This window comes from Dama dama, chromosome 18 (assembly GCF_033118175.1).
Source record: "Dama dama isolate Ldn47 chromosome 18, ASM3311817v1, whole genome shotgun sequence".
Lineage (NCBI taxonomy): Eukaryota > Metazoa > Chordata > Mammalia > Artiodactyla > Cervidae > Dama > Dama dama.
The window spans coordinates 30,427,837-30,655,800 of NC_083698.1; the positions used below are offsets into that span (position 1 = coordinate 30,427,837).

A 227,964-nucleotide genomic window follows, 5' to 3' on the forward strand; every position below is an offset into this window, starting at 1 on the left:
TTCATTGTAACAACTTATCTGCAGATTCTTTTGGATTTGCCACATACATATCTATGAAAAATAACGATTTTGTTTCTTCCTATTCTTAGCCTAGTTCTTAGTCCCCTTACTCCATTGGCTAAGGACATTCAGGGGCAATAACGGACATTCTTGCCAGTAGTACACTTTTAATCACTAAGCCCTCTGCCTCAAGCCAACGGCGTGTAATTGTTGGTTCACAGCTGGAGGGTGTGAGTGAGACGCCCACGCTCTCCTTTCAGCGCTTGCAGCGAATTAAGCCAGAGAGTAAGCCTCCCTGAAGCTCGCCTTCCAATTCTCAGGAAGGAGCTGGCAGCCCCCTCCGGTTGCCACGCAACGGCGTCTCCTGACCCGGAGTAGGCGCGAGCCCGTTAGAAGCACGTGCCGCCTCTTCCGCATTCCTGGACTACATCCCCCACAATGCATTGCGCCGCCAGCCTCAGGTCTCCAAGCGGGGGAAGGGCAGGGCAAGGAGGCGGAGCGGAAGCAGAGTGTGAGGGACAAGAGGAGTAAAATCCCCACAAGCCGGGAATCAACCTTGTTGCTGATTCCCAGCTCAGGCCTTTCTTCATCCCGACCTGGAGGCTGTTTCGCAAGCGCGGGACGCAGCTGACGCCCGCTAATCGGCTTTCTTTGCGCCGCCCCAGCTCGGAAGCCAGTTGGCGTCGGCGACAGAGACGAGAAGCCCACAAGGCAAGGTAATGAGGAGGGGGCGAGAGGGAAGCCGCGGTTGGAGGCGTCTCTGTCCATCCGGCTCGCGTCTCTGCCGGAGCCCCTCGGGCCGGGGGCCGCCTCTCCTCCGCGGTGCCCCGTCCCCCGCCCCATCGGGGCCGCTGCCTCGGGGCGTCCGCAGAGACCCCGCTCCAGCGCTGACCCGCAGCTCCGGGCCACGGCCGAGGAGGGTCTTTGTCCCTACCGCTCCAGGTCTGACAACCGCGGCCCCTGGGCCCCGGGCAGAGAACCGAGCGTGTCTCGGGCTGCGTGATCCGAGTGGGGCGGGCTGGGTCCCGTGGCCGCTGGCGCGGGGGAGCGACGGACCTGAGCTGCGGGGTTGGAGCGCCCGCGCGGCAGCCGCACTCACTTCTTTTTCCGTTTCTGACAGCTCACTTCTGTTCTACTTTGAGAGAGAAAGTCAGATGCCCTTTTTCAATTCCCTCTCCAAAACTCAGCTGCTGGGTGACTGGTAAGGATGATTTTAAACGGCTATGTCGACTGTGGTTTATAATCTCGCAAGCCCTATTAAAACAGCCTGGCTTCCAGTCCCGATCGATTACTGCCTGGCTTTAGTGACCTTGGTTAATTAAGGCTCTAAGCCTGCATTTTCTCACCAATCAAATGGCCGTAACAGTACACATCTCTAAGTTGCTAGAATAAGAAATAATATGCTTACAACGCCACAAATTCTTCACTTGGAAAAATTCTTTGAGTGTGATACATTAGCTATACTGAAGTGGCTCCTAGATTGGTGAGTTTTGCGTTTTTCCTTGTTTAATCATTGGCACTCTGGGTTGTATATTCTTCACTTTATGTATCTTGTTCACCTTAAACGTAAGTAAAGGATTCTTTAAAATGTGCTGTGTTTTCAATTTCCGCCGTTTTAAGATGGCTGAGGACATTCTTGGAAAATTGATGACTCTGCTTTTTGTGGGTCGGCTTTAGATATGAGGACTTACTCACCCCACTCCCATCCCCAGCTGTATTCTGTAGGGGATTCTTGGAGGAGCTTAAGGGTTTTGGCAGAATAAGCATCTAGGTGTTCTGCAGTTCTTAACCTGGGGGTTCACCATCTTTACCTTATGCCAGCTTCCCACCCGCCCCCCTCGCCCTTTGTGCTTTGTACTGCTGCTGCTAAGTCACTTCAGTCGTGTCCGACACTGCGACCCCATAGACGGCAGCCCACCAGGCTCTGCTGTCCCTGGGATTCTCCAGGCAAGAACACTGGAGTGGGTTGCCATTTCCTTCTCCAGTGCATGAAAGTGAAAAGGGAAAGTGAAGTCGCTCAGGTCGTGTCCCACTCCTAGCGACCCCATGGACTGCAGCCCACCAGGCTCCTCCGTCCATGGGATTTTCCAGGCAAGATTACTGGAGTGGGTTTGCCATTGCCTTCTCCCTGTACTTTCCTACTGTTTAGTAATTTTCACTTTTGGGCTTTTTGTTTCCAAGTTGTAGTGTTTGTTCTCAGGATAAATCCAATGATGGCGATACATTTTATAAGAAATGACTTGAAGCATTTCACATTAGTCCTTCTTTAGTTATGATTGTTCTTGCACTATTTTCTCCTGAATTTTACTTACATAGGTGTTGAGTTTTTCCTCATGGAAATCTTTATGGTCCTTTGTTGAAATTGTTTTCATTTAAAATGTGTGTTCTGTACTACTTTTAGTTCAAATACTGTGAGGTCTGAAATAAGTTCTCTACATTAAGCTGTTTTTGAATGTATGATTATGGTGGGGGAAAGCCAGTGGAGCAAGGTGAACTTTGTGTAATGTCTTGAGTGACACATGCATGAAAAAAAATTACTTAAGAAAAAGAGTAGTCTACTGAATATATTTCATCAGGATATCAGAGAACCAGAGAGTAAATACATGAAAAACGTATTTAAACTGTGGGAGATGGCATAGTGCACATAAAGATTTCTGGTTCATTTAGAAATGTGTGACAGAAATACTCATTTTTAGGAGAAAATGTTTCTCTGTTGGTGATGACATTTAGTGCTGTGTAAAGGACAGAATAATGACTGTGGAAATAGGAGACCTTGATTCTTGTCCTGGGTCTGTCACACTGTATAACCTTAGTTTCCTTTGTGGTTCTCAACTTCCTCATCTTTCAAATAGAGAATTGGTCTGATTCCAGGGACTCTTCTAACTCAGACTTTTCAGTGATAAGTTCTTTTTTAATGTGAGAAAAAAATGATGTAAACCCTTTTAATAATTTATTTGTGTCTTAGGGTACTTTTTCCCCCACCTTGGGGAACGGGTACGTATGAAAGAATAGAAAGCTGCCATAAACAAGAATCTCTTTTCCTCCCTTTTTCAGGAGCTGCACATGTTTTCTCTGCATTTTTGACATGGTTAGTTTTCTTCCTCCGTACTCTGTACCTCTTTCCTTTAGTCGCAGTCTCTTTATCTGATATGCCTGCTTTTATATAACTTGGGATCCCATGGACAGAGTAGCCTGCAAGCTACAGTCCATGGAGGCACAGAAGAGTGGGGACAGGATTTAGCAACTAAATAACAGTATAACTTGGGTGTGTCAGTCCCCCTAATTCAACCTCGTTGTTTCTTTTTTGTGATATTTATTATTTATATTGTTTATTTATTTATTTATTATTTTTACTCCCAACAGTTTTTTTTTTTTTTAGGGGCCTTTTTGTGCGAAGTTTCAGGCAAAGGTGCCCAGTCCTGGTCTGGTCAGCTGTGGAAGGGGAGGTGGGGTCATGTGGCACAAACCATGATTGGCTGAGGCGGTGGGCAGGTCAGGCTTTATGCCTGAAATATCTAGTAGGGCGTGATGTATTTTGGATTACACTTTTACTGTGTGTAGTGCTTGAATAGTTTCCCCTTTGCTCTAACATTCTCCTCGCCACCCTCACTTATTTTACCCGTTGCCTTTTATCTGTCTTTGTCCTCTCCAGTGCTGTCGTCGTCATTTGCCTCTCCCCAATATGCCATCTAAAAATGATCTTAGATCTTGAGATGTGATATTTCTGTGTCTTAGCTGGAATTATAGTGTAGCTTCTCCCAAGGCAGTTCACATTTTAAATCTTAGATCAAATTAGTAGTGGGTGGCTGTGTCCTATGTTAAATTTTTTCCCTAGTTGTTAGCCTCAGGCAATATTATGTAGAGAAACTAGAAAATATTTTAGGAATGAGCCTCTCTTCTGAAATTACATTCAAAGGCAAGTCTGTGGCATACTTAATTCTTTTTTTGGAGAGAACTATCTGAACCTCTGAGCTCTAGTGAGAACATACTGTGTCTTTTTGTAAAAAGATCTGCTTTTCCAGCTGTAAATTCCGTAGGAGACCAACAGGCAGTGATTCTTGTAGCACCTTTGGCTGAATGAGAGCTTCTGTGCTTGCTAGTTGCTGCTGTTGCTGTCAATAGTTACTTCAGTTATATATTCATAACGGCACAAAAACAGAGCCCTGAATGAATGCAAAAATGGGACTTGAAGGAGAGATTTCCAAGGTAGGATTGGCCATCCATTGAAGTTTTTAGTCTTGCTATTGCAGTGTTTACATAAAAATACAAGGAAATATTTCAAGATCAGCAGTGTGAAATGCAGTGTTTTTAACATTTTGGACTGCAGCCCATAGAAAGGGACCTTTTAACCTACAGACTCCATGGATATATAACTCTGTGGGCGTGTGTATGAAAAATATATATAAGTGTATATAAAGCTGAAAAAAGTTTTACAACATAAAATCTATATACTGTACCGTCTACTCTGATAATTTCTATTTCATTTATATATTTTTGGCTATGTTAGATCTTGGTGGTTGTGTGCGGGCTTTCTCTAGTTGTGGGAGGGGCTACTCTCTAGCTGTGGTGTGCTGGCTTCTCTTGTAGAGCTCAGGCTGTAGGGGTCGCTGGGCTTCAGTAGTTGTGGCTCTTGGGCTCTAGAGCATGGACTCAGTAGTTGCGGTTGCTCCTTGTATTAGTTGCTCCTTGGCATGTGGGATCTTTCTGGGCTAGGGATCGAACTCATGTCCCCTGCATTGATTGGCAGATTCTTAGCCACTGGAGCACCAGGGAAGTGTTCTCTATTTCATCTTGTTTAAAAGGGCTAGTTGAAAAGTAGATTCTTGTTCCTTGCTTTTGAAAAAACTCTGGAGTCCTGGGCTGAGAGTTTAGATGCTTAATTTCCCCATTTGTTTGATATTGGGTAGTCATTAATCCTCCTGATGCTTCCCTTTCCTTATCTTTATTTATTAAAAGATATTTATTTCTTTATATGAGTGCACCGTCTCTTAGTTGTGGCACGTGGCCTCTTTAGTTGCAGCATGTAGTCTCTTAATTGCAGCTTGTGGGATCTAGTTCCCTGACCAGGGATCGAACCCAGGTTCCCTGCATTGGGAGCACAGAGTGTTAGCCACTGGACCACCAGGGAAGTCCCTCCTTGTCTTTAAAATGAGGATCTTCTAGCTTAAATATTCACTGATCCTCTATCTTTACTTTTCCCTAGTAATAATTTTGGAGTAATACATTCGTCTTTAGGTCTTTGGCTAGGGGGAAACCACTGAAAAATAGCTTAGATATGTAGTTACTTGCATGTTTGCTGTTTGGCAAGAACTTTGAAAAATCTTTGTTCATATGTAAATCTTGTGAATTGAAGTGAATCCATTAAGGTCTGTAATACAGTAAATATATAAATTAAGACAAAATTTCCCCATGTTCTTTGTTTTTCTACTTTTGTGTTTTGTAATGAGCAATATTTTGGAGTTTGAAAAGTTGTATTTAAAATGCTTGACAGCAGTTACAAATTAACATGTCATCACATTGCCAGATAGACTTTACTTCTCCTCCTCCTTACCACTGCCCTTTTCTAATGTTTTCCTGTGTACAGACCACCATGTCAGATCACGACTGCTCGTACGTTGCCCAGCAGCGGACCTGCCGTTCTCATGAGAAAAGGGAGTGCAGAGCTTTCTCTGCTTGTGGGTCTCCTTTTGTTCATTTTGGACAATTTCTCCAAACCAGGCCATTCTGTGTGGGGACTGGGATCCCTTTCATTCTCATATGTTTGTACTGAAGAGAACAGAAATAAGGAATTTACTGTCTCCTCCCAAGATTCTGGTTAGAATTCTCAAGGTTTTGGTTAGAAGGAAATTGGAGCCAGACTTCATACTTTCATTTCTTTCTCAGATCAGACCTCCTTAGAGGGCCTTCCTTGACCTCATGGCTCATTTGGCTCCTCCAGATTCTCATTTTTTCTCAATCTCTCTGATTATTTTATTTGTAGTAGTTTCTTGCAAGCTGAAATTAGCTTGTTTCTGTGTTTGCTTGTTACCATCTGACTTCTACTAAAGCGTAATCTTTAGAAGAGCAGGAATCCTGGCTTGTTTCCTTTCACATCTCCTGTTCCTGGCACATAGTAGGTGCTTTAATAAATATTGTGAATGAATAAGTGAGCAAATGAATGAATAAACCAAAGTCTTTCAGGCTTAAATGAAACTGTATGTAGTAAAGGTTGTGTTTGAATATGGTTCTTTCTGTGTCATCCCTACCCGCCCCCCCCCCATCATTTTTTCTGGGAATGGGTTCTTATCATTGTATTTGCTGATCATGGTGAAGATACCTACATCCAGAAGACCTTATATATTTTTTCTAGTTCTTTTGCTTATGTTAAAAAAATAAAGATCTGATTTCTTAAGTTCTTCCTATAGCAACTTTGTAATACTTTGATTTCTGTGAATCAACATATTTGAAACTTTAATATGCCAACCTGATAGTTTAAAGAATAGTCCAAACTATATATTTTCAGAATTTTTAGTATCATTGACCTAAACTGCCATTACTGTTTTCTTGTTACATTCCTTTAAAACAAAAAAGAACAAAGTTCACTTAATATTAAAGTTCATTCGGCACTTACAAACAGTCTTTTCTCCTGGAGGTAGGGAAGGTGGTGTGGTATAGAGAAAAACCTAAATAGTGAGTCAGGACCTGTGTTCAGGGCCAGAACAGTTTCTGCTACTAACTGATTGCCGAACTGATTTTAGGCAAGACACTTAACATCTCTGAGCTTTAGTTCCTACATCTGAAATGTGAGAAGATTAAATCAGATTTCTGCCCAGGTAATTGAAAATACAGTCGTCTCTCGGTATCTGCAGGGCATTGGTTCCAGGTCTACCTCTACCTTTACCGCCCTGTGACCATGGATGCCAAAATCTTTGGGATGCTTAAATCCCTTATATATTAATAAGATGGCATGTTATTTGCAAATAACCTACACACATTGTCCTGTATACTTTAAACCATCTCTCAATTGTTTGTAATACCTAATACAATGTAAATGCTGAGTAAATTGTTGCCAGTGTGTGGCAAATTCAAGTTTTGCTTTTTGGAATTTTCTGGAATATCTTTTCATTAAATATTTTCTTTTTTTTTTTCCTTTTCATTATATATTTTCTATCTGCAGTTGGTTGAATCTGTGGATGTGGAACTCAACTAACTAATTTTATCTTGAAATTCTCTTCTCCTCTGCACCTTTGCCCCTCAGAAATATTACAGGGAGGTCACTTTGGTGCTCAGGGGAGATGGTGGGGTTAGGCTCAGGGTGTGCTTAAAGTACATAGCATTTCTGCTGATTGTCTTTCAGGCTCTGTGGAAGTTATGGCTGCAGTGTAGGGCATGTTACTCTTGCTCTTAAGAGACGTGGGACTTAAAGAGACAAGCCTCAGTTGGTATAAAGTAATGTGCTGTGAGATGTGAGAGAAGGAGTTGAAAGTGGACTCGAGTAAGGTTATGAGGTTTTAAGACCCTTCTCATACAGGTAGCATTTAAACAGATACTCTAGTCTCATTTTAGGCCATAAAGGGGAACTGTTCTCATCAGTGACATGCTATTAAGTCATCTTAATCGTTGTTTGGTCGCTCAGTCGTGTCCGACTCTTTTGTGACCCCTTGGACTGTAGCCCGCCAGACTCCTCTGTTCATGGGATTTTCCAGGCAAGAACACTGGAGTGGGTTGCCATTTCCTCCTCTAGCGGATATCCTTGACCCAGAGATCGAACCTGCATCTCTTATGTGCCCTGCATTGGCAGGCAGTTTCTTTACCACTAGCGCCACCTGGGAAGTTGTCTAGTAAAACATCCCCTGTGTTAACAAGTTACTCAAATTGCTAACTGATATTGCTGCGTAAGTACCTGATACTACTAATAAATGTTAATATTTATTGACGTTAGTAGTATAAGGTGTCATTTATTCTCACCAGTGTTAGGTAGGTACTGTTGTCTCCATGATGTAAGTGAGACTTTAGGGTTTAGGAAGATAAAATAACTTGGTTAAGGTTTTAAAGATAGAATATAGGCAGCCCTTTGTATCTGTGGATTCTGCATCTGTGGCTTCAACTGTGGATTGAAAATACTGAAAAAAAATTCCAGAAAGTTCCAAAAAGTAAAACTTGAATTTGCTACTGTTTATATCACATTTACTTCCTGGTGGCTCAGACTGTAAAGAATCTGCCTGCAATGCAAGGGGCCCGGTTTTGATCCCTGGGTTGGGAAGATCCTCTGGAGGAGGGCATGGCAACTCATTCCAGTATTCTTGCCTGGAGAATTCCATGGACAGAGGAGCCTGGCAGGCTGCAGTCCATGGGGTCACAAAGAATCAGATGTGACTAACATATAGCATTTACATTTGTATTAGATATTATTAGTAATCTAGAAATTATTTAAAGTATACAGGAAGATGTGCATAGGTAATATGCAAATAATATACCACTTTATATGAAGGACTTGAGCATCTGTGGATTTTGGTATCCATTGAGGGCCCTGGAATCAACTCCTGCAGATACTGAGTGTGGATCATACTGTATGTAATTTCATATGGAGATTGATAGAGTACCTTGAGACTGGAGGTGGGGTAGAAGTGGGAGTGCTACTTTTTGAAGAGGTGACATTTGAGTAAAGGAGGAATACTAAAGGAGGAAAAGGAATAAGCCATGGGGAGAGCATTTCAAGCAAGGGAATAGCAGTTGTGTTGACCCTGAGTTCAGAAAGGATTTGGTGTGTTTTGCCTAGCTTGACTGTAGTACAGTGAGCAAGGGGAAAGTGGTGTGAGATTAGGACAGACAGAGATAATGGTGAAGTCAGATATGCAGAACCTTCTGGACTGTGGCCATGTTGCCAACCATAAGTTTGTGTGCCTCATGCACAGGGAGGCCAGAGAGGCCAGAATGGGAGTTTGGAGCAAGGAAAGGTTTATTGCAACAAGCATGAAAGGAGAATGGGCAGCTCCTGCTCAGAAACCCTGAACTCCAGGAATTGTGTGCTCATCACTGTTGTACCTTGACGGCTTCTCCTTTGTTTCTGCATTTTCTCCCTTCTGTGATTAGTATCTGTTTGAACCTGCTGAAGCCTTCTCTTTACAAACAAGAAACAGGGGGCACAGAAAGGCATTTGTACCTAGGAGGGCTCCACTGGGTCCTATTTGGTTTCAGTAAATAGTTTTAATTTTATTCCAAGTACAGTGGGAAACCATTGATGAGGTTTTTTTGGTAACTGTAAGTTTGTTTCCTACGTCTGTGACTCTTTCTTGTGTTGTAGATAAGTTCATTTGTACCATTTTTTAAGATTACACATATAAGTGATATCGCATGATATTTGTCTGTCTTTGTTTGACTTCACTCAGTATGACAATCTCTGGGTCCATCCATGTCTCTGCAAATGACATTATTTCATTCTTTTTTTGTGACTGAGTAATATTCCATTCTACGTATGTACCACGTCTTCTTTATCCATTCATCCATCAGTGGACATTTAGGTTGCTTCCATGTCCTGGCTGTTGTAAATACTGTGGCAGTGTACATTTGGGTGCATGTATCTTTTTGAATTGCGGTTTTCTCTGGATGTATGCCCCAGAGTGGGATTGTAGGATCATATGTTAGCTCTATGTTAGCCCAGGAGTTAATCTACCACCTTCCTTATCATCACTGCCTTACATTTCCAGAAGTTTTTCTTCATCCCAGAGTATTTCTAAAACTCTGTACTCTAAATCATAACTCTCCATTCTCTCCTTCCGCTAGCCTCTGGTAACTAGCATTCTACATTCTATCTCTGACTAACTCTTCTAGGTACCTATACAAGTGGCATCATATAGTATTTGTCTCTTTGTATTAGCTTCTTTAACTTAGCATAATGCCTTTAAGGTTCATCCATATTGTAGCATGTATCAGAATTTTATTCTCCTTTATCACTGAATATTTCATTGTATGAATATACCACATTAAACAAAGCGTTCACCTGTTGTTTCCACCTCACGGTGCTGCAGTGAACATGGCTATACAAGTTCCTCTCTGAGTCTCTGCTTTTGAAACCAAGCAGGACCCAGCAGGGACCACCTGGCACAGAAGCCCTTCCCAGCCCCCCATTTCTTTCTTGCAGGATGAAGTCTTCAGCCTCCTAGACCTCCCTGAATTTCAAAGGGCAGATGCAAATAGTTGCTAATCAGGCATGTAAGGGTATGCAGAAACAAAGGAGAAGCATCAAGAAACTATATTGCAGCAATTAAAGTAGTATTGTGGTTCCTCCTCAAGGAATATATATGTAATATCTTCAAGTTTTTCTGAAGGAACTAAGATTCCCACACAGGTAAGGATGGTTAACTTCAGCTGAGCACAAGATTCCTGGAATACCGCCCTGTTAACCTCATCACCAACCAATCAGAAGAGAGTCACATACCATACAGCCCTCATTCCAGATTTTGCCGATGAAAATTTATCCCTGAAAACCATCAAGGACTTCGAGGTTTTTGAGCATGAGCCACCTGTTCTCCTTGGTTGACCCTGTAATAAACCTTTCTCTGCTCCAAACTCCCACATTTTGGTTTGACCTTACTATGCATTGGTCTCATGTACTTGTGTTCCATAACACTTTCAGTTCTTTTGTAATTATACCCAGAAGTGAAATAGCTGGGTCAAATTGTTTAATTTTTTTTAGGAACTGCCAATACTGCTTTCCACAGCACCTGCACCATTTTGTATTGGGTTTCAATTTCTCTGCAACTGTACCAACAGTTTTGTTTTTGTTTTTTAATAATTTCTGTAGAAGAAAAAAACATTTTCATCTACCTTCTTAGGTTCATTGCTCAGGACTGTGCAAAATAAACTGACAAAAGATCAATTAACAGGAGAGAAAGGTTGTTTCATATACAAATGGTGCACATCACAGAAATGAACTTAAGAAATAAAAGAAGCAGTTACTGCTGAGAGCGTATATACCATTTAAACAAAAAGTCATAAAGTATGGAAGTGTGATAAGACAAAGGAAAAGGAGATTGAGCTTCTGGAGTCAGTAAATTGTGGGAAGGTAAATAAATGGGGGAAACTAATGAAAGATAAGATTTGTTTTAGTAAGGCGTGTTTGTACAGATTTGTCTCAGCATCAGTGCCCTGTCTCCTGTGATAGAGTGTTCTCTCTCACCTTTCTCATAAGTAATTCATGTTTTGCTTTCAGGTAGAAAGGGGGAGATCAGGGAGGTCTTACTGCATCTGCTGTTTCTCAGTTATCTTTGGCTCAAAATAATCCTTATACCAAAATGGATATTTGGGGGTGACATGTTCTGATGCCCTTCGTAGCCATCCTGATGGTGTCAAGTGGTATTTCATTGTGGTTCGAATTTGCTTTTCCCTAAAAATTAGTAATTTGAGTACCTTTTCATGTGCTTATTCACAATTTGCATATTTCCTTTGGAGGAAGAAATTAAAATTGTGACTATTCAGATCATGGCTTGTTTTGCTCTGAGGACAATGGCTTGAAATGGGGTTGGAGAGGAATCTAGGAAATCCCTTGAGAAGTAGCGGCAGTGATTTAGTTGGAGATGATGGTACTTGGAGCATACTCTGTTGCCCTTCTTCAGGTCTAGTACTTTACAGATACTTCATTTTAAGTGTGTCTCCTCTCCTTAATTTTTCTACTTTTGGGCCATATGGTGTGTAATTTCTTTTGTAATTTCTGCAGTTGGGTGAGAACTTTCCCCTGGGAATCCTAAAAATATTCAAAATCTGTCTCTCTTAGGGCAAAATAATGATTGATGAAGCTAATATGTTACTGAACCAAAACTTTGATTCACCCACATGCAGTAAAGCCAAGCTAATCTGCTGACACTGGGTTGCTGGGAAGGAAAGTACAGTGTTTATTGTGAGGTGCCATACGAGTTTTGATGCTGGTAGCTCAGCTTCTTTGTACACTGGTGCCAAATCAAACCTCAGAGACAGAGTTTTTGGTAAAGTAGAAAAGGATAGCTTTAGTGCTTTGTCAGGCAAAGGCGGGGAGACAGTGGGCTCCTGCCCTTGAAACAGTGTATCCTCACTTGGGGAAGATAATGTTTTATAGTAAATGTTTAAGGAGGGTATGGTCATTCTGTGGATATTCTTCTGAAGGGTTGGTGGTGAGGTAGGTAGGAGTCAGCATCATCAAACTTTAGGTCCAGCTGGTCTGGGGTCTGCTTGCTTGTGGGAAGCATACCACAGCTTAAAGACATTGTGTGTATCCTTAGATGGGGAAACAGGACCTTGCCCCAAAGCTGCTCTTGACTGTTTCTCCCTGGTCTCTCGTGCTCTCCCTTCCCTAATTAACATCTGCTTGTATCTGTCCCATTGGAACTCAGGGAAGGTCATGGAGGCTGAATGAAGGTTGTTTCTTATAATCGAAGAAATGGGGGACACAGAGGCCTGTGGGGCCCTGAATGGTATCAGTTCTTTGGGACAGATAATGCTCAAAAAGTCCATTTTCTGGAGGAAGCTTTTATAGACAAAATTTGGGGTGAGGGCTGTATGGTGTGTGACTTTCTTCTGACTGGTTGGTGGTGAGGTAACAGGGTCATCTTGTGCTCAGCCTGAAGTTACCATCTCCCACCTGTATGGGGATTTTTCCTGCAGAAGAACTCAGAGGTGTGTTATGTATATTCTTTGGGGAGGAACCAGGACCATGCCTCATCACTGTACTATTGTTTCTTTATTTTATTTTATTTTTTTGGCCTCACATGTGGCATGTGGGATCTTAGTTCCCCAACCAGGGATTGAACCCATGCCCCCTGCAGAAGTGAGGCATGTTAACCACTTGGACCACTGGGGAAGTGTCCCTATCACTGCACTGTTGTTTCTTGACTCTTTCTCTTTTGTTTCTGCATTCCCTTACTTTGCTGACTAGCAATTATTTGAACCTATCCTTTGGAACTCAGGAAAGGTCTAGGGGGCTGAATGAAGTTTGTTTCCCAAAAATAAAGACCGGGGGACACAGAAAGCACTTGTGTCCAGGAGGTCCCCACTGGGTCCTGCTTGGTTTCAATAATGATTTTATTTTTGCCTTTAAAAACTCTAGTTGTTTCTTGGGACATGTTTGACGTTTTACTTTTTAAAGTAATTAGTAGGAAATTAATATAGTGGGCCTAGAAGTTAAGACTTAAAAGTTTTTATATTTCAGACTGTTTTGGTGGAGGAAGAATACTACGCTGGATTGTAGCCATAAGTCCTCAGTGACAGTGTAGGCCTTTTAGGTTTCTAATTATTGTCTCTGTCCTGATCTAGGTGGCCTTTCAGGAGCTGAACCGGTACTTGAAGGACAAAGAAAAATTGAGGAGTTCAGTGTTCAAATTCTCTGCCATTTGCAACTTTGAACATTGCACAGAAATGGGTCAGGAGATAGAAGGGCTCCAGGTTAGACATTTACAACTGTCCTCCTGTTTGCATTTCATGGGGCACGAAAAAGTGGGTTTCAGGCATGATACTTAGAACTGCTAGCATTTCCTGAGACAAGAGTTAGATGGGCTGCAGTTGAGGAATTTACAGTCAGCTTCCTGTTTGCTCTCCAAAATGGAAGTAACAGCAGAAACAAGGTAAATAGCCAGTCTTTGTCTCTTGTAAACACCTTAAGGTAATAGTCATGGCAAGGACAAAGAGGGGCAAAACCCTATTTGAGTAAAGGATTAAGGAATCTCTACTCCCCCCTCTTTTGGGACAAGGGAGATGCTACACAGTCGCAGAAAGGCCGCTTGTGGGTGGGTCAAAAGTCAGGGGATAACTATGCCAGGCCATGAAGAGTATTGCTCCTCCTCAAAGCCTTCGCTTGGAGATGCATATTGGCTGGGGGGTGTGTGGGCACCAAGGGGAGGGTCCCAGGGTAGGTCAGGTGTGGAGAAAAAAAACCAAATTGACCTGAAGGAAGACAAAGATCAGGAAGAACTGAGGTATGTAAATGACTTAACCGCCTCCTTGTGGAGTGCTCCTCACTAGGGGGTGCTGTACCCTTCTCTCTGGGTGTACATCGCAGCCTTGCTTCTGCCTCAGCTGAACAAACTGCTGCCCCGTGTGCTCGCCCACGTGGTCTGCTGTGTCTCTAGTACCTGCACGTATAGTTTCTGCCTCTGTGATAAATGTATTTTTCACTGGGAGCAAAGTTCCAGGGAGAAATAGCTTCTGGCCTCTAGCCATAGCTGGTCTGGTGGCTAGGGTTCTGGTTTTCCTCCAGGCTCCCCAGCACTGGGATTAAAAAAAAAAAAGAAAAATTTCCAGGTGGTTTTTTTTTTTTTTTTTTTTAAATCTTTTTTTTTTTATTAGTTGGAGGCCAATCACTTCACAACATTTCAGTGGGTTTTGTCATACATTGATCCAGGTGGTTTTAACGTGAAGCATTCCCTCAGAAGAGACCAAAAGCAGTATCCTTTTTGGTATTTTAGTCACCTCTGCTGGGCTTGCTTGCAGTAGCTTGTGGAAATGAGCCCTTAGATAACAGTTTTTAGGTCTTCTTGGGTCACTGTGGAGAATCCTCACGGACTGTTGAGTTGTTCAGCTCTTTGTCAGGCAGAAGCTGGCTCTGGGCCGTCATTTCAGCTTAGAGAAGGCTCTAGGTGTCTTCCACACTCATTTATTCCTTGGTGTCCTTTTGTAGTTCTCTCATGTCTTGAGGGATTAATTGCTCCCAACTTCTGACCTCTATGCTATTCCCAGAGACAAACCCTTTTCATAGTAAAACTTCTTATCTCTGTAGAAAACCATGTAAGAAACACAAGCAAGTTACACAGTGTATAAATTTCGCACTGCTGAGTCGCTATGAAATTTCCCTGACTTCCTTCTGAGACGGTCTGCTTTAATTTTGCTGTAGGCAATGGTGAGTAGACACATTGCATGTAGAATCAAAGCTACGGAGACCTTTCATGAAAGCCCTCTTTTCTGAATTTGTGATACAGTCGGGTCATACACAGTATAGAGCCAAAAGGGGGGTTCTTTATTTAATGTTTGCAGCTCTTTGGGTCCCTCAAACTGAGAAACTCGGCTTCCTTGTTCCCTGGGGTTTATGACTCTGGGGACATACCCTCCTCGGCCGTGCTTCTGCCTCGTCTCCCAGGGTTTTCTCTCTGTCTGGTGTTGGTACTGCCTTTAAGCAGTGTTTGTGTTCATGATAGTCAGCAGTCTGTCATTCCTTTTTTTAAAAAAAATTATTTATTTATTTGGCTGCACTGCGCATCTTGTGGGATCTCAGTTCCCTGACTAGGGATTGAATCTGGGCCATGGCAATGAAAAACCAAGAATCCTAACCTCCACCAGGCCACCAGAGAACTCCCCAGCCTCTCATCCTTAAGCTTGTACCTCCTTGGAGGGATTTTACCTCTTATGGGTTAGGCCCCCTGTGTTTAACTATTCTCCTTCACTTGTCATTCTGGCTTCCTTACCCATGAACCTCCTGTTCTCTGCCTAATGCCATTTACAGTTTGGGGATTTGTCACTTTTGTGAAGTTTTGTCACTTTTGTGGAGTTTCATAAAACCTAGAAGTTCTAATACATCTGGGTTTAAGGACCCTTTTAAGGGAAAGAAGAGACCCTGAACGGAGATGTAGATTCTGAATTTGTGGACTTGGTGATCCTCGTCAAAGTTCAGGCTAGTGAAGTGAGTGGTCCTGGGTATTAAAAAATCTTGGCAGCCTAACCTCGTGAAGCCTTACTTTAGTCATCTTTGAAGTGGGAACAGCAACATTTTTTTTGAGGTTATGTAAATCTTAAATGAAGTAACCTTTGTGAAGTGTTTATTTCGGTCTGGACCAGTGATAAGGATTCAGTACTTGTTAACCACAGTGGTTGCTGCTGCTGCTCTTTTAATGCCATTGCTGTAAAAGAGGGCAGTGGTTAAGAGCCTGAGCTTTGAATCCTCTCTCTCCCACTATCTAGTTGTTTGATCTTGGGTAACTTTTTTTTTTAAATGTAGGATATATCTCTCTATAAAAAAATTATTTATTTTTAATTGAGGGATAATTGCTTTACAATGTTGTGTTGGTTTCTGCCATACATGAACATGAATTGGCCATAGGTATACATATGTCCTCACCCTCTTGAACTGGGCAACTTATTTAACGTTTGTTTGCTTCAGTTTTTTCATCTGTTTAAGTTAGAATATTATTAGTATGGGATATTGTGAAGATTAAATAAGCTAATTTATGTAAGGAGATTAGAGTAGAATATGGTTATGAAGTAAGTAAGTGTAGTAATGATTGTTGCTGTTATTTAACTGACGTATATATCCTCTTGCTTCTGGTTTTGAGTCTCTTCCTTTGTGGCCTTGGACAGGTATAGTAGCCTAGAGCTTTCTAGGCTGTCATTTTAACCTTCACCTGCCAAAATACCTTCAGGCCTGTGTTCTCAATTCTCTGGTAATGTCACTTTTCTGGCTTTGTGGGCATGCCACCTTTAGAACCCTGTTGTGACTGCTTCAGGACAGATTCCCAGTTGATTTTTCCACTGGGTACTGGGTTGGATAATCTAGCACTCAGGTCAAACTTGCAAAGACATAAGCACCTGTAAAGATGTATGAAGGAAGGTTTACACATATGAAAGAATGTTTTTAAATTTTGCTTGGGAACCCAGAATTTCTATTTTCTGAACTTAAATGTAAAAATCTTTGTAGAACAAAATATTAGGTGATGTTTACCTTACTTCATTAAACAAAATTTAGTAATCCACTATTGATATTAATGATATTGTTTCAGTGAACTCTGAAGGAGTTTGTTGTATGCACGGTAACTGAAGAAAAAAGCAGAAGAAAATTAGAAAATGAGTTAATTCTTTAATTTTTAATTGCTTTACATAGTAATTAACATACCTAGTTGGTGGTGTAGTCATGGTTGTAGTGAGGTTTGGAAAGATGAATATACTTCAGTAAGAGTAGATGGGTGTCCTTCAAACCTTGGAGCTCCAGAATTTACTGGACATGTGTCAGGGACTGGGTGGCAGGGTGGAGTAAAGTAAGAATGGGAATTTTCTGAACCGAAATTGGCAGGGCAATAGATCTCCCCCTTAAGCATACCTCAGCACACATGCATTTGCTAGAAAAACTTTGATTATATGTGTTTTGTATTTTGATATTTTGCATAAGATCATTGAGTAAATACTTTCTTAATTTATTTTCAAAAAGGTTTGAAAGCACATATGCTAGAAATCAAATTCCTAGGGCAAAATAGGATTTTCCTGCTGCTTAGCATATATGCTGGCTCATAAATATGTGTTGAGAGTGATTGAATGCTTTACTTTCATTGATACTATATTCACTTCTAGTCTTACTGTCCTCAAACTAGATTTTATTACTTCAGTTAAATAGGTTAGAATTAGTGTGTTTTATTTGCCCATACTACTTTAGAAAGTTAAAAAGTTCTTAGGGATTATTTTCATTAAGCTGTACAATGCATTTTTTGGACTCTAGGTATATTTCTCCCTGAAGAATTTTATCCCATTAGACATAATTGAAGAGTTTTCTTCACTGGACCCTTTGGGTACATTATTCGGGCACATTATTACTGTTAAGATGTTTATGATTCCTTGATTGTTATTACTTTGTCTCTTTTAAAAAACTGAAGTATAACTTTTCAGTTTTTCCTCAAATTATAAAAATACATACCTGTTTAGAATTGTAAATTTGGAAATGTGAAAAAAAGAGAGTTAGTGCTTGTCATGTCTGGCATAAACTTAAAAGTATAATCTTAGAAATTATGACTTATTTTTCATCTGAGGTTGGTTATTTTTTAAGATTATCCGTTGTCATTAGTGGTATTTTCTAGTGACATATTGGCATACTTATTGTGGGTTTTGTTTTGCTTTTCAGTCAGCCATTTTGATCTTCCAGTCTGTTTCACCTTTCCTATTTCTGACTTTCATTTTGGAATCAACTTTTTTTTTTTTTAAGGAGAAGGAGGAATAACTTTCACACATTTAGGTTGGTGACTTGTATTTGAAGAGGCTGATATCTCTATAAATCTTATATATTCATCATTTTAGTTACAGACGATGAGAAGTTATTCAAAGAGTTTCATGACCATCGTGGCGTTTCTTCCAGGTAGTTCTAATGAACTGACATTTATTTCTAGTTTAAATTTTTGAAGAGCTGTGTAAACAGAGCTGATAAAAGACCTGGAAGCTTATTTAGTGATAGAGAAAATTATAAAAAAGAAGACAATACAATTCCAAATGAAAGCTATTTGTAGAATCCCTTCTTTAATCTATCATTGTCTATTCTATTACTGATATAGTTAAGACTAATCGCCTTTTTTCTTCTCAATTTTACAGAGTTAATTGTGAGTTGGAGGCAACCTTGCTGAAGATGAAGAATATACATTAGAGGAGGAGTTTTTTTCTTTCACGTCTTGATTGCTTGGTGACTTGCCTCTAGGTACCATTTTTCAGTTGAGTCTGTTTGGTTCCTCAGAAATGGTTTTTACAATCTCAAGAAAATCTATGTCCCAGAAATTGAGTTTACTCTTGCTTGTATTTGGACTCCTTTGGGGATTGATGTTACTGCACTATATTTTTCAACGACCAAGACATCAAAGCAGTGTCAAGTTACGTGAGCAAATACTAGATTTAAGCAAAAAATATGTTAAAGCCCTAGCAGAGGAAAATAAGAACACAATGGATGTCGAGAATGGCGCTTCTATGGCAGGATATGGTAAGATAACCATAGAATATTCCCGGTTTTCTCCTCTTCATCCTGTCCCCATTTAATGATAATCATGGAGGTCCAACTCACTACTTCATGCATAGGTGTTCACAAAGTAATTTTGTCTTGACTTTTTATTATGAAAAGTTTCAAATGTACTGACAAATAGAAACCTGATAAATATCCAAATAATACATCACTTAGGTTTTAACAATTCTAACATCTTGCAGTATTTGCTTTGTCCAATTTTTGGAAAATATTTAAATTATAAAAATTGTGGCATTTTACTGCTAGATATTTCTCTGTGTATCCCTAATATAATGACTTTTTCCTGCATAATCAGGACTGTTGTCATCCCTAGTTCATATTTGCGTTTTTCCTGATTGCCACTTTACTGCTGCTGCTTTGTCCCTTCAGTTGTGTCCAACTCTGTGCAAACCACATGGACGGTAGCCCGCCAGGCTCCTCTGTCCATGTGATTCTTCAGGCAAGAGCATTGGAATGGGTTGCCGTTTCCTCCTCCAGGGGTCCCACATTCCTATAGCTCATCAATTGCACGACGTCCGTGAGTTCCTAAGAAGCAGCCTTTGCCAGCGTCTCCAGTGCTGCTTGTTGCCGTTCTCCTTTTCACATCCCGCTTGCCGCTGTGTTTTAAGTTCTTTGTGTGTCGTGTTCTCTCTTGCCTTTAAGACTTAAAGAGAAGAGCTAGATCACGGTGTGTGTATGTGAATGTGTGGACTATTTCAGTATTTTTTGAATTAAAATTATACATGTATGTATTTAAACAAGCAAACGTGTTATAATTGTGAAAGGGCAGTTTTTACCACCTCCAACAGCTCTCAAATTTCCCATTCCTTAGAGTCAGCCATTTAAAATTATTTAGTCTGGTGTATTTGGTGATTATATCCATGCCTCTAAACAGCATGTTCTATGAGCTACTTCTTGACTTTTTCACTTACAGGAATTATCTGTTTACTTCTCACTACAAGGTGAGAGTTCAGCTTTCTTTCTTCCTCCAAATTGCATCCCACCCACCCTAGGCTACTTTCACACACACACACTTGCTTCCTGGCCCATCATAATTTTGGTTGGAATAGTATTCAGTGTTTGTATTATTATGACTGTGTTGGTGGCATTTATTAATATTACTGAGCCATATAATACATTATGGTTACTTTTCCTTGTCTGTACAACTGTATTTTCCCCTGGAAATAAAGTTTATAAGGATCAATTCTTATTTCTTTGCCTAGTTTTCTATCCCCACGGCCATTTAAATCTCCTTCAGAATATTCAGACACATTAGGTATTTTACCACTTTTTTCTTGGGTAAACTCTTTCCTAGAGCCTTTGGATTTGCTCTGGCCTGGTCTGTTTCCTCTCTAGGCTTCAGTACTGAATTGTTCTAGGATCTCACTCCACCAGCATCCCGTGGGTACCCTTTCCCTCTGTTGTATTGGATCTCCTGTATCCTAGAATCCTGTGACTTCCCCTTTATTGGTTAAGCCCTCATTTTGGGGGAACAGACCCATTGGGAATTTTCTCAGAAAGGTAGAAAAGGAGGTCAAAGTCTTTGCATATCTGAAAAGTGTTTTTTTGTTGCTACCCTCTATCTTCATGCTTAACTGACAGTTTTGGTATTAGATTGGAAATAGTTTCCCTCTGATTTTAAAGGCTTTGTTCTTTTTTCTTCTTTCTTAGCTTCCATTGTCCTTTTGGGAATCTAATGCTGTTCTGGTTCTTCAATCTTTATATGTGACTTATTTTTGGGTGCTTATAAGATTTTTGTTGTTTTGAAATTTCTTTTAAAAAATTTATTGAAGTATAGTTGATTTACATCTTCTGTAAAGTGATTTTGTTTTTATATACACACACACACACACACACACACATGCATATTCTTTTTCATTTTTTTGCCATTACGATTTATCACAGGATGTTGAATGTAGTTCCCTGTGCTATGCAGTAGAACCTTGTTGTCTTGAGATTTCTTGATGATGTGCCTGGGTATGGATTCATGTGCTGGAACCTTGGTGGGCACTTTAAATCCCAAAACTTACATCCTGTATTCTGGAATATTTTTCCAAAATTTTTTATTTGATTTTTCCCTGCACATTGTTTTCATTCTTTCTTTTTGCAATTGTTATTCAGCATTTGGGCCCTCTGAATTGGTCCCCTAATTCCCCTTTATTTGCTTTCCTAGTTTCCACCTCTGTCTTTTTGCTTTATTTGTTGAAGTTTTTCCTCAGTATTTTCAGTTCTATATGGAATTTTTCATTTTGTCTCTCATTTTTAACTGCTAAGAGCTCCACTTTTGTTATTTCCCTAAGGTTAATTAGTGATAACTTTTCTGAAGTGTTCTTAAAGAGTGAGACACTAAAACCTTGATGGGAAATGCTGAGTTGCTGAGTGGTGTTCACTCAGATGATCTGACTGGGTCATTTGTTTGGGAGTATCCTTCATATTTACAATGACTTCTGATCACTACCTACTTGTAATTCGGCCAGATTTGACAGGTTAAGGGCATAATCCTTCACAATACTGCCCTTACTTCAGACACCAGCTGTAAGTTTGGGTGTCCCCAGGTCATCTCCACTTTTTTTTCCAGCTCTCTACAAGTTCCAGGGTTCCCACTATCCTCTTAGGCTTATAATGCATGAGATCAGCTCATGGAACTCACTGAAAGCAGTATACTTACTGTTACAGTTTTATTACAGCAGAATGAAAATCAGAATCGGCCAAAGGGAGAGACAAACAAGGCAGGTCTGTGAGGATTCCAGATGCGAACTTTCTGTTGTTTTCTCCCTATGAAATCAGAACACGTTGCCCTCCTGGCATGTCGGCGTGTGTCAGTATTAAGAGTATTGCCAGTGAGGTGAGCCCATTGAAACTTCGGGGTTCAGAGTTTTTACTGATGTTTCATTGTGGAGGTATGATTGATTGAGTCATTAGCCATGTGGTTGAGCTCAATTTCCCAGTCTCCCTCACCTCTCCCCTACTGGAAAGCCCTAACCCTCTCATCACAAGAGGGGTCTTTCTGAATGGCTTGCCCCCATTCTGAGTCACCTCTGTACACACTATCTAGGGGCGCACCAAGAGTCCCAGTTTAACACATTATTGACCCGGGTTGGTTTTTGCAGAAACTAATGCCTCTGGTGCTAATCTGTCTCTGCTCAATAATATGTTAATATCAAGTGCAATTCCTTGGGCCCACCATGAATAACAAAGACAATCAGCCAGGAACTTCCTGGCATTCAGAGTCTGCCTCCCAGGATCCTGGGACAGAGGCCAGCTAAATTTTTCTTTCCCTTTTAAGCAAATAATTAACGAACTGAATTTTGGCTGTGCTGGGTCTTTTGTTGCTGTGCTTGGGCTTCAGTAGTCGCGTCACGTGGGCTCAGCAGTTGTGGTGCTCAGGCTTAACTGCCTTGCTGCTGCATGTGGAATCCTCCCGGACCAGGAATAGAACCTGTATCCCCTGTGCTGAGAGGTGGGTTCCTAACTACGGGACCACCTGGGAAGTGCCCCAGTTTTTTTTTTTATTATAGTATCAGTGTCTGTTCATGGCAAATAGATGGGGAAACAATGGAAACAGTGAGAGACTTTATTTTGGGGGGCTCCAGAATCACCGCAGATGGTGACTGCAGCCATGAAATTAAAAGACGCTTGCTCCTTGAAAGAAAAGCTATGACCAACCTAGACAACATATTGAAAAGAGACATTACTTTGCCAACAAAGGTCCATCTAGTCAAAGCTATGGTTTTCCTTGGAGAAGGAAACGGCAACCCATTCCAGTACTCTTGCCTGGAAAATCCCATGGACAGAGGAGCCTAGTAGGCTACAGTCCATGGGGTCCCGAAGAGTTGGACACGACTGAGTGACTTGACTTTCACTTTTCACTTTCATGCATTGGAGAAGGAAATGGCAACCCATTCCAATATTCTTGCCGGGAGAATCCCTGGGACAGAGAAGCCTGGTGGGCTGCCGTCTATGGGGTTGCACAGAGTCGGACACGACTGAAGCGACTTAGCAGCAGCAGCAGCATGTTTTTCTAGTGGTCATGTATGGATGTGAGAGTTCGACTATAAAGAAAGCTGAGTGCCGAAGAATTGATGCTTTTGAACTGTGGTGTTGGAGAAGACTCTTGAGAGTCCTTTGGACAGCAAGGAGATCAAACTAGTCCATCCTAAAGGAAATCAGTCCTGAATATTCATTGGAAGGACTGATGCTGAAGCTGAAACTCCAGTACTTTGGCCACCTGATGCAAAGAGCTGACTCATTAGAAAAGACCCTGATGCTGGGAAAGATTGAAGGCAGAAGGAGAAGGGGATGACAGAGGATGAGATGGTTGGATGGTACCACCGACTCTACGGACATGAGTTTGAGTAAGCTTTAGGAGGTGGTGATGGACAGGAAAGCCTGGCGTGCTGCAGTCCATGGGGTTGCAAAGAGTTGGACACGACTGAGCGACTAAACTGAACTGAATATCAGTATGTTTAGGTCTTTTCTCTTGAGCTGGTCAGACTCCTTAGAGAAGGGCTTTTAGTCTCTTCCAACGCTTGCAGGCCATCTATGCCTCCAAGTGTTCTGGGAGCGGACACTTGTTCTCTGAGCCGGGGAGAAGGGTGTGGCGGGAGGAGTGGCCTCAGTACTCACTCTGTGAACTCGCACTTCCTCCTCCAGTTTTCAATGTGGTGCCCAGGTCTTCAGCTGTTTTACTGGCTTCCAAAAATACCTCTCAGATTTTCTGCAGTGGTGGAAGGGCCACTGCCCAGTTTGGTGTGGTAGAGAAAATTTAGCAATCAGATTTCTTTATAAATCAGTTTTTATCCAGTCCTTCGGTTTTTGGTTCCTTTTTTACTCCTATTTTCATTAGTACCTGATACAGCAGCTCCTGGGCCATTTGCACTGCATTTCTATGGAGAAAAATGAATTGCTCTTTGTTTTCTCTTATTTTTTTCAATTGTTTTTTGGTTTCTGTTTCAAGATCCAACTTTTTCAGGCATGCTAAGTCAGTTGTCCAGGACACAAAGTAGCCATTCCTCCCCATGGGTGCCTGCTCTGTTGTGTCCGACTTTTTGTGACTCCATGGACTGTAGCCCACCAGGCTCCTCTGTCCATGAAATTCTCCAGGCAAGAATACTGGAGTGGTTTGCCATGCCCTTCTCCAGGGGATCTTCGTGACCCAGGGATTGAACCTGCGTCTCTTGTGCCTCCTGCATTGGCAGGCAGATTCTTTACCACTGACGCCACCTGGGAAGCCCCAGGTCTCATCCATCTGCTTTCCAGCTTCTGGAATTTTGTTGCTATTGTCTCCTTTCTTGTTATCTTTGGCCTCATTCATGTATGCATAAAAAAAAGGAGAGTGAAAAAGAATCATCTTTACTGTTTTGATGGAGTATCTAGAGTCAGCAAAGGTTTAAGTGCCTTTATTGAGTTTAACCATTTTTATCTGGGAATGCCCTGGACACTGTTTTTTATTCTCCTCTTTATGATGATTTTTATGAAGTGATGAGGGTTAGTCTGCATTGGCTCTTGGGAATCAAATATGTTGACTAGAGATGGAGTTGGTATAAACTGAGATAGGGGTACTAGTGGCAGATGCAGATTAAATGTTACATTGTTTTGCATTCTGTTTAGTCCAAGGACGCTGATAGAAATGTGAAGAAGCAATTCTTTTGAAACAAGAGAAATACTTGAAAAAAAGTTTCTCTGCTTGAGCAGAATAACTGATATTTTTAAAGGTAGCTGTTCTGTGCTATGCTGCATAGCTGTGTATAACAATTCAGTTTTAAGAGCAAAATGAGATTCATATACACATGGTATCTTTTAAACTATATTTTAAAATATATGGTGGAGCTAGTACAATGTCAGTGAATATATACCTGCATCATTTAATGACCACATGGTATTTACCAGTGATCTGAAATTTTTTTTTTTTACTTATTGCTGGTTATAAAAAATAGAAGCATTCAAATATTACAGAAATATATACCATAGATAAGTAAAAGAACAGAGAGAGAGAATGTCAATTAATTTGGTATATATTGGGAGTAGCAGACTTTTTCTTACAGGGCTAAATTGTAAGTATCTTCAGCTTTGTGGGTCATTTGGTCTTCTTTTCAGTAAATGAGCACGACTATGTTCCAGTAAAACTTTTTTTACAAAGACAGATAACCAACCAGCTTTAGTTTGCAGACATATCATCCAGCACATTTTGAACAAAAATGGGATTGTATTATATATGCTAATTTGTAACTTTCTTGTTTTTACTTGATTATAGATACCTTTCCATGTTACTACAGATAGTCTGTTTCATCCTTTTTAGTACTTAATATTGTTTCGTTTTAAAAGGTTCCTTTTCCTCCTGCTTATTCTGTAGTAATGGATCATTTGTTGCTAACTTTGTATGTTGGATTTAGTGCTGTGATACGTGTGTGTATATGAAATATATGTGTGAATAATACATGTGTGGGTATTTTATGTTTGTGTGACTGTTTCAGCGGGATGGATTTCCTCAAAATGAAATTTTTTGGCTAAGGGTATGCATGTTAAATTTAACAGACACGTGTCAAGTTGCCCTCCAGGGTTGTGCTGCCAGTGTGCATTCCTATTTCCATTCTCCCACCACTGTCGAAGTGCCAGTTTCTCCACACTACACCAGTTCTGTTTACTTTTGAATGGCATCTAATTGTTTGCTTTTGCATTTCTTTGTTTACAGGAGAGGTTGAAAGATTTTCTAGTTTGTTGGCTGTTTGTATTCCTTATACATACAAGAGGGAATATTTTGTATCCTTTGTCGGTTTTTCTGCAGGGAAATTACTTGACTGATTTTTTAATAAAGACATTCACGCTGTCAGTATATGTAACATTTGGTTTTGCTCTGATTCATCAGTTGTCTAATAACTTGGTATATTGTTTTTAAAAATTTATATGGTAAAATATGTCTATCATCTTTTATAGCTTAGTTATATGCTTAAATTTTTTTTTCTAAAACTTACATTGTAATATACTGCAGTTTTTTGTTTTTTTTAACATTTTTGTCTGTAATATGGGCTTCCCAGGTTGTGCTAGTGGTAAAGAATCTGCTTGCCAGTGCAGGAGATGTAGGAGACTCAGGTTCAGTCCCTGGGTCAAGAAGATCCCCTTGAGGAGGAAATGGCAATGCATTCTAGTATTCTTGCCTGGAAAATTCATGGATAAAAGAGCCTGGCGGGCTACAGTCCACGAGGTTGCAAAGAGTCAGACAAAACCGAGCAACCAAGCTCACACACACGTCTGTAATACAGTTGGGATTTCTGGTGCAAACAATGAGAGATGCTGGTTGTCTTTTGCAGACTAGGTAGCCAGTTATTTCAGCTTCATTATTTGAATTCTGTCCTTGCCCCACTAATCTGGAATGGCAATATAAATTACAGTAAGATGAGAATTTCGTGAGTTCTGGTGAACTTGAACTTTCAGTCATTAATAGAAACCATTTAGCCTCTTGTTGCTGCCATATAAAAAGGCTAATCAGTCAAAATAATATTTATTGAATGATCTTCCCTTGAGCTATATAATGTGATTTTCCCAGTTGGCAAACAAAACACAAGCTAATATATTTTTTTAAATGTTGGTCTACAATGAATTGTTACTATTGCAAAAGCCATGGACAGATCAGTCCAGCTTTAAGATTACTGTCTGTAAATTTTGAGGAGTAACTTGTACTTTCTTTTTAAGATATCATCATTTCTTTGTAAGATGTCTTAAAAAGATATCTAAGAATATTGCTTAACATTCTCAGTTTTCTCTAAGGAAAAAAAGCTTATGTTTCTTCCCATGTAACATTTTTTGGATTCTGTGATTTGTGCAGAGCAGTGAATTTGGGGTTATTGTTCTGATGCCCAGTGACTGTTAGAGAACATTTGCAGCTGACCTGTGGTTTCCTACACCTGAATGTACAGCAACACATCTTTTATCACCTCAGGCTTTTCCACCCAAAGTCTGACCTTACTTTCTTTTAAGAGTTTTGGTTTTACCATCTGTTGTTGTTGCTAAAAAATGGACTCCACCAAATATTTTCAGAGAATTGGAGAACAGTTTAGTGGTAATATTTAAATGCTATTCTGAGAATTAAGAACTGTCAACCAGGCACAGACAAAGACAAAACAAACAAAACCCCAACAGAAGCCTGTACTCTGTAGCCAAAGAGGGGCAGCCTAGCAAGATAAAAACTTTTGGACAGTAAACCATTCTCCTCCAGCCAGATACCAGAGAAGAAAGTTACCACTATACCACCCTCGTATCAAAGGCCAAGTGAGGCGCACAGACTCCCACCCTTGTGAGGCTATAACAGAGCATCCAGACTCCTCCTAGACCACATGGGGAGCCAGAACTTCTACCCTTACACAGTAATGAGGTGCTCAGCTCCCTCCCTTGGGGGTGATGTCAGAGGAGTGGAGAGTGAGGACTTCCACCATTGCCCAGTGGTAAGGAGCAGTCATCACAATGTCAGTGAAGAGTATGTGGGGAGGGGGAGCCTGGAACTCCTGCCTCCATCCAGCAGTGACAAAGAGCTCACCACCTTCAGGTGGCAGTGGAGGTGAAGCGGGAACCTGGGCTTTTGCCTCCACCTGGCAGTAACCAAGTGACACCCCTCTGACCTGCCACAGTGGTATCAGAGAATACTACTTAACATAGGAGGTTTAAATAAGAACCAGACTTTCATCATAAAATATGTAAATGTACTGGTTACAAATAAAAATCAGTTGTCATACCAAGAACCAGGCAAATCTTAAACTGAATGAAGAAAGATAACCAATGACTGATGTTAGAATTACCTGAACAAGATTTTAAAGCAGTCAGGATTGAATGCTTTAGTGAGGAATTAATGAGAACAAAGAACAGAGTGAAAGAACAGAAAGGCTCAATAGGGAAACAGAAAGTCTTAGGAGGTCAATAGAGCATATAAAGAAAAACTAAATGGAAATTTTTGGACTGAAAAATACAATGACTGAAATGAAAGGTATGAGTTAGCAGATTGACTCAAAAGTAGAAAGGAGAGAACAGAGGATAGAATCAGTGAACTGAAATATAGAATGATGTAATTACCCAACCTGAACAAGAGAGAAAATAGACTTAAAAAAAAAAATTCCAGCACATTAGGGACCTGTAGGATTATAACAAAAGATGTAACTTTTGTGGAAGAAGAGAATGAGGGCAGAGCTGGAAAAGTAGTTCAAAAAAATTATGACCAAAAACTTTCCAAATTTTTCAAGAGACACAGACCTCAGATTCAAGAAGCTGAGTGAACCCCAAATATGATTAGTCAAAAAAGTCCATGCCAAGATACATTATAAGTAAGCTTCTGAAAACTTAAAAGAGCAACTTAGGAATAAAAACACTTGGACTTAACCTGGTGACCTTAGGATTCCGGGCTGCCACTGTGGTGGCCTAGCTTCAATTCCTGGTCAAGGACAATCCCACAAACTGTGTGATGTGGCAAAAAAAAAAAAAATCTTTTGACAAGCACCTAGAGAAAAACAACACTTAAAATGAGAAGACAATTCAAATGACAGTGGATTTCTCATCAGAAACCATCAAGACTAGAAATAAGTGGCATATATATGTATGTATATATTTAATTGGAGGATAATTGCTTTACAGTGTTGTGTTGGTTTTTGGCATATTTTGTTTTAAATGCTTAAAGAAAAGAACTCTTAATCCAGAATTCTGTACCCAGTAAAAATATCCTTTGGGAATTAAGGGAAATCAAAGGGGTTTCTTAGATGAAGGAAAAAGAGTGTCACCAGCAGACTTGAAAGTTCTAAGAAGTGGCTAAAGAAGTTCTTTCAATGGAAAAGAAAGGATAAAAATAGAGGAAACTTGGAACAATCAGGAAGGAAAGAAAGACACAGCACATAAAAATAAGGGTAGGTCACTAGGTTCTTTTTCTTCTTGATTTTTCTAAACTGAAGCAAAAATTGTTGAAGTTGAAGGAAAAATTATAACACTGCCTGATGTGATTCTAAATTTATGTGGAGGAAATATTTAAGGCAGTATCTTATAAATGAGCTAGTTGGTAAAAGGATGGCATATTCAGATTTTCAAATTCTGAATAAAACAAATCAAGGAGAGGGAGAGATAGACTTTAGGAAGTTCGCTGCTTATGCAGTTGTGGAGCCTGGAAAGTTCAAAATCTTCAGGGCAGGCTGAAAATTCTGGCAAGAACTGATGTTTAGGTCCTGAGTCTGAAGGCAGTCAGTCTGGGGACAAAATTCTTCCTGTTCCAGAAACCTTAGTCTTTTCTTAACGCCTTCAGCTTACTAGATGAAGTACACCCACATTATGGTGAGTAGTTACATTGCTGAAAGTCTACTGGTTTAAATGCTGTGCTAAGTTGTCTCAGTCGTGTCTGACTCTTTGCGACACTATGGACTGTAGCTTGCCAGGCTCCTTTGTCCATGGGATTCTCAAGAAAGAATACTAGAGTGGGTTGCCATGCCCTCCTCCAGGGGATCTTCCTGACCCAGGGATCAAACCTGAGTATCCTGTGGCTTCCGCATTGCAGGTGGATTCTTTACTGCTGAGCCTTGCTAATCCCATCTAAAAAATACTTTTGCAGCAATATCCAGGCTGGTAGATTTGTCTACCTACCATAGCCTAGCCAAATTGACACAAAATGAACCATCACAGATGATGGTTGTTGTTCAGTCGCTCAGTTATGTCCTATTCTCTGCAACCCCAGGGACTGCAGCACGCCAGGCTTCCCTGTTCTTCACCATCTCCTGGAGCTTGCTCAGACTCATGTCCATTGAGTTGGTGATGCCATCCAACTATCTCATCCTCTGTTGCTTCCTTCTCCTTCTGCCTTCAATCTTTCCCAGCATCAGGATCTTTTCCAATGAGTCAGCCCATCAGGTTGGCCAAATTATTGGAGTTCCAGCTTCAGCATCAGTCCTTCCAGTGAGTATTCAAGATTGATTTTCTTTAGGATTGACTGGTTTGATCTTCTTGCAGTCCAAAGAACTCTCAAGAGTCTTCTCCAACACCATAGTTTGAAAGCATCAATTCTTCAGCACTCAGCCTTCTTTGTGGTCCAACTCTCACATCCATACATGACTACTGGAAAAATGGTATCTTGAACTCTGTGGACCTTTGTTACCAAAGTAATGTGTCTGCTTTTTAATATGCTGTCTAAGTTTGTCATAGCTTTCCTTCCAAGGAACAAGCATCTTTTAATTTCATGGCTGCAGTCACCATCTGCAGTGATTTTGTAGCCCAAGAAAATAAAGTTTGTCACTGTTTCCATTGTTTCCCTATTTGCCATGAAGTGATGGGACCAGATGTCATGATCTTAATTTTCTGAATGTTGACTTCTAAGCCAACTTTTTCTCTCCTCTTTCACCTTAATCAAGAGGCTTTTTAGTTCCTCTTCACTTTCTGCTATAAAGGTGGTATTATCTACATATCTGAGGTTATTGATATTTCTCCCAGCAATCTTGATTCCAGCTTGTGCTTCATCCAGCCAGGCATTTGCATGATGTACTCTGCATATAAGTTATATAAGCAGGGTGACATTATACAGCCTTGATGTACTCCTTTCCCAATTTTGGATCAGTCTGTTGTTCTATGTCTGGTTCTAACTGTTGCTTCGTGACCTGCAGACAGGTTTTTTAGGAGGCAGGTAAGGTGGTTTGGTATTCCCATTTCTTGAAGAATTTTCCACAGTTTGTTGTGATCCATACAGTCAAAGGCTTTAGTGTAGTCAGTGAAGCAGAAGTAGATGTTTTTCTGGAATTCTCTTGCTTTTTCGATGATCCAACGAATGTTGGCAATTTGATCTCTGGTTCCTCTGCCTTTTCTGAATCCAGCTTGAACATCTGGAAGTTCTTGGTTCATGTACTGTTAAAGCCTCACTTGGAGAATTTTGAGCATTGCTTTGTTAGCATGTGAAATGAGTGCAATTGTATGGTAGTTTGAACATTCTTTGGCATTGCCTTTCTTTGGGATTGGAATGAAAACTGACCTTTTCCAGCCCTGTGGCCACTGCTGAGTTTTCCACATTTGGTGGCATATTGAGTGCAGCATTTTCACAGCATCATCTTTTAGGATTTGAAATAGCTCAACTGGAATTCCATCGTCTCCACTAACTTTTCATAGTGATGCTTCGTAAGGCCTGCTTAACTTCGCACTCCAAGATATCTGGTTCTAGGTGAGTGATCACACCATCATGGTTATCTGGGTCAAGATCTTTTTTGTATATTTATTCTGTGTATTCTTGCCACCTGTTTGTAATATTTTCTGCTTCTGTTAGGTCCCTGCTGTTTCTCTCCTTTGTTGTGCCCATCTTTTCATGGAATGCTTCCTTGGCATCACTGATTTTCTTGCAGAGATCTCTAGTCTTTTCTACTCTGTTCTTTTCCTCTATTTCTTTGCTTTGTTCATTTAGGACGGTTCTCTTATCTTTCCTTGCTATTCTTTGGAAATCTGCATTCAGATGCATATATCTTTCCTTTTCTCCTTTACCTTTTGCTTCTCTTCTTTTCTCAGCTATTTGTTAAGCCTCCTCAGACAACCATTTTGTCTTTTTGCATTTCTTTTTCTTGGGGATTTTTTTTTTTTTTTTAATCTTTTAAAAAGTCTTTATTGGTGTATAGTTGATTTATAATATTGTGTTTCAGGTGCATAGCAAAGTGAGTCAGTTATATCCACTCTATTTTAGATTCTTTTCTCATATAGGTCATTAGAGAGTACTGAATAGAGTTTCCTGTGCTATGCAATAGGTCATGATTATCAATTTTATATTCAGTAGTGTGTATATGTATATTGGGTTGTTGGAAAAGGCTGTTTGCTATGTCCAGTGGATTCTTTTGGCAAAACTCTGTTAGGCTTTGCTCTGCTTTATTTTGTACTCCAATGCCACACTTGCCTGTTACTCCAGGTATCTCTTGACTTCCTCCTTTTGCAATCCAGTCCCCTATAATGAAAAGGACATCTATTTTGGGTGTTAGTTCTAGAAGGTCTTGTAGTTCTGCATAGAACCATTCAACTTCAGCTTCTTTTGCATTAGTGGTTGGAGCATAGATTTGGATTACTGTGATACTGAATGGTTTGCCTTGGAAACTAACCGAGATCATTCTGTCATTTTTGGGATTGCACCCAGGTACTGCATTATGGACCCTTTTATTGACTGTGAGGACTTCTCCATCTTTCACTGCAAAGAATATAATAAGTCTGTTTTCAGTATTGACAATCTGGTGATGTCCATGTGTAGAGTCGTCTCTTGGGTTGTTAGAAGATGGTGTTTGTTATAACCAGTGTGTTCTCTTGGCTTAACTCTGTTAGCCTTTGCCCTGCTTCATTCTATACTCCAAGGCCAAATTTGCTTGTTACTCCAGGTATCTCATGACTTCCTACTTTTGCATTCCAGTCCCCTGTGATGAAAAGGACTTTTTTTGTGTGTGTTAGTTCTAGAACGTCTTGTAGGTCTTCATAGAACCATTCAACTTCAGCTTCTTTGACATTAGTGGTTGGAGCATGGACTTGGATTACTGTGATATTGAATGGTTTGCCTTGGAAACGAACAGAGATAATTCTGTCGTTTTTGAGATTGCACCCAAGTACTCCATTTTGGACGCTTGCTGATTATGGGGGCTACTCCATTTCTTCTAAGGGATTTTTGCCCACAGTAATAGATATAATGGTCATCTGAATTAAATTCACCCATTCCAGTCCATTTAGTTCACTGATTCCTAAAATGTCGATGTTCACTCTTGCCATCTCCTATTTGACTACTTTCAATTTAGCTTGATTCATGGACCTAACATTCCATGTTCCTATGTATTATTGTTCTTTATAGCATCAGACTTTACTTCCACCACCAGACATATCCACAGATGGGCATTCTATATGCTTTGGCTCTGCCTCTTCATTCCTTTTGGGCCTGTTTCTCTGCTCTTCTCCAGTAGCATTTTGAGCACCTACCAACCTGGGGAGTTCATCTTTCAGTGTTGTATCTTTTTGCATTTTTCATACTGTTCATGGGGTTCTCAAGGCAGGAATACTGAAGTGGTTTGTCATTCCCTTCTGGACCACGTTTTATCAGAACTCTCCACCATGACCCATCCATCTTGGGTGGCCCTACCCAGCATGGCTTATAGTATCATTGAGTTAGACAAGGCTGTGGTCCATGTGATAAGTTTGGTTAGTTTTCTGTGATTGTTGTTTTCATTCTGTCTTCCCTTTGATGGATGAGGATAAGAGGTTTGTGGAAGCTTCCTGATGGGAGGGACTGGCTGTGGGGAAACTGGGTCTTGTTCTGGTTGGGGAGGCCATGCTCAGTAAATCTTTAATCCAATTTTCTGCTGATGGGTGGGACTGTGTTCCCCCCCTGTACCTTGGCCTTAGGCCAAGCTATGTTAGGGGTAATGGCAGTGATGGTGACCTCTTTCAAAAGGACTTATGCCAAGATGCTGTGGCCCCCATGACTGTTGTAGTCAGTGCCCCTGACTCCACAGTAGGCCACTGTCAACCCACACCTCTGCCGGAGGCTCCAGGACACTCACAGGCAAGTCTGGCTCAGTCTCTTGTGGGGTCCCTGCTCCTTTCTCCTGCTTCCTGGTGCGCACAAGTTTTGTTGTGCCCTCCAAGAGTCTGTTTCCCCAGTCCTGTGGAAGTTCTCTACTCAGATCCCACTGACCTTCAAAGTCAGATTCCCTGGGGATTCTTAATCCCTTTGCTGGATCTGCTGGATCACAGATGGTTAAGAGAGGTAAAGCTTCTGTATATCACTGTGATTGGTAAAATGACTATTGTACATTATGTATATGATGTAATATCCAGAACAACTAAAGTTTGAAGAGAGATAAATTTAAAAGCCCTTCAGAAATATAAAAAAATTCTAAAAAATACTCAAGTAACCCATAGGAAAGCAGGAAATGGAAAACAGGGAAGTGAAAAAACAGAACAAACAAAAGATGAAATTTCAGACTTAGGTCCTAATATACCAGAATTGGATTAATTATTAGTGTTATAAATACACTAGTTTGAGGACATTGGCAGATCGGGTTATAAAACATGACAAAGTATGTGCTGTCTACAAGAAACTCACTTCAAACTTAATGATACTGGCTGGCTGTAAGTAGAAGGATTGGAAAAGATATTTCATGCAAATATTTGTCAAAGGAAAGCAGGAATATCTACATTAATAACAAATCAAGTAGACTCCAGAGGAAAGAAAACTACCAGTGTTAGAGAAAAGTGAAGTCGCTCAGTCGTGTCCGACTCTTTGCGACCCCGTGGACTGTAGCCCACTAGGCTCCTCCGTAGTGTTAGAGAAGGACGTAATATAATCATAGAAGGGTCAATCCACCCAGAAGGAATAACAGCCCTAAATGTATCTAGAAAAATGATACAGCTGAAAGTAAAAATGGATAAATCCACAATTATAGTTGAGGATTTAAACACTGATCTCTCAGAAACTGATAGAACTAGGCAGAAAGTCTACAAAGATATAGAAGACCTGAAGAACACAGTCTAAGCAGTGGACTCCTACGTATATGGAAGCTCCATCAATAACAGCAGGCTATACAATGTTTTTTTCAAATTCTCTAAGCATTTTATTTATCATTGAAGAAGAAACACAGGAGCAGGTTCTGTGTTGGATTCAATGAGACCAAATAGTTAATCTTTAACATAGCTACTACATTCTAAAATTGAAGTCAACACAGGGGATATACATGGGTTTTAACAGTCCATAGAACATTTACCAAAATAGTTATCCTAAGACATAAAACAAACCTCAACAAATTTACAAGAATTGAGATCGTAAAGTGTATTCTGTGACTGCAGTGAACTCAAATTAGAAATAAAAGAGTGGTAATAGGACAATCCCCAAATGAAAGTGCAACATAAAAAATTGTGGGACACAATTTTTTGTTTACTTTAGAAAGTTTACTTTAGAAAAGTACATACTCTAGAGAAGTTTACTTTAGAAAAGTACATACTTTAGAAAAGAGAAGTCTTAAGGTATAATCTGAGCCCCCACCTCAAGAACCTAGAAAAAGAAGAGCTAAAGAAACCCAGAGCAGAGCAGAAAGGAGGAAATGATTAAAATAAGAAGAGAAATAAATGAAATTGAAAGAAAATCAGTAGAGAAAATCAATGAAACAAAGAGCTTTTCCTTTGAAAGAGTGGGGAATAAACTGGCAAACTTCCAATAAGACTGACAGAAAAATTGCTGTGTCATTATAGACCCTGCAAACATCAAAAGCATAAGAAGAGACTTCTATGAACAGCTCTACACATAAACATAGTAACTTATATGAAAGGGGTTAGTATCTCTAAAACCGTGAACTAGTACAGTCATCCAGTATGGAATAAGTAATTTTTTGTTTTTTTTTGGAATAAGTAATTTAAATAGCTCTGTACAGGCATAGCTCAGAGATACTTGGTTCTAGACCACTGCAATAAAGCAAGTCACTCCAAGTTTTTGGTTTCACAGTGCATGTAAAAGTTACATTTACACTGTAGTTTATAAAGTGTACAATAGTAATAGCATTATCTAAGAAACCAAATGTATACACTGTAATTAAAGATACTTTATTGCTAAAAAATGCTAACCATTATCTGAGCCTTCAGCATGTCATAATTTTTTTTTTTTAACTGGTCTTGCCTTGATGTCAATGGCTGATGACTGGTCAGGGTGGTGTTGCTGAGGGTTGGCGGGCTGTGACAATTTCTTAACATAAAACAACAGTGAAGTTTGCTGCATCAGTGGACTGTTCACAAATGATTTCTCTATAGTACGCCATGCTGTTTCATAGTGTTTTACTCACAGTAGAACTTCTTTCAAAATTGAAATAAGTCCTCAAACTCTGCTGCTGCTTTGTCAACTAAGTTTATGTAATATTCTTTTTTTTTTTTATGTAATATTCTTAATGTTTTGTTTTTTTTCTGTCATTTCAAGTCTTCATAGCAACTTCACCAGGAGTCAATAAACCAATTACTTTACTCATTTCTTAAAGAAGCAACTCCTCATTTGTTAAAGGGTTTTTTTTTTTTGTTTGCTAATTTTTTTTTTCTGTCATGAGATTACATCAACTCAGTGACAATCATAAGGCTCATACCTCGAATTCTAGCCCCCATACTATTTTCACATGTCTGCACATCTGATCACAGATCATCATAACAAATACAATAATGAAAAAGTTTGAAATATTGTGACAGTTACCAAAATGTGACAGAGACATGAAGAGAGCAAGTGCTGTTGGAAAAATGGCAGCGATACACTTCCTTGGCACAGGTTGCCACACCCTGTGAATTTGTGTAAAAAGAGAATCATACAAAGTGAGGTAATGTTCGTAACCGTTAGGGAAATTGACTATAGTTTAAGAACTTCTAAAAGGAAATCTTCAGGCCCAGACGGTTGCACTGGAGAATTCTATCAGAAATTTTAATAGCAATTAGTATCAATCTTACACAGTCATTTCCAGAAAGTAGACGAGGAGAGAACACTTCCCAATTCAGTTATAAAGCTAGTATTAACTTTACACCAAAACCAAGGACCGTATTGGTAATAAAAACTAAAGACCAGTATCCCTCATGAGTATAGATGTGCAGGTCCTTAGGAAAAACTTAGCAAGTGGAATTCAACAACATATACAGAGAATTAATTACTGTTACCAAGTGGTATTTATCCCAGGGATGCAAGTCTGTTTTAATTTTCAAAAAGCAGTCAGCTTAATCCATCATACTAGAAGGTTAAGGAAAAGAAAGTGAGGGTTACTGTAAAAGAGCAACCCAGGAATCCTTGTGGTGAAGGAAATACTCTGCATCTTGACTGTACCAGTATCAGTACTCTAGTAGTGATTTTTATGTGATTTTGCAAGATGTCACTATCGGGGGTAAGGGTACTGAAGTCTTGTATTTGTTGCTTCTTGCACTTAGATCATTATGTAGCTTTTCTTTTCTCACTTAAAAACTAGGCTTTTTTTTAATGTACCTAGGCATTTAATTTGTATGTGAAGTTTGATGGGAACATCTCGATCTGCTCAGGAGATCTAAACAGTGTGCCTTGCACTCTTAAGTAGGGAAGTAATAAAATATTTGTTGAATGATATAATTTATTCAGCATTCAGTGGGAGAGGGTAGCTGTATTAAAAATGTAAAAGACTGAACAATTAATGTACACTTAATTACAGAGTTTATGAGGCTTTTGAAATGATTTTTACCTAGCTATTTGCTCTGATATTTTAATTAGCTTTTAGTTCTTAGGAAGCATTCTTGTTTTATTTCTGGCTTTATAATAAAATTTTACAGTGAGTAATTTGCTTTGATCAAGAAGTGACTTCTAACTTTTCTCCCTTGTACAATTAAGCAGATGTTAGTGGCAGTAAAAATATTCGTTTGAATATGAAAAATATTAATAAGGAAAAGTTTTTGACTTACATTTTAAACACTTAATGTGTTTTATTTTCATTAGTCATTTTTGCATTTTACTATAATTGTGTTTCTTTTTTGTGTACACATGGTTAGTTTTATTTGTATCTGCCTCTCTTCACATTTATACAAATAGTAAAACCTATTGAGATATAAATAAGAGCTAAATCAAGATAGAGACATACAGCTATGGAAGTTTATTTTACTTTGTGTAATATCTTTAAGGTTCGTCCATTTTGTATCATGTATTAGAGAACGTTGTTCCTTTTTATGGCTAAATAATATTCTCTTGTATGTGAATACCACATTTCCTTGATCTTTTCACCTACTGATGGACACTTAGGTTATTTCTACCTTTTGGCTATTGTAAATAATTCTGAAATAAACATTGGGGTACAGGTATCTCTTTGAGTCTATTCTTTCAATTTTTAAAGGCATATACCTAGGAGTGGAATTTCTGGGTCATGTGGTTCAATCCCCCTGGGTTGGGAAGATCGCCTGGAGAAGGGAAAGACTACCCACTCCAGTATTCTGGCCTAGAGAATTCCATGGACTATACAGTCGGAAAGAGTCAGACACGACTGAACAACTTTCACTTTCACTTTTTTCATGGTATGTTTAGCTTTTTAAGAAACTGCCTGGCTGTTTTTCATGATGGCTATGCCATTTTATAGTCCCACCAGCAGTGTATGAGGATTCTAACTTCCTCATGTTCCTGCTGGTGCTTATTATTTTCCCTTTCTTTGATTATAGCCATCCTAGCAGGTGTAAAGTGATGTATCATGTGATGTTTGGTATCGTTTCACATGCTTATTGATCAGTTGCATATCTTCTTTGGAGAAATGTTTTTTCAAGTCCTTTGCTGATTTTAAAAATTGAGTGGTTTATTTTTTGTTGTTGGGTTTAGGAGTTCTTTATATGCTCTTGATATTAAGCCCTTGTCAGATACATGATTTACAAATATTTTCTTCCATTTTATAGATTTTCATTTCCCTTTCTGGATAGTATCTTTTGATATCCAAAAGTTTTAAATTTTGATGAAGTCCAATTTACCTCCTTTATTTTCTTCTACCTATTTTTTTTTCTGATGATTTAGTAACAGAACCATTAGCAATTTTATTAGCTGTTGTTGAAATGATTTTTTTCTCTGATCCCAGATAGGGGTTGAGGTGCCATATTTGGTCCAGGATCATCAAAAAATGGCAATATTAGTTGTCACTGACTGAATACCTAATATGTGTTAGGTGCCATTGGGAATCCTGAGAAAAGAGACTCAAAATGAAGCAGAGGGTCATAATTTCATTCTTTTTTTTTTTCTTTTTATTTTAATTGAAGGCTATTTACTTTACAATATTGTGGTGGTTTTGCCATACATTCACATGAATCAGCCATGGATGTACATGTGTTCCTCATCCTGACCCTCCCTCCCACCTCCCTCCCCATCCCATCTCTCAGGGTCATCCCAGCGCATCAGACGTGAGCACCCTGTCTCATGCATCAAACCTGGACTGACGATCTATTTCACATATGTTAATATACACGTTTCAATGCTATTTTGTCAAATCATCCCACCCTCGCCTTCTCCCACAGAGTCCAACAGTCTGTTCTTTACATCTGTGTCTCTTTTGCTGTCTTGAATATAGGGTCATTGTTACCATCTTTCTTAATTCCATATATATGCGTTAATATACTGTATTGGTGTTTTTCTTTCTGACTGACTTCGCGTAATTTCATCCTTGCCAGGTAAATTCTGCTGACATCATTTAACCTCCCAGAGAGATTAGAGATAGTTTCCCCTGTCATCTGCTAGTCAAAACTACTATCTGTACAACACTAACCGGGTTCCTGGCTCTGCTCTGGTTCCTGGGCTCCCCCCACATTTCAGCCTGTGGAGGTTCTAGGTTTCTTTGTTTCTGCATTTCATTGAGTTTCTTACTTAGCTACCTTTTTACCTTACCTAGCCCACAGTCATCTTTACAGACTGCTTAAGAATCTCAAAGTAAGTGGGTTTCTTACAGAGGGACTAACATTTTAAACCAGCCCTTAAATCTGTTTTATTGCATTAGAAAAGTGAATTTCCCCACATTTATAACTGAAATTATTCCTATAAGAAGCTCTTTATGTGATACTATTGATTAAAATACTGAGGCTTTTCCTCTTTGTGGTTTGAGTGCTTTCTCTCTAGTATATTTCAGATGATTCAATAATTGTTCATGTTTCCTGTCAAACTATGAAAGCACAAATATTAAGTGCTCTATCACTGTTTATTATGATTTATTCTTGTTTTTTTCCCCCCTAGCGGATCTAAGAAGAACAATTGCTGTCCTTTTGGATGACATTTTACAACGTTTGGTAAAGCTGGAGAACAAAGTCGACTATATTGTTGTGAATGGCTCAGCAGCTAGCACTACCAGTGGTACTAGTGGGAATCCGGTGCCACTGACCACAAATAAAAGGATAAAAGCATCAGGCAGCATTAGATAGCAGTTGACGATCACCTTGTGCTGCTGCATTCACCATGGATTATATCCTATGGCAGAAAATCACTGGCTAGCATAGAGTAATACTTTACAATAAAAGCTCTACGCATTTTCAAGGAATATGCTGGATTCATGGAACTTTAATTCTGTATATAATTTAAAAAGCTATTAGTTTGCTTTCAGGCACATCTCTTCAATGCTGTACTATAGCCTTAAAGGGAACTTGGTAACAAGGTTGATGTAGTAAGCAGGTAGGTGATCTTTGTATAAATCTTTGTGTTTGAGACCAAGTTGAAACAAAAACACTGAAAGATTCATTTCTACAAAATATTTATTTAAATATATAACATATTTTTTAGACAAATGAGGAATATTGTTATTGAATCGTTTTGTCATTTGTTATGGATAGATGTGACTGTTGGACTAATACTATTAGAAAATGTGCTTACTTCCAGTACTTACTATATTTTGTTATTCAGATTATGAGCAGAGAGAAAAGAAGTATAATGTTGAAAATAGTGTTTTGAAATGATGACCCAAAGAATGTCTTCATTTGCACTATCCCTTCAGAATAACTGAAGGTTAATTATTGTATATTAAAAAAATTTACATTTTTAAGAGTATAATCTTGAAATGGGTAGTAGCCACTGTTCGTAAACTATTCTAAACATTGGGGCAGTTAAATAACATTAAAATAGTAATCTCCAATCTCATATGTAACATTTTCTTATATACTTATATTCTGAAGAGTAAAAGATATTTTTATGATGAGATTAAATATTAATTCATGATTTTTCATATAGATGAATGTTAATTTAAAAATATAACACTTTAAGTGATTATGCTGTCAAGAAAGCACATTATTTCCATATTTGGGTAATTTTTGCTTTTATTATATTGGCAAGGGAGGGGGAAACTGAGATATTTGTGAGACTGGACCTCTTAAGGACTTTAGCCAGATGTGTATAATAAAAGTATTTGTGTTGCATTAAATTGTTTGGAAAATGTTAGCGTTATAGTATATAGAATATATACTGCTTTATGAAATGTTGGATTTGTATGATATACAGTAGATATTCATTTTATATAGTGACCACTTAAAAATAATTAAGAGCATTTAAAATGTAATTTAAATTATGAAGATGGACTATCTTTTCAGAAAAACAGCTATTCTATATATAGCACAAGAGAGCTCAATCTTGGGTAATTCTAGCATAGAGCAAAGTACACCTTTATTTAAATTTTCCTTGTTGCAAATTTAATTACCATATGGTGCCCTTTGTTTCATAGTATTTATTCTCTAAGTGCAGCTAGCTTCTAGATTTAGACTGTATTGTATTTAGTTTTGGAAACTGTATTGTTCATTATTACAATGTGCTACCAGACGTCGTAGCAATAATTATAATGGTTTATTAAAGTAAGTATGAGAAAATACTTCTTGAAAGGTATCTTTCCAAACTCTTCCCTGTACCCTGCCTTTATGTGAAGAAATTATTTACATACCGTTTCCAGGTAAAGTCTCTCACTAGATGTGTAGATTTTTTGTTTTTGTTTTCAGGGATGAAATAAAATGTATTATTTGTACTTTAAAGTGTTATAAGTTTTCTTCTTTAATGATGATTGTTCTTTTAATAAATGGTAAGTGATTAAAAGGAATTTTAGATAATTTTGGGTTTTGTTCCATCAATTTCCAGTAGCTGTTTCAAAAGAGAAAAATGAAAGATTGCCTCGTTCAGATTAGAAGAGTCTGAACTTGGGGATTGATGGGAACGAATTCTGAGGTTTGTGATTGGAAGTGGTTCCTAGGTTTGTTCCCTCAAGTTGAAGTTTACTGTTGAGTCTTTTTTTTAATTTTAATTTTACATTGGAGCATAGTTGATTAACAGTGTTGTGTTAGTTTCAGGTATCCAGCAAAGGGATTCAGTTATACATGTGTCTCTTCTTTTTCAAATTCTTTCTTCATTAGTTTATTACAGAGTACCAAGCAGAGTTCCCTGTGTTGTACAGTAGGCCCTTGTTGATTATCTATTTTAAACATAGCAGTGTGTACATGTCAATCCCAAACTCCCAGTATACTCCTCCCCCCACCCCTCCCTCCTGTTAACCATAAGCTTGTGCTGTGAGTCTGTGAGTATGTTTCTGTTTTGTAAATAAGTTCATTTGTATCATTTTTTTAGATTCTGTATATAAGCAATATCATACAATATTTGTCTTTGTCTGACTTACTTCACTTTGTATGATAATCGTCAGGTCCATCCATGTTGCTGCAAATGGCATTATTTCTTTCTTTTTAATGGCTGAGTAATATTCCAGTGTGTGTGTGTGTGTGTGTGTGTGTGTGTGTGTGTGTGTGTGTGTGTGTACATATATATATATTTTTAAATTTTATTAGTGTCAGTCTCTTTCAGACATCTTTCCAGAATAAGTTTAGGGCTTCCAATGAGTCTTTATCAGGTCAGATGTTACTTCATGTTGCTGCTTTTTGAGTGTTGATTAGTATTATCATTCATTTAAATAAATCATTTTTCATTTAGCTTTCTCAGGTGTTTAATTCAGTCATCCACCCACTCTTTCTTTACTATCTCATATCAGTTAGACTTTAATAGTTAATACTGATTTTTTTTCAGACAAAGAGGTAAACTTTGGTTCTGAGTATTCTTTTCAAATGGGAAGGTGATGTGAGGTATAATAGCAAAGCTTGAGGAGAGGAAACATTTTGAACCACTGGTGTTTGGAAATTTACCCATAACAGATCATGTTCAATTTTGGATAAATGTACTTTTTGTTTGCTTCTTCATCTTCAAGAGTTTGAAAGGAAGAAAAAAAATTCCCTTTTGAGTCTTTTCTTGAGATTGGAATTGGGAGTTTCAGGCCAGGAGCCTTGAGTGGATAATTGAAGCAGGAGAGCCCAGAAAGGGGACCTCTGCCGGGTAAGAAGGGCCACTGGCCTCTGCTTCCTGAAAGAGGCTCCACACCTTGTGTATTAAAACTATTCAAAACCACAGTGTGTTCTGGGAGGAAGGAGTTAGAGCAGGAAGGATTTGGAGAATTTATTTTTAGTAATATCCCTCATGTGATGATATCATTATAGTAACACTTACTAAGGACTGTGCCCTGCACTGTGCCATCATGTACAGTGTCTTGTTTTAATCTTCAGAACAGCTTTGTGAGGTAAGTTCTGTTAATCCCCATTTGTAGATGAAGGACTAAGGTATGGAGAAGCTGGATATGAGGGCTCTGGTCACAGATCTCTTATGCTGTTCAGCAGAGATTCAGACCTAGAAGGGTTGGTTTATAGGGTCTGTGCTCTTGGTCACTGTGCCTTATCAGCTCTTCTGCGAGTCTTGGCTTAAGTAAGCTCAAACATTCTCCTTTCCTACCCCTATCTTGTCCCCTGGACCTACGGACTTTTCTGTTGTGATCCAGGAGAGATCTCCTCACTTTGTCCTCAAACGCCTGGGTCAGTCTGAAGAGGGATCACAGAGTAGGTGCTGGGCTCCCAGGCATTGGTGGTAGCCCCGACCCAGGCTGATGGCCCAGGATGGCTGGATTTGTGGATGATGGGAGATGAACATGCGCCATAGTATTTGGGAGCTTATGAACAAGCCTGTCACAATAGCGGCTGTTATATCACATCTTGGAATAAAGAGAAAGGGAGGAATCAACTTGGTGCATATTCTCTAGGGTGAATAGAATCTTCTCAGTCTTCCTATTAGGGCCATTTTTTGTGTGTCCAGCATGGAGTTTAGGGCAGTTCTCCATCAGTATCTAGTGTGTGTGTGCCTGCTCAGTCGTGTCCAACTCTGCGACTTCAAGGACTGTAGCCCACCAGGCTCCACACAAGAATTTGCCTGGATTTCCCAGGCAAGAATACTGGAGTGGGTTGCCGTTTCCTTCTCCAGGGGATCATCTTGACCCAGGGATTGAGCCTGCATCCTCCTGCATTGGCAGGCGGATTCTTTACCAATGAGCCATGTAGGAAGCTACTGAGAGTATTTTAAATTGCAAAAGCTCTGAGTCCACCTGTTTTCTGTCTCTGGATGATTTCTGCTCACTGTACATGGTCCTTGTACTGATTACCAGCCTGGAATAGATCTTTCCATGGAGAAGTGAGGAAAATTTTTCATAGAATTCCTCTTTTTAGCATTTTCATTAATATTCATCTTGTATAAATATAAGGGTTCTCTGGCCTTCCCCTGAACTCGATGTATTTAAAAGTAGAATGAATGTAAAGAATGCTTGTCGTGAACTGTAACAGTGCATTTTAGCGAAAAATGCCTTCTTTTAGCTTCCAGGCAAAGACAGAGTTGGAGAAGAAAGGTAGTCAGAAGTTGGGGGTTGGAGGATTGACATATTTATGTAGTTTATTCTCTCTTTACAGGCTGCTGCTTTTTCTGCCTTGGGAAATAACTGAATGGTGCTTAGAAATAAACTCTTCCAGGAAGGTGCTATGAATATTGATAGTTTCAAGTAAAAATCACTTTCTCTTTATGTGGATTAATTCTTATCTTTTCCCCTAACTACCATGTGCTAAAAACAATGTTAAGTTGAACTACAGTGCTAAATAACCATGGTTAAAGCAGAAGAAAGGTTGCTCTTTCTTTGATTAAAACAAGTGACTTTTGACACAGAGTCTCAGCTGAGGGGCCTGGAGACTGCAGAAGTGGCCACTCTGCCTTCTGTTTCTAGAAAGAAAGTTTTCCTGAGGCTAAAAAGGAAGCCAAGGCCACAGCTCTAAACTTAGGAGGAAGTTTTTCTTCCTGTCGATTAGGGCTCAGTTAACTTTATCAGGGAAATAATGAACTTGGGGAAGACATAAGCTCTACTTTTTACACCTTTCTCCAGGGAGTCTTCACTTCACATATACTGATGCCAAGGTGGAGAGAACTGATTTCTTTGCAACCCAGAAGGCCAGATGGAAAGTATTCTTTGCCTCTGCAAAACCAGGATAACTAGTATTTCTTGCTGATGATAAGGCGTGATGAGTGCTGGCTTCATGAAATAACGTCCCATGATAATAGCCACAGCTGGGACCCTTTGCTATCTTACAATGTCTCATTGGGATTCCAAGCAGATGAAGCCCAGCCCTAAAGTAGTCACAACTACGGAACAATTCTGCTGTCAGGCTTTGACTACCCTGTTTTATATCATGTAGTCCTGATTTGTTCTTTTCTATTTGCTTGCTTGGAAACCCTTCCCCTTACTCTCTCTGGTTTGAGTACAATTTTTTTTTCCAATGTCAGGTTTTACCTACTTAGTATTCCAGGCTTTCCATTCCCAGCCTCAAGAGATTGCCCCTTTCTTTGGAATCCTGTTACCACTTGTGGTCCCTGCTTCATGCATTTAGTCCTTCATTCACACTGTTCCCTCTGTCTGGATTCTCTTCTCCCAGCTCTCAGGAGTGGCTTCTCTTTCTTTAAGTCTTAACTGAAAGCCACTTCTCCAGAGAGACCTTCTCTTACTACCATTCTAAAGTAGGAGGCTTTTCTCTATATTCAGAGACCGTCAGGTTCCTAGCTCCCAGCACAGTAGCTGGTACATAGTAAATGTTTATTAAATGTGTTAACAAATGAATTTGTATGTTATTTTTAAAAATTTTATTGTTTTATTTTTGGCTGTGCAGGGTCTTAATTGCTGTTCAGGCTTTTCTGTAGTCGTGGTGAGCAGGGCTCCTCTTCATTGAAGTGCATGGGCTTCTCATTGTAGTGGCTTCTTTTGTGGAGCAGGGACTCGAGGGCACATAGACTTAAGTAGTTACGGCTCCTGGGCTCTAGAGCACAGGCCAATAGTTGTGGCCCATGGGTTTAGTTGCTCTATAACATATGAGATCTTCCCCTACCAAGGATCAAACTCATCGTCTCCTGCTTTGGCAGGCAAATTCTTTACCACTGAGCCACCAGGGAAGTCCTGTTATTGCAATTTAATGTGTAATGATTTGCAGCTTAAAAACAAAAGCTTTCGGAATAAGACCAAACTATAAATTGATTGGGAAGGAACTGAAATCTTTAAAATATTGAGTCTTTCTTTCCATGAATTTGGTAACTTAAAAATTTGTTAAGATTTTCTTTAATGTTTCTCAGTAAACTTTTATAAGTTCCCTTGCAGAGGTTTTGTATGTGTTTTGTTATATTTATTACTAAGTATAGTGTGTTTTATACTGTTATGAGTTGTATCTTTCCACATTTCATTTTTATTACTTATATATATAGAAAAATAAAAAGAACAAAAACTTTGCTGACTCCTAGAATTGAGACATATCTCAAAACAAGTGATGTGACCCATGTCTATTTGTGTAAGGAACTAAGAAATTTTCTGGAAAATAACTCATTGTAGTAGATGAAACCTGTGAGATGCCAGTGTATGTTTCAAGGATAGTAATACGAGTAAATAGGAATGATTCTTCATGTTTTCCTCATCCTCTATGGTCTTCTCTTAGTTGTTCTCTAGGGATTTGGAGACAAATGTTTTTATCTTTAAATGGTATTTAATGTACATATGAATACATTATGATAGATGGATATAACTTAAATAGGACATGATCACACTTTAAGTCCCAGTTAGAAGGCATTATGTATTTTAATATAAAAAATGCTGTTTTGAAGTGGATTTTTTAAAAATATTCTATTTTAAAAAAAATTTTAGATTTTTGAAGTTGAAAAATTGTGTTTCTTAACTTCTATACATTCATGGTATGATTTTTGGCAGAGCTGTTTTCATTTTTCTTTAAGTAGAAAAGTAACATACCGAATTCTAATAATTTGCTACTAGCAGCAAATGTGGTCCACTGGAGAAGGGAATGGCAAACCACTTCAGTGTTCTTGCCTTGAGAACCCCATGAACAGTATGAAAAGACAAAAAGAAGACACTGAAAGATGAACTCCCCAGGTCGGTAGGTGCCCAATATGCTACTGGAGATCAGTGGAGAAATAACTCCAGAAAGAATGAAGAGACAGAGCCAAAGCAAAAACAATACCCAGTTGTGGTGTGACTGATAGAAGCAAAGTCTGATGCTATAAAGAGCAATATTGCATAGGAACCTGGAATGTTAGGTCCATGAATCAAGGCAAATTGGAAGTGGTCAAACAGGAGATGGCAGGAGTGAACGTTGACATTTTAGGAATCAGCGACCTAAACTGGACTGGAATGGGTGAGTTTTAACTCAGATGTCTGTTATATCTACTACCGTGGGCAAGAATCCCTTAGAAGAAATGGAGTTGCCATCATAGTCAACAAAAGAGTCTGAAATGCTATACTTGGATGCATTCTCAAAAATGACAGAATGATCTCTGTTTCCAAGGCAAACCATTCAGTATCAGGATAATCCGAGTCTATGCCCTGACCAGTAATGCTGAAGAAGCTGAAGTTGAACGTTTCTATGAAGACCTACAAGATCTTCTAGAACTAACACCCAAAAAAGATATCCTTTTCATTATAGGGTACTGGAATGCAAAAGCAGGAAGTCAAGAAACTCCTGGAGTAACAGGCAAATTTGGCCTTGGAGTACAGAATGAAGCAGGGCAAAGGATAGTAGAGTTTTGCAAAGAGAATGCACTGGTCATAGCAAACACCCTCTTCCAACAACACAAGAGAACACTTTACATATGGACATCACCAGATAGTCAATACCGTAATCAGATCAATTATATTCTTTGCAGTGAAAGATGGAGAGGCTCTATACAGTCAGCAAAACAAGACCAGGAGCTGACTGTAGCTCAGATCATGATCTCCTTATTGCCAAATTCAGACTTCAATTGAAGAAAGTAGGGAAAACCACTAGACTATTTAGATATGACCTAAATCAAATCCTTTACAATTGCACAGTGGAAGTGAGAAATAGATTCAAGGGATTAGATCTGATAGAGTGCCTGATGAACTATGGATGGAGGTTCATGACATTGTACAGGAGACAGGGACCAAGACCATCCCCAAGCAAAAGAAATGCAAAAAAGCAAAATGGCTGTCTGAGGAGGCCTTACAAATAGCTATGAAGAGAAGAGAAGCGAAAAGCAAAGGAGAAAAGGAAAGATATACCCATTTGAATGCAGAGTTCCAAAGAATAGTGAGGATAGATAAGAAAGCCTTCCTAAGTGATCAGTGCAAAGAGATAGAGGAAAACAATTCAATGGGAAAGACTAGAGATCTCTTCAAGAAAACTCGAGATACCAAGGGAACATTTCATGCAAAGATGGGCTCAATAAAGGACAGAAATGGTATGGACCTAACAGAAGCAGAAGATATTAAGAAGAGCTGTCAAGAATATACAGAAGAACTATACAAAAAAGATCTTCATGGCCCAGAAAATCATGATTGTATGATCACTCACCTAGAGCCAGACATCCTGGAATGTGAAGTCAAGTGAGCCTTAGGAAGCATCACTACCAATAAAGCTAGTGGAGGTGATGGAATTCCAGTTGAGCTATTTCATATTCTAAAAGGGATGATGCTGTTAAAGTGCTGCAGTCAATATGCCAGCAAATGTGGTAAATTCAGCAGTGGCCACAGGACTGGAAAAGGTCAGTTTTTATTCCAATTCCCAAGAAAGGCAATGCCAAAGAATGCTCTAACTACTGCACAATTGCACTCGTCTCACACACTAGTAAAGCTCAAAATTCTCCAAGCCAGGTTTCCACAGTACGTGAACTGTGAAATTCCAGATGTTCATGCTGGTTTTAGAGAAGGCAGAGGAATCAGAGATCAAATTGCCATCATGCTTTGGATTATCAAAAAAGCAAGAGAGTTCCAGAAAAACATCTATTTCTGCTTTATTGACTATGCCAAAGCCTTTGACTGTGTAGATCACCACAAACTGTGGGAAATTCATAAAGACATGGGAATACCAGACCACATGACCTGCCTCTTGAGAAATCTGTATGCAGGTCAGGAAGCAACAGTTGAAACTGGACATTGAACAACAGACTGGTTCTAAATCGGGAAAGGAGTACGTCAAGGCTGTATATTGTCACCCTGCTTGTTTAGCTTATAAGCAGGTTACATCATGAGGAATGCTGAGCTGTATGAAGCATCAGCTGGCATCAAGATTGCCAGGAGAAATATTAATAGCCTCAGATATGCAGATGACACCACCCTTATGGCAGAAAGCAAAGAAGATCTAAAGAGCCTCTTGATGAAAGTGAAAGGAGAGTGAAAAAGTTGGCTTAAAACTCAGCATTCAGAAAACTAAGATCATGCCATCTGGTCCCATCACTTCATGGCAAATAGATGGGAAAACAGGAGAAACAGTGACAGACTTTATATTTTGGGCTCCAGAATCACTGCAGATGGTGACTGTAGCCATGGAATGAAAAGATGCATACTCCTTGGAAGAAAACTTACGAGCAGCCTAGGCAGCATATTAAAAAGCAGAGACATTACTTTGCCAACAAAGGTCCGTCTAGTCAAGGCTATGGTTTTTCCAGTAGTCGTGTATGGATGTGAGAGTTGGATTATAAAGAAAGCTTAGCACCAAAGAATTGATGCTTTTGAACTGTGGTGTTGGAGAAGACTCTTGAGAATCCCTTGGACAGCAAGGAGATCCATCCTGAATATTCATTGGAAGGACTGATGTTGAAGCTGAAACTCTAATACATTGACCATCTGATGTGAAGAATTGACTCATTTGAAAAGACCCTGATGCTGGGAAAGATTGAAGGCAGGAGGAGAAGGGGATGACAGAGGATGAGATGGTTGGATGGCATCACTGACTCAATGGACATGAGTTTGAGTAAACTCAGGGAGTTGGTGATGGACAGGGAGGCCTTGTATGCTGCAGTCCCTGGGGTCGCAAAGAGTCAAACATGACTGAGTGACTGAACTGAACTGAACCAAACCAGCAGCAAGGAGAGTAACAAAGTTCTATACCAGACAAGCCAGATAGGACTTTTATCCCCCTTCATATTGGTTGAAGAAACTAAAATACACCTACTTTACTAATAAATTCAAGTTCTGTTCTGGGAGCTCCTGGATTAAATTTTTCTTTATAGACTTAACCCTTACTGTGCAATTAATGATTTCTCATTTTTTATAGGAAACATGGCATTGTCAAAATATGACTATCAACTAATATTTTTAAGTCACACTAAGTACTGTGTGGTAGTTTGAACATTCTTTGACATTACCCTTCTTGGCTATATTTTGTTACTCTGCTTGTTTAACTTATATGGAAAGTACATCATGCGAAATGCCAGGCTGGATAATCACAAGCTGGAATCAAGATTGCCAAGAGAAATACAAGCAACCTCAGATATGCAGTTGATACCACTCTAATGGCACAAAATGAAGAGAAAGAGCTCTTGATGAAGGTGAAAGAGGAGAGTGAAAAAGCTTGCTTGAAACTCAGCTTTCAAAAAGTAAAGATAATGGCATCTGATCCCATCACTTCATGGCAAATAGAAGGGGGAAAAAGTGGAAGCAGTGACGGATTTTATTTTCTTCAGCTCCAAAATCATTGCAGGTGGTGACTGCAGCCATGAAATTAAAAGATGCTTGCTCCTTGGAAGAAAAGCTATGACAAACCAAGACAGTGTATTAAAAAACAGAGAAGTCACTTTACTGACAATGGCACGTATAGTCAAAGCTATGGTTTTTCCAGTATATATAGATGTGAGAGGTGGACCATAAGGAATGCTGAGCACCGAAGATTTTATGCTTTCAAATTGCAGTGCTGGAGAAGATTGAGAGTCCCCTGGACTGCAAGGAGATCCTAAAGGAAGTCAACCGTGAATATTCATTGGAAGGACTCATGCTGAAGCTCCATACTTGGGCCACCTGATGCGAAGAACTGACTCTAGAAAAGACCCTGATGCTGGGAAAAAGTGAGGGCAGGAGGCAAAGGGGGAAGTAGAGGATGAGATGGTTGGATGGCATCACTGACTCAGTGGACATGAATTAGAGCAAACTCAGGAAGATAGTGAAGGTCAGGGAAGACTGGCATGCTGTATTCCAGGAAGTCGCAAGGAGTCAGACACGACTTTGTGACCAAAAACAACAAAAATACTGTTCTTTCAAAAGTATTGTGAAGACAAATTATACATAGTGCTTAAAAGGAATGAAGATTTGTGTTTTTCAAAGTCCTGTAACAAGTTTCTCTGTCTTCAAATTATGCTTACTTGCTACTTACTGTGTCTACCTGAGGAAAGCCTTCTCACTGAACCTATTTCAGAGGAGGCAACAGAGCTTTAAATTTATTTTCAGTCTTTTGTTATAAAACTTTCAGACGTACAGAAAAGTTGAAAGAATATGTCCACCATCCAGATTCTACTGTTAGTTTTTTTTGTTATAGTCTGCCATATCCATCCATTAAGTCATTTTCTTTTTTTATGTTCTCTGAAGCAAATTACAGTTTTCACCCACATTTTGCTAAGTGCTTTAACATTCGTGTCATTAACTAGAGTTCAGTGTTTAAAATTTCTTCTCTGGATGTAAAATTTATATAAAGTAAAATGCACAACTTTTAACATACTTTAGCTGAGTTTTGACAAATGCATTAGCCTGTTAACTGTTAATATATGACACTCAAATCACACCTGAAAGACCCCTTATACTGTTCCTAGTTAAATCCCACCCCCTACCCCAATGCAGTTTTTTGCGCCATAGATTACTTTTGCCCATTCTAGAATTTCATATAAGTGGAACCAGTCTGGCTGCTTTCAGTCATCGTGAAGTGAAAAGTGTTTTTGATTTTCATTTATGTTGTTGCATGTGTCAGTAATTTGTTTAATGTAGAGTAGTATTTCATTGTATGAATATAGCACAGATTGCATTTTCTTCTTCTGTTGATAAACATTTGGGCTATTTCTAGTTTGGGACTATTATGATAAAACTGCTGTGAACATTCTTTTTTGTGAACATAAATTTTCATTTCTTTTGGATAAATACCTAGGAGTAACATTACTGGATCCTATAGCAAGTATATTAAGACATGCACTATTTTTTTGAAGTGCTTGTGCCTTTTTGCATTCTCACTGGTAGTGGTGTGATTGGATATCTCCACACTTCCCCATGCTCAGGGTAGGTAATAGAACAGTCATAATACTTCACTCCCGTGAGGACATTTACTCCACTGTGCCCAGAGAACTTAGTTGTAGATTAGGAGCAAACCGGTAAAATCATGTGAGTGGGGTTCCTGGACTGCTCATGCATACACCGGAAAAAAGTAAATTCTATCAGCAAAGGGATGATAAACCATTGTCTTGAAAACAGAGAATAAAGGGACCCTTTGACCTATCTTTGTCTGTTGATGTCCCGAAACTTATCTCATTGTTGCTTATAAACAGAATAAGGCCTAGCCAAGAGGAGAGAGTAACTCTTTGGCAGTATTCTAAACCAAGTTGCTACCTATTTCCCTGGGAAGAATTTTATATGTGTGTGTGTGTGTGTATATATATATATATACACACAACACTTGTTTTAGATTTACTGTACAGCTCGGGTACCAGTGTTTAATTTCTATTTTATATTCCTGCCAGTTTGCATGTTTTTCTTTATTCTTTTAATATGGTGAAATGCAGTGATTGATTTTCAAATATTAAGCCAACATTGCATTCAAGTTTGTAAGGTATTATATCTTTTATAAGTTATTGGATTCAGTTGCTACTATTTTAGGGATTTTTAAATCAATAGATTTATGAGATTTATGAAAAAATAAATCTGTAATTTTCTCTCCTTGTAAGTCCTTCAGTTTTGGTGTTGAGTTTATTCTGGTGTCATAAGACAAGTCGAAAAATATTCTCTGTGAGCATTATAAGATTGATGTTATTTTTTTGTTAATTTAGAAGTCACCAGTGAAGTGATATGGCTTGGAGATCTCTTTGGGGAAGGTCTTTAATTATGGGTTCATTTTCTTTAATAGGTATAGGGTTATTTAGATTTACTTTTTGTTTTTGTGTGAGTTTTAGTAAGTTGGCTTTTCTCTATTTTTTTTCTTGTCCATTTAAATTTTCAAGTTTATTGGTTTAAAGTTGTTGATAATAATAATATCTAGTGTGGTTTGTAATGTTGCTTTTCATTTAGTTTTTGCTTTGCTCTTCAATTATTTCTTAGATAAAAGGTAGCATTTTATACCCATTGCCTGTGACTTAGTTTATACATTTAAAAATATATTCTGGAGATCACTTCATGGTAGTATTCAAGAGGTCTTCCGTTTTTTTTTTTCAACATTGCACAGAACTTCATAGCGGCTATTCATGCCACCAGTCCTCTTTTAATAAATATTTGGTTTCCAGTTTTTATGCTGTAACAAATAGTGCTGAAGGAAATACCTTTGTATGTATGTTTTAAAACAAATTTGCTGGTTATGATCTCACTTATATGTGGAATCTAAAAGACAGAAACCAAGTTTGTAGATAGAACAGACTGTTGGTTTCTAGAGGCGGGGGTTAGAGGGTGGGCAAAATGGATAAAGGGAGTTAAAAGCTACAAATTTCCATTTATAAGATAGATAAATCGGTATGTAATGTATAGTATGGTAACTGTATTTATTAATACTGTATTGCATGTTTGAAAATTGCTGAGAGTAATGAAACATCAAAGCTCACATCAGAAGAAAAACATTCTATAACTCTGGTGATGCATGTTAACTATACTTATTGTGGTGATCATTTCACAGTGAACACAAATATCAAGTCATTATGTTGTATACCTAACATGTAATGCTGTATGTCAATTTACCTCAATAAAAAAATCAATTAAAAATTTTTTTGCTAGTATTATCTTTGGTATGTGTGCTCATAAAGCTGATAAGACAGAATGTGAACAATGGTTGAATCTTAGAATACCATTTCCTACTTTTGTATATGTTTTAAAATTTCATAATAAAAAGTTTAAAATTATATAATTATTTTATGTTTGTAGTGAATTATACTTTTATTTTTGTTATGACTTTATAATAAGGATTTTTCTAAAAAATATATTTTGTCTTATATAATTATCTCATATTCCTTATATACTATCTTAAAATATTAGTATGATTTCTTCTGGCTAATGTTTGTTTGGGAGTCGGTCTAGAGATAGCAGCTGCAGAGGAAGCATCCAAGGAGAGCTGCCCAGATGCTGTTTGTGCACACATCCTTGGGCTGTGTGGCTTGCACACCTTCCCTTGGCAGGCCAGGCTGATGTTCAAAATTTGAGATCATCCTTTATTGCTAAAAGGAACCTCCATGCCTCTAACACTTGTCTTCAGAAGACTGGCACTTCAGAGGTACTGGCTCCAAGATGACACTCTCCAAGAATGGAGGACACCTTGGCTCAGATGGTACAGAATCCGCCTGCTATGTGGGAGACCCAAGTTTGATCTGTGGGTTGGGAAGATCCCCTGGAGAAGGGAATGGCAACCCACCACAGTATTCTTGCCTGGTGACTTCCATGGACAGAGGAGCCTGTTGGGCCACAGTCCGTGGGGTCGTAAAGAGTCAGACTGAGCAACTTTCACTTTCTTCTGATGGAAAGAGGAAGCTGTACTATCATATATCCACACTGTTGTTGGTCAAAAGAGATCCATCGTTGCCCAGTTGATGAAAACACTTAACAGACTGGATGCCATGGAGAACATGAGTACACTAATGTGGTTTCAGCTTCTGCTTCTAACACAGCCCCACATCAGTACCTGATTGCTTATTCTTACCATCCTATGGGAGAGGAGTATTTTAGGGATAATGGCAAACATACTTTGATCGTGCATGAATGAATTATCTACAAACAGGCTATTGCTTTTTGTCAGGTGCCTCTCCTGATGTGCAGACCACTCTACTACTCTTGAGACCCAGCCTGGTGATGTGTTAGATCTATATTTCCACCTCCTGGAGAGAGCAAACATAACGAAGGATTCTTTTGTTGGTGGCTTCTTGACTTCTTTACCAGAAGCACAAGCTGTTGATGTGTCTGGTTACATTCCAATGAATGTTATTTCTGTCAATGATGGACAGATCTTCTTGGAAACAGAATTGTTCTACAAAGGTATCTGCCCTACCATTAACATAGATTTATATGTGTCCTATATCAGATCTGCCCACACCAGGTTTGTGAAGTAGGTGCAGGTACCCTGTAGAAATTGGCCCCTTATGTTGAGGTTGCTGCATTTGCCTAGTTCAGTTCTGACCTTTATGCTTCTACTCAGCAACTCTTGAGTTGTGGTATTTGAGTTGCTAAAGCAGGAACAGTATTCTATGGCTGTTGAAGAACTCAGGGCTCTTATGCTGGGGTAAGTGATTATCTTGATACCTGAAGCTTATTTTATTTATGTCTTGTATAAAGTGAGTCAGTAGTCCTGTTTGTTGTCTAGAAGTGAGATCTAAAGACTTGATTGTATTCTGTTTCAGATTTTTGCCTAGCCGTAAGTGATATTACAGACTTCATACTGTTTATCACCTGGAGAACCACATAGTGTCAGATCGTCTTGCTTTTTTAGTAATGCTTAATTCAGGTGGTGACAGCCTGATCCCTTCGTGTGAAGTTTCCCAGCAAACTTTTAACTAATGATTTTAATATCTATTGATGATCATTGTCTGACTCATTTTGAAATAGGGGTTATAAGATGGTGGTTTCTAGTTTGATCATTACTTCTACATTTATTAGCTAGAATTATTATGTATAGAGGAAATTTTACTATGTCCTTTAGAATTATTTGATTACCCTGGAATACTGTTCAAACCAGAAATACAGCAAAGATCTTCAGTTATTTCCTTAAAATTATCCAATTTTAGAGTAGTGTGTTGGTTACTTAGCAACCTCCATCATGTCCAAAAAAATCTCTCTCTTTTTGCTTTTTTGAGTATCACTATGAACTCGTGACTTTACGCATTCAATGTATTTTTGTCAATTGCAATTGTTTGATATTCACATTATTCTATTTTGGTCAAAGGGGGACATTTTGATGTTTTCTGTATTCACTTAATTTGTCAATATTAGCTTTTGATAGCTTCCTTCCTTTCTATCACAGTGTGATATCCCAAATGCAATTGGTACATTTCCTAGAACTGACTTTGTTAAAAAAAAAAAAAAACACCTGAGTTCTTTTGGTGTGGAATGTTATTTGGGGACCACAAAATGGCTTGTTGCTACTTGATTATCACCACTTTCAGTGGACAGAGCTAGAAAATATGTAACTTAAAAAAATAAAAAGGTTACAAGTTCCTACCAATATTTAGAACCACAATGTAAAATTATAAGATTTTTTTAACTGACCTTCTTATGTTGAACATTGGTCTTCAGCAGTTTTAACATAGTTTCTTAGTTCTATTATGTTAAAAATATATACAGGTTAATTTCAAAATAATAATATAGTTGTTACTATTAACAATAAAACTACAAATGACATTAGGTATTTTAAGATTTGTTTGCCATTTCAGTATTTTTGTCCTAAGAATATATTGTACTAAGGACTATATAGGCAAAATAGTAGGCTCTAATTGGAATAATTCTTTTTTCTGTGTTTGTTACCAGACTGATATACAATTAGTTTCATTTGTTTCAGATTGTTTTCAAATTCTAGGCATTGGTTTTTATTTTCTTCTTAAATTTAGTTTTGTGTTTTGCTATGCCAACAAAGGTTCAGTCAAGGCTATGGTTTCTCCAGTGGTCATGTGATGGATGTGAGAGTTGGACTGTGAAGAAAGCTGAGCACCGAAGAATTGATGCTTTTGAGCTGCGGTGTTGGAGAAGACTCTTGAGAGTCCCTTGGACTGCAAGGAGATCCAACCAGTCCATCCTAAAGGAGGTCAGTCCTGGGTGTTCATTGGAAGGACTGATGCTGAAGCTGAAACTCCAATACTTTGACCACCCGATGCAAAGAATTGACTCATTGGAAAAGACCCTGATGCTGGGGGGGTGGGGGTTGGAGGCAGGAGGAGAAGGGGACAACAGAGGATGAGATGGCTGGATGGCATTGCCAACTCGATGGACCTGAGTTTGAGTAAACCCCAGGAGTTGGTGGTGGACAGGGAGGCCTAGTGTGCTGAGATTCATGGGGTTGCAAAGAGTTGGACACGACTGAGCGACTGAACTGATACCACCTCCTTCTTGAAATACTTCTTTCTTTAAATATTTTTATTGAAATATAGTTGATTTACAATGTTTTATATATACAGCAAAGTAAGATTCAGTTATACATATGCATGTGTGCTCAATCGTGTCTGACTCATATGTACATATGTATTCTTTTTTAAATTCTTTTCCATTATAGGTTATTATAAGATATTGAGTATGGTTACTTGTGCTATATTGAATATTGCTCTGTGTGTGTGTGTGTGTGTGTGTAATATGTATTGCTATATTGAAATACTTTTTTACTAGTCTGGGACACTACTTTTTCTTGTGTTTATTTTTTTCTGTCTCTCTTGGGGCTTCTTTCTTAGATCCTCCTCTTCCTGCTCTCAACTTTAGAGTGTAGCAGGACCTCTCCTCCATTCATATTCATCTCCTAGAGCTTGCATCTTGTCCCATGGATTTAAATACGACCTATTTTCTAATCACTCTAAAATGTATATTTCTGCCTGGACTTCTTCCCTGAACTGCAGATCTTGATATACAACTTTTATTCACTATCACCACTTGGATGCCTAATAGGTTATCTAAACTTAACAAGTCCAAAGATGAACTCTCAGTCTCCATGCAGCTATTCCTCTGGCAGTCCCCCCTGTTTCAGTAAATGGCAACTCTATCAGGTGCTCAGGTCTAATACTGTGAAGTCATCTCTGATTGTTCTGTCTTACATTCCATAACCAATTCACCAATATATCTTGTCAGCTTCTACCTTTGATATATATTAAGAATCTAGTCAGTCCTCCATATCTTACCATTTCCACTGCCATCACTTCCAACTGAGCTGCTGTAAATGCACCTGGATTATTGTAACAGGCTCATAACAGACAAAGGGCTGTGTAGTCAAAGCTGTGGTTTTTCCAACAGTCATGTACAGATGTGAGAGTTGGACCATAAAGAAGGCTGAGCACCAAAGAATTGATGCTTTTGAACTGTGGTGTTGGAGAAGACTCTTGAGAGTCCCTTGGACAGGGAGGAGATCAAACAAGTCAATCTGAAAGGAAATCAACCCTGAATATTCATCAGAAGGACTGATGCTGAAACTGAAACTCCAATACTTTGGCCAACTGATGTGAAAAGCCAACTCATTGGAAAAGATCCTGATTCTGGGCAAGACTGAGGGCAGGAGGAGAAGGGGGAGACAAGGGATGAGATGGTGGGATGGCATCACTGACTCCACTGGCATGAGTTTGGGCAAACTCCAGGAGACAGTAAAGGACAGGGAAGCCTGGTGTGCTGCAGTTCATGGGTTCACAAAGTGTCCTCCGACACGACTGAGCGACTGAGCAACAACATAACAGGTCTTTCTGTTTCCATCTGTGCTTCTCCTTCACAAGATATTCTCCACTTGGCAGTCAGGTGAGCTGTTAAAAGTCGTTCCTTTGTGAAGAACTCTTCAGTATATTTCTTCAAAATAATCTAGGTTTGGGGAAGGTGCATGGAGAGAGAGATGGCTGTGTATTGCTGGTTGTTGATACTGGATGGTGGCAAATTTAAATTCATTATATTGTTCTTTTATATGTGTGTGTACATATATATATATATATATATATATATATAAATAACATGTAAATATTTTTTATCAGTTCAGTCACGTCCAGCTCCTTGTGACCCCATGGACTGCAGCACGCCAGGCCTCCCTGTCCATCACCAACTACCGGAGTTTACTCAAACTCATGTCCATTGATTCAGTGATGCCATCCAACCATCACATCCTCTGTCATCCCTCTCTTCCCACCTTCAATCTTTCCCAGAATCAGGGTCTTTTCAAATGACTCAGTTCTTCACATCAGGTTGCCAAAAGATTGGAGTTTCAGCTTCAACATCAATCCTTCCAATGAATATTCAGGACTGATTTCCTTTAGGATGGACTGGTTGGATCTCCTTGCTCTCCAAGGGACTCTCAAGAGTCTTCTCCAACACCACAGTTCAAAAGCATCAGTTCTTCGGCACTCAGCTTTCTTTATAGTCCAACTCTCACATCCATACATGACTACTGGAAAAACCATAGCTCTGACTAGATGGACGTTTGTCAGCAAAGTAATATCTCTGCTTTTTAATATGCTGTCTAGGTTGGTCATAGCTTTTATTCCAAGGAGCAAGAGTCTTTTCATTTCAGGGCTGCAGTCACCATCTGCAGTGATTTTGGAGCCCCATAAAATAAAGTCTGACACTGTTTCTATTGTTTCCCCATCTATTTGCCATGAAGTGATGGGACCAGATGCCATGATCTTAATTTTCTGAATGTTGAGTTTTAAGTCAACTTTTTCACTCTCCTCTTTCACTTCCATCTAGAGGCTCTTTAGTTCTTCTTCACTTTCTGCCATAAGTGTGTTGTCATCTGCACATCTGAAGTTATTGATACTTCCCCTGACAATCTTGATTCCAGCTTGTGCTTCATCCAGGCCAGCATTTCTCATGATGTACTCTGCATACAAGTTAAATGAGCAGGTGACAATACATAGCATGGATCTACTCCTTTTCCTATTCGGAACCAGTCTGTTGTTCCATGTCAGGTTCTACCTCTTGCTTCTTGACCTCCAGATTTCTCAGGAGCAGGTCAGGTGATCTGGTGTTCCCATCTCTTTAAGAATTTTCCACAGTTTTTTGTGATCCAGATGGTCAAAGTCTTTGGCATAGTCAATAAAGCAGAAATAGATGTTTTTCTGAAACTCTCTTGCATTTTCCGTGATCCGGCGGATGCTGGCAATTTGATCTCTGGTTCCTCTGCCTTTGCTAAATTCAGCTTGAACATCTGCAAGTTCATGGTTCACGTACTGTTGAAGCCTGGCTTGGAGAATTTTGAGCATTACTTTGCTAGCGTGTGAGATGCATGCAATTGTGTAGTAGTTTGAACATTTTTTGGCATTGCCTTTCTTTGGGATTGGAATGAAAACTGACCTTTTCCAGCCCTGTGGCCACTGCTGAGTTTTCCAAATTTACTGGCATATTGAATGTAGCAGTTTCACAGCATCATCTTTTAGGATATGAAATAGCTCAACTGGAATTCCATCCCCTCCACTAGCTTTGTTGGTAGTGATGCTTCCTAAGTCCTACTTGACTTTGCATTCCAGGATGTCTGGCCCTAGGTGAGTGATCACACCATCGTGATTATCTGGGTTGTGAGAATCTTTTTTGTATAGTTCTTCTGTGTATTCTTGCCACCTCTTCTTAATATCTTCTGCTTCTGTTAGGTCCATACCATTTCTGTCTTTAATTGTGCCCATCTTTGCTTGAAAAGTTCCCTTGGTATCTCTAATTTTCTTGAAGAGATCTCTAGTCTTTCCCATTCTATTGTTTTCCTCTATTTTTTTTTTGCATTGATCACTGAGGAAGGCTTTCTTATCTCTCCTTGCTATTCTTTGGAACTCTACATTCAAATGGGTATATCTTTCCTTTTTGCCTTTGCCTTTCGCTTCTCTTCTTTTATATACCTATATATATATATGCACGTAAAACAAATTTAAAAACACTTTCAAAGGCTTTATACTTGTCTCTAACAGCTTGGATGCAGTAGCCACTTGCCACATGTGCACTCGAACAATTGAGCACTTGAAATGTGCTAGTTTGAATGTAGATGTGCTACGCATATAAAATACCCATCAGTTTTCAAAGACTTAGTAGGAAAGATAAAATGTAAGAATGTTATTCATATTTTATTGTATATGTATATACATTATGTACATATGTATTGAATACATATATAATATATACATAATATATATATAATATACACATACATATAATATATACATAATATACATAGGTATTGAAATGATATTTTACATACGGTGGGTCAAATAAAATACATTATTAAAATTAATTTCATTTGTTTCTTTTTACTTTCTAAAATATGGTTGCTAGAAGATTCACGTATTTGTCTCATGTCGTCTTTCCATTGAATCCATAGGCCCCATGTGATCTGGGCCCTGCTTCCTCTCTGACCTCATCTCTTACTTGTTTTCCTCTCCCTTACTCACACTGCTGCAGTCACACTGGTCTCGTTGCCTGAACAAGCGGAATCTCCTCCCGCCTTGGGACAGCACGGTTTGTACTCACTAGTCTGCCTGCAGCGCTGCTTCTCGGTGTCCTGTGACAACTGCCTTGTTTCCTTCAGAGAGACTTACCTGATCTCTATAACACCTCTTCTCCTTCATTCTCTATTCCCCTTAACCTGCTTTCTTTTTCTTTGTGATATTTATCACTGCTGACTTGTTTTTGTTTTGTTCCATTTGTCTTCCTCTGTCCCAAGCACCTAGTGTAATGCTTATATAGTATAGACATTTGGTAACAGTTTGTAGCATGGATGTCTATAGACTGAAAATAATTATGTTAAGTTGAATCTCTGCAGTAAGGATCAGGTTTCCTAAATATATAAAGGGTAAAAATTATTAGAGTAAAATAAACTTTAATTATAATTGCATGAAATTCCCTGCATAAGGAAATAGATACGTTATTCAATGATATAAGGTGGCTCTTTTATTCCCTTCAAGGAATTAAGGTCAAATAACTTTATACTAATCAATTTTTGTATATTTGTATAATTAGTAAGGAGAGTTTAGAGATACTTAGGAAATGTTCAAGAAAGTAAACACACTACACAGACCAAGACTTACTTAAGGGTCAGGAATTTTTTTTGTCCAATAGATAAGATCAAGTTTCTCAAAGGAATTTTCCAAATTCTTTATTAGTCTGGCATTTTTATTTTATCCTTGTTAATACAGTAAAATGGGTTATGTCAAGGAGCTTAGAAATTTTTTTGAATACACTGAAATTTTTCTTGTGCTAGCAATTACAGCAAAACTTGATCTGTTTTAAATAAACTTTGAAGGCAACCATTGCTTTTATTTAAAGTTAAAACCATGAAACAGAAAAAGGAGCCAAAGAAAGGAAAAATGAGCAAGGTACGTGACAACTTGAATTGTGAAATTTCCACAAGCAAAGCTGACGAATCAGGGCTAGCAATGAAGACCTTTAACTAAGACGTTTGAAGTGTATCTTCAGTGAGTTTTTTGTTCTTGTGTTTGTTTGTTTCCTCAATGACTTTTGAATATCATTTTATACTTGTTTAGCATTACTGTGTATTTTATGTCAACACTATCAGCTACCCGAGGTTACAAAACTGTACTTTCATAGTGGCTATCCTTCACTTGAGTGCTAACTAAATGTCAAGAAAGTTTACAGAGATTATCTAGTTAATTCTCACAGGAGATGCAATTTTACTACTCTCAGTATTCAAATTAGGAAACAGAGGCGTTCCAAAGAGTTCTGTTTTCTAAGAGTTTACCATCTAGGGTGATGAGAATAATAGCAGATAGACTATAAGGTGCTAAATGCTTCAATAAGGAGTGCAGAAAAAGGGTTGCCTTTGGAGTTGGGAATGAGGAAGGCCTTCCAGGGAACAGGATGCTTGTTGTGGATTTGAAAGTTAAGGAGGAGTTTGCATGATGAAGAGTGGAGAATATTGCAGCATGTGCAAAGACATTGAAATCTGAAATGATATGTGCATTAGTGAGAACTTCTCTAGAAGCCTTTGATTTATTCATCATATACCACACTTTCTGTATTTCTGTATTTAAAGATCTGACTTGGGCAATGACATCATTTGATCGAGCTGTTATCAAGGTCTAGAGTGCTGTCAGGGCTTGTTTGGATTGGCATGTGGGGTTAGAACTTCATGCCCTAGACTTGGGTTTTAACCTCGCAGGTATCCTGGGGGCAGGTTCTACACTGAATAGCAGAGTGGCTAAGAAAACAAATTCTTTGCCAGACCGCCTGGGTTTAAATCTCAGCTCTGCCACTGGATATGTGTTACCAAACATTTTTATGCCCTAGTATCTTCATTTGGCAAATGAGAACAATAATGATAGAACCTCCTTCATCATAGAATTGTTAGAAGGATAAAAGAAGTTAATAGATACAAAGCTCTGAGAATAATGCCTGGTACATAGGAAGCTCTATACAAGTACTAAGTACTATTAATAGTGTTACTTGAGACTGGTATTTAAACAGAAATGCTGCTTTTGTTCATTTAGAATGAACTTTGTTCCTTTCTAATGATGCTGAGTCTTCCAGCTCCTTTTTTTTTTTGGTAGGTATTAAGATTCCTGAGATACTAACTTTTGAATCAGAAAGTTTTTGGCTGGGAATTGGTGTAGAATATTTATTCTAGGGACTGGTAGAGGCCGGTGAGATATCCCTACACCACAGCAAAAAAAAAAAAAAAAAAAAAAAAAATTCTCTGGATTACATGTCTCAGAATTATTATCTTAACTCCTGTGTTTCTGTCTGCCCAGCCAGATATAGCTAGTGGGTTCAGAGTCAGAAAGAGATAGAACTTGGAAGGAATCCCTGAAGTGCTAGTTGTTAAGCCCGGAACTTTTTTTTTTTTAAGCCCAGAACTTTTTAATAAGTCACCCAGGGTGACTTATTTGAGGCACTCCTGTCTGCTCTACAACTTCCCCTGGGTAAAATGTGGCTGGGGTTTCCCTAACTTGGAAGAATTTTGTAATGATCAAGGAACTACAGATATTGCTCATTGTCCTTGATAGATTGGAGAAAGGCAAGGCTTTATTACAGAACTCTTGAGCATTCTTTAGAACCCTCAGCTAAGTAGAAGTGGCTCAGGACTTCACTTGGAGCTCTTCAAAGACATGTTTCAGCTTAGCTGAATTTATCAGTTCTAATAGTTCTGGGGGTGAATTCTTAGGGTTTTCTCTCTATATAATATCATGTCACCTACAAATAGAGACAGTTTTACTTCTTCCTTTCTGATTTGGATGCCTTTTATGTCTTTTTGTTCACTAATTGCTCTGGCTAGAACTTCTAATACTATGTTTAATGAAAGTGTCATGAGTGGGCATCGTTGTTTTGTTCCTGATCTCAGAGGAAGAACTTTGTTTCTTACCATTGAGCATGATGCTAGCTGTGGGCTTGTCATATATGACCTTTCTTATATTGAGAAACATTCTCTCTGTGCCCAGTTTGTTGGCAGTTTTTGTTATGAATGGATTTTGAATTTTGTTCAGTGCTTTTCATGGATCTGTCGAGATGATCATACAGTTTTTAACTTTCATTTATGTGGTGTATCATATTAATTTTCTTTGACTATTGTTGAAGTGGTGTGCTTCTGGCCACATCTTGCCTGTTCTACATATCTAATTTTATATATTTGAATGAAACCTTTCACACATATGGATGCCAGGTGCACATAATTATTATAATACTTGGCAAGGTTAAAGAGGCAGCCAGAGAAGGCCTGATCCTCAGAAAGTTGTGGAGTTGGTTCGGAGAACACAGTTCCTTTAGGAGCAAAACAGATGGATGACAACAAAGAAATTTACTCAATATATATCATTAAAATAAATTCACCTTGGGAGGCTGAGAGTTGTTGATAGTCATGCTCTCATGTTCTGTTTCCAAACTTGAGTCAGTTTTTAAACGCAGAAACCACTGACTGAAGAAATGGACTGAGCAAGACACCAGTCCTGTCCCCAGAAGGACACGCAACACATGTTAAATACACGTGGTAATGATTCCCCTAGCCCTTCCCCAAAGGGACTTGCCTCGAGGTACTTGAGTAATTGCACTGGGGAGAAAGGTAAGAATACCCAAATATTTGTTGGACACAAGGTCTGAATTGACATTGATACCTGGGATCCAAAGTACCTTGTATAATGGGGGGGGGGGGGGGGTGTGTGTGTGCCAACCAGCTAATGAATGGAGTCCTGGCCAAGGTTTGGCTCGCAGGGGGTCAGCAATGTCATTTGTTTAGCCTCTGAATATTTTATTAGAGAATATTCAGTACTTCATAAAATCCCTCACATTTTGTCCCTGACCTATAGTATATAAGAATCATTATAATGGAGATGAGAAGAAAGTTAAAAGCCCAAGTAGGAATTTCCAAAACTGCCTCTATCACTCAGGCAAATAAATCAAAAACAGTATCTTACCATGTGGTAGTGGTGGAGGGGGTGGTGGTGATGGAGGAAATATTAAGTACCTAAAAGCTCATTGATTCCCATCATCTGGTTGAGAAAGACAACCGTTGGCTACAACTGCACTAAGTCACAGGCTCAGCTGCAGTTGAAGTGCCAAATGTGGTTCCTTTCCATTGCAAATGAACATAGTCTCAAGTCCATAGTAGGCAGACATTGGTTGGGTAGATGCATAATTTCCATCCCTGTTAGGAAAGTAAAAGATCAGAAACAGTGTGTATTCACAGGGAAAAGATTATAGTATACCTTTGTGATTTTACCTCACAGCTGTTTAAACTTTCTTGTCCTTTGTCATCCTATAATTTGAAGAGGATGCCACAGAGAATGTCACTTTAATACATTATATCAATGATAATGTTTTTATTAGACCCTATGAGCAAGAAGTTACTAGCACATTGGACACTTTGATGAGATACACATGCTCCCTAAAGAGTAGGAGAGATATCCTAGGAGAGATACCCTAAGATTAAGGGGCCTTCTCACATCAGTAACATTTTTAGAATTCCATTGGTCAGAGGGATTCCAGGATGTAGCTTCTGAAGTAAAGGACAAATGATTGCAGCCTGAGCTTCCCAAACATGAAGAAGGAAGCATAATGTCTAGGAGGCCTCTTCGGATCTTGGAGGCAGTATATTCCCCCTGGAATATATTTAGGTACTTCCACACAGTGGCATGAAAGGGTGCCAGCTGTGAGCAGAAAAGGGTTCTGCAGTCATATAGCCTGGGAGGTTCAAAGGTTCTGGAGACTTCAATTGAAGGAAAGCTGGAGTTTATGGCAAGCACCAATAGGAAATCACAACTGAGGCCTTGGGGGTTTTAGAGTAAGGCCATGCCATCTTCACTGGAGAATTACATATTGTATGAAAAGTGAAAATAGTTCATTTTATGAGATGATGTATGAGAGAGGAAGTACCTGACCATGGGGCAAAATCTTCATGTGGTTACAACTGGCAGTCTTGAGTTGGGATTCTTTCAGACCCATCAAGTCACAACTTAGAGCAGGTGTGCCGTAATCCGTGGCAAGATGGGACTGGTCCATCCAGGGTTGATTAAGAGCAGGACCTGAGGGCTCATGGGAATTGCATGAGCAGGCAGCATGGACCCCACGCCGTCCGTCACTGCTGTTCTCTCTCTCAGGTCACGCCTACAGGTGTATGGGCCATCCCTTACAGCCAGTTGTAAAAAGGAGGAAAAACCCAGACTTGGTCATAGACTAGCTGCTTCTGTGGGTGCAAGCTGAAAATAGATGGCATTTAAAGTCAAACACAGGGAAAATCTTTCCAATGGGCAGAGATTCAAGTGGTGACCTAGTCTACCCCTGTGTGTGGAAAGAGAAATGGCATGAATTTAGAATATATGTGGACTCTTGAGCAGTGAAAAATGACTTGACTGGCTGTTAAGGGGTTTGTGGAGACAAAGATTGGAAGATCAAGCGAAAGGGGTAGAGGCATGTGGCATATGGGAGTGGGCATGAAGTGTAGGCATCTTCATATCACATGTTAATATCACCCCAGTGCTGGCACAGTGGTTTTATGAGTAGAAGGTCTATGGGGGCAGGGATGAAAGCCATGACTGGGCTCAATAATATGGACTTCTATTCATTTAAGTTGTTCTAGTGTTTCTGCTTTTGCCTGAAGTTCAACTTGTCAGAAACAGACTAACAGTGAGCTCCTGCTACAGCACCTTGAAGAGAACAAGCTGGCACTTGATGACAACTTGATTACGCTTGACACAGTAGCAGATGTATTCCAGGTATGAGGTTGTCTTTCTTGCTCACACCATCGCAATGTGAGGATTTCATTTATTGGCATGGCATCTTATATACTTTCATGTTACAGTAGGGGACTGACTTTATAGCTGAGGTATGGTAGTGAGCCCATAGTCAGGTCGTCTGTGGTCTTAATTCATACCCAACCACCCAGAAGCTTCCTCAATGGTAAGAGTGTTGGAATGGTCTGTTAAAGACATATGCGCTCTTTCTTCAGTCGTGTCTAACTCTTGCGACCCTGTGGACTGTAGCCCATCAGGCTCCTCTGTCTGTGGGATTCTCCAGGCAAGGACATTGGAGTGGATTGCCATTTCTTCCTCCAAGTGATCTTCCCAACCCAGGGATTGAACCCACGACTCCTGCATTGGCAGGCATCTGCTCTTTACTGCTGAACCACCCAGGAAGCCTGTTAAAGGGACAGCTGTAGCATTAGCTTAGCAGTGTGGAGGTAGTATTTTTGAGGATGGGATATCATCCAGGATATAGTATATACTTTGAATTCAGATTTATATGGTGCTATGTTTCTGATAAAAGAATACATGGGTGTGGGAACCAATAGGCAGAAGCAGGAGTGGCCCTACTTACCAGTGTTCCTCTTGTGTCCCTCTTGGAATTTGTGCTCCCCATCTGAGTAATTCCTGTTGAATTATAAGCTGCAGTTATCACTTAGCCCCTCCCTTTGGGTTCGTTATATCAAGAGACCAGCAGACAAGGAGGCACCATCCCAGTAGGAGTAACTGACCCTGATGCCCCTTTAATAAAGAACGTGCACCCCCAGTTGGTGGAAGTACAGGCAGTAGACACTGTCAGCTCCTTCAGGAATTCTCGGCTGCAGAGCCTCCTTGCCCAGCCATGCCCCTTCTTGGAGTGGTCATTGAACATTTACTGACTTACCAGTCAGCTTCAGCTAGGAATCCTGAAGATTCCTGTGGGGTCAGTTATGTCCACAGGCACTCCTTAGAAAACCTCCTGTATGCTAAACTCAGAGTTTACTTCCTGTGGGAACCCAACCTGTGATGAGTTGCCTTTAAGGTTCTCAGCTTTTATAGTTTAAATGTACTAATACAGAGAAGAGTATGGGATTACTATTAGGGGCAACTAATATGATCTCTGGGGAGCCTCAAAGAGTTATTGAAAAAAAAGAAAATATTTAGCTCTTCAAAGTAAAAGATGTTTGTTAACAATGAGAACAAACTTTTTGAAATGAGTATATGAGAGCACTTTGAAAATGGGTATTTGCCCATTGTTATGTGAGTTTACTACTGAAAACGTCACTCATTCTTAACCCCTCATTCTTAACAAATGGAATTTCCTATCCTGTTTACCAATTTTTTATTAACTGTCTGCCTACTGGTAAGCATTGAAATTTCCCTTGTATTTGAATTTTCTCTAAATTATTGCCTAGTGATCAAAGGCAGTCTTTCATGTTTCGAAACTTATCTTATTCATTAAGATAGCTTATCTACAATTCATTGTCACCCCATTTCTCATTTCTTGATACCAAATTAGGGATTTTCTTAAACTACTATTTACTACAAAATATTTGGGCTATGTCTTAGTTGTGGCATTTGGGATCCTTAGTTGCATCATGTGGGATCTAGTTCCCTGATCAGGGATGGAACCCAGGCCCCCTGCACTGGTGCATGGAGTCTCAGCCACTGGACCACCAGGAAAGTCCTCCAAACTAGGGATGAAAGAATTAATTTTGGAAGAAAGTATTTCCAAAGGTAAGAAAAATTCATTTCATAAGCTAGCCTGGTTAAGTTTTTTTCCTCATAACTTCTAATGAGCTACAAATAACTCCTCAGTGCCAGCATCCTAGCACGGGCCATCAAGTTCACCTTCGAGTGTCAATGTTTCTGGTAATAATGACTTCTAGAACTCAAGACACTGAAATACATTTTTTGTGTTTTGTATGAAAATGAGGTTTTTAAAAGCAATGTTATGGAAATCTATTTTAACAGACAATACATACAACCAGTGTACCTAATTTATAATGCTAAATTTTCATATTCTCAAAATTTCACTTGAAATTAGTCTTCACTGACATAAAGCAAATTCACTATTCATAATAATTCTTAGAAAACTATTATGAACACTGTAGAGTCACAAGTTTATTCCATAATTTTTCTAAAATAGGTATGTAATTCTGTAGAAAAACACAAAATCACCTTATTATTATTTACATCGGTTCTGTAAACAAAACTGGCAAACCCCCGTTCCCCAAACTAAGAATTTTTATACATTTATAAAAATTTCAAGAATATGATCATTGCTTTTGAAAGGCATTTATTTTTTTTTAAAACCTAAAAGCCAGTAAATGTAGAAGTTGAAGGGGAAGAGAAAAACATTGTTAACAGATTTGAATTTTCCTCTTCCCAAATATCTAAAATATTATTGTTGTCAGTATAGCTTGTGAAACCCAAAAATTCTGATTTCTCTTCACTAGTCTGAAATAAGTCCAGTAGAGATTGTACTGGTGAGCTACAAATTCTGTTTTCTTCTTGTGTAGTAAGAAATTCAGTTCTTTTTTTATCTAACCCCACATTTGGTTCCAGGTTTTCTTTTTTATTTCTTCTTAATGGTATTTTCACTTTCCGACAGATCTTACCAGAAGGCAAACTGTCCATACTCTTGATGTCACATGTGTTGGGTTCCTCAGGAGGGCTTTGGGATGGAATTTCTGCCCAAATTGTCAGGTGCTCCTGTGAACTGTTTATTGCTAACAGATCAGAATCACGATGAAATACCGAATAAAGGTCCTTTTCTTTCAGGTCCTTTGCTGGAAAAAGCACAGTATCTGACTTTTGTTTTCGTTGAGATGCACTATCATCTGTATTGAAATTAGAAACCTGTATAGATGTCTGTGGCCTACATGGACAGTTAGCTACCTTTACTTCTAAGTCACTTTCATTTAAAATTAATTTGTGTTTGGAAACATCAAGAATGCATTCTTGTTTATTTTTACATGGAGGCAGAGGTGTCAAATTTTGTTTTATGTCATTTTCAGCTGGATTTAACATGGAACGTTTATGAGATGTTTTATCATCAAGTTCTCTAGGTTCACTACAATGGTGGAGGGTATGTTCTGAAGTAGACACAGACTTTTGTTCAGGTTCCTGAAGAGGTTCTTTATATAGGAAACCCTGCTCTATCATATGTACATTTCCCCTGAAGTCTTTTTGAAAATTATGCAGCAATTCCAGCTCTTCTTTAGTGCCAGACCTTTTCACAACAGTTGCAATAATAGGAGAAAGGGATCCAACACTGTATTTTATTCTTCAAAGGAAAAAAAAGAAAAAAATTAAAATAATTGCTATCAAAACTCCTTGAGTATCTTTTAAACCTGTTTATGAAACTTATTTAATTAAGAAAACATTACAAAAATATAGAACTCTTAACCTTTAGCCAAATTTGCTTTAGATGTTTTTGAAGTAATGAAACTTTACAGATATAGCTGAAAACTCTAGTGTGCTACTCCTTATCCACATTCTTCCACTTTCTACCACAGGCAAGCAGTAGCTTGAACTTGGTATTTAAAACTGTTGTGACCATATAAATCAAAGAAAGATGATGGTGAAGGGATTTAGGTCTGCTCCTGATTTTTTTATTATCTTTAACTTTTGTTAAATGTTTTGATTTACTTTACATTTAAATATAATCAATTCTATATTATAATGAACCAGAAACCTTGTAACATACTTCTAAACATGACAAATTAGTATTCCTTAAGTTTCATACACATATTTGATCTGAAACTCTCTTCTTCATAGAGCCTAACATTCTTGAGATGCTATTTGCACTGTGTGTGTGTGCTCAGTTGCTAAGTCATATCCTACTCTTTGTGACCCCATGGACTGTAGCCTGCCAGGCTCCTCTGTTTATGGGATTTCCCAGGCAAGAATACTGGAGTGGGTTGCCATTTCCTCCTCCAGGGAATCTTCCCAATCCAGGGCTTGAACTCATGTCTCCTGCATTGGCAGGTGGATTCTTTACCACTGAGCCATGTGGTTACAACAGCTCACTAATTATGTTTTATGTTATACATGGCATAGATAATGAAGAAAAATACAGAATTCCAACTGCCCCTTCAAAACCAGAATGGCTCCTTTTCTACTTATTTTGTTGATACTTTCACTTAAGACTCCTCTTGAACAAATGGAGGATATAAAATATAAAAACACTAGTCCAACACCACTCTCTCCTTTCAAAGTCCAGAGATGTTTAGGTGACTTGCCTGTAGAGATAAAAATTGTGCAGGTAATAAGATAACTGATTAAGGAATAATCAGTTTATGTATAAGTACTAGTGTAGAATTTTGCTGCAGAATGAGTTTTTAGCAAATTCCACATTCTTACCATAGCCTATATACGTTTTAATATTTGAAGATATGCTTCCTCCCCAAATACTCTATTAAATCAGTCATGAGCAATCATTCTGAATGTTATAGAAATACGATGTTTAGGAACTGTTCTACCTAGATATAGCCAAAAAGCTTTCTAGTTAGTTTTCAGAAACTGTAGCTTGGTATAACATTTTATAGTCTTTATGCCTTTATGATTGGTCTAAAAACAGATATAAGGACTAAACAACCTATTGCATTATTACCAATTCTAGGGTATATACACATGAAAGCATTTTTTTTACATTTTAGATTTATTGGTATCATCTTAATGAGGCTTAGTTTGTCAATGTACAGTTATTGTATATTGAACAGCACTGTATTCACACTTATAAGTTGTGTCAGTACCTTTAATAAATATTATCAGCAAGCAGAGCAGAAATATCTAGTGAAAGTATAAAGACGACTTAACAGAAGTAAAGTGGAAGAATTTCTTAAAACGCCTTAAGAATAACAAAACGTTCTAGTTTTCTGAGTCCAAGGAGATAGTCTAGATAAGGGGCCAAATCTATCTAGTGTGTCACCCATTTTTTAAATAAAGTTTTACTGGAATATAGCCACACCCATTTACTTACTATCTGTGGCTGCTTTCATTGTACAGAGGCAAAGCTGAGTAGCTGCAATAGACATCGTGTAGTTCACAAAGCCTAAAACATTAACTATGTAATTCTTTATATCTTTTGCCAACTCCTCTTTTCAGCTATGTTAAGAAGAGAGCCTTAAAAGTAATCTAATGTAAGCACTTTTGGTGGTGGAAGTAATCAGTTTTTAACCATATTTATACCCTGAAATTAAAATCCTTCTAAGAACAGAAAACTCTGGATTTATTTTAATTTAATAGTCTGATATTCTTAAAACTTAGGTTGATAAATTACCTTTTCTTTTTAGGCGTGTCCCTTTCGTATTCCACAAAGTCAAAAACTAACTTAGATACAATGTCATCAACAACTTGATAGTGATTACTCTGTGCAAAGTTTCTGTGTTGCTCACTCAGAAGATGCTAAAACAAAAAAGTATATAGTAATTACATTTCAAAAGCAATAGATACTTTTTTGTTCAGGTTTCTTAATATTTTCATGCCCTTAAGTTTCTAATAACTACTCCAAAGAAATATCCTTTATCAGAACTTAAAATAAGTAGAATAAAAGTTATCTTCTCAGAAACCACTAAAACTACTTTGGTTTTCAGTCTTCCATTTTCCAATGAGAAGATTCAAGTACTAATGAATTTGTGGTTTTAAGGGAACTGAAAATGAGGGAGTTACATCAGAAAATGAAATAAAGCTGAAGAAAAACAGAAATACTGAGCATTTAGAGTATGCTGCAACCCCATGAACTATACAGTCCATGGAGTTCTCCAGGCCAGAGTGCTGGGTTGGGTGGCCTTTCCATTCTCCAGGGGATCTTTCCGACCTGGGGATCGAGCCCAGGTCTCCCACATTGCAGGCAGATTCTTTGCCAGCTGAGCCACAAAGAAAGCCCAAGAACACTGGAGTGGGTAGCCTATCCCTTCTCTAGCAGATCTTCCCGATCCAGGAATCAAACCGGGGTCTCCGGTTTGATGCTTTTGAACTGTGGTGCTGGAGAAGACTCTTGAGAGTCCCTTGGACTGCAAGGAAATCCTACCTGTCCATCCTAAAGGAAATCAGTCCTGAATATTCATTGGAAGGACTGATGTTGAAGCTGAAACTCCAATACTTTGGCCACCTGATGAGAAGAGCTGACTCATTTGAAAAGACCCTGATTTGGAAAGATTGAAGGCAGGAGGAGAAGGGGACGATGGAGGATGAGACAGTTGGATGGCATCACTGACGCAATGGACATGAGTTTGGGTAAACTCGAGGAGTTGCTGATGGATAGGGAGGCCTGGCGTGCTGCAGTCCATGGGGTGGCATAGAGTCGGACACGACTTAATGACTAAACTGACTGAATGAGCATTTAGAGTATGCTAATATTTTTGAAAATACTTCTCTAGTAAAGAGAAGTTTTTATTTTATCCTTATATTTTTTTATCCTTATATATTTATTTTATCCTTATATAATTACCACCAAGTAGTAAGTTAGGTAAAGCTTATAAAATATTAAATACATGAAATGTTATTTAACATGTAAGAACCCAAAACAAGAATCTAGAAATTTAAAAAAAAAAAAAAAAAGCACAATTAATGCTGGGAATAAAAACAACATTTTTGAAATGAGCAAATAATGATCTCAATTACCCAGTACTTATGACAGAGAGTCAGTAAGTCTCTTCATTTTAAGGGTGGTCAAGAACAAAGTCAACAAGTTCAGTGTATTCAGATAAAACTTAGAGGAATTATTTTTGAGAAAGTTCAGCTTCTGATTAAAAATAATTTTAAACTATTTTCCTCCTTTATTAGATAAACTGAACACAAAAATGTGACACAAACTTCCATTATAAAACAAACTTCAATTTAGAGTCTGAAGACAGAGGTAGTTTATGAATCAGATATTTTCAAGTACTTTTTCTCAACTTTCCCATCATCTTCTACCAAAAACAAGTACCAAGACAAACCTACCTATTATTTAAAAATTAATATTCAAACAATAACAGCTAATATTTAATAAGCTCAGTGTCAGGTATTGTCTAAGGTCACAAAGGCAGGAAGCCAGGATTCAAACCTGGGCTAGCCTGGATCCAAAGCTCTTTTGCTTTTTTTTAAAATCAGTTTACAAATTGTAATTGTTCCCATCTTCTCTTCATCCCACATACATTTTCAACTGTTTCTCTTTCTGCTATTGCAAAAAAAAGTCTCCACTTTCTTCTCATCCTCCCATTAGTAGATCTCTTGCCCATCTGTAAATTGCTAAGGACTGAAATACTGCACTTGACCCATGGCCCATCATCTCTTCTCTCTCCCAACATCCAATCAATTAGTAAGCATTCTTGGCCCACCTTTAAATTATATCCACAATCTCACCATGTCTGATCACTTCTACTATCATTGTGTAGTCCACCAACATCTGTTCTTTGATCCCATCAGTTCAATTTACTGCTTCTGCATTGCTTATTTCAATATTCACAAGTCTGTCCCCTCAAAGTCACACAGGTCTCTACTCACATATCACCTTATCAATTAGGAATTCCTTGTCTACTCTAAATAAATAGGAACATCTTCATTCCTGCTTTCTCATAGCACTGATCTAATGTTCTCTCTATATACCTCACTATTCTTTTATCCTATGGTTACCTCTCTCTCCTCCCCTTCCATAGAATGTAATCTTCATGAGGGTCAGGAACTGGTCTCTTTTGTATGATGCTTTTCACTCAGAGCAGTGATTGGTACACAGTAACCACTCAATAAATATTTGTTGACTGGAAAAAAATGACTTTTCAATATATATTTCCCCACTTGGGGTTCTTAAAATTCAAGTTAATTCTATCAAAAAGAAGTATATGCTACTTAATAATTATGAAGCTACCAACCACAATCAAAAGAATAAGCTAAAATTTATACAGCAAATATTATTCATAGTTTTAGAAACATCAACCCCTTGAATACAAAATCATATTTACAATGTCAAGATCTTCATATTTCTGCAAGCAACATTCACAATATCCCTTTTTTTTCTTCTCTTTTAACTGGAATTGAACTGGAATTCCACCACATTTATCACCATCTGTTTGGATCCTGATAGAAATACATGGTAAAAGATTAACTGCTGAACACAGGGAATACTTTAAAAAAAAAATTACAGTCCTAGACTATTAAACAGCATCTGCTATAATCTGCAGAGATTTATATAAACAAATACTTCTAACCATTTTTCAAGAAATTAAGAAGTAAAATGAGAATTTAATGATTATACAGGAGAATTATCTCATCAATGAAGAGAAACAATGTATTTTAACTATTCGCAAATATTTTTTAGGTTCTCCTCTAGAACCCCAATCTGAAGTGTTTAAATGTGACACAATGAAAAAAATTCAGACTTTAAATCTAGCAAAGAGGCATTAAAAATATCCAAAGGAGAATCCTTAATCTTAAAGGAGTGATCACTCACTCACACACACACAACCCACAGCATTAAATGAATTATTTGAAGTATTTATTAAAAAGATTAAAAACTGCTTGAAGGCAAAACCAACCTTAGTTTAACTTGAGTTTGCTTTTGGGTGCTAGATGGCTTCTCTACATCAAATGGGCTGGAGGGCTTCTGAATAGAATAGTTTATAAAAGGCATATTGGTCAGCTGAAGATAAAATGGCCTATAAAGCCTAAAAGAGTAAAAAAACACACACATAAGAATCTTTATGATGAAAGAAAACATGCTTTAAGTCTTATAAAGTCATATAATTCATCTAAAGTCTGAAACAAACTATAGAAATCAGTTAAAATTTACTATCTTTAACTATTTACTATATTCTTAAGAACACAATTCAGTTGTATTAAGTATATTCACAATGTTTTCAGATTTAATACCTGTTCATATCTAGAGCTTTCTTCATCTTTCAAAACTGAAACTTTGTATCCATATATAACAAAATAAGTAACTCTTCATTCTCCCTTCTCCACCAGCCCTTGACAGTTCAGTTCAGTTCAGTTCAGTTGCTCAGTTGTGTCCAACTCTGTGACCCCACGAATTGCAGCACGCCAGGCCTCTCTGCCCATCACCAACTCCCAGAGTTTACTAAACTCATGTCCATTGAGTCAGTGATGCCATCCAGCCATCTCATCCTCTGTCGCCCCCTTCTCCTCCTGCCCTCAATCCCTCCCAGCATCAGGGTCTTTTCAAATGAGTCAACTCTTCACATGAGGTGGCCAAAGTATTGGAGCTTCAGCATCAGTCCTTCCAATGAACACCCAGGACTGATCTCCTTTAGGATGGACTGGTTGAATCTCCAGCAGTCCAAGGGACTCTCAAGAGTCTTCTCCAAAAAAAAAAAAAAAAATTCCTCTCCAACACCACAGTTCAAAAGCATCAATTCTTCAGCGCTCAGCCTTCTTTACAGTCCAACTCTCACATCCATACATGACCACTGGAAAAACAATAGCCTTGACTAGACGGACCTTTGTTGGAAAAGTAATGTTTCTGCTTTTTAATATGCTACCTAGGTTGGTCATAACTTTCCTTCCAAGGAGTAAGCATCTTTTAATTTCGTGGCTGCAATCACCATCTGCAGTGATTTTGGAGCCCCAAAAAATAAAGTCTGAAAAGGTCAGTTTTCATTCCAACCCCAAAGAAAGGCAATGCAAAAGAATGTTCAAACTACCACACAACTGCATTTATCTCACACGCTAGTAAAGTAATGCTCAAAATTCTCCAAGCCAGGCTTCAGCAATACGTGAACCATGAACTTCCAGATGTTCAAGCTGGTTTTAGAAAAGGCAGGGGAACCAGAGATCAAATTGCCAATATCCGCTGGATCATTGAAAAAGCAAGAGAATTCCAGAAAAACATCTCTTTCTACTTTATTAACTATGCCAAAGCCTCTGTGTGGATCACAATAAACTGGAAAATTCTTCAAGAGATGGGAATACCAGACCTTCTGACTCACCTCTTGAGAAACCTATATGCAGGTCAGGAAGCAACAGTTAGAACTGGACATGGAACAACAGACTGGTTCCCTTAACAAGCACCATTTTATTTTGTCTATGAATCTGACTACAATAGGTACCTCATTAGGTAGAATCATGCAGTAATTTCCTCTTATTTCATTAAGCACAATGTCTTCAGAGTTTATCCATATTGTGGTATGTATCAAAACTTCATTCCCTTTTAAAGCTGAATAATATTCCATTGGGGGCTTCCCTGGTGGCTCAGATGGTAATGAATCTGCCTGCAATGTGGGAGACCTGGGTTTGATCTCTGGGTTGGGAAGATCCCCTGGAAAAGAGAATAGCAACCCACTCCAGTATTCTTGCCTGGAAATTTCCATGGACAGAGGAGCCTGGTGGGCTACAGTCCATGGGGTTGCAAAGCGTCAGACATGACTGAACAAGGCTAAGCACAGCAATATTCCATTGTATATATATACCATATTATCCATTCATCTATTGATGAACAAATTTTGGTTGCTTCTGCCTCTTGGTTATTGTGAATAGTGTTGCACTGAACATGCATGTGCAAGTACTTGTTCAAAACTGTGTGTTCACTTCTTTTGGATATATATACTCGAAGTGGAATTCATGGCTCATACAGTTCAAAACTTTTGAGAAATCTCTATACGGTTTTCCTTAGTGGTTACACCATTTTATAATCCTACCAATAGTGCACAAGAGTTCCAGTATTTCCCCATCTTCACCAATACTTATTTTTTCTTTTCAAAACAGTAGCCATCCTAATAGTTGTGAGGTAATAATAGATTTCTTTGGAGAAGGAAATGGCAACCTACTCCAGTATTCTTGCCTGGAAAATCCCATGGACGGAGGAGTCTGGTGGTCTACAGTCCATGGGGTCGCAAAGAGTCAGACATGACTGAGTGACATCACCAATTTCTTACTGTGGTTTTGATTTGCATTTCTCTAACGATTAGTAATGTTGAACATCTTTTCATATGCGTGTTGGTAATTTGTATTATCTTTGAATCAATGTATGAACTTTGCCCATTTTTCAATTAGGTCATTTGACTTTGTTGTTCTTTACATTAACATATTAAATATATTATTAGAAACTTTCGTCTCCTTTTCCATAGGTTGTCTTCTCACTGTGTTGGGTTCTTTGGGCACAGAAATTTGTAATTTTGATGTAGTAAAATATAGTTCTTTTTGCTTCTGCTTTTAGGGTCATATCCAAGAAATTAGCACCAATTCCAATGTCATAAAGCTTACTCATGGTTTTTTAACCAAAAGCTTTATAGTTTTAGGTCTCTGATTCATTTTGAGTTAATATTATATATTGCATAAAGTAAGGGTTCAACTTCATTCTTCTCTGCATGTTGCTATCTAGTATTCTCAATGCCATTTATTAAAAAGACTGTCCTTTCTCTATTGAATGCTCTCGGCACCCTAGTCCACAATCATTTGATCATATAAAGATTTGCTTTGGGGCTCTTTCTTCTATTCCATTGGTTCATACATCTGTCTGTATGTTAGTACCAAACTGTTTTGGTTACTACAGCTTTGTAGTTGAGTTTGACATCAGGAAATATAGACCTCCAACTCTGTTCTTCATTTTCAAAATTACTTTGGGTGTTCAGGGTCCCTTGAGATTCCATATGAATTTTAGGATGGATTTTTCTCTTTCTATAACAACAGTCATTGGGATTTTGATAAGGGACTGCACCGAATCTGTAGATCACTTTGGGCAGTACTGACATATTAAAAATAAGTCTTCCAATCCATGAACATGGGCTGTCTTTCTACTTATTGATGCTTCTCTAGGCCTAATTTTAAATTGTACTTTTCTGTCACAGCAGCACATTTAATAAAAAGTGTTCAACGCATCTTTGTCACCTCAGTGAGTACCCAAGAGAATTAATCACGTGTTTAAATTAGTAGAATGTTAAGAGAAATCTAATTCTCCCATGCCAAATTAATTTACTTATGTCTGTAGTCTTCATTAAGATTATGTTACAAAGGTTCAGAATGAGTTTAGAAAAACTATCAACTTAGATGTTATAGTCAGATTTTATATTTCCAAGTAGTAACTAATAATTTCTTTTTCAAAAATGTAAATACAATCTTTAAGTAATAGTTCTAAATCATATGGTATTACATTCAGCCAGAGAAGGGTTATTTGAAGTACTGAAAGATGAGTTGGTCTCATGGTTGCTCTAAACTATATTTTCAAGTAGTTATTATCTAAAACCTACTGAAACTAAATTCAGTCCTCAAGTACAAAGTAATTAATGCTACTTAAAAAAATTTTTTTAATTGAAAGACAATTGCTTTACAGAATTTTGTGGTTTTCTGTCACATATCAACAAGAATCAGCCATAGGTATACCCATGTCCCCTCTCCCCCAGACCTCACTCCCAGACCCACCCTTCAGCCTGTGTCAGAGCCCCTGTTTGAGTTCCCCGGGTCACACAGCAAATCCCCGCTGGCTCGCTGTTTTACACACGGTATGGTGAATTTCTGTCACTCTCTCCATACATCTCCCCTTCTCCCTCTTCTCCTCCCACCATGTCCATAGGTCTGTTCTATGTCTGCTCCATGGCTGCCCAATGCTATTTTTTGACACTGTGCCACATGCATATTCAGTTCAGTTGCCCAGTCGTATCCAACTCTTCACGACCCCATGAACCGCGGCACGCCAGGCCTCCCTGTCCATCCAAGGAGCTTCCAAGGAAGGAAGGTTATGACCAACCTAGATAGCATATTAAAAATCAGAGACATTACTTTGCCAACAAAGGTCCATCTGGTCAAGGCTATGATTTTTCCAGTGGTCATGTATGGATGTGATAGTTGGACTGTGAAGAAAGCTGAGCACTGAAGAATTGATGCTTTTGAACCGTGGTGTTGGAGAAGACTCTTGAGAATCCCTTGGACTGCAAGGAGATCCAACCAGTCCATCCTAAAGCAGATCAGTCCTGGGTGTTCACTGGAAGGACTGATGCTGAAGCTGAAACTCCAATACTTTGGCCACCTCATGTGAAGAGTTGACTCATTGGAAAAGAAACTGATGCTGGGACGGATTTGGGGCAGGAGAAGGGGATGACAGAGTATGAGATGGCTGGATGGCATCACCGACTCAATGGACATGGGTTTGAGTAAACTCCAGGAGTTGGTGATGGACAGGGAGGCCTGGCGTGCTGCGATTCATGGGGTCACAAAGAGTCGGACATGACTGAGTGACTGAACTGACTGACTGACTCCTTGGAAGGAAAGTTATGATCAACCTAGATAGCACATGCATATTAGCATCATGTAAATCTAACATAAAGGGACCTAAGAGTATTAGTGGAAATAGCTTAATTAGATTTTCTCCTTTAATAAAATATTTTCTCCTTTTAAATCATACAGATTGAATTCAAGATACTTACTGGCTCATATCTTCCACCTTTACAAAAGGCTTTTTGAGTCTACCTGCTTGGGAATATATAAAGTGTATTAGGTATTTACAAATCCAGAATTTTTTTTATTTTTTAACAAAACTTCTTGGGCTAAAATAATCCAACTATGTCTCCATTACCCATTTCATTTCAGTTTGAAATTTTCAGCTTCAGGTAAGGTATCTTATAATTATAAATCCATTTCCAAAATAGCAAACACTCAGTCTATATTCTGAAATTCTTAAACTGAATGGATCCCCCAAAGGATCTATAAATAGAATTCAGGAGAATTTTGAGCTAAAAACAGGAAAATTTGAATTTCATGTTCACTAGTCTCTACTGATATTCAACATTTCCTCCAATTCTGCACATAACCAAGAGCACCACAGTAGTATTAGCAGTGCTTCTAATTCTGATACCAGTTGAAACATTTCCATATCATATTAGTTACTACAAATATTTCAAAGCATCACTTACACTTATCATTTAAAACACAAATTACAGTAGCAATTATAATCTCTGGTAGAACTTTTTAATGTGTAATAAAAACAAGTATATAACTATTTTATACTGAAAAATATTCTGATAACTGAATTTCAATGTAATTAATTTTCTTAGTAATATGATGAATTTAAAAAATATATAAAAAATTATTCTAAGAAAAGTCCATAGGCTTCACCAGACAGCCATAAGGGAAAAGGCTATGAACCACTGAATAAGTCATTTAAAGGGTTGGTTACATGATTTTTTAGTAGACTTTTTATGTTTGTTTTATTTTCTAGCAAAACATGCACACTTAAGAAAATAAAAATACTTACTTTTTGTTTTCTGAGTGCCAACACCTACTTTTTTCCCCTGGTGGTGGGGGGAGGGGAGCGAAATATAGATATATAGTGAAAACACTGGGCTTGAAAAGTGAAAACAGGCACTGCAACTGTTCAATATCCTCAAAATTAAAAAATCATATAGAAAGAGAACTATATAAAGGAAGGCTGATTACTGTAGTTTCATGGGGGAAAAAATGAGAAAAAGCTGCTTTTTAAAATCAATTCAACCAAAGAAATGAAAGGAAACAAAGATCATTCAAGAATTAAAGATCTTAACCACTAGTATGAAACTTAGTAACAGAAGCTTACTTTTACGGTACACTCAACACATACCTTGCATTTTAGCTATAATTGTTTTTATCTTCACAGAAAGAAATCAACCAATAAAGAAAAAGCATGGTTAACAGAATAAAAACAGTCATGTTAATTATTTTTATGCCCTTATTCAGCAAAACCTTTGTGACAAACTTATCAAAGAATTATTAAAAAATTTGTTAGCCTGTTAATTCTAGTCAGGATGGAATATATTCTATATGGTCATTCCCCATATGGAGTGATGACAGTAAAAACTGGACAAAATTCAATGAACTACTACTTGAGGACTAAAAGTAAATAAAAGTAGGTGTACTACAGAAGGAAGTCAAAATTATCTTTAAGGGGATAGGGAATGTATTTCCTATTCTCCTACCCTCTTTTTTCTTGCAATGCTTCCTGAAGAATGGACCTCTAGTCCTGAGATTGGCAGCAATAGCAGAGTCAGTGGCTATAACTCCTATACAAACCTCATCTTTTTGGCTACAAAGAGCCAGGAAAGAGGCTCCTGCTGTCCAAAGAGTACAAAAGGAATCCCCGTATTACTTCCTCTTTCTTTTTTCCCCCAGTTTTGACATGAGAGTGGACCCCAGTTAAGAAACTGCAGCTGTTAAGGTGCCACAGCCAGCCAAACTTGGAAGCAACCAAGATGTCTTTCAGAAGGTAAATGGGTAAATTGTGGCACATCCAGACAGTGGAATATTCAGCAACAAAAGGAAATGAGCTATCAAGTAACAAAACAATATGGAGGAACTTTAAATGCCTATTACTAAGTGAAGAAGCCAATCTGAAAAAGCTACATACTGTATGATTTCCAACCCTACTGCATTTTGGAAAAGGTAGAACTATGACAGTAAAATGATCAGTCTTGCAAGGAAATATCATTAATTGGCTACCACAGGATCCTTCCAAAATACCTATCCAACCAGGTTCCTCTTCTATTAGTTATTTCTCAGTAATGTTCCAAACTCTTAAAAATAAAATCTAACTCCTTTATGTAGCGTGCAAAGATCTAGCTAAACCTACTAACTTTTCTAGCTTCATTTCTTATCACTTGCATACTCAAAAATCAGGTTGTATTATATTACAGAAAATTTCCCAAACATGCCATGCTACATATGGCTTCATGTCTTTATATACATTCTTCTATAAAATTTATTTACCATTTAGATTCATTTAACGATTGAGTGAAGAAAAACCAGACCACAAAAGAATGTTCTGAGATATGAGAACTATGAGAAAGCAAATGGATGAGAGAAGTTCCAGATGAAAATAAGTTCAAGGAGGAAGTGAATAGTAGCTGAGAGAACCAATATGACTGGTTTTTAAAAAGTGCACAACTGAAATGCCAAATTGGTCAGTAGTTTTGTACCTCACAGATTGAAAAGTGAATGGGAAGTGTAAAAGTGGAAATGTCAGATGTCTGGATAATATAAAGATTAAATAGTAGGTAGGGATGTGAGTTCAAGGGAGGTTTTATTGTATTTTTTTTAAAGGACAAAAGAGGTTTATTTTAAAGGATCATGAAGGCATGATTCTATACAGAGGCTTTGTCGAGGAAGCTAGTAAAAAGGGAAGAAACTGGAGATGTAGAGCATTAGGTCTAACAGATGTTAATGCCCAATACGCTTGTTTGACAAAAATTTTGAGGTTAGGCCAGACAGTTATACTATATGACAGAAGTTAGAGAACTTGATAAGTAAGCCTCCTTATTTGTGTTCCTGAAAGGAGGTATATTATACACATTAGGAGCTTCTCATGCAATGTCAGTCATGGTGTTTTCCTTCAGAATGAACAAAAATATCTGTTCTCTTGGCTCCAGTATCCATCAAAGAAGAAAATAAAATTATGCCACCATCCTTGAAACAACTTTCACCGTATGAGTAAATCCTAAAGTGATATGCAATAATTTATTCAGATAACAGAATCATGCATATAGTATACATGATTACCCCTAGGATATTCTGGCAGTAATACTTTCCACTTGGCAAAAAAGTTTATAGATACATAACTAAAACCAAGCTTAATCATTTTCTCTAATTAGTTTAAAAATTAAGGAAAATAACATACCACATCTCTTACAGAAGTGCTTGATTTCTTGAGTAAATACAATTCTTTTTTCCTTTGTTCAATGTAGTATCTAATGTCTTTTTTAAAAGAAAGAAGGGTTTAAGATTAGCATTTTGGCCTTTGGACTTAAACACTGCTACTTTCTTTAAATTGTACTACATTGAGATGAAGGAATTAATGTTACAGGTATGTCTTGCTATTAAAATTCTCACTATCTAAAATTAGGAAGCAAGAGACACTTATAGCAAATACTGTCAAAAACAGTAGTAAAATTCTTACCATCAATATGAAGAATTTTTACTCCCCATGATAAGGCATTAGATAATATACTGTTTGAAGGAATAAAATCCTGTTTAAAAAAAAAAAAAAAGTTTGATAGATTTTCTAGGAAATTACTATTTTAAATGAGCTAAATTAAAAATATTATTTGAAGTTTAATATCACTTATGGTTATTCAACAGACCCTACACAGTTACAATAACCATGAGGACATCAGTTTTTCCTTCTGGAATTTCTAAAATCATTCCTAATTAATACACTCTGATATTCTTGACAATTAATGTACCCTGTAGCCTTAGAAATTATTTTGTTTTAAATTACAGAGTGCCACAAGCTTCAGAAGTGTCCAGTAATACTTTAAAAGGCCACAAGATGGAGGTGTTTCTTCATGAAAAGCAGATTCTGTTCTTTATAAAACAAGACACATGCTGATATTTAGGCTTTTTCTATTAAAAATGAGGAAAAGATTTCAGGAACATCTCTATTTTACACTTCAGTTTCTAGTAACAGAATAAACACTGTGAATTTTTAAAATCCCTACTTACATGGTCCTTGATAGCTTTTTCAACTAATAATTTTCCTCTGCTCAAACACACCTATAGAAAGACCAAAGAACAACCAAACATATAGTTATACATAGTGCCTCACTGGGAAAAATTTTAAAAAGACAAAATAAGCAAAGCAAGTAGATTAAATTTAAAAATGAATTTTAATATAAACATGAGCTTTAAAATACATACATTTTATTTACACAAGTCTTAACCATCAACATCATAAATATATGGTAAAAACTGATCTCCTTAGGGTCTTTGTTTGCAATAAGATTTCTGATGAAAAAGTTTGTTTCTTCTTTTTGAAATAGAGCAACTGAACTCAGCTGAATGAGATCCAAGGTCAGTTCTGTAGTAAATGTTATTCAACATGAAAAATAAAGTAGACTGATTTGAGATTCTGCCTGTAATTAAACAGTAAGCTTACATTTTTAATTTCCTGTTTAATTGAAGATCTAACGATATGAGTAGACCGGATATACTGGTTTTTACGCAGTTTCAGTTTTAAATAAAACATTAGGAAAATTAGTTGAAATGCTATCAGCAGCAACTAATTTGGAACTAGTCACTGTTGTACAACCTTGTTCCTCAAAAAAAGCAAGAACTGAAAGAATGTATGAGGCATCCTAGGTCTCTTCTTTTTTTTTCATTTATTTTTATTAGTTGGAGGCTAATTACTTTACAATATTGTAGTGGTTTTTGTCATACATTTGACATGAATCACCCATGGATTTACACGTATTCCCCATCCCGATCCCCCCTCCCACCTCCCTCTCCACCCGATTCCTCTGGGTCTTCCTGGTGCACCAGGCCCGAGCACTTGTCTCATGCATCCCACCTGGGCTGGTGATCTGTTTCACCCTAGATAATATACATGTTTCGATGCTGTTCTTTCGAAACATCCCACCCTCGCCTTCTCCCACAGAGTCCAAAAGTCCGTTCTGTACATTTGTGTCTCTTTTTCTGTTCTGCATATAGGGTTATCATTACTATCTTTCTAGATTCCATATATATGTGTTAGTATGCTGTAATGTTCTTTATCTTTCTGGCTTACTTCACTCTGTATAATGGGCTCCAGTTTCATCCATCTCATTAGGACTGATTCAAATGAATTCTTTTTAACGGCTGAGTAATATTCCATGGTGTATATGTACCACAGCTTCCTTATCCATTCATCTGCTGATGGGCATCTAGGTTGCTTCCATGTCCTGGCTATTATAAACAGTGCTGCGATGAACACTGGGGTGCATGTGTCTCTTTCAGATCTGGTTTCCTCGGTATGTATGCCCAGAAGTGGGATTGCTGGGTCATATGGCAGTTCTAATTCCAGTTTTTAAAGAAATCTCCACACTGTTCTCCATAGCGGCTGTACTAGTTTTTCTTCTATATATTTGTCTCTTTTTTCCCAAGTGATTTCCCTTGTGTAACTCATTTCTCTTACCTGTTCTTCCCTGCCTCATTTCCCTGCTTCCCAAATGGCTACATGCGGTAAGATGAGGATGATATTTAAAATTATTTAATTTTAATTTAAAAATGAGATAAACAGGCCAGACCCAAAGGAACAGGCCAAGAGCGGACTTGAGTTGTCTGCAGGTTGGTGAAAATAGACTCTCCCAGGGGATTTTTGTCATCTTTTTGAGTATCATCAATAGTTAACTCTGGGAAGCCTTGTTTTCCCGATTTAGAGAATGCTGGGTATAATGAAACCGGTGAAAACTTGAGTTTTGGTTTAAAGTAAGTGCTCTTTCCAGGTGAAACTACTTTTTTGGGTTTATTTTAAAGGTAAGAAGAGGAAGGGGAAATGTTGCTCTTTTATTTTAATCATTACATTCGGTCTATGATGACATTTGATTATTAGACACAGCAGTGCCACTAATACGTTTCTTGAGTTGTCAGAAATTAATTGTCAACATCAGTACCTTATGGCAAAGATAACTGTCTGAAGATAAATGGCTCATATTTTGGTGCAGTGTTTGATGTTCAAAACAAAATGTTACAACAATAAACAAATGTGAACTAAAAAAAAAAAAGAGAGATAAACAGTATTTTTCCAATCTCTTCCCCTTTGCATAACCAATTAAATCAATTTAATTTACCCTTCACTGTATCTTACAACTTACTGGCAACTGAGTGGTAGTGATGTGACTGAAGCCAGGAGGAGAAGGGGACGACAGAGGATGAGATGGTTGGATGACATCACTGACTGGATGGACATGAGTTTGATGATGGGCAGAGAAGCCTGGCATGCTGCAGTCCATGGGGTCACAAAGAAGTCAGACATGACTGAGCGACTGAACTGAAGTGATGTCAGTAAATCTAGACCAGGGGTTGGCAAACTTTAAAGGGCCAAAGAGTACATGTTCATATGGCTCTGCAGGCCATATAGTCTCTGTTGCAACTATCCCACTCTACCTTTATAGCAGTAAAGCAATCAGTCAATACCTATATGAATGGGTATGTCTGTATTCCAATAAAACTTTTATTTATGAACAATGAAATTTGAACTTCATATAGCTGCCATTTGTCACAAAGTATTCTTTCTGAATGTCCCCCCAACCATTTGAAAATGTAAACTCCATGCTTAGCTTGCATGCTGTAAAAAAGCAGGCAGCAGACTGGATTTGGCCCCTAGGCTACTGTGCTTACCATGCTCTGAAACAAACAAAAGGTGTCTATTTCTTCTTTAAAAAATGACCTGCTGTCATCTTTTAGTTGTAAATTACTCTAAACATAAGCCATTACTAAATGCAAGGGTGTATTTTAGGAATCAGAGTATGATTGTTCTCAGTCAGTCATGTCCAACTCTTTGCAACCCCATGTATTGTACGTAGCCCGCCAGGCTCCTCTATCCATGGAATTTTTCAGGCAAGAATACTGGAGTAGGTTGCCATTTCCTCCTCTGGGGATCTTCCTAACCCAGGGTTTGAACCTGTGTCTCCTGCACTGGCTGGTAGATTCTTTACCACTGCACCACCTGGGAAGCTCCCTGGAGTAGGACTATATAAGTACTATTAGGAGAAAAAAACCACCTTTCTATATACAACAGCAGCCTTATTGACAACTGGAAAGCCACATTTAATGTAGATACACTTAATGTAGATATCATTCTACCTAGTTGAACTCTGCTGTCAACCCACTCTTAATTATAACATCCTATAGACTTTCAGGGGCTTCCCTCATAGCTCAATTGGTAAAGAACCGCCTGCAATGCTGCAGACCCTGGTTCGATTCCTGGGTCGGGAAGATCTGCTGGAGAAGGGATAGGCTACCCACTCCAGTATTCTTGGGCTTCCCTTGTGCTCAGCTGGTAAAGATTCCACCTGCAATGCAGGAGACCTGGGTTCGATCCCTGGGTTGGGAAGATCCCCTGGAGAATGGAAAGGCTACCCACTCCAGTATTCTGGCCTGGAGAATTCCATGGACTGCAGAGTCCAGGGGTCACAAAGAGTCGGACACGACTGAGCAACTTTCATTCACTCATTCCTAGCCTTTCAGAGTCTCAAAGCATATTTAAGAGACTTACTGTATCTGGAGACTTAAATGAACTTCCATCATGGCTGGGATGAGGTGATGTGGTTTCTGCAGTATTGGCAGATTCTGGACTTGGTATAGGAGAGATTCGTCCCAAGGTTTGTGCAAATTTAGCTTCCTTTTTATTTGAAATAAGATAACTGATATCTTTGCTGAGAAATTCTTCAACTCGCTAAAGGAAAACAAAATATTTTTAAGGAACTCATATAAACCATTAACTGTTTCATCTGCTAAGCACAGTAGGAAATGTCAATCTGAAACATTTCCAATATTTTCTAAATTTCTATACTGTTTTATTCTGAGCCTTGAGTTCTGAGAAAGTACAAGGAGAGCTCTAATAACACAAGAACAGCATGTAGTTTATATATCATAGTTAGTTTAATGCACATAACCCATGGTACTGGAGAAGAAAACAGAAGAGAAGTCAAGTCACCTACCTGAGGTTGTGCCAGTCATAAGGGAACTTGAATAAAGGTTTTTTTTCCCTTCACCTTAATTAAAAAAAATTTTTTTAACTGACATACAGCTGATTCACAGTGTTGTGTGAACACAGGTATTTTGATTCAAGTCGACGCTCTAAAGCAGTATCGTCCGGTAGAATGCATTGTAATGATGGAAACGTTCTTTATCACCATTGTTCAGTATGGTAACCACTGCCACATGTGCTTATGGAGTACTTGAAATGTAATGTGATTGAGCAAATGAATTTTAACCTGGTTAATTTTAGTTACCTTACATTTCAGTAGCCAATGTGGCTAATGGCTACAGTAATGGACAGCACAATTCAAACTCATAAAGTTATAATATCTTTCCATAAGACAAACTATTAAAAGGTAGGAAACTTTTACCCTTAAGACTGTATGACTATTTTGAAGAGAATTTCCCTAGTCTGAAAACCACTGCCTGAATTTATAAACACATATACCAGAGTCAATGCTGAAAATCACTCCCATTCAAAGGTAGGAAAATTAAGTAGAAAAAATACTATTAATCATTAACTATTTGCATAAATGAAACTAAAAATATTTTAAACAGCTATATCTAATTTCTACAGCATCTCAAAACAATAAATGGATAATAAAAATGAAACAATGTATGTAATAATGACTTAATTTCATCTAAGCATTACACAGAATTTGCTAAGACCAGCAGGTGCCTTGGTTAAATGCAAACCACTATTTCTCTTTCTGAATAACATTTTCATCACCAGTAAATAAAGTACATTTATATATGCCAAGGATTACAAACTCAAATGCCTACAAGGGTCATCAAGAATGCAAATAAACAATTACATATCAAATACTCTTTTTTAAAAAAATTTTCACAAATATGTGGGCCCTAAAACAGAAGTCCCAGTTTTCCGAGAAGCCCAATCTCCCACGTTTATAAAAAACAAAAAAAACTGTGATAAAATATGTAAAAACATTTACCATTTAGACCATTTTTGAGTGTACAATAGAGTGGCAATGCGTACATTCACAATGTTTGCAGCCATGAAATGAAAAGATGCTTGCTCCTTGCAAGAAAAGCTATGACCAACCTAGATAGCATATTAAAGCAGAAACATTACTTTGCCAACAAAGGTCCATCCAGTCAAAGCTGTGGTTTTTCCAGTAATCTATGGATATAAGAGTTAGGCTATAAAGAAAGCTGAGCACCGAAGAATTGATGCTATTGAACTGTGATGTTGGAGAAGACTCTTGAGAGTCCCTTGGACTACAAGACTATCCAACTAGTCAATCCTAAAGGAAATTAGTCCTGAATATTCATTGGAAGGACTGACGCTAAAGCTGAAGCTTTGGCACTGGATGGGAAGAACTGACTCATTGGAAAAGACCCTGATGCTGGGAAAGATTGAAGGCGGGAGAAGGGGATGACAGAGGATGAGATGGTTGGATGGCATTACTGTCTTGATGGACATGAGCCTGAGTAAACTCTGGGAGTTGGTGATGGACAGGGAAGCCTGGTGTGCTGCAGTCCATGGGGTTGCAAAGAGTCAGTCACAACTGAGCAACTGAACTGAACTCTCCCTTTCTAGAACTCGATCATCATTGTAAGCTGAAACTGTACTCATTAAACAGTAACTCCCAATTTCTCCCTCCCACCAGCCGATTTATCTCTTTTAATCTCTACTTCCTATTTCTGTGAATCTGACAATTCTGTCATTGTTTAGTCACTACGTTGTGTCCAACTCTTTTATGACCCCACGGACTGTAGTCCGCCAGATTTCTCTGTCCGTGGGATTTCCCAGGCAAGAATACTGGAGTGGGTTGCCATTTCCTTCTCCAAGGGATCTCCCCTACCCAGGGATCAAACCCATATCTCCTGCATTGCAGATGGATTTACTGCTGAGCCATCATGGAAGTCTCTTGATAATTCTAGGTAGTTATATAAGTGGAATCCTGTAGTTATCTTTTTGGGTCTGACTTATTTCATGTAACAGTGTTTTCAAGGTTCACCCATGATGTAGCATGGAACAGAATTCCATTCCTTCTCAAGGTTGAGTAATATTCCAATCACAATGGTGTGATCACTCACCTAGAGCCAGACATCCTGGAACGCGAAGTCAAGTGGGCCTTAGGAAGCATCACTACCAACAAAGCTAGTAGAGGTGATGGAAATCCAGTTGAGCTATTTCAAATCCTAAAAGATGATGCGGTGAAAGTGCTACACTCAATATGCCAGCAAATTTGGAAAACTCAGCAGTGGCCACAGGACTGGAAAAGGTCAGTTTTCATTCCAATCCCAAAGAAAGGCAATGCCAAAGAATGTTCAAACTACTGCACAACTGCACTCATTTCACAGGCTAGCAGAGTAATGCTCAAAATTCTCCAAGCTAGCCCTCAACAGTACATGAACAGAGAAGTTCCATATGTTCAAGCTGGATTTAGAAAAGGCAGAGGAACCAGAGATCAAACTGCCAACATCCTTTGGATTATAAAAAAAGCAAGAGAGTTCCAGAAAAACATCTATTTCTGCTTTATTGACTATGCCAAAGACTTTGACTGTCTGGATCACAACAAACTGTGGAAAGAGATGGGAATACCAAACCACCTGAATTGCCTCCTGAGAAATCTGTACACAGGTCAAGAAGCAACAGTTAGAACTGGACATGGAACAACAGACTGGTTCCAAATTAGAAAAGAGGTACCTCAAGGCTGTATACTGTCACCCTGCTTATTTAACTTATATGCAGAGTACATCCTGAGAAATGCCATACTGGATGAAGCACAAGCTGGAATCAAGATTGTTGGGAGAAATATCAATAACCTCAGACATGCAGATGACACCACTCTTAACGCAGAAAGCAAAGAACTAAAGAGCCTCTTGTTGAAAGTGAAAAAGTAGGGTGAAAAAGTTGGCTTAAAACCCAACATTCAGAAAACTAAGATCATGGCATCTGGTCCCACCACTTCATGGCCAATAGATGGGAAAACAATGGAAACAGTGACAGACTTTACTTTTTCGGGCTCCAAAATCACTGCAGATGGTAACTGTAGCCATGAAATGAAAAGACACTTGCTCCTTGGAATAAAAGCTATGACCTAGACAGCATGTTGAAAAGAGACATTACTTTGTCAACAAAGGTCCGTCTAGTTAAAGCTATGGTTTTTCCAGCAGTCGTGTATGGATGTGAGAGTTGGACTATAAACAAAGCTGAGCACCAAAGAATTACTGCTTTTGAACTGTGGTGTTGGAGAAGACTCTTGAGAGTCCCTTGGACTGCAAGGAGAACCAACCAATCCATCCTAAAGGAAATCAGTCCTGAAAATTCATTGGAAGGACTGATGCTGAAACTGAACATCCAATATTTTTGCCACCTGATGCAAAGAACTGACTCATTGGAAAAGACCCTGATGCTGGGAAAGACTGAAGGCAGGAGGAGAAGGGGATGACAGAGGATGAGATGGTTGGATGGTGTCAGTGACTCAATGGACATGAGTTTGAGTCAGCTCCAGGAGTTGGTGATGAACAGGGAAGCCTGGCATGCTGAAGTCCATGGGGTTGCAAAGAGTTGGACACGACTAAGTGACTGAACTGTATATATAAACCACATTTATCCATTCATCTGCTTATTAATATCTGGGTTTTTTCCCCCTTCTGGTTACTGTGAGTAATGCTGTTCTGGACATGGGTATATAAATTATCTCTTCAAGACACTTTCAGTCCTTTTGGATATATACCCAGAAGCAGAACTGCTTGATCATAATGGTAATTCCTTTCTTTATTATTTTGAGAAAACAGCATAATCTTTTCCATAGCAGTTGCACCATTTTACAATCTCACTAACAGTGCATAAGGGTTCCAGTTTCTCTACATCCTCTATAGAGAGGAGAGCTTCTGTACTGCTTTTAGCTAGAGCAGTTCCTTTTTCAGTGGTTTTATACATTGGACTTCTGAACATGATTTTGTTTGAAGGGCTCCACTGCTAAAAACGAAAATCTAAAATTACTGATTTACATCAGCAGGGTTAATGAATTTTTCCACTGTAGCCATGGATTCTAGAGGAACAGAATGGTGCAATAGCACGTGAGTCTGGAAATTAGGCTGATTCTACCCTGAGCCAGTCATTTAACTTCTCCGGATACTTGAGTACCTAATTTTTAAAATGAAAGGATCCAAAAAAAAAATAAAATAAAATAAAATAAAATAAAATGAAAGGATCCTTTATTCAAAGGTGCTAGGTTACAAAACATAACCTTTAGGAATGCAGCCATATGGTTATTATGATAACATGCTACCACTCATGACAAGTGTGTGACAATGTTTTAGTTTAAGAAAACAGCAAAACAGTAGAATAGCTTTTCAAAGACAATTAAAAAAATGCTAACCATGACAAACTCAAAGTACAGCAGAAATCTCTGAAACAGGAAGAATCAGGAAATTAAATCTTAACCTTGCCAAAATTTATCCATTATTACCCTTAATCCCCAAAAAATCTTGTACTTTTATCCAAATTTTCTAATACTCAAATGTATAATGTAGGAAAGAAGCACATTTCCCATATTCATAATGCAAAAGTGGTACCTTAGTGATATTCATTCTGTTGAGACTGTATCAGTCAAAAGAAATTTTAATTCTTTGTGGTTTAAACAGGTTTTCCTCGTTCTGTAAATACCATCTTATTTATATTTAGCTTCCTAATAATCACAACCAAAGAGCTCCTGCCATCTGAAGGACATCCCAACATTATAATGAAAAGGCAATCAGCAGTTCCTTCAGGACAAGGGTGGGTGTCTCATTTCTCACACCGTGAACTTTACACCAGACAGAAATCTGAAAGTTCTGTCAGGTTTCCGCAGTTACATGACTTTGCATTAATGATAAACAGATGACAAAAAATTTAAGCTTGGTAAACGGTGAAAGTGAAGTAGCTCAGTGAAGTAGCTCAGTCGTGTTTGACTCTTTGCAACCCGTGGATTGTAGCCTACCAGGCTCGTCCCTCCATGGGATTCTCCAGGCAAGATTACTGGAGTGGGTTGCCATTTCCTTCTCCAGGGGATCTTCCAGACCCAGGGATCAAACCCGGGTCTCCCGCATTGCAGGCAGACGCTTTAACCACTGAGTCACCACGGAAGCAGTTGTGTCCAATTCGTTGTGACCCTTAACTGTATAGCCCTCCAGGCTCCTCTGGCCATGGAATTCTTCAGGCAAAAATACTGGAGTGGGTAGCCATTCCCTTCTCCAGAGGATCTCCCCTATCCAGGGATCAAACATGGGTCTCCTGCATTGCAGGCAGACTCTTTATCGTTTGAGTCATCAGGGAAGTCCCTGGTGCTATATGGTTATACCTTTTTTCCAAAAGGAAAATTTTAAATGATTAGAAGTTAGAAAGTTTTTCTTTTTGGTCAAAGTGCATGGATTTGACTTACCCCTCCCAGATCCTTAATGTCCTTTTGCAGTTTTTCAGATATGGTGACAGAAGGTAAGTCAATGTAAAATACTTTACCCCAGAGAGGTTTATATTTGGATTTTTCTGGTTTGTTATCAGTTTTCAGAGATTTCAAAGATGGTCGGTTTTTTTCATTTTTAACTTGGATTCCACCTGTTATTTAAAAAATTCAGAATTAGATCATGCTTTACGCAGACAGAAAATTTTTACTGTTTAAAAAAATTATGTAATAATCATATCACAGAGGAAGAAATATAATCCTACTAATTCAGCATTAACATTTTAATATATTTCCTTTGTAGTGTCACTTAGGATAATGGCAAAATAGTCTTTAAACAGATACTGTATGTCACAAAACGTTTATTGTTCATAGGAGCTGATCTGCAGGAAATATTCATGCATTTAATTCTGTTTTACGCATTAAGGCATGGAACTATATAAAACCAATTTAAAAGTTTTCGTAGGATGTAAACCCCATGTAGTATTTACTCAACAAATACTTACTGAGCTTCTGGCATTCTGTTGAACACTCAAAACTGGTACTGACCTAGTCCGCAAAGGTTTCTGACTGCTTAAGGTTAAGTTTCAGGTAGAGTCAGTGTATATTAAAAAAACTAAATGGTCCACCATTCATTTCATTCTTTCCTTTGAAAACAGATCTGAGATACAAACAGATGCTTAAAAATTAAAGAACTAAAATCTGTTTATAGTAGGAGACCACGCATACACACTGTACATAAACACACACTATATGTTAAGAAGAAACACTAAGAGGCCGGACTACTTAATAAGTGCCTGAAAATTAAAGTTTGCTGTTTGCTTTTGTTTCTGTTTCTAATGTTGCAGCAAAGGTGTGTTTGAAACAAAATACTTTGCTTCAACTTCATAAGACCAAAAATCCACAATTTAATCAGGAAGCGAAAAGCCCCGAACACATCTGCTTTTAAACCGAGGCTCGATTTGCAGCCTCCAAGGGTCGCAGCATCTGTGGGAGCCCCGGCGGGTTCCCGGGTCCGCACACTGTCTTCTCGTTTTATAACCGACCGTATGACGAGGAATTTGGGGCCGAGGCTGGAGCGGGGAGAGCTCCAGGGGCCGGGATCCCTCTGCTCCCAGAACCGTGCTTTCCTTCCTTCAGGCCACAGAGCAGGACGCACGTGTTAGGCAGAAAAGCAGAGAGACCCAGGGCGAGAACTCTTTAGAATCAACAATGGAACCAGGAGGGGAGGAAGGGATTAAAGGGACTGCAAACAGAGGAGGGGCTTCCTACCCTGAAAATGTCCTTTGCTGTGGATCCTCATGGCTCCGGAGTTCATGGCAGCCGCCCGGCACCTACATGCTGGGTCGGGAGAGGGTGTTGCCCCGGGCCGTCTCGGAAACTCGGCTTCCTTGAGGCCCGTTGACCCGCCGGTCGCCTCTCCCCTTCCGCGGGCCACCACACCCACGCAGTAGAGATGCCGCGCCTGCTGGTTTGGTTTCCGGGGCCGAAATCGGCCCCAGGGCGCCGAGAAGGAAGAGGAAAAGCAAAAACGAGTGGGCTGCGGCGGTTGAAGATTTGAAAACGCGTCACGCGGCCGCGGCGCCGATACGTGCGCCCCGCCCCCTCTCACGTCGCGCGCCCCGCCTCGCGCTCGCCCCCACGTGCCCGCCCCTCGCGCCTGCGTCCCGCCCCTCGCGCCTGCGCCCCGCCCCCACGGGTGGTGTCTCTGTGCCCCGCCCGCTCCCCCTCTGCGGTGCCTTCTCCGCTTCATGTCCGCGCTCGGTGCTCGCCGCCCCGCGTCCCTTCGCTGCCCTGAAGAGTCCTTGTGGTTCCGAGTTGACCGAACAGAGTGAATGCAGTTAGCGTCGCCGGCCGGCCCAGCTCGCCACCGGGGTCATTCCGGCTTTCTAAGCTTGCCCGGACCGCCTGCCCTCCAGTTGCTTCCTCCACCAGGTAGGCTTGTTCCCCGCGGGTCAATTGTTCGGCTGCTGGGGACGCAGCGGTTGCGGCCGAGCCCGGACTCCAATTGGGGCGGGGCGAGTTGGCTGCTGCAGGCTCTGTTCTCCGCGCGCCGAGTGCGGTTTTCCCGCGGTCACCGGGCCATCTGGAGGCAGGCCGCAGAGAGATTTCACGGGAGAGAGCGGCCGGGGGGCTTCGGAGCGAGGGTTGGGCCAGGAAGCCCCCGGCCTACAAGCGCGTGCTGGGCGCCTTGTGCTTTTTGGTATTTGCGTGCGCTACTCCATTGCCCTCTTGTACCTACACCTGATTTCGTTTTACTGAGAAGTTTATTTCAACAGTAACTGGAAAGGAGATTTGAAATCTCAAGTCTAGGGTTTTGGGTCTGGACCTTCCACAGATCACTTTGTAAAAATTTGGTTAAATTACTTCTTTTGAATCTCATTTTTTTACATCTCTTAAAATGGGATTTGTAATAAGGATTCCGTTGAGATGCTTTGAAAACGAAGTTAATTTCGTCTTGTGAGAAAACACTTAACACACACAAAAAAGGATTTTGGTATGTTTCTGCCTGTAAACTTCTTAAGGAGTAAAAGAGTTAAATCTTGTACTATGCATTCCTTACCACCTGGCCATGATAATCACTCATTGTTTGGTGGTTGACTTTTAACTTATTATGAAAAAGCTCAGGGATGTTAGTGCCAGTACCGCTGTTCCACAAATAGGTACCTTAAAAAGCGTAGAAAAGGGGATATTGTGAATACCTTTAGTCAAAATGGAGGACGCAAAGAGATGGTTCGGCTTTGCTAAGGGAAGTAAGAGTTTTGCTGTGAATAATGGCCTTAGTTTGAAGGGTCTGGGGAGATACTAAAGATCTATTTTTATTAGATCGTTGGTAACATTTGTCTGTAGTTCAAGAGATGTCTGGCAGAGAATGGTGGGCGTGTCGAATAGAGGGAAGATAGTTTGAGAGACTTACAGCCCAAGCACTGATTCTCAGTCGTGGGTTGATGCCTAGGAGGTTATCAGAGCTTTAAAGACTGAAGGAGGTATAGTTTGGACAAACATTCAGCATTATAATTTCTATTTGGGAAGAATCTGTTTTCAAAACATAAGCTACAGGAAGAGCGCAAGGTTTTTATGTTTATAAAAAGTTTTAAAAGATTGAGAAACCCTGATATAGAATGCAGTTAAAGTCATGGGAGGAAATGGAAATTGCCCAGGAGAGCATGTGAAATAAGAGAAGTAGTGATGAGCGGAACATGATAAAATAGTGAGAGTTGGAGAAAAGGCCACAGAGTTAGGAAGAAAACTTGAAATTAATCTTCAAATGTCACAAAATTATGAATGTTGGCATCATGCAGGCTTCACTGACCATATGATTTTTGGGTAATTTTGATCCCAAATTTTAATATCTGGAAAGGGAGTAATAAACACTTCTCAGATGTGAGAATTAATTGGAACATTTTTGAAAGCTTAATTAATTAGTACAGTGCCTGGCACAGAGTAAGAACTAAGTAAGTGCTGTCATCCTGGTGAACTCTATATCAGCCTCTCCATCTTCACGGGTTCTGAAAAGCTAAGATTTGAAAAATGGGCCTTTGATTTTGGTGTCTAAGATGTCCTTGGTGCCTTAGTGAGAATTTCAGGAGATGGCTAAGGTAAATACAGTACTAGATGAAAATGATGGGCTTGAAGTGGAGGTGGACTGAGTATACTCTTTGCAAAAAATGTGTCAGTGTAGGAAATTATAGTGATAGGAAGGGAAGGTAGGGTCTTTGGAAGGTTTGGGGATATGAAAGTCAAAGTTTTAGTCGCTCAGTCATGTACAACTCTTTGTGACCCCCTGGACTGTACCTCTATTCATGGACTTCTCCAGGCAAGAATACTGGAGTGGGTTGCTATTTCTTCCTAGCCCACTGATTGACCCAGGTCTCCTGCATTGTAGACAGATTCTTTACTATCTGAGCCGTCAGGGAAGCTCTTAGGGGATATGGAAAAGATTTAAATATGTTTCTGTTGAAAAACACAAAAACAGGAAGGCAAAGCTTAGGTACCTTTCTTATTTACTATAATGAGGAAGGACAGTAACATAGTAGCACCCTAGGCTTTGAGACACACCCTTGACTGCACTGCAGGTGATAATGCCAAGCTGTGAATAAGCAGGAAGTTTGTTTAGCTGCACAGTATTAGAAATTTTCTGATCTATAACCCAAAGACAGTTTTGAAAAATTAGTATTGGAGTTCAGATCTTTTGGTAGCCAGTGGAAGAAGGATGTATTCATGTATCTATGGCCTGTAAACATAGACACCTCTTTACTGTCATGTATATAATCAGGGTTATTGGTAAAAGAATAAGGCTTATGTTAAAGTATTTCTTGAGATGTGCTTCAGATGAAAGGTATGAATGCAAGAAGAGATACATGGAGGCAGCATTCCTTGTGGAAAGTTGATTAAAGAGTTATGTTAAGCAAAGGTGGAGAACATGAGCAGAATCATGGTCTAATTAAATGAACATTTGGCAGTGAGTCAGGAGAAAATGAGTTTCATTCAGTACTGACTCTGTTTCTACATAGTTTTTTGACCTTAGGTAAATATTAACCTTGCCATACCATAATTTCCTCATCTGTAAGTGAAAATAATATGTGTCCTGTCTAACCCACAACTTTTTGTAATTATCAAATGAGACCTTTGCTTTTCAGACCACCTCATATATATATATATATACAAATATAAATTTATTATTCTTGAATCTAGACAAATTGATTATTCATTTTTCTGTAATACTACTATCCTTTATTTCTTTTCCTTAAGCCTCTCTACCTGGCTGATAATTGTTCCTCTTGCCTTTTCATAGCAAGCCTGACTTAGAATCAGCTTTTGTCTCCTTTGGGCCTTCAGTAATAGCCCAGTTTGATTTATTTGCCAACTATTGATATATTGTCTGCTGAAATGTGTTCTGTTGCTGTGTTTATTATTTTAGAGTCTCACTACCCTGGTGAATTGGAGGGCCTTAAGGTTCTTCTGAGGTTAAGTTCTTAGTTTTGCAAGCTAAGCATATGAAAGAATAGAGTTGAATAGTGTCTGTGGCACTGAAGTCCGTGTCTCAGTTGACTGGGAAACCAAAGAAAATTCAGTGTATCAAGTCCTTGAACACAACCTAAGTAAAGGGTCAAAAATGGAGAGCAATGGAGAAGGAAATGGCAACCCACTCTAGTATTCCTGCCTAGGAAATCCCACGGTCAGAAGAGCCTGATGGGCTAAAGTCCATGGGGTCACACACACAAAAAATAATGGAGAGCAAGCAAGACAGGAGAATTTGAAATTTGAGAGTCACCCTGGGACAATATACTCTAGAGGCTGTTGTGGTACCTGTAGGAGCTGTGAAGGATAATGAGTTGGTTCAGAGGTTGTATTACATTCTTTAAGACTCCCATAGAAATCTCATCTTGTAGATTTACAAAATTTCTAATACCTTTTTATAATACACATACAATAAAATGCACCCATTTTAAGCATACAGATTGATGAGTTCTAACAAATATATATATCCATGTGATTACCACCTCCCCCATCAAAATAAAGAACATTTCTGTCACCCCAGAAGGTTGATTCACTCCTTGTTCCAGGCTCCTTTCTCCTACCATTGAAACCACTCTTCTTTTTTTCTCTCTTTCTTATTTTTTAATTTATGAAAGTATGATAACACATTTACAGGAGATTTGGAAAATACAGAACAAAGTTACATACAGTTGCATTATATATTGCAGTTATTTTTTAAGTAGATAATTGAGATTTTTAGTTGGAGTTTCAATATCAAACTCTCAAAATTTAACAGAATGAATATACAGAAAAGTAGAAGGATATAGTAGACCTGAAAAGCATCATGAACCAATTCAACATAATTAAGATTTTATACAAGTTTCACACAACAGAAGGATACAAATTCTATTCAAGTTCCCATAGATTGTAAACTAGGAGACACTGAAGCATATCCAAGTACTTTATAAAACAAGGTGCAAAAATTTCATGATCTAAAGGTATTGAAATCATACAGTCTGTTCTTTTATCATTGTGAAATTATGTTAGAAATCAATAGCAAAGGATATTTGAAAGGTAACTACTCTTCTGATTTCTAATATCATAAATAAATTTCCCTATATTCCAGCTTCATATAAATGGAATCCTATAATTTATATGTTTTGCATCTCAGATATTTTGCATAACATAATATTGTTTATGGTTCATCCATGTTGCATGTATCTATCAGTAGTTCCATCCCTTTTCATTGTTGAGCTGTTAGAATATGCCACAGTTTATCCATCATCTGTTGATAGATATTTGGGTTATTTCTAATTTTGGTCTGTTATGATAATGCTGCTGTGAACATTTGTATGTAGTTGTGGACATTTTTGAAAGTTTTTCTTGGAGTTGATGGATCTACTGAATATTTAAAATGATGAACAACTATAGAGTTTTTTGGCTGCACTGGGTCTTCATTGTGGGGTGCAGGCTAATCTTGTTGTAGAGCAAGGACTCCGGAGCACACAGGCTCTTTAGTGGCTGCTTGGACTCAGTAGCTGTGGTATGCAGGCATAGTTGCTCCATGGGAGAAGCTACAGAAGTTTTTAATAACCATTCCCTCCAGCAATGCATCAGAGTTCCAGTTGTTAAACATTCTCCTCACTCACTGGGTGCGAACTAGTATCTCATGTCATTTTTCAAAAACTTGAGATGAAATTCTGTAACATGAAATTCATTTAAATTATTCTGAAGCGTGAAGTGCCTTTCAGTGTATTCACACAGTTGTGCAACCATCATCACTAGAATGTATGCAGGACCGTAGAAAGAAATTAAACAGGCATTCCTGATCCCACCCTCCCACCCCCCATCCCATGGCACCTACTAGTCTGCTTTCTGTTTTTATGGATTTGCCCATTATGGATATTTCATGTAAGTGAAATCATAAAACAAGTGTTTCTTGTCCTGGATTCTTTCATCTAGCATAATATTTTCAGGGTTCATCCATGTGGCAGTACTTCAGTCTTTTTTTAGTGACTGAATAAAAGAAAATTCCCTGGTGTAGGGATAGACCACATTTTGTTTATCCATTTATCCATTTGTTTTGTTTAGACATTTGAGTTGTTTATTCTTTGGTTGTTGTGAATAATAACTCTAAACATTTGTGTACAAGTTTTTGTTAGACTTTGTTTTTCAATTTCCTTGTGGATATACCACCTATGTGAGTATAATCACTCACGTAGAGGCAGACATCCTGGAACATGAAGTCAAGTGGGCTTTAGGAAGCATCACTACGAACAAAGCTAGTGGAGGTGATGGAATTCCAGTTGACTATTTCAAATCCTGAAAGATGATGCTGTGAAAGTGCTGTACTCAATATGCCAACAAATTTGAAAAACTCAGCAGTGGCCACAAGACTGGAAAAGGTCAGTTTTCATTGTAATCCCAAAGGCAATGCCAAAGTATGTTCAAACTACTGCACAATTGCATTCATCTCACATGCTAGCAAAGTAATGCTCAAAGTTCTCCAACCTAGCCTTCAACAGTACGTAAACGGAGAACTTCCACATGTTCAAGCTGGATTTAGAAAAGGCAGAGGAACCAGAGATCAAATTGCCAACATCTTTTGGATCATCGAAAAAGCAAGAGAGTTCCAGAAAAACATCTACTTTATTGACTACGCCAAAGCCTTTGACTGTGTGGATTACAACAAACTGTGGAAAATTCTTCAAGAGATGGGAATACCAGGCCACCTGAACTGCCTCCTGAGAAATCTGTATGCAGGTCAGGAAGCAACAGTTAGAACTGGACATGGAACAGCAGACTGGTTCCAAATCGGGAAAGGCTGTATATTGTCACCCTGCTTATTTAACTTGTATGCAGCATACATCATGTGAAATGCCAGGATGGATGAAGCACAAACTGCAATCAAGATTGCCGGGAGAAACACCAATAACCTCAGATATGCAGATTGTCACCACCCTTGTGGCAGAAAGCTACGAAGAGCTAAAGAGCCTCTTGTTGAAAGTGAAAGAGGAGAGTGAAAAAGTTGGATTAAAACTCAACACTCAGAGAACTAAGATCATGGCATCCAGTGCCATCACTTCATGGCAAATAGATGGGGAAACAGTGACAGACTTTTATCTTTTTGGACTTCAAAATCACTGCAGATGGTGACTGCAGCCATGAAATGAAAAGATAGTTGCTCCTTGGAAGAAAAGCTATGACCAACCTAGACAGCATATTAAAAAGCAGAGACATTAGTTTGTCAACAAAGGTCCATCTAGTCAAGGCTGTGGTTTTTCCAGTAGTCATGTGTGGATGTGAGAGATGGACTATAAAGAAAGCTGAGTGCCGAAAAATTGATGCTTTTGAACTGTGGTGTTGGAGAAGACTCTTGAGAGTCCCTTGCACTGCAAGGAGATCAAACCAGTCAATCCTTAAGGAAATCAGTCCTGAGTATTTGTTGGAACTTATGTTGAAGCTGAAACTCCAATACTTTGGCCACCTGATGGGAAGACCCTGATGCTGGGAAAGACTGAAGGTAGGAGGAGAAGGGGACAACAGAGGATGAGATGGTTGGATGGCATTACTGACTCGATGGACATGAGTTTGAGCAAGCTCTGGGAGTTGGTGATGGACAGGGAGGCCTGGCGTGTTGCAGTCCATGGGGTCGTAAAGAGTCGGACACAACTTTAGCGACTGAACTGAACTGAGAATTGTTGGGTCATATAATAATGTTCAACATTTTCAGAAACTGCCAAACTTTTCCACAGAGGCTGCATCATTGTACATTACCACCAGCAGTGTATTATAGAAGTTTGCCTATTTCTCCACATCCTCATCTACACTTGTTGTTTTCCTTTTTTTTTTTTTTTTAAAAAAAAGATTAAGTTAAAAGTCTTCCCACTGGGAGTGAAGTGGTATCTGATTGTGGTTTTGATTTGCATTTCCCTAATGATTTGTGATATTGAGCCTCTTTTCATGTGTTCCTTAACTGTTAGTGTATCTTCTTTGAATAAGTGTTTTGGTACTTTGCCCATTTTTTAATTGAACTTTTGTCATTTTGTTGTTGGATTATAAGTGTTCTTAAAGATTTTCTATTCTAGACTCTTATCAGATAGATTTGCAGATATTTTCTCCAATCATGTGGCTTTTTTACTTTTTTGATAGTGTCCTTTGATACACAGGGGACTTCCCTGGTGGCTCAGACGGTAAAGCATCTGCCTACAATGGGGTAGACTGGGGTTCAATACCTGGGTTGGGAAGATCTCCTGGAGAAGGCAATGGCAACCCACTCCAGTATTCTTGCCTGGAAAATCCCATGGATGGAGGAGCCTGGTGGACTACAGTCCATGGCGTCGCAAAGAGTCGGACATGACTAAGCGACTTCACTTTCACTTTGTTTTGATACACAGCAGTTTTAAATTTTGATAAAATTCAATTTTATTTGCCCTTTGCTTTTTTGTTTGTTACACTTTTGGTGTTATGTTTAGGAACCTGTTGCCAGATCCAAGGTCACTTAGCTTAGATTTACTTTATCTTATCTTCTAAGAGTTTTAGAGTTTTAGTTTAGGTCTTTGACCCATTTTAAGTTAATTTGTGTGTATAACATGAGCTAAGGGTCAAACTTCATTCTTTGGCATGTGGAATCCATTTGTACCAACATGGATACATGTTGGTATCTTTCTTTTCAAGAAAGACTGTTGGTTGAAAATCAGTTGACCATAGATGTATGGGATTGTTTTAGGACTATAAATTCTATTCCACAATCTTTATGTTTATCCTTAAGCTAATTCCACAGTTATGATTCCTGTAGGCTTTTAGTAAGTTTTGAAACTGGAAAGTCCGAGTCATCTAAATTTTTGTTTTTATTTTTCTGGATTGTTTTAATTATTCAAGGTGTCTTGAAATTTCATATGAGTTTTAGAATAAGCTTGTTCATTTCTACAAAAAGAGCCGTTGGAATATTGAGAGTGATTGCATTGAATTTATATAGATTTGCAATCTTAATAGTATCGTTGGTTTCTATCCATGAACACAGGATGTTTTACAGTTTATTCAGGTCTTCTTTAGTTCATTCTGCAGTGTTCTATAATTTTCATTGTATACGTGTTTGAATTGTGCAGGCCCACTTGTACATTTTTGGTCTTTACTTTCCATTAAATACTATTAAGTATTTCCATTAAGTACTACCAGCCCTACATGGACTTCCCTGGTAGCTCAGCAGTAAAGAATCTGCCTGCCAGTGCAGGAAACGCAGGTTCATTTCCTGGGTCAGGAAGGTCCCCTGGAGAAGGAAATGGCAACCCACTCCAGTCTTCTTGCCTGGGAAATCCCATAGACAGAGGAGCCTGGTGGCCTACAGTTCATGGAGTTGCAGAGTCAGACACAACTTGACAACTAAATAACAACACTACATGTGGTTGTTTGAATTTATGAAACCTCAGGTAGAGGGGACCAGAAGACCAACTCTAAAGTTATACTTGGGTACTTTTGTAATTGTTCTCTTAATTTTATTTTCAAGTTGTCAATTGCTATATAGAATCTCAACTAATTATTGTATATTGATCTTGTTTGCTGAATTAATGTATTAGCTCTGGTAGTTCTTTTTTGATGTATTTTTTAGAATTTTTAGAATTTTAGAATTTTCAAGATATAAATCATGTCATCTGTGAATAGAGATAGTTTTACTTCATTCTTCCAAATCTGGATGCCTTTGTCTGTTTTTGTTGCTTAATTGCCCTTGCTAGAACTTCCATAATTATGTAATAAAGCAGACATTTGTCATTTTCCTGATGTTAGAGGGAACATTTTCAGTTTTCCTCCATTAAGTTTGATGTTATATGTGGGTTTTTCTTAGATGCCTTTTATCATGATGATGAAGTTCCTCAATTTTTATTGTATTGACTGAGTTCATCATGTGGTTCTGTTGATCTAATTAATATGGTGAATTCTGTTGATTGATTTTCATGAGTTGAACCACTTTTGCATGTTTGGGATAAATCCAACTTGATGATGGTATACATTATTTTAATATAGGGCTAGATTCAGTTTACTAGCATTTTGTGGAGAACTTCTGCATCCATATGAAACTTGCACAACTCAGATGAGACTTGAACCCACGGGCTGAGACTGTTACTCAGCCAAACTCAGATTAGGACTTGAGCCCACAAACTGGGACTTGAACCCACTGTCTTTTAGTTGAGATTGCATAAGTGGTCTCAGGACTTAATGAAGCTCAGGTTCTTTATGTCTTGTTGCAGAAAGACTTCAGTTCAGTTGCTCAGTTGTGTCCAATTCTTTGCAACCCCATGGACTACAACATGCCAGGCCTCACTGTCCATCACCAACTCCCAGAGTCTACCCAAAGTCATGTCCATTGAGTCAGTGATGCCATCCAACCATCTCATTCTCTGCCATCCCCTTCTCCTCCCGCCTTCAATCTTTCCCAGCATCAGGATCTTTTCCAGTGAGTAAGTTCTTCACATGAGGTGGCCAAAGTATTGGAGTTTCAGCTTCAGCATCAGTCCTTCCAATGAATATTCAGGACTGATTTCCTTTAGGATGGACTGGTTGGATCTCCTTGCAGTCCAAGGGACTCTCAAGAATATTTTCCAACACCGTAGCTCAAAAACATTAATTCTTTGGCGCTCAACTTTCTTTATAGTCCATCTCTCACATCCATACATGACTACTGGAAAAACCATAGTCTTGACTAGATGGACCTTTGTTGGCAAAGTAATGTCTCTGCTTTTTAATTTGCTGTTGGTTGGTCATAACTTTTCTCACAAGGAGCAAGCGTCTTTTAATTTCATGGCTGCAGTCACCATCTGCAGTGATTTTTGTAGCCCCAAAAATAAAGTCTTGTCACTTTTTCCATTGTTGCCCCATCTATTTGCCATGAAGTGATGGGACCAGATACCATGATCTTAGTTTTCTGAGTGTTGAGTTTTAAGCCAACTTTTTCACTCTCCTCTTTCACTTTCATCAAGAGGCTTTTTAGTTCCTCTTCACTTTCTGCCATAAGGGTGGTGTCATCTGCATATCTGAGGTTATTGATATTTCTCCCAGCAATCTTGATTCCAGCTTGTGCTTCATCCAGCCCAGCGTTTCTCATGATGTACTCTGCATATAAGTTAAATGAGCAGGGTTACAATATACAGCCTTGACGTACTCCATTTCCTATTTGGAACCAGTCTGTTGTTCCATGTCCAGTTCTAACTGTTGCTTCCTGACCTGCATACAGGTTTCTTAAGAGGCAGTTCAGGTGGTCTGGTATTTCCATCTCTTGAAGAATTTTCCACAGTTTGTTGTGATCCACATAATCAAAGACTTCAATGAGTGACAAAGTAATAGGTATGAAGTGGGATTTATTTGGAGATCCACATTCTGTAGATAGAATGAGATCCTGTGTCAAAGGATGAGAGTGGCCAGAAATATGGGGGTGTTAATTTTTATGGGCCGAGTAACTTCATAGCCTAGTAAGTGGGAGGATTATTCCAACTGTTTCAAGGAATGGGGGGAGATTTCTAGGAATTGGACCACTGCCTGCTTTTGATCCTTTTATGGTTGGCCTGGGAACTGTCATGGTGCCCTTGGGTGTATCATTTAGCATGGCATCCGGTCCCATCACTTCATGGCAAATTGGTGGGGAAACAGTGGAAACAGTGGCTGACTTTATTTTTTAGGGCTCCAAAAATCACTGCAGATGGTGACTGCAGCCATGAAATTAAAAGACGCTTAACTCCTTCGAAGGAAAGCTATGACCACCCTAGACATCATATTGAAAAGCAGAGACATTACTTTGTCAACAAAGATCCGTCTAGTCAAGGCTATAGTTTTTCCAGTGATCATGTATGGATGTGAGAGATGGACTATAAAGAAAGCTGAGCGCCGAAGAATTGATGCTTCTGAACTGTGGTGTTGGAGAAGACTCTTGAGAGTCCCTTGGACTGCAAGGAGATCCAACCAGTCCATCCTAAAGGAAATCAGTCCTGAATATTCATTGGAAGGACTGATGCTGAAGCTGAAACTCTTTGGCCACCTGATTCGAAGAACTGACTCATTTGAAAAGACCCTGATGCTGGGAAAGATTGAGGGCAGCAGGAGAAGGGAATGACAGAGGATGAGATGGTTGGATGGCATCACCGACTCGATGGTCATGGGTTTGGGTGGACTCTGGGAGTTGTTGGTGGACAGGGAGGCCTGGCATGCTGCAGTTCATGGGGTCATAAAGAGTCAGACACGACTGAACGACTGAACTGAACTGAATGTATTACAATGAGTGTGTGATAAAGTTCAAGGTTAACTGAAAGTGGAATCTTCTGCCATCTTGGTTCTGACCTGTTTATGTCATATCATCGATGGCTCTGTCCTTTAAGGGTTATGTTGTGCCCCCTTCCCTCCTGTTTCATATATACATATGAAATATTAGTATGTAGTTTTCAAGTGGTATCTTTTTCTGGCTTTGGTGTTAGAGTAAATTTGTTTTATAGAATGAGTTAGAAAGTGTTACCTTTCTTCAGTAACTTTTCGTACTGTGTGTTTCTAGTAATTTGTTTATTTCAAGTGATTTGTTGACAGATTTTTGTTCAGTTGCTAAGTAATGTTTGACCCTTTGCGACTCCGTGGGTTACAGCACATCAGGCTTCTGTTTTCTTCACTAACGCCCGAAGTTCCTTGTTAATCTTTTGTCTAGTTCTGTTTATCATTGAAAATGAAATATTGGTGCTTGCAACTATTGTTGTCTTCTGTCAGTTTTTGCATCATATAATTTGGGGTTTAGTTGTATATATGTTTATAATTTTTAATAATCTTGGTAGATTGACCTTTATATCATTCTTCTTTGATGTTGTAACTATTTTTGTTTTATAGTTTTTGTCTGGTATTAATATTGGCACTCTGGCTCTCCTTTGGTTACAGTTTTCATAGAATAAATTTTTACATTTTCATTCTCAACCCATTTGTGTATTTGGTTCTAAAATGAGTTTCTTGTAGACAGCATATAGTTAGATCACTTTTTATATTGACTCTTCCAGTCTCATAGAGAGTTTAATCCATTTGTCTTTAATGAAATTATTCAAAATAGAAGGCTTACATTGCCACTTTGCTCTTTTTTCTGTATGTCATACATTTTTGTTTCTCGATTCATTCACCACCTTCTTTTGTGTTAGATGTTCTAGTGTACTGTTTTGATTGCATTTGTTAGTTTTCTATACATATTTTAGTTATGTTTTTAGATTATTTCTTGAGGATTGCATTTCATATTTAATTTTTAAGTGTATTTCAGATTAATACCAACTTGGTTTTAATGGTATGTAAAAACTTTTCTCCTATATAACTCCATTCCTCCAGCCCCCTTGTAAATGACATATTGTTACTGTTATATATAATGTATGTGATATATATAAGCACATATAATGTGTATTTCAATGTGTCTGTTACAAGTATGTAATATAAATATACATATATGATGTTTGTCTATAGTAAAGCATATATCGTATATAAGTAAATATTGCAACATTAGTGATATTGTATGTTGTAAATAGCAATGTTATGCATGACAGTGATTAACATAGTTTGTTATTGTTTTGTATAATTGTATTTTAAGTCATTAGAGGGAAGAAGAAGAGGAATTACTAATTAAAAATCTGTTAATACAGACTTTTATGTTTAGGTATGTTGCCTATACTTATGTTTTATTATTTTATTTTCAGTCTGTTTTTGTGTTTGAATCTAAAATAGGTCTCTTATAGCTAGGGTATAGTTTGATCTTTTTTTTTTTTTTTTTTAAATTCTGCCAGTCTGCCCTTTTCTTGGATTGTTTAATCCCTTTTACAATTAAAAGGATTTATAGCTGCCATTTTGCTATTTGTTTTCTGTATGTCTTACATTTGTTGTTATACTCTTCCTTCATAGCTGCCTCTTTCATTTTAAATAGGTATTTTCTCATATACAGTTTAGTTTCCTTGTCTCTGTTTCATCTATTATATTATTTTCTTAATGGTTGCTTGGGGAATTATAATTAGTATTTTAATTTATACCAATCCGATTAGTGCCTTTTTAATTTCAGTAGTATATGGCTCCATCCCCTAACGCCTTTGTTTGTGTTGTTGCTGTCATACAAGTTACGTCTTTATATATTGTATGCTAATCATCAAAGGTTTATTTTATTGCTTTATCCAGTTGTCTTTTTTAAAAAAATATATTTTATTGAAGTATATTGACTTACAATGTTTCAAGTGCACAGCATGGTGATTCAGTTATACAAATACACATATATTATTTTTGAAATTATTTTCCATCACAAGTTTATTACAAGATATTGACTCTAGTTCCCTGTGCTATGCAGTAAACCTTTGTTGCATATCTGTTTTTTAATTAGAAATCTAGCATTCTATTTATACTAAGTCAAACAAGTGGAATCAAAATGTCATAATTATTTTAGGCAGAAGTTCATAGGTTTTCTAAAATATATATATTATGCATATTTATATATATATATGCAAGAAGAGATGGAGAAATTGGGGAACATAAACTAAATGAAATGAGAGCACTGAATATGAAATAGAAAAAGGGAAACAAACTAGATAAAAGTAAAAGATCATCATATAGTTCAGTTGTTTTTAAGCATGACTGCTCGTTAGAAACGTATCTGGAACTCTGGAGGAAAAAAGGCAGTACCTGAACATTTGTAATTTTTGAAAAATTTCAAGATAATTCTGATATGCATCTGGATTTTAAAAAGGGATTACAAGTTTTTCTGTTAGATCCTAGATTTGGTGGTGTAGACTTCGACTACTTTTCTGTTAAACAATCGTGATACAATTAAGTGAGTAATAGTTACATAATCACAATAGTAAAAGATGTTTATCAGTTTTCACATCAATAGCCAGACGAAACAAAAAAAAAAAGAGAATTGTAATTGCAAGCCATCATGCGAACATGATTAACGTAAGAATAGAAAATAATTGCATACTATTTGTGGAGGTCAAGCAGAGTGATATGACAAGTGGAAGTGCATACATGCACATGTTTTCATCCACCCAGTCTGTGTCTTTTGGTTGGTGCATTTATTAATCTATTTACATTTAAGGTAATTATCAACATGTATGACCCTATTACATGTTCTTAATTTGGGGGGGGGCGGTTATTTTCTGTAGGTCTTTTTCTTCTCTTGTGTTTCCTGCGTAGAGAAGTTCCTTTCGCATTTGTTGTAAAGCTGGTTTGGTGGTGCTAAATTCTCTTAACTTTTGCTTGTCTGGAAAGCTTTTGATTTCTCCATCAAATCTGAAGGAGCATCTTATTGGGTAGACCATTCTTGGTTGTAGGTTCTTCCCTTTCATCACTTTAAATATGTTATGCCATTCCCTTCTGGCTTGTAGAGTTTCTGTTGAGAAATCAGCTGATAGCCTGATGGGAGTTTCCTTGTATGTTATTTGTCACTTTTCTCTTGTTGCTTTAAATACTTCATCTCTGTCTTTAATTTTTGTCAGTTTGATCACTGTGTGTCTTGGTGTGTTCCTCCTTGCATTTATCCTGCCTGGGACTCTCTGTGCTTCCTGGACTTGGTTGACTATTTCCTTTCCCTTGTTTGGGAAGTTTTCAGCTATTACCTCTTCAAATATTTTCTCAGGTCCTTTCTCTCTTCTTCTGGGACCCCTTTAATGAGAATGTTGGTGTGCTTAATGTTGCTCCAGAGGTCTCTTAGGCTCTCTTCATTTCTTTTCATTCTTTTTTCTATATTCTATTCTGTGGCAGTGATTTCTACCATTCTGTCCTCCAGGTCATTTATCTGTTCTTCTGCCTCAGTTATTCTGCTATTGACTCCTTCTGGTGTATTGTTTATTTCTGTTTGTTTGTTCTTTCTTTGGTCAATATTTCTTGCATCTTCTCATTCTTTGCCTCCATTCTTTTTCCAAGATTCTGGGACATCTTCAGTATCATTATTCTGAATTCTTTTTCTGAAAGGTTGCCTATCTCCACTTCATTTAGTTGTTTTTCTGGGATTTTATCTTGCCCCTTCATCTGGAACCTAACTTTCTGCTTTTTCTTTGTGATTAGCTTTCTGTAGTATGGTTTTGTTTTAGTGAGACTCTGGTTCTTCCTTCTTTGTCTGCCCTCTGATGGATGATGCTAAGAGGCTTGTGTAAGCTTCTTGATGGGAGGGACTGGTGGTGGGGAAAACTGGATGTTGCTCTAGGGACAGAGTCTTGCTCAGTAAAGCTTTAATCCAATTATCTGCTGATGGGTGAGCTTGCACTACCCTCCCTGGTAGCTATTTAGCCTGAGGTGACCCAGCCCTGGGGTCTGCAAGCTCTATGGTAGGATTAATGGTGAACTCCAAGAGGGTTCATGCTAAGGGGGACCTTCTAGTGACCCTGTCCCTGTGGTGAGCCCCTGCCAACCCCTGCCTCCACAGGAGGCCCTCCAACACGAGCAGGTAGTATTGGTTCAGTCTCCTGTGGTGTCTCTGCTCCTCTTCTCTATGTCTTGATGCACACAAAATTTTGTTTGTGCCCCCCAAGATTGGAGTCTCTGGTTCCCTCAGTCCTCTGGAAGGCCTGTGATCAAATCCCACTGACCCTCACGGCCAGATTCCCTGGGGATTATCAGTCCCTTTGTTGGACCCCCAGGCTGGGATTTAGAACCTTCACAATAGTGCAAGAACTTATTTGGTATTATTGTTCTCCAGTCTGTGGGTCACCCACCTGACAGGTATGGGATTTGATTTTATTGTGATTGCCTCCCTCCTACTGTCTTACTGCAGCTTCTTTGTCTTTGGAAGTGGGGTATCTTTTTTTGGTGGGTTCCAATGCCCTCCTGTCGATTGTTGTTCAACAGCTAATTGCAATTTTGGTGCTCTTGCCGGAGGAGGTAAGCACACATCCTTCTACTCCGCCATCTTGAGCTGGAAGACCAGTTGTCTTTTATGTTTATCTATGTTGTTACTTTTATTAGTGCTTTTTGCTTTATCTTACGAATTCCAGTTACTATGTAGTGGTGTGTTTCATTTTAACCTGAAACTATGCCCCCTAGTATTTCTTGTAGGACAAGATCACTAGAGACAAAATCTATCAGATTTTGTTCATCTGGGAATGTATACTGCCTTCTGGCCTCCAGGTTTTAGATGTGAAATCAGCTTGTAATCATTGAAGATCCTTTTAATGTAATGAATTGCTCGTCTCCCTATTTTCAGGATTCTCTTTGTGTTTGGCTTTTGGCAGTTTAATTACAGTGTTTTTAGTGTGGCTGTCTGAGCTTATCCTACCAGGAGTTTGTTGAGACTCTGGAATGTGTAGTTTCTTTTTCTTCTTCTCTTCCTCCATCGCCTCCCCTCCCACCCTTCTGTTAATCAAAGTTTGGAAGCTTTTGGCCTCTGTTCTTTTTGTTCTTTTTGTCTTCTTCTGGGACTCTTATTATGTGTAGGTTGGTATGCTTGATAATGTCAATGTAGGTCTCTTAGACTCTGTTCATTTTTCTTCATTACTTTTCTCTTTGTTCCTCAGATTGAGTGATCTCAATTGATCATCAGGTTTACTGATTCTTTTGTCTGTCCTCTCATATATTCTGTTGAACCTCTAGTGAATGGTCCATTTCCGTTTGGTTGAATTATTTCTTTCGGCATTTTTTGGTTCTAATTTGCGCTTCTTTTTCTGGTTTCTTAAAGCAAGTGCTTAGATCCTTGTTTTTTAGATTTTTTTTTTAATATAAGCATATAATGTCATAAATTTCCTTGTAAACACTGCTTTAGATGCATTTCACAATTTATGGCAACTCTTGTCATTTTACTTCAATATTGATTTTGGGTGTTTTATCAAATCCACAGTTTTTTAAAAATTGAGAATTTTTGTTAGGATCCCTGTAAATTTAGAACCAGTTTGGGAGGTTTGATATAGTTATAGCATTTATTATTTCAGTCCATGAAATGGTATTTTTTTCTATTAAGACCTTTAATTTTGTTTTAATTTTATTTTTTAAATTAAGATATAATTGATTTACAGTGTTTTGCCAATATCTGCTATAAAGGAAAGTGATTCTCTTATGTACATATAGACATGTTTTAAAATATTCTTTTCCATTATGGTTTATGGCAGAATGTTGAATGTAACTCCCTGTGCTATATAGTAGGACCTTGCTGTTTATGCATCCTTTATATACTAGTGTACATCTGTTAATCCCAGATTCCCGGTACTTGTCTCCCCCTTGGCAACCACAGGTCTGTTCTCTATGTCTCTGAGACATAGAGAAACATTTCTGTTTTCTAGATAGGTTCATTTGTGCCATATTTTATTTTATTTTATTTTATTTTTTGTGCCATATTTTAGATTCCACATATAAGTTACATCATGTGGTATTTGCCTTTATTTTTCTGACTTACTTCACTTAGTAATGATCATCTCCGGGTCCATCCATGTTATTGCAAATGGCATTATTTCATTCTTTTTTATGGCTGAGGAGTATTCCATTGTATATATGTACCACATCATCTTTATCCATTCATCTGTTGATGGACATTTAGGTAGCTTCCATGTTTTGACTATTGTGAGTAGTGTTGCTATGAACATAAGGGTGCATGTATATTTTTGAATTATAAAAACTTTTATTTTTCTTTTTGAAGTGTTTTCTTTTATTGTTATTGGAGTGTAATTGGCATACAATGTTGTGTTAGCATCTCTGTACAGTGAAGTGTATCAGCTGTGTGTATACATACATCCCCTCCCTCTTGGCCCTCCCTTCCACCCTCCCATTCCACTCATCTAGGTCATCAGTTGCGCCAAGCTGAGTCCTCTGTGCCATATAGCAGGCCCCCACTAGCTGCCTGCTTTGTACATGGTGTGTATATGTCGTCCTGATCTCCCAGTCCGTCCTACCCTCCTCTTTTCCCCATGTCCACATGTCTGTTCCCCATGTCTGCATCTCTATTCCTGCCCTGCAAGGTTTGTCTGCATCATTCTTCTTTAGATTCCACATGTGCATGCATGCTGAGTTGCTTCAGTCATGTCTGACCCTGTGACCCTGTGGACTGTAGCCTCCCTGGCTCCTCTATCCATGGGATTCTCCAGGCAAAAACATTGGAGTGGGTTGCTATGCCCTCCTCCAGGTGATCTCCCCTGACCCAGGAATCTAACCCATATCTGTAATGTGTCCTGCATTGGCAGGTGAGTTCTTTACCCCTAGCGGCACCTGGGAAGCCCCAGATTCCACATACATGGGTTAATATATGATATTTGCTTTTCTCTTTCTGGCTTACTTCACTGTGTGTTACAGACTGTAGGTCCATCTACATCTTTGGAAATGACCCAGTACTAATGACCCAAATTTCGTCCCTTTTAATGGCTGAGTAGTATTCCATTGTGGCCTTGCCCGGTGGCTCAGCAGTAAGACTGTGCCTGCCAATGCAGGAGTCATGGGTTCGATCTTTGGGTTGAGAAGTTCTCCTAGAGAAGGAAATGACAACCCACTCCAGTATTCTTGCCTGGGAAATCCCATGGACAGAGGAGCCTGGTGGGCTACAGTCCATGGGATTGCAAAGAGTCAGACAGAACTTACAGACTAAAAACAACAACAGATATTCCATTGTATACGTGTACCACATCTTCTTTATCCATTCATTTTCCAATGGACATTTAGGGTGTTTCCATGTTTTGACTATTGTAAACAGTGCTGCTCTGAACATAAGGGTGCATGTATCTTTTTGAATTATAAAGACCTGTATTTTTTTCCTTTCAGCAGTGTTTTGTTGTATTGTTTTTTTTAATTGAAGTATAATTGCTTTACAATGTTGCATTAGTGTCTCCTGTACAACTAAGCAAATCAGCTGTGTGTATACATGTATCCCCTTCCCCTTGAACCTCTCTCCCATCGCTCCTCCCATCCCACCCATCCAGGTCATCACAGAGCACCAAGCTGAGTTCCCTGTGCACTATAGCAGGTTCCCACTAGCTATCTGTTTTACTGATGATAGAGTATATATGCCAATCCTAATCTCCTAATTCATCCCACCCACCCAATGCCCCTTTGTGTCCACATGTCTGTTCTATATGACTTATTCCTGCCCTACAAATGAGTTCATCCGTACTGTTCCAGATTCCACATATATGTGCCAATATATGACATTTATTTTTCTCTTTCTCACTTCAGTCTGTATGACAGACTCCAGATCCATCCATGTGTTTACAAATGACCCGATATTGTTCCTTTTTTTGGCTGAGTAATAAATATTCCATTGTTTATATGTACCATACCTTCTTTATCCATTCATCTATTGATGGACATTTAGGTTGCTTCCTTGTCCTGGCCATTGTAAATAGTGCTGTAATGAACACTGCAGTGCATGTGTCTTTCTCCATTGTGATTTGCCCAGTAATGGGATTATTGGGTCATATGATAGTTTTATTTTTAGTTTTTTAAGGAGCCTCCATACTGTTCTTCATAGCGGCTATATCAATTTACCTTCCCACCAACAATGCAAGAGGGTTCCCATTTCTCCACACTCCCCAGCATTTATTGTTTGTAGGGTTTTTTTTTTTGATGATGGCCATTCTGACTGGTGTGAGGTGATACTTCATTGTAGTTTTTTTTTTTTTTTAACTTTTAATTTTGTGTTGGGGTATAGCCAATTAATGGGACTTCTTGGGTGGTGCAGTGGTAAAGAATCTGCCCCCTAATGCAGGAGACTCAGGAGACGTGGGTTGATGCCCAGATTTGGAGGATCACCTGGAGTAGGAAAAGGCAGCCCACTCCAGTGTTCTTGCCCGGAAAATTCCATGGACAGAAGGAGTCTGGCAGGCTCCAGTCCACAGGGTTGCAAAGAGTTGGACATGACTGAGCACCTGATTAACAATGAACACACACAGCCTACTAAGAATGTTGTGATAATTTCAGGTAAACAGCAAAGGGACTTAGCCATAAAGATGCATATATCCATTATCTCCCAACCCCGCTCCCATCTAGCCTGCCGCATGACATTGGGCAGAGTTCATGTGTTATACAGTAGTTGCTCGTCGGTTACCTGTTTTAAATACAGCAGCGTGTACATATCATCCCAGACTCCCTAACTGTCCCTCCCGCACATCCTTCCTCTCCTGGTAACCGTAAGTTCTGTCTCTAAATCTGTGAGTCTTTTTCTGTTTTGTAAGTTCATTTGTGTCATTTCTTTTTAGATTCCACATATAAAGGATGTTGTACTATGTTTCTGCTTCTCTGTGTGACAGTCTCTAGGTCCCTCTATATTGCTGCAGATGACATTATTTTGTTCTTTTTAATGGCTGAGTAGTTAAGCTGTTTCAAATCCTAAAAGATGATGCTGTGAAAGTGCTGCACGCAATATGCCAGCAAATATGGAAAACTCAACAGTGGCCACAGGGCTGGAAAAGGTCAGTTTTCATTCCAATCCCAAAGAAATGCAATCCCAAAGAATGCTCAAACTACTGCACAATTGAGCTCATTTCACATGCTACTAAAGTAATGCTCAAAATTCTCCAAGCCAGGCTTCAGCAATACATGAACCATGAACTTCCAGAGGTTCAAGCTGGTTTTAGAAAAGGCTGAGGAACCAGAGATCAAATTGCCAACATCCGCTGGATCATCAAAAAAGCAAGAGAGTTCCAGAAAAGCATCTATTTCTGCTTTATTGACTATGCCAAAGCCTTTCACTGTGTGGATCACAATAAACAGTGGAAAATTCTTCAAGAGATGGAAATACCAGACCACCTGACCTGCCTCTTGAGAAACCTATATGCAGGTGAGGAAGCAACAGTTAGAACTGGACATGAAACAACAGATGGGTTCCAGATAGAAAAAGGAGTCCGTCAAGGCTGTATATTGTCACCCTGCTTATTTAACTTATATGCAGAGTACATCATGAGAAACGCTGGGCTGGAAGAAGCACAAGCTGGAATCAAGATTGCCAGGAGAAATATCAATAACCTCAGATGTGCAGATGACACCACCTTTATGGCAGAAAGTGAAGAACAACTACGGAGCATCTTGATGAAAGTGAAAGAGGAGAGTGAAAAAGTTGGCTTAAAGCTCAACATTTAGAAAACTAAGATCTTGGCATCTGGTCCCATCACTTCATGGCAAATAGATGGGGAAAGAGTGGAAACAGTGGCTGACTTTCTTTTTCTGGGCTCCAAAATCACTGCAGATGGTGATTGCGGCCATTAAATTAATACACTTACTCCTTGGAAGGAAAGTTATGACCAACCTAGACAGCATATTAAAAAGCAGACATTACTTTGCCAACAAAGGTCTGTCTAGTCAAGGCTATGGTTTTTCCAATAGTCATGTGTGGATGTGAGAGTTGGACTGTAAAGAAAGCTGAGTACTGAAGAATTGATGCTTTTGAACTGTGGTGTTGGAGAAGACTCTTGAGAGTCCCTTGGACTGCAAGGAGATCCAACCAGTCCATCCTAAAGCAGATCAGTCCTGGGTGTTGATTGGAAGGACTGACGCTGAAGCTGAAACTCCAATACTTTGGCCACCTGATGCGAAGAGCTGACTCATTTGAAAAGACCCTGATGCTGGAAAAGATTGAGGGCAGGAGGAGAATGGGATGACAGAGGATAAGATGATTGGATGGCATCACAGAATCAATGGACATGAGTGTGAGTGAACTCTGGGAGTTGTTGATGGACAGGAAGGCCTGGCAGGCTGCAGTCCATGGGGTCGCAAAGAGTTGGACTGACTGAGCAACTGAACTGAATATTCCATTGTATATACGTTCCACATCTTCATCCATTCCTCTGTGAATGGACATTTAGGTTGCTTCCATGTCTTGGCTGTTGTAAACAGTGCTACAGTGAACATTGGGGTGCGTGTGTCTCTTCAGATCATGTTTTTCTCCAGCTGTATGCCCAGGAGTGGGATTGCAGAGTCGTAGGGTAGCTCTATACCAACTAGTGGCTATACCAACTTACATCCCACCGACACTGTGGCAGGGTTCTCTTTTTTTCCGCACCCTCTCCACCATTTATTGTTTGTGGATTTTTTGATGATAGCCATTCTGGCTGGTGTGAGGTGATATCTCATTGTCGTTTTAATGTGCATTTCCCTAATAATTAATGATGTTGAACATTTTTTTATGTGCCTCTGGGCTATCTGTCTGTCTTTGGAGAAGTGTCTATTTAGATCTTCTGCCTATTTGTTCATTGGGTTGTTTGTTTGATGCTGTTAAGCATCATGAGTTTGTAAATTTTGGAGACTAATACCTTGTTGGTCACGTCATTTACAAATAGTTTCTCCCAATGTGTGCATCTGTTCATTTTGTTTATTGTTTCCATTGCTATGCAAAGGCTTTTTTAAAAAAAAAATTAATTAATTTCAACTGGAGGATAATTGCTGTACAATATTGTGATGGTTTTTGCCATACATCACCATGAATCGGCCGCAGGTATACATGTGCCCCCCTCATCCTGAATCCCCCACCCTGTCCGTCTGGGTTGTCCTAGAGCACCGGCTTTGGGTGCCCTTCTTCATGCATTGAACTTTCACTGGTCATCTATTTTACATATGGTAATATATACGTTTCAATTCTGTTCTCTCGAATCATCCCACCCTTGCCTTCTCCCACTGAGTCAAAGTCTTTTCTTTATGCCTGTGTCTCCTTTGCTGCCTTGCACTTAGGGTGTTCGATACCATCTTTCTAAATTCCATATATATATGTGTGTGTGTAAATATACAGTGTTTGTCTCTTTTTATGACTTAGTTCACTCTGTATAATAGGCTCCAGGTTCATGCACCTCATTAGAACTGACTCAAATGCATTCCTTTTTATAGCTGAGTAATATTCTATTGTGTATATGTACCGCTGCCTTCTTATCCATTCATCTGCCAGTAGACATCTAGGTTGCTTACATGTCTTAGCTATTGTAAATAGTGCTGCATTGAACCTTGAAGTACATGTGTCTCTTTCAGTTCTGCTTTCCTTGGGATATATGCCCAGCAGTGGGATTGCTGGGTCTTATGGCAGTTCTATTCCCAGTTTTTTAAGGAATCTGCACACTGTTTTCCATAGTGACTATACCAGTTTGCATTCCTACCAGCAGTGTAAGAGGGTTCCCTTTTCACCACACCCTCTCCAGAATTTATTGTTTATCGACTTTTTGACGGCGGCCATTCTGACTGGGTATGAAATGATACCTTATTGAGGTTTTGATTTGCATTTCTCTAATAACGAGTGATGCTGAGGATCTCCATGTGTTTATTAGCTATCTCTGTGTCTTTGGAGAAATGTCTGTTTAGGTCTTTTTCCCACTTTTTGATTGGGGTATTTGTTTTTCTGGTATTGAACTGCTTGTATATTTTGGAAATGGTCAGTTGTTTCATTTGCTATTATTTTGTCCTATTCTGATGGCTGTCTTTTCACCTTGCTTATAGTTGCCTTTGTTGTGTGAAAGCTTTTAAGTTTAATTAGGTCCCATTTGTTTATTTTTGTTTTTATTTCCATTTTTCTGGAAGATGGATCCAAAAAGATATTGCTGCTGTTTATGTCAGGGTGTTCTGCTTATGTTTTCCTCTAGGAGTTTAATAGTGTCCAGTCTTACATTTAGGTCTTTAATCCACTTTGAGCTTATTTTTGTGTATGGTGTCAAAGAATGATCTAATTTCATTTTTAATGTATAGCTGTCTGGTTTTCCCAGCACCATTTGTTGAAGAGACTTGTTTTTGCAGCTTTGTGTAGTCTTGTCTCCTTTGTCATAGATTAATTGACCATAGGTGCATGGGTTTATTTCTAGGTTTTCTATCCTATTCCATTGATCTAAATTTCTATTTTTGTGCCAGTACTGTGCTGTTTTCATGACTGTAGCTTTGTAGTATAGTCTGAAGTTAATTTCTCAAGATTGCATTGGCTTTTCAGGGATACTTGTGTTTCCATATGAATTTTGAGATTTTTTTTTTTTGTTCTGGTTCTGTGAAAAATGCTATTGGTTGGTAATTTGATAGGAGTTGTATTGAATCTTTAGATTGCTTTGGGTAATAGAGTCATTTTGATAATACTGACTCTTCCTATATGTGAACATGGCATATCTTTCCATCTGTGAATTTTTTCATCACCTTCTTAGAGTTTTTGGAATACAGGTCTTTTGTCTCCTTAGGTAGGTTTAGTCCTATTTTTTTTTTTTTTTGATGCAGCGGTTAATGGAATTGTTTTTGGGATTTCTCTTTCTGACCTGTGGTCAGTGTATAGAAATGCAGCAGATTTCTGCATGTTAATTTTGTAACCTGCAACTTTGCCTGTTGCATTGATGAGTTCTAGTAGTTTTCTGGTAGCAATTTTACTGTCTTTTATGTATAGTATCATGTCACATGCAAACAGTGACAGTTTAACTTCTTTTCCAACTTGGATTCCCTTTACTTCTTTTTATTCTGTGATTGCTGAAGGTAGGACTTCCAAAACTATGTTGAATAAAAGTGGCAAGAGTAGATAGACATCCTAGTCTTGTTTCTATTTTAGAGGAAATGTTTGTAGTATTTCACCATTGAGAATGATGTTAGCTGTAGGTTTGTCATATATTGTCTTTATTATGTTGAGGTAGGTTCCCTCTATGCCCATATTCTGGAGAGTTTTTATCATAAATAGGTGCTGAATTTTGTCAAAAGCTTTTTCTGCATCTATTAAGATGATCATATGGTTTTTATTCTTCAGTTTGTTCATGTGGCATATCACACTGATTGATTTGTGGATATTGAAAAATCTTTGCATCCCTGGGATGAACCCCACTCGATCATGGTGTATGATCTTTCTAATATGTTGTTGGATAAGGATCACTAGTGTTTTGTTGAGGGTTTTTGCATTTATGTTTTTTTTTAAATTAAATTTAATTTTTTTTTCTTTTGCATCTATGTTCATCAGTGATATTGGCATGTAATTTTCTTTTTTTGTTTTATCTTTGTCTGGTTTTGGTATCAGGGTGGTGGTGGCCTCATAGAATGAGTTTGGAAGTTTTTCTTCCTCTGCAATTTTTGGGAACAGTTTCAGAAGGATAGGTGTTAACTCTTCTCTAAGTGTTTGATTGAATTTGCCTGTGAAACCATCAGGTTCTGGACTTTTGTTTGTTGGGAGGTTTTTAATCAGGATTTCAATATCAGTGCTTGATTGGTCTGTTCATATTTTCTGTTTCTTTCTGGTTCAGTTTTGGGAAACTGTACCTTTCTAAGAATTTGTCCATTTCTTCCAGGTTGTCCATTTAATTAGCACACAGTTGCTTCTAGTAGTCTCTTATGATCCTTTGTATTTCTGTGGAGTATGTTGTAACTTCTGCTTTTACATTTCTTTTTTAAAAAATTTATTTATTTTTGACTGGAGGATAATTGCTTTATAATATTCTGTTGGTTTCTGCCATATACCAACATGAACCAGCCATAGTTTGTTTCTGATTTTATTGATTTGAGTCCTCTCCCTTTTTTTCTTGATGAGTCTGGTACAAGGTTTATCAATTTGATTTATCTTTTCAAAGAATCTGCTTTTAGTTTCTTTGCTCTTTCCAGTTTGTTTGTATTCCATTTATTTCTGCTCTGATATTTATGATTTCTTTCCTTGTACTAACTTTAGATTTTATTCTTCTTTCTCTAGTTGTTTTAGATGTATTTTTTGTTATTATTAGCCACTCAGTCATGTCCCACTCTTTGCAACCCCACGGACAGCACCACGCCAAGCTTCCCAGTCTTTCAGTAAGTATCTCCCAGAGTTTGCTCAAACTCATGTCCATTGAAATGGTGATGCTATCCAACCATCTCATCCTCTGTCATAATCTCCTCCTGCCTTCAATCTTTCCCAGCATCAGGGTCTTTTTCAGTGAGTCATCTCTTTGCATCAGTATTGGAACGTTAGCATCAGTCCTTCCAATGAATATTCAGGGATGATTTCCTTTAGGATTGACTGGTTTGATTTCCTTGCTGTCCAAGGGACTCTCAAGAGTCTTTTCTCTAGTCTTTCTCAGTTCAAAAGCATCAATTCTTTCCACGCTCGGCTTTCTTTATGGTCCAACTCTCACATCCGTACATGACTATTGGAAAAACCATAGCCTTGACTATATAGACCTTTGTTGGCAAAATGATGTCTCTACTTTTTAATATATTGCCTAGGTTTGTCATAGCTTGTCTTCCAAGGAGCCGGCATCTTTTAATTTCATGGCTGCAGTCACTGCCGTGATTTTGGAGCCCAAGAAAATAGTCTGTCGCTGTTTTCCATTTTTTCCGCTTCTATTTGCCAAGAAGTGATGGGACCAGATACCATGATCTCAGTTTTGCGAATGTTGAGTTTTAAGCCAGCTTTTTCACTCTCCTTTTTCACCTTCACTTTTTCTCCTTTTTCACCTTCATCAAGAGGCTCTTCACTTTCTGTTATTAGGGTGGTGTCATCTGCATATCTGAGGTTATTGATATTTCTCCTTGCAATCTTGATTCGACCTTGACCTTCATCCAGCCCAGCATTTATCATGATGTACTCTGCATATAAGTTAAATAAGCAGGGCGACAATATACAGCCTTGACATATTCCTTTCCCAATTTTGAACCAGTCCTATGTTCCATGTCTGGTTCTAACTGTTGCTTCTTGACCCACATACATGTTTCTTAGGAGGCAGATAAGGTGGTCTGGTATTCTCATCTCTTTAACAATCTTCTAGTTTGTTGTGATCCACATAGTCAAAACTTTTGTGTAGTCAGTGAAGCAGAAATAGTTGTTTTTCTGGAATTCCCTTGCTTTTTCTGTGACCCAACGAATGTTGGCAATTTGATCTCTGGTTCCTCTACCTTTTCTAAATCCAGCTTGTACAGCTGGAAGTTCTCAGTTCACATACTGTTGAAGCCTAGCTTGACGGATTTGAGCATTACCTTGCTAGCATGTGAAATGAGTGCAGTTGTGCAGTAGTTTGAACATTCTTTGGCATTGTCCTTCTTTGGGATTGGAAGGAAAACGGACCTTGTCCAGTCCTGTGACCACTGCTGAGTTTTCCACATTTGCTGGCATATCCAGTGCAGCACTTTAACAGCATCATCCTTTAGGACATGAAGTAGCTCAGCTGGAGTTCCATCACCTCCACTAGCTTTGTTCATAGTAATGCTTCCTAAGGCCCGTTTGACTTCACACTTCAGGATGTCTGACTCTAGGTGAGTGATCACACCATTGTGGTAGTACAGGTCATTAAGACCTTTTTTGTATAGTTCCTCTGTGTATTCTTGCCATCTCTTCTTAATCTCTTCTGCTTCTGTTAGGTCCATACCGTTTCTGTCCTTTACCCATCTTTGAATGAAATGTTCCCTTGGTATCTCTTAAGTTTCCTGAAGAGATCTCTAGTCTTTCCCATTCTGTTATTTCCCTTTCTTTCTTTGCACTGTTCACTTAAGACTTTCTTATCTCTCCTTGCTATCCTTTGGAACTCTGCGTTCAAATGGATTTATCTTTCCTTTTCTCCTTTTGTCTTTTGCTTCGCTTCTCTTCTTTTCTCAGCTATTTGTAAGCCCTCCTCAGACAACCATTTTGCCTTTTTGCATTTCTTTTTCTTGGAGATAGTTTTGATTACCGCCTCCTTTACAGTGTTATGAACCTCCATCTATAGTTCTTCAGGCACTCTATCAAATCTAATCCCTTGAATCTATTTGTCACTTCCACTGTGTAATCAAAGGATTTGATTTAGGTCATACTTGAATGGCCTTGTGGTTTTCCCTAGTTTCCTCAATTTAAGTCTTGAGTTTGGCAATAAGGAGTTAATGATCTGAACCACAGTCAGCTCCCAGTCGTGTTTTTATACTGACTGTATAAAGCTTCTCCATCTTTGGCTGCAAAGGATATAATCAATCTAATTTCAGTATTGACCATCTGGTGATGTCCATGTGTAGAGTTGTCTCTTTGGTTGTTGGAAAAGGCTGTTTGCTATGACCAGTGCATTCTCTTGTCAAAATTCTGCTAGCCTTTGCCCTGCTTTATTTTGTACTCCAAGGCCAAACTTGCCTGTTACTCCAGGGATCTCTTGACTTTCTCCTTTGGATTCCAGTCTGCTATGATGAAAAGGACCTCTTTTTTGGTGTTAGTTCTAGAAGGTCTTATCGGTCTTCATAGAACCGTTCAACTTCAGCTTCTTCAGGAGTAGTGGTTGGAGCATAGACTTGGATTACTGTGATACTGAATGGTTTGCCTTGGAAGTTAACCGAGATCATTCTGTCATTTTTGAGACTGTACCCAAGTACTGCATTTTGGACTCTTGTTGACTGTGAGGGCTAGTCCATTTCTTTTAAGGGATTCTTGCTTACAGTAGTAGATATAATGGTCATCTGAATTAAACTCAGTGTTTCCCCTCCATTTTAGTTCACTGATTCCTAAATGTCAGTGTTCACTCTTGCCATGTCTTGTTTGACCATATCCAGTTGACCTTGATTCATGGACCTAACCTTTCAGGTCCCAATGCATTGTTGTTCTTTACAGCATCAGACTTGCCTTTTACCAGCAGACACATCCACAACTGGCATTGTTTCCACTTTGGCTCAGGCTCTTCATTCTTTCTGGAACTATTTCTCCAGTAGCATATTGGACACCTGCTGACCTGGGGGGATGGGTTCATCTTTAGTGTCCTATCTTTTTGCCTTTTCATACTGTTCATGGTGTTCTCAAGATAAGAATGCTGAAGTGGTTTCCCATTCTCTTCTCCCATGGACTATGTTTTCTCAGAAATCTCCACCATGACCTGTCCATCTTGGGTGACCCTACACAGCATATCTCATAGTTTCATTAAGTTACACTAAGTTGTTGTCTGTAGGTGTAAAGTGAGGTTGTTTATTTGAGATTTTTTCTTGTTTCTTGAGGTAAAATTTTATCATTATAAACTTCCCATTTAGAGCTTCTTTTGCTGCATCCCATAGGTTTTTTACTGTTGTGCTTTCATTTTCATTTGTCTCTAGGTATTTTTTGATTTCCTTTTTTAGTTTTTGATGATCCATGGGTGGTTTAGTAACATATTGTTTAGCCACCACGTGTTTGTGTTTTTATAGATATTTTCTTATAATTTATTTCTAATTTCATAATGTTGTGATCAGAAAAGATGCTTGATATGATTTCAGTTTTCTTAAATTTACCAAGGCTTGCCTTGTGGCCCAGAATGTGGTCAGTCTTAGAGAATGTTCTGTGTACACTTGAGATGCATGTGTAGCCTGCTGTTTTTGGATGGAATGTCCTATAAATAGCAATTAAATCTGGTCTGTTATGTCATTTAAAGCTTGTGTTTCCTTATTTATTTTCTGTGTCCATTATCTGTTCATTGGTGTAAGTGGGGTGTTAAAGTCCCGCACTACTAATGTATTACTGTCGATTTCTCCCTTTATGGTTGTTAGTTTTTGCTTTACATGTTGAGATGTTCCTGTGTTGGGTGCATATATATATGTATATTTATGATTGTTATATATTCTTGACTCGAATGTTTAATCATTATGTAGTGTCCTTTGTTTCTTATAATAGTCTTTGTTTTAAAGTCTGTTTTGTCTGATATGAGTATTGCTACTCCAGCCTTCTTTTGATTTCTATTTGCATAGTATACCTTCTCCCATCCCCTTACTTTCAGTCTGTAAGTATCCCTAGGTCTGTGGTGGGTCTCTTGTAGACAGCATATATTCGGGTCTTGTTTTTGTATCTACCCAGCCAGTCTGTGTCTTTTGATTGATGTGTTTAATTTACATTTAAGGTAATTACTACTCTGTGTTATCCTAGATGTTATTCTTTTTTTGTTGTTCATGGGATCCCCTGGGTCAGAGATTGAACCCATATCCCCTGAATTGGTAGAAGGCAATGGTGATCCACTCTGGTATTCTTGCCTGGAGAATCCTGTGGACGGAGGAGCCTGGTGGGCTGCTGTCCATAGGGTTGCACAGAGTTGGACACAACTGAAACGACTTAGCGTGCATGCGTGCATTAGAGAAGGAAATGGCAACCCCCTCAGTATTCTTGCCTGGAGAGTCCCAGGGATGGAGGAGCCTGGTGGGCTGCCGTCTATGGGGTTGCACAGAGTTGGACACGACTGAAGTGACTTAGCAGCAGCCCCTGATTTGGTAGGTGGACTCTTCACTACTGGACACAAAGGAGGCCCCATAGGTGTTTTATTCTTTTTGTTGCAGTGATATTTGGGGTTGTTTCCTTAATTTCTCTTTGTGATCTTTCATTGTTAGTGTATTGGAATGCAAGAATTTCTGTGCATTAATTTTGTATCCTGCAACCAAATTCATTGATTAGTTCTAGTAGTTTTCCAATGACATCTTTAGGATTTTCTTTGTACAGTGTCATGTCATCTGCAAAAGCTGACAGTTTGACTGCTTCTTTTCCAATTTGTATTTCTTTTATTTCTCTTTCTTCTATGATTGCCGTGGCTAGGACTTCCAAAACTATGCTGAATGAAAGTGGCGAGAGTGGATATCCTTGTCCCATTCCTAATTTTAGAGGAAATGCTTTTGGTTTTTCACCGTTGAGAATGATCTGTGCTGTGGGTTTGTCAGTATGGCCTTTATGATTTTGAGGTAGGTTCCCCTGTGCCCATTTCCTGGAGAGTTTTTGTGGTAAATGGGTGCTAAATTTTGACATATGCTTTTTCTGAATCTGTTGAGGTGATCATGTGGATTTTATTCTTCAGTTTGTTAATCTGACATATCACATGAATTTTGCATTTATTGAAGAATCTTTGCTTCCCTGGGATAAATCTCACTTCATCATGGCATATAATCCTTTTAATGTGTTGTTGGATTCTGTTTGGTACGATTTTGTTGAGGAGTTTTGTGTCTGTATTCATCAGTGTTACTGGTTTTTAGTTTTCTTTCTTTTGTGTGATATCTTTGTCAGGTTTTGTTATGCGGGTGATGGTGGCCTCATAGGATCAGTTTGGAAGTGTTCTTCGCTTGGCACTTTTATTGGGAAGTGTTTGAGGAGTATAGGAAGGATAGATGTTTAGCTCTTCTCTAAATATTTAACAGAATATGCTTGTGTAGCCATCTGTTCCTGGACTTTTATTTGTTGGATGATTTTTAATTACAGCTTCAACTTCATTACTTATGGATTGATCTGTCTATATTTTCTATTTCTTCCAGGTTCAGTCTTGGAAGATAGTACTTTACTAAAAATTTGTTCATTTATTCCAGGTTGTCCATTTTATTGGCATATAGTTGCTTATAGTAGTCTCTTATGTATTTCATGGCATGAGTTGTAATTTCTATTTTTTCAATTCTGAGTTCATTGATTTGAATCCTGTCCTTTTTTTCTTGATGACCTTGGCTAAATGTTTATCAATTTTATCTTCTCAAAGAACCAACTTTTAGTTTTATTGATCTTTATTTCATTTATTTCTGTTTTCATCTTTAGGACCTATTCCTTCTACTAACTTAAGGGGTTTTTCCCTTCTTTGTCTAGTTGCTTTGGGTGTAAGTTTGAAAGTGAAAGTGTTAGTCACTCAGTCGTGTCTGACTCTTTGCGACCACATGGACTGTAGCCCGCCAGGCTGCTCTGTCTGTGGGATTCTCCTGGCAAGAATACTGGAGTGGGTTGCCATTCCCTTGGCTAGGGGATCTTCAAACCCAGGGATCAAACCCAGGTCTCCTATATTGTAAGCAGATTCTTTGCCAACTAAGCCACCAGGGAAGCACACAATTGTTTGTTGGAGATTTTTCTTGTTTCTTGAGATGAGATTGAGTTGCTACAAATTTCCCTTAGGACTGCTTTTCCTTTGTTCTGTAGATTTTAAGTTGTGTTTTTCATTGTCATTTGTTTCTATGTTTTTGATTTCCTCTGATTTCTTTTAGTGATCTCTTGGTTATTTAGAAGTGTAGTTCTTTTCTCCATGTGTTTGTTTTGTTGTTTTTTTTTTTTTACAGTTTTTTTTCCTTATAATTGATTTCTAATCTCAGCATTTTGGTTAGAAGAAATGCTTGATATGATTTCAATTTTCTTAAATTTACCAAGACTTGATTTGTGAATGAAGATGTGATCTCTCCTGGAGTGTGTTCTGTATGCACTTGGGAAGAAAGTGTGTTTTGCCACTTTTGGGTAGAATGTCCTGTAAGTATCAGTTAAGTCTGACTGGTTTGTTATGCCATTTAAAGCTTGTGTTTCCTTATTTATTTTCTGACTACATGGTTTGTCCATTGGTGTAAGTGGCGTGTTAAAATTCCCCACTATTATTGTGTTGCTGTATTTCCCCTTCTATGACTGTTAGTATTTGCCTTATGTATTGAGGTGCTCCTATGTTGGGTGCATGTATATTTATAATTGTTATATCGTCTTGTATTGATTCCTTGATCATTATGTAGTGACCCTCCTTGTCTCTTGAAACAGCCTTTATTTTAAGGTCTAGTTATCTGATATGAGTATTGCCACTCCAGCTTTCGATTTCCACTTGCATGGAATATTTTTTTGTCTTCTCATTTTCCGTTTATATGTGTCCTAAGGTCTAAAGTGGGTCTCTTATAGACAGGATATACATGGATTTTGTTTTTCTATCTCTTCAGCCAGTCTCTGTCTTTTGGTTGGAGCAATCGTTCTATTTACATTCAAGGTACTTATCAATATGTATGTTCCTATTACCATTTTCTTAATTGTTTTGGCTTTGTTTTTGTAGTTGTTTTTCTTCTTCCTAGAGAAGTTTTCTTCTTAGAGAATGTCCTTTAGCATTTGTTATTAAATTGGTTTGGTGGTGCTGAATTCTGTTAAGTTTCACCTGATTGTAAAGGTTTTGATTTCTCTGTTAAATATGAATGAAATCCTTGCTGGATAGAGTAATCTTGGTGTAGGCTTTTCTCTTTCATTACTTTTAATACATTCCACCACTCCCTTCTAGCTTGCAGGTTTCTGTTGAAGAATCAGTTGATAACATTATGGGGATTCCCTTGTGTGCTATTTGTTGCTTTTCCCTTGCTGCTTTTAATATTTTTTTCTTTGAATTTAATTTTTGTTAGTTTGATTAGTATGTGTCTCAGCATGTTTCTCCTTGGGTTTAACCCCATATGAGACTCTGTGCTTCCTGGACTTAGTGGACTATTTCCTTTCCCGTGTTAGGGAAGTTTTTGACTATAGTCTCTTTGAGTATTTTCTCAGACTCTTTATCTTTCTCTTCTTCTGGGATCCCTGTAATTTGAATGGTGGTGCATTTAATGTTGTCCCAGAGGTCTCTGAGACTCCCCTCATTTCTTTTCATTTTTTTTTCTTTATTCTGCTCTTCAACAATTATTTCCACCATTCAGTCTTCCAACTCACTTATTCATTTTCTCTGCTTCAGTTGTCCTTCAGTTATTAATTCCTTCTAGTGTATTTTTTCTTTCAGTTGTTGTGTTGTTTATTGCTGTTTGTTCTTTAGTTCTTCTAGGTCTTTGGTAAACATTTCTTCTGTTTTCTTGATCTGTGCCTCACTTCTGCTTTTGAGGTTTAGGGTTGTCTTTATTATCAATACTCTGAATTCTTTTTTGGGTAGATTGCCTATTTCCTCTTCATTTATTTGATCTTGTAAGTTTTTACCTTGCTCCTTCGTCTGTCCTATATTGTTTTGTCATCTCATTTTTTTTTTTTTTTGGATGGATGGGGCTTTGTTTCTTTCCTTGCTGGTTGTTTGACCTGCAGTGTCCAGTACTGGAGTTTGCATGCAGTTGGGTGGAGCTGAGTCTTGGTGCTGAGATGAGGCCCTCTGGGATAGCTCACACCAGTTAACATTCCCTGGGATCCTAGATTCCCTGTTGGTCTAGTGGTTTGGACGTGGTGCTCCCACCATGGGAGCTCAGGCTCAACCCCCAGCCAGGGAACGGAGACCCCTGTATGCCATGCCGGGGGGTAGGGTAGGTAGACAACAAAGAAAAAGGAGCAAAACAGTAAGAAAGAGAAAAAAAAAAAGAAAAGAGATATTTTAGGAGAAGTGAAAACGAGACAACAACAACAAAGTGAAACAAAACTACAACAGCAGAAAAAGCCAGAAAAGGCCCTCGGCAGAGGAAGGTGCTTAGGCTGGAGACCCCAGCAGCTAGAAAAGACCCTTGGTGGTGAAGGGGGGGGCGGTGCTAGGCTTAGGACCCTCTAGACTGAAGGGGACCCCAGAAGGTGGAGATTCAGGCCCAAGACCCCAGCAGACTTGTCAGTGCCTGAGTGGGTGGGTGAGATGCTGGGCACATTCCCTTCTGATCCACTGTCTCCCAAAGTCCCTTCCCATCCCTGCTAATCCTCCCTCTGTGGGCGGGCCCCTCTGAGAGTGGTGACCCCTCTCATCCTCCTCCTACTGCTCAGGGTTTCTGCTCCCATCCCACCTCTACTTTTCTTTTTCCTCTTTTTGCCCTTGTCATCCTACCCAGTCGCTTGGGAATTCCTCCCATCCCTTAGGTGTCTGAGGCCTCTCAGCAGCCCTGGTTGGTGCCTGGGGTGTGAGAAGATGTGAACTCAGCATCCTCCTGCTCTGTCATCTGGACTCCACCCAGAAAGACCTTTTAGTTGGTGAAATTTTATGTTTTTTAAACAGATGTCTTGAGAATGTTTTGTGAAACTTATCCCCAGAGTACATGAAATTCTTCCATGCTCCTGTACATGCTGTTTATTTTAAATTTTATTTTCTATGTATTACAGGTATATAGAAATGGTTTTTAATAACTTAAAAAAATAATAGTTATTTATTTGGCTGTGCTGGGTCTTTGTTGCTGCACAGGCTTTTCTCTAGTTGCGATGAGCTGGGGCTGCTCTCTAGTTGTGGGGTACATGAACCTCTCATTGTGGTGGCTTCTTTTGTTGTGGAGCACAGGCTCTGGAGGGTTTAGGCTTCAGTGCTTGCGGCAGGTGACCTCAGTAGTTGCAGCTTCCGGGCTCTAGAGCACAGGCTCAGTAATTGTGGCGCACAGGCTTGCCTTGCAGCATGTGGGATCTTCCTGGACCAGGGAATCTGCATCGGCAGGCAGATTCTCTACCACTGAGCCAGCGGGGAAGCCTAGCATATTGATTTTTATAGCTAGCAACATTGCTAACTTGTTAATATTAATAATTCTATGATGAGTTTAAGTTTTCTGTATTCACAATTATGTCATCTGGAAATACTCATTTTTTTTTCCTTTATAAATGTTACATGTACTTTTTTCTTAAATAGATGGCTAGAAACTTTAATAAAACATTAAGTAGGGGTAGTGATAATGTATATTCTTATCATGTGCTTGATATCAAAAGGAAACCTTCAACACTTCATTATTAAGTGTAAGAATGCTTTTTAATTTTTACTTTGATCCATGAGATGTTTAGGGGTGTGTTATTCAGCTTCCCATTATTTAGGGGCTTCCAGATACCTTTCTGTTATTCTTTTCTAGTTTAATTCTATTGTTGTCAGAGAACATATTTTATATTATTTAAATGCTGTTAAATTCATTGAGACCTGTCTCATGACTAGAATGAGGCTTATTGTGATAAATTGTTTGGTAAATTGTGTGTCTGTTTTTCCCAGTAGCAAAAGAGTAGTTTAATACTTGAGGACGATCTAAAGGATGAATGTTAGATAGCCTGTTTAAAATTCCCCGTGGAAGTAGCCACTACCAAATGGAGTATTTATGCATTTAAAATTTATAGTGATTTGTGGAATTGAATACTTGTGGCTATGAGGAACCCATGTATATAGTGAAGAGTATTGTATCTCTTATGTTACAAGTGATTAATTTACATTGTAGTGACTCAAATGGCCAAAAATTATAAAACTCAATAAGGATTTCTCTTCTTTGGCTTGTGTGTGTTGGTCGCTCAGTTGTGTCCAACTGTTTGCAACCCCATGGACTGTAGCCCGCCAGCTCCTCCGTCCATGGAATTCTCTAGACAAGAATACTGGAGTGCGTAGCCATTCCCTTCTCCTGGGGAATCTTCCCAACCCAGGATCAACCTGGGTCTCCTGCATTGCAGGCAGATTTTTTATTGTCCAAGCCATCAGGGAAGACTTTCTTTGGCTTAGTATATGTTATTACTTTTTTGTAATAAGGTTGGTGATTGTTTATGTACAAAGTGTTCATAGCCTTTTCATCACCAAAAAAATACATGAAATTTTCCAACTATTTATTCAACAAATAATAAAATTATGCATATTTTGAAAAGATGCACAACATCATTATTCCTTGGGAAAATGCAAAGTACTACTACATTGGGATATCACTACTCAGCTATTAAAATGATTACAGTTTTTAAAAATAACTGTACCAAGTGTTTTAAGCATATGGAGCAGCCAGAACTTACATGTTGGTGGGAATATAAAATGATAAAACTGCTTTGGAAAATACGTTTGCAGTTTCTTAAGAATTTAAGCATGCATTTGCCGTTTGATTCAGCCATTTTATTTCTACTTATTTACTTAAGATTTATTCGTGAATAATTCATAGCCCCTTTATTTGTACTAGTCCCCAACTTGAAGCAACCTAAATTTGTATCAGCCAGGGAATGAATAAAGAAATTGTAGTATATCTGTACGGTGGGATACTGCTTAGTAACAGAAAGGAAGTAAGTATCAATACATAAATGAGTGTCAGAACACTTACAGTGAATGAAAGATGCCAAAAGAAAATCAGTACATACTGTGTGATTCCATTCATGGGAATTGTCAGAAATTCTAACTAAACTGTAGGACAGCAGGCCACAGCTGCATCAGGGCCAGCGTGGGTGCTGGGCAGGAGCACTGGCAGAGCAGCAGCAGGACACCAATGGGCCTGCCAGCTACATTTCATTTTGTTGATTAGTGATAGTGTCACAGGTGGTCAAAACTCATGTTGTAAGCTTTAATTATATGCAGTTCATTGTATGTCAATTAATCCTCAGTAAAATTGTGAAGATAAGATGTGGTATACATAAATAGAATGTTACTCAGCCAGGAGAAGTGATTCTGCCATTTGTGACATCACTGATGGACCTTGACATTATGCCAAGGGAAATAAGCCAGAAAGAGGAACACAAATACTGCATAGTACCTCTTGTATGTGGACTCTTAAAAAAATCAGAAACAGAGTAGAAAAGTGGTTGTCAGGGGCCAGGGTGTGGAGGAAATAGGGAGAGGTTAGTAAATGGCAAAATTTTCCACCTATAAGAGGAATACAGTTTGAAGATCTCATGTAAAATGTGGTGACTATAATTGATAATACTGTGTTGTATAACTGACATGTGCTAAGAAAGTAGAACTTAAACGTTTTCACTAAAAGAAGTATCACTAAATATGTGAGGTGATGGATGTGCTGATTAATTAGATAGAAGGTACTTTTTCACAGCATATACATATATCAAGTCACTATAATAATCTTAGGAATTTTATATCCGTTTAACTTTAGTAAAACTGGAATAGAAAAAAGAATGAAAGAAAAAGAAAGTCTTTATAGCAAATTAGGATTGGAAAGAAAATTCCTTAATGTGATGAAGAATGTCTGTTTAAAAATAAATGGATAAAAAGTCTAGCACAAACTTCATTCTCCTGGGTAATCTTAGAAGAATTCTTTTAAAATTCAGAGATGGAACAAATATACTCATTTTCTTTATTTTTTATCTAATATTTTATTAGACATCTTAGCTATACAAAAAGGATATTAAGATGGTAGCATGATGATTAGGAATGATGGAAATCAGTCATTGTTTGCAGACAAATATGCACTTTGATGGACTTCCCACATGGCAGAGTGGTAAAGAACCCGCCTGCGATGCAAAAGATGCAGTTTCACCCCTTGGGGTTGGGAAGGTTGCCTGGAGGAGGAAATGGCAACCCACTCCAGTATTCTTGCCTGGACAATTCCATTTACAGAGGAATGGGGTATATTCTATGGGGTTGCAAAGAGTCAGACATGACTGAGCCACTGAACACAGCATAGCATACACATTTACATAAAAAACTCACGAGAGTCTATCAGTCAACAGTTAAAAATAATAGAGGATTTTTTTTTTTTTTTTTTAGCAAAATTGACTGGATACATGCTTAATAGACAAAAAAATCAGTTGCATGTTCTAACTGCACAGAGCAAGTGAAAGTCGCTCAGTCATGTCTCACTCTTTACAACCCCATGCACTACAGTCCATGGAATTCTCCAGGCCAGAATACTAGAGCAGGTAGCCTTTCCCTTCTCCAGGGGCTCTTCTCAACCCAGGGATCAAACCCAGGTCTCCCACATTGCAGGCAGATTCTTTACCAGCTGAGCCACAAGGGAAGCCCAAGAATGCTGGAGTGGGTAGCTTATCCCTTCTCCAGAGGATCTCCCCAACCCAGGAATTGAACCGGGGTCTCCTACATTGAAGGCGGGTTCTTTACCAACTGAGCTATCAGGGAAGCCCAACTGCACAGAGAACATGTGATTAAAAGGAAGACACTGTTTTATGTTAGTAGTAGAGATTATCAGGTACCTAGAACTAGATCTGCCACAAATATGCAGTATCTCTATAGGACAAATTTTAAAGCTTCTCAGAACAACATTAAGATCTGAATAAATGAAAGAAAGGTCCATCTAGTCAAGTCTATGGTTTTTCCAGTAGTCGTGTATGGATGTAAAAATTGGATTATGAAGAAAGCTGAGCGCTGAAAAACTGATGCTTTTGATCTGTGGTGTTGGAGAAGACTCTTGAGAGTCCCTTGAACTGCAGGGAGATCAAACCACTTAATCCTGAAGGAAGTCAGTCCTGAATATTCATTGGAAGGACTGATGCTGAAGGTGAAACTCCAATACTTTGGCCACCTGATGAGAAGAACTAACTCATTGGAAAAGACCCTGATGCTGGGAAAGATTGAAGGTGGGAAGAAAAGGGGATAACAGAGGATGAGATGGTTGGATGGCATCAGACTCAATGAACATGAGTTTGAGTAAGCTCTGGGAGTTGGTGATAGACAGGGAGGCCTGGCATGCTGCAGTCCACGGGGTCGCAAAGAGTCAGACACAACTGAGCGACTGAACTGAACTGAAATGAAAGAATAGACTGTATTCAAAGTTAAAATCCTCACCAGTTTTATCTGTAGATTCAGTTCAGTTTGAGTCAAAATCCCAAAGAGGTTTTTCAAGGAACATGGTAAGGTGATTTTTAAACTTCTGTGAAGGGACCATAGGGCCAAGAGTAATCATGACACTTGTGAAGAAGAGGAATAGATTTAGCCTACCAAACATGAGGACTTATTAGGGCATACTAATACAATGTACTCCAGTTTAAGGATGGATAAGTTGGCAAGTAGAATAGAGAGACCAGAAGCTGTTCCATACTGAAATGAAACTCCAGTTCAGTTCAGTTCAGTCGCTCAGTCGTGTCTGACTCTTTGCGACCCCATGAATCGCAGCACGCCAGGCCTCCGTGTCCATCACCAACTCCCGGAGATTACTCAAACTCATGTGCATTGAGTCGGTGATGCCATCCAGCCATCTCATCCTCTGTTGTCCCCTTTTCCTCCTGCCCCCAATCCCTCCCAGCATCAGGGTCTTTTCCAATGAGTCAACTCTTCACATAAGGTGGCAAAAGTATTGGAGTTTTTTGCTTTTTTTTTTTTTCATTTTTTTCCCCTTTATTTATTTATTTATTTTTTAGGTGGGTTTTGTCATACATTGATATGAATCAGCCATAGATTTACATGTATTCCCCATCCCGATCCCCCCTCCGACCTCCCTCTCCACCCGATTCCTCTGGGTCTTCCCAGTGCACCAGGCCCGAGCACTTGTCTCATGCATCCCACCTGGGCTGGTGATCTGTTTCACCATAGATAATGTACATGCTGTTCTTTCGAAACATCCCACCCTCACCTTCTCCCACAGAGTTCAAAAGTCTGTTCTGTACTTCTGTGTCTCTTTTTCTGTTTTGCATATAGGGTTGTCATTACCATCTTTCTAAATTCCATATATATGTGTTAGTATGCTGTAATGTTCTTTATCTTTCTGGCTTACTTCACTCTGTATAATGGGCTCCAGTTTCATCCATCTCATTAGAACTGGTTCAAATGAATTCTTTTTAATGGCTGAGTAATATTCCATTGTGTATATGTACCACAGCTTCCTTATCCATTCATCTGCTGATGGGCATCTAGGTTGCTTCCATGTCCTGGCTATTATAAACAGTGCTGCGATGAACGTTGTGGTGCACGTGTCTCTTTCAGATCTGGTTTCCTCAGTGTGTATGCCCAGGAGTGGTATTGCTGGGTCATATGGCAGTTCTATTTCCAATTTTTTAAGAAATCTCCACACTGTTTTCCATAGTGGCTGTACTAGTTTGCATTCCCACCAACAGTGTAAGAGGGTTCCCTTTTCTCCACACCCTCTCCAGCATTTATTGCTTGTAGACTTTTGGATAGCAGCCATCCTGACTGGCGTGAGATGGTACCTCATTGTGGTTTTGATTTGCATTTTTCTGATAATGAGTGATGTGGAGCATCTTTTCATGTGTTTGTTAGCCATCTGTATGTCTTCTTTGGAGAAATGTCTGTTTAGTTCTTTGGCCCATTTTTTGATTGGGTCATTTATTTTTCTGGAATTGAGCTTCAAGAGTTGCTTGTATATTTTTGAGATTAATCCTTTGTCTGTTTCTTCATTTGCTATTATTTTCTCCCAATCTGAGGGCTGTCTTTTCACCTTACTTATAGCTTCCTTTGTAGTGCAAAAGCTTTTAAGTTTCATTAGGTCCCATTTGTTTATTTTTGCTTTTATTTCCAATATTCTGGGAGGTGGGTCATAGAGGATCTTGGTGTGGATTATGTCGGAGAGTGTTTTGCCTATGTTGTCCTCTAGGAGTTTTATAGTTTCTGGTCTTACATTTAGATCTTTAATCCATTTTGAGTTTATTTTTGTGTATGGTGTTAGAAAGTGTTCTAGTTTCATTCTTTTACAAGTGGTTGACCAGCTTTCCCAGCACCACTTGTTAAAGAGGTTGTCTTTTTTCCATTGTATATCCTTGCCTCCTTTGTCAAAGATAAGGTGTCCATAGGTTCGTGGATTTATCTCTGGGCTTTCTATTCTGTTCCATTGATCTATATTTCTGTCTTTGTGCCAGTACCATACTGTCTTGATGACTGTGGCTTTGTAGTATAGTCAAGTCAGGCAGGTTGATTCCTCCAGATCCATTCTTCTTTCTCAAGATTACTTTGGCTATTCGAGGTTTTTTGTATTTCCATACAAATTGTGCAATTATTTGTTCTAGTTCTGTGAAAAATACCGTTGATAGCTTGATAGGGATTGCATTGAATCTATAGATTGCTTTGGGTAGTATAGTCATTTTCACAATATTGATTCCTCCAATCCATGAGCATGGTATGTTTCTCCATCTGTTTTTGTCCTCTTCGATTTCTTTCATCAGTGTTTTATAGTTTTCTATGTATAGGTCTTTTGTTTCTTTAGGTAGATATACCCCTAAGTATCTTATTCTTTTTGTTGCAATGGTGAATGGTATTGTTTCCTTAATTTCTCTTTCTGTTTTTTCATTGTTAGTGTATAGGAATGCAAGGGATTTCTGTGTGTTAATTTTATATCCTGCAACTTTACTATATTCATTGATTAGCTCTAGTAATTTTCTGGAAGAGTCTTTAGGGTTTTCTACATAGAGGATCATGTCATCTGCAAACAGCGAGAGTTTCACATCTTCTTTTCCTATCTGGATTCCTTTTACTTCTTTTTCTGCTCTGATTGCTGTGGCCAAAACTTCCAACACTATGTTGAATAGTAGTGGTGAGAGTGGGCACCCTTGTCTTGTTCCTGATTTCAGGGGAAATGCTTTCAATTTTTCACCATTGAGGGTGATGCTTGCTGTGGGTTTGTCATATATAGCTTTTATTATGTTGAGGTATGTTCCTTCTATTCCTGCTTTCTGGAGAGTTTTAATCATAAATGGGTGTTGAATTTTGTCAAAGGCTTTCTCTGCATCTATTGAGATAATCATATGGTTTTTATGTTTCAATTTGTTAATGTGGTGTATTACATTGATTGATTTGTGGATATTAAAGAATCCTTGCATTCCTGGGATAAAACCCACTTGGTCATGGTGTATGATTTTTTTAATATGTTGTTGGATTCTGTTTGCTAGAATTTTGTTAAGGATTTTTGCATCTATGTTCATCAGTGATATTGGCCTGTAGTTTTCTTTTTTTGTGGCATCTTTGGTTTTGGAATTAGGGTGATGGTGGCCTCATAGAATGAGTTTGGAAGTTTACCTTCCTCTGCAATTTTCTAGAAGAGTTTGAGTAAGATAGGTGTTAGCTCTTCTCTAAATTTTTGGTAGAATTCAGCTGTGAAGCCATCTGGTCCTGGGCTTTTGTTTGCTGGAAGATTTTTGATGACAGTTTCGATTTCCTTGCTTGTGATGGGCCTGTTAAGATCTTCTATTTCTTCCTGGTTCAGTTTTGGAAGGTTATACTTTTCTAAGAATTTGTCCATTTCATCCAAGTTGTCCATTTTATTGGCATAGAGCTGCTGGTAGTAGTCTCTTATGGTCCTTTGTGTTTCTGTGTTGTCTGTCGTGATCTCTCCATTTTCATTTCTAATTTTGTTAATTTGGTTCTTCTCTCTTTGTTTCTTAATGAGTCTTGCTAATGGTTTGTCAATTTTGTTTATTTTTTCAAAAAACCAGCTTTTAGCTTTGTTGATTTTTGCTATGCTATGGTCTCTTTAGTTTCTTTTGCATTTATTTCTGCCCTAATTTTTAAGATTTGTTTCCTTCTGCTAACTCTGGGGTTCTTCATTTCTTCCTTCTCTAATTGCTTTAGGTGTAGAGTTAGGTTATTTATTTGGTTTTTTTCTTGTTTCTTGATGTAAGCTTGTAATGCTATGAACCTTCCCCTTAGCACTGCTTTTACAGTGTCCCATAGGTTTTGGGTTGTTGTGTTTTCATTTTCATTCATTTCTATACATATTTTGATTTCTTTTTTGATTTCTTCTATGATTTGTTGGTTATTCAGAAGCATGTTATTTAGCCTCCATATGTTTGAATTTTTAACAATTTTTTTCCTGTAATTGAGATCTAATCTTACTGCACTGTGGTCAGAAAAGATGACTGGAATGATTTCAATTTTTTTGAATTTTCCAAGACCAGATTTATGGCCCAGGATGTGATCTATTCTGGAGAAGGTTCCGTGTGCACTTGAGAAAAAGGTGAAGTTGATTGTTTTGGGGTGAAATGTCCTGTAGATATCAATTAGGTCTAGCTGGTCCATTGTGTCATTTAAGGTTTGTGTTTCCTTGTTAATTTTCTGTTTAGTTGATCTAGCCATAGTTGTGAGTGGGGTATTAAAGTCTCCCACTATTGTGTTACTATTAATTTCCTCTTTCATACTCGTTAGCATTTGCCGTACATATTGCGGCGCTCCTATGTTGGGTGCCTGTATATTTATAATTGTTGTATCTTCTTCTTGGATTAATCCTTTGATCATTATGTAGTGTCCTTCTTTGTCTCTTTTCACATTCTTTATTTGAAAGTCTATTTTATCTGATATGAGTATTGCAACTCCTGCTTTCTTTTGGTCTCCGTTTGCGTGAAATATTTTTTTCCAGCCCTTCACTTTTAGTCTGTATGTGTCTCTTGCTTTGAGGTGGGTCTCTTGTAGACAGCATATATAGGGGTCTTGTTTTTGTATCCATCCAGCCAATCTTTTGTCTTTTGGTTGGGGCATTCAACCCATTTACATTTAAGGTAATTATTGATAGGTGTGGTCCCGTTGCCATTTACTTTGTTGTTTTGGGTTCACGTTTATACAACCTTTCTGTGTTTCCTGTCTAGAGAAGATCCTTTAGCATTTGTTGAAGAGCTGGTTTGGTGGTGCTGAATTCTCTCAGCTTTTGCTTGTCTGTAAAGCTTTTGAATTCTCCTTCATATCTGAATGGGATCCTTGCTGGGTACAGTAATCTAGGTTGTAGGTTATTCTCTTTCATTACTTTGAGTATGTCCTGCCATTCCCTTCTGGCCTGGAGGGTTTCTATTGATAGATCAGCTGTTATCCTTATGGGAATCCCTTTGTGTGTTATTTGTTGTTTCTCCCTTGCTGCTTTTAATATTTGTTCTTTGTGTTTGATCTTTGTTAATTTGATTAATATGTGTCTTGGGGTGTTTCGCCTTGGGTTTATCCTGTTTGGGACTCTCTGGGTTTCTTGGACTTGGGTGGCTATTTCCTTCCCCATTTTAGGGAAGTTTTCAGCTATTATCTCCTCGAGTATTTTCTCATGGCCTTTCTTTTTGTATTCTTCTTCTGGGACTCCTATGATTCGAATGTTGGGGCGTTTCACATTGTCCCAGAGGTCCCTGAGGTGGTCCTCATTTCTTTTGATTCTTTTTTCCTCTCTGCTTCATTTATTTCCACCATTTTATCTTCTACCTCACTTATCCTATCTTCTGTCTCCGTTACTCTACTCTTGGTTCCCTCCAGAGTGTTTTTGATCTCATTTATTGCATTATTCATTTTTAATTGACTCTTTTTTTATTTCTTCTAGGTCTTATTAAACATTTCTTGCATCTTTTCAATCTTTGTCTCCAGGCTATTTATCTGTAACTCCAGTTTGTTTTCAAGATTTTGGATCATTTTTATTATCATTATTCTAAATTCTTTTTCAGGTAGATTCCCTATCTCCTCCTCTTTTGTTTGACTTGGTGGGCATTTTTCATGTTCCTTTACCTGTTGGGTATTTCTGTGCCTTTTCATCTTGTTTAGCTTGCTGTGTCTGGAGTGGGCTTTCTGTATTCTGGAGGTCTGTGGTTCCTTTTTATTGTGGAGGATTTACCCAGTGGGTGGGGTTAGACGATTGGCTTGTCGAGGTTTCCTGGTTAGGGAAGTTTGCGTCGGTGTTCTGGCGCGTGGAACTTGATTTCTTCTCTTTGGAGAGCAATGGAGTGCCCAGTAATGAGTTTTGAGATGGGTCTATGTGTTAGGTGTTTTACCCAGTGGGTGGAGTTAGACGATTGGCTTGTCGAGGTTTCCTGGTTAGGGAAGTTTGCGTCGGTGTTCTGGCGCGTGGAACTTGATTTCTTCTCTTTGGAGAGCAATGGAGTGCCCAGTAATGAGTTTTGAGATGGGTCTATGTGTTAGGTGTGACCTTGGGCAGCCTGTATGTTGACGTTCAGGGCTATGTTCCTGCGTTGCTGGAGAATTTGCGTGGTATGTCTTGCTCTAAAACTTATTGTCTCTTGGGTGGTGGTTGGTTTCAGTGTAGGTATGGAGGCTTTTGGACGGTCACTTATTACTTAAAGTTCCATGTAGTCAGGAGTTTTCTGGTGTTCTCAGGTTTTGGGCTTAAGTCTCCTGCCTCTGGATTTCAGTTTTTTTCTTCCTGTAGTCTCAGGACTTCTCCAACTATACAGCACTGATAATAAAACTTCTAGGTTAATGGCGAAAAGATTCTCCCCTGTTAGGGACACCCAGAAAGGTTCACAGAGTTACATGAAGAAGAGGAGAGGGAGGAGGGAGATAGAGATGAGCAGGAGGAGGAAAAGGGGGACTCAAGAGGAGAGAGACAGATCTACGCAGGTGTCTGTTCCCAGAGTGTTCTCCGTAGCCCAGACACCTACCAAGATTCACAGAATTGGATTGGGAAGAGAAGGGGAAAGGAGGAAATAGAGGTGTCCTGAGGTAGAAAACAGAGAGTCAAAAGTGGGAGAGAGTAATCAACACACTCCTGAATAAAAATGGGAACTGAATATTGGATTCTTAAATGTTCACAATTTATATCATATACTGAAAAACAGTATTGGAGTTTTAGCTTCAGCATCAGTCCTTCCAATGAACACCCAGGGCTGATCTCCTTTAGGATGGACTGGTTGGATCTCCTTGCAGTCCAAGGGACTCTCAAGAGTGTTCTCCACCACCATAGTTCAAAAACATCAATTTTTTGGCGCTCAGCTTTTTTCACAGTCCAACTCTCACATCCATACATGACCACTGGAAAAACCATAGCCTTGACTAGATGGACATTTGTTGGCAAAGTAATGTCTCTGCTTTTTAATATGCTATCTAGGTTGGTCATAACTTTGCTTCCAAGGAGTAAGCATCATTTAATTTCATGACTGCAGTCACGACCATCTGCAGTGATTTTGGAGTGCCAAAAAATAAAGTCAGCCACTGTTTGCCCGTCTTTTTGCCATGAAGTGATGGGACCAGATGCCATGATCTTAGTTTTCTGAATGTTGAGCTTTAAGCCAGCTTTTTCACTCTCCTTTTCATGTTCATCAAGAGACTTTTTAGTTCCTCTTCACTTTCTGCTATAAGGGTGGTGTCATCTGCATATCTGAAGTTATTGATATTTCTCCTGGCAATCTTGATTCCAGCTTGTGCTTCCTCCAGCCCAGCGTTTCTCATGATGTACTCTGCATAGAAGTTAAATAAGCAGGGTGACAAGCCCAGGTGGGATGAATGAGACAAGTGCTCGGGCCTGGTGCACTGGGAAGACCCAGAGGAATCGGGTGGAGCGGGAGGTGGGAGGAGGGGTCGGGATGGGGAATACATGTAACTCCATGGCTGATTCATGTCAATGTATGACAAAACCCACTGCAATGTTGTGAAGTAATTAGCCTCCAACTAATAAAAATAAAGGGAAAAAAAACAAAAAACAAAACAAATGACATCTACAGAAACATGTAGGTCAGAGAATCTTTCCCCCCTCCCATCTTTTATTGCTGGGAAATATATCAGTAGCATAAAACTCCAAAAAATAAAGAGATTCATCAAAAAAGATGGATAAATCTGTAACCTTTCTGCCAATTCTATCTCCTAAGATAACTAGAATCTCTGAGATGTAAGAAATCTTGACTATATAATCCAAAAGTTTGTCTGTGAAAAGGAAATAAGCCCCTCCGCCCAAAGTTGGATGACTTGCCTAAGGACATACTGAGAGACTGGCAGAACTTTCATCCAGATCTCTTAGTTAATTAAGATACAATCAAATCCAAGAAATCTTTGGGGGAAATTCACTTCACTCATCCTGTAATAAAAAGGAATATAGCAGAACAAAGTTCTCCATCTAATAGTCCGCAGGTCAAATGAAAAATCAGCAAATTATCAGTCAGTTTATCTGTTAGACATATACCAGAGGAAGTAACAATGATATTAATATTTACTAGAAACAAGACAGGCTTTGGATGAAATAAATCTAAATTTGAATCTGGATCTGTTATTTATCCATCCCACCTTGGGAAATGTCTCTAAGCCCCAGCTTTCCTCATTTGAAAAAGGGAGTAAAAATTATTATCTCTTAGTGTTATTTTAAGAATTAAAAGATAATACTGTAAGTGAAAAAAGCTCTGGCATGTTACACGGATTTTAATAAAAATTACCTGCTTCACACACACACACACACACACACACACACACACACACACACAAAATAAGCAGGGTGACAATATACAGCCTTGACAGACTCCTTTTCCTATTTGGAACCAGTCTGTTGTTCCATGTCCAGTTCTAATTGTTGCTTCCTGACCTGCATATAGGTTTCTCAAGAGGCAGGTCAGGTGGTCTGGTATGCCCATCTCTTTCAGAGTTTTCCACAGCTTATCTGATCCACACAGTGAAAGGCTTTTTGGCATAGTCAATAAAGCAGGAATAGATGTTTTTCTGGAACTCTCTTGCTTTTTCAGTGATCCAGCAGATGTTAGCAGTTTGATCTCTGGTTCCTCTGCCTTTTCTAAAACCAGCTTGAACATCTGGAAGTTCGTGGTTCACGTATTGCTGAAGCCTGGCTTGGAAAATTTTGAGCACTACTTTACTAGCATGTGAGATGAGTGCAATTATGTGGTAGTTTGAGCATTCTTTGGGATTGGAATGAAAACTGACCTTTTCCAGTCCTGTGGCCACTGCTGAGTTTTCTACATTTGCTGGCATATTGAGTGCAGCACTTTCACAGCATCATCTTTCAGGATTTGAAATGGCTCAACTGGAATTCCATCACATCCACTAGCTTTGTTCGTAGTGATGCTTCCTAAGGCCCACTTGACTTCACATTCCAGGATGTCTGGCTCTAGGTGAGTGATCACACCATCATGATTATCTGGGTTGTGAAGATCTTTTTGTACAGTTCTTCTGTGTATTCTTGCCACCTCTTCTTAATATCTTTTGCTTCTGTTAGGTCCATACCATGTTCCCTTGGTATCTCTAATTTTCTTGACGAGATCTCTTATCTTTCCCATTCTGTTCTTTTCCTCTGTTTCTTTGCATTGATAGCTGAGGAAGGCTTTCTTATCTCTCCTTGCTGTTCTTTGGAACTCTGCATTCAAATGGGAGTATCTTTGCTATTCTCCTTTGCTTTTAGCTTCTCATCACAGCTATTTGTAAGGCCTCCTTAGACAGCCATTTTGCTTTTTTGCATTTCTTTCCCATGGGGATGGTCTTAATCCCTGTCTCCTGTACAGTGTCATGAACCTCCGTCTTAGTTTTGACCAAGTAGTATGTCAGTTTAAAGGAGAAAGGAGGGAGTTAATATTTTTTTTAAGTTCTTTTTTTTTTTTTTTGACATGGAACATTTTTAAAGTCTTTTTGGAATTTGTTACAATATTGCTTTTATCGTTTGGTGTTTTGGCCCTGAAGCCTAAGGGATCCTTGCTTCCTGACCAGGGATTGAACCTATACCCCCTGCATTGGAAGACAAAGTCTTAACCACTGGACCACCGGGGAAGTCCCAGAGAGATTTAATATTTGGAACTGGGTAAAGTGGTTATCTATTTTAACATAGAATAAGATGAAATTGGATCACTGCTTCACATTTGGAGCACCTACAGGTTATAAAACAGATAATTTGATTTAAAAATGGATAGAAGACTTTAATAGACATTTTTCAAAGATGAGGTACAAATGACCAACGGTATGTGAAAAAGACACTGAGCGTGACTAATCATCAAGCAGATGGAATCAGAATCCCAAGGTTCTCACTTGATACTTCTTGTTCAGTCGCTCAGTCCTGTCCAACTTTGCAAGCCCATGGACTGCAGCATGCCAGGCTTTCCTGTCCTTCACTATCTCCAGGAGTTTACTTAAACTCATGTCCACTGGGTCCATCCACTGAGTCAGTCCATCGTCCATCCAACTATTTCATCCTCTGTCTCTCCTCCTGCCCTCAGTCTTTCCCAGCATCAGGGTCTTTTCCAGTGAGTTGGCTCTTTGCATCAGGTGGCCAAAGTACTGGAGCTTCAGCTTCAGCATCATTCCTTCCAACGAATATTCAGGGTTGATTTCCTTTAGGATTGACTGGTTTGACCTTGCTGTCCAAGGGACTCTCAAGAGTCTTCTCCAGCACCACTGTTCAAAAGCATCAATTCTTCAATGCTCTGCCTTCTTTATGGTCCAGTTTTCACAACCATATGTGACTACTGGAAAGACCATAGCTTTGACTACATGGACCTTTGTCTGCAAAGTAATGTCTTTGCTTTTTAACACAGGTTTGTTATAGCTTTTCTGCCAAGAAGCAGTTGTCTTCTAATTTCACAGCTGCAGTCACCATCTGCAGTGGTTTTAGAGCCCAAGAAGAGGAAATCTGTCACTGCTTCCACCTTTTCCCCTTCTATTTACCATGAAATGATTGAACCAGATGCCATGATCTTAGGTTTTTTTTTTTTTAATATTTTGTTGTAAGCTGGCTTTTTCACTCTCCTCTTTCACCTTCATGAAGAGATTCTTAAGTTCTTCTTTGCTTTCTCTCATTAGAGTGGTATCATCTGCATATCTGAGGTTGTTGATATTTCTCCTGGTAATCTTGATTCCAGCTTGAAACTCACCCAACCTGGCATTTCTCATCATGTGCTCTGCGTATAAGTTAATTAAACAGGGTGACAATAACCAACAGCCTTGTTGTACTCCTTTCTCATTCCTGAACCGGTCAGTTGTTCCATACAAAGTTCTGACTGTTGCATCATGACCCACATATAGGTTTCTCAGGAGACAGGTAAGATGGTCTTGTATTCCCATCTCTTTAAGAGCTTTCCAGAGTCTGTTGTGATCCACACAGTCAAAGACTTTAGCATAGTCAATGAAACAGAGGTAGATGTTTTTCTGGAATTCCCTTGCTTTCTCTGTGATCCAGCGAATGTTGGCAATTTGATCTCTGGTTCCTCTGCCTTTTCTAAATCCAGCTTGTATGCCTGGAAGTTCTCAGTTCACGTGATGCTAAAGTCTAGCTTGGAGGATTTTGAGCATAACCTTAATAGCATGGGAGATGAGTAATTGTCCGGTGGTTTGAACATTCTTTAGTACTACCCTTCTTGGGAACTGGGATGAGAATCAACCTTTTCCAGTCCTATGGCCACTGCTGTGTTTTCCAAATTTGCTGATATATTGAGTGCAGCACTTTGATAACATTATCTTTTAGGATTTTAAATAGCTTTGCTGGAATTCCATCACCTCCACTAGCCTTATTGATAGCATTACTTTCTGAGGCCCACTTGACTTCACACTCTACAATGTCTGGCTCTGGGTGAGTGACCACACCATCGTGGTTATCCTGGTCATTGAGACCTTTTTTGTATAGTTCTTCTGTACATCTCTTCTTGATCTCTTCTGCTTCTATTAGGTCTTTACCATTTGTCTTCTATTGTGCCCATCTTTGGATGAAATGTTCCTTTATATTTCTGATTTTCTTAAAGAGATCTCTAGTCTTTCCCTTTCTGTTGTTTTCCTCCATTTCTTTGCATTGTTTATTGAAGAAGAGGAAATTTGACAAATAGATTCAAGAAATCAGATCTAGTAAACAAGAGTGCCTGAAGAACTATAGATAGATGTCTGTATATTGTACAGTGGGCAGCGAACAAGATCATTCCAAAAGACCCCTTATGTAAGCACAATAACATTATCTGACCAAACAAAATCAAGAATAATGTATAAATATCTGATATACAACCCACATTCACATTTCTTTAGTTACTTTCAAACTGGCTTTTTAAAGTTCTCTTATTTAAACCAGGATGCATTTGAGTGGATTCCTTTATTCTAGAACAGTGTATATCCCTGCCACCTTTTTCCCACCTTACTTTCACTTGAAGAAGCTAAGACCTTAGTCCTGTAGACCAGAGTGTTACCTGCTCCTGTATTGTGGCAACCTTTACCTTGTTACTTTAGTCTGAATTTCCTCCAAGGGCCACAAAATCTGGTTGTTCAACTCCTGTTGATACTAAGATGGATCAGTATGTTCAGGTTTAGAATTGTCTGGTTTTAAAGTAGAGTATATTTGCTGGGATAATATGAAGATTTTTGTGTGATAATAACTTTCATAACTCTATGATAATATTTCTGGAGTGCTCTTCATATTCTGCAAAATACTTAATAAAAATATTTAATAAATAATAGTTAATAAGTATTAGTTGATTTATATTTTAAAGTTTTTTATATACTCCTTTCCTTTAGGCTTGCTATCCCTTTCCTGTGTGAAAAGATAAGACAGTTTCTTTCTTTTTTCACTACAGATTTTCAGATACTGATGTTACAAACAATAAAATATTGGAACATAGAGTTGAGGAAAAGACTTAAATCAGGTAAGTAAATAATAAAAGCCTAAAGAAATAATAGAAGCATTCATTTTTATAAAGGTCGTAATTGGGATAATTGACAGAATTGGAAAATGAACTTTAGAATACTGTCAGCATTAAGTTTCCTAAATTTGGTAATGGTACTTCAATTACATGAAAATATTCTGAGGTGTTTAGGATGAAGTGGGTATGATGTATGCAGTCTACTTCCAAATGGGTCAGAAAAAATAAGTGATATGTAGTATGAGAGAGTGGTGAATTTATGGGCTAACAATAACTCATATATTACCATAGAAATATATATTGGTCCAGTATTTCTGGAAAACATTGGTAATTTTTCTCAGGTATTTAGCTTATCCCAGCAGTCTTACTTTTTCTCCTATAATAATTGTAAAGATACTACAATAAGATGTGTGTATGAAGATATTTATGTGAGTTTATGAAATTAAAGAATTAATAAATTGGCAATAACCTGAATATCTAAGAGGCTGACTAAATAAATATAATTGAAAACCATGTAAACATTAAAAATTATAATGTCAATCTGTATTTATTAACACATCTATATTTTTAAGCATCAAAGCTGGCTACTAAAAGTTATGAATGGTGTTAATCTATTTTGTCTTTCAAAAAAGATGCATGTATAGATACATGAATGTTCGTACATATCTGGTTAGATGTAATCTGCCTCCATATTTGTGTTTTTGTGTACATAGACCTTTGGAAAGATTATACTGTATGTTGCCGGTGGTTATTTTTTTAATAAGAAGTTTATAAGTGATTTTTATACTCTAGTGTTGAGTTTTTCAGAAAGAGTATATGTTGCTTTTCTCACTATCTTATTTCTAAAATAATGCTTTTTATGAAGGTTATGCTTTTGATTTATTTTGTACTTCTGCAGCAGTGTTTGTAGTGCAGTAAAAATAGTGCTATATTTGCTGATAACTCTACTAGACTCAAGTATCTGAGGCCGAATTCTGATTTTGAGTCTTACTGGTCAACTGTGTTCATTCTGTTGCATGGCCAGAGTCTGTTTTCTTAATGCTCTTTTGATTTGTCTTGCAAATGTGATGCTGCTCACATAGCTTAGCTGAAGTACAATACCACTTTCGGAACATCTGAGAACATGTTCTATTAATGACAGTTATGTAGTGCCTTTGCGTACAGAACTTCTATGTATACTTTTGCTGGTCAACAACGTGTGCTTGGATAGTAATACTGGTTTTAGTTTTTATAGTTTATTTAACTTTTAGCAGTCAGTTTTGAGGGCATCTTCTGTTACACTTTTAGTTTACATCTTGCTTTTCTTTAACAGATTTTGCTGCTGTTAGTTAAAGATATGGATCCTGAATCAGAGGGACCACCAGTTATCACAGTGACACCGCTTCAGCAAATGTTTGCCTCTTGCACTGGAGCTATACTGACATCACTGATGGGTAAAATAATGTTAGGATGTAGATTATGTATCTGAATGAATTATTGATCCCACTTGAGTTTAACTCTGAAATACTGATAATATTATCATTCGTGCTTCATCATGATAACAGGAAAGAGCCTTGGACAGAGAATCGAGAGACTAGAATTTTAGTGTTTGCTTTGCTGTTCTCAGGATGAATGTACTTTGGGATTGTCCTTATTCTCTCTGAACTTAATTTTTCCTGTGTAAATTTAGGGGCTTAGATCTGAAGTTCTTTGAGGTCTCTGTCAATATCAAACTTTTATGACTATTATCTTTTTTAAAATAGTAAAAATATGGGGTTAAATATTAGCCTAATGAAAAACACAGAAGTTGGGCAACTTACAGTAGCAACAAATTCAGAATATCTTTTACTTTGCTTTTAGTGAATTGCTTAAATTTCTCTGGACTACATTTCTCTGTCTTTTTAAATGAATTTCTTATGAAGTGAAGTGAAGTTGCTCAGTCGTGTCCGACTCTTTGCGACCCTGTGGACTGTAGCCCACCAGGCTCCTCCGTCCATGGGATTTTCCAGGCAAGAGTACTGGAGTGGGTTGCCATTTCCTTCTCCAGGAAATCTTCATCACCCAGGGATCGAACCCAGGTCTCCTGCATTGTAGACAGACGCTTTACCGTCTGAGCCACCAGGGAAGTCGAATTTCTAACAGACACAGCCAAATGACATAGTAGGTGACAGTTTAACATTTTAATGAGTTGGCTAGTTTATTTAAATAAGATTGCAGGTGTTCGTCTCAGTCGTGTCTGACTCTTTGCGATCCCATGGAGTGTAGTCCACAGGCTTCTCTATCCATGGAATTCTCCAGGCAGGAATATTGGAGTGGGTTGCCATTTCCTTTTCCATGGGATCTTCTTGACCCTGGGGTTGAACCCAGGTCCCCTACATTGCAGGCAGATTCTTTACTGTCTAAGCCACCAGGAAGCCCAAGATGGTTAGGACAGATGTAAACTAATTGCTTTAGATACATTCTACTTCAGATCATAATGCCCATTTTCCTTTGCTGCACTTTTCCCAGTTAGAGTAACACAATATGGTAGCAAGAATGAGTTATGGCTAGTTTACTCAAATTTGTAATACCTGTGGTTTTTATTTGATACAGGTGAATTTAACAGCGGGAGACTTTAATTTAGTATAGGGAAACTTATATTATTTGTTTATTGATTACTTGTAATACATAGTTATCTTCAGATATTTAAGTGGTCTTTTGGAACATTTTTTATATTAGATAACATATTTTCTTACAAATACTAGTATTTTAGCTTTAATGTTAATGGAATTATAGCTGTAGAAATAGTATAAGTGAGAGTTTAGTACCTGTGAAAGAAGTAACTACATTTTCTCATTGGTCCTCTTTAAACAAAATTCAAGTGCAAAAAACTAGAATGTTAACACTTTAAGTGTTTAAAGGTTTAAGTTTTAAACCACTTTATGATAAATAGTTTTAACCATTATATAGGTATCATGTGGTGTATTTTGTGTTCTTTGGACAAACATCTATACAAATTACAGGTATCACTTGTTAATTTAAATTTTATGTATCTTCATAGTGACACCCTTTGATGTTGTTAAAATTCGACTCCAAGCCCAAAACAACCCATTCCCCAAAGGTATGTGTTCACCTTATCCTGAAAATGTTATGTTAGGTTTTTAAATGTCACTGCATTCATTTTTTTTTAAATAATATTCTCTTTTTGCCAGTTTTTGAAAACTGATGCCTTTATCCTCATGCGGAAACATTTTCCTCGTTTCTTAGTTGTACCTGACGAAGTCTAGGCAGAAAACAAGTACAGTTGATCCTTGAAGAATGAGGAGGTTAATGTTGCCCACCATTGGTGTAGCTGAAAATCTGCCTATAATTTATAGTTGGCCCTCAGTGTCCATAATTCCTCTGTTTTTGCAATTTCCTCATCCTTGGATTCAGCCAACTGCAGATTGTGTAACACTGTAGTATTTACTATTGAAAACAATCTGTATAAGTAGACCCTCACAGTTCAGACTCATGTTGTTCAAGGGTCAACAGCCTGTGTGTATATATGTGTGTGTATATATATATATAACACATATAACACTTTCATGAACCTACTAACAAATGGAGAGGACAATTTTGTATTTCAGTATATGCCTCACAAGTAAGAACAGAATTTTACTTATAAGGGACCTTGAATCTAGCTTCCTGCTTTAGTCCAAGAGCTGTACCCATCCTACAGTATTCCTCCAACAGGGATCTAATTGTTGCTTGAATAGTAATAGGAAATTCAATATTTTATCAAGCAGCTTGGTTAATTGCTGGACATTATAGCTTATGTGGACTTTGAGAAGAGTAGTTATATGTTTTTATTAGATAGGCAAAATAACAATTCCTTGATCCATATTTTGCAGTTTTTATAAAGATAATGTTGTTTCAAACATACATAAATAGCAGAAAACAGACTGTAAAAAAGCTCATACATAAATGACACTCTCTTGAATGCTTATCAGGGAGATAGAATGAACACACAGATATTCAGGTGGATGAAAGGATAGGTGGATGGTAGGAAGGGATGGAAAGCAGAGTAGTTTCCTATATATTAAAGGTAGACCAGTGTATTATGAAACTGACAGCATTATATATGGTCAAATGGAGAAGACAATTATGGGAGCAAGAATGAATCCAATAATGGGAAGGAATCATTAGAAAAAGTTGTAGTCAATTAGGAGGGAGCTGACCAATGTCTAGATTAAGCAGTAAAAAAGTACAGAGAAAGGGACAAAGCATAGTATTGTTTACATGGGCTGAGATAATGAAAAACATACTTTTCCATAATCTACTTTTTCAGTTGAGATGTAATTGATATAGAACATAGTGTTAGTTTTAGGAGTACAGTATAATGATTTCATATATGTATATATTGAAAAATGATTGCCACAATAAATTTAGCCAGCATCCATCACCTCATATAGTTAATAAAATTTTTTCCTTGTAATGAGCTCTTTTAAGATTCAGATATGCATTGTTTCATAATGTATTTTGGTCTGAATTTCCCTTATATACCACAGAGTTTTCTTCTGATCAGATAGAGAAGAGGCACACCCATACTGTCTTTTCAAAAGAGGTTTTCCTCTTATCTTCCCTCACCATTCCCTCAGATAACTGAAGAGAATTTTTATCTGTGTATATTTTTTGACTATAGTCCTGCAAACAGAATCCAGTAATTTATTATTGCTTTTTACCACTGTGAGTTTAGAGCCCAGTGCTGTCAATAAACAAATCAGATTGTTTGTTTCATCCTAAAAGGTGAAGACAAAATTGTGCCTTGTTCACGCTGCTCCTTGTATTTTTATTTTGATCATCTATAAAAATAATACACTTGTGTGAAATAATTGTTGACCATTGTAATCTTCTTTGTTAGGAAAATGCTTTCTATATAGTAATGGACTCATGGATCATCTGTGTGTCTGTGAAGAGGAAGGCAACAAAGCGTGGTATAAGAAGCCAGGACGTTTCCAGGGAACATTGGTAAAGAGATTACGTTATGTATAATCACAGCATGTTTTTTATTCTTCTGTTTACTCTTCTATATGAAAGATTCAGCAGTTGCAAGAGAGTAAAGTGCATCATGTAGTTAGCACACAGTTAAAAGGTAGACATTGAAGCAGGAGAGGGGAAAGACTATTTTTACTTTTAATTCTTTGTTAACTTTATGTTCATCTGTTTATGCTTTCTTATATATGTGAAGAAAAGGGAGTAGACTTTTAAAATGTTGAAATGCTTATAGAGCGTACATAATTTTAAGAAAAATATTCAGAGATAGACCCTGTGTACCCTCTTCCCAGTTTCTCCCAGTTGGTAGCGTGTAACAGAATGAGTACAATATGACCATCAGGATGTTGACATTGATACAGTGAAGATACGGAACAATTCTATCACCCATGGATCCTTCCTGTTTCCCTTCTGTAGTCACACCCACTTCTTAACTCCTACCAGCCACTAGCCTGTTCTCTGTTTACATGATTTTGTCATCTTAAGAATGTTCTACAAATGGAATCATAACAAAGGACATTTTGGAATTGGTACTTCTCACTTATTTTAATCGTCTAAAGATTCATTCAAGTTGTTTAATGTATCAGTAGTTTGCTCCTTTTTATTACTCACTAGTATTACATGGTATGGATATACCATAGTTTGTTTCAAGTGGTTTCCAGTTTTTGGCTCTGAATAAAACTGCTGCATACATTCATTCACAGGTTTTGGTGTCAACGTATAAGAAAAAACTACTCACTGTTTTTCTCTCTGAACACTCAGAATTCTTCTGAATAGATTAGTGGTATTTTTTCCCCTACCAAGCAGTCCTGTAGTTCAGACCGGTGGTGTTCTGCAGTTTAACTCAGTTCTGACACCATCTACCTGGAGTTGGCTGTCAGCTCGCACGGGACTGCTCCCATTTCAGACGCCACTCTCAAGGCCAGGTTGTCACCTGTGCTTCTGAGAACCGGCTGTAAGTCAAAAGACAGAAGTTCCCATGATCCTTTCCTTGGGTTCAGTAATTTGCTAGAATGGCTTGCGGAACTCAGGAAGGAAGTTTACTTAAGAGATTGCTAGTTTATTATGAAGGGACACAACTCAGGAACAGCTGGATAGAAGAGGTGCACAGGGCAGGACCTATTAGGGGAGGCATAGAGCTTCTGTGTCCTCCCCAGGCCTGTCATTCTCCCAGCACCTCCGTATGCTCACCAGCCTGGAAGCATCCAGATGCCTTTCTTCAGAGGTTTTAATGGAGGCATCATTCGTTGTTGTTTAGTCACTCAGTCATGTCTGACTTTGCAACCCCATGTACTGTAGAACACCAGGCTCCCCTGGCCTCCACTGCGTCCCTGAGTTTGCTCAAAGTCATGTCCTTTGAGTTGATGATGCCATCCAACCATCTCATCCTCTATTGCCACCTTCTCTTGCCCTCAATCTCTTCCAGCATCATGGTCTTTTCCAGTGAGTTGGCTCCTTGCATCAGGTGGCCGAACTATTGGAGCTTCAGCATCAGTCCTTTCAATGAATATTGAGGTAGCTTCCTTTAGGATTGACTGGTTTGATCTCCTTGCTGTCCACAGGACTCTCAAGAGCCTTCTTCAGTACCACAGCTCAAAAGCATCAATTCTTCGGCACTTAGGCTTCTTTATGGTCCAACTCTCACATCCGTACATGACTATGGAAAAACCATAGCTTTGACTATACTGACCTTTGTCAGCAAAGTGATGTTTCTGCTTTTTAATACGCTGTCTAGGTTTGTCATAGCCTTTTTTCCAACGAGCAAGCGTCTTTTAATTTCATGGCTGCAGTCACCATCTGCAGTGATTTTGGAGCCCAGAAAAATAAAGTCAGTCACTTTTTCCATTGTTTCCCCATCTGTTTGCCATGAAGTGAAGTGATGGAACCGGATGCCATGATCTTAGTTTTCTGAATGTTGAGCTTTAAGCCAAATTTTTCGCTCTCCTCTTTCACTTTCAACAAGAGGCTCTTTAGTTCTTCTTTGCTTTCTGCCATAAGGGTGGTGATATCTGCATATCTGAAATTGTTGATATTTCTCCTGGCAGTTTTGATTCCAGCTTGTACTTCATCCAGGCTGACACTTCTCATGATGTACTCTGCATATAAGCAGGGTGACAATACACCTTTCCTGATTTGGAACCAGTCTGTTGTTCCGTGTCCGGTTCTGACTGTTGCTTCTTTTTTTTTATTTTTATTTTCCATTTTCTTTTATATCTAGGTCTTTAAGAAACAAGGAAGGTAGCTTTCAAGTCTAAACACTGGAGCAACCTAAATCACATTAATATAGCAATCATCCTCTCCTAAAAGAAACTAAATGAATATATGAATGGAAAATAGTATTTAATATGTAGCTTGCAGAATATAGAAACACCTCAGAGAAACTGTGACACCAGTGTATGTATATATGAGGTAATATCTGTATAATTAGCAATTCTCACAGCAATGGGAAACACTGCTTTTTGGATACATTATACATAAACTTTCTATCTCAAGAATTCCACATTGTTGTAAAGTAATTTCAGTTCAGTGCTATGGCAGTTATGCAAATAGATGTAAACTCCATTCCCAGATGAACATTAAAAAAGCAGAATGCCTACTAATGATGTATTAACACAAATGTCAACAAAAATAGTTTAACAGGTGCAGAAACACAATACTGAAAATATAATTATCAATACAACTCTCTTAAAAGAGTTAACTAGTACCATTAGGCTTAAAAAAAAGCACTTAAGGTCACTGTTTTCATGTTTCACTTTTTCAGCCACCATACACCAGTGTTACTATCAGTATCTAAATAAAGTATTTAACATGCTTATATTTTATTTAAGAGCTGGAATACAGGCTTTACAATATATCTGAAACATCATCAATACTGTGATAATGCCATTCTGATAAGTCTATGTGTGTGGCATTAAAAAAATAATGGCTGGTCATAGTATGTTTTTCTGAACTGAATTTTAAATTTTCTAGAGGCTAACATGATAACAAATTTTTCTTCTTGACATGGTATATTCACAATCTTCTTTCATAAAGTTCACAGGCATTTCTTGTCTTTCCCTGCACGATGCTGAAGTCCTGAGTGTTCTCTCAGGATCCGGTCATACTCTTTTGAAAGTCTCTCTGATTGCATCTTCATTATCATCACGTCATTTTGTGCCTTAGAAAGGGCATCTGAAGCCTTCTTTAATTCAGTTTTCAGTTTTTCTTTGTCTTCTTCTAGTTTTTTATTTTCTGCTCCCAAAACGTGTTCTTCCTTGCCATAGTTTTTCAAGAGCCATTTCAGTCTTTCATTTTCTTCCATGAATTTTTTGGCAGCCTGGTTAATATTTTCTGCTTGACGTTTAAGTACTCCTTTGTTTGACAGCTCTTTTGCCAGCTGAGTTATAAGGGTAACCAGACGTCTCAACACTAGACAGAAAAATAATGAAAATCCAGAAATGTAAAGATTTCTTTGAGACCTGAAGAGTTCATTTGTGTATGTTCTTAGGCAGCAGGTCTGTTGGCTGAGCTCTTTTCAGTAGTATGAGTCGAGGAATATTTTCTTACTTCTCTCACAGCATCTGGAAACAGAACAATCAATAGGATTATAATAGTAAGAAAAGCCTTGTTCCAGAAACTTGCAATTTTACCCCAAACGCTAAAGGAAAATATCTTCTGCCATCTCTGAGGAGGAATAAAAGGTAGACAGAAGATTAGAATGAGTCCTATTTCAGCGTAAAGAAAAGTTGCAACTGCCGCCCACTGGAGTCTCATTGTTTTTCTTTATACCTTGCCTGCGGCCGCCCAGCCCTGACTATTGCTTCTTAACTTCCAGATTTCTCAGGAGGCAGGTCAGGTGACCACCTGATGGTGTTCCCATCTCTTTAAGAGTTTTCCACAGTTTGTTGTGATCTAGACAGTCAAAGGCATTGGCATAGGTAATAAAGCAGAAGTAAATTTTTTTTTTTTTTTTTTTTTTTTTCAGAAATTCCCTTGCTTTTTCTATGATCCAAAGGATGTTGGCAATTTGATCTCTGTTTCCTCTGCCTTTTCTAAATCCAGCTTATACATCTGTAAGTTCTTGGCTCACATACTGTTGAAGCCTAGCTTGAAGAATTTTGAACGTTACCTTGCTAGCCTGTAAAATGAGCTCAGTTGTGTGGTAGTTGGAACATTCTTTGGCATTGCCCTTTGTCGGGATTGGAATGAAAACTGACCTTTTCTAGTCCTGTGGCCACTGCTGAGTTTTATGATTTTGCTGGCATATTGAATGCAGCACTTGAACAGAATCATCTTTTAGGATTTGAAGTAGCTCAGCTGAAAATCCTTCACCTCCCCTAGCTTTGTTTATAGTAATGCCTCCTAAGGCCCACCTGACTTCACACTCCAGTATGTCTGTCTCTAGGTGAGTGACCACACCATCGTGGTTATCCAGGTCATTAAGACCTTTTTTGTATAGTTCTTCTGTGTATTCTTGCCATGTCTTCTTAATATCTTCTGCTTCTCTTAAGTTCATATTGTTTTTATACCTTTGCTGTATGTCAGTTAGGAAATTATAGGAATTTTGGAGCTGTGTGCTAGGAACCATGGATTAAGACCAAAATGTATATATCTTATTAATCATAATATCATTGTAAGTTTTCATTTCTCTGGAGTAAATATCCATGAGTTTCTGGGTCGTATGGTAGTTGCCTATTTATGGTTTAAGAAACTGCCAACCTGTTTACTAGACTGATAGTGTCATTTTACATTCCTAGTGGCAGTGTATGACTGTTCTAATTTCTCCACATCCTCACTAGCATTTGGTGGTGTTAGTATTTTCATTTTAGCAGTTCTGATAGGTGTGTAGTAATACCTTATTGTGGTTTTAATTTACATTTTCAGTAGTGGCTACTGATGTTGAAAATCTGTTCATGTGTTTTTTAGCCATCAGTTTATCCTCTTCAGCGAAATGACTCTTCATGTCATTTGCCCATTTTCTAATTGAACTGTTTATATTTTTACAGTTAAGTTTTGAGTACTCCTTGTATTATCTAGATACTAGTCCTTTGTTGAATATGTAGTTACTAAATTACTAAATATTTTTTCCCACTCTCTACCTTCCCCCTTTATCCTCTTAAGCAAGGTATTTCATGGTGTAAAAGTTTTTAATTTTGATGAAGTCCAGTTAGTTTTTACTTTATAGACCATGCTTTTGGTGTCAAATCTAAGAATGCTTTATTTGCTCTTAGAAGATTTTCTCCTATTTTTAAAGTCCTTGATCCATTTTGAGTCATTCTTATATAATGTGTAGATTTGAGGTTGAAGTTTGTTCTTTTTTGTTTATTTTACCCTATGGTTGTCCAATTGCGTTTGTTGAAAAGGTATCTTTCCTCCATTAAGATGCTTTTGCACTTTGTCAGAAATCACTTGGGCATATTGTGTGGATCTATTTCTAGGTTGTTTATCCTGTAACATTTATCATTTACCTGTATCAGTACCACACGGTCCTGAAATCAGGTAAACTGATTCCTTCTACTTTATTCTTATTTTTCTTTTTGAAAGTTGTTTTAGCTATTTCTAAATTTCCTTTGTCTTTCCATATAAAATGTTTTTGAAACTTAATATTTATTTTTGTGGGTGCTGGGTCTTTGATGCTGCACGAGGCCTTTCGCTGGTTGCAGTGAGCTTGGTACGGGGGTGCTGCTTTGTAGTTGTGGTGCTTAGGCTTCTCATTGCCATGACTTCTCTCGTGGAGCTCTAGTTTATTGCCTATGCTTTCTTCTATAAGTTTTCTGGTTTCACGTCTTAAGTTTAAGCCTTTAATCTACTTTGAATTTATTTTTGTACATGGTGTGAGAGAGTAGTCCAGTTTGAACCTTTTACATGTAGCTGTCCAGTTTTCCCAACACTGTTTATTAAAGGGACAGTCTTTCCCACACTGTGTATTCTTGCCCCTGTTATCATAGATTAATGGCTTATATAACTGTGGGTTCATTTCTGAGCTCTCTATTCTGTTCCGTTGATCTGTGTCTGTTTCCTGCCAGTACCACATTGTTTTGATTCAGTTATTCAGTTCAGTCGCTCAGTAGTGGCTGACTCTTTGCCACCCCATGGACTGCAGCACACCAGGCTTCCCTGTTAATCACCAACTCCCGGAGCTTGTTCAAACTCAGGTCCATCGAGCTGGTGATGCCATTCAACCATATCATCTTCTGTCATCCCCTTCTCCTCTAGCTTTCAATCTTTTCCACCATCAGAGTCTTTTCCAGTGAGCCAGTTCTTCGCAACAGGTGGCCAAAGTATTGGAGCTTCAGCTTCAGCATCAGTCCTTCCAGTGAATATTCAGGATTATTTCCTTTAGGATGGACTGGATTAATCTCCTTGCAGTCCAAGAGACTCTCAAGAGTCTTCTCCAATGCCAAAGTTCAAAAGCATCGATTCTTTGGCACTCAGTTTTCTTTATGGTCCAATTCTCACATCCATAGATGGCTATTGAAAAACCACAGCTTTGACTATACAGAGATTTGTTGGCAAAATAATGTCTCTGCTTTTAATATGCTTTCTAGGTTCATCATAACTTTTCTTCCAAGGAGCAAGCATCTTTTCATTTCATGGCTGCAGTCACCATCTTAGCGGTCTTGGAACCCAGGAAAATAAAGTCTCACTGTTTCCACTGCTGCCCCATCTGTTTGCCATGAAGTGATGGGACCAGTTGCCATGATCTTAGTTTTTTGAAAATTGAGTTTTAAGGCAGCTTTTTCACTCTCCTCTTCCATTTTCATCAAGAGGCTCTTTAGTTCCTCTTCGCTTTCTGCCACAAGGATAATGTCATCCGCATTTCTGAGGTTATCAATATTTCTCCTGGCAGTCTTGATTCCAGCTTGTGCTTCATCCTGCCTGGCATTGCTCATGATGTACTCTGAATATAAGTTAAATAAGCAGGGTGATGATATGCAGCCTTAATGTACTCCTTTCCCAATTTTGAGCCAGTCCATTGTCATGTCCGGTTCTAACTGTTGCTTCTTGACCTGCATACAGATTTCTCAGGAGGCAGCTGAGGTGGTCTGGTATTCCCATCTCTTTAAGAATTTTCCAGAGTTTGTTGTGATCTACACAGTCAGAGGATGAGAGGGTTGGATAGCATCACTGACTCAATGGCCATGAATTTGAGTAAACTCTGGGAGTTGGTGATAGACAGGGAGGCCTGGCGTGCTGCAGTCCATGGGGTCGCAAAGAGTTGGACGTGACAGAGCAACTGAACTGAAGTGAACACAGTCAAAGGATTTAGCGTAGTCAATGAAGCAGAAGTAGATGTTTTTCTGGAATTTCTCTTGCTTTTTTCAACACTTGCCAGCAGTTGTTGGCAATTTGATCTCTGCTTCCTCTTCCTTTGCTAAATCTAGCTTGAACATCTGCAAGTTCACGGTTCACATACTTTTGAAGCCTAGCTTGAAGGATTTTGAGCATTACTTTGCTAATGTGTGAAATGAGTGCAATTGTGCGGTAGTTTATACATTCTTTGGCATTTCCTTTCTTTGGAGTTGGAATGAAAACTAACCTTTTCCAGTCCTAAGTTTTCCAAATTTGTTCACATATTGAATGCAGCACTTGAATAGAACCATCTTTCAGGATTTGAAATAGCTCAGCTGGAATTCCATCACCTCCACTAGCTTTGTTCCTTATGATGCTTCCTAAGGCCCATTTGACTTTGCACTCCAAGATATCTGGCTCTAGGTGAGTGATCACACTGTCGTGGTTATCTTGGTTATTAACATCTTTTTTGTATAGTTCTTCTGTGTATTCTTGACACCTCTTCATATCTTCTGCTTCTTTTAGGTCCATACTGTTTCTGTCCTTTATGGTGCCCATCTGCATGAAATGTTTCCTTGGTATTTCTAATTTTCTTCAAGAGATCTCTAGTCTTTCCCATTCTATTGTTTTCCTCTATTTCTTTGCACTGATCACTTAGGAAGGCTCTCTTATCTCTCCTTGCTCTTTGGAACTCTGCGTTCAGATGGGTATATCTTTCCTTTTCTCCTTTGCCTTTAGCTTTTCTTCTTTTCTCAGCTATTTGTAAGGCCTCCTCAGACAACCATTTTGCCTTTTGCATTTCTTTTTCTTGGGGATGATTTTAATCACCACCTCCTAAACAGTGTTACAGCCTCCATCCATAGTTCTTCAGGCACTCTATCAGATCTAATCCCTTGAATCTATTTGTCACTTCCACTGTATAATCATAAGGATTTTGATTTAGGTCATTTCTGAATGGTCTGGTGGTTTTCCCTACTTTCTTCAATTTAAGTCTGTATTTTGCAATAAGGTGTTTATGATCTGAGCCACTGTCAGCTCCCAGTCTTGTTCTTGCTGACTGTATAGAGCTTCTCCATCTTTGGCTGCAAAGAATATAATCAGTCTGATTTTGGTACTGACCATCTGGTGATGTCCATGTGTAGAGTCGTCTCTTATGTTGCTGGAAGTGAGTGTTTGCTATGACCAACGCGTTCTCTTGCTAAAACTCTGTTAGCCTTTGCCCAGCTTCATTCTATACTCCAAGGCCAAACTTGCCTGTTACTCCAGGTTTTTCTTGACTCACTACTTATGCATTCCAGTCCCCTATGATGAAAAGGACATCTTTTTTTGGTGTTAGTTCTAGAAGGCCTTGTGGGTGTTCATAGAACCATTCAACCTCAGCTTCTTTGGCATTAGTGGTTGGGGTATAGACTTGGATGACTGTGATATTGAATGCTTTGCCTTGGAAACAAACCGAGATCATTCCATCGTTTTTGAGATTGCACCCAAGTACTTCATTTCAGAGTTTTTTTTGAGTGTGAGGGCTACTCCATTTCTTCTAAGGGATTCTTGCCCACAGTAGTAGATATAATGGTCATCTGAATTAAATTTGCCTATTCCAGTCCATTTTAGTTCACTGATCCTGAAATGTCAATGTTCACTCTTGCCATTTGCTGTTTGACCACTTCCAATTTACCTTGATTCATTCACCTAACCTTCCAGGTTCCTATGCAGTATTGTTCTTTACAGCATCGAACTTTACCTCCATCACCAGTCATATCCACAGCTAGGCATTGTTTTTCCTTTGGCTCCGCCTCTTCGTTCATTATGGAGCTATTTCCCCACTCTTCTCCAGCAACAATTGGGCACCTACCAACCTGGGGAGTTCATCTTTCAGTGTCATATCTTTTTGCCTTTTCATGCTGTTCATGGGGTTCTCAAGGCAAGAATACTCAAGTGGTTTGCCATTCTCTTCTGCAGTAGACCATGTTTTGTCAGAACTCTCCACCATGATCCGTCCGTCTTGGGTGTCCCTGCACGGCATGGCTCATAGTTTCATTGAGCCATGAAAGAAGGCATTTTTCTCACAGTCAGAGAAGGCTGTGATCCATGTGATCACTTTGGTTAGTTTTCTGTGATTCTGGTTTTTGGTCTGTTTGCCCTCTGATGGATAAAGGTGAAAGGCTTGTGGAAGGTTCCTGATGGGAGGGACTGGCTGTGGGTGAGTCTGGATCTTGCTGTGATGGTTGGGTCAGTAAATCTTTTTTTTTTTTTTTTTCACTTTTATTTGCATTTATTTTCTGCGGCATTTATTCCCGGGCCATAAGTTTTTGTTTCTTCAGTTTCTTCTGGGATATCTTTTTCTTCTGTGTAACCTCCTCTTCTGGTTTAAGAACAAGCTGTTCTTTTTCAGTAAGGATCATCTCACTGTGGCAGGGAGAGCTCATGTAGGGGTTGATCCGACCGTGAGCTCTGTTAAGTTCTGCGCTGCATCTTGGGGGCTTTGTTCACTTGGATGTGCTCAATGACCAGAGAATCTACATCTACGCCCTTAAGTTCAGCATTACTCTCTGCATTTTTGAGTATGTATAGTAAAAATTCAGCACTCTTTTTGGGCCACCAACCCTGCGTCCAGCCCCACTGTTTGGCCTGTGCACACCTACCAACTCCACCATTGTAATGACGGAATAGCACACATTGCTTCTTTAAAGTGACATCCTTCAGATACTTGGTGGCTTTTCGGATATGCATACTCTTTATGGCCTGGGCAGTCTCACAAGTGTTCTAAAAGTGAACACGAAGATTTGAACCTCTTGATTTGCATGATTTTGTGGGGTTTTCTGGGTTGAGTGAATAGCGCACCATTTTTAGGGATCAGCTCAGGCCGCTTACCGGAAAAGAGTAAATCTTTAATCCAGTTTTCTGTTGATGGGTGGGACTGCATTCCCTCCCTGTATTGGGTAGGGGTAATGGCAGTAATGGCAACCTCCTTCAGAAAGACTTATGCCAGCATTCCATGGCTCCCAGGAATGTTGTATTCAATTCCATGACTCCACAGCAGGTCATTGTCGACCCATGCCTCTGCCGGACACTCTGGGACACTCATCGGCAAGTCTGGCTCCGTCTCTTACGGGGTCACTGCTCCTTTCTCCTGGGTCCTGGTGCGCACAGATTTTTGTTGTACCCTCCAAGAGTCTGGTCCCCAGTCCTGTGGAAGTTCTGTAATCAAATCCCACTGACCTTCAAAGTCAAGTTCCCTGGGGATTCTCAGTCCCTTTGCCGGATCCCAGGTTGAGAAATCTGCTTTGGGCCTTAGACCTTTTGCAACGAGCGTGAACTTCTTTGGTATAACTCTTCTCCAGTTTGTGGGTAATCTGCTCAGTGGCTCTATGGTTGGGCTAATGGCACCTTCCTCCAGGAAGACTTACACCACATGCTGTGCCTCCCAGGTCTGCTGCAGCCAGAGCCTCTGTCCCCCCAACAGGCCACTGTTGACCCATGCCTCTGCAGGAGACACTCAAACACTCAAAGGCAGGTGTGGCTCAGTCTCTTGTGGGGTCTCTGGGTCCTGGTGCACACAAGGTTTTGCTTGAGCCCTCCAAGCGTCTCTGGTGGGTATGGGGATTGATTCTAAACATGATTTCGCCCCTCCTACCATCTTGTTGGGGCTTCTCCTTTGCCCTTGGATGTGGGGTATCTTTTTTTTGTGGGATCCAATATTCTCCTTTCAATGGTTGCTCAGCAGCTAGTTGCAATTTTGGTGTTCTCGCAGGGGAAGATGAGCACATGTCCTTCAACTCTGCCATCTTAGAGGCCTGTTTTGATGATTGCAGTTTTATAATGTGGTTTTGAACCAGGGATAACGATAACCTCTAGTTTTGTTTTTCTTTCTCAAGATTGTTTTGGCAAAGCAGGATCTTTTGTGTTTCCATACAGATTTTAGAATTTATTTGTTCTAGTTCCATAAAAAATGCCATTGTCATTTTGAAAGGAATTGTATTGAATCTATAGATTGCCTTGTGTAGTATGCTCATTTTAACATTATTCTTCCAATCAAAAAACATCTGTTTGCATCACCTTCAATTTCTGGTCTTATAATTTTCTGAATTCAGTATTAATATTTTACCTCCTTGTTTAGTTAGATTTATTCCTAGGTATTTCATTCTTTTTGATAAGATTGTGAATGAGATAATTTCCGTAGTTTTCCTTGTTGATAGTTGTTAGTGTATAGAAATGCAGTAGATTTCTGTATATTAATTTAGTATCTTGCAACTTTATTGAATTCATGAAGAGCTCTAGTAGTTTTCTGCTAGCATCTTCAGGATTTACTGCATTTAATAACATTTCATCTGTAAATGGTGACAGTTTTACTTCCTCCCTTCCGATTTGGATTCCTTGCAGTTTTTTCTTCTCTTCTGTGGCTGGGACTTTGAAAACTATGTTGAATAAACCATGAATGATGAGAGGAGTTATCCTTGTCTTGTTACTGATCTTAGAGGAGATGCTTTCAGCTTTTCACTGTTGACTATGATGTTAGCTGTGGGCTTGTTGTATATGGCTTTTAGTGTGTTGAGGTATGTTCCCTCTGTAACCATATACCCACTTTGTTGAGGGTTTTTATCATGAAAGAGTGTTGAATTTTGTCAAAAGCTTTCTCTGCACCTACTGAGATGACCATATGGATTTATTTTTAGCTGAATTATTTTATTTTTACATATTTATTTATTTATAAACTTTATTTTACTTTTGGCTGTGCTGGGTCTTCGTTGCTGTGCAGGCTTTTTTCCCTCTAGCTGCAGGGAGTGGTGGCTGCTCTGTAGTTCGTGGTGCACGGGCTTCTCATTACGGGGGCTTCTCCTGTGAAGCATGGGCTCTAGGTGGCACAGGCTTCAAGCTTCACTTGATCCTGGTGTATGACCCCTTTTGATCATTGTTTGTCTTATTATTAAATTTGGTTTGCTAAGATTTTGTTGAGGATTTTTGCCTATATGTCATCAGTGATGCTGGCCTGCCATTTTCTTTTTGTGTGTGATATCTTTGCCTGCTTTTGGTAAAGTATTTGTTAGAATTTACTTGTGAAGCCATCTGGTCCTGGACTTTTGTTTGTTGGAAGTTTCTAATTTCATTTCTGGTAATTCATTTATTCATATTTTCTATTTCTTTCTGGTTTAGGAACTTTTTCACTTTTTTCTTGGTCATCCATTTTACTGGCGTATAGTTATTAATCTGTTATGATCCTTTGTATTTCTGTGGTGTCAGTTGTAAAATTCCATTTTGATAAATAGGTTTTTGTGTATATATTCCTCTGCTGAGGTGTTCTAATTTTTCATTTGTTTCAGATGTCTTTGTAAGTGATCAGTCAGTGATTTATGTGTTGCTTGCTTTAAAATCTTTGTCAGATAATTCTGTCAGTCTCACTGTGGTGTCTGTTTATTGTCTCCTGTCATTCGGTTTGACATCTTCCTTCTTGTTTGTTTATTTATTGGCTGCACAATGTGGTTTGCAGGATCTTAGTTCCCCAACCAGGGATTACCTGGCACCCTGGCAGTGAGAGCACCAATTTCTAACCACTAGACCACCAGGGAGTTTCCTCTTCCTGCTTCTTAAAATGACAAGTGATTTTTAAAAAATTGGAGCCTGAAACTATCACAATATTGTTAACTGGCTATACTCCAATATAAAATTAAAAGTTTAAAAAAAATAAAAAATTAGAAGCAGGAAACTTTGAGTATTCAGAGGCTCTGAATCTCATTTAAATATTACAGTCGGCGCTTTTGACACTGTCAGCTCAGAGGAAGAGGGTGCAGCTTGTTACTGAGCTGGTAGAGCTGGAAGGCCGTGTTCCTCACTCAGCCTCCGCTGACACACACAGTGGGGGTAGGGGCCTTTACTTTCAGACAGTGTGGTCTGAGAGTTTGTGCTCCCTCCAGAATTCATTGTTGAAATCCTAATGCCTGATGCAATCCTTTTAGGACGTGGAGGCTTTGGGAGTTGATTAGGTCAGCAGGGCAGAGACCTCATGAATGAGATTAATGCCCTTAGAAGAGAGACCGCAGAGCTTCCTTGCCCCTTCTGCCTTGTGATGACACAATGAGAAGTGTGAAATCCAGAACGGGGCCCTCATTTGACCTTAGCAGAACCTGGATCTTGGACTTGCGGCCTTGAGAACTGAGAAATAAATCATGTTATTCATAAGCTACCCACTCTGTCGTATTTTGTTACAGCAGCCTTAACAGACTAAGACAGTGGGAGTGGAATTTCTGACTGCCTTGGTGGTTTCCGTCGCCACTGGTGAGGTGGCCTTATTACTCTCAGGCCTCCACTGCTAGTCCTCTGATAACTACTAAGAGCCCTTAACATATGCATCCTTGTTACTGAAAATCCCCAGTCTGATAACTTTAAAATCTCTGCCATATCTGAATCTGATTTTGATGCTTGGTTTGTTTCTTCAGACTATATTCTTTGCCTTTTAGTATGCTTTGTAATTCTTTTTGTTGAAAGCTGGGCATGATGTATTGGGTTAAAAGACAGACCTTTAATGTGAAGTTTTCTCTGGCGAGACATTAGGCTTTGTTTACTTCTGGAGAGCTGTGTTGTAGAGCCTGAAATTTCCTCCACTGTCCCAGTTGGTGTCTTACCTGTTGCCTTTTCCTGGGGATTCCTCAGACAGTAAGATCGTTTCCCTTGAGTGTTTCTCCTCCTTTAAAAAAAGGAGAATAGAGATTTGGGGCATATTTGAAAACTGGTTTCTTTTCCCCTTACCCTGCTGGAAACAGGAGGGGATTTCTCTCTGATCTTAACAATGAGGATCTGGTAGGGCTCAGGGGCTAAAAGTCACGAAAGCGTGAAGGCCCTCTCATAGTAGCACCTCAGAGGTTTTGATTCTCCAGTTAGTCTACACTGAGCTTCCAGCCATTTGTCAGATATAGCTCGTAGCTTTCCTCTTGGCGCTGGTTCTGACTTTGGGCTTCTGCTCTACTGTGCTGTGAGTGAGTCTCTGTATTTGACAGTCTCTCCGGGCTCAGACAGTAAAGCGTCTGCCTACAATGCGGGAGAAACGGGTTCAATCCGTGGGTTGGGAATACCCTCTGGAGAAGGGGATGGCAACCCACTCCAGTACTCTTGCCTGGAAAATCCCATGGATGGAAAAGCCTGGTAGGCTACAGTCCATGGGGTTGCAAAGAGTCAGACATGACTGAGCGACTTCACTTTCACTTACCAGTGCTCAAGGTAGCAGTTTGACCAGTGACCTCAATTCTCTGATTATCCTAAGAGGAATTGATTTTTCAGTTTGTTCAGGTTTTTTTCTTGTTGTGAGCATAGAAGTGATGCTTCCAAGCTCTTTACATGCAGAACCAGAAATCAGAATTGTTGTTTGGATTTATTTTGGTCATTGCATTCTACTTTCTTAGGTGAAAACATGAATTATTGACTTTAAGCCTTTTCCTCAACTCCACATTTAAAGCTGTGAATTTCCTTCAAAGCACTAAATTAAATATGTCCCCAAAATTTTGATGTTGTGTTTTCATTATCAGTTGAAATATTTTCTGATTTTCTTTGTAATTTCTTCTGCTATGGATTATTAATTTTCCAATTGGATATTTTCCTAGGTACCTTATTGTTCCTGATTTCTAATTTAATTCCAATCTGGTCAAAGGAATATACCCTTAAGTTTTCAGACTTTTTTTAATGTATTGAGTCTTGTATACATACGGCCCTATGTATGATCTGTCTTGGTGACTATTTTGTGCTCTTTAAAGTGTATATTGTATTCTGCAATTGTTGCGTATAGCGTTCTATAAGCCATTAGGTCAGGGTGACTGATGATTTATTTACATCTGCTGAATTCCTGCAGATTTTTAAAAATTATTCTGTTTTTCTCTGATCAGTTCAGTTCAATTCAGTTGCTCAGTCATGTCCAACTCTTTGCGACTCCATGAATCGCAGCACGCCAGTCCTCCGTGCCCATCACCAACTCCCAGAGTTTACTCAGACTCATGTCCATCAAGTCGGTGATGCCATCCAGCCATCTCATCCTCTGTCGTCCCCTTCTTCTCCTCCTCCCAGTCCCTCCCAGCATCAGGGTCTTTTCCAATGAGTCAACTCTTCGCATAAGGTGGCCAAAGTATTGGAGTTTCAGCTTAAGCATCAGTCCTTCCAATGAACACCCAGGACTGATCTCCTTTTGGATGGACTGGTTGGATCTCCTTGCAGTCCAAGGGACTCTCAAGAGTCTTTTCCAATACCACAGTTCAAAAGCATCAATTCTTCAGCACTCAGCTTTCTTCACAGTCCAACTCTCACATCCATTCCTGACCACTGGAAAAACCATAGCCTTGACTAGATGGACCTTTGTTGGCAAAGTAATGTCTCTGCTTTTTAATATGCTATCTAGGTTGATCATAACTTTCCTTCCAGGGAGCAAGCGTCTTTTAATTTCATGACTGCAATTACCATCTGCAGTGATTTTGGAGCCCCCAAAAATAAAGTCTGACATTGTTTCCACTGTTTGCCCATCTATTTCCCATGAAGTGATGGGACCAGATGCCATATAATAATCTTTAGATATGATTGAGGATATGTCTGTTTTCCTTTTTAGTTCTCTCTGGTCTGCCTCATAGGGTTTTGAACCTCAGTTATTAGGAACATACACATTCACTTGATATGTTTTTTTGATACATCTTTATTATAATGAAATCTCTTTCATTGTCATTGGTAATGTTCATTATCTTGAAGTCTTTTATCTGAATGTAGTATAGCCACCTTTCAGCTTGCAGCTTTTCGCTTTCTCATAGTAGTAAACACTATCTTTTTCCATTCTTTTACCTCAAGATGGTGATACAGTTTTGTCTTGTTCTGTTACCCTCTGTGACCCCATGAACTGCCAGGCTTTTCTGTCCATGGGATTCTCCAGGCAAGAATATTGAAGCAGGTTGCCATTTCCTAGTCAGCTATCTTCCTGACCCAGGGATCAAACCTGCATTGGCAGGTGGATTCTGCATTGGCAGTCAGATGGCTGTTGATGTAGTGACTTTTAATCAAAAAGTTTAGTCCTTTAATATAATTTTTCGTATGATTGGAGTATCAATCTATTTTTGTATATTTTTCTAATTGTTTCCTTTTTTTCCTCCTTTCCTGTTATTTGTTTGAATTTTAATAACATTATATTGATTCCTCAGTTCCCGTTTCTAGGCAAACAGTTCTTCAAAAGCATTTCACATTGGGCATATCTCATGTGTGTGGCATTGTCTGTCCTTTGTTCCTGATCATCTTTTCAAGTATGTTTGGAGAGTGAATGACCTTGGGAGATACAGGATCCTCAGGGATTTGGATCCCCTGAGGTCAGGTGTCCGCTCCGGTGGTGCATCCACTGTGTGCTCAGGTGTCGTCCGGCCGTCGTCACACTGCCTGTGGAAACTGGGGCCCAGGATACAGGGATCAGAATGCCGGTACTCTGGCTGCTGCTGTTGCTGCGATGATGGACTTTATGTCTCACCGCAGAGAGTTTCGTCTTTACCTGGGCTCTCATGATGCCATGCAGGCCGACTTGCTGACTCGCAAGTAGAGTGGCTCTCAGGCCCCTCGTGTCCTGACGCCCTTACCTCCTCCTCTTCGTCTGTGCTGTTGCCTCACGATGGCACATCCTAGTACTTACAGATGCCACAGTTCACAGTTAGAATTTTCAATTTAAATAGTCTTATGTCTTTTAAATAGTTAAAAAGAAATACATATATTACCTGTAACCACATATTTCCCACCTCTTTTGTCCTTCCTGCCTTTCTGAAGATGGTAGTTACGTGGTGCCACCATGACCCTTCATCCTAAGGAACTCCTTTCAGCATTTCTTTATTGAAGGTATTTTGGCAGGGTAATCTCCAAGTTTTTGTTCTATAGAAATGTCTTTATAAAGCATTTTTGACATGTATTTGGCAGCATACAGAATTCTGGCTTCCTTTTTTTTTTTTTTTTAACCACCTTAAATGTGTCTTTACATTGTTTTTTGGCCTTTCATGTGTCTGCTGAGAAGTTGGTCTTCATTTAATCATCCTTTCCCTGTATGTATTTTGTCATTTTCGTCTATTGTTTTTTGTTTTATTTCTTTCTTAGTCACTTTTTTCTCTTTTTTTGATATTTGGGACTCTGTCAATTGATACCTTTCACTAATTCAGGGAGTTTTTTGCTCATCATTTCATCAGGTAATTTCCTCTTCTGTTTTCTCTCCTTTTCTCTATGACTCCACATAAACTAGTGCTGTACCGCTTGATATTTCCCCTCAGGTCTCTGAGCCTCTGATCAGTTTTCTACCCTCAGGTCTCTGAGCCTCTGATCATTTTTCTAAAGGTTTGGTGTTTTTTTTTTAATTTTCCACGCCACGTGGGTTGCTGGATCATGGTTCCCTGACCAGGGATTGAACTGGACCCTCGGCAGTGAAAGCATAGAGTCTTAACCGCTAGACCACGGGGAAGTTCGCATTTGTCTTCATTATTTTTCTCTTCCTTCTTCTGATTTAATTTTAGATTTGTTTTCAGTGACTCCTTGCAGTCTCCTTTCTGCTGTTAAGCCCACTTAGTTAATTTTTCATTTCAGGTTTAGAATTTTCACTTGGCAGTTTTAACAGTAATTATTTCCTTGCTGAATTCCAAATTTGTCCATGCACTGTGGACCCATCATCTTTGTACCCCTTGCACACGTTTATAATAGGTGTTTTGGAGTTCTTGTCTGCAGATAGCATCATCTTAATCGTCTCAGTGCTGGTTTCTGATGACTTTTTCTTTTCTTTCTTTTTATGTCTAATGAATTTTGATTGGATAGTGGACATTATGAAGAATGCATTGTAAAGACTCTGGGTTCTTTTATATTCTTCCCAAGAGTCAGTTCTTTTCCAAAAGGCAGTTAACTTTGGCTAGGTTCAGACGTCACACTCAGGCACCACTGTGGTGGGCTGCAGCTGAGATCCCCACCCCGTCTGCCGTCCGCGGGGTGTCTGGCTTGTTTTCGTTGTCTTCTCCTGGGGCTGCACAGTTGAGTGGTGAGCCACCTCTTGTGGCTGACTTTGTCTCTAAATTCAAGGGCTTACTTACGTCCTCTGTTTGGAGAAGAAAATGGCAACCCACTCCAGTGTTCTCGCCTGGAGAATTCCATGGACAGAGGAGCCTGGAGGGTACAGCCCGTGGGGTCGCAGAGTCAGACGTGACTGAACGACTAAACAACAACAAGAATGTCCTCTGTAGCCTCTTTTCCTAGGATTTCCCTTCTGACTTTCTGATTAGTCTACGAGCCTGAACTCTGGTGTTTGCCATCTCAAGCAAGTAAATGTACTGTCCCTTGCAGCTCCCATGGGCAAAAAGCTGTAAATGTGCAAACCTCATTCATGGCACTTTGACTTTTTACAGTAAGCGTCCCTCTAGCTTCTACTTGCTTTTTGTTCTTCCTCAGAGCTTTCAAATACTGGGTTTAAATAATGTTCTGTCAGATTTCATAATTGGAGAGGAGAGTTATTCTAACTTTCTGCCATCCCTCCACTTCCTTTTTATAATAATCTTCAAAATACATTGCTTCTCAGCCCTAAGTAGAACAATCCCAAGCTGAGTAATATAGGTTTATTTTGTAAGCAGGAACTGTCATTTAGAAATGCTTTATTTGTGTCTGGAAGTTGAGAAAAATTCTTTTTTCTGTGTTTAAAGAATGGGCGTATATAAATCTGGGAAACTTTTATTTTAGAAATAAATGCTTAAAAGAATCAAATACCAATTATCACTATAAACTTTTTTCTTTATTTTGACTACTTTTTTTCTGTTACAATTTTAGGATGCTTTTTTGAAAATCATTCGAAATGAGGGCATTAAATCCCTGTGGAGTGGCCTTCCTCCTACATTGTAAGTTGAAATTTAGTATTTTTCTTACTTAGTGATGGTGGTGGTTTTGTTTTGCCTTATCAGTATGATGGGACAACATCATGCATTTTTAATATCAGAACTTTTCAGTTTCTAGAGCATTGTTTTGTGACTCTCACAACTACCCCACATTTGATGATTTGCTAGAAGGACTCACAGGACGTATACTAATGTCTGTGGTTTGTTACCGCAAAAGGCACGAAGTGGAATCAGTAAGGAGAAAAGGCATGAAGCGAAATCATTGAGGCGAAAAGGCACGAAGTGGAATCAGTAAGGAGAAAAGGCACGAAGTGGAATCAGTGAGGGGAAAAGGCATGAAGCGGAATCAGTGAGTGGAAAGGCGCAACAGGAGCTGGCCAGGTGGAGTCCTCCCGAGACCCCCACTTGTGACACGCAGGGCGCATGCGCCTCTCCCAGCCCCCGGCCGCTGCGGCAAGTGCAGGAGTCCCGCCTTCCCGGCACTTGAATCTGAGTCTAGGGTTTGCAGTGGGGGCTAATGATAATCGCATGCTGTGTTCACGACTGGCTGTGGTTACTGAAACTCCAGCCCCCCAAAAAGAAGCAGATATTTACCAAATCTCACATCATTTGCACAAATCAATGCAGGCAAGCTGGTTTAGTGCTCCAGACATACAGAAAAGCCTTGTTACAGGGAGTATTTCAAGGGCGGCTAAATTCTTTGAAGATGACCCAAGGTCAAGTAGACAAATAGGCCCTCCTGAAGATACCAGATTTGGGGCACAAGCATACTTTATTTTTTCATGTTCAGATATTAAGAAATTAGTGTTCATTTGAGTTTTTATTTTACTAAAATAATGAGAAGTATTGTACTATTTATACTTCTTTTCGAGATAATTCTGTACTAACTAGGTATTAGGTGAATTCATATGGCAAGCTACTAAGGCTGAATGTAAAAATTCCAATTAATACCTTGCCTTTCTCCACCTCGTTTCTTTCTGATTTATCTTGTTATGGAGCACATCAGTCAGTTTTGAGGCACATACTCTAAACAGTGCCTAAGGTTATAAGGTTGGTGATAGATCCGGGAGCAGCAGTCAGTCCTGTTCCGAAGTTCTCATCACCACACTTCACTGTAGAGTATTAGGCATCGCCACGTGTGGTCTGTGATAGTCCTTTGGTTAGACCAGAAACAGAGACTGGTTTCTTGTTGCATTAAATCTTGATGACATGATAGTACCTTCCACTTTGTATTTAATTAATAACTCCCTCTTAATATTTTCATTTGAAAGAATGTCATTGGAATATATATATTCTGGTGACATCATTTTCAGTTATAAGCAGGGATGACATGGTCCACAGCATTTTATAATTGTGCTTGTACTTTTTTACAAGTAAATTTTACAAGATTTTTTACTTTAGTGATTTTCTTGTTACCATTATGTATATAGTTGGGAATGAAGACCAGACACAGAGTAAGTCAAGACCATTTATTTGTCTTTTCATATTTACGACCTGACTGGGTGCTCTAAACTTGTCTTCTCTACTACATTACAAATCTCTGGAGAGCAGAAACCTACTTTGCATTTTTTTGTTGTCTAAGTTAAACACTGATAATCGTTAAAGAAAAATTGATCTCATAGCTGATTTCTTGTGGTTTTCAGCTTCTGTAAAGTAGAAGGATCTTCATTTTGTGCTTCCCGGGAGGTGCAGTTAGTTGGTAAAGAACGCACCTGCCAGCGCAGGAGACACAAAGAAGTGGGTTTGATCCCTGGGTCAGGGAGATCCCCTGGAGAAGGAAGTGTCAGCCCACCCTGGTACACCTGCCTGGGAAATCCCATGGACAGAGGAGCGTGGCGGGCTACAGCCCATGGGGTCTCAGAGCCTGATATGACAGACCACACATGCATTATGCTCTGTGTCTTGTACTTAATAATAACTTAAGAGTATGTTTAAGCCTTTTGATAGTGTTATGCAAATCTTTTTGTTTGTATGTTTCTAACAGAGTGATGGCAGTTCCTGCCACAGTTATTTATTTTACCTGCTATGATCAATTAACTGCTCTTCTGAGATCTAAATTAGGAGAAAATGAAAGCCGCATACCAATTGTTGCTGGAATTGTGGCCAGACGTAAGTAATAAATTCACAATATTTTCATTCTGATTTCTACTTAAAGCTTGTTTTAACATTTTTATACTTATAGAGAATTTCAAATAGAGTATTGGTAAAGATTTATTTTGCATTGTAGTTTGTCCTCATATGTTAACACCTATGCTCTAGCGGTCATATTGTGTGGAGACTGCCATCAGAACAGGACGGGATCAACCTATCCCGTTAATTCTTCGGCAGAGTTTTCAGATTTGAGATTGTAGACCTTAGATTCTAGATTTTAGGATAATAACACAGAGTCTAATTAATGCCAGAGTCTTTAATCATATAAACTTTGAGATTCAGAGTTTAATCAGAAGGACATTTTTCTCTGTGTAGTGGAAGTGAGGTTTATAATAGTCCTGGTTGATATATAATGGCTGTGGAACTGCTCTTGAAAGAGTAAGGTATGTGAAATACCTTTATCAAGGAAAAAAATCTGAGCCAGGATGTTCCCATCATTAGATACTAGATACAGTTTGAAGACATTTCAGAATAAAATTTTAAAATATAAAAATGCATGAAATACTCATTTCTGCATGCATGTCTTCATAATGCATGGCTTTGCTTTTGTTGTATTCGCTTGTTTTGTACCAGTTGGCGCAGTGACTGTAATAAGTCCACTGGAATTGATTAGAACCAAGATGCAATCTAAGAAGTTTTCTTATGAGGAACTACATCGATTTGTCAGCAACAAAGTATCTGAAGATGGTTGGATTTCCCTCTGGAGGGGCTGGGCTCCTACCATTCTTAGAGATGTACCATTCTCAGGTAGGATTTATTTGCTACATTTTAAGTAGCTTTGTATATACCACTTTTAAATCAAGGAAATTCTAGATTCTTTAAGGCTAGAGGTACGTTACTGTCTTAGGTGATCACACACACCTAGTTCAGTGTGACTCTCTCAGATCTTGATAAGTATTTATTTAATGAACGGTATCTATTTTTTTTTTTCAATTATTTTTATTAGTTGGAGGCTAATTACTTCGCAACATTGCAGTGGGTTTTGTCATACATTGACATGAATCAGCCATGGAGTTACATGTATTCCCCATCCCCATCCCCCCTCCCACCTCCCCCCCCACCCCCACCCCAATTCCCCTGGGTCCTCCCAGTGCACCTGGCCCGAGCACCTGTCTCATGCATCCCACCTGGGCCGGTGGTCTGTTTCACCATAGATAATATACATGCTGTTCTCTCAAAATATCCCACCCTCGCCTTCTCCCACAGAGTCCAAAAGTCTGTTCTGTACATCTGTGTCTCTTTTTCTGTTTTGCATATAGGGTTATCATTACCATCTTTCTAAATTCCATATATATGTGTTAGTATGCTGTAATGATCTTTATCTTTCTGGCTTACTTCACTCTGTATAATGGGCTCCAGTTTCATCCATCTCATTAGAACTAGTTCAAATGAATTCTTTTTAACGGCTGAGTAATATTCCATGGTGTATATGTACCACAGCTTCCTTATCCATTCGTCTGCTGATGGGCATCTAGGTTGCTTCCATGTCCTGGCTATCATAAATAGTGCTGCGATGAACATTGGGGTGCATGTGTCTCTTTCAGATCTGGTTTCCTCAGTGTGTATGCCCAGAAGTGGGATTGCTGGGTCATATGGCAGTTCTAATTCCAGTTTTTTAAGAAATCTCCACACTGTTTTCCATAGTGGCTGTACTAGTTTGCATTCCCACCAACAGTGTAAGAGGGTTCCCTTTTCTCCATACCCTCTCCAGCATTTATTGCTTGTAGACTTTTGGATAGCAGCCATCCTGACTGGCATGAGATGGTACCTCATTGTGGTTTTGATTTGCATTTCTCTGATAATGAGTGATGTTGAGCATCTTTTCATGTGTTTGTTAGCCATCTGTATGTCTTCTTTGGAGAAATGTCTGTTTAGTTCTTTGGCCCATTTTTTGATTGGGTCATTTATTTTTCTGGAATTGAGCTGCAGGAGTTGCTTGTATATTTCTGAGATTAATCCTTTGTCTGTTTCTTCATTTGCTATTATTTTCTCCCAATCTGAGGGCTGTCTTTTCACCTTACTTATAGTTTCCTTTGTAGTGCAAAAGCTTTTAAGTTTCATTAGGTCCCATTTGTTTATTTTTGCTTTTATTTCCAATATTCTGGGAGGTGGGTCATAGAGGATCCTGCTGTGATTCATGTCGGAGAGTGTTTTGCCTATGTTCTTCTCTAGTTTTATAGTTTCTGGTCTCACATTTAGATCTTTAATCCATTTTGAGTTTATTTTTGTGTATGGTGTTAGAAAGTGTTCTAGTTTCATTCTTTTACAAGTGGTTGACCAGTTTTCCCAGCACCACTTGTTAAAGAGGTTGTCTTTTTTCCATTGTATATTCTTGCCTCCTTTGTCAAAGATAAGGTGTCCATAGGTTCGTGGATTTATCTCTGGGCTTTCTATTCTGTTCCATTGGTCTATATTTCTGTCTTTGTGCCAGTACCACACTGTCTTGATGACTGTGGCTTTGTAGTAGAGCCTTAAGTCAGGCAGGTTGATTCCTCCAGTTCCATTCTTCTTTCTCAAGATTGCTTTGGCTATTCGAGGTTTTTTGTATTTCCATACAAATTGTGAAATTATTTGTTTTAGTTCTGTGAAAAATACCGAACGGTATCTGTTTGAAGCCTGGTTTTCTTTTCTCTTCGTGTTTTCTTTCTTTTTAAATATCAATTGGTGAGTACTCATATGTAGGTAATGCAAACTACCTTTAAAATTATTGTAAAGAAGTCATAATTAATAAGATATGTAAAGGACTACAAATCAAAATATCATAACATTTAAGACCACCTGTGAATTATATTGACTCCTACTTTTTTCAATTATTAAAAATCTCCCCCTCTTGAGTGAGTGTCTTGTAGGAACTATTATAAATCAGATTCAAGATTGTGCTAACCATTGAATTATGAAAAGGGAGAAAATCAAGAAGAAATACAAAATTAACAACTTATAGAATGTGCATGCTTCAGTAGTACTTCTCTTGTGAATCTGATGTTTCCATTTAAAACCTGGAAGAAATAATCACTGAGAACCATTGTATTAACATTCCACATTCTTTCTCCCTTTGATTTAATCCTTTGCTTGGACTCCTGTTCACAGTCCTGTATCTTTCCCTTTCCATTAATGTTTTTCTTCAACTTTTGTGTTCAGCTGTGCTTTTTAGAAACACCATGGATTCCTAGACCAATACTTCTTCATTTTTTATTTTGATGTTTTATACATAAAAAGTAGTAAGGATATAAATTAATTACCAAGTGTGCTAATAAACACCTGTGACATCACCACCTCTGTAAATGGCAGTTTTTAAAATAAGGAAACCACATATGTCCCCCTCCATTGTGACATCCTTAGTGGTGACCTCTTACCTGAATTTTTATCACTTATTTGATTTTAAGAAGTAGTCTTACCACATATGTATTATTGCTAAACGATGGTATTCAGTTTTGCCTATTTTTGAGGTATAAAATTTATTTTACTTGGAAATATTCCTTAAGTTTTGTTTCATATGTGCAGCTGTTTTGATTTCACTCTTGTTTATACATGAATAAACAAGTAAACAATGCTGGGAACATTGTTTAAGTCTCTTGCTGGGTATGTACAAGAATCTGCAGCTTTTAGTGCCTATTTAAAAAAATCTATTTAAAAAAGTTTTCCAGGTGTTTGTGGGTGGTGCAATGTGAGTTGATTTTTGTCTGTTAGCTTATATTCAGCTTCTTCTAAAACTTATAAATCCTAATTTGTCTGCCTACCTTTTTCCTATGTAGACAATAATGTGTAAATTATAACTATTTCATTTTTAAGTTCGTGATGAATATCCTTTATCCAGTTGAAGTAGCTGCTTTTTATTCCTCGGTTTCTAAGAAATTTCTTTGGATGCTTTTCCATCATTTTTAGATGATTTTACAATTCTGTTAATGTGGTACACGGTATCTAAAGCATTTCTTATGTTTACCACCACTGTGTTTATCAGATAACCCAATTTAGTCATAGTTGTGATAGTTCATGAAATACTTCAGTTGTTCTTTTGGATTTTTACATCAGTGTTCATGAGATGTGACTCTCTCCTTTCCTCTCATGTTCTTGTTGGGTTTTGAGATTAAAGTCCTACTTTTTACTGATGCATAGTTTTGTTTTTTTTCTTTCTTTTTTTTTTTTATTAGTTGGAGGCTAATTACTTCACAACATTGCAGTGGGTTTTGTCATACATTGACATGAATCAGCCATGGAGTTACATGTATTCCCCATCCCGATCCCCCCCATAGTTTTGTTTGTAAGACTCCTAGAATATTACTGATAATTTGGTTACTATTTTTACAAATTTCACCTAGTATGTGTCTAAGCAGAAAGCAAGGTGTGTCAATACTAGAATTCTCTTTTCCTTTAATATGTAATATTCTTCAAGTATTTTCCGTAAAGTCCACATTTCATTTCTAAATGTGTTGATTCTATTCTGTTTTTGTAGCAATGTACTGGTATAACTATGAAGTCTTAAAGAAGTGGTTGTGTGCAAGATCTGGCTTATATGAACCAACATTTATGATCAACTTTACCTCAGGGGCATTGTCTGGTTCTGTAAGTTTATTCTTTTGTTGTTATATTCCAACATAGTGATAATTATCTTACTAAAACAGAACAAAATATTATGTAGCATTTCATGTGTATTGAGATAGAACAACTTTAAAGTAGTGCATCCTCAAAGTGCTAAGTATTTACTACCCTACTTTGAAGATAAATTATCAGTACTAGCCATTAAATATTTTAAAACGCATTTTATATCTGTCTTTATTATATTACAAATACATTATCATTATATCTTTCTGAAACTTTTGAACTTGTTAGATCATTAGTTATGATAATGAATTTAGATAGTACTTTATTACACAAAGTGTTTGGCAGTTTGGTCATTAAATACCAGTAGATCTTGTTAGTTAATATTTTATAAAAGTTATCTCTTATGTATCATCTGATTGACTAGAAGTAATTGCATCCTTTGCTGCTAATTCCTGTTTCTTTGGGAACATTCTGAGTACCTCTTAAAAGAATTTGAATAAGACTTAAAATTAGAAGGGAGCAGTACCCAGTGACCATTTTTGGGTAGTAGGGAGTTCACCTTTGACCACTCTTTCACATAATGAAAACTCATGTAGTGGGCCTTTGTGCAGATTCTTATCACCATTATCTTGAACACAGAGAGCTTTCTTATCCCCACATACTTAGAGAATGAATTTTGATGACACAGTGATGTGCTGACGTATTGGAACCCGATAAAGAGAGTGAAGGAGCACAGTGAAGTCATGGAGACTGGCAGAAAAATACTGGGGTAACTGTCAGAAAACCTAGGCTACAGAAGGCCCTGAGATTGTGTTCAAAATTGAGACATGAAGATTCTCCGGTCTGGTATATGTCGAGTTAACCCTATAATGGGGTATAAATATATTGAGGCAAAAGAGCAATTCTTTGTAGCACTTTAAGAAATTAGACTACCAGTAAAATCTTTTCATTATTTCTCTTATTTGTGAGGTGATTAAAAGTAACTTACAAATTTTATTTATATCTTAATCCACCATGAATGATGAAAAACAAGTACCATTTATGTTTAGTGACCCCTAACAGAATTGTAGAACCAGTTCTGCACTTAGTGCTTTATGTAAAAAAAAAAAAAAAAAGCTGAATGGCTGTAGGGTGTTGTCTCAGGTTTCCAGTAATGAAAGAATGTTGTTTTACTCTTTCTTACCTAACACAAAATATATTTTTAAAATCTTTAATAATTTAGAAAATATTACTGCCTTTTAACTGTTAAATAAAAATGTGTCTCTGCAACAGGAAAAGCACATCAGTGGGATAATGTCCAGGCTTTCTGTTAGAAAACAGAACAGCCTAAACCCTGTTATTCTGCAAAGTGTCAGGCTCATACCTCATTGTTGCTACTTTTGATACTCCCATCAGCACTCCCTGTCCAGGGGTTCTGCATCTGCAGATTGAAACAATTCGATTCTTGGCTGTTGAATCCACAGATGTGGAACCACAGACATGGAGGACCAACTGTGCTGTGCCATTTTATTTTATTTTTTTGTGCCATTTTATATAAGGGATAGATACTCTGCAAGTTTCAGTATCTGTAGCCAGTATACCTCAGGTACAAAAGGACAACTCTGTTTGTTAGATTGTGGAGAAACAATTGATTTTATCTTACCTGAGATCTTTGAAACTGATTTCAAGAACTTAAATCTCTTTACATTGATGGGTGAAATAAAAATAAATGACTTTAAAGGTTATTTTATGAGCATATTGGCCAAATGTAAGTTGGGAAACAGAAAAGAGAGACTAGGTTTTACTTTGCATGACTGTTATATCAAATATAAGACATTATTAAGGGAATTTGTTCTTTCAGAAAACCTTCCTTGCTTAATTAAGGCATTATGGAAATAAGTGTTAAATTGATTAATTTGAAATTTTTAATTATTTTAATTGGAGACTAGTTACTTTACAATATTGTAGTGGTTTTGCCATACATTGACATGGATCAGTCATGGGTGTACATGTGTTCCCGATCCTGAACCCCCTTACCACCTCCCTCCCCATCTCATCCCATCCCTCTGGGTCATCCCACTGCACTAGCCCCGAGCACCCAGTCTCAGGCATCGAACTTGGACTGGTGATCTATTTCACATGTGATAATATACATGTTTCAATACCATTCTCTCAGATCATCCCACCTTCGCCTTCTCCCACTGAGTCCAAAAGTCTGTTCTTTACATCCGTGTCTCTTTTGCTGTCTCGCATATAAGGTCATCACTACCATCTTTCTAAATTCCATACATATGCGTTAATATACTGTATTGGTGTTTTTCTGACTTACTTCACTCTGTATAATAGGCTCCAGTTTCATCCACCTCATTAGAACTGATTCAAATGCATTCTTTTTAATAGCTGAGTCATATTCCATTGTGTATATGTACCACAGCTTCCCTATCCATTTGTCTGCTGATGGACATCTAGGTTGCTTCCATGTCCTGGCTATTGTAAACAGTGCTGCGATGAACATTGGGGTGCACGTGTCTCTTTCAATTCTGGTTTCACTGGTGTATAAGCCCGGCAGTGGGATTGCTGGGTCGTATGGCAGTTCTGTTTCCAGTTTTTAAGGAATCTCCACACTGTTCTCCATAGTGGCTGTACTAGTTTGCATTCCCACCAGCAGTGTAAGAGGGTTCCCTTTTCTCCACACCCTCTCCAGCATTTATTGCCTGTAGACTTTTTGATAGCAGCCATTCTGACTGGCGTGAGATGGTACCTCATTGTGGTTTTGATTTGCATGAAATGTGTTTTTAAAGATGCTTTGTGAACTACATTTAATAAATATGTTGAAACCCATAAAGAAAACGTATGTAGCACTAAATGTTCAAAAGTCCATTTTCAATTTTTTTTGACATTTTAAAAAACATTTGGAAAATTTTAAATGCTAATTACTAGGTACTTGAATTTCTGCTTTAAAATACATATTATACCTTCATCTGTAGTAAAGGAATAATGGAACACACAGGAGCATTAGAAATTGTGAATACTGGTTTTGCAGTCAGATGTCTGCTTGGAATTCTGACTGCCAACTAGTGTAGTGTGACCTCAGGAATATAGGGGGACTGTTCTCTTACTCCTGAACTTTGGGAGGAATACATAAGACTTTATCTGTTCTCTTCAATAGGAGCTTCTCTTTAAACCTCTCTGGTTTCACTTTATGTTTCAGTTTAGTTATGATTTTATTACTATCCTTATTAATATGCTAATTAGAGTATAAAATACTTTGGGGAAAATTTAATCAATTTTACTTTTTGTTAGTTTGCAGCTGTTCTAACTTTGCCATTTGATGTGGTAAAAACACAAAAGCAGACACAACTTTGGATATATGAAAGCCAGAAAAGTAAGTTTAATTAATTTAAAATGTGTCTAAGATGCCATGAAAAATATTTTCTTTCTGGATACTGTCAGGAATATCTAAGAAAGGGAAGACAAGATTCCCCCTGCCCCTTTGTTGCCTTCCTCTGTACTTAACTCAAACTAATGTATTGTTAGAATGGAGTACCCAGAAAAAACTCTAAACCAAAACAAAAAAATTTTTAAAGACTATATTAGTATGCATATACATATCTTCTTCTTTTTTCTTTTCTATTTTTTAGCTTCCTTTTTGATGTGTTTTTTTCCCCCCTGCCTATTATCCCATCTACTTCTTTATAACCTGCATTTCTTCTAGAATAAAATTGTCCCGGGGACTTCCCCTTCAATGCAGAAGGTGCAGGTTCGATCCCTGGTTGGGGAGCTAAGATCCCACATGCCTCCTGGCCAAAAAACCAAAAGAAAAGCAATACTGAACACTCAATAAAGAATTTAACAATGGTCCATATTTTTTAAAAAGTACTATTAGTTGCTTCTACTAGATTCATTCTGTTATTATTACAGAAAGTGTAGCAAGCCCACTGGAAATGGGGCTTTGTTTCTGAAACATAAAATTGTTAGGATTTGATCATTTGGATGGTCAGTAGAGGAGTGTTTATTGTTCTGTGCTTGAAATATTAATAATCACACAGTGTTTCCTTACAGTGTATGAAGTTGCTTTTCCCTGTGGAAAGAGCTCTTGGATGTTGGATCTTTAGGCAGGGCTCTGCCATGGCTTACCTCCAGTTGAGAAGTTGTCTTGTTCGTTGTCTTTTACATTCATCTCACCCTACTATTAAAATACAGACCAATTTGGAACTTGAGCTCCATAAGATTAGAAATACCCAGTTACTTAGCCTCCTTTCTTTACTAGTTGTTTCCAAAATTGAAAAACATTTAAATGAGTATAAGTTGCCAACTTGTAGTATAAAGCTTTTGTCACTGACTTTTTAGAGAGTTAAATTTCAGTCATAAATACTTTGTTCTTGGTTTTTAAATGTATCCTTTCTGTTTGGTTGCTCTAATTACTGTAGTTACACTATTTAGATAGATAGATTAGCTTCCTAAATGAAAAGGCCTCGTTTGTCTTCATAGAGAATCTAATATTATGTAAAAGAAATTTGGAGATAACGAGCCCCTCTTCATTAAGTTGCAGATTCTACAGCGCTATTACTGAATGACACCTTCCCTAACTTCCCCTTCTTCGCGGGGCGTACTTCCTAAAATGCACTTTAATCCTGATGGCTCCGAGTGCCGTCACTGTGCACGCTGATTACTGTAGTTTCGTAGCGCAGCTCTCAGAAGCGGGTGAGGCTGACTCAGGAGTGCCGGCCTGTCGCCCACTGGTCTGGGCGAGACGGAGGTCTTCACCTGTCACAGTGCTCACGTGGTCGGACGCCCACCTTTCAGTAGGTTTTTTTCACCTTTAGCGTCTGTGGTCTGTGGGCTAAGCCAGCTGCTTAGAATCATTGTGTATGACGAATAAGTGAACTTTGTGTATGTACAGCTGATTCATGAGGTTTATGTTTGAATCTGAGTAACATCTGTTTTTGCTGTTTTCAAAAGATGTATAAATCTGTTTCCTTACTGTGTCCCAGACACTTGAGTAGTTGCAAATAAGTGAGATGTTACTGTTTGTTACAGGAAAACTCTTCCCCTCAGAGGAGACAGGACTGATTTATTTCAGGACTAGAACATCTATTCAGAAAGATTCTAGTAAGGTGGAGCCTCCCTAGGGAGAATGAGCTATTTTCCTTAAAGCTTCTCTTAGGGGAAAAAACTTTTTTTAATGTATGCACTAAAAGTACAATGAAAAATGGTTATCATGGCTTCACTTGGGGAACCCCATGAAGATTCCTGTATATCTTTAAAATTTTTCATTATGAAAGATTTTTAAGATGCGGAAAAAAGTATAAAGGATATATACCACCAAGCTTAAACATCAATTCAGGAGAGGCTTTCTGTATATTCCTCCTTCATTGCATCTGGTCCTATGTACCTTAAAAGTGCCTTTAAAATTTCTTTTTAATGAATCCAACTATTAAGATTTAAAATAGTTCTTTATGTAAACTGATCTGTTCTTATTATGATGAGATGATACATCCCGAAGCCATAGACACTCTTCTATGTGTACTCACCTATGTTAGACGTTAAGCGGTGATTTATAATAGCATCGTTTCTTTAACGTAGTTTCTGTGCCTTTGCAAATGTCAACCTGGACTATAATGAAGAACATTGTTGCTAAGAATGGCTTTTCTGGATTATTTACAGGTAAAAATATTTCCTTTACCAAACTGTTGACTAAAATGTTTACTTTTCCTTTTAAATTAATTGCCTTTCAGCAGAAAATTTTTGAAAATATTCCTCATTTACTATTTCCTCCTAAATATCTTTGCTGTAAGTTTAAAATTTTTAAACACCAGTTGCTTTTGAAGTAATTTGGAATTAAAGTAAGAAGTGAACAGTTCGGCTTGTTCTCTGACACCAGTTACGGGACAGTGTTTTATATTTGACTTCACTTAATTTGATAACTGTCAGAGTGAAACCAAATGAGTTACATTTTAAAATGCAAGGTAAAATTTGGTCTGAATTTTTCTGTTCCCTTTTTAGGACTGATTCCTCGTTTAATTAAAATTGCTCCTGCTTGTGCTGTTATGATCAGTACATATGAATTTGGAAAGTCTTTCTTCCAGAAACAAAATGCTCAAAGACAGCAATACTAGAGATGCCGTTTAAACCTGAAATAACAACCTCGACCAAATAATAAGAGGAGACTCTTAGGCAAGAGCTTTTTTCACTTTTTTCGCTATTATCTTACAGTGGTTTTCTAGCATTCTTATCTATAATTTAAATGAATAGTAAATCTCTACTTTGCATTTAATCATTCTAACTTCAAATTTTTATCCTAAATTTTGAGAATTTGAAAAAGATATTCCAGAAATCATAACCATTGAGCATTCTTCTAAAGAAGAGAAAAATTATTCTACACTGAAAGCAATAATCTTAGAGTTTGGTACAGATTTCTATGTAACTTCATACTGTTGGGAGTGTCAAGAGACGTCAAACATTTTTGCAATTGCATGCTGAATGATGTACACAGTCTAAAAGAATTCCCAAGTCTTTTAAATCATGGACATAGATAATTGTTTCAACAAAGTAGATAACAAAATTGCCTATCAGTTATTTTCTTTAATTCACATATATTTGGGTTTTTTTTTTTTCCCCACCCTGTTACTGTTTTAAGGCCTCATGTGTATTAAGATTTCTCTGATCAGAGGTATGGCTATCTTATGTTCATGAACCAAAAATATAACTTGTGTGATATTGATGCTGCTATTTTTGATGTTTAAAGACCCTGTATTATCTACTGTTTCTGTGAGAGAGAGCGTTTACTGACCGTATTAAATGTTCACTTCAGTCAAACTTGCAGTGGAAAACCACACTGTATTCAGGCTAGTGAGAATGCTGTTTCAGCACAAGAAAGGCCTCTGGTTTCAGCTGTCTTGTCAGCAGGTATTACCATTTGTGAAGTTCTCTAGGTCACGTCTGTTCGCTTGTTCTAACATCACTGAGACAGAGTATGTTCCAGATGTCCCTTGACTTTACACATCTCACATGAGTGTGCTAGACCAAGAACTACCAAGCCAGCTTCCTTGAAGAAAGAGCTTTCGGTCACTGGAGGCTAATGCCTAAGAAGTTTAGTTTATGAATGTAAGAATGAAAAAGAATATGAGTTCAAGACTAACAATATTTTTTAATATTTTTTTTTCTCTCAGGATCTGTATACTCTAAGAAAAAGCACTTTATTGCAGTCTATCTGTATTTTATGAAAACGTGAAACATTTTTCCCCTAAAATAGAGTAATACATATTTAAGTGACAAATCTCTAGTGTTGGTAGGAATTAATGTATTTCTAATATAGTAGAAAACTATTTATGTTTCACCAGAAATAAACTATATAGGGTTTCTATTTAAGCTTTTTGTGTTTATTTTATCCTGTGTTGATTTACTTTAAGTTTGCAACATATATATCCATAAAAATATATTTATATTTCCATTGAAATATTTTGTGCTTTCTTAAAGCTACCACTGTGCTTCTAGCTAAATATTTTCATATAAAATTATGTTAATGCTGTACTATCAACATATATATAAAACACACATGGAAGTTTATCTTGAACACTGATTTGAACAGTATTAAATTTAAATTTACCTTTGTTCTGCTTGGCTTCTTTTGGCTAATTGGTAGGAAAAGAGAAAAATTTAGGTTTTGAATAGTCTCAAAAAACAGTTATGTATTTGAAGTTAATGTCACTTATAAACAAACAGAAGGGAAACTTTCATCCTCTCCTTGCCCCACTACTGACTGCATTGTGGAAAATTCTTATAACTAAAAGAACTTAAATAAACCTAATTCCCTGTAGTTTTTGTAACATACATTACATGCAATGTATCTGAAAGAAAAGAAGTCTGAATTTAGGCTTTGTCTGTACTTAAGTGGTAAAAAAGCATTACTGGTAGGAACCAAAAAGGTTTGGCTACAAATTGTATTCTTGGTAATGTTTCTAAATGCATTCTGTTAATGTTAAAATTTCTAACATACACATTGAATTTCTTATGTGTAAGTTTTTTAAGAGAAATGTCTTATTCAAGTATTACATGCTTGCTGCCTTTCATATAATTCCATATTACTTTTCAAAAATAAAGTTATTTGTAGGAAAAACTATTCACTTTGTTTATTTAGCCACATTTGACTCTTTTAATTCTAGCCTTTTTTTTTTTTCCCCCGGGGCACAAATTCCAGGGATATGGGAAAGTTTAGTGTATTACTTTTTAATTTTTGTCCAAAATGAACTTTTAAAAGTAAATTACTGTTACCATGTTTTAGTCCATCACTCAACACTTACTGAGATGAGTCCTTTCATGTGGTAGGCAATATAAACAGCTCTGGAGGTAAGACATTTCAGCTACTCTCATTGGTCTTAAGGTTTCAGCTGTGATTGTTAGAAATAAACAAAAGAAGTAATGGAAAAGCTGGAGAATTCTCCCCTGGCCTGGGGTGCAGAGGCTGGTCGGGAAATGGTTCTTTGGACAGGCAGTCCAAGGCAACATACCTGGAGGTTGGGGGTCTTCAATCAGGCAGTGGTACTTAGCACCAGTGACTTGAGCAGAGTATACATGCCACGTGGTAGATCAGATTGGAAGAGGAGTCCAAGGGGCCTGGTCTGCCAAACAAGGAACAAGAGGCAAGAGAAAACCAAGGAAGTATTTTGGGCACAGCTCTGAAAAGGTACAAAGTTGTGTTTTGTTTTTCTCTCAAGACCTTTTTTTTTTTTTTAAACTGAAAGAAAATAGGATAGCATAGGTTAGCCTAGAATAAAACAGAAAACACCAGAATGTGTCACATACTAAGACAAAGTGTTGTGTAGTGAAGCTGGTTTTAGAAAAATGACTGGCAGGATGAAAAATGGGACTTATGACCAGGTGACCTATTTAAAAACAAAAGTTTTGGTTTATACTAAAGTATATTTTTAAAAGATAGCACCATGGCATTGGTATAGTTTTATCTTCCCCTCCTATCAGTGGGGAAGAAAAGCTAAAGTAAAATAGAAGTTGGTTTGCTTACTAAAGAGCAAAGTGGACTAGGTAAAAGAAATTAAGAGCCCTGATGTTCAAAGCAGTCATGTGACATTTCCAGAGTAATCCACTGTATGAGTTTTATCAAAACCAGAAACTAACCAACAATAGGAAATTTAACAAGGAATTTACATAAGTTGTAAATTTGAGAAACTTTTTAACCACTTGAAAACTTGTATGTACATCTAATAAAGATGACTTAAAACCAACTTAATCTACTTGGATGTTTAAGGTTCCTGTCAGTCACAGTTAATAGTAGTTTGCATTTGGTACTTACCACTTCAGAACTTATAATTCTATTTAATGTTGACTTTATCCTGATGCCATCACATAGGTGCTGAGAGGATGGGGGTGGGTCCATTTTACGGTGAGAAAACAAACAGGGTTGTTACATAATTAAATCACAACTCAGCCAAAACCACTACTGTACTGTACCACTTGAGTGAATGTTGTCAATTTTAAAGCATATTATGTCATTTTTTTAGAAAATAAAAAGTAATTTGAAACAAAATGAAGATTTCTCCAAAATCATTTTCATATTAGTATTTGAGGTATTAATATACACTTACCACATTTGTTGAAACAAAAATTCAGTGTATACCTTGAATCAAATAACATTTTGTCAGTGAAAAAATAAGACTACTACTGCATGGTACAAAATGTTTAATATACATGCAACAAGTATCGTACATCAAGGCAACAAAATACACATGGAAATAGCATATAGTTCAGCATTCTGTTTAGGGGAGGGTGTGTGAACAATGAACACTACTGAAGATCGAGACATACCTCATGCAAACGTTAACAAACTATCTCTAAAACTAGCGTGAAATGAACTGTGTAGAAACCTGAAGTCACATTAGCAGATCCATTTTATACCAAGAGCTCCAAGAAAGGAGAAAAAGTCACTGTCCTCAGATGTCATGTTTCAATCTGCGTTCAGCAGCACGTTAAGATGCACAAGATTCTGTACACATTAGAACAAATCTGAAAATTTTGATCAATTATGGAATCCCGTATTTCCTTTCTGTATTATAAAAATGTATGGAAAATGTAACAGTGATTTTCTTTAATTACTGAAGGATAATGTCATTTGAGAGTGGACCATGAATGAAAGCATTTAAATAGTCTGACCGTTGTTAGGAAAGCAGCAGCAACAGTGCTTAAGGCCAGCCTAAAATTTTTTAAGATCCCCCCGCCCTTAATCGTTTCTCATTTGCTCCTCCCAAGATTTCCAGTACCCTTGTTTCAACCTTCCTTCCATTCCCCTTGCTGAGTTACAAACTGCTGTAGATACATTATTCACAAGAAGGTATACAGAATTAGACTAGATTGATGGTACCATTTCTCAAGAATATTTGCATTACTACAAGTGCTAAAGACTTAAGCTAAAGGAAGGAAGCTCTGAGTATGTTCTGATGCCTCTAAATAATTTCTCTTAAAGGCTTCCAGGTCTTCTTTGTCCCTGAAATGACATTGTTTGAACTGTCTTAACATAAGAGTAGCCTTGTTACTGTTTATTTTCTTAAATTCTGAATAATGAGAGTAAAGTATTGCAGAGAACCACCACACTCCCACATTTCTAATACAAAGAATGACTGTAGTAAGTACTGCTTTTCTCAATATTTTAGGAGGAATGTTCTTTTTATAGTCAAAGTTACTAAGTTTAAATGTTATGTTTTATTAACATAAAAAATAGCATACGAAGTCCCAGATAAGTATTGTAGTAGCCTCTTCATGTAAACAATGTATAAAACATCTTTGGTACAATTGATCATGTTTTCCTCATATTACTTACCCTAGAAAATATACTTTATACATTTTCTCTTTCAATATGGTGGAATTTGGGGGGACCAAATGTACAGTTGTTTCAAAATTTGCAAAAATTTAAAAGACAGCTCAGAGCTTTTTAATAAAACTAACTTTCAACTAGTAATTTTTAAGGTCAGTTTTAAAATGAGATTATGGCATGATTAATGACAATCTGTTAAAGCACGTAAGACACAATTCTTTCTTGCACACAAGAGAAAAACAGCACTGGATGTCAGATGTTAAGTATGGTGATTAGCCTACTGATCTTTTAAAACTTCTCAAATCCTTAAACGAACTTGAAATCTCTCCTGATAAAAGTGTTTTCAACATCTGTTCTACATCTTTTAAGTTTTTCCAATTTATGGGACATAAATGTGATCAATTTTTAAATTGGTAAACTTTAAAGGAAATTTTGGGAAAACAAAATGTTATTAATTTACCTAAATGGCCTAAAGTACTGTAAAATACTTTCCTTGGGACCTGAACAAACTTGGTAACTGCCTAAAGGCATGTCCTACAATATTTATAAAATGTTGAATGGAATGTTAGGTTGATACTAAATGGCAACTGTTAAACTGAATAAACTGCTGTGAAACTGCAGCTGAGAACCTTTCTCCTCACTTCAAAGACAAGGCATTTAAACATCAGAACCTGGGAAGTTCATGAAAAATGAAATGTCATTTTTAGAAAATGTAATTGAATAAGAGAGCAAAAGAAAATACTTAAATATCTAGAATGAAACCTTGAACTCAGTCTCTGGCAACTATGATACATTTAAATATATGAAAATCATCTGAATAATAAATATGTACAATTTGCAATGGATTATTAGAGGATATCTGAAAGTTTTCTAAGCCTATTTTTAAACTTCAGTGACAAATATAATCATTTTAAAATGAAAAATGGCAGCATTTTTTTTCACCCAGAAGTTTACATGGAGTGGAATAAATTCTCTAACATAAGCAACAGAATTCCAGACATGTCCCAGAACAATATAAAATTCCAAAGATTTCCCCAACAGTCAAACTTACGTATATGGAATATTTGCAACATAAAAACTTCTGGCTTTTACATACAATTTTTCAGGATGGAGTCAGACCTGGACTTGTCATCTCTGTTGTAGGACTTGCAAGGTAGTCATTCGATTTTAGGCTTGTTAGAGATTTGTAACTTGCCACTAATGTTAGAGACCCACAGAGGCCAAGTAATGAGGGAGTATCTTCTTTACCTGAAAATTAGGATAAAATAACATATTTAATTGCTCTTGAATCCTGATACTAGTAAGATCCCCAAACCATTAAACTTTACATACTGTATAAAACGGTGCAGATATACTGTAAAATCAAACATCTGTATGTTGACATGTTTGATCTTCCAGTAGTTTCAATGCTACTCCTTATAGAAACATTACAGTGGGAGTATTTGTGCTGCTTTTAAGGTTCCAGATCTGGAAGCTTGAGATGTTCTGGAACAAAAATGGAATTTACCTTTTGGGGGAGAATATGGTCATATTCGATTAGTAAAAAATAACAAAAAACTATAGCAACAATACAAGTGCCCAGGCGACAGAAATACCAGGAGATCCGTATGTGGGTAAAGGTAAAGTGATGCAGACGCAGCAGAGCCGCTTCAGTTCAGCTGCAGGCTGGACCCAGGGAACCTCTGTCCACTGACTGAATAAACTTATTCAGCATCTGCGCTGCACCACGATACGGTTACCTGCTGGAAGTCAGCTGGTCCCTGAAGGAAGAGTGGCTGAGGTCTGTGTCCATGCCTGGGGAAAACATTCTTTCCCGAGCAGCACACGCTTGCTCTAAGAGGCTGGCCTAAGGCTGTGAAAGGCTAGTAAGGTGAAAATCAATTTTCCAAAGAAGATGGAAAGCTTAGGCTTTACTCACGTGGTTACAGAAATGTAAACTGAACCAGATGTCAGACGTTTCTGAGTGTCATGCATTGTCTCAGACAGCCCCTCTGCAGTGTCTTCACTGTCATACTATGTGATAACTGTGGGGCGCTCCTTTATTAAAAAACCACAGACTGAGTAAGGACACGGAGTTTGCTGTGGTCGTCGTCATATTCCCGGTGCTAGCGCACAGGAGACACAATTACATAATGAGTGACTCAGTAAGAACTGTGCTGGGACATGAAAGAATGCCTGTATTCTTTACAGCCATGTGACCGGAGGAAAGGAGTCTCCTCTGAGCCTGTTCCTTCCTTTGTAAAATGAGAACAGACACCAAAAGATGACTATGTTCACTTCATGGTTTCGGTGACTAATAAAATATAGGAAGATATAACACTGTTAGGAAAACATATGGAAGAATAATTGTTACATTTCAGTTTTAATGTTATTTTGATGATAACATTTGTTATCATCAAAAGATGCAGATATTCCTTTTAAGGTCTAAGCTTAAAAGACCTATTTCAGGCCATTTAGAGTTCTTGCTAAATGCTCCAGGAACTCAAATGCTTGAACAGTTTCTCCCAAATTCCAAATTCATCACTGACCTATAATATTTCAAGGAGATTTACTTCTAATTACATACACACACACAAAGGTACAATTCAGCGGCATTAATTACATTCACACTATTGTGCAACCATCACCAACCACTATTTCAAAAAATTTTCATCATGCCAAACAAAAACTCCCTACCTCTTTAAACAGTAACTTTCCTTTCTCCCCTTCCCCTCAGTCTCTGGAAACCTCTAATCTACTTTCTGTGAATTTGCCCATCCTAGATTCATTCTTAAAAGCGCAATCATCCAGCATTTGCCCTTTTGTGTCTGGCTTATTTCACTTAATGTAATACTTGTTTTCAAGGCTCGTGTATGTGGTATGTATCCCTTTTCCATGGCTCAGTAACACTCCATGGTTTGTGTATATGACATTTTGTTACTCCAGTCATCTCTATGGACATCTGGGCTGTTTTCACCTATTGACTACTGAAAATAATTCTGCTGTGAACGCTGGCATCCAGGTATCTGTTTGAGTCCCATTTTCTATTTTCTGAGAGTGTATACTTAGATTACACATATTTTTAAAACATACAGACTATAACACAGTAATTGCAAAGACTAAAAGTCTGACACACACAGTGGAGTAATATGCAGGTGTAAAAGAGAATGAGAAAGAGCTCTATCATTTCCGGGATATACTATGTAGTGGAAAAAGCAAAGCCTATAACATGTTATCTTTTATATTGAGGAACATGAATTTAATTTGCATATGTTTTTAAAGAACAATAGATAATTAAACTAATAAAACAGTTACTTATGAAAGTAGAAGTTAACAGAGTTGAGATGAACTTTAAGCATAGTACTCTGACTCTGGGATATATTTGCAAGATAAAATAATTAAAAATGAATCTTAATCTATTTTAACATCCTATTTTAGTAACAGTTATTACTCTGAAATTAAAATGATAAGAAAAAACAAATAATTACATTCCTATAAACTTGGGACCAGTATTTTCCTCATAAGAAAGATATAAAAATACAAAATCAAGTACATGAAAACCTTTTATATAAGAACTACAAAATAAAATAAATTTAAGGTATATTTATCTTTAAAAACTTTCTAACTCCCTAGTGAAGAGGCTAGAAACAGTGACCAGTCCAGTCATAACGGGCACCTCTATGGCCCAGATTATGTTCTCTGGTATCATTTTCTAGGGTAAGGAAACAGGACTTCTTGGAGAAACAGCTGATCCTGGGTATGGGCATGAAATGTACCAAAGAAACTCAGAACATCTTGTTTTCCACAAAGCAAGGAAACTGTGACAGACTATCAGGATGTCGAAAGGAACAGTCTTTTAAAGGGTCTCTCAGTGTGCAAAAAGGACAGTGACCTCCTAATGAGATGTACTAAAATAGATGCATTATTTATACTATATTCTTCCCAATGAAATTAGAAGATGCTTGCTCTCTGGAAGAAAAGTTATGACCAACCTAGACAGCATATTAAAAAGTAGAGTCATCACTTTGCAAACAAAGGTGCATCTAATCAAAGCTATGGTTTTTCCAGTAGTCATGTATGAATGTGAGAGTTGGACTATAAAGAAAGCTGACTATATGAGCGCTGAAGAATTGATGCTTTTGAACTGTGGTGTTGGAGAAGACTCTTGAGAGTCCCTTGGACTGCAAGGAGATCCAACCAGTCCATCCTAAAGGAGATCAGTCCTGGGTCTTCATTGGAGGGGCTAATGTTGAAGCTGAAACTCCGATACTTTGGCCACCTGATGTGAAGAGCTGATTCACTGGAGAAGACCCTGATGCTGGGAAAGATTGAAGGCAGGAGAAGGGGACAACAGAGGATGAGATGGTTGGATGGCATCACCGACTCAAAGGACATGCTGCTGCTGCTAAATTGAATCTGGGAGTTGTTGATGGACGGGGAGGCCTGGCGTGATGCAGTCCATGGTGTCGCAAAGAGTCAGAGGTGACTGAGCAACTGAACTGAATTGATTGATTCTTCCCAAATATGTGTAACCATAATATACTAAGAAAGAACAACCAGAGAAATCTAAATTGTCAGGGTTTTAACAAAACAGTTGGCTGGGTGCATAAAATACATAAATGTCAGGTGAGAGAAAAAGTTGGGGGTGGGGCACGGTGCTCTGCTAGATGAAAGGACACCAAAGAGACTGAAAACTAAATGCCCTGTATGATCCTTGACTGGATCAAAAGAAAAAAAAAAGCAATGAACAATCAGAATATTAAGAAACATTTCCAGTTACAATAGCATCTAAAAGAGTAAAATACTTAGGAATAAACTTAAGCAAAAGTATGCAATGTGTACACTGACAACTACAAAATAGTGCTGTAAGAAGTTTGAGGTTAAAATAAATGGAAAAACACCCCTTATCTTGATGGATTGGAAGATAATATTGTTAAGATGGCAATGTTTCCAAAATTGATCTACAAATTCAATGTAATCCCCATCAAAATTCTAACTGCCTTTTTTTAGAAATGACAGTTCAATACAGTTGCTCAGTCATGTCTGACTCTTTGCAACCCCATGAATTGCAGCACACAAGGCTTCCCTGTCCATCACCAACTCCCAGAGTCCACCCAAACCCATGTCCATTGAGTCCGTGATGCCATCCAACCATCTCATCCACTGTCTTCCCCTTCTCCTCCTGCCCTCAATCTTTCCCAGCATCAGGGTCTTTTCAAATGAGTCAGCTCTCCGCATCAGGTGGCCAAATTATCAGAGTTTCAGCTTCAACATCAGACCCTCCAATGAACACCCAGGACGGATCTTTAGGATGGACTGGATGGATCTCCTTGCAGTCCAAGGGACTCTCAAGAGTCTTCTCCAACACCACAGTTCAAAAGCATCAATTCTTCGGCACTCAGCTTTCTTTATAGTCCAACTCTCACATCCATACATGACTACTGGAAAAGCCATAGCCTTGACTAGATGGACCTTTGTTGGCAAAGTAATGTCTCTGCTTTTTAATATGCTGTCTAGGTTGGTCATAACTTTGCTTCCAAGGAGCAAGCGTCTTTTAATTTCTTGGCTGCAATCACCATCTGCAGTGATTTTGGAGCCCAGAAAAATAAAGTCAGCCACTGTTTCCCCATCTATTTGCCATGAAGTGATGGAGCCAGATGCCATGATCTTAGTTTTCTGAATGTTGAACTTGAAGCCAACTTTTCCACTCTCCTCTTTCACTTTCATCAAGAGGCTCTTTAGTTCTTCTTCACTTTCTGCTATAAGCGTGGTGTCATCTGCATATCTGAGGTTATTGATATTTCTCCCAGCAATCTTGATTCCAGTTTATGCTTCCTCCAGCCCAGCGGTTCTCATGATGTACTCTGCATATTAGTTAAATAAGCAGGGTGACAATATACAGCCTTGACGTACTCCTTTTCCTATTTGGAACCAGTCTGTTGTTCCATGTCCAGTTCTAACTGTTGCTTCCTGACCTGCATACAGGTTTCTCAAGAGGCAGGTCAGGTGGTCTGGTATTCCCATCTCTTTCAGAATTTTCCACAGTTTATTGTGATCCACACAGTCAAAGGCTTTGGCATAGTCAATAAAGCAGAAATAGATGTTTTTCTGGAACTCTCTTGCTTTTTTGATGATCCAGTGGATGTTGGTATTTGATCTCTTGTTCCTCTTCCTTTTCTAAAACCAGCTTGAACATCTGAAAGTTCACAGTTCACATATTGCTGAAGCCTGGCTTAGAGAATTTTGAGCATTACTTTACTAGCGTGTGAGATGAGTGTAACTGTGCAGTAGTTTAAGCAATCTTTGGCATTGCCTTTCTTTGGGATTGGAATGAAAACTGACCTTTTCCAGTCCTGTGGCCACCGCTGAGTTTTCCAAATGTGTTGTAATATTGAGTGCAGCACTTTCACAGCATCATCTATAGCTAGTACTTACTTTATGGATGTGTAGTAGGTAACAATATACTTTGTTAGCCGTGTATTGAGTTCAGTGATTTCACTGATGTCAAACCAGCCTATTTCCTGTTGTAGAATAGCATGAAAAAACTCTTGCCTAATTTTCTTAATCTGTCGGCCAGCTGCCAAAGTCCAAAATGAAACCTGTATTTAGGCAGCAACAAGAACTCCAGCACCTAATCCTGAATAATAATATGCATATCTGGAAAACAATTCAAAAGTTTCTTTTAAATAGAGTCTTCATGTTTGGGAGAGAAATATTCAGAATTGGAAATTAATTAAATTTACTGACAGATCTCAAACACCATGTAGGACATTATAACACATAGACAATTTTTTTATTCTTTTCTTACATTATAATAGAACAGTGGCCAATCCATCCACCTGAATTATTAGTCAAAGGTAAAATAAAGTTGTGTGGTTAACTGCAAACATCAGTATTGTTCATGAATCATTTTTAAACTTATATTGGTAATCTGTAGACACAATTTGACTCTTCCGTAATTCACATTCTAGACTTGCATGTCTTACATTCTGAAAAGCTTCACCACATTGCAAATACAGGAATAAATAGGCTGAACATGCAAAATGGCTCTTAGTGTAAGTTTTTCCCATATTGTTTACACAAAGAACAAAAAACCCTCTTCCTGATTGGCAGAAGTTGAAAGATGCTAAAACAATGCTAAATTGTTATGAATTCAAATCAACTCAGAGTGTAGTCTTAACTAAATTAGAGGGAAGTTAGTATTTTTAGAAATAATAAATTCAATTTCATTACTCTCAAATATATTTTCCTTTCAGGCCGCCACAGCAACAGGGGGAAAAATGCCATAAATGACATTATTAGATCAACAGACAAAACTGGAATTCAGATGGTAGGCAGTTCAAAGTATTATACCTTGTGGGGAGGGGCTTTACTTCCCCAACTGGACCCTTGCTGCACCTGAACCCCAGGGCCCTTTACATTGGCCAGATGGTAAGAATGACTTGAGAGTGACAGGGGAAGTGGAAAAAGATTTTTAAAACCTAGCAGTGCCTTTCAAAAATGTCTAGATCATAATCTAAAAATTGCTTCCAATTGACTTTAATGTACCAGGATGGAGAACTCCTCTATTCTGCCTAAATGCTTCCCATAGCAAAGAAATGGGAAATTCTAAAGCTGCCTTTTCATTTTAGAGAGCTCCCATATACTCCATAGAATTTATAGATGAGGAAAGAGAATCTAAGAGTGGTTTTTGCATTTCCAAGTTCTTACAGCTATTTTCTCTCAATATTTATGCTCCAGACACTTGACATAAGTCATCTCATTTAATTCTATCAGCAAGCCTGCCTTTCAAAGGTGATAACAATAGGGATTACAGAGGTTAAGTAATTGCCCCAAATTCAGGTAGAGGCCTAAATAATAAATGTATATCGTAAGGAACACTCAAAGAGACTAAATAAGGAGTGCTGACTGTCACTTTGAGTCTCAGAGTAAATCGATGTCTGCCTCCCTTGATTCAGTCCAGAACCTCTTTTATTAATATTACATAGAAACACTCAGCACAAGACAGAATTGGTGGATGTTCAGGCAGTTTTAGCAGTATGGGTAATAAATCAAGGTAACGGGGGCTCAAAAATGTCTTTTCCTTTCATCTATGTGGCAATGCAAAGGCACGCAGGGTGTATCAGTTTCTCCACACAACCTACATTACTACAGACACACAGACTTGGCATAAAATATCAAGTTCCTAATACTCTGTAGAAACCCTGTTTCCTATGACTCCATTCTTAAGGTTTGGATGTGGAATGTTTTACACATAGTTTCTGCACAACTGAGTCATTGTGAGGGAACAACCTTGTCACGGAGACTTCACTCTGTTGACAAGGATGGACTCTGTTCACAATAACTCATTGTCAGACCCTCTTGTAATTTAAACCTTTTCTTTTTTTCTTCTAACATTCTCGTCTCATTTGGCTCCCATTGAGTCTTGCTGTCCAAAAATCCAACTCTAAAGAATAGACTATAAACCAACATCATCTCAGTGAGACGACCTAGCGAGCTCAGCTAAGGACACCTGAGGACTCTATGTCTCTCAACCCCCATGACTTTGGCTAAACTCTACAAACCTAAACATATCTGGATTCAGAGCGAGCATGAAATGTAACAATTCATTTTCTCCAAAGAGCCATGGGAATATTATTTGTACAAACCTAGAGAGTGGACACTGGCATTAATAACATCTGGGGGACTTCTCATTCCAAGCCCCCCAAGACAATCAAGCTGCCTGATGACAAACGTGGCTGTGGAGAGCCAAGTGTCACTTAATCCGGAGGTCACTGCAACTGCGCTGGCCCTCTGGTGAGTGGGTCGCTCCACAGCCACAGGTCTGCAGGTGACTTGCTAATGCCACTCCCCAGAAGGACCTTGAATTTGGCCCTGGGCACAGTACGTGGCACCTGCCTGCCATTCCAGCTTCAAAGCAATTCGGTTGCATAATTAGAAACACATTAAAAATAAGCAGACTGCTCCAAATAAGAAAGCTGTGGAATTACTCTGGTGTTAGCAAAAACAAAAACGGGACTAATAAAACTGGACCAAAGGTCAGCTTCCCTGGGATAAGTACATTGCATCCAATTAAAAAAAAAATAACTGTGATAAAATATACATTACCATCTTAACCATTTTAAGTGCATAGTTAAGTAGTGCTAAATATATTTACACTATGGTCAAATCAATCTCCAGAACTTTTTCAGCTTCCCCAACTGAAACTATGCCCATTAAACAACTCCCCATTTCCTTATCCTCCACCCCCAGCTACCACTATCTTCTTTTCTGTTTCTATGAATTTGGCTACTCTAGACACTTCCTATAAGCAGAATAATAAGATATTTGTCTTCTTTCACTTAGCATAATATCCTCAAGATTCATCCATGTTGCAGCAGGTGTCAAAATTTCCTTCCTTTCTAAGGCTTTTTAACACTCCATTGTATGTGTGTAACAACTTTTGTTTATCCACTCATTCATCTGATTTTTTAAAATCCTAAATTGAAACCAGTTTTGATCGATATATTCTAATATGGGCCTCCTCCTGTTCTGTGTGTGTGTGTATTATACATCTATAAATCTTATAAGAAGTAAAAGGAAAATAAAACTTCCTAGTTTCCTTAAAGACTTTTGAAACTATCCTATCTTACTCTTCACAATATTTGTGTTAAAGTTTTGGCCACTGGTCAAATACAAGTAATCCAGTTAAAACTTTCCCAGACACAATTTCTAAAGGAGAATGTACAGTTACTTACATTGGCAGTATAATGTATACAGTCATGAGCATGGTATGGATGGTAGAAAGACCTGAGTCTGAATTCTGCCCTAACACTGTATAATTTTGGGAGGTTATTTATTCTCTCCAAGCCTCAGTTGTCTTCATGTGTCACTGAGAAGAAGACCTAGCACATGATACACACTATGAAAGATTTCTATTATTTTTGTTATAAAGAGGTTCTTCTCAGACACAGTAGTACTAGAGAATAAATAACCTGTTTTTGTAGGAGTGTGCTTTAACTATTCAAAGGATGCTTCTACTAGACATCTAAAAGGGATTAATACTCACCAATATTTATGTAAAGAGATCCTATTGTATAAATTAAGCCATCATGTTCTTAGGTAATTACATCTAAGCCCTACAATGCTAACCAAACATGTAGTTCTCAACAGTGAACACTGAAAACTCTTTCTGAGTGTCATCTAAATATATTCTACTGTTTCTCAGGTGTCTTTACTATGAAAGCTGCCTCTCCTTTATTAGCTGTTTCCTTTATATTCCCGCGTCTGTGTGCCAGGACAGCTTCCCTCGGTGTTCCTCACCCAGTGCCCACAGGTCTCTAGGGAGGAACTGAGCCATCGTGCTCCGTAGAAAGCATGGATATCTTCCTTTCTGTCTAATAGGAAACTAACTTTGTCCATTGGAACCTCACTCCAGTGCTGCTGACATAGCCCCTCGTAGAGATGGCATTAACTTATGTGACTCCTTTTACACTTCAGTAATTTTAGTCCTTTGGGTGAGTTTCAAAGCACATCATTCTCATACTGAATCCATTCACTCTTTAGTAAAGTGTTCTGTTAAGGAACGTCAACCTTGTTGATCCAAATATTAGAGACAGAAAGTAGGTGTAATTTTAGGAAGAAGGATGGGAGGGAGGGGGAGGGGAAGAAGAAAAAATCAGAAACAGACCTGCAAGCTGAGGACAGCTAAGAAGTATTGCCATGCTAACTGATGCATTTTGAGGCTCATCAATAGTCATTAACTGAATGGACACTGTGTAGACATGCTCTGCTATGGTTCCACCATTCTCAAGCAGACTGATTCCTTACTTTATTGAAATACAAAGCTTTTTGGAAATTTCCCTATTCTATACTTAAAGTCCAATAGCATACACTTATTTGTTGAAATTTAACTGATTATTTGAGGAATTTTACTGAGAATTTTAAAACTCCTTCTGTGATATCTGAAGCTACCCAGATGTCCAAACGATGAAGCAAGTAGATGATGAATAGAAAAATCAATTTCTAATCTTTCACTCAGTTAAATAAATGAATACATCTATACATCTACATATCTTAATTAAAGAAATGCTTACCTGGAAGGGAGAAATTTCCTCCAGTATTAACAAATCTGTCAGTCATTTCTCCAAATACTGTCATCATGAGGGGCAGACCTGATTCATGAGTTATGGCCATGATAGTGCCAAAACACATAAATAATTTATCCTGCCAATCAGAGTATCGAAACTAAAAAAAGAAAGAAAGAAAAGATAAGAATACTTAGCTTCTATGACAGAATTTCTCTTTTTTCACAATGTATGTTTGGATTTTTCTTTAAGGTCAGTACTTTTGTAACTGTTCCAAATAAATTTATTAGGGAAGAAAGAGAATTTCAATTCAAATCACTGACAGAGTAATTTCAAGAGTCTATTTATTTTGTATCTGTGTGGAAAAAATTCTACTTTCATTTAATCATTGTCTTATTTGGATAAGTCATTGCAATATAATCAGAAGGGACTAAGATTTGGTTTCACTAAGAAATACTGTTTGATCTTCCAGAGCTCCTGAGCTGGTGAATTAGAAACAGCTAGGGGTTGATGTCATTTACATACACACACATAATACATCCTTTAAAAAGACGTTCAGAATATTTCAGAGGGAGAATTATAAAGGGCAGAGAGGGAACAGATATTCTGGGTTTTGAGGATAAGGCCGCTTTAACAGGCTTAAGTTAGCTTTTGGAAGACAGATCAATAGTGAAGGGCAAGAAACTTAAGGAGTGCCTGGGTGTGTGCTCTAGGGAAGTCTTGCTTATGGAGATGATCCTCATTGTAGAATCTTGAAGGACAAGGGGGAATTAGCTGAAGAACTGGGGAGTGCAGAGAAAGTGGGGGAAGTGGGGGCTTAGAACAGCAGGGTGACTGGAAACTACACGAGTCCTCAGGGAACCCCATGTGGTGGAATTTCTAAGCACACAGTACAGAGCATGGAGGACGATATTAGAGAGAGGTCTAAGAGGCCTGTTGGCCACACCAACTATCTCGGATTTAGCACCGTCTGCAGAGGACTTCCCTGGTGGCCCAGCTGGTAAAGAATCTGCCTGCAATGTGGGAGACCTCGGTTCGATCCCTGGGTTGGGAAGATCCCCTGGAGAAGGGTAAGACTACCCACTCCAGTATTCTGGCCTGGAGAATTCCATGGACTGAATAGTCCATGGTGTCGCAAAGAGTCAGACACGACTGAGCAACTTTCACTTACCACTTACAGAGGGAAGCGGTTATACCAGTAAAGTGCACAACACCCAAGAACTAACCAGCCGATCAGTGTCATAATACTCCAAAACCCTTTGTCCTTCACCACCTTCTTTAGTTCTCTCCAAATTCCCACTTTCTCTCCCATTTCTGATTGACTGAAACTATGCCTCTTTGTTCTTCTTTCGTCCTCTGCCCTCCAGACTACATCTCCCATCTCTTAGTTTTCCATTTCTATACTTTCCCCTCTGTCCCCCACATCTCTCTCATCTTTTTAACCCTTATCTCTGCCCATTTCCCCACCCCACTCCCTTTGGGGGACAAAGAAGGAACAGTCATCAAGAGAATGGGTGATGAGTCAGGCTGGGCAGAGTGGGGCCCTTGAGAGTGGAGGCTGAGTCAGAGGGCGTCACTATGCAGGGGCACCCTGAGGTTAAAGTGGGGGGGGGGTGCCAACTGTTCTCAGGGGTTTCCAGAAGTTCGGTCTGGGAGACCAAATTCCATCATTAAACACAGAGGGCAAGCGAGAGTGTTGAGAGAGACAAAGGGTGGGAAGCCAGGTGGAGCTTGGAATGAAACAAGGTGGGCAAGTAAAGTCCAGAGCAGGTGTGGGGGGGGGCCCTAAAATTGCCACAAAAGGGACCAGTGTCCCCAAGGTTCACCTTAGTGGCCGGAGGGGAAGGGAGATAGAACACTTGAGTTTCTGGGCCACAGCTCAAGCATAGGAGCAAGGTGACATGCAATGTTGTCTTCACCAAACATTTATGTGAAACTGCTGCTGCTAAGTCGCTTCAGTTTTGTCCGACTGTGTTTGACCCCATAGACGGCAGCCCACCAGGCTCCTCTGTCCTTGGGATTCTCCAGGCAAGAATACTGGAGTGGGTTGCCATTTCCTTCTCCACGTGAAACTAAGGAAAGTTTAAAAGGCTTTTTCATAGTACATTTGAAACTCATGTAATGTAATATATTCACTGCACCTCAATTAAAAAGTTTCTCATATTAATGAAACAAAATTTTATTGTTGCCAAGCTTCAGTGAAAATTCCAGGAACTTCACAGTAATATCCTAAGTAACCTAGGTCTGTTTTCAGTGATTTTTCAACAAAAGAATGCCTTTCTGTTTTGTGCTGTACCCCATGGGCTGTAGCCCGCCAGGCTCCTCTGTCCATGGGGACTCTCCAGGCAAGAACACTGGAGTGGGTTACTCCATGCCCTACTCTGGGGGATCTTCCCAACCCAGGGATCGAACCCAGATCGCTTTGCAGGTAGATTCTTCACCATCTCAGCCACCAGAGAAGCCCAAATGCCTTTCTAACTCCTATTAAAATGCAGTTTTATCCTGAACCTCAATCAGAACAGCAGCAAAAAAAAATCTATTAAGACAGTGAAAAAGATTACATTTATGTTTATGGTTAAACTTCGAAATTCAAATGAAAACTTCTGTTTCTACTTTAAGGTTTGTGACACTTTGTTTTCTGTAAGATGCAGATTTAAAACCTTTGCATTAAAACCAGATTTAATTTTATAAACAATTTATTCTCTAAGGTACTGAATTGAAAAAATGTTACCTTTACAGAGATTTTTAAACAGAAGTCACAAGCATAAGAGAGAAGAGAATGAAACTTAATAAGTTGGAGATTTCAGATGACATGCTTTTTTTTTTTTTACCAACTTCTTTGCTATCAAATAATGGCTGTCATAGTTTGAAACATCTCATATTCACCAAAAGTGGGCAAACATTTTATTGGGTCCCCTCTCTAAGAATTATTACAAATGAAAAACAGATTTGACTTCTTCCCAAAGTATGTTGGCTTGCCCTGGACCAGTGGAAAACCACTGAGAATTGTCATAAACATATCTGAATCTGTAATAGTAACTTCATATTTAATCAATTTTCCTGGAGGCCAATGTGAACATAGATTTCTTAAGCATTTATAATTTTCTGTAGTTAACAATCTCCTTATATGCAAGTATATTTTAAGGTAAATTTTTGTGTGTGTGTGTGTGTGTGTGTGTGTGTGTGAAACAAGTGCAGAGATGTATTTTTATGAAATTAATTGGTTTGTATGGTGCTTCAAACACCAGTCCTAACTTCAGTTTCCCTGTACACCAGTTAGCTCTGCTCTCCCAGCCAGCCTATCCCTACCTGTTTTATCATCCACCTTGAGAATGTGGGCCATTAAATACAATGTGCCAATCCAGGACATCTATCGCTGCCTGCAGACAGTCTTAAAGTACTTACTTCTCACTACAGATCGAAGACATAAAACTTAAATGAAGGCAGAACTGATTCAAACTTAATATTTCACAGCCTACCAATGTTAATGGTCCAATCAAATTTACTTTCTTCATTTTTTCCTTAGCTTGGCTGTTGTGGAATATATATATATAACCGAATTTAAAAACTGTTACAAAATATTTCACAGTCAACTGAATATAAATTTAATAGTTACCATATTTGAATATTATATTTTCAAATGTAAAAGAGTGCTGTCCACAAACTGTCAGAATTATCCAGTTTAACACACGGTGTAAGGCAATAACCAAGTGCAAAGGTAACTGTCCAAGGTGCTATAGGAACCTCCGGATAACCGGGGAATGGTCACCTGCCTTGCAGCACGCATGCACAGAAGGAAGATGACCATGTCAACAATGTCTGCAAGATCAGTTAATTCTTCATGTGCTAAAAAGGTACATATTGATCTAAAATTAGTAAAGGCCACTCTTCTGAATGATCATAGGGAGTGGCGTCAGGAAACCCTGTCGGCTCTACATTCAAAATACATCTAGAGTTCAGTCACTCTTCACCACTTTCATAAGTATCCTAATAGCCAGGAGAACTCCTGCCTTGTTCCTCCACTTCCACTTATGCCCACTTCAGTCTATCCACAACACTATACTCAGAGTCATCATTTAGAAACACAAGCCACACGCTTGCTAAAGAGGAGGAAGAGGCGAGGGACGGACTGGGAGTTTGGGATTAGCAGGTGCAGCTGTTACATATAAGATGGATGAACAGCAGGGTCCTACTGAAGAGCACAGGGAGCTACATTCAATGTCCTGTAATAAGTCATAATGGAAAAAAGCGTGGAAAAGAATGTGTGTGCAAACATATACACAGATATGTATAGTTGATCATTTTGCTGTATAGCATAAATTAACACAACATTGTAAATCAACTACACTTCAATAAATTTAAAAAACTCTCAGGTCATACTATGCTGCTACTCTGCGCCAAGAGTTACAAGCGGCTTCCGCTTTTCTCAGAGTAAAAGCCAAATCCTTACGTTGGCCTCTAGGGCCCACATGATATTCTTCTGGTACCTCTCTGGGCACAGCGCCCACTCCCACTCCTGCTGGCTCTGCTCCAGCCACCTAGGTCTCTCTGCTGCTGCTGACCTGTGAACACGCCAAACACGTTCGCCCTGCAGGGTCTGCATTACCTCTGCCGGGAGTGGTATATATATGCCACACAGCTTTCTCTTTTTTTTTCAAGTTCTTGCTTAAATATTGCCTTCTCAATATGACCTACCTTAACTACCCTATTTAAAATAGCTTTTTTGCACTCCTGATTTCTTTAGCCTTAATTAATGTGTTCCCATAGCATTCATTACCTGCTAACAATTGTTTGCAGGACTAAGTGCCCCTGGGAAAAGAGTTTATGGATGCTTCTTTTTCACAAATGACCACATATTTGCACACATCTAACTTTATATTACTTAAAGCCCAAGAGTGCCCCTGGTCTGGGATATCTGATGCCCTTTGGTGATAATTTGTCTCAGAAGCCACAGGCTATTAATTTGGTTTTAGGTTGGAAACGCTGTTGCTTCCTCAGTCTTGGGTATAGAATGAAACACAATCTGGTTCTCCCCTCAGGCAGGAAGATGGAACTTGATATAATATTTTTCTTTTATGTATCTTGGGCTTTAATTCCATGGCATATAAAGACTACTTGCAGGATTTTAGCAATTACATGTTCAGCATATGTGTTGTTTACATCTATCCTCAACAATAAATAAATGCTAACTCTAGGAGGGCAGACTTTTTTGCCTAAATGCATTTATTTAAATTTCCAGGTAAAGTTTTATTCACAGGACTTGATCCCAAATTATCTGGAACATTTTCTAAAATCAAAGGACTGACATCTGCAATGAAATATGTTCACAAGTATGTGACTGGCAAAACTGCATGATTGTAACAACCATGTAACTCTCAATTTTCCCTAGACAACTGAAGTGAGCTGAACTTCCTTTGCCACACAAGGTTTGGTCTATTTTTTATAAAAATGTGTCTCATTACACTTAATTTCACAGTCTTAACTTTTTCTTAGCCTTCTGTACTCTTTGCACTGTCTTCTTCCCGACACAAGGCTGTGAGCTCCACTTCTGAGAACTTCCTTGGGTTCTGTTCTGTCACCGCATCTTTTGCAGGGGTAACCCCTCTGTACAGTCACCAAGGTTTAGCCAGTGCAACACAGAAATAGACTTCTTGGAGAAAATGCCATCTATTTATAGACTCACAGTCAATTCCAGCCTAAATTGCCAGTGAATGAAAACCACATTTTTCTAGAAGAAAAAATACCATCCATGGGTTTTCCAATTTTATAGGGCAAACTAGATATTCTGTGAATGAATACCATGGTACGTAGAAGAAATAAAGGAAGATCACTGAAGAAATTAACAGACTAAAATAATGCCCCGGTTTAACCACCAGATAGGCATGTTCTCTGCTAACTAATCAGGCCACTTGCAGCTTGAGGACCCACTACAGAACCTGATAAAGTTTGTCCTTCTGGGTGATCACTGGATGACACCGGTCGATTAGCTCTGGGTGGCTTGGCATGAACTCAGAGACCACAATAGCCTCATAGATTTTGAGGCTGAAAGAGAAAATGATTCACTATCCTCAGAGTGAAAGAGGGACAAAGACAGCATGCCACTTACTGATTGCTTATGCCCCACTAAGGTGGAGAAGTGAGAGTGACAAGGGCCCTGGGGAGCCACAGAGCCAGCAGAGGGAGAGAGACAGCAAGCAGAGAAAGGCGAGAGGTTTTCCCTGCATCGGAGCAACGATTTCTTTGGAAGCGCAGGTAACCCACCCCACGCTGCCCAAGATTCCCCTCCCCACCTCACCCCTCACCCCCCAGAGGGGAGGAAGAGGGAACCTGAGAGCTGAGAGGAAGGTGGGTAAAATGAGGAGGAAGAGGAATAATGAGTGGAAGGAAGGAGCTGCCTGCTTCACTGCACTTGTTTAAAAAGCACAACCGTCAACAGCAGATGTCTGATGCTCTTTTGGCCCAGAAGATCAGACGATGTTTACGAAAGTTTTCTGGAAAAGTTGTGAGCTACATAATGCAGGGAATGTTACACCACACGGGTTCATCGAAGGGCCCTGCACAAAGAGAAGAGGGCACTCTCAAACCCATGCTCTGCTTCCTGTTGTTGTTTACTGGCTAAGTCCTCTCTGACTCTTCGCCACCCAGAGGACTGTAGCCCACCAGGCTCTTCTGTCCATGGGGATTCTTCAGGGAAGAATAAGGAGTGGGTTGTCTTGCCCGTCTCAAGGGGATCTTCCCAACCCGTCTCTGAGGGATACTTTACCCCTGAGCCACCAGGAAAGCCAGCCTGTCGCCAAAGAAGCCTCAGTGACATTCCTTGGGTAAAGTCAGAACCACAGAAAAGATTCTAAGGAAACTCCAAAACAATGGCCAAAGGCATCATCAACTCAACTTCTTTGCTCGGCTACATGTGGCTCTGCTGACTCGCGTGTAAGGAGAAAAGCAGAAAAGCGGTGGCCGAGGGTGATGTACCTGCCGACGCCCAGTTCAAATCCGTCCTCCCTCGTCTCGGTGATGCGGAATGTTGCGATCCTTCCCACCTCTGGATCCATCTCAGCCTGGGGAGAAACCAGTCTCAGGCCCAAGGGCACCAGCCCCAGCTTGGGGAGGTCGCCCAGCCTCCTCACAACACCCCCCTCCCCACCCCGCCGGGGGATCGGGGCCAGCAGACTGGTCGCGGGGACCCGGGAGGACCGCGCGGATGGCACGCTGCCCCCCGCCCGGAGCCCACCTTCCCGAGCTTCCCTCACCGGGACGGCGCCTGTCTCTGGCCGAGCCGCCGGGCGCTGCGGCTGCGGCCGCGGGGCCTGGGACTTTGCTCGCTCCCGCCCCCCGCCCCCACCCCACCCCGAGTGTGTCCGGCCCCAGCGACGCCTCCTGAAGCCGCCGGGGCGACGGCCCCGGGCAGAGGAGGCGCTCCAGCCGCCAGGCTCGCTCCGCACACCCCGCGGGGAAGGGTGCCCGGCGCGCCGCCCTCCGCTGCCGCCCACCCCGGGCGAGCCGCCAGCCCCGGGCCCGCCGAGCCAGCTGCGGCCGATAAGCCCCGCGACCAGCCTGGTGCCGCTGGAGTTCCGAAAGCCTCGCCTGGCGGGCCACTCGAGCCCTCCAGAGTGACGGTCACACTCCTTCACTGCAGTTTTCTTTTTGAAGCCTTGCGGGGGACAGTTTGGACATGCTCACCTGTGATGGGGCAGCTGAGGGACACGAGAGACCCCTAGGTCGCCTCCCGCTGCTTCTGCATCCTGGGGTCTGCTCCCCGGGGGGCACCGAACCCACCCATCTCTAGGGACGCTGAGAACAGGGCAGGGCCGCCCAAAGACATCGCAATAAGCTCTTCGCAGGATAATGCAGTTGGTGCATTTTTAACAGAGGCACAGAACTTTAGGGCTGGAGGGGGCTTTAGACATCGCCAAATTCAAAACCGCTTCTCCTCCACTCCGTTTCCAGTAAGAAACTGATGCCCAGAGAGGTCGAGTCTCGCCAGTGGCTACATCCTCAGGACCAGGGTCCAGTCTGCAGTGACCTCTCCTGGCATCCTCTTCTGATCCTGGACTCTAAACCTCTAAACCTCGCGCTCACCAGAATCCTCTGTGTGGTTCTCTTGTCCCTTTTCCTTAACCTCGAGCCACACTCCTTCCTAAAGGAAAAATCTGAAACAGGGAGCAACATGTTCTCATAGCTTTGAAGCCAGTGGGATTCGAACTCAGAGCTTCCTATCTTACTAGTGATGTCACCCTGGACACTTTCTCGCTTCTCTAAGCCGCAGTTTCCTCATATGGTAACATGAGGATCAAACAGCCCCCTGACTAGGTCACTGTGAGGAATGAATGAACTAAGAAGCTGAAAGGAGCGAGCAGGGCGCCTGAAACAGAACGCACCCCACAAACACGGCTTCCCTTCTCCCCACCAGGCAGCGGGGCTCCCTGCGGCTCCTTGCTCCTGCTGTCTCCTTAACACAGAAGTCATCCCGTGGCTTTCTCGGGTTCCCAGAGAAAAGTAACGCAGAGCAGCCTACGGGAGGAGGTGCTGCCAGCAGACCTTGGATCTCACCTGTGTTACCTACCGTTTGGCCTTAGGCGATTTACTTAATTCTTGGTTTTACGGAAACCGTAAAATAGAGGTGTTATTAGGATGAGACATAATGTGTGTAAAGTGCCTGGCATATAAGAGGTACCTAGTATTAATAGTTACAAGATCAGAAGAGGCTGATGAGGAGAGACTGGGAGAAGAGACAGGAGCTCCAGCACTCACTCTACCCCTTGCCTTCTCTCTTTATCAGGTTTCTTGGTAAAAACCAGAACTCTGGCTAATTTAAATCATCCAACTACTGCAAGCTTCCACCATGCAACAGAGCATGGCTAAAGAAAACCACAAAATCATTTGACTTGTCCCACCATGAAACTAAGTGATCCTTTACTATATATTTAATGTATTTACTCTGCTTATTATTTATTGTCCATTCTGAGGGATGCAAGATTCATAAGAACAAAGTTTTTGCTGTCTTATCCACTGGTGTATTCCAACCTTTGCTGCTCAATAGCAACTGTTTCCTTATTCACTCTTCCACTATGTCAGACCATTACTTCATGCTTCCTTTTCCCTCAAATATCTTTCAGTCATTTTACATCTTCACATTCTGCTAAAGTACTATGCTTCTTATTTCACTGATAGGGACCTGCCATGACACCTACCCACTGACCAGCGTCTACACCCAGCACCCCGGCTTCCCTAAAAGAACCAGCTTCTCCAAATGAACTATCCATGCCCTTCTATGCAACCAGTCCTTTTGTTTGTACTTTTATGCTATGGATCCCAGCCCCTCAGAAATGAGTTCTTTCGCAGACATTATTCCTTCTCTCTCCTGCCTCATCAACTTTTCTGTCCCTGCTGGACCATCCCTGTTTCTTCATCTTAAAAAGTAGTCTCTTGACTCCAATTTTCTTACTAACTGCCACTGCATTTCCCTCCTCTTTGCAGTTAAACTACTTTAAAGAGTTCTATCACTTTCTCCGTTTCCCGTTTTCCTGTCCTCCCTGAAACACACTCACATCAGGAGTTTGACCATTCACGCTACCAAAACGGCCCTGGTGAAGTCACTGATAACCTTTACCATGCTACATCCAAAGGTCAATTTTTTGTCCTCATCTGACTTAACAAATTCAAGCGCTGACAAATTTATCTTTCTCTCTTCCTTGATACATTTTCCTCACTTGAATTCCAGGACACCACGTATTTCTTGGATTTTCTTCTGCTTTACTGGTCACTCTTCCTCAGTGTCCTTCCGTTTGTGTCTCTTCTTTCTGCCTCTCAGCCAACACTGGGGCGCTCCGAGGCTGACTCTGAATCTTGTCTGTCTAGTCTCCCTCCCTCTGTGATCTCAGCCGGGCTCATGGCTTTAAATACCATCTGTATCCAACAATGTCTACTTTTTTTCTCTAATCTAGACTTCCTTCCTGAATTCCTGGCTCATATACACAACTGCATCTTTGATCCCTCTACTTGGACGTTTAACGTGCCAACCTTGACTCTTGACCTTTCCCCTAAGCTGGCTTCTCTGACAGGTGTCTCTCCTCAGTTGACAGCTCCAGCCATACAGTTGACCGACAAAAATATTAAGAGTCATCCTGCATTCTTCTCTTTCTTCCCCACATCATACTCCATGAGAAGATTTTATAGGTTCTGGCTTCAAAATATATGCTCAGTTGCTCAGTCATGTCTGGCTCTTTGGGACCCCTTGGACTATTGGTCCTGTTGGGCTTTTCTGTCCATGGGATTCTCCAGGCAAGAATGCTGGAGTGGGTTGCACTTCCCCCTCCAGGGGATCGTCCTGACCCAGAGATCGAACCTGGGTCTCCTGCGTCTCTTGCATTGGTCGGCGGGTACTTCTTCACTGCGCCACTGGGTCTGCCTGTCTGTCTCTCCCCAGTTCGACCAGCGTGGCGCAAGCTGCTCTCATCTCTCACCTGAGAGGCTGCAGTAGCTTCTTCAGGCTCCTCTGCCCCTGTCTTTGCCTCCTCTGCTGCCTTCATTCATTCTCAAAGCAGAAGCCGGAGTGAGTCATCTGAAAAGTGGGTCAGAGCACGTGACACCTCAAATCCTAATTCCCCAGAGGCCCCAGTCCATTGGGAGCCTTGGCCTGCAGTGGCTGGCCCTCTCTGTGATGTTTCTGACCTCATTTTCTACCTCCCTCCCTCCCGCACTGGCTTGCCAGCCACACTGGCTTCTCGGATGTTCCTCAAACAAGATAGAATTACACCTCAGGGTGTCTGTGCTAGCTGTTCCCTCTGCCCCGAAGTCTCTGCCCCCAAATATTCACATGGCTGAAACCTTCACCTCCTACAAGTATCTTCCCCATTCCCATCTTGTCAATGAGATCACTCCTAACCTCCTTAAAAACCGAATCTCTTACCCCCAGGACTCCCAGTTCCCCTTTATTCTACTTCAAGTTTTCTTCCCATACCATTTCCCACCACCTAGTATACTATATAATTTATGAGATGACAATGCTTGCTGTTTATTGTCACCTCAGTAATACATCAGATCCAAGGAAAAAAAAGGTATTTTTCTCTGCTTTATTCAATGAGGTAGCCAACATTTGCTACCCACACTAAGTACCAGACCTTGTGCAAGGATTTGAGGACATAAAGAAAAACAGGTCTCAGCTCCTGCCTCAAAATGGACTGAGAATATATCAATACAAAAATCAGATCTCTATAGTGTTTTATAAAATTATGAAGCCATCACATGCAGGTATCACCTCATTCAAATCTCAAAAGAAGAAGCGCGTTCAAGGTAAACAAGTGAGGTGGTATTATTCTCAGTTTAAAGGTGAGGAAATTGCAATTCCTATAAAGTGAATGGAATTAGGATTCCCTGGGGAAGACTAGTGTCAGCAGAGTCAGGCCTATCTCTGTATCTGTCCCCAGAGCACCCGAAGGTCATTAAATGTGCATTGAATAGATCCGTAGCTCTAAGCTGCAGCATAAAAGATTTACATGGAAAAAAGAATGTCTTATAACTAAGAGCCAAAGGGAAGAAAAAACTCCATCAACCAAAGTATTTTAAAATACTTAATATTTTGTATATTTTATATAATATTACATTGTAATACTTGAATATACTATTTTATATATTTTATATTATATTTACATGTGTATTAATTTGCAACAGTTTTCTCTGCAGAGAGAATGATGGAGTCGGTTCTCTGTCCAGTGGACCTTCAGCTTGATGGTAATATTCTCTGCAGTGTTTCTCCCACTATTTGTGGCTAACAATTCTCTGACTTTTCATCTCTGAAGATAGACTGTTAGATGTTATCTTTGACTGTTATATTTGCATGTCACCACACTTCACTGGTGCTTCCCTACAGCTGTTGAAGAACCTGCCTGCAATGCAGGAGACCCCAGTTCGATTCCTGGGTCAGGAAGATCCCCTGGAAAAGGGATAGGCTACCCACTCCAGTATTCTTGCCTGGAGAATTCCATGGACAGAGGAGCCTGGAAGGCTACAGTCCATGGGGTCACAAAGAGTCGGACACAACTGAGCGACTAACAGTTTCATACTTCACTACATTCTGTTTCCAAATTTCCTACCACCAATAGCTCTGCTTAAATCTTCTATCTTCCTCTCCAAGTTGATAGATCATCTTTCTCTTGTCTTCACTGCTTTCAAACTATGTTCAATCTTACAATTTTCTCCCAAAATTCTTTTCAAAAACCTTCTTATCTGCTTGAAAAACAAAAATTCCTCTCCACCTCTGACCTCTTATCTCCTAAAAATCCTTCCCTTTTGATCTCACTTTTCTTTGCTCATTATAAAATTCATCTAACTTGGCTCCATCACTTTGGAAGGCATTTGTAAGATATTATGGACGAGGGTGATGCTGATTTCCAATGTAACTGGCTTTAACGGATATTTCCAGTGATCCTTTCCTTGTCCATTGTGTGTGTGTTCAATTGTGTCCAATTCTTTGGGACCCCATGAACTATAGCCTTCCAGCCTCCTTTTGCCATGGAATTATCCAGGCAAGAATACTGGAGTGTGTTGTCATTTCCTACTCCAGGGGATCTCCCCAACCTAGAGATCTAACCCGCATCTCTTGTGTATCCTGCACTGGGAGGCAGATTCTTTACCACTGTGCCACCCTGGAAGACTGAACTCTTCCTTACACCCTTTTAAACCAGGGTAGACTTGCAAAGGTATGACAAAGGTATGACAGAAATTAAAGCAGTTGGGAAGAAACATCATTACTAATCATCAATGTCATACCGTTTCCTCCAGGGTAGAGTAATGGCACATTGAGAATGCCAGGGTCACACTGCCTACTGGAATTCTGTGCCCTGTGAGGATTATGGTAACGTTTGGGTAGGGGTGCAGGGTGCCAAGGTTGGAGAGTGAATGAATAAGCCCCAGGGAGGGTCACTATGCTTTGGGTCATTAATGTTGACTCTGAAGTTTATTCTAAAACTGCACATTTTCAAAAAATTATACTTTACTTTGTAACAGATTAACAATATTTGCTCATATCATACTAAAATATCTATGGATAACATAACAAAGAAGAATAATAACATTACATTTGCATTTGATGTTAGTTCTCAGTTACTCACAGCACTATTTCCTAGCCCTAAAATTGTGGCATCTTAAGGGTTCTTCAATCACATTAAAGAGTGTTGTGAAATGTTCAGAAATCTACTGAAGCAAAGTAATTTGGGTTTGCAATCATCTGTGCAATATTTTTGTAACTCTACTAATATTACGTAGAATCTACAACTCTATCTCACTCCTTTGCTACTCTTTTAAAACTTTTAACTTTGAGATGCTTACAGATTCACATATGTTTGTAAGACAAATACAGAGAAACTCACTGTATACTTTTCTTAGTCTTCCCAATGGTGATATATTTTATTTATGAATCTAAATTGATAAGGGATATTGGTCTGTTGAATGATATTCCACTGAAGCTTGGACATCTGAGGTATGATGTTGTGAGATTCTAGATCTTACTGAAACCTCCTGTCTTCCTTGATTTGAGGACAGTGCTCCGCCAGGGAGAGCGGTGTCACTCTTCACTTGGTCTCCGCTGACACCTGAGGTGGGAGGGGCCCCTTGTTACCGCAGAGCGGAGACAGCGGTTCTGACTCCCCACGAGGCCTCCACTGGTACCCTCCTGGCCTGGCAGAGAGGGAGTGCATTGTTACAGCTCTCCACGTGGTCTCTCCTGACACCGCAATGGGGAGGGAGCCTTGTTACTGTCAACATCAAAGTCCTGAGCCTCCACCAGGCCACCTCTTCTCAAATCCCAGAGGGGAGAGGAGAAGGTGCCTCATGGCCACTAGTAGGGATGAAAAGTCAGCTCCCTGCTGGCAGGCAGTGAAGCTGGGGTGCGCGTGTTACGGCCTCGTGAGGGTGGAAGTCAGGGCTTGCCACTCAGTTTTTTCAGGCATGGGTCTGGATGATACCATGGTTTTTCCTCTGATGTCTGACTAGAGTAGAGGCTGCCATCCACACATTTTCTATTTTGCTGGGCTGCCCCTTTCCTGGTCCTTTGGCTCGAGAGAGCTGGCTTTTGTTGGGGCTTTTTTGGCCTGTACACACTGGCATTTCTGGGTTTTCATCTTCTTCAGCTCCAACCTGACATTTTTAAGGCAAGAATAAAGCAAAACAAGACAAAAACATCAGACAAAAAAAAAAAAAAAATTGGAAGGAAGAGGTAAAATTATCGTAGCATACAGATGATATGATGCTCTATATAGAAAACTCTAAAGACTCCACATGAAAACTATTAGAACTGATAAATGAACTCAGCAAGATAGCAGGATTCAAGATTAATATGCAGAAATTGGTTGTATTTCTTTACAGTGATATGAACGACCAGAGAGCAAAAAAAAAAAAAAAAATCCCATTAAAATCCCATTAAAAAAATATCTAGGAATAAATCTAACCAAGGATGTAAAAGACTCATACACTGAGAACTATAAAACATTGATAAAGGAAATCAAATATGAGTCAAGAAAATGTAAAAATAATCATGCTCATGGACTGGAAGAATTAATATATGTAGTTAAAATGGCCAAACTATCCAAGGAACTCTACAGATTTAATGTGATCCCTATCAAATTACCCATGACATTTTTTTCATGGAACTGAAACAAATAATTCTAAAATTTATTTGGAACCACTAAAGGCTCAGAATTACCAAAGCAATCCTGAGGAAAAAGAACAAAGCAAATCTATGGAACAAAGTAGACAGTCCAGAAATAAACCCACACACCTAAGTTCAATTAATCTTCAACAAAGGAAGCAAGAATATAAAGTAGGAAAAAGATAGTCCCTTAGTAAGAGGTATTACAAAAGCTAAGAGCTGCAATTAATGAAGTTAGAATACACCCTCACACCATGCACAAAAATAAACTCATAATGGCTTAGAGACTTAAATATAAGACATTACATCATAAAACTTCTGGAAGAGAACATAGGCAAACATTTTCAGACACAAATCATACCAATGTTTTCTTATGTCAGTCTCCCGAGGCAATAGCAATAAAAGCAAAACTAAACAAATGGAACCTAATCAAACTTACAAGTCTTTGCTCAACAAAGAAAATCATAAACAAAATGAAAAGATAACTTATGGAGTGGGATAAAATATTTGCAACCATACAATATGGCTGCAAATTTTATTACTGGTTGGTTAAACCATGCAAACAACAAGAGCTTAATTTTCAAAACATATAAACACCTAATAAAACTTAGTTTCCAAAACATATAAACAGCTAATAAAAACAACAATATTACTGGTTGATTAAACCATGCAATCAACAAGAGCTTAATTAATTTCTGGAACATACAAACAGTGAATAAAACTCAATAACAAAAAAACCAAACAACCCAATCAAAAAATGGGCAAAAGACCTAAAGAGACACCTTTCCAAAGAAGACAAACAGATGGTCAAGGAGCACATGAAAAGATGCTCAACATCATTAAATGTTAAAGAAATACATATCAAAACTACAATGAGTTATTACCTCACACCAGAATGGCCATCATCAAAAAGTCCACAAGTAATAAATGCTGGAGAGGGTGTGGAGAAAAGGGAATCCTCTTGCTCTATTGGTGGGAATGTAAATTGCTGCAGTCACTATGAAAAACAGTACAGAGCTTCCTTAATAAAATTAAAAAATAGTTACCATATGATCCAGCAATCCCATGCTATGCTGTGCTTAGTCGCTCAGTCATGTCCAACTCTTTGCAACCCCATGGACTATGGCCCACCAGGCTCTTCTGTCCATGGGGATTCTCCAGGCAAGAATACTGAAGTGGGTTGCCACGTCCTCCTCCAGGGGATCTTCCTGACTCAGGAATTGAACCAGAGTCTTCTGCATTGCAGGTGGATTCTTTACCAGCTGAGCTACCAGGGAAACCCCCCAGCAATCCTACTCCTGGTCATACATCCAGGAAAGACAAAAGCGCTAAATCAAAAGATGCATGCACCCCAATGTTCACAGTGATTTTTAGCCAAGGCATGCAAGCAAAACAAATGTTCATTGACAGATGAATGGATAAAGAATATGTGGTCAATCTGTATACAAAGGAATATTACTCAACCATAAATAGAATGAGAATGCCATTTGCAGCAACATAGACGGATCTAGAAATCTTACTAATTGAAGGAAGTCAGACAGAGAAAGACAAAGATTATATCACTTACAGGTGAAATTTAAAAAAATAGTACAACTGAACTTATTTGCAAAACAGCAACAGACTCATAGACATAGAAAACAAACAACGGTTACCAAAGGGGAAAGAGGGGAAGGGTAGATTTGGAATATGAGATTAACAGATGCACATCACTATATATAAAATAGACAGCAAGGATCTGCTGTAGAGCAGAGGGAGCTATACTAAACATACTGTAATAAATTGTAATGGAAAAAGTATACAAATATATATATATATATATATGCATGACCAAATCACTTTGCCATACATCCACTATGCAACATTATGAACTATACTTCAATTACAGAAAAACAAAAATCCCCACAAGCCAAAACAAAAATGAGGAACTCAGCACCATGTCATTCTTTGGATTCCAAGTTCCTTGGCTTGGTTGTCTTCTTCTCTTCACTTCTCAGAGTGTTCTTATGGTTGTTTTAGAAATAATGCTCTGTGTTCCTAGTTGTACTTAGCAGGAGGAATAGGGAAAAACTTGTCTCCTCCATCTTCTTGGAAGTTGCTGCTGGATTTTTAAAATCCATTTTCTCTAATTGGATGCCAAGGCAAAGGAAGATTGTGAAACCAAATGAGCAAATCTTTATATTTGTTCATCAGTAGAAAAAGGGATATGAAGTATTAGATTAAAAGATTTCTCTAACTTAGCTGCTCACTCTCCTCCTCCACACTCTGTCACCTTCTTAGTAACACCTAGTAGATGATAGCTACTTACAAAAATCTGTGTTTTTATATGTAAAATATGCAGGTAGGTGGATATTGCCTGGCCTTAAACTTACTCTATAGTAAAATACGAAGTCAAATGCTGATAATTATAGGGCTTATCAAAGCAGAACAATGAGGTGTCACTAAAAAAGCCAGGGTAGGGACTTTGCTGGTGTTCCAGTGGCTAAAACTCCACGCTCCCAACGCAGGGGGGGCTCAGGATCGATCCCTGGTCAGGGAACTAGATCCCTCATGCCACAACCAAGAGTCTGCATGCCACAACTAAATATATTCATATCAATGTATGACAAAACCCACTGGAAAAAAAAAATAATAATATACTCAAGGTTTAAGATAAAAAAAATAAAATAAAATAAAATAAAATATAAAAAAATAAATAAATAAATAAATATACTGTATACTGCAACTAAGACCCAGCACAGCCAAGTGAATAAATATACATATTTTTAGAGAAACCAGGGTACAAGATCTTCGTAGTTTTATCTTATTGCTGTATTATACTGCCTTAATTATTCTAACATCTTTTTCTTCCCACTAGACTGTGATTTCCTTAAAGAAAGCAGATGAACTAAATTTAGTACCCAGCACATTGCAAGCACCTGATAAACACTCTTCTCTACCTTCTCCCCCACTTCTCTTCCACCCCCAGCTGGTTCAGCAATCAACAAAGAAAGCCCAGAGGAGAAACTCCATCCACAAACCATCTGGGCTTCAGGGCTCAGAGAAGACCCCTGATTCGAAATCCAAGCACCATCAATCAGTCCCTCAAACTAAGTCTCGCAGGAAGTGCGGGTCACCTCCCACCCCACCACACGCATCTTGCAAGATTCTGACACAGCAAGCACTGATGGATTAAAAGGAAAGGGTGACGGATCCTGTCTTCCATGTCCCTCCTCTGAGAGTTCTGACCAGTTTTGTCAATATTTGTTCAATAAATATTTATGGGGGAAGAAAAGGATGGATTTTAAAGAGCGAGGTTTTCCAAACTGTGACCTGGGGAGCCCCACCACGTGCTTAGATGACCAGGCTCCCTGGTCACATCCGTTTAAGAAGTGCTGGCTACAGGCTGCTCTCTCGGAGGTCAGGAGGATACCAACGTTCTGAGAGTTCTATAGTAACAGGTCATTTAGCTTTTTTAAGATGCATTTCTTTCCTCCACTCCCAGACCACAATATCCATTGGAAATACAAAATCCATATTCTCTAACCTCACGCATGAAGCTCATCTAAAAGAAATAATTCTAAAAGTCCAAAAGCAGGAAATAATACAGAAACAGATAAAAGTGAAGAGTGGAGCCGGGAAGGAAGAAGGTATGATCTGACTGAGGCAAAAGGCAGATAAGGATGTGCTGGGGTATGTGGTAGAATAGATTAGGTAGGATTCTAGACTCATAACCATTATGGAGAACGTTTTTAGAAAGCAATCATTACCTTGTCAAGAATGGTGGCTTCTTTTTGAATAGATGTAACTGTCTTTTATCAGTTGAAGTCCCACGAGGAAAGGCATAGCACACTCTGATTAGGATAATCAAGGCGCATGTAACACAGTGACTATTTACAAAGGCATGAGCAGAACACAGGGTACCGTGGACACACCATAATGGACAGGAAGGACGTTGGGGCCATGAGAACGGGTGGGCGGCTGCTGCCCAGGTCAGCATGGCTGAGGGGAGGGAGGGAGGAGGTACCAGATCACTTACGAATGTCATGTCAGAAAACTGTTCTGAGAAGGGCAGTGATCCACTCCAACTGTACCCCAGGTTTTCCTTTAGCTGAACCCACAGAAGTCAATCTCCCAGGGCAGAAGCCATGTGGAGAGAAGGGAGGACAGTTAACATACAAGGGCGAAGGGAAGATATCTGGTGCTTGTCTCAAGTAGAAGAATCTGGAGACTGGTGACTCTACCATTTCCTGCCTAGCTATGTCTATTCATGATTCACACAATGCTTTTGAAGAAGGCATGTACTAGGTCAAGATCCGGCACTGAGCACAGAGAAGATGTATAGACGACAAGATCAAGAGCTCGCTGTCAGATATATTAAAAACTGACAAACAGAAGGAAAAAAAAAGCAAATAATTAAAACATTGTGAAACATAAAAAGGTGTAGAAAGTATATGGTAGTTTGATGCTGAGAATTTGCAAAGCTAACGTGTAACCTTGCCCTTGATATGCAATGCTAGTATGTAAAATTGTCAGCCAAAGTGGACTTTCTGGCATAAATGCAAATTTTGAGGATCTAAAAGCTATTTGAAATTTAATTCCATCCATTAATAGCCAATAAAAATTTTAGCTTCTCCAAAAAATTGCCTTCAGAATTGAAGTACATGCAAAAGATTTATTCATGAATTCGCACTTTCATGAAACATCCAATATTTTGTATTGAGCCTCTGACATTCCTAAGTATTTGTTCTCACAGAGGAAATCCATAAAATTGTTTTTTTTCACTTCAACCCAACCATTTCCCTTTAGCATATTGCTCTCCAGGTTCTATTTATATGTACAAGTTTAGACCTGGGCTCCTAGATTCCAAACAATTTCACACCATTTTTTAAAATTAATTTTTTATTGAAGGATAATTGCTTTACAGAATTTTGCTGTTTTCCGTCAAACCCCAACATGAATCAGCCATAGGTCCACATACACCCTTCCCTTCTGAAGCTCCCTCCCAGCCCCCTCCCATCCCACCCTCTAGGTTGGCACAGAGCCCCTGCTGGAGTTTCCTGAGCCACAGAGCACATTCCCGTTGGCTGTCTATTTCACACATGGTGACGTAAGTCTCCATAGAGTCCAAGGGAGCAGATTATTGTGGCCTTAGTGTTCCTCAAATAATTAGGTAGGTTCAGCCATAGCCTGGCAAGAACTGCCAGTCTTGCAGGCAACACAGACCATCCATGGAAAAATGACTTATTGCCTGAGTCACTTATTTAAAGTCTAAAAAGAGTGGGAGCAACAGGGTCATTGCCCACAGTGACAGACATGTTTTGCTTAAGAGGGGATTGGATAGGGACAATGAGCTCTTTGAAGTGTTAGTCACTCAGTCGTGTCCGATAATTTGCGACCCCATGGACTGTAGCCAGCCAGGCTCCTCTGTCCATGGAATTCTCTGGGCAAGAATACTGGAGTGGGCTGCCATTTCCTTCTCCAGGGGATCTTCCCAACCCAGGGAGTGAACACAGGTCTCCCGCATTTCGGGCAGATTCTTTATGGTCTGCGCCACCAGGGAAGCCCAATGCACTCTTTGAGAAATGCAGAAACTGTCATACTCAAATTCTGACAGAACAGAAAAGCTTCAAATGCCCATGTTTAATGATAAAAATAAATATTAGAAGTATGATCTTGATAACATTGTTTAGTTTTCTCTATCTCTTCACTAAAAAAAAAAAAAAAAGTCCTCTTACCCTCACCTTGCCTTTCCCCTCCTTCCCGAAAAGAACAGTGTGATTTCTGGCCCGAGATGCTAGGATGCTGTGGCCCCTGATGCTTGTGGGTGAAATATCCCGATAGCAAAAGCAGTCTTGCCGGTTACCCACATGTGCAAGTGTAGCAAGCTACGTCTCTACAGTGTGTTCTTTTCTTCCTTTAGGTAAGGAGTTTGTAAAAGGGTGATATCTCCATTTGCATAACAGAAATCAAAGAAGTTAAAAGTTATTTATTTAATAAAATCTCACTGCATAGGTACCCTTGTAGGAATGTGGACACCTGAAAGTCAGGCATATCTCAACACTCTCACTATTTTAAACAAACTACAGCAAGAATAAAAATATATCTATTCTGGGACTTCCCTGGTGGAGCAGTGGGTGGGAATCTACTTATCAATGCAGGGGACATGGGTTCAATCCCTGGTCCGGGAAGATCCCACAAGTTGTGGAGCAATTAAGCCCCTGCCCACAACTACCGAAGTCTGTGTGCCAAGAGCCTACAAACTGCAACAAGAGGAAGCCCTGCAATCCTAAGTCTACACACCGCAAACAGACAGTAGCCCCTACGAGCCGCAACTAGAGACAGCCTGCACACAGCAACAAAGACCCAGCACAGACAAAAATTAAAATAAATAAATAACGGCAATTGTGTCATTAAAAAAATAAAGCTTTAAAAAAAAACTACAAAAGCAGCCTGCGAGCTCCTCTCTGGACCCTCTCGGTCCTCTATGACCCACCTCCCAGAATATTGGAAATAAAAGCAAAACTAAACAAATGGGACCTAATGAAACTTAAAAGCTTTTGCACTACAAAGGAAACTATAAGTAAGGTGAAAAGACAGCCCTCAGATTGGGAGAAAATAATAGCAAATGAAGAAACAGACAAAGGATTAATCTCAAAAATATACAAGCAACTCCTGCAGCTCAATTCCAGAAAAATAAATGACCCAATCAAAAAGTGGGCCAAAGAACTAAACAGACATTTCTCCAAAGAAGACATACAGATGGCTAACAAACACATGAAAAGATGCTCAACATCACTCATTATTAGAGAAATGCAAATCAAAACCACAATGAGGTACCATTACACGCCAGTCAGGATGGCTGCTATCCAAAAGTCTACAGGCAATAAATGCTGGAGAGGGTGTGGAGAAAAGGGAACCCTCTTACACTGTTGGTGGGAATGCAAACTAGTACAGCCGCTATGGAAAACAGTGTGGAGATTCCTTAAAAAACTGGAAATAGAACTGCCATATGACCCAGCAATCCCACTTCTGGGCATACACACTGAGGAAACCAGATCTGAAAGAGACACGTGCACCCCAATGTTCATCGCAGCACTGTTTATAATAGCCAGGACATGGAAGCAACCTAGATGCCCATCAGCAGATGAATGGATAAGGAAGCTGTGGTACATATACACCATGGAATATTACTCAGCCATTAAAAAGAATTCATTTGAACCAGTCCTAATGAGATGGATGAAACTGGAGCCCATTATACAGAGTGAAGTAAGCCAGAAAGATAAAGAACATTACAGCATACTAACGCATATATATGGAATTTAGAAGGGTGATAACGATAACCCTATATGCAAAACAGAAAAAGAGACACAGAAATACAGAACAGACTTTTGAACTTTGTGGGAGAATGTGAGGGTGGGATATTTCAAAAGAACAGCATGTATACTGTCTATGGTGGGGCAGATCACCAGCCCAGGTGGGATGCATGGGACAGGTGCTCCGGCCTGGTGCGCTGGGAGGACCCGGGGGTTTGGGTGGAGGGGGAGGTGGGAGGGGGGATCGGGATTGGGAATGCATGTGGATCCATGGCTGATTCATGTCAATGTATGACAAAACCCACTGGAAAAAAAAAAATAATAATAATAAAAATAAATAAAAAAAAGAAAAAAAAGAAAAAAACTACACCTATGCTGGCACATCTGGCCCTTCAGGCTCAGTTCCTGACTTCCTAGCCTCATCCTGGTGGTGGCCACCACCCACTGCTCCCAACCCAGCACCTGAAACTGACCATGAGTCACTTCCGACGCAGCCTTCTGGGATGTTTACACCGCTCGCCCTGTGCACAGATTTCCTCCAGCGTCCATCTGACAAGTCGGTACTCAGTTCTCCAAGAAACTTTTTTAACCCTCAGAGCACTCCCAAGAGAAGTGCTGACGTTCTGTTTAGTTCCCCAAAAGTCTTGTGTAATGGAACCTACACATTACTAACCTTATTTCCTGTCTCCTTAAACCGTGAGCTCCTTATCACTGTGCTCCTAATATCTAGCCCATAGGCACTTAAGAAAATTGTTAGGTGAAGAAACACAAAACAGAACTTTCTTTTCACGCAAGAGAACAGGTGGCCTTGAAGAGCAAGAAGTGAAGGCAACCAACATTATTTTTTTTGCGATATTCTATCTGATAAGCATTGTCCTAAATATTATAATATCTAGTGTTCAAGTAATCCAGTGAGGTAGCTATTGAAATTCCATAAGGCCCAATGAGGAAATAAAGACTTAGAGACCATCAGTAACTTGCCCAAAGAATGACATGTGTAACAAACAGCTAGCCACGAGAGAAACCCAGGGTTTTTGGCTGGAGAACCTTGATGCTTCTCCACAGAACAACCGACAATCAATAAGAGGGAAAACATTTAAATTGAGCTGCCTAGTACAGAAAGCAAAAATGTTCCATTTCCAATTCAAAGGTCACTTCTCCTTATGACTCTTTCGAGTCATAACTGGCTCTTTTTTTTTTAATTTTTTTTTTTTATTAGTTGGAGGCTAATTACTTCACAACATTTCAGTGGGTTTTGTCATACATTGATATGAATCAGCCATAGATTTACATGTATTCCCCATCCCGATCCCCCCTCCCACCTCCCTCTCCACCCGATTCCTCTGGGTCTTCCCAGTGCACCAGGCCCGAGCACTTGTCTCATGCATCCCACCTGGGCTGGTGATCTGTTTCACCATAGATAGTATACATGCTGTTCTTTCGAAACATCCCACCCTCACATAACTGGCTCTTTTGAAAGAGTCCTGGTGAAAACATTTCATCATGTATCTTTGCCTCTTGCACACATCAGTACGCATTCCCGCTTTTCTCTTTGCTATCCTGATTCCTCCCGGCGCCAAGAGCAGAGGTCTTTGACCTTGGTGTTATAAGTTCCAAGTGGGACAAAGGACTACAGTTACAGATGGTGCTCCTGAAAATCTCTTGTCTAATCTCTTTCCTAAGATCAACAGATCTTTTGCTGTTTTCCTTAACAGATATTCTTAGTGAGGACTTCCAATGTGCAAGATGCTGACTGGGGTGTTGTTACAGCCTACAGGATACTTTTGAAGTTTTCAAGAGTTAAGGTAAGTGAAAGTCCTTTATAGGCTTTCCAACTCAGAGGGCTATTACTCGCTCTAGTTATCAATTGGCTTAAAATACTGGGTTTTTATGACTCAAGGTTCTGTGGATTGACTGGGCATGGCGGCTGGGTCTCGTCTCATGAGGATGCAGTTAGCTGCTAGCTGGAGCTAGTCATCTAAAGGCTTGAGTGGGTTGAAGTCTGTGGTACCCCCTCACGTGGCTGCCACTTGATAATGGCTGTGGGCTCTGCTGAGTCCAGTCACGTGGCCTGCCTATGTATCTCGGGCTGCTTCCTATGGCACGCTGGCTAGGTGCTGAGAGGGAAAGGCAGTCATAGTTCAAGATCTGATCCTCAGCTTACATCACTCCCAAGCTCCATTCTGTCAGGAGGGCTCCCAGAGGACGCAGGCCAGTGCTCCTGCCTTCATGCCGCCCTCGGCCGTGCTCAGCCAGCTCCAACCACAGCACCCTTCTGTGTGTACTTCCAGTGCTTTTAAGCAGAGGCTGAAAGGCGCTACTGAAATTAGAGTAGACGCTGGGATTCCTCCACCTGAAATGCTCTCCCTGCATCCCCAGGGCCTGTCTTCTCCACTCACATCACTTCTTGCGTAACTCATTTTTCATTTTAGCCCACATAATTAGCACTTGAAGAGCAGCAGATCTTTATGTTTCACCACATGAGTCTATCTTTAACTTTTTGTTGTTAAATAATCATAGACCCACAGCACGTTGCAAAAGTTGTAGAGTCCCGTGTACCCCTCATCCAGCCTCCCTAAATGACAGCAGGTAACAACTATAACAGGGCTTCCCTGGTGGCTCAGACAATAAAGAATCTGCTCGCAATGCAGAAGAGCCAGGTTCAATCCCTGGGTCAGGAAGATCCCCTGGAGAAAATAAAATCAAACCCAGGACGGTGATATTGGTATCATACTGTTATGGGGTTACTCTCACTTCATACAGATATTTTTTCTTTTACAAAATTATGGACACAAGTCCTAAAAGGCTTCCCCCTTTATTTGGTAGAGTAGGTAAAGCTGGGTCACAGGTCTTATAGTAACGATGGACTTCCCTCCTTATTTTTTATGGAAAACTATATGGCCTTACATAAGACTACTCTTGATGTATCTTATATGAACAAATCACTTTTCAGATCTTAATTTTTGATAAAACTAACAGAGAGGAAGATACATACTAGATTTTAAAAAAACTTAGCAGAAGAGCAGACACTTACTGAACCGTACTGAGTATATACTAAGGATACTGCCAGATAAAAGAACAAAGTGATGCAAAGACACAGTCCTTTCCTCAAAAGGTTCATAAACCAGAAACAGGCACTTGAAATGAAGATGTGAGTAAGAAAAACGAATCAAAAACACTTCTTACTGAGACCTGGGAACAAACAGCTGCTGTGTGCATCAGGAAACAGAAACACATTTTGGCCTAAATTCAGAAGTTCATTCTGGTGAACAAAAAAATCATCATCATTGTTTAAAGTTGGACAGAGCAGGGTAATCCTAGGATGGAACCAAGAAAATAAAACAGCAAATAGCACACAGTGGGGCCCATCTGTGTTTAGTTAGTAACCAGAGGCCACACTTTAAAAAACCTTCTACTATGATGTCACCTTCAAGCCATACGAACAAACTGTCTCCATCCGTGTCACAGCGTTTTCCTAGTCAGTTTCTTCCCTTCCCTTCACCGTTCATGTCTAGACTCTGGATATTTCTCATAGCCACTGGTTCTTCTCTCTTCTCACTAGCCCAACTCAGAGCCTCATTACCCTTCTTTTAAAAAGTAAAATAAAAGCATCATGTTTAGCTTCCCCGATCTGAGGTTTCTATTAGTTTCCCAATGCTACTGTAACCAATTAACACAACTTTGGTGGCTTAAAATTAGGGAAAACAGTGTGAAGGTTTCTCAAAGATATAAAAGACAGGGACTTCCATGTGGTCCAGTGGTTAAGAATCCACCTTCCAATGCAAGGGACGTGGTTTCGATCCTGGCCGGGGAACAGAGATCCCACATGCTTCGGGGCAACTCAGCTGGTGCACCACAACTAGAGAAAGCCTAAGCACCACGACAAAGAGCCTGCATGCCACGACGAAGACCCAGCACAGCCAACGAAACGTTTTTAATTAAAACTAGAACTACCACGTGATACAGCAGTTCCACTTCTGGGTGTGTACCTGAAAGAAACAAAATCAGCAGTGCGTGTTCACTGTCACATTGCTCACCATAGCCAGAATATAGAGACAACGTAAGTATCCATCAAAGGACGACTGGATAAAGAAAACACAGTAAATACTTACAATGGAATATTGTTCAGCCATAAGAAGGAAATCCTACTATTTGTGGCAACACAGATGAACCTGGAGGGCATTATGCTACTGAAAGAAGCCAGGGAGACAAAGACATTTTTTGGTAGAATCCTTAGGGTTTTCTACATGTGTATACGATCATATCATCTGCAAAGACAATCTAACTTCTTCCTTTCTGATGTGGATGCCTTTTATTTCTTTTCTTGCCAGATTACTCTGGCTAGAATGCCCAGTACTATGTTGACTGGGAGTCAAGAGTGGGGACTCATCTCATTCCTGATCTTAGAGAAAAAATTTTCAATCTTTCACCAATGAGTATGATGTTAGCTGTAGGCTTACAACATATGGCCTTTATTCTGTTAAGGTATATTCCCTCTATGGCTTCCCTGGTGGCGCAGTAGTAAAGAATCCGCCTGGAATGCAGGAGACATGGGAGATGCAGGTTCAATCCATGGCTCAGGAATGTGCCCTGGAGGAGGAAATGGCAACCCATTTCAGTATTCTTGCCTGGAAAATACCACGGACAGAGGAGTCTGGCAGACTACAGTCTATGGGGTCGCAGACTCAGACACAACTTAGTGACTCAACAACATATTCCGTCTATAAACAATTTCTTGAAAATTTTTATTATGAAAGGATGTTGTATTTTCTCAAATTCTTTTCTTCATCTCTTAAGATTATCTGGTTTTTATTTTCCATTTTATTAATCTTATTTAATAGAATTAATTTATTAATAAACTATTGATTTGCCTATGTTGAACTATCCTTGAATTCTAGGGATAAACCCCCTTGATCATGCTGTATGATCCCTATAATGTGCTGTTAAATTCAGTTTGCAAGTACTTTGTCAAGAATTTTTGCACCTATATTGATCACACATATTCATCTGTAGTTTTCTTGTAATGTTTTTGACTTTTTAATCAAGACAATGCTGGCCTCGTAAAATGACTTTGGAAGTGTTTCCTCCTCCTCCATTTTTTGAAAGAGTTTGAGAAAGATTGGTGTTATTCTTTAAATGTTTGGTAGAATTCACCAAGGAAGCCATCTGGTTCTGAGCCTTTCTTTGTTGGGAGATTTTGGTTTACTGACTTAATCTCTTTACTCATTATTTGTCTATTCAGATTTTTGATTTCTGAATCAGTCTTGATATGGTGTATGTTTCTAAGAATTTATCAGTTTATCCTAAGGTTATTAAACTTGTTGGTGTATAACTGTTGATAGTAATCTCTTATGAAGCTTTCTATTTCTGTGGTATCAGCTGTAATTTCTCCTCTTTCATTTCCAATTTATTTGATTCCTCTGTTTTTATTTCTAGCTAAAGTTTTGTCAACATTGTCACCCTTTGGTGGTATCATGTTTCCTTGATTTTTCATGTCCCTTGAAGTTTGCATTGCAGTCTTCCCATCTGAAGTAATATTCACCTTCTCCTGTCTTTATTACCTGGTTCAGGAGAAAAGTATCTTCCATCAGCCCTGCCAGTGATTCTGAGGCTTTCTGAGTTCCTCTGATTACACCTCATCCACTTGCTCCCTCTTGTGGCAGAACCCTTAGGCTTATCTGCCTTCTCTTGATCAGCAGGGCAGCCGACCATGTACTGGCTGTCTTCCTCCTGTTTTGCCAAAGGCGGCACTAAAGCTCAAGTTTGCGGTTTCTCCCTAGCTGGTAGATTTGGCTCAGCCGTCTGTGTGTGCTCACCAGTCATCAGCCAGATCCTGCTCTTGCCACTGCTGTCGGGAGCACGCAGGGGGCTGGCCACAGGGTCAGGGGCTATTTGTGGGTGAGGTATCCTGAGCACTTACGGCTCAGAGGGTAAAGAACCCACCTGCAATGCAGGAGACCTGGGTTTGATCGCTGGGTTAGGAAGATCCCCTGGAGGAGGAAATGGCAACCCACTCCAGAATTCTTCCCGGGAGAATCCCATGAACATAAGAGCCTGGCAGGCTACAGCCCGTGGGGTTGCAACGAGTCGGGCACGGCTGAGCGACTGAGCACAGCGCGGCATATGCTGAGCACGCAGGAGAGGCATCCCTGCAGCCTGAGGACAAGCCTCTTGAGTGCGGTCAGCTGGACCCGTGTGCCTTCGATGCCCTCTGAGGGGGCTACCTGCCATCTCCACCTCTTCCTGCCTCCCAGTCATGCAGTCCACGTTTCAGGACTCTGGATGTGGGGAGAGAGAAATGAGCTTCTGTGGCAGCCTCCCGCATGGACTGGGAAGCCACGTGTCACCCACAAGCTCTCACTTGCGCCGAGAGAAAGTGCAGGATGAGATCTCTCTGGCCCTGGGCTGTGTCCCCTGGGGGCGGGGTGGTGCAAGTCAAGGGAAGCTGCACCTCGCGCTCTCTCAGCGCATCCAAACTCACAGTTTTGGGCTCCAAAGGTGGGCTGAGACTTCTCTTCTGGAAGCCCGGACTTCTCAAAGGCTCTCTGGTCTGTGGGTGACTGTTTTAGACAGGGTTTTCCAGGGGCTACTGGACCAAGGCTGGGGAGGGGGGTGCGGGCTGCTCGAGCCAGTTCACGGGCTGTTTCAGGGTCCAGCCAGAGCCCAAGCTGTATCCCTGTTAGTCACCTTGTGGGGAAGCAAGACTCCTCTCAGGTCCCCTTGGCACAGGAGGCCACAGCTCCCAGAGGTGCTTCTGTTCGTGGTTCAATGCCAAACTACTCTCGCTGAGGGCAAAACAAAGGACGTCTTATTCTGCCACAAGGCTGACGTCACTATTCAAGGGTTTGTCGTTT

General features: G+C 39.0%; 3 protein-coding genes and 2 pseudogenes across 13 annotated transcripts; 2 read left to right on the plus strand and 3 right to left on the minus strand.

Moving 5' to 3' along the window:
- The first annotated feature begins 475 nt into the window (after positions 1 to 475).
- On the plus strand, positions 476 to 41,140 carry CCDC126 (coiled-coil domain containing 126). Of its 5 annotated transcripts, XM_061165091.1 has the most exons (5): positions 476 to 716; positions 1,121 to 1,201; positions 13,264 to 13,392; positions 18,283 to 18,661; positions 39,369 to 41,140. In XM_061165091.1, the coding sequence occupies exons 4-5, from the start codon at positions 18,424 to 18,426 to the stop codon at positions 39,551 to 39,553; spliced, it is 423 nt and encodes a 140-aa protein (XP_061021074.1). In that variant the 5' UTR covers positions 476 to 716; positions 1,121 to 1,201; positions 13,264 to 13,392; positions 18,283 to 18,423; the 3' UTR covers positions 39,554 to 41,140. The 5 variants fall into 5 exon arrangements, 4 of the variants coding, with proteins under 4 accessions (XP_061021074.1, XP_061021073.1, XP_061021076.1 ...); XR_009696647.1 differs by lacking the exon at positions 13,264 to 13,392 and having other exon boundaries at positions 18,283 to 18,385; positions 39,369 to 39,479; XM_061165090.1 differs by lacking the exon at positions 13,264 to 13,392.
- Positions 41,141 to 68,446: 27,306 nt separating this feature from the next.
- On the minus strand, positions 68,447 to 94,759 carry DBF4 (DBF4-CDC7 kinase regulatory subunit). 7 transcript variants are annotated; one of them, XM_061165096.1, is made up of 12 exons: positions 94,439 to 94,759; positions 93,149 to 93,321; positions 87,268 to 87,447; positions 83,739 to 83,789; positions 83,194 to 83,263; positions 82,915 to 82,991; positions 80,524 to 80,560; positions 79,697 to 79,739; positions 74,858 to 74,986; positions 74,285 to 74,399; positions 71,623 to 71,747; positions 68,447 to 69,624 (listed from the first exon to the last, which is right to left on the minus strand). In XM_061165096.1, the coding sequence occupies exons 1-12, from the start codon at positions 94,482 to 94,484 to the stop codon at positions 68,652 to 68,654; spliced, it is 2,019 nt and encodes a 672-aa protein (XP_061021079.1). In that variant the 5' UTR covers positions 94,485 to 94,759; the 3' UTR covers positions 68,447 to 68,651. The 7 variants fall into 7 exon arrangements, with proteins under 7 accessions (XP_061021079.1, XP_061021077.1, XP_061021081.1 ...); XM_061165094.1 differs by having other exon boundaries at positions 79,697 to 79,742; positions 94,439 to 94,754; XM_061165098.1 differs by lacking the exons at positions 93,149 to 93,321; positions 94,439 to 94,759 and adding an exon at positions 85,865 to 85,991 and having other exon boundaries at positions 79,697 to 79,742; positions 87,268 to 87,441.
- A 108-nt stretch (positions 94,760 to 94,867) lies between these two features.
- SLC25A40 (solute carrier family 25 member 40) lies at positions 94,868 to 184,917 on the plus strand. The gene is made up of 12 exons (XM_061165102.1): positions 94,868 to 95,101; positions 146,454 to 146,522; positions 147,832 to 147,952; positions 149,539 to 149,598; positions 151,381 to 151,487; positions 170,571 to 170,638; positions 172,620 to 172,744; positions 173,360 to 173,533; positions 177,237 to 177,346; positions 180,608 to 180,689; positions 182,891 to 182,971; positions 183,311 to 184,917. The coding sequence occupies exons 3-12, from the start codon at positions 147,856 to 147,858 to the stop codon at positions 183,421 to 183,423; spliced, it is 1,017 nt and encodes a 338-aa protein (XP_061021085.1). The 5' UTR covers positions 94,868 to 95,101; positions 146,454 to 146,522; positions 147,832 to 147,855; the 3' UTR covers positions 183,424 to 184,917.
- On the minus strand, positions 154,252 to 155,382 carry LOC133072778 (B-cell receptor-associated protein 29-like; annotated as a pseudogene).
- On the minus strand, positions 161,063 to 161,740 carry LOC133072779 (large ribosomal subunit protein uL22-like; annotated as a pseudogene).
- Positions 184,918 to 227,964: the final 43,047 nt, after the last annotated feature.

What these genes read in the sequence shown, in the direction of transcription:
- SLC25A40 (XM_061165102.1), top strand. Translation starts at nt 147,856, where the DNA reads ATGGATCCTGAATCAGAGGGACCACCAGTTATCACAGTGACACCGCTT. An exon ending in GACGTTTCCAGGGAACATTG is followed by an intron (nt 151,488 to 170,570) that starts GTAAAGAGATTA and finishes TTACAATTTTAG; the next exon opens with GATGCTTTTTTGAAAATCAT. An exon ending in GATATATGAAAGCCAGAAAA is followed by an intron (nt 180,690 to 182,890) that starts GTAAGTTTAATT and finishes TCTTTAACGTAG; the next exon opens with TTTCTGTGCCTTTGCAAATG.
- DBF4 (XM_061165094.1), bottom strand. Translation starts at nt 94,484, where the DNA reads ATGAACTCCGGAGCCATGAGGATCCACAGCAAAGGACATTTTCAGG. An exon ending in AAAAATTCTTCATATTGATG is followed by an intron (nt 82,992 to 83,193) that starts GTAAGAATTTTA and finishes CTTTTAAAAAAG; the next exon opens with ACATTAGATACTACATTGAA. An exon ending in TGGCACTCAGAAAACAAAAA is followed by an intron (nt 79,743 to 80,523) that starts GTAAGTATTTTT and finishes TATATTCCCAAG; the next exon opens with CAGGTAGACTCAAAAAGCCT.
- CCDC126 (XM_061165091.1), top strand. Translation starts at nt 18,424, where the DNA reads ATGGTTTTTACAATCTCAAGAAAATCTATGTCCCAGAAATTGAGTTTA. An exon ending in CGCTTCTATGGCAGGATATG is followed by an intron (nt 18,662 to 39,368) that starts GTAAGATAACCA and finishes TTTCCCCCCTAG; the next exon opens with CGGATCTAAGAAGAACAATT.